This window comes from Tinamus guttatus, unplaced genomic scaffold, assembly GCF_059628265.1.
Source record: "Tinamus guttatus ecotype Peru unplaced genomic scaffold, ASM5962826v1 Tinamus_guttatus_pri_ptg000492l, whole genome shotgun sequence".
NCBI classification, from domain to species: domain Eukaryota; kingdom Metazoa; phylum Chordata; class Aves; order Tinamiformes; family Tinamidae; genus Tinamus; species Tinamus guttatus.
The window spans coordinates 1,037,333-1,325,690 of record NW_028289026.1 but is presented as its reverse complement, the minus strand read 5'-3'; the positions used below and the strand labels follow the sequence as shown (position 1 = coordinate 1,325,690).

General features: G+C 44.9%; 2 protein-coding genes across 2 annotated transcripts in view; both read left to right on the top strand.

The window, feature by feature from the left end:
• The window catches only part of SAMD12 (sterile alpha motif domain containing 12), a 156,027-nt gene extending 59,970 nt beyond the window's left edge, over nt 1-96,057 (top strand). The window contains exons 4-5 of the mRNA XM_088533299.1: nt 13,458-13,598; nt 94,241-96,057. Coding sequence (XP_088389425.1) covers nt 13,458-13,598; nt 94,241-94,263 — 164 coding nt within the window. The 3' untranslated portion in view covers nt 94,264-96,057. The remainder of the gene's footprint in view (nt 1-13,457; nt 13,599-94,240) is intronic.
• A 27,710-nt stretch (nt 96,058-123,767) lies between these two features.
• On the top strand, nt 123,768-280,084 carry EXT1 (exostosin glycosyltransferase 1). Its single transcript, XM_088533295.1, has 11 exons — nt 123,768-124,805; nt 254,221-254,314; nt 256,558-256,665; nt 260,693-260,812; nt 266,154-266,286; nt 267,362-267,480; nt 268,215-268,310; nt 270,801-270,890; nt 275,530-275,690; nt 276,658-276,829; nt 279,849-280,084. The coding sequence occupies exons 1-11, from the start codon at nt 123,868-123,870 to the stop codon at nt 280,032-280,034; spliced, it is 2,217 nt and encodes a 738-aa protein (XP_088389421.1). The 5' UTR covers nt 123,768-123,867; the 3' UTR covers nt 280,035-280,084.
• Nucleotides 280,085-288,358: the final 8,274 nt, after the last annotated feature.

Here is a 288,358-nt window from a genome sequence, read left to right as displayed (position 1 = left end):
TTTAAATGGTAGAAACTGCTTCTCCTGTTGGTTAAGTAGAAGCTGAGATAGGAGGATGCATCAAATGCTTAAATGTGAACTATTAAAGCAAAATTAAAGCTAAGTAAATCTTCCATAATCACAAAAACTGACCCAGAAATCTATTTTCCCTTTGGTCTTTCTTCACTTGCACTATTAAGAGAATAACAGTGAATTATCTGTCTGTCTATCTGTTTATCTACCAAACATATAAATGATAATATTTAATAGGTTAGAGCAGGGAATGAATAGCTGTGGGAATCCTTTCCAACTGCTCTGATTCGTACCAGTGAGCAAACTAGCATTTACAAGGAGAAAGTAATTTTCTATGTTCTCTGAATCTCTGATTTCCAAGAAACCAGCGTATGATCTTAGTTTTCAGGAAGAAACAAGGAATCTGGTGAGTCCTCCTGTTTTTAGGATTGGATTCCCCCCTATGCAGCAGATGTCCTATGTTAGTACACCTGGTTGGGCTTTGCCAACAAACGTGATGACTCTCTAGGATTTCTGTGTTGATAACCGTGACATTTTCATTAATGTCTTCTGGTGTTTAGGCTGATGGGCTCATGTCCACACTCATGTCCAGACTTGTACCCTTCAAAACATCGCTGCCGTTTCAGACCATCTATAGGGAATGGCCCCAGGCAGTGTTTGCTGCTGAACTGGAAATTTCCAGGAAAGTGTTGATTGGTCCAGGCCAGAACCCTTATAATAAGTAGATAAAATTGTTTTCTGGTATCTGGGCAACCTGGACGTTGGTTAATTTTCTGGTTTCTGGTTAATTTTCTAGGGACATAGGCGAAGAATTCACATTCTTGGAATGAGCCATGACTCTTTTCATAGCATGCAACATTAGAGTGAAGTTGAAAGGTCTGAATAAAATTTCAGAGTCAAAAAACATGTTTTACATGCTTAATATCTCTCATCCTTCTGCCTCTTTGACCTTACAAGACATAGCATTTCCTTTATAGAAATCTGATTGGATACACCTACTGAAGGATACAGTATGGGGTTTCCACTGCTATTTGAACAATTTTGATTAAGATTCTAATCAGATTGGGCTTTTTATTAACTTGTCTAAAAAGCTTACACAACAGTCAAATATATTTAATATAACAATTATGTAAGACGTGCTAATTGTGAACTTGCTACTTACTGAGGTACGGACTGCCAGGGTTTTACTGCTGCTCTGCATCTTCCTAGAATAGAATCAAGGAATCATTGAGGTTGGGAGGAAGAAGCATCTAGCCCAACCTCCCTCCTCGAGAAGGGTTGACTGGAGCAGGTTACCCAGGACCTTGTCCAGTCGACTTCTAAATATCTCCAAGGATATAAACTCACAGCCTCTCTAGGTGACCCATTCCAGTGTTCCAGGGTACACCTCACAGTAAAAGTGTTTGTTCTTAAGTGAAATCTCCTGTGTTACATTTTGTGGTTATTGTCTGTCATCCTGTCACTGGGCATCACTGGGAAGAGTGGCTCCATCCTTCGTACTCTTCTCATCAGCTGTTTAAATGCACCGATAAGGTCCCCCTGAGCTTCCTCATCTCCAGGGTGAACAGTCCCAGCTCTCAGCCTCTCCTCGGATGAGAGATGCTCTAGTCTGTTTGCCTTCTTTACTGCAAGGGCATATTTCTAGGATGTGTTCAGTTTTTGTCCACCAGGACCACCAGGTCATGGAAAGTGTTTCCTATAACACCGCAAATGGGCCTTAAATGATCTCCCAGCTTCTGATTTAAATAGCACCTAGCTGGTCTGGGCAAATACAAGGTCTTGGGAGAACCTGTGACTCTGTACACTGCAAGGGAGTCTCAGCCTGCTCACCTTCAAAGGGCATCAGAAATTGCTTGGGAACAGGCTAGGATGCATGGTAGGGATGAACTTCTCGTGCATCACACCGGAGGAGCAGCATCTCCTGTTTCAGTCTGCAGACAGCGGGGATCCTCCTTCCTATCCAGCTGATCTGACTTCTGCGGAATGACAGGATTTCATACTTCAGTACTCATGTGGCCAATCCATAGTGTAGAGCATATTCCTTAACCAGGGGAGCTTGGCAGTCTGCAAAAACTGCAGAAAACAAGTGGTTCCAATAGGAAGAAAACAGTGAAAAATAATGAGGAAAAACAGGCATAAAATGTATACTGAGAGGGACTCAGAGGAGAGCATTAAAGAGGAAATGTATGTGAATTGAGCAAAGAGTATTTACAGATGTGGGTATTTGGTTTAGTATTTTAATTGTACACTGGAAGATGAACTAGATAATCCTGTAGCATTTGTTGATGCTATTGGGGCTTGTATTGCTGCTGTTCAGATTTATTCTGTGAACCTACTAGCATATTGCAAGGCATGTGCTGCATCTAAGGAATTACTGTTAACCATAAGTTCTTTTAGTTTGCCAAAACAAGAAATTGGTTTTCATGCATAAGCAAAAAGGCTTTTAAAATTGAATCTAAAATGTAGGTTTACATTTAGTTCTCTTGTAATGAAGACTGAGTGTGATCTAATGAGCAGCAATGGAGGTAAATAAACAATTTAGTACTTGCCTAAGAACTACTCGGTGGTAGGACTCAGAAAATGTTCCCTAGATCCTTATGGCTTAGGAATTTGGCCAGGCTGAAATGTGGTTCTTGTCTTTTGCTCTGTGCATACACCAGTGGCAAAATGGTTTTGTATGTTTGTGCCTGAGCTCTGGTACGAGCAGGGGGTTTTCCACTGAAACTCTTGGAATGGTCACTGTTTGCACCAGGAATGTGTCTGGCCCTGGACTTGAGCATTGTCCACTGATGTCTAATGCATAGTCTGTGAGTAAAAACACTGTGCTTAAACAGTGTGACATCAGCTTTTTTGGCCCACCTAGGTAGCCAGTCTTTGATATCAGGGTTGTAGGAAATTTCTATGATGATAGTTTTCAGTTTTACTCCTGTGTATAAATTACTATCTACAAACCATTCATATGGACTATAACAGATTCACTAGCCACAATTGTTGTTTTTTTTTCCTCTCATCTGATTTTAGTAGCTGATTAATATTCATTGAATTCAATGCCTCCTTTGAAAAAGAGATAGAAGTAGATCATGTCGTGTGTTCCAGCGTGCCTTCTGCGTACACGCTCTGTTAAAGAAGGCCCCAAAAAGGTCTACAAGGCAGCGATTTCATGTTTGCTCTTATGAAGCAACATAGACTCTCACTGAAAGAGAAGAATTTGTTTTATAATAGAAAGAAAGCCCACTTAAATTATCAGAAAGACAACAGTTGATAGAGTAGAAAATATTTTGTCAGGTTTGGGAGTTCATTGGTACTGGTTTTCTTTAGATTCATTTCTTTGTCATCCTCCCTTACTTTTTCCTGCACTGTTTTCAGGCCTTTTTGGAATATTTGGTTTCTGCAGAAGTAAACAAGTTCCCATGCTGCTGGCTCCCTTTCTTTGATCCCAGTAACGTACGCTTGCCTCGGTTGTTTCTTCCAGAAATTTCATTTGCAGGCTGAAAGGAATTGAGAGTCACACATTTCACTGCTAATTTGCTCTGATCATGAATTATTCTCATTATCGAACTCTTGTGCCTGTTTCCTCGTTTTAATTAGTTTGTGGTTACCTTGCAGCACTTGATTCTTGTTTTGCCCCTTCCTGCTAGATCAAAGCATGTTCGGGATGGGGGAATTATTCTACTATTTTCAGTATTGTTGGGACTCCTCTCATAAGAAGCTCAAAGTCTTTCTAAAGTCACTGGGAGCCATGCACTGACTTTAAGCTCAGCTGTAGCTCAAATTAGCCAGCTCAGCTTATGCTAAACATCCCTAAACCGCAAGATTTTAGAAGCTGAGGGAGTATTTTGGGAAACTGTTGCTATTATTTCTTGCTTTGCTCCCAGGCTCCTTGCTAAGCATCTGCTACTGAGTAGGCAGAGAGTGAGCTGGAGGCACCCAGTGTGGCCACTCCTGTGCCTGAGAACAGATCCAATTATGGAGTTCAGTGTCTAACAGGGTTTAGGTGGGATGCTGTAGACTACAAACTGAAATCCTAAATTACAATCCAAAACAGTCCCTCAAGAGATTGCAGAAAAAGCCTGGAGGGGCTGAACACTGTATTTCCTTTTTTATTTTAGCTGTAAAATTCCCGGTAGTGGCCGGAATTGCTTCTTTAGGTGTGTCCAAAATTGTCTCAGTCTCAGCAGAAGAGCAGCTCTGTCCTATTTAAATCCAACTGTGATTCAGAAACCTGTGCCAGAGAGCACTGGAAAACTCCTCCTGCCTTAGGCTGGGTAGCTCGGCACAAGGATGCTCTGCCCTGAGCCCTGCAGTCCTGCTTGCTCTTTCTGTTCTTGGAAATACCTGGTGTATAGGGCACCCAATTTTCAGAAACCGAGGCAGGCTGTAGTGCTTAAACTATGAGCATACTGCTTTTAATTTTACATTTTTATTAAAATTAATTATTAACATCATGAGTATTAACAGAAAAGCCTTCTCAGTTTCATTCTTCATTATAGAACAATATAAAACCAGTGCAGGCATGGAAGAAAGCAGCACCGAAAACTGTTTGGAGGTAACAGCATGGAGGAGAAGGGATCTGGGGATGCAGATGTGTACGTTATGCTCTAACGCCTTTGCGTCATTGCCTGGATTACTTAATAGCAAATCAGAGCAGGCCACAATATTCAGTGACAGTTTCTGTCCCTTGGTTCTGGGCAGCCAGGTTGAGTCTTCATCTGAGGAGTCTGCCGGCCTTGTACGGTTCAGGGAGCTTCGGGAGTACCTCTGTATGTGGTGGCTATGCAGGTCCTCAATTCAATGGCAGCTTTCTTGAATTCACATCTACATTTCATGGGGCTTGACCCCTTTCCTGGATACACACTCCAGTTCTATTTCTAGAACCACAGAAATTTCTAGAACCTCAGAAATGTCCAAAGTTAAGAATTTCTACTGTGGTTTCCAGAACTTCCCACTTCCATTTGGATTGGGCATCTCAAGAGTTATTTTTTTGTGTGTGCTTTGCTTGTACGGCTGTGTTTGTCTTTTACTTGTGGTATCAAATTATCCTTTTCTGCTGTTTGAAAATGATTTTTCTGAGCTAGTAGTTACGGGAAAGGTTCCTGTTTGAATTTTCTGTAAAGAGTTCAGTCAGTACTAACACTTCCCAAATTGGCTTGCCCTTTCCTAATCTATTCTGTGTAAAAGCTGCTCATTATAATATATGAATGTGTGTTTACTCCTGAATAAATTAACAGGAGTTTTACCAGCAGGCATGATCTAATGTGTGTTTTTTTTTTGTAATTAATAAGAAATGGGATATCTAATGCATAATGGGTTGCATACTGAGCAACATCAGATGAACAGGGAATCGAAGACCTGTGTGTCCTGCTGACGACAGACAAAATCAAAGGTGTTGATAGCTTCACTCTTTCCATCACAAACAAAAAAACCTTGAAGGTTGTTTGTTTAAACAGGGGCACCATAAATCTACCACGCTGATACTAGCAAACAGTAGTCCTGGATTTTTTTTTTTCCTAACACAACATGCCATAAAATGGTAGCCCATTATTATGCATCTTTATATTTTTCTATGTAGCTGTAGATAATATATAATTTTGTGTGGCCAGGAAGTAGGATGGCAAATGTACATACAGCAAGCAGAGTGGATTTATAGGCTGCCTACTAAAGGTTTGCATTTATCCTTAATTTACAGGACTTTGTGGGTCCTGTCAGGTCCTTCCTGACAGCACTAAAATGGTCATCTTGTATTTTACATCACATTTGAAAAGTGGTGTAATATGATTTGCGCCTGAATTTTTATTTCAGGGGGGATTTCAAGTTATTACTTATTTCCTCCTATTAAAATCATCAGGTCCTGAATGCATTCAACTGAAAAACAGGACTATCTATCAGTCTTTTACCCAAGACTTGTAAGGAATCAATAGAGTTCCCATCAGTAGAGTAAATTACTGACTGAACCACTTCCAGTAATCATGATGCACAATTTCTCATTAACCTCTTCCCTTCTTTGTACAGAACCATATTGTCTCAGAATAAAATTAATTCAGAATACATCTGTAACTTTTTAGACTCCAGGGTAATTATTTCAAAGGGTGATAACTCATGTTGCTATATAGGAGGGTGTGTGGTGCTCCCAGCTGGGTAGTGCAAGATTAAATACCTGGGTGAAAATGTGTGGCTGAGTCCGAGAGGAGGCTTTGCTGGCTGCTTTTTTTCATGGTAAAAGTTGGGAGTCGGGAGATTCCCCGCTGCGGAGCAGTTTTGTGTTTAGTGTGACTTTGCCAGATACCTAGCCAGTTCTGAGGCGTCTGGCTGGAAGAAGTTGTCTAGAGGGAAGGAGCAGAGGCACACTACTGATTTTAAGAAGTTCTTATACTTTAAAAATGTACTCTCTAAAATTAATATTTAGGGCCCACACTCTGATAGCTCACTGTCTTTCAGGTTTTTCCTTGAATTCACCATTATCACAGGGTTGCTGATTTCTTTCAACAGCATAAATCCAACTACTAGGTGAGTGAGCTGCAGGGAAGCAGCAGGAAATTGCTACCTTGGAACAGGCTTGGGAGGACCCAGGTGAAACTAAGAGTGCAACCAAACAGATCTCCTGTGGTGCTTCACTTTCAGGGACCGCTGAGGAGCAGAAGATATTTTAGCTCACAAGATTGGGTCCAGAATTTAAAAGAACAGCCTGTTGTATAGAGGGAACTGGGAAAGGCCACACTAAAGTGAGAGGAGGTTACTCCAAACTAAGTAATTTGAGTTAAGTAGCTTCACACATTTATTACCAGTCTCTTAATAGAGTTGTTTAGAAACAGACAATTTCAGAAGCAAAGTTTTATCTTTGTTGTTGCTAATTTTGAATTTGGAAAAGCAAGTAAGTTAATGACTGTATTGAAATCTTTTTCCTTCATATTGTGTTCATGCTTCCAGTTAAGAAGGATGGAGGAAGATGAGAAAGGTGTTAAAAAAGAACTGAGACTTGAGAGGGATTTTATGGAAATCAGCTGGTTTTATTGTGGACTTACCGTCAGCAGTAACAATAGTCATCACTTCCTCTTGTCAGAAGTACAAACAGACATGAGGTGGAGACGAAGGATGTAAGTAATAGTCAGAAAGTGCCACTGTTGACGTAGCCGCTTTGTTTGAGTTTAGCCAGACATTAATGGATTAACATGACAATATATTTTCTTGAAGAAAAAATTGGCCTTGTACAGATTCAGCAAATCATGAATGATAAAAAGCAATTGAGTCAAGTTAGTCTAGTTGGATGATGTTAACAAATAAAGGCGAGTCCAAAGCTGTTTTGGTGTGTGCATGAATCTCAAGTGCTTTCTTCTCTTCTGCAGTGCTTTGCAGTGCAGGAACTTTGGTGCCATAGGCCTTTCCCATTCCTATGACTTTCCAGAAGGAAATTCCTGCAGCTCCGTGGAGGCTTGCTGCAGTTGCTAACAGGATGAGCACGCTCAAGAATGTTGGCAGTGATGTTAGAGAGTTTCCTGAACTGAAGATCTCTGATATTCATCCAGGTTAAACAGGCTTCTTTGCTCCTTCTATTCCCTATAATTAGAAACTATTGTTCCCTCCATGTTATTTTTGAACCTGTTTCTTATTTAGTGTTTCGTGGTGTCTGTGTAAAAAGTCCTCGGTTGAGAGCTGCTCTTTGTACCAAACTATCAGGCAGCTACGGATCACGCTGTGGGAACTAATGGTCCTTTGCTGGCAGTCGCTGTTGTAGCAGGTAGATCAGGAAAGTGTTTGCTGCTGTGGTGAGTCCGATGAGAAATGAATCCAGTTTTGCTTTTGAAAAACAGGAGTCTTCCCTGATTCCTGAGGTAATAGGTAGCTAAAGCAGAGCAAAGAGGGTGGCAATGCAAGCAGCAGTTTGCCCACTGTCTGCACTGGTCTTGGATAAGGCTAGAACAGTTATTGAGACAAGCTACATCCAACTACTTTTGCAAGAAAAAAATACAGATTTGCCAAGGCCGATGTGTTTGGTTGGCCAGTGATGAGCCTGGCATGCAAAGGAGAGACTTGCTCTTAAATTCAAATGTAGGAAAAACCCAAGACTGCAGAAGATCTCTGGGTTACCTACAAGGTCATATCAAGTTTCTCCTGAAAACTGACTTGATTTCTGTTTTTTATTACTTTTTAGAAGATGTTTCTAAATGCAACTTCTTCAATTGTACTTTGATCTATTTGTTCTCACTTGAAGAACTTTGTTCTTCAGTTTAAAAGCTCTTCTCCTTCCCTTTTGCTCTTCTCCCTTGATTGCCATTGCGAGGTCATTTTCATTCTGCAGTTGACTTAATTTATTTTTTCTAAACTTCTCTCATAAAATAAGTCCACTATTCTTCGCTATGAAGTCATAGCCTCTCTCTGTGCCTGTTTGTACTTGAATTCATGTAAAGCACCTGAACAATGATACCAACATGTATCTGTCATGGAAATTTTTTCCTTGATAAGTCCAAGGAAGCTTGTTTTTGCACTGAGAAGCAAACATTGACCTGTGTGGGCAAGAGGAAAGCTGTGATCAGGCTATTTCAAGTAGAAAAAATGAGTGAACTAAAATTATGAGTAAGTCTGCAGAACTAAAGAGACAAAGATGAACAAATATGTTTGAAATAATTGTTCTACCTTAAAACTGGAGAAGGATGTTATTATCACTTATGTAAGAATGTGTCATAAAAAAAAGGAAAATTAAAATGGTGCTTGTAGCATATAATTTTTTTTTTCAGGTTTTCAGCCTGAATAATTTAAGATCCTAGTGAATCTCATGTTCCTGCTTTCTAGGTTTGTCGGCTGAGTCCATCCAGAAATATAATTAAGAGGTATATGATTGAGCTGTACAGAATCATGCAAGCAGCCGATAAGCTGATTGTGGAATTGTTCACCAAATATTGAAATGCAAGAGCTAGAAAGTGCTCCATGCAACTGGGAAGAGATCAGTATAGAAACGGGCAGCGAGCTTTCAGAACGAGAGATTGCAGAGGCAGACAGTATCAGCAGAATCCAAATGACTAATTCATGGACCTCAGGACAAGAAGGAGCTGCTAAAAAGGGTGTACTGTCGAATATCCCTGGAGCAGATGTAGATGTAGTGTCATGTTTGCAGATGCTGAGGTGGTACCATGTGGATGCCTCTGAACGTAGCCCTGCCAGGAGCTCTGCCTAATACCGCCCCGCTGTCCCTCTGAGCACCTGCCTGGAGGGGCTGTTGGTCGGGCCCAGCAGGACATTTTTCATGTCCATGTGTTCTAAGGTCTCTTCTTTCTTCTTCGGATAGATTCTGTGTCTCAAGGTAAATACCCTGATATTAACATCTTGATATTAACGTTGTACTCAAGAGACAAAATCACTTTTCCTGGCCATATTACACAAATACATTGCTTTTTCCCACTGGTGATTTGTCCTCTTCATCCACTCTAAATTAATCATACTCTCTTTCCTTCAGAGTTTTGTGTAAGACTAACCTGTTTTGTATAAGACTGTCTAATCTCTTTTCCTTTAATTTCTTCGGTTCTTCCACACTTTTAATAAATCCTTTTCTATTCATCTATTCATCTCCATTGCAAGAATTCTTTCCAACATGCTGTCCCTCTCTGGATGTCTATGTCCTGTGAGTCAGTGTGGCTTCACAGGCCTGCAGAAAAGATGAGCAGTAGCTACAGCAGTGGGGGGAGGTATAAGGATTTTGAGTAGCTACAACAGACCCTGCCACATTCCTTGCTCTAGGGCCGATGCCAACCTCGTTGGAGAAATGCTCATACTCATATTAATGTTCTATGGCATGTGCTGTTTCTCCATCCATTCAGATTTTCTTCTAATCCCCATTTGATCAAATGAGATCTGCAACAGCTAAGTGGTATTAGAAGAAATTAGGCCATCAATTGGTTATTAGGCTGGAATGTATTTTGTATTCTATCATCTCTGCCCTCGGGGCGTCTCAGCACATTCCATGGCTGATCTTCTCTGAGTATGAGAGGGCTGGGTTTTAGGTGCTGACTGAAATCTCTTTGAAAAAAATAGTTTTCTGCCTCACAGTAAACTAGAAATAGTAGCTAGATGTTTGTGGATACCCTGCTATTTATTATCCACTATGTACTGCTATCTACTTGTTCTGCTATCCCACTATCTACCAGCTGCTATTTTTATGGGTCTTTTGGTCAAGGTGCTTTTGAAAAAAATATCTCCTAGCCCTTTTTTTTTTTTATGTAAATGGCTGCCGTTTCTGTGTATAGAAGCCTTTAAAGAAAGAAGTAGCACCAGTTCTTTAACGTTGGTGAGTTTTACTGAGAGATAAATAAATTTCCTTTATTTGCATCAGAATGCCCTCTGGAAACCTTATGTTTGTTATGTGTACTACACTGGATGATGCATTCTCTCCAGCATGCTCTGAAAATTAAAAATCTATTCCCAATTTTTACTATATAGCTTTGTTTGTTTGTTTGTTCATTTTATCCCCAATGCTTGGGGTTATGTAATGACTGTCTTTTTCATAGGCTTCCTAATTTCCTTCATTAATCTCTTTTTCAAAGAAAATAGATTTTAATCTGTGTATTTTTGTTACGTGCTTAATCATGCAACCATGTTTTTGAGCAGGCTGAGTTATAGAGTCAGAATTACGGAAAAGCTGAGTTTGGAGCGCAGTGCTGGAGATTGTCTAGGTGACTCCACAACCTCTCTGGGCAACCTGTTCCCCTGTTCAATAAACCTCTAATATTATATATTATATATAATCAATTATTTATGTACATGAACAATTATATATAGTCAATTAAATAACCCAGAGCCTTTAACCTTTAAATGTTAACCCTTTTGAGTATGTGCAGTAAGGAAAGCAAGTCAGTGAGGCATCTGAAATCACTAGCTGGTTGTGGAAACCTTGACCATTATAACTAGCTCTCTTGGATGACTGTGATGGTTGCAGTATCTACATGTTTTCAAAGGTGGAAGCCTGACTTAATTAGTACCATAACTGTAAATTAGCCCAGTTCTGACTCGGATGTTCTTCTTTTTTGGTGATTGAAGGGAAAGAGAGTATGGAAAGAATTGAGCTTTCTTATTTCAGGTCACTCTAGTGCATTCTTGAAATGCCACCTTTTGCTGCTGGATGTTTGCCTTTTTGCCTCCTCACTGCCTTAACATGTTATATTGGATTTAGTGCAATAAAGAGTTAACTTAAATCAGTTGTTTGTAAAAGCTACTGCAAATAGTGTGAGTCACAGACAGACTTTTTTTTTCCAATGGCATTGTGCTTTGAGCCAACGCTGCGGAAGAACTGGCACGCCAGGAGTTGGGAAGAGACATGTCTGTGTTGTGCACACCCAACTTCCAAAGGAAGGCATTGGGGTATCAAATTTAACTGAATATGAAATAAAAAAGTGCCCAGAAGAAATAAAGGGTAGTGGACTCTATCCTTGGCCTAGAGGAGGTGGAGGGAGCTGGATGAGATGCATGGCCTCTCTGTCCCGTCATATCACAGTTGCTGAGTGCCTGCCCTAACATGACATGGCAGCTGGCACTCTTTAAACTGATGAATTGTTTATTTTTTGCTTGCTTTTGGTTGCTAGATTGACGTTACAGACCATATTCTTAGGCTGCTGTACATCCTTTGTAAATTGCTTTGAGATGTTTTAGCATGATAAGGCGATGTAAAAATTGAAGTCATTATTACTATCTCCACCACCAGGGGAATAGGACAGCTGGTATCGATCTGTTAGAGACTAATTTCCATATTTTGGTATTACATTAAGCCATAGAATTCCTCTTGTTTACGACTTCAAAGTAAGTTTTCTCAATCAAAAGGTCATCCTCCATAGCATGAAGGAGTGCTTGAGAATCATGGAAGGGCAGAAAATGTACAAATACTGCCATTTTTTTTTATCTGACTAATAAATCTTGCTTTTTTAGTAGTGATATCCCAGTGTCTTGTGTTTGCACCATACAGAATTCCACAAAGCACTTTAAAGAATTGAGCTGCTTATGAGTGAAATCTAATAGTGAAGGGGATACAATTGACTGCTGGCTTTGGGGCAAATATCTCTTTAAATCATTGGCATTTCATTTATCTTAAATTCTTTAATTAAAATAATGATAAAAATTCTGTGTCCGTATAGCTGTATTGCAAGGAAAGGAATTGAATACAGGTCTTATCATGCCGTGTGGAATAATACCTTATGATGAGCTAACTTGCACCATTCATCCAAAATCCACAGCAATGGGTAGCACAGAAGCTGCTGTGTTGCAGAGGGAGTAACTGCTCCTCACTGTCCTATTCTGGTGTCAGAATACAGCTTGAGAAATCAAAGAAGAGATTGTTAATAATTAAACAAACTGGAGTCAAAACTAGAGGTGCTAAAAAATTGAGTGTATTTGAAAGAAAAAGAACCGAGCACAGTGCCGTTTTCCCAGGCAGCATCCATGTAACTTTGGTGTTCTTTGCCAGTATTGGCCAGGGCGCCTTTGGATAAGCAAATGGTTGTACTGCAAGGTTGAGTGGAGAGCCCCAGGACATGCCTCCCTCTACTGGCTTAAACACCTCTGAAAGCCAAAGAAAAGAGTTTTGTTTTCCTTCCTGACATACAGCTCCCCTTCGTGTTTTAGTTCTCTCCTGGTCCAAGTACTTCCTTTGTCTTGGCTCAGGCAGTGTATTGCCTTCCTCCTCCTTGTTCCAAGCATGGAGGTGCCCAAGCGATGGAGTCAGAGATCCACCAGCAGCATCAAGGCACTTCGGATTGATTTTTTAACATGTCTCTACAATATCTGTGGGACCAAAGCTCAATATTCTCCTAACAGAAAAGATAAATTATGAACTGGGAGTGATTGCCTGGAAAGATTTTAGGCTCTTTAAGAACAAGTTGGGCAAACATCTTTCTTCAGGAATGGTCTAGATAAAACTCATTCTGTCTAGGGCCAGAGTAGGTAAATACGGCCTTCATTTCTGTGCTTCTGTGATGGATTAATATTTTGAAGAATTTGGAAGGCTTTTTCACAGAGTCCTCCTGGGAAGTGTTATCCTCAAAATACCTTAAACTGATTGAATTGGTCACATTCACCTTCACATTCTGGAGTAGTTTAAATGATGAAAATAGGTGTGAAGAGCAATTTCAGGCACCTGGACCAGCAGCAGACTTATGGGGGAATTCCGTCTGTGGGAGAGCAGTTGCCACTCAAGAAGGGCATATCCCGCATTTATCTACCAGCCAGTGGCACAAGATGTGCCTAAATGGCTTATAGACCTTCAAATCAAAATGTATCTGCAACAGAAAAAGTAGAACATGTATCTTTGAAGGTGAGAAGGTGTCTAGCTGATGGCATGATATCCTCTCAGACTGAAGTATTTCAAAACGTGTTTTTTTTTTTTTTTGTTATGTCAAATCAGCCTGTCAGAGTGAGAATATTGCATTAATAGAAATCATTGGGTGATTTTCCTTTTGACTTTTTGCATCCAGGCCGTGCTTTGCTGAGGCTCACTGACAAAAAGCTTGAACGAATGGGCATTGCCCAGGAAAACCTGAGACAGCACATTCTGCAGCAAGTCCTTCAGCTGAAGGTGAGGGAAGAAGTCCGAAACCTCCAGTTGCTTACACAAGGTATGAAAAGTAAATTTGATGTGGGCAGCTATTGAGATCAGGTAGGAGATGTTTGTCTGAGGACATAAAAGGTGACTTGGCATTCTCCCACAAGAAATGATGCATGTCTCACAGATTCCACATCCAAACTGAAAACAAAAGGTAAAATAGTGCATAAATAGAGATGTTCAGTTGCCTGTTTTGCACGACAAGATGGTTCCATCTTCAGCTTGATGGTAGTCTTGCTTAAATGCCGCCTTGCTGAGATGAAAATAACTATATGCAGAGGGCACTAACAGAGAATATGCTGTCTTTGTCGACATTATACATTTTGCATTAATTGTTTACTTTCAGTGTTAAATAAAAGAGTAACTTCTACAACCTATTTTATGGTAAGAGATGTCACTGGAAAAATCAGACTCTGCCTTTTTTGCAGATGGCTGATTCCTTTTCGTGTTGGAGTAATTTTATTGCTTGAATAAGTTGTTTCTAATTTATGCTGGTAACAAAGAGTAAAATTGGGCTCAATATGGAGATCCCTAGAAGGCAGGGAAGAAGGAATAGCAGCAAAGTTTGTGTATGTTTTCAAATAAGGTTAAGACATTTTATAATTACTTGAGTTATTAATTATCCATTAAAGCTTTTTAACTGCTGTGGTAGCATAGAACAAAAGCAGTCATTGTGATGGCACTGTAAAGGAACTTTTAGACATCCTCCAATATATATCTGCAGTAATTTTGCCATGTTCAGCCTTGTTTGGTAGTCCAACAAGATCACATAAACCACACACTTCAGTGCTGTTTGATTCAGTGCCCACTATGTGTCACAGCATATGAAAAAAAACAGGGTTCTTCAGTACACGCAGTATATTTTTAACAAAATGTCCTTCACACATGACATTATGTTCTTGATTAAGTGTTGCTTACTGTATTTGGGGAGAAACTCTCTGATTAGTTGAGTAAACTACATTTTATCTGAAAGAGCCTCTTTCTCAACTGAATTGTTCCTTCAGGCTTGGTTTCATGTGGATTCTGTTGAGGACAGGGTGTAGCTTTACGGCTCTTTCATATCGCCATGATATGAGAATGCGACCTCACCTCATCTTCTGTCACATCCCAAAGCATGTGTTGCAGCTCCCTTTCACTAGATGTATAGAGCTCTGCCTTTTCTCTCCATCCATTATCCCTTTTGTCCCATATTAGCTTGTTCCTGTCCTCCCCTGCATACAGAATGTTGTTTGAGAGTCAGACTAGTAAGGTTTGGTCCACAACCAGCACTGGTTCAGGCCTCCTTACAGAAGTTGGATATGGCACAATGAATATCCACAAGCTTTAAGTTTAGGCTACTTGTTCTCTGTAGTCCAGTTAGGTTTCTCCGTATATTCTGTTTGGTGTTGAGGACTAAATGTTTCCAGGCTTCTTCTTTACTGTTCTTCTTTGGCTCGTCTCTGGGTTGGATGCATCAGCTGGTGATGTGAGTCATGAACAGTCAGGCAATTTCCAGGAATTCAGTACAGCTGTTGAGATTTATTCCTCATCCATGCAACTGAGGACACAGGTTTGGGTTATAAGAGCATGAATAAACACATGCTGAATTATGAAGGTCAGATTAGTGATGGATAGATATCTTCTGCCTTGTACAGATGTGCCTTTAATGAATCACCGAATGGTTGAGGTTGGAAGGGACCGCTAGAGATCATCTAGTTGAACCCCCCTGCTCCAGCAGGGACACCTAGAGCACAGGGCACAGGGTGGCATCCAGGCAGGTTTGGGAGATCTCCAGAGAAGGAGACTCCACAACCTCTCTGGGCAGCCTGTTCCAGGGCTCTGTCACCCTCACAGGAAAGAAGTTCTTCCTCACATGGAGGTGGAACTTCCTGTGTTTTAATTTGTACCCATTACCCCTCATCCAGTCACTGAGCCCACCACAGAGAAGAGTTTGGCCCCATCCTCTTTACATTCTGTCCTCAGGGATTTGTACATATTGATCAGATCTCCTCTCAGTCTTCTCTAGGCTAAACAGGCCCAGCTCGCTTAGTCTTTCCTCATACTATAGATGCTCCAGTCCCTTAATCATCTTTGTTGCTCTACACTGGACCCTCTCTAGAAGCTCCACGTCTCTTGTACTGCAGAGCCCAGAACTGTACCCAATATTCCAGGTGCGGCCTCACCAGAGCTGAGTAGAGGGGCAGGATCCCCTCCCTCCACCTGCTGCCAACATCCTCCTGCTGCAGCCAGGATCCCATTGGCCTTCTTGGCCACGAGGACACATTGCTGCCTCATGGTTAACCTGTTGTCAACCAGGACTCCCAAATCCCTCTCTGCAGAGCTGCTTTCCAGACCAATGAAGTCTCTCTCTGAAATGTTGAGAGGGTAGTGTTACTTATTCTGATCAGGTACAGTTGTGCCATCATTTGATTTCTGAAAGTGGGTACAAGTTACCTAAAGCTGGTGGACTGCAGCACTTGCTCACTTCCTCCATAAGAGCCCAGCACTCAGAGGTGAAGGTGCTGAGCTGCACAACAGTCCCCATAATGTTCTCCTGTGCAGCAGGCCTATCTACATCGTATGATCCCCAAAGCAGGGAAAGGATTGGTAGGGTGGCAGCACTGTTCCTGGCCCTTATTGCCTCATTTATACCACGCCAGAGTGTGTATCAGTTAAAAGTACAAGTACGAAGGTTAGGATGTAATTTATCACCTGCAGTGCAGTCCAGAAAGCTTTGTGAATGTCTCTGAGAGAGGTTCTGTCTCCTTGGCCAGTTTCTTCACGCAGTGTCCACACTTACTACGACTTATGCATTCCTAATCAAGGCTGTAATTAGAATAACTTCCTTTTAGTGCTTTTCTATTTAAGACAACACTTTTTCTCTATGCAGTAATGCATTTGCATGCCAGCAATTTCTGTGTTTTGGAAATTACATTTGCAATATACAGCTCACAGTGCAGCCATGGTCTTTTATGTATTTTTTTCCAATTTTGGAGGACATTTTGGAGGACAACATATAGATCAGTGCCCAGCTCAGGAGATCTTTAAGTCAAAAAGACAGTTAACAAACCCTTTCTGAATTCATTTAGCGCACGTGCTCGCTTGCAGGCAGTGAGGTCCTAACTCAGAGCACACTGATGTCACTGGAAAGGCTTCAACTGACTTCAGTTCATAACCTGATTGAGCCTAGAGTGAACACTGAAGATTTTAAAAAGGTATTACATAATACTTATCAGATATTTTAGGCGTTTTTGTGGTCTATTGTTCAGAGAGAAAGTTAACCTCATTAAAAAAAAATCTCTCTATGCAAACCAGAGAAATAACATTCTCTTTTACTCCTATTTTAGAAAATTACTTTAAACTATTTCATTTTACTTCTTCATTCAGGATACAACAAGCTGTCTGTTCTGGAGATCTTAAAGCTGGAATAGTATGTGCTTGTGTAACTGACGACCCATCTTGAATTTTAGGAAGTCTTTTCTTAGGACTAAGAACTGCTGGATTGGGGCCTGCTTGAGGCTGTTACCAGGATAAATGCTGTTCCAACCTCTACCCGGGTAGAAGGGCACAGACCCAGCTACTGATCTGTGCTTCTTTCCAGGAGACTTAGTGAAGCTGAGGAACTAATTGGACAAAATATTTTCCAGAATCTCACAGGGAGAGCTTCACACTTTTGGAAACATTGTTATTGTACAGTTTCCATTCCTGGGCTGGAAGATCATCACAAAAAAAAAAATAAAAAAGCTTTACATAACTACACAGGGAGGAAGTTATTTTGGGATTTTCAATATGCGCCTTGCTTTTGGCTAGCATAGGAGGAGAGTGTCTGTCCTCAAAGTGGCAGAGCGTGATTCTGAGTCCAGAGACAGGAACCTGCTAATAGGGCTGAGGTTATGACGCACATTTGGATTTGGGATCATAGCTGCATTTAAGATGACACCGGCCATCCTAATCTTCTCTGCAAGCTTCAAACGAGGCAAAGTGCTACTTGTGTATACAGCCAGCTCACAGATAGTGGCATTTTATTCAGGAAGATTTCTTCTGCTTGCAAACTGTGTTAGAATAAGGCTTTAAGCTATTAAAAAGCCTCACAGCTGTTGATACCAATTGACATGCTTCATTCAGTAAGTTTTCTGTTCATCCTGCACTGGTGCTTGGCTACTGGAAGCCATATCTACACAGTTATAACACAAACATTTTCCTTCAGTTTCTTAAATAGTCCTATTCAAAAGCTACTGTAGTAGTGTAGCATTGTATTCCTCCGGGGAATTAACAGGAGAACATTCAAGATTCATCTCATCTTTTGAGGAAGGAGGAACTAGTGATGGATGGCTCACTAGGTTCTTCACTTTGTAAAATAAACTTGTAACTAGAAACTCTGCCTTCAGGGTGGATCTGGTCAGAAAAAAATGGGCCATCAAAAAAACCCTTCTCAAACACGTTAGAAGGAATTTTGCATTATTAGCAGCATCTTTACAGTAGCATGATCAAGCAAAGAAAATTTCAGCTGTTTGGTGCTGGACAGGCACAGCTGACAGGCTGTCAGAAACATTACCCTAGTTCCTGTTCACCTTGTCTGTTTCTTCCATGTAAATAGTGAGGATGGAAAAAAGTTGAACATTGCCCTCCTAGCCTCCATCATCATGCTTGAGGAGCTTCGCCGTATCTTTCCATAACAAAAGCCTCCGAGTACTGGACTCTCTCCACCTTCTGAATTCCCACATGTGAAGAAGATCTTCCCTGTTGGGCGGCCTCAAGTGCACAGCAGTGACTGGGAATTACTCACCTGCCTAAACAGGCACTCGAGTCATCAGAAAACTGGAGAACATGAGACCCTGCAAAACAGAGAACTGGAAGGTCATTTCAATTTCAGGAGACTCCAGCTGTTCTCTGTCAACTGTGTGGTCCTTCTAGATACATCTGTATCTCAACTATCCTTGCCTGCTGTTTCTCATGTCTCCTGAGACGGGTCGCCTGAGATCAGGGCATTTCTTTGTCATCCCTGCAAAGAAGTAGTAACTAAAGTTTGCGATAGAAGAGTAGCCTGTTACACTTCCAAGATGTTGTATTTTCTTTCCTGGCAGCATTCCGGGCCCAAAGTTTTGGCATCTGAAGAATCTTGGATTCCTTGTGCCAGAAATACTCTTTTTCTCATCCTGAAAACAAAGCGAATGTTGCCTTGGAGAGAGCTCAGTGTAGGCAGTGTGTTTGCACAGAGAGGTGATGAAGGAGGTAACACAGCATCCGGGTTTCAGCCCTGTGGTGGCAATGTTCGAAATATTGTCCGTTCCTCTACTCCTCTACCAGGAACCCATTTTTTGCTCTCATTCTTGTGACCTAACTTCTCTCTTTTCCATCACCCTGAAGCTTCTAGCTAGTCAGGAATGGCTCATCTCTTTACAGCATGAATTATTATGCAAACATTTCTTGCATGTACTGCGTGCCTGACATCCATCCAAAGCCCAGAAAGAAGTACTCGATATTTCAGAAAAGCTCAGATGAACCCAAATCCCACCTGATTTCCTTTGCCCCATGCTCCTTTTATGCTCGAAAATGTCTGAGACCTCATGAATTGAACACAAACCTCAGCATGGGTACACTGCCAGGAGTTGTCCAAAAATACTATTTTATCGCTTGTCATAGCATCAAAACTGCGTTCCAGGATTCAGGATGCAAAATGCTTGAATATAAATAACAAAACTTTAGCCTTCTCCATATTGTTTTGTTTTCACTGTCTGTCTCTCTTAGGTCCTTTCCTTGTGTGTCCTGTTTTCCTTTACCACTGTAAAGGAAGCCTTAGCACTTGTCCTGTGTTAACACTTCTTTTCCAGGACTGTGAAACCACTTTGCTACTATCCAATAGAGTACAAAAGAGCAGGTGTCCTTGCTTTTTCCACTCTCAGCTGAGGACCTACACGGCACTTACAGAGGACCTAGTCTAGGGAGTCAGAAGCCATGGTTGCTCCTGAGAGGTTTTCCAGACTTTGGGCAGCATTAAGACTTATGAAAATCTATTTTTTTTTGTTCAGGTTACAAGTAGGCAGTGAGGCTTTCCCTATGGTTTTTGTTTTGTTCTGGCTGAAGCAGAACATCATATGAGAAGTGTGTATCTATGTGCAGATAAAATACATAAAATGCATGCATCAGCAAAGATAAATATCAAGTTCCATCTATACCATCAATTATTTGAATTTCATATGTCTGACATATTTCATATTTCTAACCCTTAGAATATACTTTGTAATGCAACCAATTTTTTAGTCCCTGAAAGACCATTGAATTGCTGTTCCGCTGGTTACCTTTTAGTTGTTGCTGTGATGCTAATACATATTCATATCAGTAATTTAATGGTTCAGCTGACAGAAAAAGTACCAATACACTGGACAATACATTTTAATACATTTTGAGTATGTTTACCACAGCACTGTCCTTCAATGTAGGTATATTAGTTGGGAGTATGAATAAGGAAACATATATGCAATTATGAAATTTGCATTGATGAACTTATAAAGCCAGATTTCAATTGTATTATGTTAGTGCTTATTATGTTATGTGCTTTTTATATGTTCTCATACAACTCATTTGAATGTAGTTTTGCCAATTTTGTGTGATTGCAAGGACATGATGGCAGTTGCCTTTTAAAAGATATTTTATTAATTTTGATTTTTTTTTTAATTCTCGCTTTTCAAGATTCGCAGGACTTGGTCACCTGGAAAATTTGATCCTTCTAAGCTAATGCATAACCAAAACTGTATTGTATGTTTAATTTATAAATATATATGAATGTCTTTTCCCCACTTATATGAATTTTAAAGAAAAGAAACAAATTTGCTCTAAGTTTAAGAAAAAGAAAATTAAACATTGCTGTTTGTGCTGAGGCCAAGCATTACAGACTTTCAATCAAACAGAAAAGTTTTGAATAGTCAGAGACTGTGATTTAATAACAGCTGTTTGTGATCAGTGCCAGTAGAAATCACTTGTTTTTACCCAGCTAAAAGAACAAGTTGGTAAAAGCAACTCCATTAATAGGTACAGGATTTCACAGCAAATTAATCAAGTAAATAAGTCAAGTCTATCTATTGTAAGATGTTGCCATTTACAATGTAACATACATGTCATTTCTAATAAGATTTTTTTTCAGAAATGAGGCAAAGAATATAATTTGGGTTTATAGTTGTTTTATAAAATACATGAGGAAACCAGAATCCTTAATTTCTTCCTGTCCTTATGGAAGTACATGGAAATTTTCACTGCTGGGCCTCTTGTGTAAAAACTGACTGTCTTGATCAGCTAAAACCTTTACGGTCAAACTAGGCTGGTAGAGTTGGAGATAAGAGATGTGCATTTGGGTCGTAGCAGTACCTGCCTCTCCTGGGGAATTCTGCCTCTGACAGGGCAGCAGCAGATGCTGCCTAGGGAGAGCACAGAGTCCTGGTCCCTGCGCTCTTCTCTCCCTGTGCTCCCCAGGGTGCAGAATTGTTGGAATCAGTTTTTTTACCAGCTATAGCATAGTCACTGGCAGCCTTCCCGGGGCCAGAAGTACCAGTGCTTGACTCGGGGTGCCTGCAGCCAGGCAAGTATCATCTGCCTTGGGCAGACTTCAGCAATCCTGCTCTCTGATGTGCTCAGTAGAGCCACACATTCTCTGCCTTTCTGATATACCATAACACTTCACAGACACATCCAATAAATTTTGCTTGTTTCTCTCTGTTGATTCCTATAGGAACTGGGGCTGCCTGTTAGATGGATTTGTCTGCATGGCAGATGTCTAAACTTAGGTGAGATCAATTCCCACTCAGTAAGCCTAGATGTGAACGCCCACACTGAAAAATGCTGGTCTGAGGGCTGGATGAATTGCCCTGTTTACTTGCATCAGCTTTGGTAACACCATCTTTCTGATTTTATGAAACTGGTGTTACTGACGCCTGCATGAATATGTTCTGTTAGCAAAGTGTTTCATCATATTGGCAGTTCTAACAAACACAAAAGTCACTTAAAACCTTTCTGAAAACATGTAATAAGTTTTGCTGCTTTGAATCCCTGGAGGTGAACGTTGCCAGCTAGTTCAAAAGCATTTTTCTTCCTGTTGTTACTAGCATTTATTGTCTGTGCAATAAAGATTTATAATTACTGGAAAGATGCAGGGGGGAGGAGGGAAACCCTCTCCATTTTATGCCTTTGTAGAATTGCTGCCCTAAGTTGTATAAAAGAATCTGTTTTATTTAAAAGTTTTTGCCTTTTTCATTCACATTCTTTAAAAGTCTTTCTGTAATGTACTTTTAAAAATTAATGTGGTTTTATTCGAGTAGAAGTTTCCTCTTAATGGCTTTTATGCTTCATATGATAGAGTACCTTCATCTGCTCAGTTATACATAGGCACTCAGTAGTGTTATGAATTGCTTCTTTATTGCTAGCCAGTATATAGATCTAGGACATCTTCCACAAAGGAAAGGGGAATTTTTTTAATATCTTTATTTGACAAGACCGTAACGCAGGAGTATTAGCTCAGTGTTTTATGGCATGTTCAAGTATGATAATTAATTTTACTGTGCTGGTTCCCTCTTAAGATCAATATTATAGAATTTTTCCAGTCACTATTTGAATGTTTTTTAATTGAAATTGATTCCCTATAAAATAATGTGTTGGAGTGTATTATCAATGATCTTGTGGTCCCTGAGGTTAAGAGGTTGTGAATTTTACCAAAATGCTGAGCAGTTTTTAAAAAATGCCTGATTTACTTCTACGCAGCCTAAGGAAGGGCCTACTCAGAGAGTATCCCCCCTGCCCCTTTTTTTTAAGTGCTAATTCCGGAGGATGACAACATAAAAACAGCAGCTGTTATTTGCCACATTTATGTGAAAAATGGCCAAGGAATTGTTCTTTTGGGGATGAATGTATTTTGTTGTTGTCTGCAGTTCAGTTACAGCTTTGTTGTTTGCTCCTAACTTCTAAATATGCACTGATGTGTATAGCGTTACCTCCAGAGTTTGGTAAGTTTTGGTAAGTAGTAGAAATTAACCTCCAGTTGCCTGAGTTCTCTGTTCAAAGTAAGGATATGCAGGATGAAAATCTGTAGTGAGTAGCTCCTAATGGGCCTCAGTCCTTTTCCAAAGCTATCACTTTTAAGGATGTTGAGACAGTTTCTGTTCTTCTCCGTGTCAGTGGAAAGGGCTGAGTTGTAGGTTGTTTCTACATGGCAGTAATATACAGATTTGGAGCTTCATTCACATTGTAGAGCTTATTTTCAGTTAGGTTTCTCCACACAGTTGGCAAAATACCTGGTTTACATACACTGGCTTGTAGGAGTGACTTGGAGCTGAAGGCAGTGATTGGGAAAGGGCCGGTTTGGACCTCGGTACATTGCTGTTACATGGGGACAGTCTGAAATGAAATGTCAGGACTCCGACCTGGCAAGTTCGGTCGACACCCTGGCAGGGCCGGAGCTCATCCTCTGGAAACGCAGGTATACCCATGCTAGAGACCTCTGTATGTGAGCCCAAAAGCATGTCAAGGCTCCCCCTCAAGCCTGGGAGCAGACTGAAGGCACGTCTGTTGACACAGTCTTGGAGCTTTCAGTCTTCTACCACTAGGAATAGGATTCACATCTTCTCAGTCATTTCATCTTGCACACCCAGCTGGTATCAGCTGACGTTTGGCAGCGTGAGATGGATTTGAAGCAACTCCAGCACCTTGGCCTTGAGAAAAAAATATTTTGCCATATTCTTTTATTCTTCCCTGAGACCATTTCTGAAGCTTCATATCAATAACATCTAGCTGTCGGCGGACTCTGAAGTTCTCTTCCTCTTAGTTGTGATTAGGGAGTAGATCTCCCAGGGGCTGAGTTCTGACCAGAAAGACCTGGAGAAGAAAGATCTTGCGCAACAAAGAAAGGGTGTTCTTACCAACTAGTTATGCCTTTTTTCAGAGAACAGTAAATGAGAAACTCCTGCTGTTAAAACTTACTTTCCCCAGTTCTTCAAGCTTTGCAGTTTTTCTTTCCTTTTCTCTTCTGCATATAGCAGAGAAGGAGATGGAGAGAGAATGGTAACCACATTTCCTTCTTTCTTTGAAGCACTGTCAGCCTTCTCAATAAATAAAGAGGAAAGCCTTCTTTCTTCCTCTATTTCTTTTTGTTGTTTAGTCTTTTGAAAAATTCTGAGTAACTGAGGTTTGTTTTTAAAGTTGGGCTAAGAGATTAATAGTTCCTGCTCTTATTTTTCTTTGTCGATTTTCCTTTAGCCTGTGTAGTTAAAGGACTGATTAGGCTGCAGTTGTCCAGTAAGGAATTTATTTAGCTTGTTCCAGAGAGTGCAGCAGTGTGCAACACTCCTCAGCTCTTCCGTGTGAGTTTTTATCATCGGGCGCCTGGATGGTCCAGCCTTATTTAAAGACTTGGATGCTGGAGAAGTGATCAGCGTCATCTAAGACAATGGAGCAGCCTTTAAAAGTGCCAAGCAATTATGGACATACATAGACCTTTCCAAATGCCCTAAGGCCATTGCTCCCACAGTATCACATCTACTTCAAGTATTGGACCAAACTTTAAAGGATTTTTGAAGCAAAGAAGGCATATTTTGGACTAAAGGGACAGCAAAAGAAAGAGAGTGATAGTCCTACCTGTAAAATTATAGTGACAAATCAGTTGTCACCTGTGCCCTTTCTGAATGCATCTTTCTCTAGATTCAGGAGTACTTCAATAGCAGTGCAGCTGCCACCCACTCTGTTACAGCTGTTGATTGTGGCACTAGTCACTTATATCATAGAATCATAGAATCATAGAATGCTAAAGGTTGGAAGGGACCTCTAGAGATCATCTAGTCCAACCTCCCTGCACACGCAGGGTCACCTAGAGCACGTGGCACAGGACTGCGTCCAAGCGGGTTTTGAAGATCTCCAGAGAAGGAGACTCCACAACCTCTCTGGGCAGCCTGTTCCAGGGCTCTGTCACCCTCACTGTTAAAAAATTTTTCCTTAAGTTCCTGTGGAACTTTTGGTGCTTCAGTTTGTGGCCATTACCTCTAGTTCTGTCGGTGGCCACCAGTGAAAAGAGGCCAGCACCATCCTCCTCACTGCCTCCCTTGAGGTACTTATAGACACTGATCAGATCCCCTCTCAGCCTTCACTTCTCCAGGCTGAACAGGCCCAGCTCCCTCAGCCTCTCCTCATAGGGCAGATGTTCCAGGCCCCTGATCACCCTTGTAGCCCTGTACTGGACTCTCTCCAGCAGCTCCACATCCCTCTTGTAGCTGGGGGGACAGAACTGGACACAATACTCCAGATGTGGCCTCACCAGGGCTGAGTAGAGGGGCAGGATCACCTCCCTCGACCTGCTGGAGACGCTCTTCTTAATGCACCCCAGGATCCCATTGGCCTTCTTGGCCACGAGGGCACACTGCTGCTTCATGGTCAACTTGTCGTCCACCATGACACCCAGGTCTTTCTCTGCAGAGCTGCTCTCCAGAAGGTCAGTCCCCAGCCTGTTCTGGTGTCTGGGGTTATTCCTCCCCAGGTGCAGAACCTTGCACTTGGCCTTGTTGAATTGCATGAGGTTTTTCACCACCCAGTTGTCCAGTCTGTCCAGGTCCCTCTGGATGGCAGCACAGCCCTCTGGGGTATCGGCTACTCCTCCCAGTTTGGGATCATCAGCAAACTTGCTGAGGGAGCACTCTGTGCCTTCATCCAGGTCATTGATGAATAAATTGAACAGGACTGGACCAAGGACTGACCCCTGGGGAACCCCACCAGCTACAGGCCTCCAACTAGACTGCACCACTGATCACCACTCTGTCATTGCCTTTTTTAGATTTCTGCTTAAACCTGGGATGTAGTTTCTCGAGGGTTATAGAAAAATAGCCAACCCTTACAGCCCATCAAGGTAACAAATGTCTTTTTGCTGGGATATATCTCCTTAAAATGAAACATCAGTTAGTCTTTCTCTAGAAATATTTCTTTCTGGCATATATTTTTTCAGCTATGATAGTGAAAACAGTGTTGTATTTTCCTGTAGTCTTAATAAGCCCTTTTCAGAGTGAATTATTATTGTTCACGGATATTTGTTTGCTAGAATTGTTAGTTGAAAAATTCTCTTTCTCCTTTCTTAAATATCAGCTGCTGTGTAAAGCAGTAGGATCTGTGACTTGCTTTGTCAGCAACATTTTTTTCCCTTTCTTATACTCTAACTGCTTTAGTTGAAATCCCTTTGGCTCCCTCCAGCAATCAGAGCTGTCACTGTGGGGAACTTCACCATAGTTCTACATGATTTAGTTGATCACATGATGCTTCTGGTATTAGAGTATGTATGTTTTAATGGTTTCTTCTGATCCTGATGCTCAGATCCCAGGTTATTTAGGTGAACAACCTAAATAACAGATGCTCTGAACAGAAGAGAGGAGTCCTTCTGTCAAGACTGCCCCTAAGGTCAGCTTAACATCCCCTAAAGCTAGTATTTTTAATTTCTGCTGCTTATAATATACCTGGATATAGTATTTGGGAAAGTCTTCAGCTGAGTCAAACCTTGATCATGGATCCTTCTTCAAGGACACTTAGCAATTCCAGTAGCATGAACAGATAGCAAGAGAAGTTATTCAGAAAAATGTAAATTTATATCTACCATAACGTTTATTTTATACCAATAATCTCTTTTTGAAGATTTGCCTTTAAGGGCAAATCAAGGAGTAATGCTCCACTGATTTCAGCAAAATATGCAGCTATTTAAAATGAGAACACAGTTTGCCCCATTTGTTTCCTTAACAACATGACTAAATCCTATTCAAATCAGTACCAATTCAAAAGGGTATAAATGACTTCGGTGTCCTTTTTGGATCAAATACATAAAACTTTTTAGTAACTTAATTAGAATCACAAATGCAGAAATCTGTGTTCTTTAACCCAACAACAGTCTTGCTACCATTGCAATCACTTGCCAATGTTACTGTATCAAAAAAAACAGTTTTGGTATTTTGATTTCCTTAGAACTCTGTTCTTAAATCTATAAGGCCTAATTACTTGGTCTCAAATCATCTTTTGATGATGCCTCTATTATTTGAATTCATAAAATCATAATCACTGGTGAAAATGTAACCCACAAAATCTGCTTTTTATCTTATTTTTATTTGTTCTTGCTTTTTACTAAAATGGCATAATCAAAGATAAAAATCAAGTATAATGTCTTCTAGCTTGAGTGGTTTGAAGTGTCTTTATCTCTTCTTACACCTAAACACCTAAAAGTTACGTATCTATTTGAACTCATTGCTCACATTTCTCAATAATCAATGAAGAATGGCAGTTACCCCCAGAGATAACTTGTTCCTCTCTAAAACAGAAGCCTATGCAACACACAGCTCTCTGGAGGTTCCTGCCTCTCTCTGTCAGCTAGAGGTCTAGCCATCTAATGTGGGATAGCTAAAATTGAGTAGAAAAAAACTAAGCAGTAGATTTTCCCATTTTTTCCTTCTCAGCAATTTTCCTATTCTGCTACTTTTTATGAAGAATTTTTCTCCTGTGCTAACTACTGCTCACTGGTAATAGAACTAAAACAGCAACCAAAAAGACAAAATTTAATGAGCTACAAGTTCTAGTTAAGGGACTCTAAGATTGGATTTTTACTTTTAATTTAGATGCTCTGTTAGTCTGAATCAGAGAAAGATTCATTTTAGTTACTCTTCTGGAATAGGGTTATAACTTACCTGTGTTAATCCTCATTCTCTGAGTTCATTTTTTCATCTGGGTAGGGTTAATCCTGATATCACACCACTATGATTATTTTATCACTGTGGCTTTTCTTTTGCCTCTGCAGAATTGGTTCCAGTCTTACACAGGGAGCAGACTGAGGGGCCCAGCTGAAGAGCTCACTGGAAACAGAACTTTTTAGTTTGTAATTCCAAAAAATTAATGAAGAGTTTTCCCCCTTTCATATAATTAGTACAGGTCATGAAGGTACCTTGAAAATTGGTACTGCCTAGTTTCAATTCAACAGCCAAGCTGGTAAAACCAATCTAAAAATGACTTGAAAAAAATAGGGCAAAAAGTGAATGAAAAACTAACATTATGCCCATTTCTTTTATTTGGGTCTTCTGTGTCTCCCTTAAAGCTTTCTGGTGTCCTCATGCAGCTTGCTCATTTTATTGAATGTTAAAGCCTTTTACCATCTGCCAAAAGATTTTATTTTGGGGTTTCCTCTTATGTGGGAGGGTGGTTTCCTCCTTCCCTTCGTGCTAGTTTCATTGCTATCTTTAGGACTCAGAGCCTACTGGAGACCTTCCTGTCTCCCTTTCATTACATATTCTCATCCTTCCTTGCTGCAAGTTCCTGCCCCCTGGGGTAAAGAATAAAATGAGAACTGAAGCTGCCTTTTAAAGCGGCCTGGCTGATGCAGAAGGCTTTTGTTTTAAAGAGGGCAGAGCAGTTCCTGGAGTGCAGGTCTAACTAAACACACTCACAAGAAACAGTCCATGGTGTGGGTGTTTTTAGGAATGGTTTTTACACGAAGGTATATGTAACTGCCCAGTTCTTTGTCTGCAAAAATCAATGATGCTCCTGAAAAAGGGGACTGTAACCTGGGGAAGCATTTAGCCTAAAAGCAGTCTACTGCTCTCCATTTGTTAGTGCACATTAATCCTCAGCACATTAATCCAAGCTCTTCTACCACTGGTATGACATTTTTAGCCATAGCCCTTTAGTTTCTTCCTTTTATAGGAAGTTTCAGATGTTTGTTTTTTCCTTTAAACATATTGATTTCCTATCTTTACCTTTCTTGTGCTGTGGAGAAAATGAAATGAAATTTGAGGTGGTGCCGAGGGGTAGAATTGCGTCTATTTTTTCCTCCCGACTAAGAACAGCAGGAAGGAGGCCCCCGGGGGAGTTCCAGCATCGCGAGCTCTCGAGGATGCAGCTGCAGTGGGATGTGAGACCCAAGTGCCAAGGTACAAACGCCGAGGAGACGGCAGGTGCCGGCCCTGTTTAACCGTGTGCCCTGGAGCCCCTGCCCTGGTTTCCCCTCGGAGTAGATGCTGTGGGGGCAGGAAGGGCCTGGCCTTCCCCATCCCGCCGCTGCCTGCTGGGAGCACGGGCTGTCTCTGCCTGCGACTGCAGCCCTGTGGCTGTCTGTCCTGCTTTGCTGGACACCTGAGCCTGCGACCAGGGGCGGTCTGGGCGTCGAAGGCGCAGGCACGGAATTGCTCCGGGAGTCAGATCTCCTGCTGAGGCCTCTGCCACGATCCATATCAACCTCGTTATGCCTCTGCTAAGTGCACTCCTGACTCTTCTTTTGGATTTTTTGTAATCGCTGGCATTAAACCAACCAGTGTGTTAGGTAGTAATAGGAATTTAATGTTATTTTATTTGTGATTAGCTCATCTCTGGACTCTGGGATTTTCTGCTGCCCAGCCTTCCATCATGACCTAGCTCTCTTTGAACTTCTACACTTCTTTGGTTTATTTACCCTGCCTCTGTAGTTGAGATTTTTTTTGTTGATTCCCATGAAAAATCCTCAGTGCCTGAAAATAAATGAGCCTTCCTTTCTGTGCATCTAGTTTTTATGACCATATGAATCTATTGAAAGGTTGAAAGGGAGGTTGGGAGGATAGGGGGGTCCCAGTGTATTACCTAAATGTCTGATCTACAGATGAAAAGGGGTACTGGGATTTCTGTTGAGGAAAGTTTCAATAAAACTGCCCGTTTTCTAGCACTGGATATTTTAATAGCATTCAATGCCAAACTCTTGGTTGAAGATTCTCTAGAGAGATCAGCAGTGCTCATTTCTAACAGCAGAATGGTGCAACATAGCATGCAGGCTGAGGTGCTATCTCCTAAAATATGAGACCTGTGCGAAAAAAATTCAAGCAGAAGGAGGCACGTGGCTCCTCACTTAGCAGGATTTATTTTTTAAACTCTCTTAAGATGTTCAGAAGGGCTAGCAGTTCTCCTAGAACTGATAAGGCAAGGAAAAAATCTGTTCCCAAAGAACATGTATCCTGGCATTGCACTTCCAGGGAAACAGAGCTTTCCATTCTCCCTCTGTCACACGTGCACAAACTCTAATTGGACAAAATTGTAAGCACTAAATTAAGGACCTGATTAAAAATAAAAAAGCCATTGCAGAAAGCATCAATAGTAAGTGCTTATTAACTCACACATAATGGCACGCTGGTAGTGCTGGTAGGAGAGCTTCAACGTGGCTGATTTGCAGCAAACAAGGACAGCTTTCCAGAAGGGTTTTTCTGGGGTTCACTAATCAAACTCCCAGCTTTAACTATTTTTTTTTATTTTCCTTCACAATTTTGGTCAGTGTTTTTAAGAAATAGATAATATGCCTGACTTTCCTGAGCTATAGTGGGTGATGTGTTTAATCCACTCCACGTGGTGCTTGATTAAAATGAGACAGTGAAGATCTGATCCAGCTTTGTCCCATCTACTGCACTGCAAGACTCCTGCCATGTGCCGCTCACTTCATGTCTTTTTCTGTAGGGTTTCAGTTTCACAGATGGGTAGGGGCTTCACTGGGACCTCTGTCAGTTCTGTGGCCCACTGTGCTGGGCGTTATATTTGTTGCATGATAATCTGAAGGCCAAAAACTGATTTATGTGTATTCACTTGTCCCTCCGAGTTCCACATACCCACGGAGCTGTAATCTGCAAACTAGCTACACCCGCTGCTGCATGGCAAAAGCCAAGGTTTCTAGAAAAGGCATTTCTCTAGCTCTGTGGTCCCATCTCATAATGTTTCTGCCCTGCTCTTTCATGCAACCTTCTAGTGATTCCTGCGTGTCAGAGGACGGGATGTTTGGCCATCTTGCTTCATGGGAGTCAGCACAGTTGTGAGTTAGAGCAAGCCGTTCTCCTAATAGCTGTTACTGTCTGGATTCAGGACTGGTAATTCAATGCTAGCATTAAATATTTGGGGAAAACTGCAACAAGGTTCAAGACTTGTCAAACTTTAGACAGATGTGGCTGCTTCCAGCCAAGCAGAATCTTCTTGGACCTTTGCTTTTCAGGAGATCTGGATTATACAGATAACGACCAATAAATGGTACCAAGGGGCCTTTGCTTACTTGTTTCCTGGATTTAGTTGAAACTCAGTGCTGCTCACTTTGGAAAGCAGCAGAACCTTGTGCTTGTTATCTGCGTCTCCTATGTTCACCCAGGCTAGGGAATTTCCTCCCCTTTTCCTCCTGCCTGTCAAAGGTGAGAAATTAATGGATGTTACTTGAATTTGAGATCTATAGCCAGCCTAACATCAGTGGGTTATATATATCCTGCAAGAAACCTATACCCCGAGTTCTGCCTTCATGTGAGAAAGTAGCATGTTCCCTGAATGACTGCCAACTCCTGCAACGTGTATTTACCTGTTTTGCTTTTCTTAAAACGTGGCTGGGAGGTGGTTCCTGTCATGAACACCTCAGCCCTGTCAGCTGTATGTTTTCTTGTTCTGCTCCAGTTGGTGTGATCTGTATTTGGAGCCTCTGTATGTGCAGTGGGCAGCTCTTTGGTTGCTGGTTATGCTACTTGAATGTTGGCTACATCTGCCTTTTGGGGAATTAGACAAATAAGCTCATACGGTAGCAGTTACTGTGTTCCAGTTTGCCTTCTGTTGCTTAGACCAGGGACTGGTGGTGTCAGGGGGATGAATCCCCTCATGGGGGATTCACCGTGGGGGTTTTCAGGAGGTAGCTGGAAAGTCGTATGGAGGACAGGGGCAGTGGGGAGGGATGAGGTAGCTCTAAGAAGGTGCAGGACATAATGGTGTGGCCCAGGTTTGAGGTGCAGACCAGGGAGCCCATGGCTACTGAGCCACTGCCAGAGCCAGGATAGTGGACCAGGTCAGCCCTATGGTCTGGGCTTCAGTCTTTCTCTCTGTGCTTTTGGTTTCCTGCCTTTTCTGAAGCCTTTCCCATATAATTTCATATAATCCCTGCCACCAGGGCTCAAACTGGTGGGAGGGGGAGGAGGCCACAGTGTGCCCAGTTGGACCACAGGAAACAAGGCTGGAAACCTACAGGGTTGCACAGGGATAGCTGAATTGCTGTCAGCAGCAGACTCCCACATCTCCAAAATGGTCTCAAGAGTACAGAATGCCACAGGGAGCAATTTCTTTTCTTTCCTATGTCCTAAAGAGCAGATGGATCTCAGATGTTTATTGCCTTAAGCTGTATTGTTTTATCAGCATATCAGATCTGGATGCTTGACAGATTTGCCAAACTGAAAATAAAATTCATCCGTGCCCAGTTATATGGGTTTTAGCATCTCTGGCTCTTTTTTTAGAACTATTGTCTTTATTGCCCAGCATATCCAGCATATAAATGAGGAGGTGTTTTCATATAAAATTAAGAAAAGGCATAGGCAAACTGTTACAGTTGAAAACCAGTCTGGTGAGCTTTAAAAGCAGTATTTGGCATCCTCAGCTTTTTGGTTCAGAGCTCTGTATGAGTGGGAAAAATGTCAAACTCAATACAAAGAATCCAGGTTGAACCATACTGTCAGCAGTGAAGCAAGATTTCGTATATGTCACAGCTTGAATAGCTTGAATTTTAAAAAATTGTGTTACAATTGCAAAAGCATGAAATGAAGGCTTTTGGAAGAGAGTAACATGTTTGTTTAAAAGTCATTGCATCATAGACCTGAATTGTGAAAGCTGATTTTATTCACATCTGTCCCATGCCTATTGCTTTTCCCCAGCACACACTTGAATTCTGTACAGGGAGGTAACAGTGAGTGCTTCTCTGTGTGATTTTTGTTTGTTTGTTTGTTTGTTTTTGTTTTTTTTGTTTCTTGTTTTTTGTTTTTTACAGCAAGGCCTGTGTTGGATTTTTTTACCCTTCCTCTTAAAAAATATCAAAGAAAACTGATTTAAAATACTGCAATATTTCCAACAGTTTCAAACCCCGCAGTGCAAAGGAGGTATATTTGGTATGATTTTTAAACTGAAACTGTTTTTTAAGGAAGAGTACATTAAATTTATTTGAACTTCAAAGAGCAAACGAAGGTTAGCTCTTACAGGTTCTCATAATTATTTAAATTCTTTTTTTTTTAATATGTATCAGTGAGTATTTGCTGCTGAAATGCAAAGGAAGTCAGACAACTGAATTGGTGAAAGGCAGTGGTTAAACACAGGTTGTTGAAATGCTAAACTCTTTTTCTGACTTCCACAGGTGCAGAGATAATATCGTTTTCACGCTTATTTAGCTATTTCAATTCAGTGACTAGTTCATTCAAAGGTAAAAAAAAACACTTGGGAGAAGAAAAAATTGAAAGCCTCTTTTCTCTTCTAATCTATGAACAAAATCTGGACAGTAAAGGATATGATCTACCAGAAAAGTAGTAACTAAAACTAAGACTTTCAGTTTATCCAGTGCATTATACTTCCTTGTATAACGATGTTTTTTTTGTTTTTTTGGTTTTTTTTGTCTTGTTTATGTTGCATATTTGGAAAATATTGTTCTTCAACAGTATTCAAGTGAATTTTATACACTAAGATCTATTTTACAAGCAGAGCTTAACATGAATACCAAATCAAAAAAAAATGTAGTGTAGTCTGTCATTACTCATGCCTTGGTATGATAAGAATGTAAGGAATGAGAATCAAGAGAGTTGTGTGTAAAAGTTCTAATCATATAAATAAATGTGTAGGTTGTGTTAACTGCAAAAGAAATGCCATGTTTATTGACACATGCTCTATTTCATTTTAGATCAACATGCTGACAAGTTGAGTATTACATCTGGGGTCTACTGCCCACAATCAGCTTAGGATAAGTAGTTTCAGCATTTTAAAAATGTTAACAGAAGTACTGCTAGGAAGGGACAAGTGGGTAAAGGGCACTGTAACTGCCAAGAACTGCTAGCAGAAAGCAGTTGTATGGAGGAGGCAGAGGATGCAGTTGATCTCTTCTGGCATAGAGGTCCCGGCCCATGAAGGTAGGAAGGGCTAGCAAGAATTTGCCTAGGGCAAAGCCACCCAGTTGCTCTGGTGACATGGCTGGCTGTGTGGACAAGAGGGGAGCAGTGGATGTTTTATGCTTTGACATAGTCTCCCACAGTATCTTTATAGCCAGGTTTCCAAGATATGGACTGAACAAGCAGACAGTAACTTGGGTGGAGAATCACCTGGACTGTTAGGCTCAAAGGGTTGTGATCAAAGGTATAAAATCCAGTTGATGTCTGTCACTAGTGGCTCCCCTAAGGGATCAGTTTTGGGGCCAACACTGTCTGATGCCTTTATTAGTGACCAGGATGATGAGACAGAATGCAATCTCAGCAAGTTTCTGGAATGATACCAAATCAGGATGGAGCACTTGATGTGCTGGAGTGCAGTGCTCTCATTCAAAAGAACCTGGGCAGCTTGGAGAGGCTGAGAGGAACCTCATGAAGTTCAACAGATGCAAATACAGTGTCCTGCATCTGGGAGGGAATAACTCCTTGCAGCAGGACCAGCTGGGGCTTGACTGACTAGGAATCAGCTTCACCGAGAAAGGCCTGAGGGTTTTGGTGAACAACTGTTTGAACACAACCCAGCAGGGTGTCCTTGCCTCAGAGAAGGACAAAGGCATACTGGGCTGTACAAGCAAGAGCGTAGCGAGCAAGGCAAGCCAACCAATTCTTGCCTTCTGTTTGGCACTAGTGAGAACATATCTGAGCACTGCGGCTAGTTTTGGGCTTCCCAGTAGAAGAGATATTGACAGCCAAGCGAGTTGACAGACGGGCATCCAGGATGATGAGAGGAGAGGAACACACAGCAGGAAGAGAGCCTGGGGGCCGAGTTTGTTCAGCCTGGAGAAGAGAAAGCTCAAGGGAATCTTGCAACTGTCTGCCACTGCTTAACAAGAGGATACAGAGAAGACAGAACCAGATTATTTTCAGACACACACAGGGACAGAACACGAGGCATTTGGCACCAGTTAAAATAAAGACAATTCTAACTAGATATAAGGAAAAATAAGTATACCCTGAGTGTGATAAAACAGAGAAACAGAGGCCCAGAAAGGCTGTGGATCTCCATCCCTGGAGATATTGCAATCTCAAATGGACATGGTCCTGAGCAACCTGCTTTAACGCTGACTGTGCTTGGAGCAGGAGGTCGATCTGGAGACCTCTGGAGGTCCCTTCCATCCTGCGTGGTTCTGTGGTTTGACAGAGCTACTTGTGTGACTTACTTGACAGAACTTCCCTGTATGTTCATTGCAGGAGGAATGGAAAACATTATAGGTGTTTTATGTGATTTGCTTAGGCATCTACTGTGGAATAAGTTGTACCTTACTCCGGCATGTCCTGGTACTCACTCCTTAGCAACAAGCTGAGTATATGCCTACCCTTTGTCAAATGAATCTTGTCTAGATGGTCTCATAAGAATTCAAATCCCAAGAAAGCTACCTCTGTTTCTGAGGGCAAAGGAAATTACTGTAGAAATTTACTTTAAACTTGATTCTGACTCAGAAGGAAGTGGTTGAGAATTTGAAAGGAAAAGGCAACGTGAATGAAAATGACCACAAAACAAAAGAGTTTCAGATCTGAAGAAAAGGAATGAGTAAAAGCAGCTGAATAATGTTGAAAGACTTTAAAAGAGCTGTTTTCTTTGAACTTTGGATTTGGTAGGAAAGGTGTAGGTATGCAGAGAAAAGAAAGTTCAAGGGAACTGATGGGTTTTTGAAAGACAAAATATTACAGGCATGGCAACAGACTCAGCTGATAGAAGAGAAAGATATAAATATTTTATGGCTTCTTTAGGACCTCTTTGGTGACTTGAAAGTCAGGAATGCTACAAGTAATGGAAGGAGAAGGTATTTCTAGGGGAAAAATCTAAAAAATGGCACTACGTAATATGATGATTAGTATAGCAATATAATAAGTTGTCACTACAAAGAGTGTTAAAAACTGGATTTTTGAAGAATTTATTAATAAAAGAAAGATGAAATAAAATAAAGTTCTGTAACTTGGTGGACAGGGAGGGGAAAGCACAAAGACAGAGCTGAATTCTTTGGCCTTTCTTGGCTTCAGTTTTCACAAAGAGCTTAATTGTGACCAGGTGCTTGACTAGGTTCATTTTAGTAGAGGGAGAAAAATGCAAGCTGGAATAGGGAAAAGCGTAGGTTAAATATATGAAGGTAAGTTTGATGCAGTGAAACCATTAGGATGTAGTGAAATTAGCCCAAGAGTACCTAGAAATCAGGTGAGACAATACCTGAACTGTTAGCTTTTATTTTAGAGCTTTCGAAGGATGAGGAGGGAAAACTTTTAAAATAAGCAAAATGATGAAGCCTCTCAGCCTAACTAATGCTGCAAAAATTATTAATCAATTTGTAAACTCCTTGAGGATAAAAAGGTAATAGAAAAACAGCCAATATGGATTTGTTCAGAAAAAAAAAATGCATCAGGGCTTTCTAATTTCCTCTTTGAATGGGGATAACAGATTTAGTAGGCAATGAAAAGGTAGCAGGTAGATATATCTACTTTAGTAAGGCTTTTGGCCGTGTTGCAGGAGGCCAGATAGCCATCTCACAAGCAAACATATCATCTAGATGAAATCACTGTGAGATAGGTGAAGAGCTGTTTGAAGCACCACATCGAAAGAATAGCTATTGTTTGCTTGTCGAATAGGGAGGGAACATGAAGTGCAGTTCTGCCAGATTCTGCCCTAGGTTGGTGCTATTCATTATTTTCATTAATGTCGTGGGTGATGGACTGGAGAGCACACCGTGCAAGTGACTGAAGGCTCTGAAGGGTTTTAAGTACTTTGGAGAGCGGGTTTAGAGCCCAAAGTGATCTTGATAAAATGGATGAATGTTTGAAATGAGGAAGATGGGAATTCAGGAAATATATGTAAGAAGGGCTGCAGTGAGGAAGGAGAACAAATGCCTGAATACAGATGAGGGATATCTGAGTAAGCAGCAGTAGTGAGAGAGCATGTGGTGCTGAGGTATCACAAGCTCAATGTGAGTCAACAGCCTGATGCTGCTGGGGGAGAGAAGGCCTGGAAGATCAGGCTCCATGCAAGATTTTAGCCATAACTAGTTATTAACTCTTTCCTTTGACTCTCTGGACTCTGCTAGGGCAGTATCAGGCTTGGGCTCACACTATGAAACAAAATGGACAAACGGAGAAAGGCAGGAAGAAAGGCATGGGAGTGAGCAGAGATTTGGAAAGGAGCAGTAGGAGGGTTGAAAGAGCTGATTTCAGGGCACAAGGACAAGCAAGGCAAGAGACACAATCTTTGTAATACGAAATAGTAGCTATATGTATCCATGCCCTCTCTCCCCACACAAAGGAAGGTAATTAACCAGTTATTTCCCAAGTGATCATCAAGTGCCAGCTAAATAGTTTGCACTGAAGGAGATATAGTTTGGATATTAGAAATGTAGCACGACCATGTCCCAGAGTGGAGTATTTCGGAGAGTCAGGGTAAAGGGCAGTAGTAGGTTTCAGCAATAGGTAGCAAGGACCTTTCAGAATACTTGTCCCTGCCTCTGAGCAGAGGGATAGGCTAGATCTTTCTAACGTCCACTTCAGCTTTATGTTTCTGTCTATCAAAGGAAAACAAAAAATTAGAAGAGCAAAACAAGAATAAAATTGACTTAATCCTAGGGTTCCTATTTGAGAAATGGAATTATGTTTACATCTGGCATCTAAATATCCTTGGTCTAAATTAATCCCTCCTGTTGCAATAGTAGTGTCTTTAAGTTATGGTGGTCTTTCACAAAGCAAAATCAGTATTTTCTCCTTGGTGGGGTAATCTCTTTGAGGATGAGTTACACAACTAATGATGAAGAAACTAAGATCTTCATAAAACTGATTTTCAGGAAATTGGTGGAAACTGTGCTGTAAAAACTAGACATCTCTTGAGACAATTATGTACACATTTTCTAAATATGCAATACATAAAAAAATATGAAATATCTTTCCTCTGAAAATGAGCTACTGTCTAAACACATACATTTCCTCCATTCAATCCCCTTGTGCATCTTATTTTATACAATGCTGTACTGGTGACATTAATTCAACAAGGAGACCAGATTGGGAGACTGCTAGTTATTTTTCATGTTTGATTTTCTTCTTTATGAATTTAATATAAAGATGGCTATGTTAAACTAATTATACCCTAGCTTTTTATTTTCTGCTGCTGAGTGAAATCATGTAGAAGGATTTTCCCCCCTTTTCCCTGAAGAATGGAACATTTGACCACAATTATCATTTTTTACATTAGATAAAGCACCTTCCTGTCTATTACCAAAAGTGATTTATTAGTACATGGGGCACACTGCTTCAGAAACAGGGTCTGACTAGCCAATGAGACATGAGTAATCACACAGTGCAGCGCTTGCAGAATCAAATTATGTTTGACATTTAATACAAACCCAAACACCTAACTGAAAAATATGACTTAAAAAAAAACTCCTTGATAAAAAAAGATAAAAAGAAAACGGAATCCATATGATTGTTGTGATAAATTTTCTTCTTCTTGGAAAATTGTGCTGAGCAGAATAACCAAGGCAAGGGAAACAGCTGCCTTCCCCCGCTCCCACCTTTGCATTCTGCTGTCCCCAGCTGTGCTGTCTCCTCTGTCTGTCTCCCCACCAGCTGTGCCACCCACCTGAAGAAACACAGAGGGACGACTGGCCCAGAGTGACACCTTCATCCTTTGGCTTGGTTCTGACCAAAGGACTTCTCATGTGTAAAAAGGATCTCACACACACTCCAAACTTGGGCTTATGTCGGTATAGGGGGCTCCTGGCTCACCTTTTGGCACAGGAGTCTTAGTCTCCTCTGAGCTTCTTTTGGACCAACACTCAGCACCTTCCATCTGAGAAGAAAAGATTCCCAACAGCCTCTGTTTAAGAGGTTTCTGACTGGTGCGGCATATTAACAGTGGGACAGAAAGAGTTAATTCATTTTCCATCCATAATTTTTTCTTTGTAGAACCGATTTGACACAGTCTAGCAGGGTGCTGTTATTGAAAAATTGAAGCACCAGGTGTGATTAAATAAGATCACACGTTTCATTCCCTCTTTAATTTCACATCACCCTTCAGCAGCTGTATCCCTCTGCTTTCCTACAGCTGGAGAATGCATTGCATTTATAGCAGGCAGCGTGCCACATTGGTAGCAAGCACCACTGGGCTGTGCTGAATCAAATCTGTTTGTGCACACAAATTATTTATTGTTTGATGGACCAAGCTTATTAATCTGTTTATTTCTCAAGAGCGTAAGATACAGAATGTGCTTGGGTGATGGAGATAAACCAGGCTCAGCTCCTCAATATGTTTGGAGGTTCATGCATGCAGCAGAACAGGTTTCATTCCACTGCAAAGAGAGTGAAAATTGAAAGGTAAAGAGTGGTGAACTTGGGATCCTTTTGCTGTTCTTACCAGTTCTGCAGGGTCTGACATAGTTTCCTGCAGTGCTGAGGCTCTTGAGATTTCAAGAGGAGATACTGCCATCGTACATAGAGTGTCTCCTTGACCCTTTGCCACTGGGTCAGAAAGGCTGTACTGGGGCTACAACTGTTATTTGTAGATAGAACATGATGCTAGAAAAATGAAAATGATCCCAGATAGGTTTTAGCTGTCTACTGCTGGAGAACAGCATTCCTATTACAAATGAACTGCATTCTTGGAAGATGGCTGGCAGTTATTTCAGGCAATGTTTCCATCTCCTAGTTCTGCCTGGCCTCACTCCTCTGGGGCCAAAACAACTCAAGAACAATGAGATTTCTTATTTCTTCTTTGAAGAAGAATGTGTTTGCCACACACTGGCACTGTTGTCTGTATAAAGTTTGTGCCCAAGTGACCCTGGCAGGACATGAGGTGTCCTGAGAAGCTCTTTGGAAGTGAACGCAAACAACAGTCTGTGTTCTGCTGTGCACGAGCATACGATGTTGCAGATAATCAACCTGTGGGCTCAGCACCAAGGCATCCAGATCCTGGGAACAAGGTTTGGGGGTGTTGGGAGGGTGCCTGCTGCTGCTTTTTGGCTCATGTTTGCCCTCCTGCCTCCAACACGGATGCTACACTCCTTTGTTTTGCAGCTGGAGTCAGTGGTGATGTTCATGCCATGACCATGCATGATGGTCAGCCAGGATGTTCATGCTGCAGTCTGGAAATGTTTGTCAGCAGTTTTGAGCACCACCTAGCAATAGGTATATGAGCAGTATTGCCTCTTTTTTTGTCTTCCAGCAATTCTACCCCTGTGCCAACATACAATTTTGCTCACCAAGGACTTGTCCGACATGAGGATCAAAATTAATTGAAAGAACTAAGCATATAAAATAGCTCCTGACTGCCTCTCATACCCAGTGAACACTTACGGCTTGGTTTAGCATAATTTCCACATAAAAGAAAAAAAGATGCCAGGCCCCAGGTCCAGGTCACAGGAGAGGTTTGCAAGTCCTGGTGACACGTCTGGCCCTGTTTCTGAGTTTAAATAATGCCTAAGAACACCTGACCCTTGTTAAATATGATCTCAGACGCATCACTAGGACTAGCTCATACGATGTGTCCCATTTTAAACTGAACTCTGTAGTTAAAACTGGCTGTATGTAGTGCAAGGCTGTCCGAAAAACTGAGCTGACATTTATACATACTTAGTTCGTGCAGGAAAAGATACTCTTTGATCTGCAAGATGAAAAAAAAAAAGCAAAACAAAACAAAACTCCACAAAACCCCAAAGAAAAGGCGTTTTCTTTTCTGTGCCCAGTCTTCTTGGAGATGAAGGAAACTGTTCTGACCTTTCTTTCCCTGTGTGATACAAACTGAGCGTGACTGTTTCATCATAACTGAAGCCAATATCAAATCACTGGTTTGCACTAACCTTGCCAGTTTCTATGTAATTATTGCCATATGCAATGGGGCGTCTTTTCTGCAAATGCTTCTGTAGTGGCTCTGGGTCGCCTAGGATTTACTGCTGCTAATACAAACAGCATTATTTCGTAAGGGCTTATTCACCTACCTACATAGGAAATGTTACAAGAAGTAAAGTTATGTTTAAATAATTATTTATTAGGCATTTTCTTGTTTTCACTGTTATTTCTTTTTAGGTTGCAACAAAGGACTTCTTAGGAAATACTTTTTCTCTGGGTTCTGATTTCTTTCTAATAGCCTCAACCAAAAATATTGAAAAATCCAGGGTTGAGTCCTATCAAAAATGGCAAAATTTAAGAACATACAAGTGTTTTTGCCATTGCTGCTGGTTTCCAAGCAAGGTCCTTTAATGCTGCTCTTTTCCTCTCAACATGCAAAGCAGCCTTTGCTCACACCTGCCATGTGATGGGATCCTTCTCCCTGAGGAGATCACAACATCTGTTTGGCTTCCAAAACGGAGAGACATTCTCAAGAAATTCTCTTCCTTTCCTGCTTGCCAGCAACTAGAGAGATACGAAAGCGTTTGGTCTTTCTGTAGAGAGGAAAGAACAGTAGAGCCCTAGACAGGAAAAAACAACTCTGGAAAAATAAATTGAACTTAATTTGAGCTATAAAAAAAGGTCTTAATAAGTATCCAGCCTGCCAAGTTGGAAAGAAAAACGTACATTTTTAAATAAAGTACCTTTATGAAAGGATGTGCTTGGGGTTACAGTGCAGGACATTTAAGCTCTTCCTGCTCCTGCTGGGTGATCCCAGACCAGAAACTTAACCCTCACCCCTTGGTGGTCTGTGTGTGAAACACGGGTGTCTCTGCTGTGGTACTGGGAGACTTGGTATTTCATACTGCCCTACACACACGGAGGTAGAAGTTCTTGAATAGAAGCTGCCGTGGCGTTGTGATAATGGCAGCTTGCTGTTCATTTCATTAACAAGATTTCATATCCTTTAAAATATTAAAAGCTTTGTGAAACCATTTGGTCCATAACTGCATCTCTGGGGGATCTGTTTGTTGTCAGCACAGTGTAACCTGCAGCTTTAGTAAGACTAGGACTTCAGAACGAATTAAAAAGCAAAGTCAAAATGAAGTGTTTCCTAGAGAAGGACCTGCCGTCTGCCTGCTCGTGTCATCACTGCAGCACACTGCACAATGCTGAAAAGCAGCAGGTTTTGTCTCATGCAATCTCCTTGCAAATATATGGCAAAGCAGACACAAAGGCTCAGGGCTGAGCTGCCTCTGATCTGGATGAGGGAAGATTTCGCATCCTTGAGGTTGCTTTTACTGTGTAATAGGAAGCTCACAGGCTTTGTGATATGATCAGTGGGAGAACAGGATTCCCCTATTGCTGCCTGGAAAATCTACATTGCAGCTTTAACCTACAAAAATAACAAGTGTTATTTACCTGCCAACACTCCCACTGGGGCTATGGTTAGAGCGGGTGTCTTGGAGATCTCTAGTCTCATCATTCAGAAATGCTTAAATCCACACCCATAGAATCATAGAATCCTTAAGGTTGGAAGGGACCTCCAGGGATCATCTAGTCCAACCCCTGCACAGCCAAAGAATATTGTTAAAGGTGACCTACAACTCTTCAAACTCCTTTTTTACATTTATAATTGAATACGTCAGTCACGCTGACAGCATTACCATTATATGCTCAGCAAATCTGAATTTTATGAGACAAATGAAAAATCTAGAATGTGCTGGAACTTCCTTCCACAGTGTAAATCAGAGTAAATCAAAGTTATTCTCTCCTGTCCTCTATCCTGGTATCAAAATTAACATGGTAAAATAAAGTGAGTTTTGGATTTTGGTGACATCATGGTTGAATTTTGTTAGAGTTTATTATTGGAAAAAATCACATTACTTGGTGGTTAGTGTGAGCCAGTTAAATTTAAGTTTCTAGTGTCATCAAAGCAGAAGATAGATAGTCTTAATGGTATTTCAGACCTCTTAATTCACCAAGCAACTTCTTTGCATTTGTTTGTGCAGATCAGCTTAAATAATCTTCCATATTTAAGTATTCAACTAACATTTTCACAGCACAATATTAGTCTCATAACGTATTTATCCTAATCGGACGAATGTGGGACACATGGTGTGATTTAAAACAGAATACTTCTGTTGCTGCCCCCGTTGGCTGTAACACGTTAGTTGTGTGTTAGAGTAGCCTGAACCTGGGGACTACCAGGGATGATTTTGTCCTTTCCCCCAGGCCCAATAACCTGCACACGTTTCCCAAAGCTACTATTTGCTTCCACTGTTATCTCTGTGAGTTACTGGAGAAAACCACCACATTTCCAGCCTCAGCAAGGACAGTGGAAAACTTGTGGATAAGCAGCAAAGAACTGTGAAACAGAAATGCTTTAAAAAAAGTAACAACCAAAAAAAACCTGACTACTGGAAACAGAAAATTCAGAGCCTAACATTGGTTGAGTTGCAGCACAAGTAATGAAGTGTGAAATGTGCTGTTCCCAACCAGTACGCCATGCTGCTTTAATTTACAGAATATATAATTATATAACATTAACATTCTGGTACATCAGTCTTTGAGAAAAAATGAAATGAAAATAGACAAATGCATGAATCTATTTATAAGACAGTTATTGTAGTGGGAATGGATAAGAATACAGACTTTAACCATTTTCACTGTTGCCAGATTGCGGCCTTAAGAGCCCTTGATTTTGTGCCCTGGCGAATACTCACTGTTGTAAACCAATTTAGATGAGGAAACCTTTACCAAATGCTTCTAAAAGCCCTTCCAGCGTCCTCGCAACCCCCTCTGATCCACACGAGCAAAAGCCCAGGTCTGCTCGGAGATCTGCTTTCGAACTCCAGGGAGGAACGGCATGGGCGGCTGGTGTCCCCACGAGGTGCCTCTGGCAGGGCCCCGCCGAGCCGGTAACCAAACGCCAGCGCTGCCGCAGCGGGGATGAAAAGCACCACATCACAGCCCCACAGCATCTGTGCTACCCGCAGCGTGCGCGGAACAGGAGATGCCCTTTTACTTCCTTTGCAAAGGGATGACAAATGTTTGTTATTAATGGCTCCCGCTATATGATTACGGAGGAAGAGGAGAGATCCTTTCCTTATCTCCGCAGGCAAATTTATCCTCTGAGACTCTGTTGGGTCCTAAATTGACTTACTGTATGTGTGGTGCATTCCAACTATCTGGTGTTTAAACTAATTTTAAGAAAATCCACAGAGGGACTGGATTGCTCAGGAGACTCTTAGTGGTCTATGCCATCATTTGCTTCCATGCAGCTGAGACCAGAAGTAAGCAGATGATTAAAATCAGATTGGTTTGGGGTGACTAGGAAATGAATATGATTTTCCAACCAGGCCATTAATAGACAAGTCTCCCTGCTGCAGAGCTGCCGCAGGGGCATCTTGCTGCCTTCAGAAGGGCCAAGGAGCTCGTTTTCCAAGCCCAAGCATTGCTTCATTCTTGGAAACGTTGCTTTCTCATCCATGCAGTACTCTTTTTTTTCAGAAAAGTTGCATTAAAAAGGAGATATTAACTTTAATCTCTCTACCACTTGATAATAATTTATACAGAGTCCATAGACAACCTGTGGGATAGACTGTGCATATGCAGAGTTCTAGCTGGATCAGAAATGACCTTTCCAAGTTCTTGTCTCAAGAGAATTAGACTTGCTTAGTCTCCAGGAGACTAACAGGACAGTGCTGCAAAACAAATGGATTTTGGTAGCTTCATGAAGGGACAAAACCCACTGAAATGTCGTGACATCCTCTGTCATGGAGAGGGAGGCTTTAGGCATGGATATTCTAGTAAAAACAAGATTGTCATCTGGAGAGTGGTTAGAAACAGAAAAGGAAATAACTGAAACACACTGTGTGTTGGAGGGAACAGGAAGGTATTATTTTGACATAGAAGCAGAGCTGACAGTAGGGTATAACTGTCAACATATCACTTTGTTGTATTTAAAACACAGCTCTTGATTCTACCTAAGGAATGAAGCAGGGTCCTTATCAAGGAATTGCTAAATTCTAAATTTCTACATCACCCATCATCGAATGCATCAAATCAATGCAGCATTGCATCTCTTGCATCATCAGGCACTGTGGTATAAGCAGCAGGAAATTGTGGAGCATACACAGCAGGAGCTTGGGGAAGTGGGTGACATTTTTGACAGGAACAATGAGAAATTTATGTTATTGAGATTATGGTAAGGAAGATAATCAGACCTGTATGCTCTTTTTAGGTATAATGTTTGAAGAGGTGGGTCTGTTTTGAAAAATAAATAAATAAATAAAAAACTATCAGATTTTTTTTTAATGAGCAAGGGTGGTAGTAATAGGTGCCAATTATGACAATTTTCAGGCAGGAGTGACTGGTGGCATGGAGTGGTGATGTTTGTGAACAGAATTATTGTCATCTTTGACCACAAAGTTGCCTGGGAAAAAAGAAAAAGCCTAGGCTGAATATTAATGAAAAACAGATTTAAGGGGTTTCTGTTTTTCATTAATATTCAGCCAAGACTTTACATGCCTGGATGCCAACCTGTGCCACGTGCTCTACATGTCCCGGCTTGAGCAGAGGGGTTGGAACAGATGATCTCTAGAGGTCCCATCCAACCTCAACCACTCTGTGATTCTGTGGTTCTGTTTCACAGATCATGTATTCCATCTCTGCGCTGAAACAAGAGCAGTGCATAAAATTTATAATTCTAAAAAAAGGATGGGATTATTTTTAATTGGCATGTCAGTGGTTTGGTAGCATATCACAGATGACCTGTTCAAATACTATATATAATATACAGAGCAACCATATGGCTGCGGAAGGACATGATGGTGGCATCGTAACTTACTCAAACTCATTTGTCTTTACCCCTACATGGTACCGTGGTGGTGATGAAGAAATAAGTTTATTCTTGCAGATTTGTAAGGCTGTAGATAAGCAGGAACAGAAGCCTAAATTATGATCCCAAGTGTTTGATGTGCGTCTGAGAAGAGGAGTTGATGTTGGGAGCATCTTCGTGCAGCGAGTAGGAGGCTGTGCAGGAGCTCCCCAGTCGGCATCCACGGCCGGCAGACAGTGCTGGGGCTCGCGGAAACTCCCACAGTGCAGGAGGCTGGCGGCTGCCTCGGGTTCACACAACAATCACACCAACCTTTGCTGCTCTGTGTGCCGGAGGAATTCAACATATCCCTGAGCTGCGTCAAGTCTTTTGGTGTTCTGTTTAAAAAATATTGACCAAATGGGCCTCCTTATCACTTGAGTCATTAATATATAATATATAAAAGGCCCCGGGTGGAAGAAAAAAAAGAGAAAAGAAAAAAAAAAAAAAGACTTCTAAACCAAACCTATTTTCTGCTCCTATGCTCCTTCTGCTGGTTATGCAGAAGCAGTAAACAAACCCTATTCCCAGAGCTGTGCTGACAGCAGTGCTGATGGCGGAGCACAAATTAGGAGGTAAACAGAAAGCGGTGTTAATTTCAAGCTCCATTAGAAGCACAGGCGGGGAAAAAATCAATGTCTCCCAAACAGAAAAGGTCAGAATTGGTAGGGGAAGAAAGTTGGGTTTTTGTTTGGTAGAAGACTTTATTATTATTTCTTTTAAGCTGGGCATAAGCAACAGGAAACTATCGGTCAGTTTAATCTTAATGGCTAATATATTGAAAATAAGCAATTTCCAAAGGTTCTTTTTTAATGAAAAATATACTCCGTTTTGGCTGAGGCTGAAATTGTTGTATTTAAAGGCTAGCTTCTATTTTAAGTTTTGCCTGTAGGATCTGTGGTTATTCAGTTACATTTATAATCTTGGCATGACACATTTGAAGAATCATTCTTTTGAAAAGTGTAATCGTCAGATTTCAGTGTTTTCACTTGGCATAGTCTATTCTTGGATCAGAATTCTTGCACCCTGCTAGTTTAAATTTTAGACTTTGTTGTGCATTCCAGATTAAGGCTGGAAATGCATGTGTGTCATTTTGTTATCAAGTCGTCTAGCAGAGGATGACAGGAAGAACAAATGCTGTTCTATATGTTTTCATTTTATGGTGGCGTGTCACCTTCAACTCCACTAACATTAAATGTTTATCACCTCATGCAATCTTTGCTTTGCATACTAAACTGAATTTCACATGGCCATGTTAAATTATGTATGATGGTGATGAGGCACGGTGTTAAGAAACAGCTCTTGAAATGTGAATGTAAAGTTATAGGCCCATAAGCAACACTGGACTAAGTACGACCTCTGGGAGAGCAAAGTTATTCACTTTCTAAATGCTTGAGGAATCAATGGTCTTACCAACAACAGATGTTCTGAAAATCCTTACTTTTACACTTGTTCATTACGACTGCTCTAAGCATTCAATGTAACCTCTTTTCCACAAGGGCAGTGTTAGGAACAAGGCTGTGAACAACAGTTCTCTGTTCTCCAGCACCAGCTAGTCATATTGTTTTGTCAATATTCGTCAGTCTTCATCTCTGAGTGTTAGGGAGTGTTCCCCTGCACAGATAAGGAAACCAAGACCCGAGTAGGTCAACCCCCATGTTTTACATACAAAAGTATATTTGCGTGATATTTAGATTGATTTGAAACCATCTTCCACAAAACTTCGGGCAGTAGCAGCATTGAGATCTTTGTGGTAGAGAGCACAGACAGGAGACTCAGAGTATTCGCCTCCTCTCCCTGTCGCCAAACATCTGCATTTCCTCACTGGCACTTCATCACATCCCTAAGACACAGCTTGCACATCTAATTGTCTCTCCCTTTGGTGGGTATACTTTTTAAATTGGCCATTTGTGTCCCAGAACTCCCATGCCTGTCCAGTGACTCACAAATGTGCATTTTGCACACCTCGTGGGAGGATGGAGCGACTTGTCCCTGTACCTTCAGTGTCTTGTCTTAAACACGTTCTGCATCAGATTCAGTGCTCCCTTCCTGCTTCATTAACTACTTAAAACCACAGTTACTGTTAGGAAAAACATTACTTTTAAAGGAGCCTAAAAGGATGTGTTCTCCTCTACTGATTTCTGTGTCCTGTTGCTTTTTCTAAAAAACAAGTTAGAAAATGCCTTTTTCCTCCCTGACATCACTGTCCTGCCATCATCTGTCTGTTTTCCCTTTCTTAACACAGACATCAACAGAAGAGGCTAATTGGAGCCAACAGTGTTGGAATTAAGGCATAAAGTCATGTCTAGAAATCAGTTCACCCATTTATAGTTGCTTTGGCAGGATATTGCTAGTCAAAGCTTGTTGGTTAGTAAAACAAGTAGCTACGATGTGAGCATCTGTAGACAGCTGATAGATGTGCTGGTGGCTGGTTTTAGAGAGTAGCCGTGATCATGATCTTTCGTTCCGTGCTCAAGTTTTGTCTCTCTCTGTTAAGGATGGTCCCTGCTGAAAACATGACATTTGTATTTTTTTTCAGAAAATGATACTTTGTCTTGAGTAGACACTTCTGTGCTCTCTCAAAATTTCATTTATAAATACTTCCCCTTCAAAAGTGTGAGGCTGAAACTTGCTTCTTGTAATCCTATGGGAAGTTAACTTTGGTGAGTCTTTGACTTTGGTTAGTTGTTTTCTGTGTTTACCTGGTAATAAATTATGAGTGTCATGCTGGAAAAGTCTTTTCATAAAATGTAAGTTCTAATGACTTCGGTGAAGCTGGAGGGCATACAGAATGCTCACCATTTACTACGGCAGTGAATTCTTTCACAAGGCTTCCCTCTTTTGCAGCACAATTAATTTTACGTTTCATTTACTGACACTGGCATGCACTTCACTTTATAATATTAGTTAAAACTGGTTGATGATGTCAGTCTTATTTTTAGCAAACTGAAAACAGGAGAATAATGGTCGTGTGCTGTTGTACAATTTAGAGTTTGTGGTAGACCTGGAGAATTTGAGATGGAGCGATGAGGAAGCGCCTTTCCTGGTTCACTCGGTGTAGAGGGAATAGCTCTTCTCCTTAACATTTCATTGTAATCTTTCTGATGATACCTTAAAATGTCAGCTTGTGCCTCATAGCTTAAGTTAAGCTTTTCCCAAAATAACTGCTGAGGTACTTCAGAAGTTTAAAAATTAAATCTCAGCGATATAAACCAACAATGTATTCAAATCTGAAAGGCTGTTGAAATTTGGTATATGATTTATTTTGTGTTAGTTTCTTTTTTAGTTCTAATTTATCTCTAATATGTTGCAGACTTTATAGATTGCACAGAACACTTAGAGCTAGTCATTCTGAAAACTTTAAGTTGGGAAGCTGTATTTTAGTGAGCCCTTACTAGCTTTCCAGGGTGAAAAAGAATTAAATATTTTGTTTGTATTTTTTTGCTTGCTTTATGTAATGCTCCACAGGGAAAGATAGTGCTTTGATTCTAAAATGTTAGGTTTTCTTATGAAGGAAGATATCTCTAGCTTTTCTAGAAAGAAATGAACATGTTAGAATGAGGCGTCAGTTAAAATCTGACTTGGGGATCTTACTGACTTCCACAAGTCTACCTAAAGCTTGTGATGCCTTGGAGATAGGGACATTCATAAATGCTTCCTATCAGGAGCGATGGCTCATCACAAGCTGCGGGAGGAACAGCACTGAGCCATCTGCATGTGAATGGAACCGTGCTCGACTTGCCTTCCGGAAAAATCATCTATTTAGATCATAAGGCTGGCTCCGTTTTTAGGGTTTGTGGAACGTTTTCTCGCTGGCGCTTGTTTAATAACTCTCACATGTCTCCTTTCCTGATACCTCTGTCGGCTGCCTCAGGAGCTGAAGCACCACGTGGAAGCACTGGAGCTCGCAGCAGGTCAGGGCATGCAGCGTGCAGACCTCCAAGAGTGGGAAGCTCTGTGTGTCAGCCCGTGCACTGACCTGCCTTGGTTTTCTGCTGGTGGAAGAGTAGCTTGCGTAGCAAAAAGCAGTTTCGAACCCAATCTATAAAACATATTTTTTCTGCTGTGCTTAAATCTAAAAGTTGCCTTTTTTATTGTGATTCCTATCTGAGATAGTTCAGGCTAATGAAGCAATAGGATTGTCTTTACATCTAAAGTACTTCATTCCTACTGAAGAATATCATACAGTAGGATGCAAATCTAGCTCTGAGCAGACATCTCTGCTAAGCTACTTTTAAAAATAAATTAGGTTAGGAAAGAACTGGCAGATATATCCTGAACATGTTGTGAGGATCACTGATGATGAAGTTTGTTTTGTTAAATTACACTTTCTCTAAGCATGTGCAAAACCAACAACACTGGAAACCATGAAGCTGTGTCTTTTTTCCCAGCTGAAGCCCTGATGAGATTACATGCTGCGTTCTCCCCTCTTCTCCCTTCAGAAGGTGCACAGCACCATGGAACTTCAGGAACCATTAAGTGTGATACTTAATATAATCAACTTTTCAAGAAATAGGTACGACGTGCCATTATAGCCATTACCCAGCAATTAGGGCTTGCAGCACTGAGTCACCTGCCATATTTATTAATGAGGTCATTAACAAAGATATGATACAGTTTTTTGCTGCTGTAACACAGGCAGCATAAGCGAAGACTTCAATAATTATCGAGCTTATATTATTGTGTCTATTAACGTGCCTCTGTGATGCCTGTATGCACAACCAAAGGGAGCTCCAGCAGTCTTGGTGAACTGCCCAAGACTCAGGCCTGATATTTTTCTACGTATGAAGCCTAAATCGCTTCTTTTTTGTTGCAACCCTTCTTAGTTTCTATCCCTCACCAGCATCTTTTATGGAAGAGCGAGGTCATTCCCTATTGCTGCGGCTCCATCACCCATTTCTAAGTGTTCTCAAAGTTCTAAATGTAGGACATTTCATTTTCATTTCTAAATGTTGTTCAGTGAGAAGAGTTCCTTGAGAGCTACTGCAGTCACCTCATGTTGTCCTTCAGATCCCACCTCATGACTTTATTTTGATGAATGAAAATTTGTCAGTATTATTTGAGCTACTGAAGTGGGCTGACTTCTTGCTATCCCATTGACCAGTCTTGTCTCATTGTTTCCTTGTGTCATAGAATCATAGAATCATTATGGCTGGAAAAGACCTTTAAGATCATCGAGTCCAACAGTAAACACAGTGCCTGTTAAACCATGTCTCTTAAGCGCCTCTGCATGTGCTCTGCCCACCCTGTCTTCAGCTGTGCGCTGCCTTCTGCAGAGATGTAGGACCAAGAGCCCTGCGCCCACAGCTGCTGTTTGTGAGGCAGCTCTTTTAGGCCTGGGTAGCTCTATCAGGTGCCACGCTCGAAAGCGCAGACTTGCCTTACTTTCCTTTGGCTTTATGCTGGGGCAGCACTTGGCTTGTGAAGGGGAATGTTTTCATTACTGATAGCCAAACATGCGTTCACATGAACTAGACAAGCAGTGTATTAGTGTACATTGCAAAGCTGCCCTGTAATGCCAGGGGAAGTAGAACTCACCTCATCTTCAGCAGTGCTCTTCCTGTGCCCGCCTCATGTGCCTTGCAGGGCTTGAGGACACCTCCAATGCATTAGAAAGCTGTAGGCCCCCTCCATCCTTTGCCAGTGTTAATGTAAGAATCTTAATTTTTCGATTAACATTGCTGCAGAGAGAGCTGATCTGCCAATAAAACTGCCAGTTTGGCATTTTCCTGTTTTGATAGATGTATTGTTTTACAGATCATTTCCTTTTTATTTTCTTCTTGATCATGTGCAGATTGGACCTAAGAAATGCCTATCTGCCACATGAATTCTTTTTTCTTATTAGCTTCATAGAAAAAATGGCAGTGGAATACAAAACTTTGAAAATGTTTTCCAACTCTTTTAGTTATTGTTTTGTATTGCTGTTACACCTACTAGCCCCCTGGTGAAAAGAGTTGTATATACATAGTAAAAAGCAGTGCCTGTCCTCAGAAGCTCAGGTACTAAACAAGACAAATGTTAGGTGGGAAGGATGGTCTCAGGATTGCTCCTTGGAGGATGAGGCACAGCAGCAGTAACTTACATGCTTGGGGCTGCCTGGGAAACCTGTCCTGGAGCCGGGAGCTGAGCTCCTGCGTCTGGAGCTGCTGCCGAAAGTTCCTCCTCTTCAGTATTTTTCAAAATCTGTCCTATAAAACAATTATCTAAGAATCTGTGTGGGCAAAACTCCCAAAATGCTGAATATTGTGGCTCCCTTGGAAATCGATGCTCTCAGGGTCCCACATCTGTGCCGCTTTCAGAGATGTGCCGCTAATGAGATCTACCAGCGTTTTTCTTCCAACCTATGAGCTGAGGACAGGAGGAAGATGTGATTTATTAGATAGGAGCAGGATGGAGAGCATCATAAATCTCCTCGAGGCTGCAACAATTAAAGCTGTGCTGTAGTTTGCCACATGGAAACCGCACCAGTCTGACCAGATAGGACCGTCTGCTTCTGCTAAATGCGACTGCTGAAATGACCATTCGGACTTTATTAATAAGTGTATAAATCTGAACTCTAAGGAGAAGAAAAGATGAACTGGTGCTAGTATATCTGTGACATATACTTAATAATAAAACTTAAACTCTTATACAGCCTGATACAAATTACTTGCTCTACTGCGCCAGTTCCTCCACAGATCCACATTTCATCTTTGCGATACGCTCTGTGGCTGCTCAGCTAATAAGTGCTGAGAAGGGAGAGTAATGGATAGATAGATGCATCTGGTATTTATAGAGGACTGTTTTAACGGTGCTAAAAAACTGATGTGCTCAGCGTTCCTTGCAGCTGCAGTTGTGTTTTTGTCAGTAATCCTATCAGGAGGGTTGCTAGTTTCCAGAGTAATTAGAAGCCTGAAGCAAATAAACACCAAATGAATTTCTTCTTTTGAAGTTATCTTTTTTTCGCTTTTTTAAATAGCCTTTCTCTGGTATAATTATGTATCAGTCATTATAACATTAAAAATCATTTTAAGTGAATGAATGCGATTTTTGTTGTTGTTGTTGCTTGCTAATTATTACGAACTAATTGCAATTTAGGATAGTCTTCCAAAAATCTCATTTCATTACTGCACGGCCGCTGACTTAGACTGCTTCCAGCCTTGATCCCATGGAGAGCGAGCAGCTCCAAGATCCGTTCATCTAAGCTGCTCCGGTGGCTTGTGACAAATACGGATGAGGTACAAGGTGCTCAAAGCAATTTAATAAACTGACCTTCTAGCATTTAGGCCATAGGTTAAATATGAATTCACGATGCAGCGTGCGCTTGCCACAGGGCAGGTGGTGGCAGAGATACTGTATGATAATATAGAGAGGTAATAGCCTTCCTATCTGGCGTTTTGTGGCTGTGTCTAGGAGGATACTTTGAGCCCGGGCAGCTCGTTTCCCGAAAGGTGTTGGCAGGAGTTCAGAGGACAGTAACGACGCGCACGGTAGTCTGCAGCAGGCTGGACTCTAAACTGCGATATCTGCACCATTTATCTTGGTTATTAGTTTTGCAGCATTTGTGGCTTTAGTCGGATGGTTTGGATTTGTGCTCAGGTATGCTGCATTACAGGGCACAGGCACTGGGTCATCTTTATATAAACACCGTATTATGGCTTGCATTTTTTGCCTCTTGCAGTAAACTGTTTTCAAGATAAAAAGAACAAAATAAGGATCAGTTACAGCTACATAAACAAATATGTATTAATTTACATTTACTAGTAATGAGGTATGAGAATGAAAAACCTTCCCCACCTCTCAGATCCCAGCTTGAGATTTTAAGATTGGCTGTTAGAAGAAAAATGTCTTTGTACTCCCAATTGAGCACATTCAGTCCAGAGTAGCTAGCACATAATAAACATGGAAACATCTAGTGACACTTTCTTTAATGGAATCATTCTTCAGAGTAGAAACACAGTTTTTATAACTCAGATTCTTAAAATGCCTTTTATATTGTAGTTTCTTAAACAGTCTAAGCTTTTCTTGGCCTATACTGGCAACTCCCTCCTGCCAGGATATGTTCCTGACCAAGGTGTTGCAGCCCTATGGCTACATCACATAAAACCTCTGAGAGATGTCGTGGAGATGGTAAGGCTCCATATGGTCCAAGTATTTGTAAAATGTAATTCAAAGTGGAGTTGAGTGGTACTTTTATAGTACTGCCTCTGCTGAGGTCTTCTCTCTTCTTGTAACCCGTCCCCCGCAAATATTTCTAGATGACGGAGATTTATATCAATAGAGCAAATTGCACTGGTAAATCTAAACTCCACTTTCCAATCAGTCATTTCGGAGCAGGGCTACATATATACAAATACAGGGAGGAAAGATAAGTCACAGCAGCTAATGCTTTAAGTCAACGCAACGGAGGTAAAGCACATAAAATCCCTTTAGGAGAATTACAACGTAGTGAGTCATGATTACTGTGCTTGAATGAAAGCATCCGCTCGGAGGCTTAAGGCAGGCAACCTCAGACACATCAACTTCAGTCTCTAGCGTGATTTGCCCTTAATTTGCCTGCATGTTCCCATGTTTTAAATTTGAGCTCGTATATGCTGAATTGCGGTTTATAAACCTTGGGTCATCTTCTTCTGAACCCGGTGTTTTGTCCTGACTTTTTTGCTTTCTGGCCTCAAAAGGCATCTTCTGAGGGAAAAATGTGTTTTAGTGCTTGTGATACATCTTAGAGGCTGTTTAGGTAATAGTTTTTTGACAAGGAGGTGTTTATGTTTTTTGCCAAGTCTTTTGTTCCAATTGTGATAAATCTGTGCTGTACAGCCGTGCAAATAAAAATGCCATAGTTTCTTTAGAAATGAGCTCAGGAGTTTACCATCAGAATGCCTCATGCTGTCAAAGAAACCCTTAACGTCTACTATTGCACGCACTTTTGCTGATCCTGGAATTCTTAAACAGCGAAAGCAAAATGTGCTTCAGAGATACGCATAAGCTCACTCCCCAGTCCCCAGAAGAAAAGGGAAAGCATTTAGAGGGGGAAAATCCATTTCTAGGAGGAAAATGGAATTACTGTGGAAGATCCTAAAATTTCGCAGTGGTCTGACAGGAGGAAATCGCCCAAAAAGACCTAGTCACAAACAGCACACGTGTGTCTGGTGGAGGCTGCTGACTGGTAGCCAGCTAGATGTGGAAGGCAGAAGTGAAGCAGAGGCACAGAGTCCAGCTACCCAAAACCCACACACCACATATGTGCTCTCTCTTATCCAAGAGAAAATGGACATAACAGCCCACTTACTTACTTACTTAGAGTCATGGCAGGCACGAAAATAGTTTCCCAGTCTAGAAAAAAAGCTAACAATGTAAAAAGAAAAAAAAGGCATTCTTACTATTTTTCCCTCAAAAATGCATTTAAATTAGAACATTTCAGATGCAATTGGTTGGCTGGGCAAGAGAAATAATAAAAAAAGCCAAATTCTGATGCTGTGCTCCTTACAATTACTCTTAATGCTAAATATACACATTAACGAGAAAGTTGCCATTTCTGATTTTTGCACAGTGCCGGAAAGAGCAGTGTCATATCCAGGCCCAGGTAGATCTTTGATAAATAAAGCAAAGTTATTTATAGTGTTATGCAGTGCTGCATTCTGCCAGTGTGTTAAAGGGGTGATCTCAGTGATCATGTAGATTTGGAGAAAGAACACCAAGCTGTTCTGGATTGATTTTTGGGAGAGGGAGAAAGAAGGGGAGGGGTAGCAATGTCTATCTCAAAGCCAAAAGGCAGTGAAATGCTGCCCTCTTTTAATTAAAGGCTCCCACAAAGTAATTTCCCCCTTTAGCTTGTGATAATATGTTTTTGGCAGGAAGAGTAATGCAAACAATACACTGTTCCTTATAAACTAAATCAGGGAGGGCAGGGGAATTGTATCCTGTGGCAATTTGTCGGAGAATTTGTCATTTGTTCCTGAACGGCGCTTTGAGCTGGACGATGGGAGCGGGGCACTTTGTTTGTGTGCTTGGCACGGCAGTAGCGATGGGGTTTGAACCTTTTAGAGGGGTCTCGGGATATTCTCCCATGGGAAATTGTGGAAAATATCTGCCATTCTTAATGGAAACTCATTACTCCAAAAGGAAACTAATGGGCTCTTTGGAAGCACCTTTTCTCAGTCCTAAGTCCTCTCTGTGGCAACATGGAATAGGGTAAATGGGGTGCAGGTGGTGAAACCTCATGGAAAGTCTCCACAGCTTAATACAGAGTTTTTACATAGAGCAACATAAAGCTCCCTCAAGACTTTTGGACATCGATCATTGTTGATACGTTTGTCCCGCATTATCTGCCCACTTGTGCGTCTGCTGGACTTGGCAAGCCTGGACTGAACCAATAGGCATCATTTCTGTTTTCCAGTCAAGCAAATCTTTTCCTTATCAGTTGACCTTTTGAGCTCATATGGCCAGCAGGCAAGTCCCTGTTTTCCACTGGGTAGATACCATTTCAGTGGTGTTAGGGAATTTTGCCCTTCTCCTACAAACGCACATACATACAAACACACACATACAAGAAGTGAACACAGCTGTATTAACACAGAATCTGTAATGTGGATTTAGCTTTTGTCACTTTTCTTAAAAAAATAGATAAGATGGGAGAAAGTATAGAGCTGTGGTAGCTTAACTGATATATAGTGTATGTTGATGAAGGATGTTCTGCCTAACAGGGCACACAAAGGGTTTTCCGCAGCATCCTGTTGACTAGATAAGTTGCTCAGCTGAATGACCCTGAAGCAGGTCTGCAATTAGTGGAAGAGCAGTAGCCAGGAGAAGTCGTGCTGCATATGACACAGTACTGGGCTCCCCAGCCAGGACAGACACGTGCACAGTGCTAGGAAGCAGCTGATGGCAAAGCCTTCCTGAAGGAACAAGCTGTAACACAGCAGAACTGAATCAGTGCGGTCCTCCCTCCTTCCTGCTCCGTGATTCTTCAGTTCTTCCTCATGCATCTGCTACCCAGATTGAAATTTCATTAATGTTTCACATTAATGTCTAAAACAGGGCTCCTGCGGAAGAGACTTGCAACATGATGGTTTTAGGTAAAGACCAAGGATATTAGGAAACTGCCAGAGGGTAGGAATACAATAGTTGTTGTTGCTGGAAAGTCTGTGAGAACTAGGTGGAGGTTGAAATCTGAAAACATGAAGAAAGTCTAAGGGCTATGCTGGTACCAGATTTTTTTTCATACTGAGGTTCTGTGTGAAAGACTATCATGGAACAATTTCCAGCTGAATCCTTCCCTTTGATCTACTGATCAATTTTATTCCCTTTACTTGAATGATCTGTTTTAAAAAGAAGAAAAGCCTAGTCCAGCTAATCCAGTCTTTCCAAAGCAGGTGACTCATGTCTGCTCTGAGGGCCCTCAGATCAGCTCGGGGAAGAAGCCTGTGCTCAAAAGCAGGGGGTAGGAAGCTGTTTCTGCCTGCAACTGCAATAAACCATCTAAACATTTCTGAGCCTCAGTTCTAACAAGTGATTTTGCATTTGTCCCACAGTAACACCATCTGGGGCTTTCTTTAAGAGTCTTGATAGATTTTTTACTGCAGAATTAGCTCGAGTAATTCTTCTCTAACTAGCATAGCTCAAATGAAAGACTCCACAGTGCAAATTAAACCTCAGCCTGTTGTGTCCAGCCTGTAACTTCTGGGGTCACATTTAAGCATTCGTTGTGCCACTGTACATGCTGGTAAATCCCAGATGGAAGAGGTACAGCCCTGAGTGGCCGTTTGTGCATGTCACAAGGTGACAGTAGGGATCACGTTACATTTCTAAGGATCTAAGGATTGTTGCAGTTCTCATGCTGGTTCAGACTCCCATTCTGTGGTGCTAAATTTCTCTGTATGGGGCCTCAATGATAAGCAGTATTTCCATCCCACAGGCAGTAAGCAACAAGAGATTTAAACATACAGAGGTTCATTGAATGGAAAATGGAAACAAAATAAAATATCAGCTTCCAATGAATGAATAAGCAAGGTAAGGTCTCTGCTGGCAACAAAAGCCAGACCTCCACCCTGCCCCTGGGCTGGCAGAGGTCGCCCTTTCTTCTCCCAGGGGATACAGACCGGCCTGCTGCTTGGGGAGGGTGACAGCTCCGAGCTGCGAGCAGCCCCCGGCAGCGAGTGCCTCCGTGTTCGGCAGCGTCGGCACACACTGCAGAACCTCTTCATAAAAATGCTGCTGTTTCCACTGCTGCTCTGAGCCTGGTGGTCCCCTTGTGGACCTTTAGTACCAGTCCAGAGCAGTTCAGGTTTTTGCTGGATCGAGACATGTTTACCGAACCCTCGTTCCTCTCGTGGGAACAGAGAAAGGTATAGTCTATCACATCTGAATATTTATTATAGCCCTTTCCCCTTCCTACTACTGCAGCTGGAGTCATCTGACCATTTGAAGCAGCTAGGTGCTTCTAAGCCGTCATTATCACGTTCATCAGCTTGCATCTCCCACACATTCCCTGCTTTTAACGATGTGTGGTTTGTGTCTAATTTCACAAAAAAAAAAAAAAAAAAAAAAGTTTTTGTTCTGTCTCCTATTTGCAATTTGAATATCACTGAGTCTGCTCCTATTCACAAGTCTGTTAGCGACTCTTTGCCCACCTACCAGAAATTCCAGAGGACCATGGTATAGGATATCTCCTTCATTGTGCAGGTCTCTGAAACTCATCTTTCAAACCCCAAAAGTCCTTTTCATAGATCTTTTCTTCCTTTTTTTTTTCTTTTTTTTTCTTTTTTTTTTAAATGAGCTTCATTACACCTAATTTGTTCAGCTCTTTGTGAGCTGCCATATGGCATCAATGGAAACCCAGTGAAAATGTATTTATTATCTCACAAAACATGTATAAAGATGTCAAACACACATAATTAAAAGAGTTCTCTATGAGATATATTCTTACCAATTAGCCACCTGGAGCTTCCAGACCAAGTCTTATCAGATGGCTGGCAGAGGATATCTTGAAGATATGTGTCATGAGGCAGGATGAGATGTAAAGCAAGTGTATCAGTAGTGCTATTTCAAGAATCCCAAGCTACTTCTGACTTCTCAAAGTTCTTGAGTGACGTGTTTCACCCTTATCTCTCAGGAAAATCGCTCCTGCCACAACAGGGAATATCGGGCACAATGAAGTGTTTCTTTCCTCTCTGGGGAGCTTATGGCCATTGAATAGTACAGCCTGGATCCTTCCCACCTAACTTGCATTAGCAACACACCTGAAGCTAGGAGACAAAAAACCCTTGTCTTTCTAGCCAACAATTCAGAAGGGCATCCAGAGGGCAGTTCAGATTTCGAGCAGTATTCTTTCTATTTAGAATATGAAGTAATTAGGTTTCAAGCTTATGAAGGCAAATGCTTTCAATTAGATGGGATGGAGCCAGGCTATAAGGTCTAGCTCTGCAGGATGACGGAATTTGCTTGGACAAGAATTTGGCTTTCAGAGGGTGAGGAGTTACAGATAGATAGAGCTTTACTTAGAAGAGTTCCTTACTCTGTAGATCTCACTTTATAAAAATGTTTGATACAGCTTCTTGCTTTCTCAGGACCAAAGTCAACTGGTTCTCTGGTTAAACATTCCTCCTAAAAAGGAGGCACATCTTTCATTCTCCTTTCATTAAATGAGTAAACACATAGGGTTTTTTTTTTGTTGTTGCTTTTCCATTTGCCAGGAATGTAATGCAAAGTTAGCTGTGAAGCCAGGCTTGTGGCTTCCATGAAACAGGAGGCATATCCATAAAAGCAATGAGATCCCCTTCACAACTTACCATGTAGTGCAGTTATGGGGAGCTTTAGTCTCAAGTTTTAAGATGTCTGCATGCCAATTTAAGGCAATTTGAGTAGAGGTTGCTGTACATGTCTCTTCCCCAACTTGTTGCAAGTTCCTACCTCCTCTCTTGGGACTCAAATAAGTGTGGTGAACTGATTTACTGATTGGGGCTACTCAGAAACTAATCATTTCAGTGACTAAGGACTACCAAAGCACTCAGATTTTTGTGCACTGAGACATGCCTTGTTCATACACCTTGCATCATGACAATACGTTCTTGCTTTCCCAAACACACGTTTGTGCATGTTCAGTTATGGAATTTAAACTGTAGCGTATTAGGAAGATCTGATTTTCTGATCCCTGATTCTACCTTTGCCAGAGTAGGACCACATGCAAAATGCTTTTTGAAAGGTAGGACCTTCTGTATCTGGGTTTCCAGGAAGAGGTGCAAAAATTCCAATGCTTTTTCTGCATGTTTTCAGATCTAACTACTGCACATGTAGCATCTTGGTACTAGAACAGTATATGCTGGCTTTGTCTGCATGTGGGTTGAATATTGCTGGTTTAGAAAGTAATAGGTAAAAGATCTTTCCTTACATCCTTAGCAATTGCTTATGAGTGATAGGAGCACAATTTAGAGAGGGGCACTGCTTTCCTGTTCCCACCTCCCCACCAATCTGTAGCAGTGCCTCTAGTAATAACCGTTCATCATTAGTGAATGCCTTTCCTCTTGCAAGGCTATTTAGCACAGTCTTCAATTAAGCAAGAAAGTCAGGGAAAATAGTGGGTGGTTGCTTAGTAACCGGTTGCCTTGAGATCTGGAAAATACAGCGGAGTTAAGGGTTAATTTTTGCAGGTGAAAGTAGAATTGTCCGGGGAGGTGAGTGGTGGAGTTTTTAAGCTAGAAGGATCTAGGTCATGTTCAGAGAAGAAGCAGAGTTCCCGCAGGAAACAAACAATCCCGAAAGGAATGGTGTTTGTTTAGTCAAAATCCAGGCTGATGGAGAGTTAGAGAACACAAACAGGATCACTGTTTGATAGTGCTTTTTGACTCTGTCATTTACATAATTTGTCATATTATTGCTTTTTTTTTTAAAACAAGACGTCTACTTCAGAGTTCAAAGCTTGTCTTAAATAATTGTCTGTAAATGGCTGCATATCTTTAAAACAACAGCAGTTACTTTTGCGCATACTTTCCATGGGACAGTCTGACTTTTCCAAGGAACTTACAGGTGTCAAAAGAGCTGTATTAAGTTCTCATAGGTTTATTTTGAAAGAGTTTGGGTATTAATAGAGCTCTTGGGGTTTTCAAATATCTGAAAACCAAGCAGCAATTATGCTTCTTCAAAACTTCGTATTCCACCTCACCAACTGTGTATTATTTTTTCTTAGATAAATCTTTTGAAATGGAATTTATAGAGAAGAGGGACAGATTATATGTTTGTCTGTGCTTTTTGTGAAAATATAATTGACATAGGCTCTTTGGCTTCCTTGACCCAAAGTCCTAAATGTAGGGCAACGTAGGCTAGATGCAGGGAGTTGAGTGGCCTTTCTAGGAGAGCAATGTTCCTTTTCCCCATGCAGGGAACTTCTGTGAATAACCCGAGGCAAGACAAATCACACACTCAGGTGCCTTGGTGAGCTCCAGATTGGCCCCTGTAGTGTCATCATGAAGAACCAGGAAACTAATTTGCAGATAAGTGAAAGTAATCAGGAAAGTGTCACATGAAATCGCTTCCTTGATATTAACAGGCATATGTACCCTGTCGACAGTATGTCCTATTTATTTTCTGTCTGTATGCTAGACTCGCCTTCTCTCACTGATGAAAAGCTTTTCTAGAGAGTAAAAGTTGTTTCAGGAGTTGTTGTTATTTCTGTGGGCTGATCTGTATGCCGGCAGCTCGTCAGAAACCTTCCTGGTGGGACAGCCTCTCACTGCACAAGGTGCTGTCTGAGCACAGTGCGATGGCAACCTGCCCCCACATGACTACGTGCTAAGTGTGTCAAAAAGCAGTAGGTCAATGAAGCAAATAAATACAACAGCATAAGCAGACAGTAGTTGTCTTATAACCAACAATCCCAACAAATTTGTTATGTTTTTTAGACATCAGAGTGAAAGAGCATGTTTAAAAAGCAGAGTTTTTCAGAACAGTGAGGTGTGGCCTTGCAGATGTTTTGAAAAACATCTTGGGGGAAAAATGGGACGTGCTGCTGTCACTAGCAAAGCTGGGATCAATAGATCAGTGACAAATAGGAAATGATAAGCAAAGATAGGCTATGCATGGAGGGACCTTGGTAGTCTTCAGACATTTTGAAATTTACTGCTTTAAATATGAATCCGTTATCATCAAAGCAAGGAAATGAGGAAAATAGTCTTCAGAGCAGAATGCATAGGAAGTGGGTCCAGGAGAAGCAGTGAAGTGTTTCAGACCAGAATGGAGAAACTCTGACTCTGGAGCTTTTCACAAGCTTGGACAATTCTTACTTGGTTTTGGAAACGGAAAATGCTATATTATAAGAGTAACAGGAAATGCTGCCAAGAGTTAAACTTATTTTCGTATGTGCAAGATCGTCCGAGACCTTGCTGGAGCACTGCTTGTACTGTCACATTTTTAAATGATGATTGGGTTATTGTACATCAAATGTTATACACATTGGGTCAGGTGTGAGTATCCTAAAAACATCTTCAAGCTACTGGCTTTGTATTAGGTGCATCCTGGCAGAAGGGGGTTGTGAATATGTGGGATTTTTCCCTGTGAAATCCTTTCAGATGCGACTTAAAAAAATTAAACCTCTCCTGTTCCCAGGCACAGGACGTGCTGCTTTTGCTGTGCAATATCACACATATGCAGGGACAGCCACTGTGCACAGAACTGTTTTCCAAGCATAGTTTGCATTGCAATGCAGTGATCCCAAAGTGCATCTCTGTGTATCGATTTTCTACAGTCGAGGCTTTTAAGTAATCGGCTTGTTCCTGAGCAAGGAAGCAACTTTGTTGGTAATCGTATGATCTCAAAGCATGAGGTGTGCTTACTGCTGTTTATGTAGGACCTACAGGCAATGAGTTTTTTTAATTAACTTACTTAGACCAAGAATGAGGTTTAATTAAACATCATATTAAACAGACTTAAACAAAAAGTCATTTAATAAACCAGTATGCACATTCCAAGGTAATTAAAATTTGAGGTCTCTCTGCTTCACACTATCTCCTTAATTGATGCTAAATGTGAACAGATCAAATAAGTACACTTTTTATTGTGTTTCAGGTTTTTTGTGTTTGCAAACTAAGATTGGTAATGATTCCTTTGAATTATTTCTCTACCTGATCCGCTGGATTCATCATCAGAGTGGGTGTCTTTGGGGCTGGTAGTTACTGGTTGGTTTGGATGCACCAAAGAAGATTTTCATAATGCAGAGGTGACAGGGCACTCATTAAAGAAAACGAGCTAAAGTATTAATTGAGGACAATAAAGAAGTGAGTCCTCACCAGAAATGCTGATTGCATGTTTTCTTAGTTAGGCTGAAAAAGGAGAAGTTTGTGGAACCAATAACGAATGAAAATGGCCTTGAAAATTTTCTAGAATTGGAATGGGACCAAACCCCGTACTGCGGGACTCCCTCCAGACCAAGAAGACAGCTGACTAACTTATTTTTCAAGACTCAGGTCAGGCAAGCAGTGAATATGCCTCATTTTCTATCCAGGGCTGACAGATCTTTGCTCCCATGATAAATAATCACAATGCATACATTAGGAACCTTAAAGAAATGCTCATAATTAGGCTAGTGTGGCCCCAAAGGTTGGCAAAACTGCAGCTGCGGTTTGTGCTGGTGTAGATGAAATGGGTGCTGAGGAGAGCCCCACTGCAGCCAAGAGCCTGCAGAGGCAGAGGGGAAGATGAAGGTGATGCGGGGAGCCGTCCCGCTCTGCCGCTGCGAAACCCCGGCCCTAACAAAGCCAACGTAGTTACGTGCTGGTAGCATCTGTTGTTACTGCCTCGTACTCTGCAGCGTTGATGTGACCCAGCTGCGGATCAGCGTTTATGAAGGAGCTGAGGATTCTGTGCTCGGTGTCTTTCTGATACATCCTGCTGAGAACTGTGCTGGTTTCCAGGGAAGGCCTCCGGAGAGCAATCTCCGTGCTCACAAAGCTGCCAGCTTTCCCTGTCATCGTCCTCTGCATCGTCCTGCCTCTTCGGCTCCCCCTTACCTTGAGAATTCTTCCATCCCCAGCCACCTCAAGAAATCATCTTGGTTTTTTGACTTTCAAAGTGGCAGTTTTGTGTCACAGAATATTATGAAATAACCAAGGTCAGTTGAACAGATGGGATTTAGGATGACCTGCAGAAATCTGGAGACAGAACAGAATATAAGTATAGATCAGAATTACATTTAAACTTGTTTTCATTAAAAAAAAAGAAAAAAGAAAACTGAAAACAGTGGGCTTTCTTACTTACACTCCAGATTACAAAGGAAGATAAATCAGTTCTTATTGTATTGAATCCTTAAAAAAGATCTGCCTTTATCAGCATTTCTATAAATTAGGCTGACTTTGAAATTGTGGTTTGTGGATGGTTTCAGAGGTGAGCATTATTTGCATAATAAAATCACAAAGGGAGTGAGTATGCAAAATTTAATTTATTTAAAATTCACCCATCCAACATGCTGGGCACAGGTGCAGCAGATTAATAATAAAAATAGTCACCTGCAGCATACAAATTAATGGCAATGGCCAGAATGAAGAGCTTCCATGTCCACACTCGGAGAGAGCATTGAAGAGCAGCTCTGCGGCATGACCTGCGGGTCCTGAGGTGAAGCTGACCAGAGGAGGTGAGGGCAGCCCTTCCTCGGGACCAGCCTGGGGCTCCGGGCTTACAGTGCTCCGATTATAGTGCTCCGGTTTGAGCTGTGCAGGACTCATCGAACTGCTCTTGGGCAAATCACCTGAATCCACAGATCTGAGTGGCAGCAGGACATCTGCTGAGTGAAGGACACTTTAAGTGTCTTGAAGGACCCACTCTTGTGTTGCAGAGATGCATAGCTTTATCATAAAGCATGGCTCTGCAATCCATTGACACAAAATGGCGCAAAGGTATTAGGTAATTTCAGGATCTCATTAAAAATAAGTCCTTTTTCTAGTAAAAGTGCCAGTGGCTGTAATATTTTGTGTTAATGCTACAACATTTCTGACAAAAAACTTGATGAAGAGATTGCGCTTTATCAGTATTATTTAGTGCTGAGTTACCCCTGCAAAGTGCAGACTGAGGCAGCCTGATTTCTCCCTTCATGCATGGCATTTCTGCAGGATGGCTTCTGAGGCTCTGTGCCAGTGGGGAATATTTGGCACAGGGAACGGGAAAGACGTTTTGAGTTTGGGTCTTATCAAGAGTAAGTTTGGGCTCTTCCATCTGTAGACACTAACAGTGTGACCTACATCTTGCCTGATATAAATTCCTGTTTCCAGATGAGATGAGATGAGCTGCACACCAGAAGTGTCTATTGCTCTTCATTGCCTAAGAAAGGAGGGTAGCGATCTAGCTCGCGTCTGTTCCTCTGTAGACATCTGTCGTTGGCTAGATGAATCCTATCCTAAGGGGACTGAATTACGGCCTGAAAACATTTAGTAAATAACTGTGCTCATGTTAAATCTGTAAGGGGATGTCCTAGGAGGCTTCATAACAGAGATTAAAGCATCTGAATATCAAAGTGCATGTGAAGAACAAAGACTGCTGTTGGATTTTAAATGGTTTTATGGTTTGAATATAGGATCTGCAAGTATGTCTGGGTTTATTTTGGCTGTTTTCTTAATCAAGTCCACCCCAAAAAAATATGCCTAAAAACTTTGCAACAGCTCTGAATGGACGGGGATTGTCTGTTGGTAACTATTTTGCCAGCTTTGCTGCTGTGTGATGCACTGATCTGAACCCCCTCTACCCACGTTGTCCATACCGTGGAAGTCAGCACTGCTTCCCAGCTCCTAGTTCTTGCTACGTCTCAGCCCCATGCTGCTGCAGGACCCCCACGGTACCTCTCCTTGGTCGACCCCATTGCCCAGGTTTCTATTCAGAGGAAGCCCGTGTGGAGGGACTGAGATGGAGTGCTGCAGGATGCCCCCGCCAGTCTCCCAGCTGGGCGGGCAATTGGAGGGGCATAACTGTGGGACAGGTGCATTTTATAGCATGTTTCTGCCCAGGATCATAAACAGCACGATAGCGATATAGCTCACTCAGGCAAAGATCAACACACAAGCTGTTATGAGGATAGTGCTTGATTTAGCGCCAGAAATCCATCGTTCAAAGGTTTATAAAACAGCACAGTAAAAAATTTGATTAACATACAGGCCTATCAGGTATTTTCTTCCTGCTTTTGTTTCTTAACTTTCCCTTTTTTGCCCTTCTTCGGAGCTGGTCTATATTCTGCCCGCCTCTAAGCCCAGTCCTTCTCGCAAGGTCCTCCTCAGCCGCGCTCCGTCCTTTCTCTCCCTCAGCGGGCTTAGCTGCGGTACAGATGGTTGCAGCACAGCAGTATCTGAGCAACCTACCAGATCAAGGGCTCCCAGCTCCCGCAGTTGACATGTCTGTAGTAAGTGACAGCTGAACAGAGCGTGAAGGGAATTTGGTGAACGAGTGGCTGAGGGACAGAAGAGTGGTGAACTCACTGTGGGGTTGTTACCCGTAGTGAGCTAGTCAGACACAGCAGTCAGTGAACCTGCATCTGTCATATGTCTGGCCACTATCTAACAGCCGCTGTCAACAGATGTCATGCTAAGGTTAAAGAGAGACCTGAAGTTGGGTAAAGAAGGAGCTCTCCCCATTCTGACCATGAGTTTCTTAATGGGAGACAGGGAAGCTTGTAAGACAGGGGGCTTGTAAGCTGAACGGTCTCTTCTAGGCCAGTTTCCCAGGGAAGGAGGCCAACTCCCTACACCCCCTGCCAGAAATAGTGCCTGGGATGAAGCACTAGGCTGTAGGACAAGGGAAGCATCTGTCATCAGAAGATGAAAGACCCAAGCAAATCTTCTATTACGATGAAGAGGCCAAGACAGACAAGATTTCAGAGAGCTGTAGCGGTGGAATGTCCAGGGGTGGAGCTGTAAGAGGTGATGGCCCCCTGGAAACACTTTGAGTGCAGAAGAGAAGTGCTGGGCTGCAGTACCTGAAAAGGATCAGATGTCAGGTGATATGGAAAACGTGTGATATGATCAGAGATTGGTGGAGAAATTTCAAAGTGTGAACAGCATGTGGATTAATAGGTCAGCAAGATCTATATTTGAGACAAAATTGTGCCCCAGAACTGCTGTGCAGCTAGCTGAGTAGAACATACAGTGGGAAGGAGGTGAGGAGAATGTGGGAGACCTGATGAGGAAATGAGGACCGTAGTGACTAGGCTTGTAGCTCTTTCAGATGAGTGGCCTTGTGTCTGGTAGCTCCTTGCTACCAAAAGCAAGGATCTTTGCATGTAGATCTTACATAAAGAGATGGGGTTAGTAATAGGGTTTCTGCAACTCTGTCCCCTTACAAAAAGTGCAGAGGAAAAACAGAAAGGTGATTTCTAGGAGAGCAGAGAGGTACCTTCTCCTGTAAGGGGAAATAAGCCTCGAGGAGATCATTCAACTGACTTCTTTCCTTTTGTTATATTCCCTCTATAACCAGGAATAAATCTTGAGAGATGATGCCAGAGTAGGAACAACAAAAAGATGACCTTAATTTGCCATAAATTTTCTCCTGCTGGCCCACTTTCCTCTTCTCCACTTCTGGGGCATAATGAAGGTCATCTCTGAGAGCGCTACCTCTAGCAGGTTGTCAGAAGATGAAGCACAGCTCTTATCCACTACTGAGTATTGTAAAATCTGGCTAATACCTTCTGTGGAGAAAAATTGTTTGGGTTATATTTCTGCTTCAGTGGAGATGAAAATATGTAGCATGTGATGCTGTCCAGATGTGGGAAATGCCTTTTTATTTATTCTTGATCTGGAGAAAGTATGAATGAAAGTAAATATTGTTTTCCTCAGAAGAGATTTTTGGCACAAGCTTAATATGGGCTTCTCAAGAAGGTATGGGAGGAGAATATAAAATGAAACATGGATGTTTATAATTGAAGAACATTCTCCCCAGAGGATCATATCACTTTTTTTTTTAATGAAAATTTAGTCAACTAGATATTTAGTTAGCCCAAGGAAATGTTTTCAGTTATCAATTAAAGAGAGTATGTGTGTTCTGTTGCTTGAAGATGCCATATCTTAAAATGAATCAGGATGCTAGATAATTATCACTTCACTCTTTATTAAATTGCTGCTTTTCCTCCAGCAGTGGCTGTAGCAGCCAACTGTACAGCCACATTCATTAACTTGTAGAGTAAAAGTTTTATTCTAACCACAAAAACTAGGACTAAGGTTATTTTTTTTTTTAGAATTAACTTTTTAGCTGGTACTTGAATACTAGAAACACTAGGTGTTTAAATTTGTTTAAATACTGTTTCCTATAAGGACACATTTCTAAATATGAGTTAAGTTTGGGATGGGCTTAACATAAAATTTGCTCTCAGTGCTGTTTTAAACATCTATATTTTTGAGAGTTTACAGTAAAAAATACAAAATGGCTTGCTGGCTAATTAAAGCAAATGAATTAGCAATGAAGAATATTTTCCAAAAAGCATTTTTACATGAAATATATGCTCTTTCCTGAACACTGACAGGGCAGGGCTCCTAAAGTTATGTCACATATTGGACATTCAGTCAGGATTTAGACCAATACACAGTTCTCCTACTGTAGATGAAAGGCATTTCATGCACTGGTTAAGGTATGATTTCATCGTCTTTTTTCAGTTGAAGACTTCTTCAAAACTTGATGGTCCGAGAATGCCGTAGGATGAGGCTGCAGAACTAGAAGGACACACACTCCAACACACGCACCATCAGCTGTAATATTTGCCACCATCTATGTGTGATAGTGGCTATGGAAATGTTGTAAGCACACCTTTTTCTGGGCCTAGGTCTGGACTGTCATCCTGGTCACTACATCCCACAATCACATGCTGATTCTTGGCTATCTCAGCCCCCCCAGAAGTGGTTCTAAGCCAAATTTAAGAAAGAACCTTATAGGAACCGTAAGTTTAGTTTCTGAAGCTTTTCTGAGAACATTGCTAAATAGTTTCAAGTTTGTAAAATGAAGTTTTGATGCTAAATTGCATGCCTCCAGGCCATGCATGATAAAGTTGAAGGTTAATACGGAAAGAATAAAGACTCTCCAACCATAAGCGCACAGTAAGGCACTTTTAGTTGAGTTAGCATTAAATATATTTCTCCTTTATTGCTAAAGTGTGATACCGTTTTACTTGAAAAAATAGCAGCTGAAGGGAAAATTATAAGAATACAAATCTGAAATTCACTGGCATTGCTGAAAGGAACAATCACAGAACGGAGCAGCTGTGATTGGAAGGCACTTCTAGAGATTGTCTAGACCAACCTCATGCTCAATCAGGGTCAGCTACAGCAGGATGCCCAAGACCATGCCCACTTCAGTTTTGAATATTTCTAAGGATGGAGACTACACAAACTCTTTAGGCAACCTGCTCCAGTGTGTGATCACCCCAACAGTAAAAATGTCTCTTATATTTAAACGGAATTTCCTGTGAGATTTGTCATATTTGTGCCCATTGACTTTTGTGTTGTCACTGGACACTACTAAGAAGAGTCTGGCTTCTTTGTTCCCCCTCCACTTCTGTGTGCTATTTATAGACATTGATAAGATCCTCCTGAGCCTCCTCCTCTCCAGTCTGAGCACTGCCATCTCTCCCAGTACTCTTCTTTTATGAGATGTGCTCCAGTCCCTAAATCATTTGTGCGGCCCTTTGTTGGACTCCTTCCAACGTGTCCATGTCTCTGTTTAACTGGGTAGCCCAGCAGTGGTTTCCTGTCTCACCAGGTCTGAGTAGAGGACAAGGATCCCCTCCCCAGACCTGCTGGCAACAGCCCAGGAAGTCAGGGGCCTTCTTTACTGCGCGGACATGTTGCTGTCAGTTTGGTGCCACCGGCCCCACCAGGGCCTTCTCTGAGACAGCTCTCCAGCTGGTCAGCCCCGGCCTGTGCCGGTGCCTGGGGCTGTTCCTCCCTACGGGCAGGACTTTGCACTTCCCTGTGCTGAACTTCAAGAGAACAAAGACATTGAAGCAGGAGGCAACGGAAGCTGGTTGAGTTTGAAGGAACATTAAGTAAAAGTAAAGGATCCCCTTATAAAGCGTCAGCTACAGAAGTTTCCTGGGGGAAATCCTGGGGTTTTATCTGGCCATTCTGCGGATGGCAGACTGGGAACTAGTTTGTTGAACTGTTAAGGTTTGACTTGCAAGATGAGATTTGGGCTCCTGATAAGTAACTTAAATTTGAAAGTGCTGTAAGTCTGCAGATGCTGTTCCATGAGGTGGGATTTTGGCAAGACACAGACTTTGTGTTGGGCCGTTGTAGAGGCTAAAACAATGTGGCTAGGGTCCTAACTCCGGGGTCCCTTTTCTGAAAGCTGTAAGCTGAACTTTTCTTCCAAAGAATATGACGGAACATGCTAATGCATATGCATGCCCGGGTAGACCCAACTGTAGCGCAGCTTTTTCAAAAACTGAGATCTCAACAATCCAACTTTCCTGGCATTCACAGGCAGTGCTTTAAGGCAGTTAGACATGTTCAGTCCAGGCTCAGGCGTTGTGCCTGCAATAAAAAACCTCTCCTTGTTCTCAAACTTAGTTGCGAAAGAGTGTTCGACAAGTGCAGGCAAGTTTTTCATTGTGTGTTTTCAGCTTAACTGGGGTTTGAAATGGAGAAACCTAATTGCAGTCTAGAAGAGAGGATTAAAAAAAAAGAGAAAAAGAGTCTTAGGAGTTATGAATAAGCATCTACTCACATTTTAAAATCATAATTCTTAAAGATAGTAAGATACATAGATAGTATATGCTATTAAAAATTTCTATATTGATGTTGACCAACTTTTTTTTTTTCCTGAGAACATCGGTTTTCAAAGAAAACTGTTCAATGAACCTGAAAGGGGTCCCTTTTGCAGACTATCCAAATGCCTTGTTGGATTTGTGAGCAGAAAGTGTAATGCAGGAATGCCTATTACTGAAGACACTCTCTTGCTCAAACGGCTCAAAATTGCTACCAGTCCCAGAACACCTTCATCTTAGTTCAAAGTTACCCTGGAATGATGTAGGAACACGATGCATCAAAGCACTTGGTTTTACAGCATGTTCCAAGTGATCTCAGTTAAAAACAAATTTCTTTGTTATGTCACATTTCTCTGTTTACAGAAACAGCAAAATTACCCACCAAGTCAGATAGGCAGTGCTGATATACCAGGTGGGTATTCTACTCTGTTGCCTTTAAGCAAAATTCATGATAAATCTTGGTATATAAAGGAAATATATATATATATATATACACACACACATGCTGTTGGCTCTCTTAGGACCACTCTTCCTGTATATTGTTTTAAAGTGTAACACAGAGCGCAAAGACTGGAGTTTTCTTGGCATGATAATGTATATTCAGGAAAAAACAAATGTTGGCTGGAGTTGGAACTTGTTTAGCTGTTTGGAGCTCGTAGGGAAATATGCTGGGGAACATCCAGGGGGTAACTGTCTCTCCCTGACGCTTGACTGATGCTGTGAAAGCCACATCCACACGCAGGAGAGCCGACTTCAGCGTGCGGCGCTTCCCGTGCTGCTCCCAAGAGCCTGACAGCAGCCGGGGTTGCTGCTCACCCCGAACACCAGCTGGTGAACCCAGAAAACTCTCTGGCAAACCCAAAACCTCCCTGGGAGCACCTGGTGCGAGCGGGTTGTGCAAACCCGGCTCTAATCTCACCTGGGATGACTGCAAAACGCTGCCAGCGGCCGTTCTGTCAAATGGTAGCGAGGAAAGGGAAAATATCTGGGAGAACTTTGATGTTATAAAAAGTATATTCTCATGCAAATGTGCAAGCTCATATTTGGATCAAGCTGTTCTTCCCCAGAGAGGTTTAGATTCAATGTGTTACACAATCCTGGGGCAAAAGCAACAGTGCTAAAGGTTTGAGGTTGCGTGCTATTAACAGAGCTTGTGTTTAGTTTTATTTCTGTTCTCGGAAAAGCAGAGGTTTTCTGAGATTTATCTTAAGTGGAGATCAGTATGATTCACCCATCTCCGGACCTTTCAGGGCAGACCTGGCACGGGCTGCAGAGGCTCGGGTATGTCTGAGCGCGGGTCTCAGTGCACCGGACACTTCACGGGCTGTCACAGGCCCCAGAAGTGCAGTTTACAGACCAGGTGACTAAGTGCATTTTTTTTTGTGACTAAAATAGTGAAAAAGTTGATACATTGCAAGGAACAGAGGGCCTTTGTGTCATCATAAAATAGCTTTTAGCAAAGATTTTTAATAATCAGACTTCCAATGTTTTCTGCAGTTTCATCGTTCTCTTTTCATTATTGAATTTGCCTACCAGCACAAGCACTGGGAGATACCTATTGCGATCCTTGTGTTCGTTTTCTGACAGGGGAAGCTCATCTTTGGGCAGTAGTGTTGTTTTTATTTTTCCCCTCTCAGATTCACCGCTAGCAATTTAATGCATGTTTAGCTTTGAAGTAGCATATGACTCATTTTCTAGATGAGAGCTTGAAAGGAGAATCTTTATATGCCTCGCTTACCGTTTTGCTTGCATTTTAATATTTCAAGATTTGCTTTTTATATTAAATATTGATTTTTTTTGGTATTAAAAAGGCTATGGGAGCAACATGATTTTCCAGAATTGTTGAGCTTTGCATCAGTATTAGCCATAGAAGTCTCTGTTAATAAAAATGACTGCTGATCTTTGAGAAGCATTGAAATGTTTAGTGAATTTGGATTTGCAAAATTGTGGGAATAGTTTTTTTTCTATTCTCATATTACCAATTTTTTGGATAATTTGGCAATTAATGAGAAGAAATTTAGAAATTTCAAGAAAACCAATAGCCTGGAAAACACTGGAAAAAAAAAAGATGATGGAGGGCAAATAGTATTATAGGGAAGTTTGGGTGTCCCTGCTGAAACAGGGGGGTTGGACTAGATGATCTCTAGAGGCCTCTTCCAACCTCGGCCACTCTGTCATTCGGTGGAACACCCACTATTGCTTTAAAACTTCTCTGAATCTGTCATTTTCTTGTAATTTTAGTGGCAGAAAAATTAAGCTAAATGCTTGTGAAAATAATACCACCCTCCACATATTTTAAGTTCTCTCATCAGAACAGCAGTTTAAATGTTAATCTTACTAACTTAATCATAAAATGTTGCAATACAGGATCAAATACAATCAAGAACCAGGAATTGAAACCTGAGATTTCAGATGCATTATTTTCTTTATGAGAAATCTTTGTCCTGGATTTTTTTTCTGCATATATTGGCTTGAAGCAGATTAATTTATACATTTCTGTTATCTGTATATAAATGTTTATACTGAAGTTTTTAACAGAAATAGCTATATTCTTTCTTTTCTCTCATTAAAAAAAAAATCAGGTTTTATTACAGCACATATCTTGCATAAAGTCTGTCTACCCAAGGTAGCACATCAGGTGTCAAAACTGTAAAACTGTGGCCAGTTATATGGTTTATCATGACTGTGACAATATTTGGTATTTCTCTATGAGCCATGGCTTCTGAAGTCATGTGAAATTATGAGTTTTCAGCTTTCGTTAAGCAATAAAAAATAACTTTCTGGCTCATCATGGTTTGGAGAAAACAGCTTGAAAATGTGACTCTAACAACAGAAAAATCAGAAAGCAAATCAATCTCTTGTATTGATTTTTCACCTAGTCTTATGATTTTGTGGAAGAGAGTCTGGCTCTCATCTTCTGCTGAGACTGGAAATACTGTCAATATTCTGTGATCTCTGGCAGTTTATTTATTGTCAAGGTCTCAAATTTTTTTACAAAAATAAAACTGTTGATAGGTATAATGAGAGTTGAAATAGGGAAAAGGGAGAGAGTGCATATAAAGGTAATTGTGTTTCTGCTAGAAAACATCTATTTCTAAATATGGTCTGAAATTTCCTTTGGCGGGATTATAAATGTGTGTGTGTGTGTGCATTTATATGCATGTGTACATATAAGTACCCATATGTATATGTGTATGCATCTTTGTACAAACATGCAAGTGGTCTTGCAGATGAAGAGACCAGTGATGCGCACAACCTTGCATGAGCGGTGAGCATTGCATTCAGGACAACCCCTTTGATACAGCTCAGGGTGCCGGGGGGCACATAGGGCTCCTGTCCTTTGGATATTCAGTGCTCTGGTTCACATGATACATCCAAACTTGTCTCCTCCAGCCAGGAAAGAAAAGTGCAGGGCAAAGTTTTTCTGTAATTATAGATGTAATAAACCACTTTTATATTTCTTCAGGAGCAGTTAAGTGAGAACACCCATAAGCTTAAATCCAGCAATCTACTATTTTAAGATTGCCCCGAGCAAGTTAATTTTAGGTTTAGTGCTTTGCAATTTAACTAGCGAACTGCACCATTTTAAGATTCATTTTTGCAGACCTTAAGATGATTTTCTTCAAGTTTATTATTATTTATAGTTGATGTGTGTTTAATAATTTGCAACATGCATAAAACTACTATTACAATCCTGGTTTAGCAACTAGTAGTTGACAGCATTTTTTTTGTCTCCTGGGGTATTTCAGAGACTCTGCACTGTGATCTTCCTCTCATCTTGGTAAGAGCCACACAGAAGTTAAAGAGTAATCCCCTCTCCATGCACGTCCTCACCAGAAATGGCAGAAGGCAGTTTTATTGTTCAAAGCAGTGATTTTGAAAATGGCTTTTAAGGCCTCTGCAACACAGGCTGAAACCCGCCTGCTCCGTGTTTCTGGAGCTGTCCTGCTGCCCTGACGATGAGCGGGAGCAGGGCAGTGGGGAGGAACTGGGAGCCCCATGGGCAGCCTGGAGATGGGGCATCTTACAGCATCCCTGAGCTTCCACCAGCTCTCCCTCCACCGCATGGAAAAACGACCCTTTTGAGTCCTGCAGCTCAAATCGGTGGCCTGAGCCCATCTGGTGGGTTTTGAATGCAGCGTAGTAGGAAGTGCTCACAATCCACCTTGCTAATCAGGATGGCCTCTGGCCAAGTGCACAGTGGGAACACCTGGATGTTCAAGTCTGGAGGAAAACATCTGTCCTCAACCTATGGAAACCACTGCAGTAAGCTGATGTTATGGCCCAAACGCTCCCACGAATAGCTCTGCTCTCAGTGCTGATCCCATGTTGGAGACAGCCAGCTCCTACAGGAGAGTCAGATGTGGCAGCCCACCATTCTCCTCTGAAAATTCAGCAGATGTTCACCCCTTCCAAAATACCTGTAAAATCAGATGCTGAGCACATGAAGAGACTGGGGGAGGAGGCAGAGGAAGGACTAGCCATTTGCCTTTCTTGTTTTAAATGAAATAGACACGTCAGCCATGTCTGAGCAGCACATTAACGAGGTTGTTCTCAGTTTGACACGGAAATCTGGCTGCTTTGTAGCACTGACGTTTTTGCAGCCATCCTCCAGGTGTGGGGACCCCATGGCATTGAATTTAGGTCTTTTTTGTCGCTTGCTAACCTGTTTATCTGAACGTATCTCTCCGACCAAAAAGATTGTGCTGGGCTGGCTCTGACCCTTGTGGTACACAGTACAGACTTGCTTTATCTGCCTGCAGGCTGCCTTGCAGACACATGGCATCCCAGAGGAAACTCGCTGGTTAAGTCTCATTAGATCCAGCGAGACAGAAAAAAACGGGAAGAAAAAGTGAGCAGGATGAAGGCTGAATGTCTTTGCCTGTGTCTTACCATAATAAGTAAAGTTTATGCCATTAAAAAAAAAAAAAAGTGCAGGGAGAACGCCTAAGGAAACACGTTTAAGCAGCTCAAGATGAGTCAGCATACAGGAAACCAGTTCACATGACCGGCGAGTACAGTTGCAAGATTATCAGTAAATCTTTCTTCCCAGTTTTCCTCTCCCCCCTCTTCCCCTAAATTGCAGTTTAATGACTCTGCCTTAAAAAAAAAAAAAATGGTGAATTAAGTATGAAGGCCACCACTTTTCGTGGAGCTTTGAATTTCCAGCTGTCCTGCAGAGGACGTCTCTCTTCCCCAGGAGCCACTGAGGCGCGGGGGCCCTCACCCTGCAGGCTGAGGGAAATTTTAAATCCCCAGGCATGTATTAAAGCTCACTTGCTAATCATTAGCAAAGAATAATGTTGATAAGTATTTTCAAGGGCATTTTTTTAGTAGTACACAGAAAGGATTTTCATCGCTTTCAGTCCAGAGTATTTAAGTGAAAATGTGAGACTGTAGGGTCTGTATTCAAACCATCTGCTGAGGCATTTAATACCAAGGACAACTGCACTGGTAATTTAGGATCCATCATTTATTTAGGGACCTTAAAGTAATTAAGGGTAATTAATAATCATCCTTAATTAAGGAATAAATTAGGTGAGATAAATCCAATTGTAAGGTCAGACTCTGGTCGACCCTATTTCAATATGTAAGGGAGGAAAGGGGTCTGAAGGTGCCTTCCAGGTCCCTTCCTGGCTGCACACGCAGCCTACACGAGTTGCAGAGAAAGGCTCGGTGTTCATCGGAGACCCAATGCTCCCATGCTCGTTCCAGCCACTGCTCAGAGGTGCTGAAAAGCCAGGTGGAGAATCCAACAGATAAGTCACAGAATCACAGAATGGTTGAGATTGGAGGGGACCTCTAGAGACCATCTAGTCCAACCCCCTTGCTCCAGCAGGGACACCCAGAGCACGGGGCACAGGGTGGCATCCAGGCAGGTTTGGAAGATCTCCAGAGAAGGAGACTCCACAACCTCTCTGGGCAGCCTCTTCCTTCCTGGGCAGACTCTGTCACCCTCACAGGAAAGAAGTTTTCCCTCACATGGAGCTGGAACTTCCTGTGTTTCAACTTGCGCCTGTTACCCCTTGTCCTGTCACAGGCCACCATGGAGAAGAGCCTGGCCCCATCCTCCCTATAATCACCCCTCAGGTACTTGAACAGGTTAATCAAATCTCCTCTCAGTCTTCTTTCTTCCAGACTAAACAGGCCCAGCTCGCTTAGTCTGTCCTCAAATGCTCCAGTCCCTTAATCACCTTCGTGGCTCTCTGCTGGACCCTCTCTAGAAGCTCAATGTCCTTCTTGTACTGTGGAGCCCAGAACTGCACCCAATACTCCAGGTGCGGCCTCACCAGAGCTGAGGAGAGGGGCAGGATCCCCTCCTCGATCACCCTCCGCCTGGAGTCTCGAGCTTGGGCTCGTCCCCTGAGCAGCCGTTCAGGTGTGAGCTGCGTCGCGGAGGGAGGGCTCCCACTGCGGCTTCCTTCGCAGCAGCTGGTGTGAAGATGGCAGGGAAATGCTGGGCTCCCAGACCGCCAGTCTGGCAGCTTTCACCAGAGCTGATCTTTCCCTGGGGAGGTGGAGATCTGTTTTTTTTTTTTTCCTTTTTCCTTCTTCAGCACTGCAGTATACTCGATGGAAGTGCTGGAGCCGCATGCACCAGCAGGCCTGCACGCTAATCCGTGCGGGATGCCCAGCCGGCTGCCTTCCCGGTACATGGTGTTCAGCAGCGTGGGCTGGCAGGCTGCTTGAGCCAACACCCGGAGAATTTCAATATTCTTGACATAATTCGATTCCGGGAATGACTAACGCCAAATCTGCTTCAACTTGGCTCCTTCCTCCTTTGCACTTTGGGCTACATTCACCTGGATTTGGGGCCCCTGCTCTGAGTTGGTAAAGGCAAGTGCAGCTCAATTAAAAAAAATACCTTTTTGAAAATCATGTTTTGCATCAGTGAGGCACGAAATTATGATTTCTACTCACCTCCTAACAAAGGGTAATAGAGATGTTATGTTACTCTAATCTCACTGATGACTATTTTTACAAAACAGACTATACTACATTTACTAGTACATGATGAAGGAGCATAAATAATTTAAACAACAGTTGTCAAAATAAATGAGCAAAGTGCATTTTGTGATAAATTACCGTGCTTTTTTAATGCATTTCTCAGTTACAAAACTCAGTAGTTTGCAATGGATCTCCCAAACACTGAAGTGAATTAGCAAACCTCTACTCTATTAGCCATAATTTTAATCTTAACTAGAAAGGAATTATTTAGTACTATTTTGGCAAAGGTTCCTCCATAATATTCTTTTACAGCCACAGTCTTACAGTATAAGTTATGCATGCGTCCTGCATAACTTATTAGAGCTGAAAGCTGATTATGAGCAGTAAAGAATTTGAGCTAGCATAGAGATATAATTGTTTCAAATAGAGTTTAGCAACAATTCTTATTGTTGGCAGCTTCAGTCTTTGGTATGCAAGTGTTGACGATATTAATACTCACTTAAATGAATATAAACAGAAGGAAGTTACTTTATTTAAAGACCCGGTATCAACATTAATGTATATCCAGAGCATACCTGTGCTTAATTTGTCTGCTAGCTTGTGTTTAGTGTAGAAATTACATGCTGAAACTCTATTTCCATGTTTGTTTGTTTTTTCTTTTTTCATACATCTAGGGTTGTTGTCATTTAGTTACTTAAGATTGTGCCTTTCTCCTGAAAATAAAGGTAGCTGCCAAGGTCCAGCATCTCCACAAATCAGAACTGTCATTTTTCCCTACCCTTTTTGTGGGTATCTATGTTTTGTTGTTGTTGTTATTTTGAGTTGAGATTAAATTGGAAGAAAAATGTGACTGAAAGCCCACAAAAATTGGTAGCAGGCTGCAGATACAGTGATGATAAGAGAAGCATTTTTTTAAGCATTGATTTGTATGGACTAATTGTGGAGATTATGGTATGTTCTTAAATAAATCAGCCCTGGTTAAGTGTCATTGGCTTGGAATCAAAGAACAATCTTCCTCTAAGCATTACCCAAAATGGGGAAAGACAAAACAGGAACAGTTAAATGACAACTTTCCGGGCTAAGTCTGGTGTGCATCATCACACACAAATGATGAACTGAGCAGGGCAGGGGAAAATATATTTAGTTGGAGCTGTTGTCAGTGTGGGTGTAGGCAGAAATAAATGCCAACACATAGAGACAAGACAAATTGGATACTCATGGAAGTAAGTAATAAGTAAATGGACAACTTCATATAAAAGGGGCGTTTTCCTGATTCATCCTTGCTGGTCAGGCATGTCTGTTTCTATACTAGTGTCCATGTTCATCCCATAGGCCCACATGGCATCTTCAGAAGGGCTGAGATTTTTTTTGTCCTGATCCTTGTCTCGTCAATGTCAAAAAGGTCTTTGGTTTTGGAAATAAACCTCAAAATCAAGCCATCCATTTGAAGGCACAAGTGGGATCCTCCTCCTGTCTAAATATCCTACTTACTTTGATATTGAGCTTTTTACTGGAGCAAGAGATTGATAGGTTATATAATTTGATTTCACCTTCGCTACTTAACGCCTCAGAGTTTGCAGAACTTCAAAGATGGGACATGGGGAGAGAGTGTTTCCCATGTCCCATCCCCATATCCCCAGTATCCCCAAATGGTGATACTGGCAACCAGCTAATGGCTAGCCCTGGTTCAGCAGGGTTTCACATGTAACGATGAGGCTTTCATGTCCCCAAGAAGTGGAGAAATTGTTAATTCCTCATTCATTGTGCATGTATATACTAGTATGTAATTCAGTGTATACGAGTTTTGTCCCTTTTTTTGCACTGAACAACTACTGTGCGGTTGGGAGGCAATGCCAGAGAGTCCCCAAAGTGACAGTCATCGGGAAATGCTGTGTTCGGGATCACAGTTGCTTCTAAGTGCTGAGAGCTCCATTAGCTCCATTAAGAGTAGACCATGATGACTTGGGAAGTCCAAGAAACTAAAAAGGCACAGAGAATTAACGAGGAAAACTCATCAACAGAGGACAACTCATGTTGTCTGGTCCTTAAAATCTCAAATAAATGTTTTAACAGCAGTAGAATTAGCAGTGGTTTGCCAGAGCTTAGTATTAGGTAAAATGCCTTGACTGTACACAGCCAAGTCAGTAATTTTGCTACTGTGTGGAGAAGTCATCACCAGCCAAAAGGGAGTCAGGATCTTCAACAGAAATGATCCAGGGAGACTGTTCTTCACCTTTCTAGTGGTTGCCATGGTGCATGATCTTCATTTTCCAAACTAATTCTCTCTCACAATCAAATCCTGTAAAACATTTTTAGAAAGTCATTGCTCATAAGTATGTAAAAATGGCAACACCTTACCCAAAAATCTATCCTGTTTGTATTCAGATTCATGACTGCAGCCTTGATTGACTAAAATAGTTGCTGTTTTTCTCCCTTGGCTCTGTAGAACCAGCACAGCTGACATTTCGTCTACTCACTGGTTAATGAAGGTCTGGATTCATCCCATCTACATTCAGGTGCCTGTTGAGACACTGTGCTCCTGCTCTAGTCAGCTGAAGCAGCACTAATGCCCCAAGAATTATAAGGTTTGGGTTTGGAAACAGGAGACTGGTCACTGTCTCTCTTCTCTGACTGCATAGAGATGATACAGATGTAATTTAAGTAACAGCAGAAAGTATCTAAAAATGGTTGGAAGAATCTGGGCCACTGTTGTATGATAGAGGTATCTAATTTTGTGAGGTGGGAGAACTGATATTTTCAAACAATTAGACAATTTCACATTCAGTGGTACTTGCAGCCTACTCTGAGATAGATGACTCAACGTGGTTTCAAGGCAGACCCACATCCTCACCACAGATTTTAGAGAACATTTGGGAAATCCCAATGATGTCCTGACTGTCAGAAGTGGAGAAGGTTGTGCCATAGCCTTGGCTTTAATGGGGAAGTCTGCCAAGCCTTCCAGAAACCACATGGAAGCTGCTGTGGAGGTTTCAGTAACGGTGGCTCAAAAGAGGCAGAGAAAATGTGGTGTGAAAACTCTTTTTCATGCTAAGTCTGGTGAACTGGAGATTTGTAAAGACATTAGCCACTCCATCATGAGCTCATGTCTTCAGACAGTTGTCCTGCAGGCAGTCCTGCCCCCTGGGAATGGGGGTCATTTTCTGTAAAGGTTATTGCAAATGATGCCTCGGCATGGTGGCATGGATGAGGTGTCACTGGAAGTCTTGCTGGGTCTGTAGAATGCAGATATTGAGTCATAATCACTTGTGGTTATTATATATGTAGTCACAGTAGATATTGTGGTGTGTGTATATATATATGTATAAAGTGTGTATGTTTTGATTTTTTTATGATATTTTAGCAAAAATTACACTTACAAACACCACATATTGTTAGACCAGAGATGATGAGTCTCTAGTAATGGACACGACCAATTCCTTTTTTTATGGACAACCAAATATGCAATTCTGCAGCTGGTTTGTAAACTACTCAAACACCCACTTTTATGAGCAGCACTCTAAAAAGGCAACATAATCACCCTTTATCAAAAATCATTTTAGAATATAATGGTCATATATATGTTTTCAGTTCCTTGTCTTCTATTTCCGCTCAAAACCAATGTATTTAAGTTGACAATTTTGTTGTGAGCTCAATTTTAATCAGCACTATAACCACAGTGCGTGTTTTTTTCCAAATAGTTTCATTACAAATGGCATATGTCCCATTTGTCTAATCCCTATTTCTGTGATTACAAAATAGCCATGTTTGTTATATAAAAGCAACTAAATTATATATTTGCATACAATACTGCTGTGCCTCTGTGGAGGCCATGTTGAGGTGTTCAAAGCTTGCAGTTTCTTTCATTTAGATGATTTGTTATTCCACCAGCACTACTGCTGAGTTGTTCCACTCTTTGGTTTGAAAATATTTTGTTCATTATTCTACTCTAATTACTGAAAATGCAGTAAATAATGTTTAGTAAAATAAATAATAAAGATAATAAAAGAATGTACTGCTAAGATACATTAGGAGTTCTTCATGCCATTTAAACCTGTGGGATTTTTGTAACTTGGATTTCAAAGTCTTTGGGTAGACACCAGCCTTTAGTTAAATGCGTGAATAGCGCAGTGGGGTCCTGATTCCTGGCTGGGCAGTGACAAAGTAAGACTGCTAAAAATAGTTTGCAGGTTTGGGAATTCATAATTTCAACAAAAGCTCTGGCAGTTGCCAGTGGGTTTGCAGTCCCTATTATTTAAAAACAAAATCAGTTGTGCCTGTTACCTGCAGTGTAGTCAGGCCATTTGCAAGCTACTGGCTTCATTCTTTGTTATCTTTCTAAATGAAGTTAAACATCCCTGTTCCGTGGAAGCCTGTAGTTGGAATTCGGGCAGACACCCAACATGGATCCAGGCTCAGAGTACGTCAATCGCGGAGACGGCTTCTGAGACTCCTGCCACTGCCCACAGCCCTTCTCCTCTGCTCCCCAAGGCCGCTCGAGCTGTAGCGAGATCTGTGAAATGAGGGTTTAGCACAAGTATTGCTCTTTGGGTTTGTTTTTCACTTCAGATTATTTCACAGCTCTGTTGGGTTGGCCCTGCTGAAGGATACTGGTACCTGCTGGAAGAAGGAAAGAAAAATCGTAGGACCAGAGCCATCCCCACTGTAGGATGATTCAGGACATAGAATTGTGCTCCCAGTATCATATAAATGTGCTGAAAGCAGATCCATGCTTTTCACTGCCCAGGTAGAAGGGGAGTCTCGTTTCATTGCGTGAAGGCACAGAGACAAAGCCAGCTTGGTCTGTGAACAGAAAACCTTCTGTTAGGCACCCAGAAAGGACAGCAAATGTGCATACTCCCAAAGCAGATGTCAGGGAAATAATCTCAAAATGCTGTGTGGAGTTTGCACAGATAAGGGTATTCCAAATCCTGGCATTGCATAAGTAATGTACCTTTACACAGGAAGCTAAAACGGGAAGGACTAGTGTGCAAAATATGCTTCTAGTAGACAAGTGCAAAACTTTGGGATCCCTTCTTTTATATAGCAGATTCAGAAGCTTTGCCTTTGAACCAGAGATGCCACAGCTTGTCTACTTTTTCAGCTCTTGAGAATTTGAATCAAAAACAGTTGATTTAGAGCATTTGTCTCTCTACAGAGAGACAATATTATCTGCAAGATGACGACCAGGGATGGATGAGTTTCCTTAGCTTCTGACTGAGCACCGAATGCTTGAGGTAAGAAGGGGCCTCTGGAGATGGCCTAGTCCGGCCCTCGTGTTCGACCTAGAGCATGTTGCACAGGAGAGATACAGACCTGCTGGAGTGACTTTAACAGAAGTCTGCTAAGATGATAAGGGCCTGGACACCCCCTCATAACACAGACTGGCTGAGAGAGCTTCAACTGTTCAGCCTGGAGGAGAGAAGACTAAGAGGGGATGTTATCAGTATCTGAAAGGAGGGTTTAAAGAGGATGGGACCAGATTCTTCTCAGTGGTGCCCAGCCATAGGACAAGAAGCAACAGTCACAAACTGAAAGAAAACCAGGAAGTTTCATCTGAACTGGAGGAAAAACTTGCTTGCTGTGAGGGTGACAGAGCACTGCAAGAGGTTGCCCAGAGAGGCTGTAGAGATTCCATCCTTGGAGATATTCAGAAGCCATCCGGACACAATCCTGTGCAATGGGCTCTAGGTCACACTGCTCACAAGGGGATGGGGGATGGACTAAAAGATCTCCGGAGGTCCCTTCCAACCTCAGCCACTCTGTGATTCTGCGTGTCTGCAGTGACCTTTCAAAGATGGTCGGGAGTGGCCTTGCAGTGACATCCACCAGCTCCTTCAGGTGGCGTGGCCCCATTAGGGCCCATGGACTTGTGGATCAAGTTAACTTACATGATCTTTAGTTCAATCCTCCTCCAGCAAGGGAAATTCTTCCCTTCTCCCTGGTATCCAGAGTCTGGGATTTCTGAGAGCTGGTCTTCCAGCAAATACTGAAACAAGGACGGCAGTGACAATCAGGGATGGACAGATTTTTCTTAGCTTCTGACTAGTGGTCGGAGTGAATTTATGGCAGCCAGTTTAGAACTGCAGACAGGAGCAGCCACATGCGTGTGATAGCTATGAACCATATGCACACACAGTGAAGAGAAACCTTGCAGCTTTAGCAGAAGTAGTAACATCCTACAGGTCTCACCTAAGTTTAGAATTAATTCATAGTCTGTAATGTAGGCCAAGGGGTCAAAGACAAATGCTCTCTTTGGAGAACTGCACTCCAGCCAGGAAAATTTACCAGCATGTTCTGTTAGGCCAAGGATACAGTAATTGCGTGGAAGCTTCTCAGCCAAGAAAACTGGGAAAAACTGAGAGGCCTGAGCTGTAGCAGCATGTTGTAGTTACTGCCTAATGAGGTGAGATCATTTTCCGTTGTAATCTCAGAAACAAAAGTAGAAGCTGAATGGGCGTGTCATTAAGAAGTTGATATTTAGCATGTTTTAGCTCTTCGGAGATCTCCAGTCCTCACACCCTTTGGGGCTGAACTCCAGAGTCCTGAAATTTGGGGCTCACAGAAGCCCCTTTCCATGGAGGGATGAGCAAAGTCACAGTTCCTTAAAGTCTTACTATAAAGAAGCACTGTTTTACTGATGAGATTGCAGTTTAGTTTTGCAGCCTCAGCAATATTGGTTTTTTTTTCTTCCATTTAGGCATTTTATCAGCAAAATGTTTAAATGCTCTCAGGGAACATAGGTTTATCTTGCTAAAATATCAAGTTCACTAGGTAGATGGTGTCCAACATGGTGCTGAGCCTAAGTAGGGATGAACATTGAATGCAAAATCCTTCAAGTGTCGATTGGAGGTGGCAGTGAACTGGGTAAAAATGCGAACTGCTGAATGACTCTGCTTATTCTGGGTCAGTGTGTACTAGTGACTGGGCTCGTGGAACCAACCTGACCAAGTTCCTGTGAGGTAATCTGAAGCGTGAGAGCGTGGATGCTGAATGTGTGTTGCGTGCTCGCGCTCCGTGACATGGATTTAAACATAAAGCCCTGTCCATCCTGGCTGAGACCTTCTGTGCTGCCTGAGTGGCCTGGCGTCACTGAGCACCAGGCCCGTTGTTACTTCCAGTGTCTCATGGGACATTTGCCTGGACGCCACCCTGTGCCACATGCTGTAGTGTCCCTGCTGGTGTAGGGGGTTGGACTGGATGTTCTCTAGAGGTCCCTTCCAACCTCAGCCATCCTGTGATTCTGTGACCGTGTGCTGAGCTGCCCTGCGTTCACACAGGGGAAGGGCACGCACATGGGCAGTCACTGGAGAGCATCTGCTCTGCTGTGAATCCAGGCGCTGGTTACCTTGCAGTAATGTGTTCGTGGAGGCATACCCTCACTTACCATAGACAGACAAACCCATGATGCAAACGGGAGATTTCAGACATACGGACATGCCAGAAGTTTCAAATCTCTTGTGGGCGAAGCTTTAGAATGTCTCAAGGGGTTACCAGAACTTGTTACAGCCCTGGATCTGCTTTTGAGTGATATGTCAGCACTTGCTTGGGATAAATATTAAAAGACTCGTAGGAATCATCAGAGAAAATTTTCACACGTAAACTTAGAAATCAAAGTCTTGCTGATTTTTAATGAGACTTTGGTGTGCAAATCACTTGGGTTTCTTTTCTTTCTTTCTTTTCTTTTTTTTTTAAATCTTGTCCATGTTTTTTCTAGCCAAAATCTGTTTCATGCTTGAGTGGCAGAATTCTTTCCTTCCTTCCTTCCTTCCTTCCTTGAAGCAAAAATTTAATTGGGATTTGTATTTTTCTGGCACTGGAAGAAAAATACCACATCCCATTAGATACTTCTCCCTGATTTTTTGAAACAACTGAAGTCTGTATGCGCATGAATTGCGATAAACTATTTGGCCTGAGATAAGATGGTAAAATTTCTCCTACAGTTGTGTATTCCTACCAACCTAATTGTCTACCATAGGTAAAATATGAAAAGTGTTTAGTAATAAACAAAGCATTATTTTTGCTTACACTTATTTTACTTGCCCAGAGGAATTCCTTAACTATGATGATGCTTTTTTTCATATATTACAAATAGAAATAAAAAATTAATCATTGCCTGATTGAAACAGTGTGGCAGTGTGGACATGAGAGATTATTCAGCTGCAGAATGATATCAAGAGTGATGAGCAAATCATTTCTCTAACAAACTCTAGTACTTTGAGGATTGCTTGAAGGAAACATCTCGTTTTATAGCTGTGTCCATGAATATCTAAGCAATTACTCAGTATGTAACTTCAGTATCAAATTCCAGTATTGAAGACCAGAAAGGAGTTTAGGGATCTTATCCTTCACTGGAATCAATATCATTTTTGCTATTAGTAAAAATGTAAGCATTAAACATGCTAATCTTGAGCACTGTGGTACCTATATTTTACATGCTAATTGGAATTTGTAACAATCAAATTAAGCATTAATTTGCAATTCCTGTTGCCTCTTGCTTGCCATTTAATTGCTGGATACCTCCTCTGAGCTAGTTGTCTTGTTAATCAATGCTGAGAGGAACTTGCATAGTTCATAATTTATGCACTGTGAAAGGTACTGTAGGATAAATACAGTGGATCACTCTTTCCAGGACCTGTATTTCTCCACTGATTGTAGAAGAAGCCTAAATAACTGCTTTACCCTGATGGCCTGTCTAGAAGAGAAGTGAGTTTGTTTGTGCAAACATCTGGTGAGCTTCAGAGTCAGGGTCAAGTGATCTGGCACTCTGTGGAGGGAGTTACTGCCCAGGGCCGAACAAATCCAGCGGGGCATTTTCATGTCCTGCTCCTGTGATATACATTAAGTCTGTATTGCAGTTTGCATTTACATGTAGAAATGTCCACGCAGCTTGAAACAGACTACACCAATTTAATTGAATCATTTCAGAAATCCATGGAGGACTTTCTTGCATTTCTAGCCTTAAAGACAAGCTCTCAGGTGAGAAGGAGATAAGGTCTGAGTACCTTCTACTGATGCTGTTCAGCTTTGGGAGGAATACTGGTCTATTTACTTAGCCTGACAACAAAGGGCAGTCTGGGGGTCTGTGGTGTGGCAGACAAGGCTTTCACCTTCACCACTGAGTTTGAGTCCCTGCTTTTTTGCATACTTCACTGTGTTGTATCCTTCAGCTCATATGGTGTGTTCTGCGGGTGAAGAATCCAAATGTTGAATGAAAATCATTTTCCTGAAATAAGATTTAGAAAAAAAAAAACCTCTTGAAGTCTTTTATGCCAACAGGGCATTGGTCTACATGCACTTCCCTTGGGAGCAAAGCTGGCTTTGCAGGGAGCCTCTTGTCACTGAGGGAGACATGGTGGGGACACCCCAGCAGGACCTGCAGTCTGCCCCACAGCGTCCCCCTGCCGCTCCTTGCAGGCATGGCTTACATCACTCCAGCTTTTGGGGAGGGGGACTTCAAGCAAATCTACTTGCTTGGTTGCTAGCAACCAAATTAGCAATCAGCGCCTCTGCAGAATACGGAAAGACATTGTGGTCTGCTCCCGTTTTAGTGCTTCTGTGTCCCATGCTTTTGGGAATTTGCCTCCGTATGCGTGAAGCATGACACAGACACAGCAGCATGCAAGCACTTTGGAGAGCCTCCAGACTCCATAACAGGAAAGGGGCAGTGCAGTGTAGACCAGAATTTGCAACTGATCTGAGGGTTCCTGTGCTGAATTGAGTATTACCCCCGAAAAGCCTGAGCAACTGAGCATCTCCTGCCTCCTGGACACTGGCTAGATACTCTTTTCTTTCACACCTGGCTAGTTTTCATGAACAACCTCTATGCTTGACTCTGTGGTCAGTACCACCCACAGGTTTTCAGGCCTTCGACTTCATGCCTGGCTTGGGAGCTTCTTTGGCACACGCCGCCCATCCGTCCTTGTCGAGCCCTTCAGCACAGCTCGTGTTACCCATGTCTGCTTTATTGAGGAAAAGTTGTGAGGGGTCCAACTACTGTGCTGGGGTCGTTCTGACGAGCAGAATCGCAGTAAATGGTTGGTAGTAGTGGCGATCTGCACGTAAATGCATCACATCTTGCTAAGTAAGTGCTCTAAAAAAATCAGACCTCGAAAAAAAAATCCCTAGTCAATGATTTTTTTTAAAATCTCTTCTTGCCTTACTGTGAACTCTAACATAAGGTGAGGTTTTCTCACTGAGGAATTTTGAAACTGAGGCATTTTAATTGTGAGGTGCTTGGACAGTGACACTCCCAAATTGCCTGTGAGGACAGGGGTAAGTCCTTCACCAGAGAGACTGTTGAGCATTATCCAGTAAAAGCGGTGGGATATGCTGAGCCACAAGGATAAAGCGAAATACTGAATGGCTGCTCTTCCTCTGGGATCAGCCTGTTTGGTGCTCAGAGCAATGCAAGAGACCTAGGGAAAACACAGGATGTGGTAATACAGGTAAAGGGTATGCTATAAGTCATTCCTCTGAGGAGCTAAAGTTGCATGTTCGGCTAACTTCGGAAGGGGAGGGCTGATTTTATAGGCTTTACGATCCATGTTGTTTCATCCTAAATGTGTACGTGTATGTGCACGTATGCAGTCTTGTAGGTACGTGGTTTTAGCAGGTATAATTTTTCTTTTTGCTTGGATAATCACTTCACAGCATGGAAACTTAGTTAACGCTTAGATTTGAGGAACCTCAGAGTGAATATCTCCCTAACGTAGTCAGTTTGTTCCGCCTGTTCCTTCTGCAGTGGGGGAACTGCAGCTGCAGAGTGTTTCCAAAGCCTTTTGCGCTAATACTCTGATTTCCCGGTGAAATCTCTGATTGTGCTTCTGAACATAATGCATGTTTTACAGCAGATTCCTAGGTGAGTAATCCAGTGATGTACTGGCCACGTTTGGTTCCCAAATGCTGTGTCGTGGTTTAGTACCTCGAAGGCGTGGGGCAGAGCTGCAGGTCAGGGGCGACACAGGAGCCAGGTGATGGGCCCAGCAGAGAAGGGCATGCACAGACACTGCTGCCCCCCAGGACTGCGTGCCCAAGCACTGTATTTGCATGCCAAACATACCACTATCTTTTTTATTTATTTATTTTTCAAGTTTTCTCAGTTTGCGCAGTTCCCGTTGCTTTATATTTGAGCACGGTCACTCAAGACTGAAATAGCAGATACGCAAAGGCTCAAGGAGTTGCGCTCAAATGGCTATTTGGAGCCCCAGAGTGTGGCAGACTGTTCCTCTGTGGCAGACTTCTCACTTCCTGCAGGGCACCCCACAAGGACTGGGGAGATCAAGACCTGATTACAGGTCGGCAGGGAGAGATGTCCCTGATAAGGAGTAAAGCCAGCGGTCTCACACACGTTTTCAGTTTCAGGCAGCACCAGCTGAGGCTTGCAGGGTTTTTAGCATACAATCCTTTAAATCTTTCTGTTTTCTATAATCTGAAGAAGATCCTGTGTATACAGCCAGCCTGTGGTTGATAGTGATGAAGTTTGCAGTGTATCAGAATTCTTTGAAAGAAACTGGAAACGCTAAGGAAGTGGTTGCATGCAGTTTCAAAATATTTTAACTGCTTGTTAGTTCAAGGAAATCATCACTGCGTTCTGGTGAACACAAATGTGCATTTCGGTTTTTTCTTTGTATGTTTGCAGCAGCAGATAGGTGGTGGGCCATATGAAACATCTTGAGAAAGAACAAATGAGCCACTTTGAAAGACAAAAGAGCCTCCCCCACTTTGCCTGGTTTTGGAACCAAACTTTTAAACTCAGGAAATTTTCAGGTTTTGATTAGGCTCAGGAAGGAAAAGACCATAAATTTATTGGGACAGATTTTTTTTTTCGAGGTTTCCAGATTAGCAGTGCAAAATCAAGCTCTCAATCTTTCTAAAAGCCAGAAGCTTTAGGGTGTTTGTCAGAGCAGAGATGGAGCATAAGCTCAAGCCCTTTGGAGACCTGTCCATCATGAATTCTAATTTTTGAGGGAAGAGACAAGGAAGCAAAATCACTGCATAAATCATCTGTACAAGGAATCAATATGTGTCCGCATTTTGTTTAATCTAGTAAAGCTGCTGAGAGATTTGCTTTAGGAGGGAAGCTGGAATAGTGTGTGACTCATGAAGAGACTCTTGGCTATTCTGACTATTGGAGGACATTGAATAGCTCAATGAAACACATTTTGGACAACTACATTTTCAACCCATTCTGCGTGAACCAACTGTGTTGCACAGAGCAGCTGTGATAACCTCTGACTAATTGGCTTTTCAGAAGGTTACCTGCTGAGAGCATCTGCCATGACATCCATTCTCCCAGAAATGTTTCATCTCAAAATTGCCTGATGCAGGCGGCAAAGCCCAGCATCACAAGCAAGAAGTGAGTTTTCACTTCAGCCACAAGACAGGGGAAAAGATTTGCCTGACCTTGCTGGATGTTCATCATCTGTCTTGAACTTTGGCTGTGATTTTCAAGCCAGGGTGTCTCCAGCTGAGCTCTAGGTCTGTCACTAGGGTCTTCATAGAAAATAAGCTACAGGAAGGAAAAAATCGTTGGCATAGAATGATAGTAGGTATTTCAAAACTATCTTCTGAAGGCCGCTGCAAGGCGAGACTTGCTGTTGAACCAGACAGCGAGTGTGCGAGTGAGCCAGGACACTGCATACTCGAGCACTTGCCGTGGCTTAATAGGGTTTTGCGGGCGCGCGGCAGCGTCACGCGCGGCGGTGCCGGGGCAGGCCGTGCAGGGCAGCCGGCCAGCGGCCGCCTCCCGGCCCTCGTGCGGCCTGCGGCGCTCCAAGGAGCACATAAATAATGCCTAGAAAGTCACTTTTGTGCAAAAATGTACACAGGAATATTTATTCGGTGGCATATTTATGGTGACGGTATCAACTGTTATTAAAACTGTATCTAGGTGGATTAAGGGTACTCGCTTATGGGAGCAAATGATCCAAAAAAAGGGTTTTAGAAAAGTAACCCTGAGCTTTCATTTATCTAAATAACAACTCGTGTGTCAGTTGCTGTTTGTTTTAAAGACTCTGTTCCTGGTGTCCCGTGATAATACATCTACATCGCTGTTCATTTGGGAAGAAAAAGGCTGTGTGTTTTGTGATTGGGAGTGAAAAATGAAAAATTTGCCCTAGCCATAGCCTAAAAAAAGTTGAGATGAAGGGAAAGCAACATTTATTTTTTAATTACATGGCTTTTCAGTCCCTGTAATTATTTTGCAGGCCTCTCATTAGTGAATACTGAACACTTGAGATGGCAATTGCCGTGCCTGAAGCTCTAGGTACTGTGTTGGTGGATGCACCTTTATTGCCAGCCTGCTCCAAAGCCCAAATCTTGGCTTCCTGCTTGGCAAGCAGATTCAAAAATCAGAAGCAAGCAGAGACTTCCTTCCTTTTCCCTCCTCCATATTTTTCTGCAGTGTTGGTGTCACATTTGACAACCACCACTAAATAACCTTCACGAATGTATCAGCTACCAGGGCTTAGTAATAAGGGGAAAATCAGGCAAGCCAGAGCAGGACGTGACCGCTTTGGAATTAAAACCAAATTGCCCGCCTTATCAAAAATCGCCCGTGTCTGTCTGCTCTCCCACTGCATGGTGCATTCGGGCCATTGATTAATGTGTCCCTGCTTGACATGCTTTAATAGAGGCTGCGAGGCCGGGGCGCTCGTGCGGAGCCCGGGATTCGGCTGGTACGCGCGGCCGCAGCGAGGGACACGGGGGTCCTGCGCGCGGCCGCGGCTGCCGCGGCGTCTCCCAGGCCGCAGCTGTGCAAACATTTGCAGGCAACCTCTGATCTCTGGCGTGTTGACTCTGCGTAGTGGCCCCTCAGGACGTGCAGCGGTAGCTGCGTATCCCTAGGGGAGAGGAGGTGCAGAGATTCCTCCCATGGCACCCACAGCAAGCACAAAATCACGGGGGTTTCGTGATGGGGAGCACCACGCGCAGGCACAGCAGGGCAAGTCATCACAGCGGGGGACTGTGGACACCCTCTTTCCACCTTTGGTCACCACCACAGCTGCCCAGAACAGATATTTTGTTTTTAGATTCACCTCCGCAGCCTCACAGAGACGCACCGTGTCTCACCACCACACCATAATTCAGCAGGCAATAAATAAGAGGGTGGATCTACAAATCATGCTTTCATGATGGTAGGAAATCCTTCGGAGCTAGCAATATGCCTCCTTAGCCAGCAACAAGATGCAACAGATAGATTGGTAAGCTGCAGAATATTGGAATATCTCAAGTGCCGTGAAAGGCAGAAAGGGAGACACCTGAGGACTTGCTGGAAAAATGCTTGTAGATGGAGCTGAATGCAGGTTTTCTCCAAAGTCAGTGGAGTTTGGAGTTTGGAGTGGTGGTTAGTTCTAGCAAAGGTAAGAAAATCACGCTTATTTTTTTTATCAGGAACCCTGATAAAATACAACAAATAGATAATATAGCTCAGTTGAGCTGAGTTAACATGTATTTCAAGTGAATGAAAGCTATGTCCCTTTCTCATTTAGAAGAAAAAATCTCACGGTGCAGGTGCTCAAACCCAGAATATGTCTTTTCCTTTGAAATGATAGGTGTCTTGCTGCAGCAGTGCCTGGAGAGGTGAGGTTAGATCTGCGTGCGTGCTGTTGGTAAGCAGACATCCCCTGCGAAAGGAGTCCTCCTTCCAAATAGCTTGCAGGCTAAGGCAGCGTGTTCAAAGGCAGCTGCCCATTTGTGATACTCTTTAAAAAGGCTGCATTTTCAGAAAAATGTTGGATACGGATTGTTAGAAAACTGGGATCCTGAGAGGAGTCTCCACTGGGCACCAGAACTATAGGCAACCAGGAGGAGTAAAGGCCTGAAGGGACAAGGTGGTGAGAGCAGAAGTGTGTTAAATCACAAGTAAATCCTCAGTTTGCAGGCTCTACGTTCAGAGCTGAACACGATTACTGTTTGCTCCTTGGTGGCTGTCAGCAGCTGCCTCCAGCCTGGCTCCGTTAGGTGCCCACGTGGTTGTGCTGACCCTGTGGCTGGTGGTCCAGGCTCGGGGTTGAACCTGTCTCTGTCTCTCCCAAGTTTCTCCCTCCGTAAAGGCCGTCTGAGTCGCTTCACACCCAGGCACTAGCGCAGGGCCTAGGTGAGGGGGTGGCTGGGGCCTTGCAGCACGAGGGCCACCCTGAGACCTAATACCATTAGGCAATTTACCCATTTAATTTTAGCCTTGCAGCTCTGTAATACCTATGGTATTTGGCATTGCTTGGAAGAGCTTTTCAGATCACCCTTTCCTTACAGCAGATGGGCTATTTAATCTCAAAAAAAAAAAGCCCTGCTGCTCCTTTCTGAGCCAGGCCCATCTCTGTTGTTGCTGCATGGAAATGAGACGGCCTCCAATTCACCTTGAATTCTGAGACTGGGTTCCAGTTTGCCTCTCCCCCAAGCTAAAACCTCCTGCCATCCCTTTGATTTCCCCTTACCTCATTACCTGCTTAGTATCACCACTGATTTCTGTCTGGGAGTATGTCTACCCATGCTCAGTTAGCTGTTCAGACCAGGCACAAGGCCCTGGTGCACAAACGTCCTGTCAATTCCATCAAGAAATCAAATATTTCCTGGGTCCCAAATGTGCATCTTTCTCAGGGCACTTGTGACACATGTATTATGTAGTCGACGGTTGCAGGTAGCAATGGGACCATCACACTAGAGACCTTCAGGGTGAAGGAATGCACTTGTAAAACCAGAGAGCTGCAAAGTGAGAAGCTGCACGTGTTCCCCCAGCGACGGGAAGAGCACGGGAGACATTCACTGTTCCATGGGTTTCACGGGTCGTATTTAGACTGAGGAGTGAAGTGCCCAAGACAAGTGTTGTTTTTTCCTTTTAATCTCCCTCAGCGGTTTTCCAGAACCTGCTGCTTTAACCTCCCGCCATCTCCCCGCTGGCCAGACCTTCACTGCGTAGCTGCGAGCGGCTGGGACGGGGCGAGGTGAACGTGGGCAGGACACCGGGATGCTGGTGCCCCCTCGAGAGGAGGCCACCGGGCTTGGTGGTCAGAGGGGAGAGGGTGCAAAGCACAAACCCAAGGGGCTCTGCCCCAGCTCTGCCCGGCGGGGACGGGGTCCCTCACTTGCCCTGGCGCAGCAGTGCCCTGGTAAAGCTGATGGTCATGAGGGCACTGTGAGAAGAGAAACACAGTGTGTCCAAACACAGCTGTATGAAATAGCATAGTGAACTTGTCTCTGCATGGCTCCCTGTCTCTGAGCTCTCGTGCAAGCCAGTGAAGGTTGCTTTGTATGTATTTTACTGGGTGAATACTGAGTAAATGATTGGGTACGTTGCCGTGTGAGTATTCCTGCACAGGCACTCATCACCTATTGAAAAAGACAGAACGAATCCCCATCAGGAATCATATAATCATATGGCAGTTGAGGTGGGAAGGAGCCTCTGGAGAGCGCTCAGCTCAACCCTGCTCAAAGCAGGGCCAAGGCAGGTGGCTCAGGCCTTGCCCACTGGTGCTGTGGGTGTCTCCATAAGGCAGAGCGAGCCACCTCCACACCTAGCTTGTTCCAACATTTGACCACCCTCCCTAGGATGATTTTTTTCCTTGTATCTAACTGGAATATCCCATATTGCAATTCGTGTCTGATACCTCTCGTCCTCTATCTGTGCACCTCCCAGAAGAGTTCCGGTAGAGGGAAGGATAACTGTTTGAAACCTCTATATATTCCTTCTTTACGATGTGAGCACCTTACAGCTATGCAAGAGCTTTCAGACAAAGAACAGTAGCACCAATGCCACAAAAAAATGAGGGTATTTTACTGCTTTTGACAGGGAAAAGGAAACCCGTTAGGTGCATTATGGGATCTAAAGCAGGGAAGGAAGTGGGTGAGCTGTGCTCCTGTCTCCTGCTCTGCACTGGCCAAATCATGTTGCCTTGGCCAGCAGAGATGGCATCAGTCCCTGCTTGGGGATCTGAACAAGTCTTTCCAGGATTCGACTACCATGACTTGAGCAGCACATGCAATCCCAACCAAATAGAAGAGCCTGCCTTCTGGGGCTCAGGCTACAGGAAGAGTAAACACTGGTTTGAGGACAGGCAATAAATTCAAGCAGGATTCATTAAATTCTACAAATCATTGCCAGTCTGCACTTTGTATTTATCTAAGAAATTGATTAAGTGCTGAGTTTTTTGGTTGATGACTAAAGCTGATTAAAGTACCCAGCTCACAAGATATATTTCAAGGAGTAGTTCGTCCTTACAGTAGAAGCACATTTACTCAGCACAAACTTGGCTTTTGTTTTAGTTGAAATGTATTTTTAATTCTGTTGCTCTATTTTATGCTTACTGTATGGTTTTGGTTTTGTGTTTTGTTTCTTACAGCCCCAACAGAGAGCTCCCCGTAAGCATTTCCAGCCTCTAAAGCTGCTGTCCTGCCACTTGATATGAAAGTGAACTCTTCTTCCTGAGAAAAACCATAATAAATGGCACTGCCAGAAGATGACCATGGAGGACTGAAGACAATCTTGAAGTAAAGTCATCCTGCTCAAGATGATGCATCCTGGGAAGACCTGGTTTGCGGGGATTAAAAATGTGGCGCATTATATCCAGTGCTAGGTTGTTTGATATGGTCATTGACAGACCTTTAGCTGGAAAATTTCTTCCAGTTTTCATCACTGTGCATAACTTTTGAGTTCCCTTTAGGGGACAGTCTGTGCCCTTCACTAGAAGTCCTGTTTTAGCATGGCAACTACTGGATTCTTTTGTTATGTATGCAGATGGCATGATGTTTTAGGAAAAAAAATTGCAGCAATTCTCCAATCTCAGTGAATATGTTCACAATATTACACCCCTGATAGGAATGTAAACATGTCTTGTATATGTTCATTTTGCAGTCTAATGGTATTCTGTTGAACAATATCAGCACTTCATACGTGCTTTCTGCACAGGAAGACTAGCACAGTCATATATATATATAAATGTCTTTTTTTATTTAATACAGAGGATATGTTTCAGTATTTTTGCTGAGGCTGTATCCAAACTCAAGTCCACTGCTTACATATCTTCACTAATTCACAGTAAATTGTATAGATAGATTTGCACGTGGCAAATGTTTGACTTTATTGAGACTTGCAGAACAGCTGTCAAAGAGGTAGCTAAGAACAGGATAAGTTGAACGAGCTGTAGGAAACTGTCTGTTCACCCTCTAATCCACCAAAAATCAAAGGTTGTCATTTCCAGGATGCCAAATGCAGTTTTCTTGCTCATTGAGGGAGAAGAAAGGGAGAGAGCCTTTCTCAGAGAAGTGTTTAACCCTGGGTTTGGTCTACAAGAAAAACAGAGTCAACTGGAAGAATTAAACTTTTTTTTTTTTTAATGCTGGTTACCATTTATGTTTTGGGCAGGATTGGGAAATCACAGTCCAAACCAGAACTCTGTGAACTAGGTAAGGTTTAAGACTGTATACTTCTGAGGAGCAAGGCTCTCTCTCTAGAGAGGGCAGACTTCATTAACTTTTTTCCACTTTCTATCCAACAGTATTTTGGTAGGAACCTGGAATAAGCAAATGGTTTTAATAAGCCTTTCAATACACTGTAGCAGGCTCAAGACTGTTGCGTTCAACCTGACCGTTGTTTTTTGTTGAGTCTCTGGCTGGCCTCATCCCTGGCTATATCACAGCTGGCTGTGGTACCGTTTCATCCATGGGGACTTAGTGGATTTTGTGTCTGTCCCTCACATCAGGACCTTCTTGACACACTCTTTCTAATGAACTGATGTCATCAGCATGCTGAGTGGACGTAACTGTTTGTTCCTGTTGTCTTTAAAATCAAAGGTAGCTTTGGGGGTATTTAAATGCCATCATTCTCTCCAACAGAATGAATAGGTGCTATGGAGCTGCTGTTAGTGTGACTGTTGGTGAGACACCGTGCTGGTGTGAAGATGCAGTGATGGAGAGAAGGTGCAACTATTGTCAAGTCAAAGGAGTATCTTAGAGCAGGTTCCTGCTTAAAAGATATTGTGCAGTTCTTTGCTAGGGAATGCAAGGTTAACCAATGAAGATCCCTGTACATTCAACATATATAAATACATGCTTAGGGACTACCTTTTTCAGATGGATATGGGCTTACATTACAGCTCTCGGCCCATCTCAGATTCAGCATGTTGGGTATTTCTTTGCTATTCAATCCAGAAACAAATTATTTTTATTGATGGCCAAGATTTTCAGAAGTGGCTAGTGAGTTCCGATAGTTTGGGTTTTCAAATGGAGCACCGTGACATTTTCAGGCAGTATGCATGTATATTGCCTTTCTGAAAATCCTGGTTCCTAATTTTAAATTAACTGGTGTAAAAGAGCTCCTTAAAACAAGACTCTTTGCCAGCTGCAACATACGTATTTTTAGAGCTTTTGTTAGCATTGCAAGTTGGAATCTGATACTTATTAAATGAACTGGCCACGAGTATTGCCAAATTCCATTCCAAGCTTCAGCAAATTTTGCAGTTCTTTCTGTTGCAGATTTAAGAAATGTATTCTGGCAACTGACATCAATTTCATATTGGTGGAATAATTTAACAGAAAGTTTGATAGCAGTTGTTTTAGAAAGAAGGAGAATGCTATAATTTCTGCAAGAGGGATTCTCTTATTTTACCACCTAAAGAAAAATTCTGGAAAAGTCTGAATTGTAAAAGAAGAGCTTATTGGACGGTGTCATTCTAAAGGGGTATAAGAGAAACTGCTGGGTTTGGGGAAGAGCCACTAGAAGCATTTTGTGTATCAATGTTAGTTTTGAACATCTTCCAGTCTATGGGCATGAATTTAGATGTGTGAACTTCTCCTGTTAAAAACAGTTTGTTTTAAAAGCTTCCCAGGATTTTAGATATGGTAACATAGAAAAGCAGTGTTATAGGCCCTGAGAAATGTGAAAATGAAGCCCCGATCCTTGTTTAGCCAAACACGGTGAGCAATCTGCTGTAGGTTCCTGTCAGACCCAGCGCGCGGCTGCCGGCGCGTGCGGATATCCCGACGCGTGAGCGGGAATCGCTCCGCTGGGCCCAGCCGCGTTACCCGCGGGGTACCCGTCTGCAGGAGCCATAATGAACCTAACTGTACTTTTTTGGCTTGTATTTATTCATCATGTTTGGGTTTTTTTAATCGCTGTTATGCTCCCAAAGTAGGCCATGCTTCCTCAGGGATATTTATGAAATTGTTCTACATCTATTGAACTGGATCCCAGCATATTCTTCTGAAAACTTTGTAATATAAATAAACATGTGGGAGAGATTTTTGTTATTATGAATGGGGGCAGGTACTGTGTTCTCGGAAAGGCTATTGAGTGCAGACAATCAAGTCTACTGCATTTTTTATGCTGAACACCTTATTAATAGCAGACACATCCGCTTTTGCCTGGGTCACAAGAACAGTCCTATGGAAAGAACGCTTTATCTCTGGTCAATAAATCATTTATGTCGAGAGTGCCAAAGACCAAGTCAACATGAAAGGGAACGAATAAGTTATTCCGGCAAAGGAAGTGAATTTAAATATGCTCAGAGCCATTAGTTCTGTGCAAAAGAGGAGGAGGCTAATGCTATTTTAATAAAACAGCAATTACCAGCCCTGTGGAGGGAGATACGTTCCCTTCCACATTGATCACCAGTTGTCATCTCTGAAATGCAGGTAGAGTGAAGGAGCCTTCGTCCCGAGAGCGGCCCTTTCTCCCGGGGTTTCTGTACGGAGAACGGCCGCGTTGGCAACCACGGATAGGCACAACTGTGCCAAGTGCTCCAAATGTGCCGAGCCTGGCACCAGGGAGAGGAAGGCATCGCCAGCACCAGAAAACAGATTGCAGCTGAAACATCCTTTGCGCTGCTTTATTCCTCTTTTCTTTCCCGATCTGTGGGTGTTTCTTTGCCTGGAGGCCCCTGGTTTTCCCCGTTGGAGACGCTGAGGGCCTCCCGGAGGGCTGTTTGCGGAGCCCCGCGGGCGCTCGGCCCGCGTCCGTCCGTCTGTCTGCGCGCGCTGCTGCAGCGCCGGCCTCCCCGCTGCCCCTGTGGGTGAACGCTCTTGCTTGGCAGCCAGACTGAACGCAGCTGCGGGGCCGGTCAGGAAATCCACACCATTAGAAATGACAAAATTCGGGTTTTGTTTAGTTGGTAATTTTTGGAAGCCTCCAGGCCAGACCCCCAGCAGATGTAAATTAGCACCGATCCATCACAGTCCCTGGAGGGCTGGGGGTTGATGCCAGCCATGGAGCCAGTCCTGGGGTGATTTTTTTGTTGTAACTTCAGCTAACCTCCTCAGCCCCACACAAAACCACAGGATCCCAATTATTCAAAACTGTCTTGGGCAGGCAAAGCAAAATCCTGCATTTTTCACCTCAGTCCTCTCTTAACAAGTAACATCTTTGCAGGCAGATTTCTCCTTGAAAGCCCTTGCTACAAGACTGTGGCATGATTGACCCTGGTATACATAGGCTGTGGTCAATGAGATTTTAATTTAAAAAGAAGAGGACCTCTGGTATAATTAAAATTGATGGGAGAAAAGTACCACCAACATTACCTGCAACTTCCTAAAGTAAAGTTCAGGAAAGATAACTGGAGTGCAAAAAGTCTTCCACTAACATAATGGTTAGGTGATTAGGCAGCAATTGAAGAAAATAAACATCGATGAAGGAAGCCAAATAAATGTATAGAAATTCAGTGGCCAGTAAGTTATGGTTAGTAATTTTTTTTTAATATATCCTAATAAACACAGTCGTAACAGAGCTAAGTCTGATGTTAGACAGGCCCAACACAGTAATTACTCATAGTGCATGAAACAGAGGAATAATCACCAAATATTCCTGTTTCGTTTTTGAAAGCAGTAGCATGAGGGAATCGGATTGCACATTAAAATGTAATTCCTCCTACTGCATCAGTAATTATTGGTAATGTGAAACAGCAACTATCCAAACATTTTTATTTTTAATATGAAAGCCAGATAACTGACTCCAGGAGTGTAGGAAAGCTTGCCTAGGATTGCTCAGAACTGGGAGACATGAAAGAAGATTCAAATGACAAAAAAATGCCAATAACTGAAATGAATGAGTGACCCGACCCAGAAAACTATGGGCTCATTAGTCATATCAGTCATAGGCGAAATCATGGAAAGGTTGATACGGCACAATCGTTAAAGCAATTAAAAATTGATAGGATCCTCCAAATGATTTTTATAGAGATGTGTTGTATCAAAAGACTTGCTATCATTTTTTGGATATCAAAGGCTTTGTTGATAAAAGAAACTCTGATGACATCCTATACTTAGTCTTCTATTGATCATTTGGTCCTGATAAAGCAGAAAATAGCTCTATGCAAAATCAATAGAGCCCATACTAAGTAGCTTAAAGCCGATTACGAGAGATATCACAAAAAATAGCAGTAATTACAAAACTATCATCAATGAGGATATTTCTAATGAGCTCCTCACAAGGTATGTTCTGTTTTCAATATTCCTCCCAAGGAAACGCAAACTTACTGTTGGCAGCATCCAGAGGTGCCCAAAATCGGTGCGTGGTAAATAGCGACGTGCAGCAGGTCAGTAGTACAGGCTGAGGTGGAGTTTTGAGAACTCTGAAATCCGAGGGAGAAGAGCGCAAGTGCCACTTGGAAGGCTGGGGAGGATGTGAGCACATGGTGACTGCGCAACTCTGCGGTTCTCCTAAATAATCCATGCGTCATCAGCCCTGATGATGCTCTTCCCAGCTGGGAAAATGGGATCTTCCAGGCAGCCCTTGGGAAGATACTGAGCACGCAGCCACAGTGGCACTGCTGCAGGACGAGTGCCATAGCTGCCCGTGATGCGAAGGGATCCTGGGAAACTGGGGAGACCATTGCTTCAAGGGCAGGAGAAGCGTTAGTATTCTGGTGAAGCTCAGACTAATGAAGCTCAAGCTGCTAATTAACAGAGTTTGAAGAGGTGACTTGAGCTGCGCCTGCACTCGCAGCCTGCCGGGGAGGAGGTGTCTGCAGGCAGGTCGCCCTTATTTAGAAGAAAAGGGGATGATGAGCTGCACTGGTGGGAAACTGATTTCAGACTAGAAATTAAATGCAATTAAGTTCAACAGAGAGGATGATTACCCATGGAGACAACTTAGTTACCCTGCCTGTTCTCGGTCACATAAAGTTTTAAAATGTAGGCAGAATGTTTTTCTAAGAAGTCGATAACCTCTACCTCAAGCAGAAGTTTGGGCTTGTTGCAGAATTGAGAGAGGTTCTTAGGTGTCTGTTGTGCAAGAGATTAGACTGGATGATCAGAAGCAAAGTTCTGGAATTAAAATCTCTTAAAGTTTCCAATATGACAGAAAGGAAGGGCAACCTATATCCATTTTTTTTGTCCCTCAAATCATCTTAATTCAAATGGAGCACTTATATTAACAGAACTGTACCAGCAAGCGTGTCATACAAACATGGGTAGATCTGCTCACAGTTGCAAGGCTTTTATGTATGTGCTTAAAGGGGGCAAAAGTGGGTAAAGAAGGATGAGGAAACCCCTCAGACACACAGAGTAACACAGCCTGGGACAAAGCCTTGCACTCAGATGATTAGGTCAAGCGAGAGTGGAGGCTGAGCAAAGAGGAAGAGCGTTTGGCTTGCCTCTTAATTAAGGAGGAAGCATTTTGCAGGCAAGAAATGGGATTTCCCTATGATCAACAACTGAGAGAGAAGCTGCGGTGCTGCCTGGGAATTAAATTCTCTTGCTTTGCCGCTGACCAGGACGCAGGAGCCCCTGGTCTCCCAGACAGTCGTGACCAGCTCCTGCTCGCGGGACCAGCCGGGAAGGAAGGGGCTCCTTGGCACTGCCCGGAGCGACGCGCGCTGCTCCCCAGCCGCCGTGTCCGCCCCCTTGGGCCCGTTTTGAACCATACGTCTCTGAAAGGACCTTTCCCCAGGCGGCGGTCGGTAGGTGCAAGGCAAGAACCCGCCTTGCTCACCCGCCTTAACTCTGCTCGTAACTCTGCTGGCTTCTGAATGCAGAAAGCAAAATAGGATGTTGGTTCTAGGGAGCAAACAGGGCACTCGGGCAAGAGAAACTACAAAAGCAATACTGCAAATTGGTTTTGAATCAATATCCAAAAAGCTGAAACAAGAAGGGAGTTAACTATAAACCTCACTAAAAAGATAAAGATTTTCTTGGATTCTTGCTCTAATCCAGTGTGAAATCCCAAGAAAACGAGTCTGTCTGAGATTTGTTGTTTAAAGAACATCGGTACATACTGGATGCCTGCCAAATAAATTCTAGGTCCACACGAGCGTATGTTCCTGGTCACGTACAGGTGGCCTCCCTCCTCCACGTCACCGCGTGGCCGGAGGAGCAGCCGATCCTGCAGCTCGCGGTGTCCCGCCTGCCTCTTCCCTGGAAGCAGCATTCCTGGCATTATTGCAACGCAGCGAGGCTTAGTCTGAGAATGAGATGAAAAGCTCCTTTCTGATTTTAATTCCAAATATATCTAAATACTTTTTTTCAGAAGAAAAAATATCCTCTGTAGCCATTGTTACATCTCTAATCATATTACTTCTATTAAGCACTTGCTTTAAGTCACCAAATTAAATACTGATGCACAGTTTGGGCTTTTTTAAAACGGGGAGATCAATATTGCTGCAACACTGCATGTGAGCAATAAAAAGTTGTGCAGAGGAAAAATCAATCGTCTGCCCCATGGGCTGCTATGGGGATTTGTTTGTGTGTTTTGTTTTTGGTGAGCAGGGTTTTACATCCAGACAGATGTTCTCCCTACTGAGCCAGGTTCTGGTCTCAAGACTAGTCCAAATGTTCGGAGTCCTCTTGCTGTCTCATACTCATTTCTCAGATGCAGGGGGCCTTTCTCTGTTTTTATCCTGAGAAAGGTTGAGGAGAGATTACGTGGCTTCCAGTGCAGCAGGGAAACCACAGAAGTGTTCCATATCATCCTTTTCCCAGTGAGTTCAGCTCCACGGACCAAGATGAGCCAGAGCTCTGGGCCTTGCTGAGCTGCGGTGCAGGCTCAGCCCTGAGTCCTGCTCTACGCAGAGCGCTGCTCTCTGGCTGTAGCATCAGTCTTAAGCCAGAGAAGGGCCTCCAGACCAGCGATCCTTCAACTTTGGGAGCTTGATTGAGCCCAACCTTGGGAAGAGCAGCTAATTTACAGCTGGAATTAAAGCCACATCCGAGTTCTCTGCACAGACTGCCCCAGACATGTGCAGAGTTAGGCTATGGGCTGCTCGTGTACACAAGTCACAGGAACAGAAAGGTAGACAGGAGTAAAAGGTCCTTGGAAAACTGGCTTGCCTGATTGAATGAAACTGCTGCAGAAATAAGGGAGAGCAGTTCCCCAGCCTGGGCAGGCAGAAGGCCACGCCACACGAGCAGAAAGGCCTCCTGTGCGTTAGAGCTGGGCACTAGCATTGCCTCCTTCGGTCCAGGTCTTGTTTGCGTTCACATCCAAGTCTGTGTTCTCCTTTTAATGTTAACTTGGTTGAAAACAAGGGAAAATGCCAGCACTCAGATTTTTAAAAAGTGACTCATGGTTGTTCCTAGCATATCTGTGACAGAACTCTTTCAGCACAGAGCCAAATGAGGTGGCATAACACAAACGTGTGCCTTTTTGTTTGATGTACACTGTATTTCCCCAGGCATCCAAGGTGTTCATCTGCACAACAGTTCTTTTTTTTCCCCAAATAGAGAAATTATCATGCAATCTAATTTTCTGTGTACTAAGAGGCCATCACTGTTAATTCCACCCTAAAGTTTTTATAGTTACTCTTTAATTCCTTCTGTTTTCAAAAATCAACAAAGAAAAAAATAAAACCAGGGTGGGAGGGAGGAACTCTTTTAACAACGAAATAAAAATCAATATCAAGTTTTTGGTATCTTTGGGCATGATCTCTGGAAGCTTTGGATATCTGCTTTATCATTTTGTATATTTGACAATTTTGTACTCCGCATTGTTTGACTTCATTTGTGCATGGCGACGTATTAAAACATGGAATTTTTATTATACAGAAAAGAGAGCGTTTTGGTTCCTTCCGGAAGGGCCGCGCGCTGCCCGGCTGGGAACGCGGGCGCCATCCGGCCGGCCCTGCGCGCCCGGGCCCTGCGCGCCCCGTCCCCCCGGCCGGGACAGGGAGCAGAGCTCAGTGCCCCGCGCGCCCTCCCGTGCTCCCCGTCGGCCCCATGGAGGGTTTTTCCCAATCTCTGCCCCGGGCTGCCCCTTCCCTCCCTGGCCGCGGTACCTGGGGTCGGTGGTTTGCTCCGCGTCGCCACACGTAGCTCCAGGGGTGTCCGGGGGCGTCGGGGCCCTGCTCTGCCCTGGCCTGGGGTTGAAGGGCTTGTGGTTGGACTCGATGATCTTGAAGGTCTTTTCCAACTACAGTGATTCTAGGATCCTATGAAACGTTTGGGTGTGAATCCACAGCGGCTCCACTGACTTTGCTGGAATTGCTCAGGGTTTAGCAGAGTGCGACTGCAAGCAGACTCAGCAGAACACAATGAAATATTCCTTTTTTTCCATTGCCTTTATTTCACAAGAGCTAAGGAATGCCCTTGTGGGCATTCAAGCATCTTCTAAGGGGACCAAACCACAAACCCAGCAGGTGCTGTTTATGGCGCATGTCATTTCAGCCCCCTTTCCCCCGGCTCAGCACTTATGCCATGAGAGTAATTTAGAAGTCAGTGGATAAAATAGTTTTCAGAAACACTAATGCTGAAGTTCTAGCACGATATTTCCTTCTTCTGTATATATATATATTATTATTTTCACCCATAATTCTGAATGTTCTTGCATTTATAAAGTAGCAACCGATGACATATTTTGGCCAAACACAAAATATGAGGCTTAAAACAAAATAATGGAATGAAATTATATAGCGTGCAGTATAACTGACAGAAAGCCAAAGTAAATGGTCATCTAAAAATCATAAATCATGTTTTTTTATTGTAACATTTCCTGATTGGGCTGCAATTTGCTAAATTCTGCTTACACCTTTAAAAAAGCTTTCCACTCCATAAACTTTGTTAGTAGGAAGAAAATGTTAGCAGGAAAAGGTCTGTTGTGGCTTGAATCTGTGCATGTTTACATCTCGGGCCGATGGAAATTGCAGCCGTAAAAGTAAAGATAGCAGTTTCCCTGTCATTTGTTCTTTTCACCATAGCAGCAGAACACTATATTATTACTGCTATGAATGACGTGTACTTAGATTATTTCCATTATAAATATGTCGCCTAAATCAGATCTGCTTTATAATGAAACAGCAGCTACAATGATAATGAAATACTCCTCCCTGGAGACAGAGAAAGTAGCCACTAATGCTTTGGAACAAGGAATTTCCATGTTAGCTCGTACAGGATTTGGGTTATAAATCTCACCAATGGGATTGCAATGGGATTGCAGCTTCTTAGCTGGGAGTTTATCATTCATTAGCGGTCATTCAATTTTGTTAGTTGCTTGTTTTTCTTTCAGTGACCAGCTGGCCCTTGATGCAACTCCCATGATCTTACATTGCAGCCAGGAGTTCCCCGTGCTTGCTGGTTCTTGCCTTGCCCCTGCAGCTGCCAGCTGGTCCAGGCCAGGCTCGTGCAGCTTGGGCCCTTGGGCACCAGCTCCATGTCCTGAACGAAGACCCTATCAGCTGGGCACATCTGTGCTGAATTCGAGTCCTTTTTCAGTGAATTTGGCACCATGAGGGAATGCAACTCCACCATCCATAGACTGTGCAGCAGATGGGTCCTGCGCGTCATCTCTTCATGTCCCACCTCCTTATCTATAAATTGGGAACCGTATTTACCTATCAAGGTTAAACCTTGAAGCTGAATGGAGAAATGATAAGTCTTCCAAGAAGCTGCTGCTGCCAAGACTGTGCTGCAAGTGGGATTAATCTGAGCACACCAGGTGCCTTTGTACAGAAGAAATACACTTGGTTTGGCAAACAAGGAGTTACCATCCACATCTCATACCTATCTGACATCATTGAGTCTTGTGTTCATCGCTCGGAGCCTGAGCACGTCATGACATTCCCGAAGCTGTGGTAGGGGTGAGGTTTTGTACAGTCTAGACTCAGTTAGTCTGAGGTTTATACATTTATACACCCCTTTGCCATCAGGAATCATTCAGGGGCAGCTGACCCAGGGCTAGGGCAGGAGGATGGACCGAAATCTCTTCCAGGCCAATTTTTCTGCAGGTAAGAAGGGAAAGCAAAGAGCTTCCTTTGTTAATTGTCATCATCTAACACTCCAAAGGGAACTGATTCAGCTCTTCTTTTTTTACTTCCTAGAGGTAAAAACCTACCACTATGTAGCTCTGAGTAATTCCAGACATGCTCTGGCGCATTTGAGTCAATACATCAGGCTGTCAGCTGAGAAACTGGGACGCAGCCACTGCTGCTGGTGGGTCCAGGCAGAGCCCGGCTGGCAGCTGGGAGCAGTCCCAGCAGGAGCCGGCACGCTGCTTCCAGCAGGACCCTGCAGAGCCTCTCCACGTGTTCCATGGATCCCTCACCCCGGATCACCCCGGCGTGAGGCACGTCAGGAGGCCTGTTCCTACACTGTGAAGGCAAAAACCACGCAGTTAGCAAGAGCACAGAGGGTCTGCAGAGCTGGAGCTAACGCACGTGGAGAGGGTCGAGGTTCGGAGCATCGCCGCTTTCCAGGCTTCCAGCTGCTCTTTCCTGGACATGGGGGATTAGAGGAGGTACGGGAGAGGGATGCGTGCAGGGGGGTGAAAGAATAAAACAAACCTCTTCTGCCCTCATATACTGCAAAGAATCAATTTTTTATAGTCAGCTGGACAAAGCCTTGAAAGCTTTAGGCATCTTTTGCAGAGGGCAGGTTTAGCGGGGAGCATGGTCACCTTCAGCCTCCACAGCTTCCACAGAGAGCTGTAGCCTGGCTGGAAAAAAAACGCTCTTCCTTTCCTTGGGAATTTGAATGCAGAGAAATGAAACACTCGAGGGCACGTAATAAGTCTCGGCTTGAGCGCTCTGCTCTGGCCCTTCCCAGCGCGGCTGGGGCGAGCGCAGCCTCTGAGCTGCTGAATGGGAAGGAGCCGCTGGCTACGTGGGAGGCAAATTGCTGTGTGGAAAATATTGGGACCCATTGTGCTAAGCCTGTTAGCTCATTTTAGCAGTTTTATTTAACTGCAAAATTTGTCCCGTATGAGAAGAGCAGCTGTAAGGGCTCGCACAGCGGCAACGCTCCCACGCGCCCGAGGCCGCACGAGCCCCTGCCTGTCGCTGTTGTGGCCGGGCACGGCGGCACTTAGGGCAAAAACGGCTTCTTCTGCCCCTGGTTGTGTCTGAGCTCCGAGCATGACGGATATGCTGATTCTAGGCGGTTTTGCACATGCCCCTCACGATTTGGCATCTCTTGGGAAGCAAAATTTTGTCAGAAAATTGAGCAATTGCGAACGCTTATAGGCTCCAAGTGCATAATCCCACCTGGTGATAACGACTGCTCCATTTTATCTCATGAAGGTAACGCTCCTCTCTCCCCTTCCTGGGCTGTACAGCAATGGGTAGGGGGAATTAGGTTTCCCTCCTTCTTCTTCTCCTTTTTCATTATTAGTTCTGCAAACGACTGCATCTTGACCTCAAAATACCGATCCCTTTGACAGTGTCCTGCTAATCCCCTGAGGGTCAATGGAGCAAACGGGAAAAATGAGCATCTGGAGTATTACCCAAATGCTTTGAACCAAAGTACATCCTTAGTCTTCAGCTTGGGCCACCAGTAACCCACCACTTCCTATTAAACTTGAATTAAAGCTCCTATAAAACAACATGGTGTCAAGCACTAGCAGCAGGACATTTGTACTGGACTTGCAGACTGTACGGTGCCACGGATCACTGTTCTGAACTGCCCTGGGTATAGGATACAGTCTCTGTATTCTCTAAATGTCATCAGGAGACACTGGTGTCCAACTACAAACATAATTGCTCTATCATCTCCGAAAATGCAACTTTTAAGCCAGTTTTAACCTACTCTTTTTGCTTTAGAGTGCATGCGCAGCAATCGGGCTCTAGTTTTTTGTTTTGTTTTCTTTTTCTTTTATAGAGGTAAGGAAGCAGCACACCATAGGCAGAAGCTGAGGGTGCTGTCGTGCTCACTTGCTCTCTGCCAAGGGCAGAGCTGCCTGAGCTCGACCTGTCACTCACTGACGTGGCTTCATAGGAAGACTGGGCTTCTCAAAGGCACTTGGTGAAATGGAAAATGTGGCCATCCATATCCACGAAAATAGGTATTTGGAAAGCATCTGAGCGATTCTGGGTCTTACGTGCTGCCATTTGTTTTGTTTTGAATGGTAGTGCTGCAAAAAATCAATATGGCACATTTTAAATGGATTACAAGCCAGTTAAATGACGGGTCTCAAGGCAGAATTGCAAATGAGGAGTCATCCCATGGGAGTTTTTATAAAGGGAATATTCAGGAAGCTCTTCTTGGCTATTTATTTTTGAGGTCATGATGGATTGACCAATTGAATATAAGTTCCCTATGTGAGGCTGTTCCTCAAGGGGCTAATGTGACCCATGGATGCATAAATGGGAATATCGAGTGATAGGAAAGACTTATTAGCTCTATGTTTGACATTAATGAGACAAAAATAGTCCAGTTCAGTTGTCAACGCTTAAAAATCACATTGGAAAACTGAGAAAGATTGGGAGAAGAGCTATAAGACTGATAGAAAACGTGTCTTTCAGTGACCTAAAGGAGCACAATCCATTTATATTATCAAAGATATTATGAGATTATTTGATCAAGATCTAAAGCATTTATACATGGAGGAGGAATTCAATATCAGAGGCATAGAAGTCAGGAAGACTGAAGCCAGAGAAAAGAAATCGTCAGAAGCGAGGCACATTTTTTCCTTAATAGCTTAGCAATTAACCACTGGAGAAGCTGACATGGGACATGGTAGATTCTCCATTACCCCAAAAGATCATTAAATTAAGTTTGAATGTCTTTCTACATGATGCAGTTTAAGTTCTAGCTATTGGTGTGGGAATTACTGGGCGAAGCTCCATGGTTTGCATTATGCAGCAGGGCAGAGGAAATCATCGTGGTGTTGCCTTCTGGCCATGAAATCTGTGAAACTATCAAAGCGATGAAGTTTGCATCTTACAGCCCATCATCATCTAGTCTGTTTATGCAACATATGCTATGAAAACACTCTTTTAGGGATATTTAGAGGATTTAAATATTTTATTAGAGCTTTTTGGATAGCTTTTGCCTGTAAAAGCAGGTAGGTGAAATGAACCTAAAAAAATTCACATGAAATAGATTTCCTATACACCTAAATTCCCATATTAAAGACCAATATCTCAGCACACTCAGGGCTTTCAATGTGATGCTCTAAGGACTCAGCTCTTATGGTTAACAAGCTCCTATTACAGTTTAAATCTCCTGTTTCACAGATTTATAGATGCTAAACTCAGAAGGAACAACAGCGATTATCAATATCTGACCTTGTGCATAACAGAGTCCATAGAGTATCCTTCAATTACTTTCAGGCTGTGCTGAAGCCTTGCAGCCTCTTCCTGCATAATATAAGGTACAGACTTTCCATCCATGCATGCATGAGCTTCACATTGCCTCACACAACAGCCTTTCTTCTGCCCCTAATAAACAAAATTTCTCCTGCACACATCTGTTCAAATTTCTGCTGCAAAGATCATTTCCCTTTTCCTTGTAACCCTCTCTTTGCCTGCCATACTGGTCCTTTCCCACCTGGAAACATCAGTCAACCTACTGCTTCAGTCTCAAAGTCCCTCGCAGCTTGGGCCCTATTTCTGCCTTTTTGTCCTCGTTCAATACCAATTCGTTCCTATCTTTTTGGGGCCATCATATATTATTTTCCGACCCTTGACCCATTGGTTTTTTTCTAACAAGCCCTCCATGCCTTCAGGAGTGTTGCCTTCACATCTGGGAGCTGCTCCCTATGAGGAGCTGCAAGGCCCCTTTATCCCTGTCTCTGTCAGACACCTCCTTCCACCTCTCTTCTTGCCATAGCGCCTGTGGACACCTTGGCCATGGTGCTGCGTGGACAGCTTTGTCCTTCCACGGATCAGCAGCTCCCTGCTCCTTGGCTCCCCGTCTGCCTCTCCCTGGATATCTCTCCTTGGGAATCCGGTCAGGCTCTTGCTCTGGGCTCACACAGCCCCTAGCCTGATGTAGCACCAGCTATGGGGAGGTCTCCTCAAATTGGCCAGTACTGCTACATGAGCAGATAGCAGAAAATCATCAAGATGTGGGAGGACAGAAAGAGTGAGAGGAGAAGAAATTCTCCCAGAGGTCATGTCCCAGCACATGAAAGATAAGGTGATTGGGAAGAGCCAAGTGGATTTACCAAAGGTAAATTGTTTCTGACCAACCTGATTGCCTCCTGTGATGAAATGGTAAGGGGAGAGTGGGCAGGCAATAGATATTCAGACTGTCTGAGAGCTAATAGGAAAGTGAAGAGAAAGGATGTGTGAAAATAATCTACCGCCTTCACTGCTTCTGTTCTATGAAAAACTGATAATAGCCTCTTTAAAGAAACCTGAGCATTCAGGACTTTTCACCCAATACCGGTATACACAAGCGCATAACGGGTATCTATCTGAAGCTACAATGGTGACCTTGCTTTTTGTCGTGAGCAGAATTCAGTTCTTCTGCAGACAAACTGCACAGAACTGCCAAAAGCCGACACATTTCTGCTCAGCATTGCCCACCGACAAGCAGGCACCACGGCCAAACCACAAGGAAGTGTTAATGAGAACACAGAGCATGTAATGGACAAGACCAAACCAGCTCAGCGAGATCAGACGAAACTCATGCTCTCATCAGGTAATCACAGCTATCTCCCCCTGCTTTCAGTCACCAGTTCATTACTTGCACACATCCTTTCTCACACAAATATTATATAAATTTTAGAGATAGAGGAAAGCAGATCTGCCCTTTCAAACTAGCCTGTCAAAGTTCATTTGCCAAAGCAGAGCATGGAACAGTGTGGGGACAGGGACTTGTACAGGAAAACAAGGTGGCATTAAAGGATATTGCAGCATGAGTCCGTTTCTCTTAGTCAGCACTGTAAAATACTTTTTTTAGCAGCGAGATGTAAAATTAAGTGTCTCATCTGTTGTAACCAGTACTGCTACGGTGTCATTTTTGCAGGAAGTTGTGGTCAGCTTCAATCTTCCTAACTGGCAGCGACCGCAGATGAGCTGCTGCCGCCGAGGTCGCGGTAGCATCGTTTGAGTTTGTCAGCTGGCAGCTTCGTGCCCTGCAACTGTGGTGAGCTAAAGCCGAGCGGAGGAAGGGGACATGGGAGAGAGGGGAGGCGGTAACTCACAGAGAGATTTTTTTTAATTATTTAATTAACTAATTATTTACGTCTCACCATACAAATCAGAACTAAATATATCCATCCTAGCCAATGCATATGATTCACAGTTTGTCCAATAGATCTTCTGGAAGTGAAAAGTTATAGAAATAAAAGTCATGAATCATCAGTTGTTCTTTTATGCTCATGGACAGCATTTTTTATTACATGCAAATTCAATTTATAACCATCACAAACAGAAAAAAAGCAAAACAGCTAAGCCCAAATTTGCATGGATATAAAAGTGTCATGGCTTTGAGAACAAGGCATTCTGAGCGTAAGGATGGACTCTGCCCAGATGTTTTAGAGGGCTTCACCTGACCAAGAGCCGACCTCTGCAGTGTTTGTTTGTGGGCACCACTAGGGCATTATCCACACGGTTCTGAAAGAGCAGCTAACGTATTTCAGATGAGCTGCACCCCAGGAGCTGCTGTGACCGTCAGAGGAAGCCTAACAGACAGCCCAGAGAAAGGCTGTAGCTTACAGTTAGGTGAGATTAACCCACTTCCTAATAATATTTGAAGTCAAATAGCAGAGATTCGTACACGTGTCCCTGATGGAGAGTTTGTGATGAGATCCTTGGCTTGATCCACGAGCATTTGCAGTGATGCTGAGCCCCTGCAGTGCTGGCTGACAAAAGGCACAGATACCTCTGCCCTCCCCAAGCTTTTAAAAGTTAAATTGCAGAATCTTAGGCTTAATAGACAAAAACAAAAGACTCTTTTTTAACATGGGCTATGTCTTCTCTCCGTTTCACAAGACACAAGTATGCCACTATGTAAAGTTCACTGCAGGGATGAACTAGCTCAGTGCCAGGAGCATCAAGTACTTTTATCGGGACTTTTTGCCGTAGCTTGCTGGGAGGACACTGGCTTGCAGAGGTAGCAAGCACATTTCTTGACATTTCCTTAACACATCAAGAAATATCAAGGGTTGATAATAGAGGTTTCTGAATGGAAAAAAGAGCCCCATCCAAAAATATAGAAATGTCACAGGTACTATGCCCCAGCTGAAGCAGCTCCACTCCATGGTTTCTCTCCTGCTTAAAGATGCATCTGAGACAACTACACTGTGTGTTTTTGTTTCTCTGGAGAGTATCTATAGAGACAACCACAAAGAGGCTATATAGAAGCTACAAAGTCAGCTGCTTCACTGGCTTGGCTGTTTAGAAATTTAATAAACAAATACAAACACAACTAGGTATCAGACAACTTTTGGTTTCTTTTTTGTATGAGGCAGCCAAGTGAATGGAGAGCGATATTCAAGCACTGCAAGTAACTAGACCAGAGACAAAAATACACCAGTTGCTAGGAGATGGCATTTAATCTAGGATTTTAGGCAATAAATAAAAATGAAGTTATGAGAAGAAATATTATTCAGGGCAGAAACTGACGCTAAGCAAGTGATTGTTTATGACAGGAGAAGAACTTGTGCTTGTCACAGCGGAGCAGGGATGCTGCCCAACACTACGTTTCAAAGACAGAGGTGACCACGAAGGTTATCATCTTGACCGCAGGAACAAACCCTGTGCCTCTGAAAGACACTGTGGGCAAAATCCTTTCCTAGTTAAGCTGGTTGGAGATGAGCCACTAAAGTAAACATTTCCACCTGCAAATATTATCTTTGTCTACAATGGAAGCCTGACCAGAACCCAAAATGTTGTGGAATTCAGTTTGCTCCCTCTGGTCATGAAAACTACCACAAAACACAGTGACTTCCCTGTGAAGCTAATTCTTGAATTCACCAGAATCTCCTCGTTTCTATCCCCACTGACACTCCTAATTTTCAATGGGATTAAAATAGATAAATGGTGTTTTTCAAGACTGGAATGCCTTGTGAAACCGAACTGGTTTCAGTGAAAATGCCCCCAGGGAGCGGATTTGGCTAATGCAACACTGGATAGCCCGGCCGTTGGTGGAGTTCATCTTAGTGGGATTTTATTCCTGCTGAAATCAAGGGCACCAATTCCACACACTTCTGAAAGGCCCGTTTCCCTCACACACACACATGAAAAGATTCACGTGCAACCCAGCCAAGCTTAGAGCAATCAGCTACCCTTGAAACATTCTCTTTTATTTTGTTTCTAACATAAAAGTGACTACCTGCAGACCTTAGAAGAGCTTTTTTTTTTTTTCAATACTACCCCTGAGCAATTACCATCCCAGAGGCTCCCTGGCTGGTAAACACTTCCAAAACATTTGGTTAGAATGATTACAGTAATTATTAGAACTGGGCAGTTCGGGTCCCATGTCCATCACGGACATTCAAACCTTTCATAACTTGGTATTCTGGGAACCCCGAACATTATCACTACTGCGTGTTTAGGCAGACGGACTGGTAGTTTTCTCCGGGCAGCAGCCAGAGATCAGAGAACATGTTGGAGGAGACCCCGCCGAGCACAGAGCCGAGCCGCTTTGATAGCCGGGGAGCGAGTGGTTCTGTGCTCCTCTCTCAGAAGACCCGTAGCATCAGGTGGAGCATCGTCTCTGCAGGCCAGCTTATCTTTTGAAGGACAACTGCTCATTTCTATGGCTTCTGTGGATCTAAGAGTGCTGGCAGGAAAGTGGGCTCTCTTATTCTAAGCCTGCTAATGGCTTCTTCTCTTCATGCAATCTGGACAGTACAGATGGTACCACCACATCTGGCTCTGCACACTCCTCAGAGTCCTAAACAGGGAAAAGATGAAGGACAGGCTGCCTAAGAAGAGGCTGGCTGCTGTGTGATCCCTATCAACAGGCTTGCCAGGTGTGGGAAGTATCCAGGAATCAACCTGGGATGGGTGGTTGGATTTTTGCCAACCATTGCAGGTACCGACTGCATCTCTGCTGTCTCGATGTCAGCAGTGAGTCCTGAACGTCCACAGCTGAATGTGGAAAGCAGTCACTGAGAGCCCACCCCTTGGGAACCTGCTCTTCCAGCCCACCTGGCAGACCCCACAAGTGCTGTGAGGGGCTTTCTGATTACATGAGCAAGCTTCAGAGGGGACCTCGGGCTTTTCAATCTGGAGTGACACACCGTGAGTGGAGAGGTGCATGTGGGAGCTCCCACAGGAGCTCTGGGCAGCTTTGCTCCTTGTGCAGGCATCTCCAGTGGAGCCTGCAGGGACAGGTCAGTGTGGGCCACCTAACACCCAGGCAATGCCACCTGAGGCTGGGCCTGGGCTCCCTTCAGCCTTATGCCTGACGTGAATGAAACTTAGACAGAAACAGAAATGTAAGAGATGTGGGTGGGCATTGCATGGGGTTTTTTAGGTTTATTTTAAAAAGATTACATTCCTGAGCCTCCAAGGGACAGTGGAAGATTTCTGCAAATATATTAAGATGACCATAAGCCAGAAGAGAAGAAAACAATGGGTTGCTAGTTTTCGGGTCTTAATCTTTTAGGTCCTACGTTCTGATCTGGGGGCAGCCTATGAAACTTTAAGTAAGCAATGCAATTCCTAAGGGGTCTGCAAAGAAACCCTCCAGGGCCAGAGGCTGGATCAGGCCCCACACTAGTGAGAGCAGCAGCCACCATGGCTCCTCTGATGGGGCTCACTGCTGAGCAGCAGCTTTCAAACATTAACAGTGATGTTTATCCACCCAAAGGAAAGCTCATTGCCCGCATGCATGGACTGTGTGTGAGTCAGGCCTACTTATCTGATGATACGATTGATGTGAAAGGCCTGCTAGGGCTTGGTGGTTTATGCAAGCTTAATAAAGCTGGAATAAGTGCTGCTTTTTCAGTATTATTTGAAGAAGGAAGTAAAACCACAGAGTAGTTGCAGGGGGTCCTATACCAGCACTGTAAGATTCTTAAGAACTGTAAAAGGGGAAAAGAGTCTGTTAACCTTTCCCCTTAACTTTCTTATTTCCTTTTTTCTTTCTTTCAAGATTAAGGAATCTGTAGATAAGTCTTGTTGTAACCTTAACTGCGACTAAATATGTACATCAGAAGGAAAATGAGGAAAGGGGAAACTGCCAATCTGTTTTTCATACAAGGAAATGGAGGCAGGGCAGCCAGGACAAAATGCTTCAGAGACCCACTAATGACGGTGGCTCCATGTAGGCCCTGAACACCTGAGTTTTTTGGAGGCATTTAGCATCCGCCTTCCTTACTAATACAAATTTGCACGAGCTTGCAAGTCAGATGGAGAAGGGAGTCAGGCCCTGGGGGCCAAAGTCATGGCCAACAAATAAAAGTTGCTGCTAAAGGTTCCCTTTCTGCTCACAAAACCCGGAAAAATCCAGACATCCCATCCCAGCCTGGCGAATCCCACTTCCCCAGCTGAACTTAAGGATTCTTCTTCTTTCCTCTGGAGTGGAGAAGGGATGTTACTCAGGAGCAGTAGCTGCTTCAGGTTTATAGTCACCACCTTCCCATGGAATGGGGAATGGGGAATGGGGAATGGCACTGGCACCCACCTGCTCAGGGCAGTGGAGAAGCTGGAGTACTTTGAGCTTTATGATTGCGTTTTGCCTTTTGATGCCCTGGATGTTTACTCCTTTATCACATATTAATTCTTGGCATTCTCTAGGCTTCCTTCTGTCTTAATCTGATTTAAAACAGACATTTGCATTTGAAAAGTAGCTAGCACGTATAGTAAATCCCTTCCCTCGGTTTCCTATTAATGTTGCTAGCTTTGATGTATTATATTAATGCTGTTTGCCAGGGGTGATATCAGCACAGCACCTATGGAGAGGGACCTCCTCGGCGAACCCCCTGCTTGCCCCCCAGGCAGCGTCCGCCTCGCGTGGCGCCAGGCCGGGGCGCTGACCGGGCCGCCCTTCCGCCAGCTCCTCCACGGCGCTCGCCACGCACGGAGGGCCACGTGCCCGGCCGTGACGGCTGGGGGAGCTGGGAAGGGTGGGGGACGGGTTCGGGATGAGGCATCGGTGGAACTAAACACGCTCAGATGCATCGAACAGGCAGTGAAGAGCTGTGTGGAGAACGAAGCTGGCGACTGCTGGTGAGTCTGTGGTCAAAACAGGGCCATGCTGGTGGCAGGATTTGCCTAATGGTCTTCATGCAGGTGCAAGCAAAGAGGCCACAGCATGTGTGAACCTTCATTGCAAGAACCTCAAAATCCTCTAACCTTTCTGATGCAAAATCTCTGTCAGTCTGCGGGAACAGAGCAACCAATCCTCTGGTAAGCCAGTACCAATACTTCCTTCTCTTCTCTCTTCTTCTCTTTTTTTCTTTCTTTTCTATTTTTTTTCTTTTTTCCTTTCTTTCAGAGTGCACTCTATTTCTTGCATAATTCAGTTCTTTCATGAGGTGGCCCTCAGTCTGACTGATCTGTTTAAATGGTGACAAGGGCTTGGGGGACTACTGATGTAACCCTGTTATGCCGAGTAACTGAAATGCTTGGTGGTGGGCACAGGACTGGGTGACTGGTGCAGCCAGATTTACTGTTCTGATGGTAACTGAATTAAACTTAAGTCAGCCTCATCCCATTTCAAATTGTTTTTCTCTTTTCCTCTGCTTTTCCTCTTTTTATCCACTGAGATGCCACAATTTAACTGCAAGGAAGCATCTCTCCTTCCCCTTGCTCTGGAATATATTCCAGGCTAGCTGAAACTCTCCAAACAGGGGGTTTTGCTAACCTGGGTCATATTGTCAGAAGCGGGTGAGGGAGGGAGCAATATTTCTGTGCAGCAGAGCTGGGGAGGTGGTAGATTTTGGCAAGAAGTAGCACTGAGCACCAGGGTTCGGAAACCAGGCCCTCCCAGAGCAGGCTGTCTGATCACAGCATTAGTTGGTTAGAAAAAACTCAGGGTGAACGTGTGTCTTCTTAAATGCCTGCATTGAGTTTGCACCAGCTTGAGTTTTTAAAAGCATTTAAGTCAAACTATTACAACTTCTGCCTGTGGACAAGATTTAAAGCAGTTTCCAGAGCTCATTTACAAAAGGGACTGGAAAAGTTATTTCAAGTTAACAGCCTACATTACAAGTAGTAGTTATTTGAACAGGTGGGGACTGGGGGAAGCAGGGACATCAGCCAAATTGTGACTCATAAACTAATCAAATTGCCACCCATGTTTGCACCAAGAGGAAAAAAAGTGGTGCAGGAAAATCATGCCCATCACCAGCTACAGACTCGGCAGCAACCCAAACTTGTGATGGGGTTTATGGGGATGACTGGCGACGCTGCCAGGCACAGGCTCTCTCTGGAAGCCACCAGAAGGGTGACTGTACCACAGGGTGCTCAGATGTCTGCCAGCTCCGTGACTTGTTCGTGTCCTTTGCTCCCCACCGTGTTTTCCTGCTAGTGATACTTCCCTGTACGAGCAGGGAGAGCCTTGTGCTCCCTACACTTGCTCTTAAAGTCTTTTCGGCTACAGTGGTTGGATCCCACTGTGGCTAGCGGGCAAAGCAGCAAAGCTCCTGAGTACTGGAGGGTATCCCAGGCATGGAGCCCAGGACACCTGCACCTCCTCTGCGGTGCCACACTCGAGCTCTCGGCTAGGGCCCTCTTGCTTGTGCAGAAGGAAGTGTTTGGGTGTCTGGAAAAATACAGTTCTGAGCTTGATGCTTCTGAAACACAGGTGAAGGCTGCAAAGAGCCATCCTATCACCCCGATATGCTGGGGGACAGGGCTCCATGTGGGCTGTGCATCACTAGAGGTTTTGCTTCTTCATGAAGCACAGCTATTGAGGTTCTCCTGGGGTAAAACTGGAGACAACCTGATTAAAAATAAAAAATAAAAATTACATTGTTGAGGCTGTTGATTCCAGTGGAATCCCTCGTGTTCTACACCAGCATCAGCAAGCAGAAAATCACATGCAGAAGGCTGAGGATGCTGGCAGCTGCTTGCCTGTTTGTATGTGCAGTGGAGAAAAGTGCTTGTTTGGTGCTGATTGCAGACTATGGAATAAGAGCAATTTCTCATCCCACCTCCACAGAAGCTATTTAAATAGTTCTACACCCACTTTGAAAGATGCTTAGTTCAAAAAGAGAGTAAATCTGGAAGTTATTACTCCTCGAAGGAAGAAGAGCCAATAAATAGGTTTTGCTAGAACTGCCTGGGTTCTTGAGAATAACACCTGCGTAAGAGCTATAGTTCCATCAGCCTAACTTTTCCACAGAACAGTTTTTATTACAGAAGCTGCAAAGAAAATGCACGTGGCTGGAATGAGCCCTGCAGGCCGCTTCTGGGAGACTTTAGAGCTGACTCTTTGTCCCAGTGACAAAGTGTCTACAGCCAAAGCCTGGCTGTAGAAATGTAGATGTCTTGCAGAGTGCACAACCCTATCGCTGTGTTCCTCTGTGCAGGAGGGCACAGAATGGGCAACAAAAAGCAAGGACCATGAAAGCCAAAGTATCTAGCTGAGCACTGGTTTAAAAAGCCATTACAAAACACTGGGGACAGGGTTGTGTCTCATGCAGTCAGTGCCTCCCTTTCCCCTCCTTTAGGATCCCTTGCCATATATTTCTCTCAGAGTAAGCTGTGTTTGTTAGTCGGCTCTTTCTCAAAACTGCTGTTGGAGACTTTAACCCACAGAATATATCCTGAATGAGTTCTCAGGATGAGGAAAATGCATATTTAATTTATCTCTCTCTCTGTGGGACTTCGCACCTCAGGAAAGGACACTAGCAGTCAAGGGATGTACCTGCCGTGTGGTTGCCCCTGAGGCTGCCGGTGTCCCAGGGAATGCTCTGTCCTGGATAACTCCCTGCCGCGGAGGTGCTGTGCTAACCAGCACAGGCAAGGAACAGGCTGCTGACCAAGTCTCCCAGCTCTCTTGTTTTCCAGGGAAATGTCAAACCCGCCTGGTGGTGGGAGGCCATGCGGGTGTTTGCAGGTGAGCCCTCACCTAACAAGTTGCTCTGGGAGGTGGGACTGGGCCAGGGTCTCTGCAAACCAGACCCGGGTGTGAGACGAGTTCTTTGCTCCGTGAGCAACTCTGGTCATGTGCAGAGCGGGTCCCTTGGGAAGCCAGGGAGGTTACCAATCCCACTGAATTAGATGCCCATGGATTTTATGTGCTTTCCAAATAGGCTCCACCCAATCAGAGAGTTTGAGCACATGAATTTATGCACTAAAAAAAGCTGGATGGTGCCTAAGTCCTCCAGGGTTCCTGTCACTGTCAGGACTTGGCCAGGTGCTTATATTTGTACCCTCTCAGCACAGTCATCCTGCTCCATAACAAAACATGTCAAGGCCCTGACCCTACAGTGAGTTTCAGGCAAAGCCTTCCTTGTTTCTGGCTTTGCCCCAGCAGAGCTCTACTGTGAGATTAAGATCTTAATATTTATAAGCCTCTAGTTTTACTGTCTGTTTAATATCACAGTAAATCAGATGCCTAAACTGCTATCCCTCTATTTCATCTGAAACTCTCACCTTCTTAGTAAAGGCAGTTCTGTTTTTGCAAAAATTAAATGAATTATAAAACCAAAGTCAATTTCTTACATTTAAATAGCCTCTGTAGCAACCAATTAGTTCTGAGGACATGAGAAACAGCTGTTGCAGTGCAGAAGCTCAGTTACAGCTCAGCTATTTAAAGGGGTAAAACAGTTGATATTTTTTATTCCTATGTGATATTACCAAGATGTGATAACTAACCATGATATCAGTATTAATTTGTGGAGCAAAGACCTTCTAATTTGCCCCAAGCTAAAGAATAATCTTTATGGACATTTCTCTTTTCATAAATTCATATTTTAAGGTAAGCTTTATATTTTCCTCTCCCCACTCCCTCCTTTTTTTTTTGATAAAACTGTAACAACAAAAAGCAAAAGCTTTTTAAGTCAGTCTTAAATCTTTTCAGACTGGGGAGTGGACTTCAAAAAAAAAAAAAAAGGGCAAAAAATGCCAGCTACAGTTTGATTCCGCACTTAGGACAAAAGGAAACCCCTGGCTCTGCCTCTTGGGGCGTCCTCGGGTGCCACTGGAAGGCAGGTAAACACCCCAAAGGGGTCAGTTCTCTGCTACACCTCTTGAGTGAGGACTCCTGCTCAAAGCCCCAGTCTGCCTACAATCACCTAAATCAAAGTGGGATCTGGGGTACTTGGGATCCATGGAAACTGAGCTGCTTTCAATGTTCAGGCAAGCCTGTGACTTCAGGCCACTAGCTTTGAAAGTTATTCCTTAATTCTTTTAAAACTTTGCTGCACTTAACCATGGAGAAGTGTATCTGTGGCACACAGAGAGGCAGTTGTAGCTAATTAAGCAACAGGGGACTAGAGCATCTATTGTATGAGGAAAGAGTAAGCGAACTGGGCCTGATCAGCCTGGAGAAGAGAAGATTGAGAGGGGATTTGAGGTTGACAGAGCCCTGGAACAGGCTGCCCAGAGAGGTTGTGGAGTCTCCTTCTCTGGAGATCTTCGAAGCCCACTTGGACGCAGTCCTGTGCCATGTGCTCTAGGTGACCCTGCGTGTGCAGGGGGGTTGGACTAGATCTCTAGAGGTCCCTTCCAACCTTAAGCATTCTATGATCTGATCAACATATACAAATACTTGAGGGGAAAATGTAAAGATGAGCCAAACTCTTCTCGGTGGTGGTGGCCAGTGAAAGGACAGAGGGTAACAGGTACAAATTGAAACACAGGAAGTTTCACCTCCATGTGAGGAAGAACTTCTTTCCTGTGAGGGCGACAGAGCCCTGGAACAGGCTGCCCAGAGAGGTTGTGGAGTCTCCTTCTCTGGAGATCTTCAAACCCGCCTGGATGCCACCCTGTGCCACGTGCTCTAGGTGTCCCTGCTGGAGCAGGGGGGTTGGACTAGATGACCTCCAGAGGTGCATTTCCAAGTATTTTAGTCACTGCATTTTGATGCTGCTTTTCTTCCTAGGATCATGACATGCCTGACAATGGCACTGAATCAACTCTGGTACTGTTAGATTTAGCTGGAAATCTGAGGTCCACAGATAATCTAATAGACTGATTACCCCAGGTCAGAGGTTGACTGCCCTAGAGACGGGGCTCAGCACTTCTTAAAGCAGGGAAAAGAATGTATTGTCAATGGATCAGCCTGAGGAGAACTGGCTACTTGAGCAAAATTAAAAATCCCATAGAGAGTTAGATTTCCTAAGAGATTTACGTACTATTTACCTCTGAAGGGGAGTCAGGCACCTAAGAATAGCATCTCTAAAAACGTGGAGTAAGGAGCAGCTTGTGCTGGATGCCTTAAAGCCCTGGAGAGAGAGGTTTCCATTGAATCCTTTTCTACTCTGAGACTTGGGAGACTTTTTATACTGAAGTTTCCTGTCTAGCCTAGGCACTCCCTCGAAACTGTGGCAAGTGTAAGCTGGAGTTCTCCGGTTTTGTAGCCTGGGTGCTTACCCAAGAGCACTCGTCCAGTGGCTTTAGAAAAAAAGTGAGGCATTCACTGAAGTGAACTGAAATGCTGAGATTTTCCTTACCAGAAACTGTTTAAATGATGAGGTTGCTTGAATCATGTTGAAATCTTCTATTCAACACAATGACCTGAGGCAAACAAGCAAACAAATCAGCAGAGCGGTGCCATTCTGTCCACCCCAGGAGGGTACTGCCCTGGGTGAGCTCAGGTGCCATACTTGGCCAAATGCTCTAACCACAGAGAAGAGGGATTAAAAAAATGACATGGATTCAATTCAACTACATCTAGAGGTTTAGGATTGAACTCTGTAGGCAAAGTAGATAGAGGAACACTTGAGTTAGTCAAAAGCATCAAAACTCAACAGCATCAAAACTAAGGCACATCCAAGTGTGCAAAGCACTAAGGAACATAAAGTTGGAAGGTGCTGTGGACTTCATATTTTTCTAGTTGGGTGGCAGCTAAGCAAAGAACTAAATTTTGGGGGCACCTGCAGTTGAAGTGGGTCACCAAGAGAAAGATCCAAGAAGAGGAGGACACACCAATCCACCTGCTAAACAATCTGGCCTCAAGTGACTTGCCCCACATTGGACAGGTGCTAAGTGGCAAAGCCAGAAATAGAAATTCGATTCTCTGCCCTGGACTTTTATTTGAGCGCTTGGACAGATTCCCAGACAACTGCCTGGCCTATGAAGATACAAAGTATTTGAAGGAATGCAGAGGGCCATGGACCAGGGTCAAAAGGCACCTGCAGAACCGCAGGCCCTGAGCAGGCAACTGTGGCCAGGGCCAACCTGGGTGTTCTCCCTTTCATGTATCTGCCTGGTAGATACCTGCAATACCGAGATCCCTTTTACCACAGATTGCTTCTTTTCCCCAGGCAGAATTGCTATTATGCTGGTTGTGCTCCACCATACACCTGCCTGATAGTAGATGCAGGCAGATTTATTACCTCTGAGAAAGGTAGGCTCCCGTTTCTGGAGCTCTCTCCCTCCAGCTACAGCCTGGGCTGCAGATAACTCCCAGGTGGCAGCTGAGCGCAGGCTACAAGATGCTTGTTGGCTCCAGTGTTGCCCACGGGGTCAGAGCAATATGATGAAACAGGCTGGAGAGAGGCTAAGTTAATTCTGTTACATAGGAAAATTACAAACAGTAGGTGATAGTTTATAAAGGCATTCTTCAAAAAGAGAAGTGATCACCAAAGCTTTACAGCCCCTTCGCCCTAGCTGTAAAGCAAGAATCCTATGGATAAAGCATGGAAGCAATGATTCGTACAGGATTATTTCCCCCAGTTTTAAAGTTACATCGTAACTGCCTTTGTCTGGCAGTTTTTTTTTTTTTTTTTTAAGTGTATTTATTGCTGCTGTGAAGCTGGTAGTTTCTTCAGCACCTCGAGCATGGCGTGGCCCTCCTTGAAGCCCAGCTGCTTTCTACAGTCCTCTGGGGTGGTAAGGAGAGTTTTTGTGCCACGGGCACCCGATCCTCAACCCTACCCGCAGCAGCTACTGTCCTTGGCACAGGCCGAACTCACAGGCTTCCTTCTCTGTTCCAAACTAGTCCCGAGAGGCTTAATTTGCAGGCAGTAACGGGATTTTGTCTTTCTGCTCCTGACAGCAGGTGCCTCTGTGAGCGGCCCTGTTTCACCTTTCAAGAAGCCGACTTCTTTTCCTTGAATGGCATCCCACTTGCAGTAGGTGTGCTGCGACAAATGTTTCTGGGAAGGATTACAGGGTTAATTAACACATTAATATTTAATCTCGCTTCCCTGCTACCAGGTCTTCAGCCAGAATTTCTGCCCCCGGACTCAAATCTATGCTGGCCATAAATATCACTTTCCTTGGGGAACCTTCTGCGTGTTATTATACAGGCAGGCTCTTTTCTCCTGCCTCAAGCTCTGGCCTCCCCCCTTCAACAGTCCTCCCTGCAATCAAATTATTGCGGCAGGGAACAGGCTTCTCTCAAATCCTGCTGCAAGATCAAACCTCATTTACTGCCATCCTTCCACGGCAGGCTCTCACCTGTTCTGCACAGGGCACACATTGCCTTAATGCATCTTTTCTTTACATTTCCCATCTCCACACGAGTGGAAGGGCTGGAAGACACAACAGGGTCACTGGTGGGATGGGCACAGAAGAGCCTGGGGACGGTCCAGGGCACCCTTGGCTCAGTAAAGGCAGGGTTGGACACACCAGGCGGCTGCTTTAACACACTTGTCCTCTGTTCCCACGTGGCAGGGGGATAAGGGTGGGACTGCAGCCGGGGGAAGGTCTCTCCGTCTCGGCTTTAGCGGTCACTCGATGAACCCCGAAAGCAGCAGCGAACGCCAGCACCGGGACCCCGACGCGGCGGCGGGGGCCGCTCGGTGCCTCTGGAAGGGGAAAGCTCCGGGCAGGCAGGGCCGCCCCGGGATAACCCACACGGGCTCCAGACCCCCTGCACCGCCCGGCCCCGCCGCGCCGGGCGCTCCGGGCCACCGGCCTCGGCAGGGGGCGCCAGCGGCGCCGGAGCCAGAGCCGCGGCGGCAGCGGGGAGCCCAGCGCGTCCGCACCGGCCCAGGCCGCTTCCCTCCGCTCGGTCCCGCTCGGTCCCGCTCGGTCCCGCTCGGTCCCGCTCGGTCCCGCTCGGTCCCGCTCGGTCCCGCTCGGTCCCGCTCGGTCCCGCCCCTCACGAGCCGCCCGCCCGCCCGTTATGAATGGGCGCCGCGGCGGCGCCGCCCCCCGGACGTGACGCGCGGCCAATGGGAGCGCGGCGCTGCGTGGCCGGGTGAGGTCAGCGCGGCGGCGGTGCCGGGCGGGGGGCGGCGGGCGCGGGGGTCGCAGCCCGCGGGCGGGCGCGGGGCCGGGCCGGGCAGGGCGGGCGGCGGCGGCGGGTCGCCAGGAGGAGCAGCAGTAGCAGCAGTAGCAGCAGCAGCAGTAGCAAGAGGAGGAGGAGGAGGAGGAGGAGAGGAAGGAGGGACGAGCGGCGGCGGGAGGAGGGTCCTGGCGGGCGCCGCGCCGGCGCGGGGGCGCTGAGCGATGCGGGGCTTCGTGCGGCTGCGGCGCGGGCTGTGAGCGCCCGCGGGGCAGCGCGGAGCGGCAGCGGCGGCGGCAGCAGCCGGAGCGGCGCGGCAGCCGCGCGCGCCCCGCGCGGGGGGCCCCGCGTGCATGCGGGGCCGCCGCCCGCCGCCGCCGCCGCCCGGGGACGCGGGGCCGCCGCGGCGGGAGTCAGCGGCGTCGCCCACATGCGCGGCGGCCGCCGCGGCAGCAGCAGCAGCAGCAGCAGCGCGCGCGGAGCGGCCGCCGGCGGGAAGATGGCGGAGCGGCGCTGAGCGCGGCCGCCCGGCGAGCTGGGGCCCTGCCCGCCTTCCTCGGCAGCCGCGCGGCGCCCCGCAGGACACATGCAGGCCAAGAAGCGCTACTTGACGCTGCTCTCCGCCGCCGCCTGCCTCGCGCTGCTCTCCTACCTCGGCGGCTCGCGCTGGGGCGGCCGCCCGCCCGCCGCCCGCCATGGCCCCGAGCGGCCCTGGCCGCGCTTCCCCGACGCGCTGCGGCCCTTCGCGCCCGCGGAGCTGCCGGGCGCCGAGGGCGGCGGCGGCGGCGGCGCGGGGCGCGTCTCGCCCCGGCAGCGGCGCGACGCGAGCGCCGGGCTCTACCGCGGCCGCCGCTGCCGCATGGAGTCCTGCTTCGACTTCGCGCCGTGCCGCCGGCACGGCTTCAAGGTGTACGTGTACCCGCAGCAGAAGGGCGACAAGATCGCCGAGAGCTACCAGAATGTGCTGGCCGCCATCGAGGGCTCGCGCTTCTACACCTCGGACCCTGGGCAGGCGTGTGTCTTCGTGCTCGGCCTCGACACGCTCGACCGCGACCAGCTCTCGCCGCAGTACGTGCACAACCTCCGCGCAAAGGTGCAGGGCCTCCACCTGTGGAACAACGGGCGGAATCACCTGATTTTTAACCTGTACTCTGGTACCTGGCCCGACTACACTGAGGACGTGGGCTTCGACATCGGCCAGGCTATGCTGGCCAAAGCCAGCATCAGTACTGAAAACTTCAGGCCCAACTTTGATGTTTCTATTCCGCTCTTTTCTAAGGATCATCCTAGGACAGGAGGGGAGAAGGGATTTTTGAGGTTCAACACCATCCCTCCTCTCAGGAAGTATATGTTGGTATTCAAGGGGAAAAGGTACCTGACAGGGATAGGGTCAGACACCAGGAATGCCTTATATCACGTCCATAACGGGGAGGATGTTGTCCTCTTGACCACCTGCAAGCATGGCAAGGACTGGCAAAAGCACAAGGATTCGCGCTGCGATAGAGACAACACCGAATACGAAAAGTAAGTGAGCGCCGCCCTGCGCCGTGCCCGGGGGGCACCCTGGTCTGCCCGGGTGTCCAGGGGGACCTCAGCCTTCCTGCATGCCTGGGGGGACCCCGGCCTTCCTGGCGCGGGGCGCTCTCTGCTGCTGTCAGGCACTTGGGTGTTGAAAGGCTGGTTTGTAGGTGCTTCCAGGCCAAAGCAAAGTCAAGATTTTGGGGGCTGTTTTTGGGCTGTTTGGCTGTTTCCTTTCTGTCCAGCTGCTGGCATGTTGCTGTGCTGGGAGGTGGGAAACAGCGACGCGGAGTCCCGGGGCTGCCCAGGGACCTGTGGAGCATCCGCGCTCGGAGCCCTCGGCTGCGCCCGCTCAGCCGACAGCAGCAGCGCAGCCGGAGGCTGCTCCGGCACTGCCGCTTGCCTGGGGAAATCCCCCTTCCTCCCAAACCAGAGTTGGGGGGAAGTTGCACGGGAGCCCTCCTGTGCCGTGCCTTGGTTCCTGAGGGAGACGACTCCGCTTTCCCTGGAAGCGCTACTGGTGCGTGGACTCTGTCCGTGCGTCCCAGTGCCGCGACTCATGCACGGTCCTGCCCCGCTTGCTTCCAACTCCGTGCAGCCTCCGCGGAGAGTGCGGCACAGGCAGCATCTCTTTTTTCTGTCTCTGAACTTAAAATTTTTATTTATGGGAGATTACTCCAGCGGTGTGAGCACACTGCGACTTTAGCTAGCGCCTGGTTTTGTTGTTTTTCCTGCATCCTTTTTTTCTTTTTTTTTTTTTTCCTTCTAATATTGGCACTATCGATAAGTTTAGCCAAATTTTCGGCCGCCGCAGCGTTACCCTTGTTATCCCCCTGTGCACTTTTCAGGTTTGTATATGAAGCTGCTGGGAAAGCGACTCCATGGGAATCGCCTCAAGAACGGCCGTGCCGGGGAGGCTCTTTGGAGCAAATTAGTTCATTTAAATAGTGCTGCAGAGGAAATGTATGTGGAGTTTCTTGTACAAAAGCGTTTCCCATGTTTCCTGAGTAGTGAAAAAAAAAAAACAAAAAAAACCCAGCGACGTTGGTGCTGATCCCAATTCCCAGGGATTTTGCTGGGATTGCTTTCCAGCAAAATCTGTGGTGGAGGTTTGAGGGAGTTGGGTGGCACCGAGACGCAAGGCAGGCTGTGTGAGTGTTCTTGGGTGAACTTTATTCACCTTCTGCTTTAAAGAGAGCTTAGACAGGGAAAGACAGTAGTGCAAACAGTTGATAGGATTTTAATACCTCTTGCAGGCAAAAAATGATGACTGAATGGCAAAATGATGCATACACGGGGGAAAAGTACAATATTGATCCAAAGTGTGTAGCTAAAATGCTGCTCTGCGTGATCCGGGAGTCTCTTTCACCTAGAATCTGCTAAACGCAATGTTTAAGGGGTCCTGTTTTGTAGGAGAAAATGATTTTGGCCTTTCAGGTTATATTTTTATCTGGCATAGATTTCAGTAACTTGAGCTAGTTTAAAGACGTGGAAAGTGCAGATCGTTTGATATGTTCTCCAGATTGTGTGCTGTAAGGTTATTATAAAAGCAAACATACCAGCCAGTTGTTTGACATGAGTAAGGCCCTGTTTTTTTTTTTTTTTTTTTTCCAAGCTATGTCATTTGGCCTAATAAAAGATAAACTTCTCAGTATAAACTCTGCCCCTCCTAAAGAAAAGAAGAAAAAGGGCTGTTTTCTAGTTAGGAGTGTACATAACTGTATATCAGAGGATATGGGAACATAAACAGTATGTAGTGTTACTCATATTAAAAATACGCTTGCTGCTGAAAGCCGGCCATATCAGGGGTGGTGTTTGATGACTTTAATATTCCATCATAGCGTTGCTGTTTAAGACAGGAAGCGAGGAAGCAAGGCGATTGCAAGAAAATGAGATTACAAGCAGAAATGAGGCGGGCTGTGAGGCTGCGTTTGTGCTCCGGCGCGTGCGACGAGCGCGCTCGCTGCGGTGAATGTCTGCGAGCGGGGAAGAGGTTCTTCAGCCTCGGCTCCTGCACGAAACGCCGCTCCTGCCCAGCCTCCTGCTGCTGCTGCCCCGTGGTCCTCATGCTCGGGTGCTGCTTTGCAGCCAAGATGCCATCTAGTGATGCTCGGAATCCGGGCTGCTCCCATTGCCGTTTCTGGCATGCTGTTCCGTGGAGAACAGCTGGCCAGGTCAGCTCCCGAGGGGACGTAGTGCCCCTCTCTGCTGGTCGGAATTGCTACGTGGGGTTGTACAGGTGAGGGTCCTCGCTGGATCAGCCCGTGGTGTGGGTGATGAGGGACGAGGCTGGAGGAAGGCAGGTCCCTCGGGAAAGCTGGGCCTGTGCTGACTTGAAAATCACTTAGTGGGGCTTGGAAACTGCCAGCAGAGCTGCCTTGGCCAGGGTTTTTCAGCTTGGAGTTAAGCATGTGTCCACGTGGCTTTAATCAGAAGGGAGGAAAGTGCCTTCTCCGCGATAGGAATATTTGCACAGGCGCGTGGAGTTGGAGAGTTTTCCTGCTGCTCTGTCTGCTGTGCCTCTTGCTTGACACTTGCATTTCATTGCATCGTGTGAAAGACAGGAGCGACGATGCCCTGTCCACAAGAGTATTGATCCTTGCCAGGGTGAAATATGAGCGATTCGCTACAGGCCTTGCCAAGGTGGATAAAGTAGGTGATAAGATTTAAAATACATAGTCCCACCTCAAGAGAGCAGCGCCGTGTCCTGTTACATCCAGGTCGGAGCATGTTGCAGGTCCTGTGTGGTGGAGTTCTGCCTACGGTGAAACAACAAGCTGCTCTCCTGCAGAATGTGCTGCTTCCTCTCTAGGGAGCTGAAGAAAAATAGGAACGATGTGAAAACGCGCAGGGCGCCTGGGGACAGACAGGGGAAGGAGGCAGCGTGTGCAGCTCGGCATCCCTGGCTTGTATGGGAAGATCCATCCGTGCGTTGCAGCTAATTAATTTGCATCCCAGCTACGCGTCTCGGCAGATGAGGCTGATGCAGAGTAAAATGAATTGCATTATCGTGATTAGACTCGTAGCAAACAGGTTATAAAGGAAGAAAACAAAGAAAGCTTCTCGTTTCTTCACTGAGCCCTTGTCTCTGTCCAAGTTGGTCTTCATAATCTCCCACAAGGGCAGATGGATTTTCCAAATTCCTGGGCAGTAGAATTTATTTTCTAGCTTTCCATTTCACAAGGGGTTAAGTAACAAACAGCGCTGCTGAAGTTTGAAGACAACCTCTTAAATATTTAATGACAGTCTAAATATATACATATGTACAATGTGCTTTAAACAAAGGCAGAATTCACGTTCAGGCTTAACTGGTTTCAAATAATTACCTTTTGGAGGGTAATATAAATGACTGTGGATAATGAAAGAAATTGAGGAATGCAGTGTTGTAATATAATAAGATGCGTGAAAGATATTTGCACCAAAACCGACATCTTTCTAGGAAAGGGTCTGTGTTGTCTGCATCTCCCATCTGTGAGCAACCCTGGACTTGGAAAATGGAGGGAGTAGCGGTGGTTGCAGCCATAAACGCAAGGCCTTGTCCAAAGCCAAGTCGAGTTAATTGGAGGCTTTTTGTAGATATCTCTGTAGAATAACTGAAATTAGTGATGGAAGATGAATACATGGGGAAAAACAAATGTTGAGTGAGGCTGAAAGAGGGTGGGAAGAAGAGGGGCAATCCTCCTTTTTTTTTTTTTTTTTTTTTTTTTTTTCTTCTTATAAACCTGCTATTCTTTTTAAGTGCATATGTTTGATGGAGGACACAGCTACTGTAGCTTGGTGTCCTTCATGGTATCAAAGTGTTTTTCAGCTGGTTGGTGTATGATCAAGACCAAATGGAGAAATGCAGGCAAAATGCAGAGGTCTGTGACACAGTGAGAGAATGTGGACGGCTTTTAGTTTAGGATGAACCTGCCTGCAGGGCTATATAACAGTCTGCTTGGGTGTTATCAGTTTAAAATGTGTTCAGTGGGGTTGTGTGTGTAGTTGAATGGTGAACATGTGTGTCTGGGCACACACTTGGAGATATTTCCATTAATTTCCTGGTATTTCATGGATTTACCTGGGATGTACTCTACTGGTAAGACTCGTGTCAGTCACAGCACAGTCTCCTCCCTATAAAAAATGCTCCCGAGCAAAGGTTACAGTGATCTACAATAAGAATAGGAAGAAAAGCGACTTCTAGTTTCATTTCTTCCTCAACAGGAACAAAGTACAATTAAAAAAGCCTCAGTACAAGTAGACACTAGGACCGACTCCAGCACCCAGAGGAGAGGCCCAAAGTAAGGCTTGGGCTTGCCTGCTCGCCGCGTGTGGCAGCCTGAGCGCTGGCTCTGCCTGCGCATGCATGTTCGCAGCAAAGGCAGAATTCTTGTGTTTTCAGTGTGCTGCGTTTCAGCATGTTGTGCTAAAATGCAACTGCTGCCCCTCATCACCCACAGACCTACTGTCAGGATTTCTGAAAAGTTTTTACACTGCAGCCCTTATTTAGAAGGAAGGGGCCTGAGGAAACACCCAGGTGGATGGTGGCCGTTGGTGGAGACGGATCCATTCCAGAATCAGTGGGATCGCCTGTGGACTCTGTATCCGTGGGGCTCTCCTGTAGTTTGGATGAAGCTCAAGAACTACCGAGTGAGCCTGGGCATTTTCCCAGAGCATCTTGGCTCTCACAAAGCCTATCCCCACCAGACTTTTTTGTTTTAACATCAATTTTCAAACAATTGGAAATGTGCCCGCTTTACCATGCATTTATTCGGAAATGCAGGAAGCAGGTAAATAACAAAGCTCCCCTGCTTCGACACGCATCGCAGAGATCCGGAGTTGGTTCTGACACGTTCCTGCACACTGTGCATCTCGCAAAGTGTCCTCGTGTGCCCGACAGTGCAGATTTAATGGAAGTGGCCTCGTGGAGGGCACGGGGGCTCAGGGCCTCCCCCTGCCCTGTGATGACCAAAATGCTGGTTTGGAGGTGCTTGGTGCCCCCACAGGCTGGATCCCCAGGGGGCAGAAGTGCCAGGAGCAGCGCGTCCTTGCCCAGGTCTCAGCAGCGAAGCCCTCGTCCTCGACGTTGGCGCTGGATCCCTGCTGCTGGTTGCAGAAGGGCTCTTCGCCTTCACCCCTTTCTTCCTCGCCCTCTTTCATCTTGCTGCCCTCAGTATTTCCCCTTCTTACCCCACCTCAGTGTTACCTCTGATCCTCGCTTCTTTCCTTGCCGGCCCCTTCTCCACAGCCCTCCTTGAGGCTCGGCAGAACAAGCAGTGACAGTTCCCGCCTCGGTTCCTGTGAGGTGCTGCCCGCACGCCCTCGCCCGCCACACGTGGCGGCGTCCGGCTCCCCACGCAGGGAGCTCCCCGAGCGGCGCCGCTGCCGGGCAGCGTCCTCGCGAGCAAGGCCCTGCTCCTTCCTCCCTCCCTCCCCGCGCGGGAGCTCGGGGATCGGGATCGGCAGAGCTCCCGGAGCGGCACCGTGTGTGGCCGGTCGCGTTGGGTCATGCCCAGGCAGGGAGCGCTCCCTGCCCGCTGGCCCTCTGCCCGGCGCCCTCCAGCCTCAACCTCAGGAATTGCGTTTCCGTGTGGGGAGAGCGGTTGGGATAATTGCTCGCTCCAGGCTGCTCTCCACGGAGCTTCCCGTAACAGCCTCGGTGGTGACGGAGCATCACACCAGAGCTGGCTGCTCCTCCGCTGCCGCGCGGGCACGACTGCTCTGCCAGCCGGAGCGACACAGCTCCTGCTTTCCGTGCCTGGAATGCTGCTCTGGGATCATTGACTGACACACCGTTACCACTGAAAACATGTTCGGCAATAGAGCAACGCTCCAGCGAAAGTAAATGATTTGGGCCATCATTTTCATTGTAAGCAGAAACTGGTAGTTTGAGGTGTGTGTTGAGCCCGAGCCAGGACTGAAGCAAGGCCAGTGTTTGCGGTAACCTCTTCAGGTGAGGTGGAACCCGACTTGGCGCAGCATGAGGTCTGCTCCTGCTGCACGTTTGCAGGGAGAGGAGAGTCCGGAAAAATTCCAGATGTCTGCAACAGAGGGAAATAAATGAAACTGGTAGGCACAAAATACTGATGTACTCAACAGATGTGAGTTCAGAATGGGCTGTAATCTGATGATTTCTGGAGTATTATCCATGATTGTCTTCCCTTTCTCTGCAAGGTCTCTGAGAAAATCCACAGAGTTTTGCAGTCTTTGCAAAATGGCCTATTTCGCTAAGAAGAAAAAAAAAAAAGTAATCAGTAGGTACATAGCTAAATATTTTGCTTAGAAATAAAGTTAAATAAAGCACTGTGCATTGCTGGAGGCACTGATTTCTTCTCTCAAGGCCTTGGCTATATCTAGGTGATGATGCAAGAAATATACTCCTGTCCCATGTCATATGGAGACCATTAGCTCAGCATGCAGGAATGTACAAGTAACTTTAGGTTATATTTAAGTATCCGCAGATTTCCACGTTACTGAGTATTTTTGGACATTTTGAAGTACAGTCTTCTCATAGTTTACACTGAAATGCAGCTTTTATTTGTTCCTTGTCTCTTCCTGCTCGTCCAGCTATGCTGAGCTTTTATTTATGATTATTTTTTGCTGCTTCTTTTTAATCCGAGTTTCCTGAGGAAACAGGACATACGTTGTCACCGCCTGCCAGTCCTGCCCTTAATTTAGGAGGGAAGGGAGGATATAATTCATGTCTGCAGCTCTGCTGGCCGCCTGGCCGCTCAGCCAGTGTCTTGGGCTGCTGCACATGTTGCTGCTGGCCCTGGCAGGGAAGGCGGTGCAGATTGGGACCAGAGGACACTGGCAATCCCTATTTCTTCTGCAATTTACTGTTTTTTTACGGGTGACACCCATGCACTGGAAGAAATGAGAGAGCGTGTTCATGGTTTTACAGGGTGCTCTGGGTGGCATTTTTCGTCCTCAGGCTTTGTGTGACCCAGGAGGTGCCTTCCAAGTAGACAGAGGAGGGATCAACACTGCACAGAGCCACAAAAAAAGATAGTTTTTTAAGGGATGAACTGAGAATGGGAACAAAAGAGATGAGATTTGTTTCACACAAGAAGAGGGAAGTCATGCTTAAAAAATAAAGGCTCTAACTCAGCAATATTTTGTGCCCAACTGCCTTTCTGGAAGAGAACCCAGCGCAAGTGTTTTCAGTTAGATGACTTTACAAATATGATGTGAATTTTAAAAATATTGTAGTTTTGTTGAACAAGAAAACAGAATTTTAAGCCAGTAGAAGGGCTGAGGTTTCCACAAGAATAAGAAAAAGATGTTGTTTTCTTCAAATATGTTGCATTTTTCCTATTCATATCTTCCACTGTGTCTTGCTTTGATTTAATGTCAATGTTTTAGTTTGTGCAATGCTGCCCCTTTGGGAAAGGCGCAGATAGGGAGCTAAGCAGGCAGATACCTGAAAGGTGGCACAGAGGGTGATATTTCTGCTGGGTAAATAGGGCTCCCATTCCATTTTTCAAAAGAAGAGCCTTTCCAGTGCTCCTGAGGCCCTTTGCTGGGTATGGTGCTGGTAGGGCTGCCCTGGAGCTCCCAGCTTCTCCTGCCGCGGGGCCAGCGGGTCCCGGCGCTGCGGTGGGACCAGGCTGCCCGCTGAGCTCTCCTCTGCTGAACGTGTCATCACATTTCCCTGGGCCTCAGCTTCAAAATGGTGAACGATGCTTTGCTTTCCGTAAGCACTTTGGGGGGTTACTTTAGTGCTTTAGGGTATTGTTGGGTAAGTGCTTCATAAAACCAAAATATTATTTGTTAATGTTTATTTTGCCCCCTTCTTGGGAAGCAGCGCTGAGTGTAGGTCTCACTTTGACTGTCACCTCTTATTGCAAAGCCATTGGAGCAGCATAAGGTGGCTGTTTTCACGGGCAGGGGACACAAAAGCTTTTGTCAGAATTTGTCAGCTGACATAGATCAGGGTACTTGGCCGTTTTTTAGTATCTGTGCCTTTTAATTCTCTCTGCTTCACTTAGACTTTACCAATGTCCCCTCTTTTCCAGATTTTGTAGCACTGCCATTGCTGATAAGTATTCCAAGAGCTCTGGCAGTACAATTAGTAAATACAGCAATGCTGTCCTTACTTAAGTGGACTTTTTCCCCCCCATTGGCTTCCAATCCAGAAATACACGAAAGCGAAATAATTCTTGGGTTCCTCAGTGAATTTCCTGTTTGTTCACTCTTTTTTCTCTAATGTACTCTTTGTGTTTGTGAATCAAACAGAATTAGGGCTAATTTAGTTGATTGACTGCAAAACAAAAGTATTCAATGCTAAGAATGGGAAATGAGAAGGCCTTTCTGAAATGCTACTTCTTTGCATAATTGTAATAGATTATAATTACACAGTTTTTTTATTTTTGCAGTGGCGATGCTGTAAACACGGTCACGTGAAATGTCTCGTTGCTCACTTTTGTCAGTCGGAGTCTTGCAGGGGCCCCGTGGACACTGCACAACCACTCTAATAACATTTTCCAGTCCAGCAGTGGGGCGTGTTACCGAAAATGCCGGCTCGGGTTCCTCTTTAAACTCCTCCCACAAAACTACCACGGGTCGATGTGGCCATCTCAGAGCATGGACACAGGTCGATGAGATCGATCATGCCTCTGCTCTGAAGACGAACTGGGAGCGCGACGCTGAAGGACTAAGCTCAGCAATATTGGCACTGATTCCTGATGGAAAGTGTATCCTGTAGCATTTGAAAATATACGTGGAAGGGCCTGTCCTGTTGATGATAAGGTGTCTGAGGCTGTGAAAAGAGCATGGTGTCACTTGTTTCCCTGCAAACACAAGGTGCTTTGTGGTCCCCACAGTTGGTCGTCAGATCATGAGCTGCTTAATGGTGGTGCAGGTGATGGGGAGATCCTTGCGAGGACGAGTGTGGCCTCAGTGAAGGCTGGGAGGAAGAGGAGGAGGAGGAGGATGTGTGAGGCAGGGTATGGAATGGGGCCAAGCGAGCAGAGGGAGCTTTGGGGTGAGGAGCAGCAGTGATCGAAGGTAGGGCAGGAGTGAGGTAGTGGTTGAGGCCAGGAGGTTGAGAGAGGGCTTCAGCCTTGCTGCAGTGGAAGACTCCCAGCCACGTGGAGGGTTTGGTGCTTGCTCTGTTGGGTGCAACTGTGGGTGGGTTTGGTCTGTTCTTCCCTGTTCTTTCTGGACTCTTCTGGTCTGCTCTTGGTCTGCTGGGTTAAGCCAGCAGAGCTCAAAGGTGCCGGTTCGTGACTGTGGGGGAGAGGGCAGAGCACAGAGACCCCCCAGAGCTGTGCTCGGCGACCAAGTGACCCTGCCTGTTTGTGGTGCGGTGGGTTTGGGTGTTTCATGCATGCAGCCACACACTGAGTTTAGCTATAGACCTGGATTTTCTTCTTTTCTCTAAAAGATCTTGAGTTTTTCTGATGATGTTTATTTATTTATTTATTGTGCTACAAATAATTGCAGTCATTTTATCACCCTCCTGGATTAACTGGTGCAATCAGGTAGTTCAGTGTGTAGCTGCTGGAAAGCCCATGAGGATTTTACTTGTTCTTCTTCTCAAGAAAAAAATCAGAGGCTGTTTCTAAAAATCACACCCTTTCTTTGAAGTGAAGGACAAATCTTGCTTTACAGTGTTTGAATTTACATCTGTGAAGGCTATGTGGGTATCTCTTCTTATAGATTTAATCACCTGCTTCAGGAAGATAAACATGTAAATATTTTATCTTCCTGATTTGCCACTGACAATTGTGCTGGATGCTTGCCTTTTTTTAATTAAATATAATTTATCTAATTCTAGTGGGAAATACAATTACAGGATTTATTTTGTGTGCTGTGCTTTCAGAATTACTTTATAAAGAAGAGTAACATTTTCTCCCTTGAGGGCTGCTTAAAAATGAACAAAATCGAAAAACCAAACTACTTCAGTAAAAATAATAAATCTCAGACAGGAAGCATAATGAATGCAGATGATCTGTTGGAGCTGCAATAAAGCTGAAAATTATTAATCTGTAATTTGGTGCTGCAGGAGAGCGCATGCGCTATGAATTTGAGGCAATGTCTGTAGATAATTAAGTACCAAAATATTTTAGCATAAGCACCACAAAGCACTGGTCAGAAAGTAAAGTTGTGCAAACGGCAGCCTGAGGATCCAGCACCCCAAAGGATGTGGGAACTCAGTTTATGCACATGAAGAAGGTGATTTGCAATATCAGGCTCTGGAAATGCAGGTGAAACTTCCTCAGCTGTCTTCATCAGAGGGATCTGAGCATTTCGGTAAGGCATGGCTGTAGTCTTGGGCAGAGATTTTTCTTGCTGTAAAACCTTCCTACAAAAAGGGAGGTGTGACTCCTTAAAATAATTTAAAACAAGTAACATCCCTGCCCTCTCTCCCATGTTTTTTCTTCCCCCAAACTGGAATGTAAGGCTCCCACTTGAATTGTGATGGGATAATATATCAAGTGAGTGCCCACATCGGGCAGGACGCTGGCCACTTCGCGGTGAGGTAGCTGTGAGTCCCTGCGGTCCCAGCAGTTGGCAAGGCCGTTCGCGGCTGGGGGGCTTCCCTTGGAGCCGCCTATTCGGGCAGCAGGATCCCTGCCGGGCAGGGGAGTGAAACTCCGGCAGCAGCAAGGTGGGTGATGTAGGTATGAATTTTAAGGGGATGTTTTTTGAAGATGGGGAGCTGTTTCAGGCTGTCGCACATTTTTTCTTAATTATTTCTGTGTGTGACATCCTTCCCCAGTGTCCCATTCTTTGCCCCTTCGTCCCCCCTCAAATCTCTGGCCCAATTTATTTCTTTAAAAGCAGCTCTCTAGCTCTTAATTCAAGGTTGTGTTTTGTTTCCTGGTGCTACCTGGCACGTGCTCACTTAGCTTTGGCATATGGATCAGTTTGAATGAAACTTTAAAATTTGTTTTGCTTTAGTTTTGTGTTGGGCCCGGGCACGTGTCTCAAATGGCTTCTGTGCCTATTCAGGAACAGGAACCGTTGCTGCTAAACTCAGCAGCCCTAGATTTCTAGATGGCTGTTTTATGAGAGCCGGTCTGAGGAGGTGTTGGAGATGTGTGTTCCTTAGGAGAATCACGGCACCCTTCTCATACCCACACCAGACATCCCTTATTTACGGTACTTTCATCCCCGCCTTGCACCATGTCAGACTTCTCCAGATCCCTGTGCCAAGTTGCCTCCTTCAGCCCCAAATCTTTTCCTCCTCTCTTTCTTCTTCTTCCTTTCTTGTCTTGCTGTCTCTGTGGCAAGATTAAAAAGACTGAACAAAGCAGTGCTGGGGAAAGCGCAAATGATCCCAGTGCTCGGGCTGTTAGAGCTGGGGAAGGGGCAGGTGACATGTTGAAGCTCATGGGTGCGGGCTCTCCCGTGCACCTGTATTTTATTGCACAGACCTCCCGCCATAAATATACTCTGAATTCCTGTAGCTGTTTATTAATTTGCACACAAATGGGATTGCTTCTCTGTGCCCTTCCCAAAATTTAATGGTAGAGAATGGTAATAAAATCTTCCCTTTGTTTCCTGCAAAATTACTCCTGTTGATAGGTTGTGAAATGATAGAAATAATTAATGGAATGCCCCAGTTGTCGGTGCATGGGAGGTGCTCATTCCTCTCAGCTGAGAAAATTACAGCTGTGACCTGTCTGTGAGTGCTGGACTGGCCCTGCTGCCAAAAAATACAGTTTTGGGGTCACGCAGAGCAGGGTCTCCCCGAGGAACGTGGGCAGGGAGATGCGGGAGGCGCGTTAGGAGCCCTGGCGCAGAGACCGGCCGCGCTTGGCGCCTGCAGCTGCGTGCACAGGAACACCAGGGCTTCACTCGAGACAAATTCCAAACCTCTTCTGATTGCTGTTTCTGGTGGCTTTTAATCATCCTTCCTGAATCCTTCCCTCAAAAGGTTTCTATTGTTCTTTCATTTTTTAATGAAAAATCTTCCTGACAGAGATCGCAGTAGAGTGATTAGCAGTGAGATCTGACGTGCTGTGCTCGTCTAGAGCTGGAGATGTTGGGGATTAGAGATACTAGTGAGCTCCCGGATTGCCCTGTTGGTCTGGGTACTGATTATACCCCTGATTCTTATTTAACTTCATTCTCAGAGTAACTATGTTTCGCAATAATCAATGCAGTGATTACTATAATTGTGTTTTGTGGTATTGTGGTCTTATAATTAACTGACTGGACTAACAAAGTGTGGAATCTAATGAACATTTGTAAACAACCTTCGTTAGGAAGTAGCTTAGACTGAAAATAGGCCCTGGTGAAGGAGAATAGGGGGGAGCTGACCTTGATTCAAAAAGTTAAAATATACAGAAACCTGCAGGTGAACAGCTAAATGCTGAGGCCGTACCCCTGTTTTTACCTTGCATTTACTAATGCACTGTATCTTTAAAATCTCTCTCTCCTCATTTTTAATTTTTCCAGAAGAAAAAAGACACTACACAGGAATGAGGTCCTGCGCACACAATTTCAGTCTCTTCTGCAGTATGTTCACGTTAGAGCAATACCAGGCATGATGTTGAAAATCGGATTTACAATGTAGAGCTAATGTCAGCCTTAAGTAAGAAGTGCCTATTGTTGCTCCGCGACTGGATCTTAATGCAATTAAAATGAAAAAGGAAACCACCATTGAAAATGGGAAATAAATTTCTGAGCCGTGCCTTGGTGGGGCTGGATCGCTGACATCTGGCTGTTGCTGAAGAGCTGGATATGTTCTATTTTCCTTGAGGAACTGTGTCCGGTTTTTGCCTTGGTGTCCGTGTGTGCTTTGCGTGCCTCCCTGCAGTGGTGTTCTCCGTCTTTCAGACGTATGTGCTCCTTGTTTCAAGCTTGAGGTTTGCTCCTGCTGTCAGGTTTCTTAGAAGAACATCCTCGTGAGTTTAGCAAGTCAACGTGTGGAGAATAAGGCCCATTTTGAAATATCGGTGTAGCCACTTTGCTGTGTTCCAAGGTAGCCAAAAATCGCTTTATCCAAGCTCGCTTTCTCTCTCCCTCTTCGTTCATTTGTGTAGGTATCCTCATCTTTAAAATGTCCAACTCTTTCTTTATTTTTTGAATCTTTTTCACTTTTATTTCTGCTTGGGTCTACATGTGCTGCTTTAAGAGCTTGCATTAATTTTCTACTTTTTTTAGAAAGCTTTAAGTTAGCTGCAGTCTTTGGCATTAATTTTTTCAGAAAAAACGAATTCTCTAAATGACCTTGCTCAAGGAGTGTTAGCTCTAGGCTGAAATATTTGGGTTGTGAATGTTTTTAGCCATGTGAGTTATGAAGGAAAAGAGTTTTTTTCCAGCAGCAAGACTTCATACATTTGCTTCCTACCTGCTGGTTTCAAACAGTATTAATTTTAATGCATTTATTGTGTTTAATTAAAAGCAGTGCTGCTCACAAAAGCGCTTGCAGAGATTCACCCCCCGCCCCCCATGAAACAAACAGGCATCTGGAATTTGTTTTGTATAACAAAATCCTCATAAAATGAAGAGTAATAAAATATAATTATCTGTAAAGGCTTGTTTTATAAGCCTAAGAAAGGGCTTGTTTCTGCCTTGTTCTGTTCCATTTGCAAGATAAAGGATCCCTTTGTACTTCCTTAGCCCTCTCCAAGTGAGTAGAGAATTGATTATTACTGTGTTTGAAACCACTCCTGTAGGGGAGTAGGTAAATGGGAGTGCATAAACATGGAGGCACTGCTCTGTCTTTAGGGCAAGATGCGTTTTGTCTTCCTTGAGAAGATTGTACTTCCAAATTTTAGCTTTATTTCAAAGACTTGAGTAAAGCAAGAGAAGGAAAATCTACAGGCGAGGAACCAAGGCCAACGCATTGAGCTGTGCTCCTTGAAGCCACCTGTGAGCCCGTCGTGCAGGCCGGCTGCTTCGCAGAGCACTGGCCAGCCCCGCACATCCAGCGTGTTGCTCATCAGCCTCATGGGGCTGACAGACCAGAACTGCTGCTTTATCTGCTGCTTTTTGGAGCATTTCTAGATTGATGCAAATCCAGCCAGATCACTGGAACTCCTGTTTGTTCAGCGGTTTTAAGCGGAGAATTATACTCGTTTCACTCGGGTTTTGCTGTTTGAGATGGCTGAGCAGAACAGGCCGTGTTGGTGCTTCGCTCCGGCTCACGGCGGCCTCGCAGAAACGCTTCCAGGAGCCGAGCGCGAGCCGCGCCGTGGGATGCGCTCCCTGCCTCTGCATCGCGGCCGTGCCTGGGGACTCGCTCCCTCGGGAGCATCCCGGGGCTGCTCCCGGCTCCGGGCGCCTCTCGGAGATGGAACCCTGTGAGGATCGTGGCCCCCAGCAGCTCTTTGCCTGCTGCTGCAGGAGCAGAGGAAGCCAGGCTGGGTAATAGTCATGCAGGGTCCTGTTTCACCAGCGGCGGTTTCATGTGCTTTTGTGGTGTTGCAGAGACTGTATGTGATACCGAGCCATTCCTCGGCATTTTCTTTTTCTGGGAAAGAAGTGGAAAAAGATCATTGAAAGCAATGAGATGTTTAAGTGAGGGATGCTAATGTGCTCTGTGTATTCAAAAGGTAAGGGATGAAAAGAAGCCTTTTAGAAAATTTGCGTGGTAAGCCTGTTATTTGTTTGTTTTTTCTAGAATTAGAATACTAGTTTATCATAAAGGTGAAAAGCTGTGAGGCTGCAAGCCACCTTTGCCTACAGCATGCCTTGCGGTACACGGGTTTAGGCCCTGTTCTTGTTTGCACAATTAATTACAGTGACAGAAAAGGAAATAAATCTCCTCTGAGCTTTTATGTGGCTCGTAGGCCTCGTGAAAGCAGATATGACTTAGGTACTGCTTTGGGTCTGCAAGGCGAGCCTTCGAATTTGAAGCATGATTAGCGGCTGCTCTTGCTCTCCGTTGCATCTCGGACACAGCGGGGTTAGGAGCACGTACCAGACTGCCCAGTGCCACCCTCGCCGAGAGCACGCGCTGCCCTTGCCGCGCGCCGCGTTGCCTCCTGCCCGGAGGCTCCCCTTGGTGCGGCCGCCGACGGAACGGGGGCTTCCTCTGGCAGAGAACTGCTGCTCTGCTCGCAGAAGCATTTGGCTGCAGCGCGTTTTCCTCGGCCTGCCCCTGCCAGCTGCCTGGAGATGCTCATGCCGTAGGCAAATTGCTGTAGTTGTTTCTGCTGTTCAGCTCTCGTTCCGCTGCTGGGGCTCTTGGGCCAGCTGCAGAGGCGGTGTTGGGCTGTGTCCTGCTGCCTGCTGTGGGCTGGTTCATTTCCATGGCCAGAAGCCTTTGATCCCTTCAAGGAGGAGCCTGTCTTCCTCAAGAGGTGAGGAGGACAAGCACCACGTTGGGTGCTGATGTGTGAGTGTGTTGTTCTGCAGTGCAGTCCCACGTCACACGTGAGCTGGAGGTGCTGTGTATTTCGGAGCCAGTTCTATTTACAAGTCAAATGGTCTGAGATGTGCGGCCCCCCACCGCCCCATACCAGTTGTGTGCCGCCTAGTTTACATGAAAGGTCTGGAATTCATCTCCATTTATCATTTATTTTCTGAGCTCTTTTTTTTTTTTCCTCTTGTTGAGTTGGGAAATACCTACCTGGAATGGCTACACGATGTCCTGAGACCAGGGTTCCTTTGCATTCCCAATGGCAGAATTATTTTTAAAAGTTGGGCCTGCATCTGCCTCAGCATCAGCTCTTCATGTCACCAAAATAAGTGGGGTTGCATAAAGCGGGGAGGAGGGAACCCAAGCCGGTAGCTTCAGTCACTGCCACCAATATGACACGATTCTTTATTTATTTGTTCTCGTTGCCATTGTCTATAAAGCGGCAGCAATGAGTGCATTTTCTTTTAAGCGTGACACAAAGTGAAATCCTGTTATTTGCACACATTCTGTGGCAGTCGTCTTCAAAGTATCCAGGCAACCTTTATGTAAATGACACTTTCAGCTCAAACTCTTTTATCATTTTGGATAGGGCTCCGTGGAGAGAAGTAGGTTTGAAAAAGGGCTGGCTTGAACCCCTGGTTGGCAGCTTGAGTCACCTTTGAGGCTCTGCGGATTCTGCTGGGGAGCCCTGCTGGGTAGAGCCGCCTTGGTGGGACTCCCAGGAAGGGGATTTCATTGCATCTATGATGAGCTGTCAAGCAGTGAACGTGCCTGCGTAGCCGTTGATTCGGGCAAGCCCACGAGTGCTCCAAGAAGTCCTGGTGGACGCAGTGGCAGCGCTGGCGGGTGGGCCTGTTCAGAAGGAGTTTAAGCCGAGCTGTGCGGCCCCTTCCCCGTGGCGGGCGCAGGGCGCAGCGCACGCGCTCGGCGCGGGCTGCGGGGCTGGCCGGCGCGGACGGGTGTTACCAGCACCTCACTGCTGCAGTGCAGAGAAACCTCACGCTTCCTCGCAGAGCCCCGCTCAGCCGCCTCGTGCTGTGGTTGGTGGTGGTGGCAGCTCCGTTACCTTGTCACGAGTCCTCACGTGCGGAGTGAAGCTCCTGTCCCTGGCCCATGCTGCAGGGTGCAGGCCGGTGCAGGGTGCAGGGACAGTTCTACCCGTTGTGCTTCAGCTCTGACTCGAGTCTGATGCCCCCTCTCCAGACTTTGTGCCTGCTTAAAGAGCTGAGCCGGCTTCCTGGGGAGCTGCCTTCACATGAACCCCAGCAGCTGCACAAGGAGGGTGGGAGCACAGGGGTGGGCAGTCACAGAGGATAAGAGACATCACGTGTGTCCCTGAGGAGACCAGTTTAGGCTGCTGCAGGCCTGGGATCCCGGTCTGTTCTTCATCTTGGCTAAGGAGAACCCGAGCCTCCATCCAAAGAAGGAAAGTTTTAGGAAAAATCCTTAGTGTGGACGATAGGTGCAGCCAGGATGAGCCGCTCACCTACCTGCTGACCAAAATCTAACCTGTGGTCGTTTGGCTTTTCTCATAACTCTGCTCTAAATCTTTGGGCTGTATCCCAAAGATGGGAATGAGAAGCTCTTTTTTTCCTCTTATTACTGTCCTATTCACTTAGTGTCACCGCTCAGTGTGTGGCCAGATGTTTCCTGCTGCCTTCCAGCGTTCTACCTTGGTTGTGTGAGTGACACGGACCGCGACGGAGATCACTGTGTGGGGGGAAAACTTAACAACACCCAAACTGAACAATTTTGTTTGGTTGGTTTGGTGGGTTGATTGGTTTTCAACCTGCATCAGTGGAGTTTTAATCTCATTCACAGCCTCTTCACGCGGCGCAGCGGCGTGTGAAACACCCTGCAGCCGCCGCTGCCGCGAGCGCTGGGCACCCACAGCCCGAGTCAGCCCCCGGGCTGCCCGGACACCTGGGCAGAGCAGGAATCAGAACTCAAGTTTCTCCAGTGCTTTGCTAGTTCTCCAATTGCTGGGTCCCCTTCCCCATGTTCGTGTGCCAATTCCAGCCTTTATGAAAAGCTGAGAGTGAATTTTAACAGTCTCAAGATAGTGATTTTAACTACCTTCTTGTGAAATACTGAGATGGAAAAACAAGGGATGTCCCAGACAAATATTTGAAGTGGTGTGAGGAAGAAACCACAGATCTGTTTGAAGGCTTTGGGCTATGAGCAGCTTCCTGTCGTAAGGCAAGACAGCTACGTTTGTAGCCAGAGTTTCTTTTGTGCTGTGCAGAACAATGTGATTCCTTGTGAGCCTGGTGGGGGGAGCTGGCAGGAATTGCGCGCGCTGAAGAGAAATTCGTCCTGCAGTTGGATTCAGTGCCTGGTGGTCCTGGTAATGTCCTCGCGAGCAGAGACCCTAGCACTGAGCTCCTTGGTGGAAGCTCTGTATTTGTCAGTTTCTGCTATTTTTGTAGCATGCCACGTTACACTGCTGTTAAAAAATCCATGTTGGTTCCAAAGTATTATTGTTGCCTCATTCCGGGATCAATTGTACCAGACCTTTCTCATTGACTCTGACCTCACTGCATTTAAATAGCTGAAAGTTTCCAGTATTTCTTCTCTACAGAAACACAGAAACAGTTGGGTTGAGTTTCAGTTTCTTGTCTCCTCTGTGGTGGGACTTGCTGTCCTCTGCTTTGGGAGGGTTGTGCGTTTCCCACCGAAGCCCTCAGGAACAGCTGCCCTTACGGATTCCCTTTAGCATCAGGACTAGAGTCAACCATGGTGGCTTGATCAGAGCAACAGCGGGCTGGCTTCTCCGCTGGCTGCTTTTACCCTGCGCAGATTTATTGATTTCGGTGAAGCTGGCAGGGGAAATTAGCAGAATAAGTAAGTCTTCACAGTTTAAAGAAATAGGCTCTATGCTTTTAAAAATACAGCCTTTTAAAACTTCCTTTTAAAATAATGCACGTCTAGTGAAGATGATGAAAATGGTTTTTGCTCTCCTTTAGTGTCAGAGTAGGAAAAAAATTTTTTGTGACATACAATGTAGTAAACAGATTTGAGTGTTTTTATTTTCTCTGTTTTTTGCTGCACATTAGTTTTTTTTTTCTGCAAAATGGAAACACTGATTTTTTTAAGTGCTTTGTGATCCTCAGATAAAAAAGGTATCATAGAAAACTACTTCGGTTACTAAATGTGGGGTTCGTGTTACCTTTTGGTCATATTTTATGTGTATACGACGCTCCTTTCCCAAGGAGTTTTCCAGCTTATACACGAGTGCGCAGCATCCCTGGGACACGTTGCCAAGGAAGCGCGAGCAGGGAGGGAAGGGGGGGAATTTCACTGAAGGAGGCCGTGTGGCTCTCTCGTTTGGGAGGAAGAACGGTATCGGGGGGTATTTCCGATTTTTTTTCTGAGAACAGATTTCTTTTTTGCCTTTTTAAGGTCGTGTCTTAAAAAGGACTCCTATTTATGTTTTTTATGATGAAAGTCTCGATCAGCTTTTCTAGGTTTTACTCTTTTGTAAAGGAAGGTTTCAAGTTGGGAAGCCGGTTAGGGGTAAAACACCATTGATCAGGAAGGAAGGGAGTGCTTAATACATCTTGGTATCGGTAGGCTGGCTGCACAGTAGTTTAACTTCATTTCCCTCCTGCGAAACACTAAAAAAGCCAGCTTGGACACATCAGCTCGTGATTAATGATAGATTTGCCTTACTAGTGCTAGTAAGTATCTAAGTGCAGTAATATTTCTTTATTTGAAGTCCTGTCTGTGGGTCGGCCGTGAAAGCTGAGCTGGTTATTGACTAGTCTAATCTTGACTCTGTGCTTAATTACAGTGCAGTAGGAGTCAAGTGGGTTCTATTTCGGACAGGAGCTGTGGAGAATGAAGTGACAGGGTGTAAGCTGAAGCCTGCTGGTTCATTTGGGACAGCGTAGCGGATTGTTATTACATTATGGTGGGAGAAGCTGCCAAGCAAATACTACTGTACAATTAAATGGGGCTGTTAACAGCATGACTGAGTCAATTCATTAATGACAATGGTGTATTCTTGTCTCTGTTTTCCCTTACAACTCCTTGGTGAGGATATGCTGGGGGAAAAGGACGGGTGGGAAGCGACAAGGAGGAAAGGAGAATCTGAGGACCTTGCGCGGATGCAGCTTTCTTCAAGGTTTTGTTCCCCGAGTCATCTGCAGTGCGGTCATTTCCCAGAAAAACTTGATGGAGACCTGTCAATATTTGATTATAGCCGATGTGCTGCTTTGGAAATGTCTTCATGTAAACACTCTTTCTGTGTATCGGCTTGTTTGGTGCGTTGGAAAGCAGTGGAGGAAGGGAGGAAAGGACAAAGTTACTGCTGTTGCACGGAGGCTTTCGTGTGAAGGGACCTGTCAAGACAGCAGGTCGCCAATACCCTAAGTTACTGTTTCCTCAGCAGCAAATAGCAGCAAACTGAGAACGAGCAGGACAGCAGCACAAGTGCTGTCTTTGGAACCAGAAAGCAAAGCCACCATGAGGAGCTGGAACCTGCCGGCGGAGTAATATTTCCTAAAGTATATATAAAGCTGTCGGATGACCCATTTCTCTTTATGGTTATCAGCTTCTTTATTAGGAATTAAAGCCTGGTGCTGGACCTTGCAGTGTTTGGAGCTATCAGAATATAATAAAGAAGACTCTGAAATAACCTTTTGTTAGAAAATAGTAGCAGGAGTGATTTAGAGGGGAAAAAAGTCACTTTAAAATGTAGCAGCGAGCAAAATGTAGAAGCCTTGAGCAGGTCGGGGTGCCCTTTTGGCACTGCCCCTGTGGAAGTTGCCCTCCGTGGGGACGTGCAGGAAGCTCTCCGGATCCCGGGCAGGACGGGAGGCCTGAGCAGGGAAGCCGGGAGGGAATCAGGAATCTGCAAAGCTGCATGAGCGCTTTGCAGTGGAGCAGCTTTTTCTTCCCTTCCAACTGGGTTTCTCCCGTGCGATAGTCCCAGAAGGGTGACGCTGTTTCGTTCAGGGCAGTGAGGGGTGAGAAGGTTCCTCTGAGTTTCTGCTTTGCAGTAAAAGCCATTGAACTCCTCTAGGCAAGCAGATGGATGCAGCAAACACACCTGAAGGAGAGGTGTTTACTACTGCTTAAAAGGTACCCCTTTCCGAGTGGAGGGCGTTTATGTCTGGCAGCTTGATTCAGGAATAAAATAAACCCCACCTGAGAGCTCCCAGTGCTAGACTGAGCACCACAGGCACAGGATTTGCTAGGTCTTAATTTTTTTGAGCACTTGCGTATTTTGAATTTTTTTTTCCTTATGCAAAAATCTGATATTGAACGATATCTATATTAAGTTATATGATATCTGTATTACTGCACAACCCGTGCAATATTTAGGTCCCTAGCTGCTTTCCAAAATGCGAGCTGTAGCGGGGAAGGCAGCAGGAGCCCCAGCCCCGTGGTGGGAAGCGGGAGAGGAGGCAGCTCCAGACAATGTTGGAGCTTCCTGGGGGGACGCAGGGGCCTTTTGTCACCCAGCTGAATGAGCCTGAAATGCGGCGCTAAACATTGGTGTGTTAAACAATTAATGGTGGTTAAAACTTCACAATAAATGATAACTTCAAGGGAAAGGTTTAAAAGATGAGGCATTTCCTGCTTTGACTCTTTATATAAGAGATCAAATTAGGCAAGCGGTCTGACCTTTGAACTTCCTGAGACTTAAACATCAAAAGGGTTTTATCTTTTATGGTACTAAAAAGCAGTGCATGGAAGTGGCTCGCAACACTTTTTTTTTTTTTTTTTTTTTTTTGTTAAATGCCACAGTTTGGGGATGCTGGGAGAGGTTGAGGTAGCTCCTTGCAGGCGTTTGTGGAAAAGTGCGAGTAGCGTGTTCTTAAAAGATTTTTTTTTCTCTTTTATGGAACCACTTTGTGCACGTGTGTGTATAAGTAACAGCTAATTGAATAAATGGAGACGTATGTTTGGATGTTAAGCCTGAGAAACACTGAGTTTTTTTTCCTCTTAATCACAATATCCATCAGCATTTTTCTTCATTTTTTTTAAAATGACACCAAACCTGATCCAACATCCAATGTTTGTTTTCACTCTTAAATTAGGTTCTGAAAATGTTGACCTCTGGCATTTCACAGCAGCTTGTAGGTTATGCATGGAAATGTTCCGTGTTGTTGCAGTATGAACTGCTCTGAGGTAACGAGGCTTGTGAGGGCTTCCCTGGTGCTCCCCAAGCTCCCTTCCCTGTGCTATTTTACATTTCATTATTGGATTAAAGATGCCTTTTGTTTGTGCATACAGAAAACCTGGAGTTGCTCTTAGGCAGATTAAAATAACGGGTCACTTGAAAGCATTTTGCTAATGTTTATTGCTGCTCACCAGAGGATAGTTTCGGTAAGAATTTATCATATTTATTCAAGAAAGGGCTAATGCAGTTCTGTTTCTTTAAACAAAGACTTGGGGAAAACTGCTAAATACTTGCTCTTAAATTCAGTGGAGGGATGAGGTTCTCCATTTCACTCCATGTGGTTGCACCTGCTTATGTCACCAATTAATTTGTTTCTTAATATTTTGTTTTCTGAACTTTGCTGTCTTTCCTCTGGGCGCTGCCAGACATGCTGACCTCGGAAGACAGTCTATTGAGGATAATGGCATCTCTGCTGTTTTCTGGCTTTGTGTGAATTTGATTTGTTGTTGCGGCGAAGTCTGGATAAATAAAAGCAATATTACAGGAAAGTGGGATCTAATAGACAGAACTTGAATCTGAAGATGTCTTGAATATGAATGTGCTCTCTGTGTGCCTTTGAATAGTTCACCCAGCCTGTCCTGGTTCCTTTGCTTAAGAGCAGGCCCGGTGCTCTACGTGTCGAAGGTGCTGCTGCTGTTCAGTGTCTCTGCAGTGTTTTGTGCAAACTACTATAGGGTTTAGTGGTCTGAGGTATCCTAAGGGCAAAGAAGGCAGACAACAAATGGGCAAATGGGACCGCGTGTGGAACGGAGGAGGGATATGGGGTGTAATGTTATAAAAGGAGACTAAAGCTAAGTGATCTTTTGATACCCCATATTCTGCTTTCGTTGGGTATTATATTTCAGAAAACCACATAGATGCTCTTAAAAAGAAAAACTTTCACCCAAACTGCTGTTTCTCTTGCCAAAGTTAAGCATGCAAAGATAGGTCCTCTGCATGAATGGGAATAATCTGGGGAATAGAACATATTATGCCAGGTGGCTTCTGGATTTGTCTGTCTATGTATGTGGTGCAATCCATATGTCTCTGTGTGCGTTCAAAGCTAGTGCATCGATGGTGCCTTTAATTTACACATATGTGTGTATATGTATTTTTTTTACCTGAGTGAATTCTGCCTTTTAATGGCATTCAGCGTACTGCTGCTTTTCCTGTTTTGTTGGTCACCATCCCACTTGGCATTTAATCTTGTTTAAATACACTAGTTTAAACCACCGAAGACTCCCTGGAATAAACTAGGCCCAAAAAGCAAGCAAAAACACTGATGGGGAAGGCTTTCTCTTGAAGAGCACTGGCGTGGCAAACAGAAAGCTCAAGTGTGTGACACACTTGGTAGGCTTTGCGGACTGTAATCAATCATGACTATTTCATAAATTCATCTTGCAAACCTAGTCTTACCGGTGAGAATAGCAGAGGAAAGCAGTGGTATTTCTGTCTTTTTTTTGTACTCGGGAGACTTTTGCCAGCGCTCTGCCAAACAAGGAGCTTAGGGCTCCCGTCGGAGCGCGGCGGTTTGGAGAGTCCCACCGTAGCGCTGGCTGTTCTGCAGAGTCTGGTGCTTGAGCCCGCAGGGTTAATAACGGCTCGGAAGGAAACCCTGGTGGCCTTTTCTATGTAGAATAAGGTCGAGGAATGCCATGCATGTTAACTTAAAAAGGCTCGGTAAGAGTGGTTGGCTTTCTAGGAAACCTTTGCATGTGCTCATGGTTTCTTCTCTGTAAGAAATGTTACTTGCTATTTCCTAGGTGTGAATGGCAACTTTTATCCCATTCTTTTTTCTTTTTTTTTTAATTAAAAGTAAAACTAAGCATAGACATTTTGAGATTTCTTTTATATGAGAGCAGTTACAAAGCTGGGCAAGCCATGAGAAATGAATAAACCAAAACAGATTAGTTGAACCAAATAATAAAAATGACACATTCCTGTCCTTTCAAATCCTGATGCAAATGTATGAGTATGACTAACATGTTGATTTTCTAATGTGGTCTGCTCTTGCATTGCAAATTATTTTGTGGGGAGCGTGCTCTCTAAAATGTAGAGTGAAATAAGGTAATTGGGTGCCTACATTTCTTCTTCGCTCTCCCGGTAGGGAACCAGGAGTGCATTGCCGAGGGAGCAGGAATTGCATCCTGACTTCCCGTCCTGGCCGGCAGGCAGGCAGAGAGATCTGGGCAGTTTTTTGAACCTCCAAGTCGTCTTCCATACATCTAAAACAGCTGGGCGTGCTCATTCATGATGATCTTTGGGCCACGAGCAGCCTGGTGACTCGGTGCAGGTGACTCTTACCTGTTACCCTCCAAGCCGTCCGTCCCCGTGGTTGGTCTTCCTCACGTCGAGGTTATAGTTTTTTAATTGCTTTTGTGTCTTGGTGGGTGGCGGTGCACCACGATTTATCGTCCTTGTTATTTGCATGACATGAATGCTGGAAGCGTCGCATCAGAGCGGGACGGCTGTAGTAAGGACGAGGCGGCCCAACAATGCGGGAGCTCTCGCAGCCACCTCCTCTTGGAGAGGCAGGAGTCAAAGGGCAGTGTCAAAGTGGGACCGGGGAGTTTCAGATCAGTGATTTGGGGAAAGTTATTTGTTGTGAGACGGAGCACTGGGTCTGGGCACTTAGGCAAAATGGCATTTTACTGCTCTGGCTTTGGATTTGAAAATATTTTGCTGTCTCTTGCGAACGCACGGAGGTTTTGAGGTCTGGGCTTCGCTCTGTTACGGAAGCGGGATGGCCGGCGGTGGCCCGAGCCGCGTTCCTCCGAGCATGGTTTCTTTGCTAGCAAAACGCAAGCCTCTCTGTGGGCGGGAGGTGCTGGAGATGAGCGCGTGGGTTTTGGCCGGGTCCTCAGCCTGTGGCCCTGAACGGGCTCCTGGTCTTGGGGCCTGGGAGCTCCCCAGACGCCGAGGGCCGGCGGCGGCCGCGCGGCCTGTGGATTTGCTGCCTGTGAGGCTGAGCGGCCACTGCCCTGACAGGAGCGGCGCTCACCAGTGTCCAGGGCCCTTTTCTGAGGCCGTGGGCCGTTTTGGCTTCCGTGCAGTGAACGGGCAGCTTGCTCGGTGCTGGGTTGCAAGGGGACACGCTGGCGCTGTTGGACTCCCCTGTGGTTGGCTCGTGACGTGTGGCGAGCCCAGAGCTCCCCTGCTCTGCACATGCTGACCAGGGTTTTTGGGGCTCTGTGAGCACTTTCCGTTACCTGTGCCCAAGCCATTGCTGTGAATATTTAGTGTCGAGAGCGGTACTTTTTACTATTATTACTAATTTTTCCCTTTTGTCCTGTCAAGGCGGCAGCAGGCCGCCTTTTGGCCCTCCCTCTTTTTCAGCTCTCATCGTGAGAGAGTTCATCCTTAAAGCCTTTGTAGCCATTTTCTTTTCTTCCTTTCTTTTTTCCTTTTTTCCTTCCCCTTTTATCTCCAGTTTGGCAAGAGCCTACGCGCCTCCTCCCCCATGCTGCCTTCGTGGGCGCCATCCGCCCCAACGAGGGGGTCGCTTCCAAGGGGGTTTGTGGTTGGACTTCTCCGGAGCACAAAAGCGCCCTGGCCCAGGGGGAGGAATCCCACCTTCCTGGGCCCCGGCCCCTTTCCATTGGCACCCAGGGAGCAGGGAGCGACTGTGAGGGCGCGTGGGGAGGCACCAGCGTGCGGAAACCCCCGTGCTCCTTCTCCTCCTCTCCAGAAAAGTGATTTTTTAAACGAGTTGTAGCCCAGTCCTCTTCCACTTCATTGTTAATTTATTTGGCTAATATTTTTACCTTGTCACCTGTCATGTCTGTGGTGTCTCCCATGCCCTACTGCTTTTACACTTGGGAGCACATGCAGGCTCTGCTCCACCTTCTGCTCTCAAGGAACTTTGATTTGTTTTATTTTTTCTCTGTGAAGCATGAATTTGATTGCACTATAATTTAATGATGCCAAGCACCCCCCCAAAAAAATCACATCAGGATTTATTAGGGTGTATTTTTGTGAGGAAGTTAAAGGTGCAGGTATACTCCAGGTACCTGACTGCTTTATATATATGCCTATCTATCTATCTATACGTAACATATATTCATATAACAAAGGGCAATGGTGGTAGTGCTCCTTCACTGGAATAAAGGTTTTCCTAGATAGGATGCGATGTCTACTGAGGTATGTTTGAATGTTTCCTAATCACTTGTGCGTAACAGCCTTGCGGTTCACGTGGAGCAGGGATTTATGCTCCACGCCGGCCAGATGGGACATGGAACTGCAGGAAGATTATGGGATTTATCCGTATTGCCCAGCATATCTGTGTCAGAGCGGGGATCTGCGTGTGGGGCTCTGAAGTGCCCTTTGGGCTTCAGTGTTTCACAGGCCACTTTTCTCTGACAATATTTGTGATGGGAAACAGATTTGCATCCTGCAGGATGAGCTGTGGGTTGGGAATTTCTGCTGGTGGTAGGAAGTGGTGCCAAAAATTTGTTGACTGGTTTTGAGTTGAAGTCTTCCAAGCAAGGAGCTGGGAAGGTCTCTTGGAGTTGCCTCATTTCAGAAGGGAAGGGCAACAGCAATATATACGCCTTGGAGAAGATGTTCTTTTGATGACATCCCGACCTGAAGTCCAGAACATGCAGCAGTCCAGTTAAAGCCAAGTTTTATTGTTTCTGAAACTTTGAAGAGTGAAGAGTCCCAATCGTTGATGGTTTCTACTGGCGTTTGTTTTTCTCCAGAGGGCTCATTTTCGTCTTTTCCATTGCTCTAAACACCAGCCGTGGCATTTTTCCTGTTGTTAAGTTACCGCTAGCTTTCAGGAAGAGCATACCCACCGACTTTAAAAGAGTGAGTTTTAGGTGCAACCTCTAAAAATAATAAAGTGAGAACTTATCTCTGCCCTATCTATGCTGGGCACACCTCTCGGCTTTATCTCACTGCGTTTGAAATTGTTTCTCTTGATTTGTCAACCCAGATACACCCCGTGCAAATCAAACAGCCGCGTTGTTTAGCATCTGTGTTGCCTCATGACACAGAGGTCACACTGGAAATGCATTAAAACCGCAAATCACCAAGAGCAAAGGGCAAAACTGCTCTCAGTGTGTTGGTCCTTGCTGTGGATTTCCCTCAGCACAAACCCCTGAGTTAATTTTGTGGGAACTGCGGGTATTTGTTATCGTTTCCCCCACGTGTTCGTGCTGTTACTGGTTAATGTGTAGAGCGACAAATAAGTTTGAAAATCCTAACTGGCCTTTTTTCACCGACTGGAGTTCCCGCCAACCGCTGCCTTGTTTTGCTCCCTGTGTGTCTGAGCACCATAGAGCCCGTGCTTGGGTTTTTGAGGTCTGAGAGAAACCCAAGCGTTTGTGCTGGAGCCGACGGGTGTGTAATTATTCCAACCATGAGCCGCCCGTCCCCCCTCCAGCGAGGACCATCATGTGCTGCTACTCACACCGCTTGTTTGTGAAAGCAGTGATTAGAGGCAGCTTTCCACGGGCTCTTTTTCTTTTTTCTTTTATTTTATTATTATTATTAGTAGTACTCTAGCTCTAACTCAGCCTCCAGAGGCCCAGGCAGCCTCACCGCGTGTCCCAGATTTGTTTGCGTGTCAGCTCACAGCGGCAGGGTGGGATGATTCAAGCAGATTTTTCTGATAGTAGGAGAAAGGCTTGGGGGCAAGAGAGGCTTTTCACGCCAACATATTTACTTTGACTAGAGCGTCTAGAATGCTTTATTCTCCAAATGCTACTGCAAACTGGCTGCCGTCGTCTCTGGCGTTTTCGAAGCGCGGCTCAATTTAATCTGCAATAAGTTTGAAAACTCCTATTTTACAGATTGGTTTCTGGAGCCCATGATTTTAGTCATGACTTTAAGGATGTCATGGCTGTGTGAGGTACATCTGCCCCACGCCTGTCACAGGCTGCTTTTCTGGGATGTGAAAAATGACATTTTCAGGTCCGGGTTCAGGAGCCGACCAGTGGTTTAGTTGTGCATACTGGAGGTTGAGCCTTGGGAGACGAAGGCTCTTCCTATTGAAGTCTCCCTAGTCAGATTCCTGCTCTCCTGAGCCCTCCTGGCAGTGGTCACGGTGCTGGTTTTTCGCAGAGAAGGGCAAACAGAAGACCCTGCTCGAGGGAGGATCTCGTGTGTGGATTTTGATGCGGGTCTCTAGCAGCATCCCACACTCACTGAGGACTCTCCAGAACAACTGGGGTGAAGAACAGCCTCATGATTAAAGCTCAGGAGCACTAATCCTGCAAAACACGTCGGGCTCCATGTTTGGGAGCCGAGGGGGGTCTGGGTTCATGACCCTGTGCGGAGTTGCTCGGTCTCCCCTGCGGTGCCACCGGCCTTTTGTTCCTCTCCACCAGTACTGGCGTGGGGGGCTGGACCCACCTGCCCCAGCTCCCCTCTCTGGGATTCAGCCCGAACTAGCTCACTGGGCCGGCTGAAAAATAATCCTTTTGCTTGAGGTTATGCTCCAGACAAAGCACTTATTCAGTCCCAGCAGTTATTCACGCTACGGCCTCACTAATATCAACACAACAGAGCATCTTGCAGGTACAAACTACGCAGAAATTGGGAGCAATATAAACTTATTTAAGCCACATTGTAGGTGAGTATCTAACCATGGCTTTAGGTTTTTTGTCCAAGAATGAAGCAGAAAAGTCTTCCGTGGGCATAACGTTGTTAAAGCGTACGAAGCATAGGTGGAAAGCAAATGGAGGTGAAATCGCAGCGCTGCCTGCTGTGTGTGCCCAGCAGAGCGCCGCTGTGTCCTTGCAGGTCCCCAGCGAGCTGCCCGGTCGGACGGACAGACGCCGGTTTGCGCAGTTCCCCGGGGATTGCGAAGGGAGCCCCCGTGAGCCGTGTCTGTCCCCCGCGCTGCGTTGGGTGCAGCCCTTGGGTGCCCTTTTGCTGCTGCTGTTCTGCGGTCATGCCCCCGGTGAAGCACCACAGCCCTTCAGCAGGACTCGGGTAACAAAATACACTGACACGATCTGCTGCTTTCAACTCCATTGACACCATGTGCATTGGAAACAGTGGGATTCCCCCCGTTCCCCTTCTTATCCCTGGAAGAAAACCCTCTCTGATTGTTTAAACTTGGTTTTCCCTAGCTGAGAGTTTCCTGGCAATTGGGACACTTCCATCATTGCTCTAGCCCTTTATCCAAGCTAATATTAAGAGACATCATAACATCACAGTGTCAGAGCAAACAAAGCGCTATGTAATTTTATCCCATATTAATGCAGAGTGTCGCAGATGGTGCTATCATTAGACAGCAATCTATAAAAATGGCCCATGAGACAAAGCACTGGCACAATTATTTATTCTTCAATTATTTATTCAGCCCTTTAGGATGTGCAGTGCTGACAGACAGCACAGAATGTACTGCCTACCAATTTGCCGATCTTGACTGAGTCCTCCATCATTTTATGGAATAAAACATGAATGGGGGGAGGGGGTTACTTGTGGTCTTTGATTTGATTTTTGCTTGTTTTGCTTTTGCTAAGTGCTTCTAAGGCTACCTTTGTAAAACAACCCCCTTCACCCTCCTTTTCATCTTTTCACTGCAGTTAATTGTGAGAAGGACTTAGAGATATTGGCCAGAGGGTTTTTAATCCCCTGCGCTTTCGGACCCTGGGGGTTGGTGTCCCAGCAGGGTGGACATCAGCTCCGCGGCGTCGTGGGGCAGGATAATTGCCTGGGTTTCTGTGTCTCCCGGTGCCCTAGTTGGCCCTTCAGAGAGCTCTGCTCTCCTCACCCATCGATTTTGTGACGGGTTCGGCGCTGCCCTGACAGGAAGCAGATTTTGACCTGCTGCATTTTGGTCAGATTACAGTGAGAAGATGGAGCCCCTTTTAGTTAAGACTGTACCCGCCTGCGACACTGCCTGCTCCTGACAGCCATGACGGCTCCTGAGGCATTTGAGACAGGAATGTTCCTCCTGCCAAGTTTTCACTGCCACATCACCGTCCAGCTGGTGTCACAGCCCTCAAAAGGAGCACAGCTGCCTCTGACGGTGCCTTCATCTGCCCTGCGATAAGAAAAATATTAGAGAGGCGGCCCCGTGACCCACAGCTGGGCTCTGATCTGGTTTGAAGGTAGCCTCAGTGCTAATGGCTGAGGCCTCAAGTGACTCTCAGACCACAGAAGCGTCTGTGCCCCAAATGTCCCACGTTCATCTGGAAAAATCCATGAAGTAGCTGCAGTGTGTTGTGTTAGCAGTAACTTTAATTCTGTTGGGTTTTAGCATCCTAGTAAGATGTAGATTTATGTGTCACCAGATTCTCCTTTCTCTCCCCGTAGATGTTGCTCAGGCTCATACCTTTGGCAGCCCTGTTGTCCAGAGTCCTGTTCCTTGAGCTCACCTGCACCTGAAGCCTCTGGCCCAAAGGTTTCCTCCTCTTCTGGTTTGTTTTTTCAAGTAAGCGCCTCGAAAAGCCTTCCTTGCCCTCCCCATGGCAGCTCCCTTCATTCCCGTGATTAGACACACGCGGTGGAGCTTTCACTCAGGAATACAATTGCGGTTATTTATAGATTATATGAGCTACTTGTCTTCAGGATCCCAGCTCTGCCCTCTTATTTGCTGTTGAGTCATACTGCCAAGTGTGCTGTGCTACACTGGTAAACTGGGGGCCAGTGAGAGTAACCTCCCATTTTGCTAAATTTTCTGATAAATCTGGAACAAGTGGCTTGTAGCTGACAAGATAAAGTCTTTAATTAGCTTGGCCTGTAATTTCTGAAGTGCTTACGAGCGCCGAGTTAGCTGGTTCTGTGCCGAATGCGATAGCATCTCTTGCTAGTTCACTTTGTAATTGACGTAATTTCTTGAACTTACAAACAGCGCTGGTGCCCGCAAGAAGCGGGCAGAGAGAATGCGTGGGTTCCTTTTAAATACCCGAGGCTTCAGCTGTCCCCGTGTCCCTTTGGGGTGTAACATGCCCCGATACTCCGTTGTTAACCCCCAGGCTCCGGGATTCTCGCTGTTTGACCCGGCTCGGGAAGGCCCCTTGCGGCAGACCCGGGCTGTCCGGCGCCGCGTGGCTCCCCGTGCTGTCCGTGTTGGAAGGACGGCCGGGCTTTGGTGCGCCGCTTCGCGCCGTGCTCGCGGCCGTGGGGGCTGTCGGGCGCCTGCGCACACCCGGTGAGCGCCGGTGCGGGGCTGAGGGCCACGAGCGACCCGGGAAACCTGCCGCGCTTCAGGTCAGCAGGGACCTTCCAGCCCCGCCAGTCCCTGAAAAATATATTTAGTCTTTGGATCAATAGCTGGAGATAACGAGGCCTTGGGAGCCGGCGGTGCAGTGGCTGGTAATCCTCGTGCGGTTGCCGATAGCAGAATATACATTTGCGTGCTGAAAAATGTTTCTTCAGACATTATTTGGTTGTGCTCCTAGTAAATGTAAACTACAGCCAGCGGCTGTTGTGTTCATGGTAACTGGGTAACCTAATTATCTCAGTACCTTAGATTTTTATTCTTTGTGTTCTGCTGTTTTGTCCTTGCACTTTGCACGTTTCTAAGCGGGAGCGTGTGCTATAATAAATACCTGCTACACGTAGGTGCTGGAAATGCCACGTCAGCTCTTGGCACACAGAGCCATGGCACCGAGGGCGGTCCCGTGTGAGAAACGCTGTTGGGATCTTGACACTATCAAACAAGGTCAGAGATACCCAGCAGTATTTTTAGTGATTGCAAGATTTGGTGTTGAGACCCCGATTCTCTGCTGGAATCCACAAGGTCTGATCCCACGTGTCCCACTGACTCCATCTCCTTTAGCAAGAAAGGTTCAAGAGAAGGAGGGGGAAATCTCTCTCTGGAAGGGGAGTAACCCTGTCTAAGCCAGCAAAGCAGGGGCAGAAGGAAGGGTTTCTCTTCTGTCCATAACCAAGCCTTTCTCCATCTCATCAGTTTGTTGGCCTTAAAGAGCACAGTATTGGTAATCCTTGCTCTGTGTGTGCTGTGAGGTAGCCCCGGGAGCACGTGGAGCTCGAGTGTGACGTTCAGAGCGTTTGCAGTCAGTCTGGGCTCAGGCGTCCTGCTCATCCCATGGACCCTTTGCTGAACATCTGGGCAGTCCTGGCAGGGCACGTGGCATGATGCCAGTTTTATGTATCCTGCCGGTCGTACCACAGGGAGAGGCTTCCTGGGAGCAGTGCTATGAATCGGAATTATCTAAATGGTGGCCTTGAGAACCCCTCCTGTCAACTAAACTAGAACTAGACACATTAAATCAAATGCAGACGTGTCTTTTGCATAATGTGGGATGTCTAGATTTGTATGGTAGTTACTGGACAGAAATGAGCACTCCAGAGTGCCCACTCTCATCCTGCTACGGCACTAAAAAATAGGTCAGGAGACTCAACCCTAAAACTTGCCCGTGAGCTCTGCGGGGAAGAGACTAGGTGAGTAGCTCAGATCATGGCCATTCGATGAGGTCGTGAATTGTACCTGGATTTGATGGGATTGAGTAGAAGCTTGTGCTTAAAATTCAGTCTAGACAAAAATGATACTGGCATGGACTAGCAAATATTTCTATTTCCAGTACCTGTAGAAAAGCCAGAGATTGTGTTTGTGAGAAAGTGACAATTTGGGAAGCTCCTACTTGACGGGGGCCATGTGTTCCTCAGGTGCAAAGTTCAGAGAGGGCTGACCAAGTTGGCCCAGCTGACAAGATGCTGCTGCTCTTGGTGCTCTGCAGCGTTTGGTTCTGGAAAACTGCAGCTGTTTGGCCCAAGGAGCTCATAAACCATCAGTATCCTCAGGAGTGAGCGAGGAATAAAATGGAGCATCTTTCTCCCACTTCTTTTTCTGAAACTGGTACACACTTCTCTCACCTTTCAGACGGAAATGAGTAAACAGAAATTAAGTCTTAAATGATTAAAGCTGTAATGAGTTAAACAGTCATCGTTTTTTTTTTCCTCCAGCTTCTGAATCCTGGAGATACTTTAGATATGTCATATCGCTGCTGTGTAAATATGCAGATCATGTTCTTAATAAGACCAGAATATAATACTTTTGAAAAGAAAGAACATTTATACCAGGTCCTTCTCTTTACTGTGCTCTACTCTGCTTATAAATGAAAGCTGGATTTGGCCCACTCTCTCATATTCTTTTAAAGAAGCCATTTACTTTACCCTTCTCATATTTCAAATACTACAAATAGATTTCGCCGCTAAAATAAGGGGGAAGTTTTTGTCGGCGAACAGTTGGCATCAAAAGATTTTTGTTTTAAGAAAAAAAGTAAATAAATTGGGCGAAATTCTTTAAAGACTTTGTAGTAGTTGTGGTTTTAACTGTGGGCTTCTTCATTTTGTTCTTCTCCAGGAGGTGGTGGACGTAGTGATAGCTCCACACCATGAATCCACTGCGGACTGCACAGAGCTGCTGTGGCCTAACCTAAAGATATAAGGGAAGAAATATCCAAGGAGAGCAAAATCAAATGAAATTTTAAAGAAGGCATGGGAGGAGGCAGAACTGAGGAAACGTTTTCCCCCATTTCCTTTGAAAGGCAACAGGGGAGCTCTGGTGCTCTGTCTCTGCGGGGTTCCTGGGGACTTAATGAAAAGGATGAATACGGTTCCCAGTGCAGCTCTTCTACATTAGGCTGAAGATTTTTTATCTCTCTGACAGATCGGGACAAAATTGTAGCTTCTTGTGACTATGTGGCAGCTTGGAAAAAAGTACTGTTTTATGGGGATAATATTACAGGGCTTCAAGTGTGAACCGGGGTGCCGTTCGGTAGCGGAGCTTCGCCATGCAGATAAAAGTCTTCGTTCTGGAAAGCCATGCAGAGAAGCAGCTTAGAATAAGGGTTTTAATCAGCGGGGAAGCTGAATTTCCTTTGTGCAGTGCAAGACCTGGACATCCCTTGAATCCCAAATATCTGTCACAGCAGTTCCTAGGGGGATGGAATTAGCACTTATGTTTTGTTCCCTGGGATTATTGCAAGGAAAAGTACTCCTGATTCACTAAAATAAGAATTTTATTGCATTCTGGGTTTCATATATTTAAAAAAGATGTAAGAGAAACTGCCCAATGACATGACAGAATAGGAACCATACCACAAAACGTACTCGTCACAGATGCTGCAGTCTGAACAAAGCGTTGACATTGGCCGTGACTAATTTCTCATCCGTCTGTGACCACATTGTGTTCCTGTCATAACCCCTCATGAACAAACAGGACAGTGAGGAATATTAGGTATTGGCTAACGTGCCTTAGTGTATAAGCATGGCTGGGATCTAATACCCCCCAACCTGTTGGCTCTGCATGTGCCTCAGTGAACTCGAGGCTGTAGGGAGAGAACTGCCGCTTCATGGTTAGCTGGGTTGCTGCTTTCTCCTTGTTTCCTTCTCTGTTTTTGAAGTTCATTACTGGTTTCGTGCTGTCCTTTCTTGCTATGTTCAATAATGAAGGATTGTGGGGTGCATGCTTGTGAAATGCATCTTTTTCTTAAATATTATTTCAGAAATTATCTCTTTATTGATTTTCACTTGAATGTTTTTTGACCTTCTGGTAGAATTGCAGCAGGGGCCAAAAGCAATTTTGATAAGAAAAATTATAGCTGAGAATCCTCACACTTCTTTAGACAGATGATAAAGTCAGTGTCCTTCAAACCCAGACAGAGCTCGTGTTGTACCAGCAAAGTCTCTTGGTGGTTAAGTGGGCTGTTTTCATCCAAACCACATACATAGTCTACTGTGTGTGTCGGTGTCGAGGCAAGGCCAAAGCGTCTTGGTGCTCATGCATTTACATTTGGTCGTTCAGGGAGAGTGTCTTGGGCAGCAATGCTGGGCCTCTACTTCAGAAAATAAATGATGTAGGACTTCGAACTAGTGGACAGAGCAGTTATTTTGGGTATTTTCTCCAAAAAGCTCTGTTGTGTTCCAGTGCAGTTTATTTTCTAACACAGGTGAGGAAGGCATACACAAATACAACCATCATACAAACATATCTCTACTGCTCGAGGCTTAGGACTCTTGACTAATGTCCAAGAGACAGTGTACTGTTCATTTTGCTTCTGACTTTTGGGAAACTTTTCCTCAGCTCTAAGAATGAGAGCAAAAATATAGCACGGAAAATCTGAAAAATCCCCAGAGGTGCAGCCAGGTCAGCAGCCACCTGGTCTAACCGCGGGGCCAAGATCTTGTGCTCCGACATCAGCTCTCTGTGCAGGGGAGTGCTGTGGAGAGCCATAAATCAAGATTATTTAGTCACATTGTGTTGTGAAGATACATTTAACTTTCCGTTGGCTTTTATTGGGAAAAGCCGTATAGAACTGCATAAACATTTTTTTTAAAAAAAAAGTCCTTAATTTTAGGAGCAATTGTTGTCCAAAAAAAAGGAAATGATGAAAAATACATTTTTGTTTCCAAGGGAAACACTAATAAGAAAAAGTTAGGTCATTGTGGAAAAAAAAAATATAGAAAAACTTTTTTAGCAGGAGCATGGAAACAGAGCTTATCTTTGGGGCAGCTTTGTTTGACAGATAAGGCCCTAGATTGGAGCTGAGTTCAAATCCGAGTTCGCCAGGAGAATTTTGTCAATTTAGACCTAGCAATTGGTGCCCTTTTAATGTCTTTTTGTAAAGTGAAGATAATATATTTCCTGTTTTCTCAAGCGTTCACGTTAAAGATGAGCTGCTTGTATGCCCCCCCCGCATTATGGCACTTAATATTAATCTTAATAGCTACCTACTATGAAGATGCTACTATTAAGATCTGAGAGGTGAAGTTGTGTGGAGGTGTAACAGGTTGCTCTGCTCAGTTTATATCCTGATTGAGTTAACACTTTGTATTTCACCTTTCCCTAAGGAGACTGGCGCTACCTCTCAATGGCTGTACTGTCAGAAACACTATATATAAGTATATGTATAATATATATATTATACATTATATATGCTGTGAAGTGCTCCAGCTCTTCCCAAGCTCCAAGCTCCACCAACCACAAAGAAACCTAGAGACCACATGGACTGATTCAGAACTTTTCAGCCTCGGAGCAGATGCTGCTTAATTGAGCCTCATAGCAGCCTTTTGAAAAGACCAAGCAGCTCCCAGCCTTTCAGGTAGGTGAATTAAGCACTGGGAGGTTAAATCACTGCTTCAGGACTGATTGTAGAAAACCAGATTTCTTATATCTTGGAGTCCTAAAGTAAAAATTGAGAAGCCACAACAAGGCACCACCTCCCAGGAACACCCACGGACACCCACACGCTCATCTACTTTTTCTGTGTCTTTCAGGCCTTATTTTAAATCTCTTGAAGGAGCAAAAGAAATACTGACAACCCATTTAAAAAGCAACTGCTAAGAAAAATGAACTTTATTTCCCAGGTTACTTTTCCGGTGGTCCTTTGGTCCACCAATATTTGTGGTCTTAAAAGTACCTGCAACAGGGTTATCCCTGAGCCTGTAGTCCTGCACTCACTTCATGCACATCCTCTTAACCCAGCTGGAAGCCTCTGAAGGCTGCCCAGGCCACTCCTGGAGTTTCAACTGCAGTAAATCAAAGTCCAGCAGAGACTTTGAGAGTCTTCTCTTCAGGCAACTGTTCCACATCAAATGGCAATTCTCGATTGATGACAGTTATTTTTTGCTGGTAGTAATTTTTTTTCAGTGTAATTATTGGTTTATTAGTTTTTAAGCAAGAGAATGGTAGAATTCACCCCCTTCTGCAGAGGCAAATACTGCCAATTTGTGTGTGAGTAATAACCAAAGCAGAAAATGGATGTAGTTCCATTAGGCTTCCTGCTAATTCCTCAGTTAGCCAGCAGAATCCAAGGCAAAACCTGACCATCGTCTGTGTGTTCACGTTGATCACAGTATTTGGTATTATGAGTGTATGGCAGAAAAATGGTTCACATAGACCTGTGCCAATGGTAAAGTTGCAGGCAACTTTAAAATGCAGCTATTCCCTCCATAAAAAAATGTACAACAGAAATGTACATGGCGGGTCAGCCATGTGCAGAAATAAAGCCAGAACAGAGAGTATATTTTCAGTAGCAATTTAGTGCATGATTGATCTCACTGATAGTGTTAGTGTAGTGTTCATAGCTGAGTAAGCCCACCAGCAAGAACTTACTTGGAGGGTGTGTATGGAAAAAATGAAAGGAAAATAAATGAAGTTTTAAGTAAAATTTCCATTTGTATTAGGAAATCACCGTGTTAGAGTTTAGCATGGTTAGCATTTTGTGAGGGCTAGCTCCTATTTCCGAAATTGCTCCCTTTTTGTGGTTGTTTCGCTGTTTCCTCTGACTCCCTTCTGTGGCTGCTTGCCTGGATAGGTTTATCATACTGTTTTTAACATTAACGCTTGAGAGGTAAAAATCAACTATTTTGGCGGCAGTAAACCAGAAGTCTGCCCCTGTGTGTTTGTTTTCTAAATTCCCTGTAACGCTTCCTCCCTTTTTTGCAAGCAAAAGCTCTTGTTGCTGCTGATGTGAAGGGAAGCTTCAAGCTGAAGCCTCTTACGCTGCCGAAACTTGGATGGGAAAGCGGTGGAGAGAGATCCCGCCTCGCTGCCTGACCTTCTGTGGCAGTAAGTGCCCTCACACACAGCTCCTGAGCAAGGGCAGCAGCCACAGGGATGCGCTGCAAAAAGGCCTCACTCGGGGTGGTTGGCCTTGAGTGAGGCACTCGCTTTGTCAGCCCTTCCATAAGTGCTCCCTTTGTAACGAGGGTGTTCGGAGTAAGAGGCAGCCTTGAGCACGGTAGAGTCGGCTCATCGGTGCGCATCGTCCTGCTTCGTCCTCTGCTCCGCGCGCGGCTTTTTGCTGTCAGAAACAAAGCGATCCCCATCCCCTGCAAGGAGGAGGTTTGGAAATGATTTAGTAGTAGAGCTGAGTCCTGTATTAAGGCAGCAATGATCTGTTGTGGATAAAAGTGATCGTCACCCTCCTCTTCTTGTGCTGCTCCGCGACGGTCTGAGCTGCTCAGCTGCAGGTCCTGAGGCTCAGGTTGAGACATTGGGCTGTTTAGCTGGACTGAAGTTCCTTTTGGCACCTGTGCTCAGAAGCTTTATCACAGTTTTCGTAGGTTGCTTTCTGCAAAATTGAAGTTCTCTTTGGACTTGTCAGTGATCATTATCTCCCAGATAGTGTTTATATTGCTCAATTTTGGCTGTGATCTGTTTTATATGAGGGTGGTTTGTTTTGAATTCCCCAGTAGATTGATGACACGTCTTCTGCATTTGCATAGGGGCCTTATATATTTCAGTTCCAGTTGGGAGGGAGTGGGTATCTGGTTTTTGAGTGTGTATTGAAATATTAGTGTGGGTAATAAATTGTTACAGGCTGTTCATATGGTGTCTTAGATTTGCATACCCCAGTCTGATAAATAAAATGAGTTATGTTTTGAATAATTTTAGCCTCTTTATTTTACTATATTTTTTTCTTTTCTAGAAAGGCAGACTTGCTGTTTCATGTTGGATTTTGTGTGAATGGTGTGTGCAGCTACTGTAGTTCTATAATAACTCACAATAGAGCCACGTTGAAAGCCATGGTTTGCACCATGGACCTTAGCTTGTACTCAGTTCTTTATGTCTTATTCCCTCCTCCTTTTTACTCATTTGTGACCGACATGTCATTTTTCCTGTATGAAGGAGGAGGTGAGATATTTCCTTTGGAAAGTGTCTTCCTGTGCGTAAAAATGTACTTCCGAGTGGTCCTCTTCCCTGCTGCTGTGCCTCCATCTGCAGGTGCCATCCCTTGGTTTGCTTATGCAGGCTCCATCTCCAGATGCTACATATAGGGCAGTGTCAAGCAATGCAGAGTATTGCAGCATGTATTCCTTTATGTCTGTCCTGGAGTAGAAAATAGCCCAAAACCTGCTGCATCTGGAGAACAGGATTTTGGTTCTTCTGTGCCACTGGTGTGCCGTGGTAGCGGTGTGTCCCGGTGAGCGTTGCTTCCAATGGGGATTTCTTCCCCATGTGACTCTCTCGTGTGTGTAACATCACACGCATCTCCCTCTAGCAATAAATCTGTATCAACAGCTTTGTCTTTTAACAGATTGGTGAGAGTGTGTGTGGTGGTGGGAACTGTGGAGGCCCAGCCTAGTTTCATCTATATCCAGTAGCCCTGTTCAGTGGAGATTTTCTTAGAGACCAAATCTAGAAGTTGAAGAAAATCTTAGAAAGTAGAGATGCCTGAAATGTCTGCTGTGAAAGGCACATATTCTGTGAAGATGGTAGAAGAGATGACCAGACCCCAAGCCTTTACCCTCTGAAATGTGCTGCTTCTGGGAGGTTGTGGAAGACCAAAGGAGATCATGAAAAACAAATCATTCTGCTAATGCAAGGTTCAGCTTAGTCCCTGAAAGTTATTAGGTCTTGGAAACTTTCTGTAATCATGTCAAACTCTTTCCTAACTCATCTGGGCCTGTTTTCCTTTCTTGGCTTGGTTAGCATGTGTAACCTCTTTTACTTGGCGTGAATCGAAAAGTGGCTGGGGATAAGAAAAAAAAAAAAAAGGAGCCTTCTCCAGGGAAGGGGTCGGAGACCTTTTCCAAAGATAATTTTTCCTGCAAAGACCTGGGAGACAGAATTTTGTCCCACGTTGGAAAAAAATGCAGAGCCTCGAGCAGTTGGTGAGACAAGTACTGAAGGAGAATGAAACAGTCCCGCTGAAGCAGACGCAGGTGCTGGGAGATGAGCTGAACTTTGCCCAGAGAAGTCATCCCAGTGAGTCATGTGTGTGTGTCTGCCTCCGAGCAGCCCGAGCTGAAGAACTTTTAAAATGCTATTATCTAATTAAGATAACAAGGCATTTGAGAAAGGATCTTTCCCATCTCGATGATTTTAATGAATCAGCTAAACTGTATGAATCCGTTAGCTGTGCTCTGCCTCCGTTAAAGGATACAGCTGGTGTAAGAGGTGGAGGAGTTGGCCTGGAGTCATCTGCAAACTGCAGAACTTGAGCTCTGGGTGTGCAGCAGCTCCAGGTGTTGGTGTCTCCTTATAGGTGCTGCCCAAATGCTCCATGTGGTCCTGGGGAACAGGGCCCTCGGGGAGACGGAGGGCTGTTTATGGGCAGATAAATCTTGGTCTTCTTTTGCTCTGCTAATGGGGACACGCGAAATTAGAGAGACTTAGGAGGAATTAGGAGGAAGGTGCAAGCATCTACCTGCCAGTGAGAGCATGCAGACCAGGTCAGTTCTCCAAGAAGTGAACATCAGAACTGGGCTTTGTGCCACCAAAAAAGCATTAAAACACTCAGAAAGGGAGGGCTTCTGCGTCCAGATATGGAGTCAAAGCATGATCTTGTTAAAACATCTAAAAAATAATAAATGGTCCTAGGCACCAGCAGAAAGGCAAACGCAAGGGAAGCTGCTCTGTCCTGTGGTTTGCGGTCTGCTAATTAGGTCAGTGGGTTTATTTGAACTACATAGAGGTTTATTAAAAAGCATCATTGTAAAAGAAGCTTGGGAGTCAAACGTTGCTCTTTTCTGATTGCCACTGTGTTTTTACAGAGTAACGTGGTGCGTGTTAGTTACCTTCTTAGACACCTGTGTTTTTTTTTTTTTTTTTGATAAATACCAAATGACAGGAGCAGAAGGCTGGAAACTAAAATATTCACAAGTTCGCAACCGCTCATGGTTGGGATGGGAATCACTGTGTCAGAGTGAAACTGGATATTTAATTTATAAGAGATGATTCCAATTAAGAAGAGAATATTCCAAATAAAATACTTATTGTTTTGCTTTTCCTTTTACTTTGGACTGTGTGGAGCCTCTTACATAGAAGTTCCCAGGACTAGTTCAGCACAAACATATAGATATATTTTCATTTTTCTAATTACTTACTACCAGTGTTTGACAGCCTGCGCAGTTAAGAATTTATCCGTGTTATTCTGATATCCTATTTTTATTTCAAAGGTCAAAACAGGCAATGAGTTCGTAAGATAAGATGGAGAAAAAAAAAAGAAAAAATGTATTAATCACATCCCTTTTTCAGCTGGGGCCAAGGGGACCATAGTCAGGCTGTGTTCCCTCATTCCTGTTTGTACCTCTACATCTAAAAGAAAAATTGCCCATTTATTTAATTCCTCAGCATTGCACAGGGTTCTTTCCTCCCACTGCAGGGCTTAGTATTTAGGAGGTTCTTGTTATCTGGTCCTTAACTATGTTGTCCACTTCCCATAATCTCTGCTGAGGACTCGTGTTGTCCAGTTGGGATGCACTGTGGAAAACCGTAAGTAGCTGCTCCCCGCAGGGCTCTGCCTCCGGTCACTGCTGTCGCTGCAGAGGTTCTTGTGAATGTGCTGTACTTCATATTTTACCTTTTGGATTCCTCTGTTATTCCTAAAAACACATGAAGAATTTTTCTCACACTAATTAAGAACATATTACATGATGTTTTTTTAAGCCAAGCCAATCGATGCAAGCTTTTTTTCAACTGAGTTTTTCAAAAGGGTTTTCGGCTGGAAGAAAATGGGTGAAAACAGGAGCTTTTCTTTTATTTCCTCTCATAGCTTTGACTACAGATTCTTTTAATATTTGTTCAGATTGAGGAAAACTAGACTTAGTCGTGTTTGTTATAAAAGCTTAACCTATGAGAATTACTAGCAATTGTTCATACAGTGAAGACGGTAACCCATGGGATAATCTACTTGGAGAAGCTGGAGAGGAATTTGTCTCCTCCTGTGTATTACTGAAAGCAAGGACAGTAATGAGGGTTGTTTTGGGCTCGAGTAGATTAGGTACCTCTTCAACTTGTTTCCTTAGTCGCCATCATTAATTTCACATTAATTCCTTTTCTTCTTTTATTAGATTTAAGATGGATTTTAATGGAATACCATAGCAATGTATTAAAAAAAAAAAGCTATAATGTTGGCAGTAGGTTGCAGCTAGGCTAATTGAAATGCACAATGGCTTGTTGCTGGATAGTTATTCTGGTTTTCTTGTTCTAGCAGTGCCAAAAGCTGAAGGTGAGGGAAGTATAAAGCTCTCCTTACCCCTTAGAGCTTGACTAATTTGAATTTATACTCAAAACATCACCTTATGTCCTGGCTTCAAATGAGTCCTTGGAGCACAGGGTTTTCTAGGTTCTTCATTGGAGGCTCTTCTGGCTTTCTGAGGACTCAGTCCCCGCATAAATGACCAAGACCAAATCCCTCCTCCGGGGCTGTGAGTGGGAAGGAGTCCTGGCTGCTTGTGCAACACAAGGGAATTCCCTGCACGCCTTCCGTTCCTCTCCAGATGATTCTGTTTTCCTAGCAAAGCCCAGATACTTGTTATTAAAAGCTGTTAATTGGATTGCATATGCTTGCAAGCAGTGGCAGGCAGTGACAGAGACGGAGCAGGGGACAATTCCCTGCTCGAGCCTGGCTCATTACGGAGGGCCCTGGTGCATCTCCCCAGTTAAGGTTGCAGCCGATTTCCCATTGTATTGTGTTACGTCAGGTTATTTGTTTTGTTGTATGAGAAAACTTGGATTCAGGAATGTCTTTTGTCAGCTAACTTTGTTTTCAACAAAGCTGTTTTTGAGCGTTTTTCACTACTAATTGAGGTCTATCACTGGCTATATGATTTAATGGCCTTAATAGGAATCTATGAGCACAAACAAAACACTATAAGTCACAGCATGCAGGGAGCAAAGTAATTCTCTTTCTGTGGAGAGCAAAATTATTGAGCTGCATAATACTGCATACCCGATAGGTCATTGAGAGAGCTGGGTTTCAGATTTATCCACTTCTGTGCAATAATGTCACATGAACAGAGTAAAGCAGAAATATGAATGACTTCTTTGTTTCCTTTATGTGGCCATAATGAGGGCTCCTGTTGTCAGGACTTACAGCAGCTTGCTGTGCTCCTGCATCCTCTCATACAGGTACAGACAGTAATTTAGTTTAGCACATTTTTTGGCAAATATTATTTTAGAATAATTGTGTGTATATATATATATATGTATATGCATTTTTTTAAACTGTCCACCTGCTTGTGATTCTGGCAACCTAGTAACTTGTACATGATATTGTATGGATATGTCTTGGTTTTATTGGGGCAGTCTGATTTTATTTTGTCGTCAAGTAGATGGCAACTGTGCAGAGATTTTTACAGGAAGATGGTGAGAGCTGCTATGGAGTTATTAACCTTTCTGGTATGCGGCAGGTAGAATATAATTTAATAATCTGTTTTTACACATGCTATATTTTATAAAGACTATAAAATCTACTCTTCTCTCTCTCTGCTAATAAGGCAAGATGTAGATCTAAGCAAGAAACCCAACCAGTGCAGACGGGTGCCGTTGGTGCCTGCAGCTGAATAGGTGCTATTTCCCATCTTTTCTCTTTTGACCTTGTTAGCTAGAAAATCTCGCACGTCATCTCAGGCTAATTGTGCAGCTGGAGTGTGTGCATTGTCTCTGGCTGAGGGAGATCTTTTGATCTACATAGAGATTTAATTATCAATACATCTCTTGACAACGTTTCATGAGTGGTAGAGAACAGAACAAGTGCGTCATTTTTTTCAGCTATCATTGACATCTTCAAAAGCCCAAGGGATGTTGACAATGCAGAATATGTAAAACTTCATAGTGTGATGCTGAGTGCTACTATCAGGCTTTTAATAAGGAAGAAATATTATTGGCAGAAAGGAGTGAGCTGGGGATGGCAGGTTATTTCATGGTGGAATAATGTGCCATGAGTCACAAAGTGAGTGTTTTATTCTGCTCTTGCCTCCTCCTGCTGCTGCATCTGCAGCACCGTCTGCTGTTGCTCGTGTGCTATCCCCTTCCCAAGGGGAAACCCTTCCTCACGCTGAAGTCTGTTGCCAGTGCTGGTCAGACACTAACCTGCCTTGGTCCATGTTCTGTGTTGGGGGATTTGTGGAAAAACCAGGCAGCGTTTCCAAAGGAAATAGTGAAGAGAACACCCTGTGGGGAATGGACCCAACTGAAGGCATAAAGAGCTGGGCAGCACAACCTCTGTCTGGGATCAGCTCGTATACAATCCTTGAAATAAAATTCATTAAACATTCTGCTCCCCCCCATCTTTTTTTTTTTCCAGTGATACAGTAGATCATGTAGAATTAACATTTGTAATCTTGTGCTAATTCCTGAATAGACCAGTCGCTGCCTAAAATGTATCTGCATGTGTGTGTTTATTCTTCGCTCCTGACATGCCCGTGGCCATCTCGAGCTGGGGGCAGCTCGCTCTGACTTGCTCCCGCTACCCTGGTGCAGACATGAAAGTCCTCTGTCACTCTTGGAAGTATTTGGGTTTCAAACCACAAAAGCATAACCCATTTTTTCCCCTGAAATGCTTTGATATGGTAATGATCAAAATATGGTGTGATTCCAAATGAGGTACACAAACTTGCTGGTTCTTGGCATGAAATATTCTTCTCTGGAAATACCTTCTGTGCCAAATGATGGATATGTTCATGTGATTTATCTAAGTGATTGTCAGGAGGTTTTGTAGCTCATCCAATTTAAGCAGTGAAGTGCTCTTTCCTCGCCACTTACGACATGCTTGATGGATTTTCGTGATTAGCTAATGTGCTTTGTAATTGTCAAAACTTTGCCACGGTATTCCTTAGAAACTCCTTAGAAATTCCTTAGAAAATACTGACAGAGGGGGATAAGCAGGGAGATAAGTCACTTCAGCCTTCCTGTTCTTTCCAGGCCTTCATTTTTTCCCCAGTTCTTTTATACACTCAGTGCATCCACCAAGTCAGGCAGCCTGTCACAGCTCTGTTTGCTTTGCTTAACCCTCACTCAGGTATGTGCGCTGCTTGTGTATTTTTTTTTTTTTTTTAGGAAACAATTTACTGTTATTCACTCAGATAGGGGTAATACCTATGAATATTCCAGTGGTGTTCAGTGGATCTAGCCTGGTTGGAAAACATTGTACTGCTGAGTGTGCCACCTGTTTTCTGTCTCGTGCTTTATAACTCGGATTCTCTGGGTGAATGTATATAAGGGGTTGTTTCTTTCCTTCTTTCTCCACATACATATAATGTTTTCAAAGTTTGTTGGCCTCCATTTGGCGTTAGTGTGTATCTGATTACTTTGCTATCTAGGTCATTAGCAGAGATGCTCGAGAGACCTACCAAGGATGTCCTTCCTGTCGCTGTAACGACAGATCTGCTTTTGGTGCCCTGATGATCTTTAAATCTGCCACTCGGTGCCTCCCAGCCCGCCCGGCTCGTGGCTTGAGCGGCCTGTAATGGCCGCCCTCCCGCCGCGCGCCACGGCGCCCACCAACTGCCCCGTCATTGGGGGCGGCGATGGCGGCGCCCTCCGCAGCTCCCGGCCTCGCCGTCACTCGTCTGTCCGCCTCGGCCGGCACTCATTGCAGTGGGTGAAAAGGGCCGGGGAAGCGGCCCCGTGTGCCGGCGGGCGGGAGGCAGGGCCCGTGTGTGACCAGCGTGGCTCGGCTCAGCCGCCGGGCGGCCGGAAAGTGAAGCTGGGATCGACCTTGAGCTGGGACAGTCCTCGCAGGAGGGCACTGGGGAGGCTGCAAGGAGGCTGTAAATAAAGGCTTAAAGTTGTGGAAGGCTTAAAATGGCGGCAGCGATGGTGTCCACATCCATCTGCCTGGACTCTGACCACACAGTGTGTTCCCGGGCTTTCATTCAGAGATCCTCCCGGCAGGTGCATGGAGACCCCTGGTTGATGCAGTGCTTGTGTCAGAGGCGGGAATTTATCAACGGCATCCTGTTGAGGTTCTGGAGGTGTACTTCATCAGTCAGTTCCCCTCCTACCTTCCATTTTAAACCCTACCGTGAACCCGAATCCTCCCTTTAATTTGCCTGAAGGCAACGCGAGCCCGCTCGTCCCGTGTCTCGTTACTGACTCCTTGCAGCAGGAGCGTTTCCTCCTCCAGAGGCAGCCGCCCCGGGTGCCCTGGGGAGGCTGCTGGGCCGTGCAGGCAGCAGCGCCAGGCAGGGTCGCTGGGGGAGGAGGACGAAACAGGGAATGCTGCCGTCAAAACGTGCTTGACCCAGGCCCTTGCCGGAGACAGCGAGAAGTTACCGCTGTAAGCAAGCTCACTGCTTCTTGCTGCTAAAATAGTTTTGTGAGTATTAGTTTTTTCCCTCCTTTCCTGAGTAAGGTTTTGAATTGAAACCTTTGTCCTTGAAAAGTCCTTGCAACATAAAACATCTCGGAGATGAGAAAACAGCGAAAGTGCCTCCTGAATTGCTTACATAAATAACTGCAAAACTCATTTTCTTGTCTCTTCAAGATATTGCAGGTCACTATATCAGATGCAGTGCGGTGTTTTGGGCTTTCCTCTATGTCATGCAAGAGCCTGAACGTGATTTTGCCAGTCCCTTTGCAGGCAAGTTCAAGTGGGGAGACCTGTAAAAATGTTTTGAGAAGAAGGCAGAATATTTCCTCCACTGGGCTGTTCACTGCTTCCCTTCTCTACAGGGTTTAGCTTGCTTGCTTGCACCTTCTCAGTGAAAAATTCCAGCGTTTTCACTGAAGAAGTCGGTGCCTTTGAAAGCTAGGCCTGCCAGATCCCACAAATCCCACGATGAGGTTGCTAGCTCTGCGCAGGAGGGTCCCAGACATTTTTTTGAGCTTTGAATATTAACATTCCGAATGAAAATTCTTAAGATTTACTAATTCCTAGATGACTGCTGATCAAAGTCTTTGATTCTTTTTTTTTTAAATGTAAGCAGGGATAAATTTATGCCAGAGCTGGCACTTTCTGAAAATCTTACCCAGTTGTAGGTATAACACTATAGGAGAAATGATGTAAAAGGGAAGAGGAATGGGGGTTATCCTAAAGAGTGCAAAGCAAATAGCAGTGAACGTGCCCTGGGAGAACTGAACCTCACTTTCCATGCACCTTCCTGCAGCTGCCAATCTAAAAGTGGTCATTTAGGCAAAGGAAGGGAGCAGAAGAGCCTCTTGCGGGTGAGTTCAGCATCAAAATTAGATTGAAAGAAACACCTAAAGTAAAGAGAAATTAAATGAGCGTTTTCCCCTTTGGCACGGCCGAGGCAGGTGATATCTATGGCCGCACTGAAAGCAGCTCCGGCGCGGCCGCTCTCCCCGTGCTGCTTGGCGCGTCCCCGCGGTGCCCGGGCTGCGCGTCAGGGAGGGCGCGCTCCTGCCGGCACCCACAAATCTCCAAGCAGTGATTTCCAGCAGGCTTCATCATCTCCCGTTTCCTTTGTGAAGAGCTCGCTGCCTGGAGAGTAAGTGCAGCCCTTTCTTTGCCGGGTCACTTGCAGGGCACCTAGGCAGGATGAATTTCCCTAGTTCTGCTACACGGGTGACCTAAATCTTTTTACGTGCCCGGCTCTTCCTCCACAGCAGTGTCACATGTGGGAGCCTGCCTGGCTCGAGCCTGAGTTTTGCTCTCGAGCAGACATTGCTGAATTGGCCTGTGCAGTGATTTTTAGTGTTTTTCCTCCTGTTCCTATTCTGTGATCTGCACAGCAGCTCTTCCTGAGCTGACATCAGCAATTCTGTTTTTATTTATCGTCTTCTCTTCAGAAAAGCACTGTGGAGGAAGTTAATTTATTGCTCTTACTCTACTTGGTCTTCCCTGTTCCCTTTGCATTCCTTATTCATTCTGGTCTTCTATTACAGGAGTTGCAATATATATTAAAATATCCAAGTGCTTTAGGCTGGCAAGCATTGCATTATGGACATTGAGTGTGTGGAAAGTTGGCAGTTTCCCTAGATGTTTGTAACAGTGGAACTGGCTCTGGAATGCATTTTTTGCCCTTCATGGTCACCACAGCAGATGATAAAACTATGTAAATTTTTGCAGAAATAAGAACATTGTGAAGGGTAGGACTGTTGTGTAATTTTTGTCTCAGCTGCATCATACAAGGTGAGATTAAAGCTGAGTGAGATGCATAGCCAGTACAAGAAAAACAATCACAGTAAAAGTCAGTAACCCGCTTTAAGCGGGAAGCATTTGCTGCTGGAAAATGTGGATAAGCAAAACCTGTTAGTGCTTACAAAAGAAATGAATCAGATATTTTGTAATATGGAAGAAATAAATTTGATTTTGTAATGCTTACAAAATCAGCTTCCTAAGTGGCATTAATAGAGATTTCATAGGAGGACCGCAGAGCTTTCCCCCAAAGCAAGCAGGTCAGGCCAGGGCTCCCCAGTTAGGGGGTGTGAGGAAGGAGCAGGGCAGCGCTGTGCTCTGCCAGGCAAGAGCTTTGGTGAGAGCTGAGCTTAGGGGGTGAAATACCTTCTTTTGAGAATACCAGTGAAGAGTATTAGCAGTTTATTAACAATGATGGAGCCTTCCCTCCCCTTCTGCTGTTTTCCGAGTTGCTTAGCTATGTGTGTGTGCAGAGGATGGAGGTAAGGTGACCCCCACTTGTAAACCCATCTTGCCCAACCAGATGAAGTGTCACCTACATCAGGCTGGGGGCCCTTCCATGCTCAGGGATCCTCCATGGAAAGCGTGGAGGTGCCTGTAGGGCTTGTTGGGATGGCCCAGCCTGGGAAGTTAAGGGGAATCAACAGTGAGGGCAGTCAAAGCACATGCATTAAAATGTGAATAGTTTCACCCAGGTGTGAAATGGCCTTAGGAAGTACCTGCAGGGAAGCAGCAAGGGGAGCTGCGTTTTGCAGTCAGCAGGCCTGTCACTTAGTACTTTGTAGAAATCTCCCCTTAGATCCTGTTTTACATAGAGGCAGTTGAAATCTTGACAGCAAATCCTTAACATCAGTGAACCTAATAAATACCTGTTTACATCACCAAGCCGCACTAGAGAAACATCTGAATAATGCAAAAGTGGTCTTAGCTCTCTCTGCTAATGGTTATTTAGTGGTTCCACTCGTAGCCACTTTTCCGAGCACTAAAGCAGTGGCTTTGAGGCTGGGAACCTGCACGATGGCCGGGGTCCGTGAGCAGGGACAGTGAGCCCGAGGTCAGCATCGGGGGCCCCATCCTGCTGCAAGCTAACGACCATCTGCTACAAGAAAGGCTCCAGAGGTGGTATCCAGAGTGACAGTTTACATTCAGGAAGTTCTCACCAATTAAGGGCTCTCTTTTTAATGAAAGTTTGCTTTTGCATGGTGAATGATTTATGGCTGGGCTTTAAATGCATTGCTTTGACTATGCCTACACACTTTGAACACTCTAAATAAAATCAGAAAGCTTTGAAACAAACTCATAAATATTGTCTGAGCATTCAGAATATATTGCCTTCTGGAGGATGTGTAATGCAGTTTATCACCAGGCCGTTACAGGAAGATATTTGAACTATGTAGACGCTGTTGCTCAAACCCCAGTAATATAGTTACTCCATTAGTTACTGAATCCTGAAATAACCTCAAGCCCCTGAGATGTGAAGCAGTTAATGCCAGGGGGCATATGTTATATTTTAAACAAAGCAAGTTATTTTAAACAAGGATTAGTTTCTTGTCTTCAGTTTAAAGCTGTACTGTTCAATAGATGAAAAAAGAAAAGTTTTGTGTTTTCTGTCTGCTCAGATATTATTTTGTACTGGAACCATAACATTTCCTAATGAAACAATTCCTACCATTTCCTATACATGGAAATATTTCCTGTGTATTTGTACAGTGAGGTGCGTAGCCCCTAACTAGGGAGCCCATGTAGCTACTTCAGGTCGTAGCATGGCTGTTGCAGTGCTCTCAGTGAGAGCAAGATCCTGCAAAAGATCCTAGATCTAGTTCCCCATCTCTTTTGGATAGTTAAGCATTTTGGGGCTCAAGTCCTTGTGCTCTGGACATTTGGGCCATGTGAACGCAGAGGAGCCACAGCCATCAGGGGCCTTTTCCTGCCCTAGGGGTGGTTTTGTGACTGATACGTGAGTTTGGATCCTGTTTAACTATGTCTGTACATGCCTTAGAACTGGACCCTGCAGGCTCTGCCTTTTCTGCTTGAACTATGCAGGGACATGAAGTTAACCCTCAAAACCAATGGGAATTAGAACTGGGTAATTTCCTTGGTTCTTCTTTGAGTTAATCCCTCTATTTCCAGTCCAGTCCTTAAATTGCTTAAGCCAGGAAACTGAAGTGAGGGTATAAATGTGCTGGAAGACTTAAAAGCTTAGGGTCAAACTATTTTGGGGTAATATATTTAACATATGCTCTTTATACTGAATGGGTCTCTCTACAGTGTCTGTCCTCCTCCCCAAATTAATTAACAGTGGGGAAGAAGGAGCAGCAGCAAGGGAATGCTTGTTCCACAGAAGTGTTATCGTCTGAAATACTGTACTCTGAAGTTTTCCTTTACTTTGAGCACTCCCTAAGTGACTTTGTATCAAGCATTGATCCTATTTTGTTGAAACATCTGCATGGGCTGTTGCTTTTGATTTGCTAAATAGCGCATGTGAAGTCCTGTCAAGCACTCCCATTCAGGAGAGCTGTGCCAGCCATTCATAATTTTACTTGATATTAAGTTATACAAGTTGGCTTTGGGAAGGAAGGGGAAAAAAAAAAAGCTTGTAGGATTATGTTCTCTGTGATTCTTTTGAGTCTGTTCCAGAACTTCAGTTTAAAGGTATTTCTAGTTCTACCTGAAATTTTAGCTGTGTAACATTCACGTGGCAACGCCTTTTGGTGGGTTCTTGTGCTATCAAGTATCCTGGAATTGAAGAGTTAATAGTGCTGCTCTGTTTCCCTCTAAAGGGATGTCTCTTTGGGTTTTCGGATATGTTTTTCTTAATTAATTCTGAGAAGATGTTGAGAACTCCCCAGTCATCTAGAAGATGGTTTCAGTACCTGAAGTTTTTCTGTGACCAATCTTTTTTTTTTTGACTTTTGAAGAGAAACAATGTAATAAACAGGAGTATAAAGCAGCTCCCAGAAAACCCTGAAAGACAGCTGTTTTCTTGTCATCTTGCAGTTTTCCAGTGGCTTTCTTGGAGATTAAGAGCAAAATGCAGATGCCGCCAGTGTCAGCTATTAGAACATGTACGTGCAAGATACTGTTGGAAGAGGCAAACCAAATCAAGACTGGGAACGGTTGCTTAGCCAATTAATTCTGCTTTGATTCTTTGCTGTCTCTATGTAGACTGAGACAACACTGAATTAAGATCTTGGAGATAAATATTTCTTTGGTGAGTTTCGAGAAATTAATTTAAACTTAGAACTGAAACTTCCTTCTTAGACAAATTTCTCTTTATTTTTTTTCCGTGCTATTTTCTGTTCTGCCTTTTGAACAGCGTAAGTTTTGTTTCTTAGGGGGCTGCAGATGCGCGGCGCTGCTCTGGTGTCCAGCCGGGCCTGGCCTTCGTTAGCAACTGCTTCGTCCTCGTGGTGATGATTTCCTTCCTGCCAGCCCAAACCCTTGGCGGGCACAACTGCCGCGTTCCCTGTGCAGCGGGAAACCTTCTCCATGCCAAAGTGCTTGTGGGTGGAGGTTATCTTTCATCCTAACCTTCCCCGGAGCTGTGGAGCTGTTGTTAAATCCTTGCATTTCCTTAAGGTGTAGAGGCCTAAACCACTAAACGCAGCCACATCCTCTCACAAGTAACAGCTCTTTCCTAAAGAGATTCTTGCCTGGAAATTTAAAGTCTTTTTTTTCTTCTTTTTTTCTTGTTTTTCTCTCTTCAGCGAGGGGGAGTCCGTCCCCTCACAGCCGTTCTGGGTCCCCGGCGCCTCACGGGCCGGGCCGCAGCAGCAGGCCGCGCCGAGGCCGCTAAGCCGCTTACCCCTGCAGCCCTTCAAAGCGTGTTCCCTGGCTAGAGTAACGTTACTTCTCGTTGCCTGTCTTAATTCATTTTGGATTAATCTGTCTTACAGCCGGGAGGAAAATGAATCGAGTCAGTAACTCGGAGGGTTATGTAAAAGGGGCCCCATGCTTTCCCCCAAAGGAGGGCCTGGAAATTCGTATTTCTGAGGCTCTGGGTCTCTGCGATCTCCCCGTCTGCTTTTCTACAATGTCCCGGGTGTATTTGCTTTCTATCCGTGTGGGCTCTTGTTGGACCAGCACCTAACTGGATCGGATAAGGAAAGGACGAAACAGAAACATATAATTGTATCAAGAACCAGCAGACAAGAGGTGACTAAATATTTTGGCACAGTGCCTTCCTGAGGAAACTAGATTAAGTTTTTCTGTTGCATTACGTGGGAGGCAAACGGAGATCTGGATTCTCCCCTGCTCCAAAACTCTTGAGTCTAACATATGTTGCTCCCTGATTGCTTAGAGCGACTTAAAATGGGCAAAAGGCAAGGCAGGATGGTGAAGGGATCCGGTGCCAGGCCGTGGCGTTGGGAGCCTGGAATCCTTTGCTAAATCCATTCGCTTGTCCAACTGTCTGTAGCTGGGGACAGCTCGTTCGTTTTTCTTACTTATTTTCCAAAAGGACCAGTGGGAGAAGTCTGGGCTGCCCGCCCTAAACAAAATAAATGGTGATTTCATCGTGTTCTGGCCTTATCTCTGTTGTTCTTTATTCGCCACAAGGGTTTTAATCGGGCCGGAGAAACTGCTGGTTCTGCTCATCCTCTGCATCCAGCTGGAGCTTTGCAGACCTGCCTTGGTGCTGCTTTCAATGTGTGTGATCAGCTGTTCCACATCAAAGTTCATCAAAGTTCCCCCTAAACTTCTGCTTTTGTGCATTAAGGAAGAATTCCCCATTTATTCCCTTGTTTTTTCTCCCCTCAGTGGTCACTGTAAGATGCTAGGAGCAGTAAGTGCAGATTTTCACTACCCAGAGCTGTGCTGTGGGGCAAGTGGCAAAACCTTGAACACTGGGTTGTGTGGAACATAACTCGGACCTCTTTTTTAATCTTCTTTTTTTTTGATTCCTTCTTTTTTTAACACAAATTTCTAGTATTCTTTTGGGGAAGCGTATATGTTTGAGGTCCATATATTTGCTAGGCGTCTTTGTTATCCCTTAGGATAAGCAGAAAGAAGGGCCCCACTTCAGTTACCAACGTGCTAAGCAGTGTCATCGCCAAAGAGTAAAGGGCCACTTGGTGGTTCATCTATTACCAGTGACGCTTCATGAGAAAAATTCCTTTACTTCAAAGGCCAAGTGTTTGACTTCACTTACAATAACATTTTTCTGTGGTAACTGGAGACACGGGCGCTATTTCTGCCCTAGGAGCTGACTAATTTTGGTGAATGATGCTTGTCACTGGTTTGCTCCCCTGCCTGGTCGTGTCGCTCGCTGCTGCTGACTTTGGTTTCCACAGTGAGATGAAGCTTGTGGCTCTCTCGGGCTCCTGTATCTGTTCGGATGGAGCCCTCGGCTGCCCTTTTTAAGGCTGGTGGACCAAACGGGTGGGAGTATCAGCTCTGGGCAACTTCATAAGGAATGGGGACCGAAGGGGGAGAGGGGAGGAGCCGTCACGTTTTAATGCCATCCTGGAATGGAAGAGCTCAGTGAGCGGGAAGGAGAAACCTGCTCCTTTGGGAGCAAAATAAAAAGCACTGAATAATATATGATGCCTGTAAAAGAGCAATGGCTTCATTACACCATGTGTGGTTGTGAACACACAGAACATATATAATGATAATATATTTGTAATGATACATCACCCAGAAAGCAGCATTTCAGTGCACTTCTCTCTGCTGAGGTGGGAATCACAGTGAGACCACAGAAATCCGGGGAAGGGCATGATCCTGTGGGAGGAAAATACCGTCCTCTTGCATTTTCACAGGAGAGTGAGACCTGCATTTGAAAATACTTGGTTCATCAGCTTTCTTGTCTTCATTTTGCCATTGAGAAAGTGGATGAAATGGATAGGCTGGCTGTGAAACAACAGGAATACAAAACCCAAGCTCCACCAACATTCTGATCCGTTAAAGAGATCATGCAGGTGCATACACAAGAGTGCCAAAAGACCAATTTTTAGGAAGTTTAAGATTTTTAAACTTGGACAGACCTGTGTACAGATTTGATACTGCCTAAGGACAGAGAATTGGCTTTAATGAAGCGCTGGTGCTGTTTCCTGTAGCACTTGGTGGCTTCCTTAGAAGCCATTAGTGTGAATGCATGACCTCTCCAGAATCCGGGAAGGGATGCACATGGGATGGCGGAAAGTGGGAGTACAGGAACAAGATTTGAACTTCCCACAGCTACATTTTGTGTGTGTTTCTCAAGAATTAGGTAATGAAACCAGCACTGGCACTAATGGGAATTTGTGTGGCTTCATCTTCATAAACAGCTTTAACCTGCACCCTGCAATAGTGGATGTGTTAACGTATAGGCAAACTGGCCTTAAGCTAGCACATTTGAAAGAGGCAAGATGGGGTTTTGGAGGTCATTATTACCATGCATTAAAGTAAAATTTATGTTGCACAACTAAAAACTCTCAAACAGATGGAGCTGGAATTGCTCCCAGCATCTGGTCAAAATGCCAGAGTTTTCTTGAGAAGGGGGAGAAATGGTGCAAAAATGCAAACTAATACTCCATTCCTTTAAGTAAGCCCTAACCATGTGTCTTTTGTTTGAGTAAGGAAACTACAGTAGAGAAAAATCTTTCCTACCTGGCACGTCCGATTTTGTCTTTGCTGGGGAATTTGGCATTCCCAACCCAGTGTGCGGGCCGCTCGCGCGCTGTGGGTTTCAGGCATCCCACGTCTCTGCCTGCCCAAGGAGCAGCTGCCGCATACGGAGATGGGAGGTTTGAGGTCTTCACTGAAGAGCGGAAGGGCAGTAAGTGTTTTGTAGACCCGTGCTAACCTAGGCAGTCAGATGTTTGTGCTGTGGGTTGGTACCTACAGAATCAGCCAATGTACCTTTCCATACAATCTCTCTCTTCTGTATCCACTCGCTTTTGATGTTCAGGTATAGATTCCACGTGGCAAAGCCTTGGTGTGAAAATAAAAACAGCAGTGAAAATAAAAACAGCAGTGAAAATAAAAACTCTGTTCCTAGCCTGTTTTAACTCAGAGGTAAGATTACAATAGCCTCTGCTGGAGGTGATTTAAATTGTTACTCTTCTGTATTATATTTTATCTCTGTTATATGTCCAGGCTTACATACAGCAGCATCGCAAAATGGGGCCACAAACATTATCTACTTAGTGAAGAATTTTCTTACTCTGTAAACCATGCCATAAATTCTAACCTGACCGTTTGAAAAGGAAGAGGCCTGTTCCCCATAATTAGCACTGTGCTTGAAGCCTGGGCTGCTTTCATATTGTTTGAAGAATTTAACAGAAATGGATTTCATCTGTGAGGTTTTCTTTGTAAGTAAAGGGTAAACCAAAAGGAATTTCCTGGGATTGTTGCGTGTGTGAGATCTGACGAGCGTTTGGGGTGGTGGTGTGTTTAAAATACTGTGGAAAGTGAACCTTAGGCACAAGAATTGAGGTCATTAGGATTTCTTTGTGCTGAGAAATGATTACATATGTACCAAAGAAATGAGTTTATCTGGATATCTGCCACTGCCTCCTACTTTTCTCTTCATAGAAAGCATTTTTTTTTCCAAACATAGCAGAATGTGAACTCATAGCTTAAAAGAGCTAGTGGTTTGGATTCTTTTAAAATCACCATGCAGACAGGGAAAATAATGTTTAAAATACGCTTAGTTTTTGACCAAGATCCTGTTACGTAATTCAGGGGCTCCGATGTACAGAAAATTTGAATCAGAGTTTAAAACAAGAGAAACACAAGCTCATCAGCTGCTGAGGCTGTGCTGCCATTTGGTGAGGAAAGATACTGTATCGATGAGACTGAAGGCTGGGGGAGAGCTTGAAACTGTAGGATTAACAGAGATTTAATCTTAGTTTGTGAAAACTAGTGTGATGTAAGAGCTGGTGCAGTGCCAGAAATAACAGCTCTGTCTGTCGAAGTGGCCTCTTGTTCTTCCCACTCGTACGATTTTAATGACACAGAGGAACTCGGTACCAGTAGCCTTGGGCTCTTGTTAATTCCGATCTTTCGTTTCTTATAAAATGTACTTCCATGGGTCATATTTAGTGGAATCCCCCCTTTCTCCCTCCAAATAACTAAGTGGCATCTGCTTTCCATGGAAACCTCTGCTTTGCTACCTGCGGAGCTGTCATTTTCCAAGGGCTCCTCACAGAGCCAGAGGGTGCGCGTAGGTGAGTGCTTGGATTGCTTGCCATGCTGCATCTTTGCCCGGGAAGATGAAGGGAAATAGAGTCCGGAGTTGTCCAGCTTGGCAGCAGAGATGTGGGAAGAGCCATCTGCACCGCAGATGCTTTTTCTCTGGCCTCGAATAATTTATCTCATGTTGCGTAAGAGCCAGCGGGGTTTTTTCCTCCAAGGAGCAAGGCGGCCTTCTGGGCCCATCGTTTCCCTCGGGTGTGCGGGGTGCTCATGCCCCATCGCTCCTTTAATACGGCTTGTTTCAGGCCATGTGTCTATAGGAGGCAATGTGTCACCTAAACCTTGGTCTGGCCTGGCAAGCCTCAGGCTTAAGGCAGAGAGCGCTGGCACGGAGGCTTCATGGCCCCCATGGTTTTCTTCTTATCAGTGCTACTTTCCAAGTGCAGATTTCCTCCTTCCAGTAGGAGGAAATAAAAAGACCAAATTCTCCTTTGGACAGATTACAGCGAAACATCTGTCTGAAAAGCAAACGGTGTTTGTGAACATGGTGTTTATGAAACAGTCGCTCCTAAAACAAACAGCTCCGATAGTTTTGCTCCATAGGTATGTTGTGTTTTGGAAGAAGAGGTAAATCCAGATGGAAGGGGTAAATCCAGATGGAGAGGAATTCAGGTTGAAGATAGCCCATTTCTTCAGATGAAGGTTTTTTCTTATTACTTTTGCCTAGTTGGAAGTAGTTTTGAGGATTCAAGTTCCATTCAGGCTATTTTTTTCTAACCAGGTATTTCTTTTCCCAGGAAATGAGATTTATCTTGCAGCATGTAAGTATTTCACAAGGCTTTTAATATGGATTTTAGTGAGGAATCCCCATCCCCGAGATGGGAATATGGGCCTCCCTCTTTTTTTTTTTTTTTTTCTTTCTTTCTTTTTAAGGGAACGGGGATAAATCTTGCTTAAAAACTGTTCACACCATGGACCAGATTCTCCCTTCCAGCTTGCTCCTGTTGGAGGCAGAGATCTGCATGCTGAGCACTAGAAGCAGAAGGCAGATTGAGGGTTATTTTTTGGATTCTTCTACATTTGCTGAAGAACTGACACTATTCCTGCCACGATACAAAGCCTGTTCCAGCTCTGGAGCTCTGTGACAGCCCTGAGTTGTCACATGAAAATCTGAGTATATACCTAAGGAGACTTGACTTCTGCTTTCTAGGGTTTTGCATTCATAGGTTTTAGGTATTTTTAGCTGGTTTTGAGATGTAAAGAAAACTTATTTGTGCTATAGATCAGAAAAAAGATACACATCCAGTCATTTTAAAAACACGAAGGGGATCACATTAAAGTAATATTTCCACACTGGGGGAACTAAAATCCATCAAAGCCTTCATGGAGTTTGCAAGCGTTTGCAATGCTTCTAGCTGCTCCTGACTTCAGTGGGACCCAAAGGCTCTGCGAGTTTTTGAAGTGGCCCCTGTTTGTGCTTCCCTGTGGCATGGGTTGTAGTTTTCCTGTGTATTTACCTACCCGGCCGTGTGGGGAACAGCCCCGTTCTGCTGCAGGGCTCCCGTGGAGGCACCGGGAGATGGTTGGGGCACCGGGGACCCATCTCGGCGCTTTCCCTTGGGCCCTCCTTGCTGTAAACCTGGGGGTTTCAACCCCCCTTGTGCTTGGTGGGTTGGAGCTGGGGCCTTTGCGCAGCAAGGCAACGGAGTAGAAATACCCCCGTGGGCAGGCTGTGTTTGCAGGAATCCAACCCCTCCTCTCCCACTCAGAGCAAACAGCTCCCTCCCACAAGCAAACTGCAAATCCAAGAGCTCATCCCAGCCCAGTTTCAGAGTCAGGCCAAAGTACAGGCTGCGAAAACCGGCGATAGCCCGGAGAAGCAGGGACATGAGCAAAACCCTGGAGTTGAGTAGGAAATCCTGCTTGCTTCAAGGGAAATAACATCGGCTTTCAGGGGACATCATTGTCAACTGGAGACCCAGTTTCTCGTCTCTGATCTGACGGCGAATGCATGTGCCCTTGTTGGTGCAACTGCGCTTCTCTGCCTCGAGTTCTCCTCTGCAATAACATAGTTCTTAAATACGAGCCAAAATGCTTTTGTATTGGACACGAATGTCAGCGCTGGGGAAAGTACACGTGATTAAGAGTTAAACAAATGTGTAGGAAAATGAATAGAAGAGAAATAATACTCAGCTTTAAGTTAGATATAAACAAAGTCCAGGCAGCCAAATTGGTGTCAAAGCCTGAATACCTCTAAATTGGTATAATCAGTGAAGTATCCTGAAACAGTTATTTTCAGGTCTCCTCTTTCCCTTTGATCAGGAAGACTCATAGACACAGTCGGATCTTGGAGGCGAGTCTGAAGGCGAGTGGGGCTGGGCCCTGCTGCGTTCCCCGAGGAGCCGCCTCTCCCGCCTTTCCCTGGCGAAAGGGGAGCGGGAAGAAGGGGCTGGTGCCAGCGGGAAGGACTCGGACATGCAAGTGTGCAGAGCAGTTTTCCATCCTGGAAAACTTAAGTCAAAGCGGAGCGTGTGTGTGAGGGAGCAGCGGGAAGGGGGACTCGCTTCGGGGCCTTCGGAGCACAGGCCGAGACGGAAACGGCGTGTTCACAAAATGTCATCCCCGTGTAAAACAAATATCAGGGATTTGATCTAATGGGGGTCAGCAGGCTTAAATATGGTTTAGATGAGAACAAATTGTCAAACGTAATTATTTGTATTGCACAACTTTCCAAAAAAAAAAAAAAAAAAGCCCAGACCTCAGTGAACTTCAGAGAAGTCAAAATAGCTTCTTGCGAATTGGAGTGAGTGGCTCCTTTTCTGTCATTTGGGAAAAGAAGGGATCTTCCTTGCAGTGCTGGCACAGGCTTGCACTTCATGTAGGTGCTCTTACTTATTTTTTCCTTTATGTATCTTCAGTCATGTAGCATATTTCTAGACAGCCTCCTTCTCTCCGAGCTCTGCACAAAAACATCTAATTGAAAATGAATGTGGAAACATCTGATGTTCCGTGGTGCTCACATTTTGGATGCAGCCCGTCTGCTGAGCTCTGTGTTACGCCAGTGGAAAAATGCTGGCTGCGTTTCATCACATCTGACTGTTGACTGAGTTAGATGCATTTTAGCCATTGCCAGATGTACAAGATACTGTAAAATGAGCATTTCCTGTAGCAAATTAAGACTTGTTGGCTCGGCAACGGTATTGGCGAAAACTCCTTGTTTGCACTGGGGATTTGGCCAGATTGTGCTGGTCAATACAAACAATAAACGGAGTTAGCAGAGGAGATCGGATGCAGCTTGAAGGCTTCTTGCTCTTCTAATTAGTTAAGTTTGGGAATTACAGGATTCTGTTGTCACCCCCGTCCCCGCTACCCACTGCTAATAATGCCAAGCGCCTTAGGGCATTCCTTGAGCAGACGGAGCCGGGATCGGGAGAGGTGCGTGCGGGATGCGGGGACGCAGCCAGCCCGTGTCCCGGCTGCTCCGAGCTGGGGCCTGGCGGAGCCACCAGCGCACGGGTTCTGCTGGCCACCGGGCCGGCCCCTCAGCTGAAGGCTGCTCCTGCTGCTGCTGAAACCCCACGGTGGTGCCAGGCGGGAGAGCAGCTGCCTCCAGCCCTCTCCTCCCACCCCAGCGGCACCTACCTGGCTCTGTTTTAGGTCCTGTCTGTCTGTCTTCTTGGCGGGCACTGATTGCCAGGAGTGGGAACTGTATGGATGTCTCAGCTGGGGGAATATTGTCCTACAGCTGCTGCCTTTGCTCATTAGGAAAGCCATTTGACCTGGGGTCTCCCAGGGAATTAGGGTTCGTTCCTCCACTCTTGCTCTTATCGAAGAGATAAGCAGCAGATAAGAGACTGCAGTGGATGCAAGAATTAAACTGGGAAAACTGCCATGTTAAAATGGGGTTGCCGATGGGAGCGGTAAGCAGGGATCGCAGGGAGAGGAGGGGAGCTGTTTTAAGGCAGTTCTGTCTCTCGTCATGGAGCTGGTTGGGAATTTATCCTTTAAAAACTTACCAACAGGGGTGCACATCTGCATTGGAGGAGCCTCGATAATTGAGATGAGTGACAGGGCAGTAAATGCCTAACGTGTAATGAGGTACTGGGGGGGAATGTTATCCCTCTCTGGAAAAATCTACTCCCTGAGCAAGACAGCTATGAAGGCTGCAATGCAGGGATTTTTTTTTTTTAGTTGGTGAAACACTGAAGACATTTAAAATGCTGCCAGAAGTGCTGGTTAAAAGCCCATCCCATTGGACACATCAGGTTGTCCTCAGTGGAGTGTGACAGAGAGTAAGAAACTGCTGTACTCCAGAATTTACCTGAGGGCAGAAGAAGGTCACGGCAAGACTGGATTAGAGGAAATCTAAAAGATAAATGCCTGAGTTAACATCCATGAACCTGCTATAGTCAGTGTGGAAACAGTGGCATTGGAGGGGATGATCGAACCCACGTGCACCCATTTTGACCCATGGGCTCACAAGATCCGGGCACTGGAGACCAATCTGGGGTGGAAGATTTTGCTGCTAAGGCAACAAGCAGAAGCCGGGGTCCAGCAGGCGCCTGTCCTTGATGCCGTGACCAGAGAGACCCGGACCTTTGCTCATGTAGCAGGAGGGTTGAGGGCGATTGCGCTGGACAACTCGGTGGCACAAAATGCCCTGGTGCCAATTTGGAACCCGTCTCAGGCTGCCGTTGCAAGCGGGGCTCCCCCGACGAGGTGAGTAACGCCTGGGAGCTGCAAGCAGCAGTGCTGCTAGTGCGGCAGGAGCAGGGACGGGGTGCGGACCGCGCCGCCTCGCTGAGGGGAAACGGAGGGCACGGGAGGAAAACAATTTCTGCTCTTCTTGTTGTTTGGCTAATGTTGTTTGCAGAAAAAAAATAGCTATAGCTCTAAAATAAATGTAATCCGAGATTGGTTTTGTACCCGTGAAATGGAGAGGGACTGGTTTTATGTTTCTTTTTTTTTATGATTTCTTCTTTCTGTCAGTGCAGCAGTTGCTGAAAGATCCAGGCACTGTAGATGTGCCATGTTGAGCCTCAGAGTCTGACAGGAGAGGTGCTGAATCCCCTTTCTGCTCCGTGACAGCAGCAATGCGGTGCCGTCACACAGTGGCAGAACGCGGGGGAAGGTGGAAGTCGGAGACGGAGAGGCTACGGCTGCTTCCCCGGGTGTCATCCAGCCCTGTCCTGGCTCACGGCCGCTGAGCTCTCCCGCCTGGCGCCCTGGAAGGGCAGGGGTCTGCTGGCGCTGATCACCGAACCACAGAATCACAGGATGGCTGAGATTGGAAGGGACCTCTAGAGATCATCTAGTCCAACCCCCTGCTCCCACATGGACCACCTTGTCCTAAGACTGAAGGTCCTCAGAGTTGGTGCGTGTGAACGTCAACAGCAACTGCAGGGAGCTGGGAGCCTGGCAAGGCCGGGGAGAAACCGCTGCACTAGGAGCACGTGCGGAGCACCAGCTGGGCCGGGTTTGCCAGGCCGGCCTGCCTGGGCCTCTGAGGCGTGGAGTAAACAGGGCGAAGGGAAGGTTTGGGGCCAGGTTTAGTGTTGCCTTATCTGTCTTCTTTGAAAATCTAGTCTAAAGAAGGTAGCCTCTTTAACATATATATGTATTTTTTACAGTTATCTACCATAGCCAGATCTCTTGGCTATTCAAAGCAAGGATTAATAATTACAATAGTAAAATGAGCCTGTTATTTATTAAAAATATATATGTATTAAGTTGTATTGTGTAAGGTCGGTGGAGGGAGGATATCTCCCCATCACATTTGGAGACCTGTATTAACAGTATATAATCGGCACTCAGAATTCATCCAGCTGGGGGCTAGGACAATATCTCACGCAAAAGCCCCAAATCCTTCAGGCCTGGATCCTTTTTACCCCGTAAATAAACCCGCGCAAATCGATTTGCTCTCGTGAGCAGCCTGGACGGGATGTGGATTTGCCTGTGGCTGCCGCGGAGTGGAGCAGGTCGCAGGCGTCTCGTCGGGAGGCGCGGGGAGGCCGCGCAGCGGGACGCAGAGCGCGGCCCAGCTCCCGCGGGAAGTGACGTGAGAACCAGCCAGCCCCGGAGCAGCTTGCCAGCCAGAAACGGCGCAGGGTGAAACCTCGCGTGGAACTGAGGTCCGTCCTTTTCTACTTTGGCCTGTCATGATCCCAGTATTAGTGCTATCTTGTTTATTCTCAGTTATGCAATTTATTTTTTTCAGATTAAAGCCCATGGCACTTGCTAAATTGGTAAAGCAAACTTCCTCTTTAATTTATTATTTCCAATACGTCGTTATTTAATATTTGATCCCCCAGTAGGTTTCCAATAGCTTCCTTCTAGTGTTTGAATCCCCCAAGTGGTAGTGGATTATTCTTCATTTGTCTTTTTTGTCCTTTTGAGGTGGGGACGGCTGTGTTTTATGGCTTGTGAAAACACTCTGGCTTTCTGAGTTATGTTCTTGTGTCTGCTGGGCAGAAGCGAGATGACGTTGGCTCCACGCACGTTATACCAATGGGTTATTTTTAAAATGCCAGAGGATGGCAGGTCAGCATCATCCCCCCAGATAAGTCTGGGTGGGTTTTTGTGCCCAAGGTGAAACGCGTTTCTGAGAAGCGCAATCTGAGAAGACACTTTGCACCTTGTGGCCGTGGCCCACGTGTGAATGCGTTTTTCATTTTAAAACTGGCTTCAAGATGGTGTGTGTTGAATCTCCAGTGTATTTGGTTATATTCCCTAAATATCAGCATTTGGATTTCCTTTGTCAGTTGAGCTGTTTCTTGTGGTTCCTTGCGCATCCCCGGGCTTCAGGCTGCCTTGGGGCTCGCACGCACACGGAGGGGTGTCCCAGGCGCTGCTGGCAGAGGCTGGAGGTGGCAGCGTGGGCCGTATTGGAGGCAAAGATTTTTGCTTTAATAATCCACTTCCTGTTGTCTGAGATGCCAACATCTTTTCTGGGAAGGCCAGTATATTCCCCCAAAGAAGCGCTGTGTCTCTGCTCCTCCCTCTGAAGGTGCTGCGTGCTTGTCCAGGCAAGCAGGACGAAAGCCAAGATGGAAAAATACGAGGGAGGTCATTAGAACAGCGATGAATTTACTTGGGTAAAACCACAGGAAAATGTGGCCTTTGCAAAGGTTAGTTTTGCTGGCAAATGGCACAGGAGGCAGATGGATAATGATAGCATTTATGATGCTTTCCATTTTGACGGTGTAGTGATAGTTTCAATATCTAACCCCAGACATAAAACACCTTGAAAACACCTTGGACTTTCTCTTTCCTCAAATGAAATTAGTAGCAAAATAACATCGAAGTTAGCAGGAGTTAAATTTAGGCAATTTTTTTGTTTTATTTTGTGAGATGCTGACTTTAAAGTTGGTCTTTTAAGCAAGCAAGCAGAAATTGGAAAGGTAATATGAAGAGATTTATTTACGCAATATGTGCTGTGAGCTGATAGCTGAATTGGTCTGAACTCTGAAAATAAAATCAGAGATGTTTGATGTATTGATATCAAATAAATAAAAACATATCCGTGGCTTGACAAATTGGGTAAGGGTGTTTGCAAGAAGGCGGCCGGTTGAGCTGGATGTGCCCCTGCGGGGTGACGCGCGGGACGGACGGATGCCTGAGCTCCCAGGTGGAACCACCTCCCCGTAACTTGGGATGCGGAGAGGAAAACCGAGCGGATTGGGCTCCACAGCGGGCGCTTCGGGGAAGGTTTGTGACGGAGGCACAAAATGAGGCAGCGCTCGCTCCCCCGCTCGCACCTGGGGATTGGCGGTGGCTTTTTCAGTTTTAGCAATAATGAGCACTTAATATTCGCAGCTAAACCTGCTGAAAACGGAAAGGAAATTACAGGCAGGTTCTGAATCTGCGTGGAGAAATGAGCAAAACAGAAATTTTTCATGCCTCATACTGGATAACATAAATATTTTATTTAGCTTTAAGGAATAACCTTTGAAGTGAAAAGTGACAGCTAGCTGCAAAATGGCCTGGAGCATGCAACTGAAAGACTTCTATTTCCAGTAGTTTGTTTAGGGATTATTTTATATTTATATATATATATATGTATATATATATATATTTAGATTGAGTCACTTCATATTTTCTATATACAAATGCTCCCAGTTGTCTTTGTCAGCTCCAAGATATTTATGTATCTGTATCAATACAGTGTTTTAAATAGCACCTGCCCTGACTGCGGTGAGTTGTTTTTCCCAGCTGGGAAGGATCCAAGCAGCAGGATGGGCCTTCCCCCTAGACCCTGGCCGTGCGGGAAGGCTTTCCAGGAGCCCCAGCACGAAGCCATGGAGCAGAGGGGACATAAGCGATGTCTGCAGCTGTGGTAGGAGCTTCTCTTGCAGACAGCAGCACCCCACGCTGTTACTGCAGTTTTTAATCCATCCTCATTGCTATCAATCAACCCTCCGTTTGCTGCCCTTGCTGGTGACAGGCGGGCAGAGCTCCTGCAGCCCCCGCTCCATGGCTCGGGGGACACAGGTTCTCGGATGCAAGTGCTGGCATCTTGACCAGCTCCAGGTTAATTTTTAGATTTTTTATGGCAGAGTTCAAAGCTGCTGCTGCATTGAATTTGGTGAAAGCAGTTGTACACTTCATGTACACTAAGTTTTAACTTAGGCTGGCATTGCGAGGGCTGAGCAAAGGAGTGAGGGGTTTTGCTTATTCACGTTCTAAGCGCCCTGCTAAACGTGTCGCGTGCCCCCCAGAGCCGGCCCTGGGCATGAGGATAACGCAGGGAGCAGAGGTGTGTGCAGCCCCTGCCCTGGCTCCTGCAGCAGAAGCAGGACCCATAACCAACGCTCGGCTCCCATCCTGCGATCCCGTGGGAAAGGAAAAGCCGGGCAGCCCTAGCGCTGTGTGAAGAGCAGCTCTGATGAAGGAGCTTAAGGCATAAATTCACTGTGTTGAGTGAATTTTCTTTTAATTAAAAAGAGGAAGGTGCAGAGACGGCCTTGCCGATGGATTTCAATGGCGCTGGTGAGTCCTGCCGAGGTCTGCGGGTAGGTGCTGCTTCTGTCACCACTGCTGCTCCTGCCTCTCCCGAGATGCAAGAAGGCAGAACTGGTAACGCTCTGCTCTGTGGGACAGCTTGAAATACGAAATTTGAGAGGAGATTTGTTGGGCATGTAGAAAAAAAGGAAAGAAAGTCTTGTAAAAATAGTAAAATAAGGAACAGTTTGGAATGCGTATGGGAGTCCTGCCTAGGGTCAGAAGAGTAGCAGGAGTTTCAGCTCAGAAGAGGCTTCCACAGGTGTCATGTAGAAGCTAGAGGTTGCTCTGACGCAGTGGAAGATCAGCAGTGCCACTCTGGCCCTGACTTTTATCTCATTAAAATCAACAAAAAAAAATCTAGGTAAAGCGAATAAAGCTGTTTCCATGCCATGGGAGTAACTCCCAGATCACTCTTTCTTCCCAGCAGCTGGATAGGGAGTCATTTTTGTAAGACCTTTTCTCTAATAAATAGCAAAGCAATCTCATAAAGAAAGTGCTTTTAGACTCGGTAACCATGTTGAATTAAATGTTATGCACACTGTAATTACTTTTGCCTCTCAGTTGTATTTGTGTGAGTTTCCTTGATTAATTTTTCAAGTTGGCCTGTATCAAGTGGGTAAGAAGTTTAAGGCCACCCCCTGCCCACACCTCCCGTGACAGACCCCCCTCGTTAGCGGGAGGACAGGGAGCCCCACAGAATCGCTGCTCTTTCATTAGCTCCACAACTTTAACAACTTACCTCCAATCCAGGTCTCGTAAGTCTCCCAGTATGATGCAGAGCAAGGGCAGTTCGTGCAACCTTTCCGATTTACTGCTGAGCTCCTCCACTTATCTTGGCGTGTGTCAGCTCACTGTGGTACCCAAAGCTGGTGCTTTCTCGTGCTCCAAGCTCAGTTTGCCCTCTGAGTAACTGCATTCCGGTCTCCGTCCTGGAGCCTGCTGCTCAGCCGGGCAATTGGAGAGGCTGCTCCTGCACCTCCTCATCCCGCGTGTTCCGCCTCTTGAACCAGTGCGTGTTGATATGTTAGCCTGACCTTCTCTGAATTAATAAAATACTTAAAGCTGTTTGAGAGAGGAAGCTGGAGTCATTTGCACAGTGGGGGTCGGTGCTTTACAGCTGTGCTACTCTTTGCTTGCTGTCTGCAAACTTCACATTAAATAGTCTCTGTTCCCGATTCATCCCTCAAACATCTGTGTTAACTCATGGGGCTCTGGGAGTCCTGGTGCAAGTGTGAAATGGGAATGAACTGAAACAAGCTCTCTTAAGCAGGGACCATCCTCTGTGTAAATCGGCGTGGATTAGCGCGATCCAAATAAACACTCGTTTGGATGCCTCCGTCCTGCAGGCTGCCCGCTTCTGCTGCAAAGCTCTTGGGAGATGAAAAGAGGCTGGTTAGGATCTGCTCAGAAAGAAGAAATGGGAGCAGGACTGTGGAAAATGTTTTCAAGGTTGGGAGTCTGTTTCGTATTACAGTGGCTTGCCTAATTTGATACAAAATTTCTTAAATATTGGTGTCCGTGTACAACTGACTAGCATTAGCAACTGTTAAGCCATGGGTTGCACTGCACTTTTATTTCCAACTTGTATAGCTTTTGCTCTTTAATCCTTTTTTTACAGAAAAAAATATTTTTAAATAGTTTGGAAAAAAGCATACAAATCCAAATACAAGCAATTAAGCAGAAAGAAGAAAACTGGAAAAATTGGTGGCACTTTATAGGAAGCTCTAATGTATACAAGCTTATTTCCCTAGGAGGCTTTTTTTCCCTTACCCTCCTGTGGCCTGACTGTTGTTCATATGGCTGTAGAGCATGGAGTGTAGCAAACCCTGCGCTGCAGAGCTCAGAGCGCTCTGCCTGGTGCAGGGCAGTGTGGACAGCCCGGGGAGCCTCTGGGCTTTGCTTCCTTCTTGCATTTCAAAGTAGTTGGTGCACAGATAAATTTCCACTTTATTCTTAATTTAAATAAATAAATAAATAAATAAAAATAAACCAGAACCGCCCCCAACTAATAAGTGGGGAAGATGCAAGATCACCTTTCAGGCTCCCGTTCTCCCTCTGCTTTTAGAGCAGGGAAATGCTCTGAACAGAAGAACTCGCCGCCTGGGTTGCACTGAAGTTTCAGCCCTCTCTTAGCAGGTGAGGGTGACTCCTTCCAGTGCTGCACGCAGCCTGCTTGGGCTGGTGGGAGCAGTTGCTTCTTTTTCTCCCTGGGGCTAGCGGCTCACCAGAAAACAGCAAGCTCTCATCTGAGCGAGATCCCGAGTCTGACCGTTCCAGGGGAGCAGCCTTGCCCGTACTGAGAATTCAGGATTGCAAAGAATGAACGTCCACAAGGAAACCTGCGTCGTGGACGTGCGTAATGCACTTAGTATTATGCCCCAGGATACAAAAAAAATAAGAGCTGGGAAAACCCTTATTTCTTGTGAGGTCTGTTGCTGACTTGCAGCAAAAGAGGCAATGTGCTTTTTCTTCTATCTCAGCCTATTCTTCTATAAAACGGGAGTTTTCATAAATGTTGCATGACTGCTGTGAGGGCAAAAAAATTATTGTCTGAACAGCTACCAAACTTCCTTGGTTCTTGGTTCAGGCATGCCTAGGAAAGTGAGCAAAAATGTCAACAATAACAACAGTGTCAAATACGGTGCTATGCTGAGCAAGAGAGCATGGGCTGCAACCCAGTAGATATCTAGAAGGACTGGAGAGTCAAAAGAGTAGTTACAGGTCTAAAATTAAGCGAAGGTCCTTGAACGCTTTTAAGTAGGCTGAATCTCTTCTATTCTTTAAATCAGCTTCTGACTTCTCTCCATGGGTCAAAAAAAATAGCCCTGTTCTGCTTTGAAGGGAAAGGAAAAGACTGGGGGGGAAAAATCTGCTTGCCCCAGAGATCTGATAAATTTAAGGTACTTTGAAATACTTGCGATTTTTTTTTCTAGTTAAAAGGTCCTCTAAAGCCGTGAGCAGGTAGGCAGATTGGTATGTGTTGCAGGTCATAGCAAGTAGCACTTGGCAGTCCACGCAGGCATTTTTCAAAGTGCCCAAAGTGCCTAAATGCTCCGTAGTGAACAGCAGAGAATAGCCTGGGATTACTGCAAGCAAACTGACACCTTTGGCACCGTGTCCGTAGGCACCGAGAAGCAGGGGGAGGCACGAGAAGCAGGGGGAGGCACGGAAGCCATGTGCTCTCAGAAACCTCTGTGTTTTCTTTAGGTGCTGCCTGGGTAGCCCTTGATGACCTTTTTGAGGCCAGCCCCAGCCCATACCCCTTGTGTTCCTGTGTGTCGGCAAGGGCAGCTGGTGGAGCAGGGAGAGCGGCAGCATTTTCTCGAGGAGAGTCTGATTCATCACTTGTCTGCATGCCTGGACAGGGAGAGGGTCATATTTCTGCTAGACACCGAAGTCGGGGGGGCTGTTTCTCACTTGATTTATCAACTAGTGGAGATGAATTAGAAGCCTCAGGGGAGGGAAAACTTCACAGAAACCGAAATATTTTTACATTGCAGATGATTGTGGCCTCCAGACTTTTTCTTGTATGGCATTTATGCAAGCACACATTCCAAAACAAAATTAAACAAACAGTCCCTTGAAGACTCCTAATTAGCCACTTTGCTCGATACTCAATTAGAATAACCATGTAGGTAAAATATGACTGCAGTGCAGAGATTTTCATTTGAAGTTGCAGTCCGTAAATAATGTTTAGGAACAAGTAAGAGAGTTCATCAGTGAGCGTCTTTGGCTTGGAGCAAATTCGGTGCTGCACACAGTAGGTCGGAGGGGAGGATGAGCTGCTATAAACCTGATGAAGTCTTGTAATTTAAAGCAGAGGCCTAGAGTTCAGGCGGTTTGGGAAGATCATTCCCCTGCCAGAAACCTTGATGTGACCTCAGGCGAGTCACTTCACCTTGCTGTGCCTTATCTGAGTAAATAGCTCCGTTTCCGTTCTGTATAATGAAGATAATGCCTCATATGTCTTCTGAAACTTTAATGTGAATAAAGCACGCCAAGATCATCAGAAGGGAAGTCCTTCAAAAGAGTAAATTGTAAGTTATACACCACTCAATAGTGGCAGTTTTCTTTCCGCTTTTCTCAGGCCACTTGCACACACACAGCCTATTTAGACTTATCTAGTGGAGAAGGAGCAGGTAATACAGGGACAGACCTGAACAAAACTTTTGGATTCTGGGCTCTGAACATTTGAGGAATAGAGAGCAGTTGGATTCTCTCTCCAAATGCAGTTCTGAATGTAGCTGTTAGCTGTATAGTGAGTAAAACTTAGTTTGGCCCCTTACACTGGAATTCAAATTTGACTTGACATTTTGTGGCTAGAATCTGTTTCTATCAAGCCACGATAAAGATCATTATAGGGAACTTAGCAGAATTTCGCTAGCTAAAAATTACCCTCTCTATATATGTCTGTTTTGGTTTCACTTCCACAAAGGAGCACAACTCTCACAACTAGTAAATTATATAGTTTCTATTGATATGATTTATACTGTGCTGGTAACCAGTGGTTTTAGCTGGCTGTTTTGTGTTTTTCATAGTCCTTTGTATAGAGAAAATTACCTAGAAGCGCTAACATTGTAGGTTTTTCTTCTCCCTACTCCACAACTCCAGTCCCTTTTATGATTACAGTGAAGTGCCTGTTTTGTACTTACTCACACTTAGCTGCATCACAGGATGGTTGAGGTTGGAAGGGACCTCTGGAGATCATCCTGTCCAACCCCTGCTGAAGCAGGGACACCTGCAGCACGTGGCCAGACAGCCACTGAGCATCTCCAAGGATGGAGGCTCCACAGCCTCACTGGGCAACCTGCTGCAGTGCTCTGTTCCTTCGCAGTCAAGAAGCTTCAGACTTAACCAGAGGCTACGCTCATGAAATTAAAGTAACTACCATTTAAAAAGAAGTCATTTGGCTAAAGTACAATAGTGGTATGATGATTATTAAAAAAAAAGAAGTTTTAAAAAGACTTATTTAAAAGCCTTGGGAACATTTTCAATTTAGCTCAGGTACTCACTTCAGTTACTTAGGGGCAGTATCTTCTAGCTGTATTCCTAGAAATTTGTAATTCAGAGGACCCTTTGAAGGCTAAGATCATCTTGAAAATAACTTGCAGTGCAGCTCTTGACTTTGATCATTTATTTCGCCATGTGAACTGACCTACAGAAATCAAAGGCTGCAGATGAAGCTGCGGGATTGGAGCCACAAAGAGGAGAAGTGCAGGTTTGCACGGGAAGAGTTCCAGAGTGGGGCAGGCTCTATGAATGCTTTGACATTTTTGCATTGTTCATGGTGCAAGAACATTTAGTTGCTCCTAAAAATCTTTTTTGCTTAAATTTAAAAGCAATCTAAGGATTTTTGAGTAACAAATTTCAGATGTTTTAGAAGAATCTATTTTTCCAAGTTTGTACACTTGGCATTTGCAAAACCGAGGCGTTTGATAATGTCCTGGATTTGGAGGAAAAAAACAAGCATAAAAGAAAACCAAAGTGAGTAAGAATGTGAAAACTAGGCCTTTATCCTTTTCTTAACATACACAGGAAAGGAGAGGTCATAATCAGTAACAGTCCGAAGAAAAAATGTGTGATTATTTTGTACTTCACCGATTCTATTTGTAAAATTCAAATCAGGTGTTCTTCAAAGGGGTCATTAAAAACAACCTAGCAGTTACGAATCAATTTATTATAATTTTTAATTTAAAATTGCACTTGCATAATTTTCCAAATTAGTTGAAGCCTTTGTAAAACTCACTTCAATCATTTTTTTTTTCAAAAGAAGTCAGCTGATATATCTTCAGTTATCTTTCTGATTAAATCTTTCCATGCTGATGAGAATTATCATTTCCTTCCCAACCTTCCCTTGTCTTTTGAAAAGACCAATAGGTAATTTTACCAACTTAGATAAAGAATTACATTATAGCCGAGAAGCCAATTTTCTGTCAAGACGTTATTGCATTATTATTAGAAAACTAGATACAGCAGGTATATTTTTTAATTTTATTTCCTGTATAATTACCATGCCCTTTGTTTTGATTAGATCCTAATGATAGCAGGAACTTTTTAAACAAATACTCAGCCCGCCCGAATGAAAAACATTTTGCTTCTTCAGTTGCACTTGTGCGGCAATGGTAATCAACAGAGCTTGGGATATTCAAACTATATCTGATTAAATTGCAGTACACCGAAGAGGACTTTATAAATAATCTTTCCAAGAAGAGAGCTATGAGGGGGAAAAAAAAAAGGGAAATGTGTTAAGCAGCACCTTGCAAAAGGCATCTGCTACCAGGGCAGCCCCAGAGATGGATTCTCTTCCCCGTTAGCCCTCCCTCACCTGCGTGCCCCCGATAAATGGGGTTATTCATTGCTGGCATTGCAGGAACGGCCCGCAGCGTGGCTGCCTCCTCGTGAAGCAGACACCAAAGGATACTTGTCTGGGCTGGATTCACGGTGTTGTCCGCTCCATGATGGCAGTGCCTTGTATGCTCCTGCTTTGTTGCAAATGAAACAGTGCTTATCAGAAACAGAGAGCAGGGGTGTGATATTAGCTCGTTTACCTCACAGGGATGCAACTTGTCATGGTAGTAGTATCTTAAAAAGCAGTCCTTATGCAAAGCCTATCCTGTGCAAGTGATCGCTCCCTGAGGTCACCTTGCCTGGTTTGTCTTAGTCCTATAGTCTGGTACAGGCCTGTTTGAAAGCAGTGGGTGTAAAGGGTATGTGAAGGAAGCCAGTAAAGGGTATCTGCTTGGACAACCGTGGTGGGTTGTCCCTTGATGACTGTCACCAGCTAGTTTGACTCCAGCTAGTCCCCAAGATTAAAGAACCTTAAATCCTGGCCCCCGCTGGGTAGTTCTGCCAATCTCTTACCTCAGTGGTGTAATATTTACAAGCCAGAAAGAGTAATTTGTTTTGGTTTAAGCTTAAACATGTTTTAACTTCCCCAGCACTCTTTCCAAAGGGCTGAGACTCGGGCCCCCATGAAGCAGGGATGTGGTTTTCAGGAAGCACTGCCAACCTCACAACAACTACAAAAAAGTCCGTGGATTATTTTCTGTCTGATCTGTTTTTCTCTGTTCCTTTTACAGGAATTCATTGTAACTAAATGAATTTAGAGAAAGGAGATCTCTGTTTTTTCAGGCAATTTAGTTCATGTTTGTCAGGCAGCTTCACCTTTCCCCTGCCGTGTCAGCTTCCCCCGTCATTTGCCTAGGCCATTCCTATAGCAACGGGAAGCGGGTTCTTAAAAATATGAAAATGTGATGTTAAAAACAGCAAAATTTGAAAGGGTAACTGAAGGGCAGGTAGGACTTGTCAGATGTAGGGTTGGCAGCGTCCCTGTGTTTGTATTTATTGCACACGCTCTCCTCTGCGTTGCCGTCCGCCCTGGCTCCTACCTGGGCGCGTCAGGCAGGCGCTGGCCTTGAACCTGTGGCCTTTGGGAAGTCTCATTTTGTGGGCGTGCTTGGGCCTGTCAGCAAGTCTTGAGCGTTCATCAGCACCAGACAGGATGCGGCCCTGTGCCACGTGCTCTGGGTGTCCCTGCTGGAGCAGGGTGTTGGGCTAGCGATCTCCAGAGGGCCCCTCCAACCTCAGCCATCCTGTGATCTGCTCTTTTGAAGAGGAGTTTTCAGTTCCTGGTTTAGACAAGGGAGCGACCCATTTTCATCTGCAGTCACCCATATCTAACTGTCTAAACGAAATCACTCCAACTCCGCTTGTAACAAAACTGCCCCAAAGCGGCCCCAAACCGCTCCTCAGATCCTCCCTCCCACTCCCAGCGATGTCTCCGTGGTCGCCGGTTTCACGGGAGCTGGAGCATGTGGTCGAGGAGCACCTCCAAACCAGGCTGCCCGTGCGTCCTGCAGAGCTGAAACTCAACCACGTGCAAAACCTTTGGGGCCTGAGATCTTGGGAGGCCTATGCCCTGGTGATTTGGCTTTGCTAGGCTTTTCTCCCTGCCTCTTTGGTGCAGCAGAGTGAAAAGCTAGTGTTTTGGGTTTTTCTCCCCTTTGAAAACTGAAAGACATGTCATAAGGAAAAGTTCTCACCGTAGTCAGTGTCAGCTGGGCCAGATGGTCTCTTTATAGCCATGGAAAAAAAGAGAGAGGTAGCTGATCTGATTTAGAAGCTGGTGTAGAGGTTACCAATTTGTTTTTCAAGGTAATAATGTAGATTAGTACTCCCAAACATTCCTCATTCATGAAAAACAGAGTGACAAGGGGACATACAGAAAATGTTGAGAAGTCCTGTGGAAGCAGCCTCAGTTTTCCTTTTTTCTTTTTGTATCATCTCAGTTCTGATGTCTGTGTTAACGTTTGCCATCTAACATACAAATCTTGGAGCTCTCTGTGCATTTTCTGTGGGAAAATACTTGGGATCTCAGACATTGACAATTTTTTTAATTATAGCCCGTGGCAATCACAGCTTTATAGAAGGAATTTTCATGGGGAATTTTGGCTAGAACTGGCATTTCTGTCCATCAGTGTAATTCATTTACATTTTTTAAAATATTTTGATTATGACTGAATAACTGCTAATCATGTGCAGGTGTTAGATTTTGAGTATGATCTTCATTACTTCTGGCAGGGAAGGAAAAACCCATCTTAATGAATAAATATTTTTTTCTTCAACCTAAGTACTGAGATCCCATCTTTGTGGGAAAGAGTTTCTTTTTCTCAATTCACAGCTCAGATCTATGACTTGCCCTTTTGAGACACACATACTAAATACACTTTTAATTTTGCAAGATGCCCAGGTGTTCATTTTCTTCTTTTTCTTTCAGTTCTGGATCTTTAAGTGATTCTGGACTCACTCCATCCACCTGGTCGAGTGCTTTTTGCTGTTCTTGATTTTTTTTCCCTCCTTCTCTTCCCCCCTCTCTCTCGTGTTTCATTTCCTAAGCTTTTCTGCCAGAACACTCTTTATTTCAGTCACCTCTGGGAATGGAGTGGACATAATGAATTGGATAGTTTATATGAGCTCCACGGGAGGATGAGGTGTGGTAAGAAGTGGAATTAGCCACCGTTGGACCAGTCCTCCTGGACGGTGCCATAGGCACCGGGCAGCTGGTTTCCAACACGATGCAGCCAGGAGGTGGAAATATGTGAGTTTTTGTGATTGCTCATGGTCCATAAAGCAAGCGTGAGCCCATAATGCTGCTCGCATGCAGTTCAGTGACAGATAACTTTCAGGAACAGACATATGTCTGCAGCAGAGATCCGCACAGGTCCATCCTTGCTAATCAAGATTGCTGATTAAATATTTATTTGTCAATGTTGGCTGTTTAGCTAAATATAGGAATGCACTTGTGCAATGCAAAGATGAGCATGAAGGATCTTGGCGCCGAGTAACGTGAGCAAAGGGCAAATGCGATGAGTGTCCCCGGTCCGAGACAGGCTGCAGTCTCCCGCAGGATCTGCAGGGCAGCTGGCTGGCTGTGATTCATTTTGGTGTGTTTGTTTTGTCCTGCCTTGTTGATGCCTGTATTCCTGCTGCATCGTTAGTCATGGACTAACACAGGCTTTACTCTGCTCCGCTGTGGAGCAGGGCTCCATTTTCCTCAGACTTGTGCAGCAGTTCCACATGTTTGCGAGAAATGAGCCTGCTCCTGGCACTGTGACAAGAAATTGTCTTTCCCTGATATTCATTATTCTAAGCCGTTGATGAAAACTTGCATGAAGTTAGTATTACAGCAGCTTTAGGAAGCCTTGTTCCTGTGTTTTGCTACTACTGCTGAATTATTTTTCATACCCAACTAAGATGCAGTTTATTGCAAATCGGAATTTTTTTGTCCACCTACCTTTGGACATAGCGATCTTCAATTTTAATGTTTCTGTTTAAATTCAATTTATATATTTAATCTATTTTTCTTCGTCGTGCTCTCTTATTTTGGACTTTGTACATCTAGTATCCTTTAGTCATTGGTTAGATTACTTAAGCCTCTTACTGCTTTTATCACTCTGTTCAGGCGCTGTTTTAAATTTGTCCACTGCTGTATCTATCTTAAAAGGCATTATCGGAGCCTGGCCACAGTAATGGAGATGGAAGTCTTGCAAGCGCTGAATAAAACAGAGCGGTTATCTCACATTTCTTACGTGTGCCACTGCTTTTCACAGAAATCAAGATTCTGGGGTTTTTGTAACTGCATGACTTTGTTGACTCATGTTAATGCTCACCCTGACCCCCAGATTCTCGTTCCTTGTTTTGCATTTGTGCGTCAGTGTTTGCCTCCAAAGCGCATTATTTAGTTTGCTAATTAGCTCTTGAGAGCGTACGAAGTTTGTTGGATTCGAGAGCGCTCGTATTTTCCCGTGTGAAGTTTTTTTCTTCATCCTTGCCCTTTCTTTGGTTGCTATGTGAAAGACAACACACAGAAAACAAAAGAAACTGCCTGATAGTCCAAAGAAATGGAAAAGCAGAGTATATACGAAATAAACAGGGTGAGCAGAGAAAAAACATTCTTTTTCAACTGTGGTAATCTTGACTGAATTGCTGAGAATAGGAAAGGAAACAGATATCAGATAGACAGTTTTTAACTTAAATTCAGAGAGCACCCTTAAAAACAAAAGCAAAAAGAAAACCTTAGAAAGATGGAAGGAGCTATTGGATAGGTTGCTTTGAATTTTTAGGGACAACATAATGATTTAGCCAGCTAAAAATGGTCTTAGTTTTTGGAAATATGATGGAGAGCAGAATGGCTGAATTTTTCTGTTAAAATATGTTTGCATGTGAATTTCAGTTTGACTTGGATATATTAAAACATTATTTTATTGGGTAAATAGATTGATGCATTCAGTGTTAATCATATCTTCAAATTCATTTTAGTGAGGAATCATAAAACAGGAGTCCTCAAAGATTCACATTTCTTCATAATTTTTTTATTTTTTTAATTCAGCCAGGAAATGGGGTGTTTAAATAACTTGATGATGTAATTTTATCAGGAAGAGAAAAATTGGGGCGGGATGGTCTGATTCCTGTCCAAATGTATTGAAATTCCAACCCAAATGGACGGTGAGCACTCAGCATGAACCATCCGATAGCACCATCTCAGTGCTGCTGGCCAACACAGAGCTCTTCAAATGTCTCATAATCCAAATAATAAATTATTTTTACGGGGAAGATTTTAGGAAAAGCTATTAACTTTCATGCCAAGGTAAGCTTTTCACTTTGATCCCAGAGTTGTAATGGGAGCATTTGTGCAATTCATATGTGGCTAAGTGCTGTTCTTACATTGCTGAACTCTCTGAAAATAAAATCTTTTTATGGGGATGAGCTTCGGCTGCCACGCTGCATTTTGGGAGCGTTTATCTTGCTCACGTCCCACCAGAGCACGTAGTGTTTTGCAGCTCAAGTCTTTCGCCTACCACAGGGACAAAAATCAGCTTGAGCTTTGGCATTTATTTATTTTTTTCTTTTGTTTAATTTACTTATTTTTAATTCTGTGTTCTTTAGCTGCCTCAGTCAATCGGGTGAGCCTGGTGCGAAAGGGCCTAGAAAACATGAAAGGGCCGACAGCAGCTGCCAGCTCATGATGCTGGAGTGCGTCCTGGGTTTGGTTTGGGGTAAAATGAGAAGATTGTGAGCGTTTCCCCCGAGTTCTCTGTATTCAGCCAGTGTTTCCCCTTTCACAGAGGTGACAGGGAGCTTTCGTTCTGACCCCGAGCTCCCGTTTCCCTTTACCCTTTTGTTGCCCTTCGTCCTTTCTCTTTGCACAGAGGGAAGAATTTATGGACGCGCATGGGCTGCGGCGGCGAGCATCAGGACGCGAGGTCACCCGAAGTTTGGAGGGCTGCTAATTAGCTCTTTTCTTCATGAATTAGTCAAAGCTAATTAGCAGCTGCCCTTGCGGAGATTCCGCTGCAAACACGAGGAGAGGGTAGTTAAGCACCAAAAGCACCATGACAGTGGCAGCCGCCAGCAGCTCCCCCCTCCTTGGCCTTTAGGATTTATCCCATGGTGGGTAGGATTTACCTGCTCCAGATGGGGCAGTTGTGATGCTCTCAAGGCAAATAGTGTGTGTGCCTCGGGCAGTGTGTGAGCTGTGCTCGTCCCACCGCCGGCCCCTGCGCTTCTCTGGACAGATGTGGGAATGGGGAGAAAAGGAGCGGATTCTGGATGCTCCTGCTCTGCAGAACGAGGCTCTGTCACTGTTCATCAGCGTGAAAGGAAATGAGGATTTATAGCACTGCCTGGGACCTCTAGAAGTTATTTCACAAGAATTTAAAACTCCCTTGCCAGGAATAATTTTCCAGTTTTAATTTAAAATTATTGCGTCGCTAGTGCGAAGTGCCTACCTGCTGCAAAGTGCAGCGCTTTGGGAAGGGGCTGCAAAGATGAAGATAACGTAGAAAATACTTGGTAACTGCTGACAGAGGAAGAGGAGGGGAAGAGGGAGCAGTGTTGAGCTTGTTCACAACTCAGAGGTCTTTCCGCGTGCCACGTGTCCTCTGTGTTCAGTGTCCTGTGTTTAGTCTGGCCAATTCACATCGTTATCTCCTGAGAATTGGGACTAACATTCTCCAAATCTCCGCAAGTCCTCTTGGTTTCCAGCTGAGAGCAGGATCAGACCTGTATCCAACTTCTGTTTTATACATGGACATAACGGTCCTTACCTACCGTCCGGGATTAATTATTGATCACAAAAGGCCTTTTTCTTAACACAAAAAGCATTATGTTACTGCTATTTCTTTATATACCGCTCTGCCCTTCCTTACTCTTGGTTTCTGGACTGTCGCTGCCGCAGAGGCTGTCACATTAAGAAGATGGCTGTCTCCAGCTGTCAGCTCAGAGAGACCATTTTAATTAAATTTTTCAGTTTCAAATTCAAGTCACAGTTTTAGGCATGCTGAGATTTGCTTCTCAACACAAGAACTTCAAAAGTGCTTCTGCTGAATACAGCAGGGAGCACTTTCACGTCGGTGGAATTCCCTCATTTTTTTGTCTCCACTAGAGCTTAATTAGCCGTGTAAGAAATTGATATTATAATTTGGATGTACATCATATTAAAATTAGCTTTGAGTATTGCATATCCAGTATCCCTGAAACTTTGGAATGTGCTCCTTGATGTCTGGCATTTAGGGCGTTCGAATAGCACCTACCTGTAAAAGGTCTTTCTGTTGAGAACAGCCAATTCCTAATGAGCAAAAAGTTCGGGAACATTAACCTAAGTACCAGATTATCAGGAATATTAGGCTTTAAAGTTCCTCTAGTGCTCCCACTGAATATGTATGACGGTCTCTTAGAAACTTTCATAGGGTTATTTAATTAATCGAATGGTGCAGTTTCGTCTTAGACGTCTACTAAGTGGGAGGAGGATTGAGTTGGATTTCAAACATTTCATGTGTCATGTTTTAAATTCCTCATGTGTGGAAGCCAATAATTCCAGTTGGGGAAAGTACCGACTTTAAAAGAGAAGGCTGGGGGGCTAATCAGGATTATTTAAGTGTTGCCCATGGCTTTGTGCTAGTGGTGCTGCTTACGGCAGTGTCCCCTGTGTGTTCTTGCTGCTGCCATGTGGCTCCATTTCCCTCACGGCAGACTGTGTATTATCAATGTCAAATTCAGATATGGTTTGGCCTGGTGCATTCCCTTAAAGGTGGCTTCTTTCCAGTTGCTTTTTAGCATGTCCCTGTCCCACATTCAGCTGGGGGTAGGAAGCCAGATGCTAGTCTCTGAGACCAGTGTGAATCGGGAGTGTTGGTCCCTTTGAAGTCAGTGGTGCTTCCTCAACATTTGATGTCAGTGCAGCAGGGATTGGGATCCGGCCCACAGTGAGGGGAGCTTTTCTAGCTCCTTTTTGTGGTTTTTGTTCCTGGAGTGCTGCTGCTTCCAGAGCACGCTTGGCTTCACTGACACCTCAGTCAACCCACCCCTTTTTTTCTGTACAGAAATTTCCATTATGGGCAGAGGCTAATGTGATTTCTCAAGTTAAATATTTCTGAATTGCTTTGAGTTTTTCTATTTATGTGGAATTCCCGTGAAATAATTTAAAAAACCCTAGCTATCCTGAACAAAACCCTAGCTATCCCCGCCAAAAGTGTTAACACCACTGGGTTGTGATGTGCTGCTGAGCTTCCCTCGCCCTCCCCCTCACCCGCCAGTTCCTAGACCTTAAAAAAACCCTCGAGAGCTCTTGATGCCAGTGGAGAGGGTGAGTCGGGGAGGGCTTTGCAGTAAGAGCGTGTTGTTACATGTGTGCTCTCCCTCTCCTGGCCCGACGAGGCCTGCTCGCCGCGCGGCCTGCGGCGCTCGGGGGGCGCGAGGAAGACGTCGCACTGAGGAGGCCCCGTGAGGAGGCCTCCGTGCCAGGCCGGGCCAGGCCGCTCTCTGGCTCTGCATCTAGACAAGCTGCTGCTCATAGCTGGTTAAATGGGATAAGGTCACTCCTCTATCTAATCCCAACAGCTTTATCTTCCTGAGATCAGTTTTCAATTATAACGAAACACGTTGCAATGGAAGCATGGCTAAGCGTGTTACGGGGCTCAGATGGTTTAGGCCCTCGGTGGGAATCCTCTCGGTGACAACCGCGGGCTGCTTGTGTCCCACTGGCTCCTTGGGACGTTTCATGGCCTGAGCAAAAGGAGGTGGTTAATCCGTTGGACTGCCTGGCTCCAGACAGGAACAGAAGCGTTTTCAGCCTGCTCTGTGTTTTTTCTTCCCGAGGAGCGCAAGACGAGGCTGCATTCTTCAGTATGAAACTATTCCCAGTGTCGGGATGGAGCACGAATGAATTCCTTCCTCTCCTTACAGTTTACAGCAAGCACCATGACTTAGCTGGAGGAGTCTAGGAGTGGCTTTACTAGGCTTGTGGTTGCATGCCAGTTCAGTGCCTCTTCGCCTGCAGAAACAGGCAGCTTGCACTATTTTGCCAGTTCTTATTTTTGTAATACAGCTTTTGGTGTATGCTGCAGCAAGGTTGTCCTTTCTTTTTTCTTTTCTTTTATCTTTTGAAATGCTTGTACATCGGACTTCACTAGAGAAATCTTAAAACCATTTCCCATGCAGCTTTCCTGAGTGGCAGGCGCTCCTGGGCTGCAAAGCCATACGTGGTGGAAGAAGGAAATCTCAGGCCAAAGCCAAGGACCCAAAGACAAATGGCAACATTTACAATCTCGCTATGGAAGTATGTCATGTCCTTAAACATTTGGTTAGCTGAGAGTTTTAGAGGAAATTGTCTGGCTTCAAAATAGATTAGAGATAATCTGTTCAGAATGTCATTGCGAAAATAGCTATAGAAGCCAAAGTTTTCTGCTAGAAACTACTGACTGATATTGCTTGAGCTAAAGAATGACCTTACTGAGGTCCATAGTAGCGGTTCCGATTGCACTCGCTGGAAGACAATGATACATGTAGATATTAACAATATTCTCATTGTTTTGAGCATATCTTGCAATATTGGCATTCAACAGTTCTGCTGTTGTAACAAATTGAAAAAAAAAAAACAGGAAAGCTGGAGGAATGCAGAGCAATGAGTAGATTTTCTAAAGCACAAGTTTAGATTCCAAATTTTACTGGTTTCTTCCTCTCTCCGGCACTGCCCTCTTACCGTAGGTTCTGGGTGTGTAAGTGTCCTTTGTGCTTTTGAAAATCCCTCTCTCAGTCTTTTCTAGTGAAGAGCTCTGTATTTAAAGGGCCTTGCTTTTTTAAAAAAAATATAATAACAATAATAACAAAGAAAGTATCTGCATTAGCCTTGCTCATCTTGAGGGTTCTAATGGAGAGACTATGTTCAACACAATTTAACCAAATTAAAATATGAGCTTTGCTTAAGAATGAGGAACTGAGGGCTCAACTCTCTTCTTGCTGGGGGTGATGTAAATCATGAGTAAGTTTATTGAAGGTGATTAAATTATAGTGGCATAGGGAAGCAGGATATAATGAGCTGTGAGTCAGACCCAGAAAGTCCCATGCAGAGATGCCAAATGGCAGCAAGGGATCATCAGAAAATCCCACAGAGCAACTTGAAAGTTAATTATTAGGGACATTTTCTCTTCTGGAGCAAAGTCTGTTGTTTATTGAACAGGTTATGAACCTGCACAATTTCTGCTATGCTTATTGGGTCAGGATGACACCACGCTGTAGGAAAAAAAGGTATTTTCTTTTTCCTATTTGTTAGTCTTATTTGCTATCCTGTTTTATGCCTTGTGTTTCCTGAGTCCCTTCCCATCTGACTACTCTCACTCTGTATCTTTTCAAATATGGAAGAAAACGGAAAAACAGTTTTCACTGGGGATAGAGAAGGCAACGAGAATGTTGCCTGAGTGCTCTCAGTTTGCAGGTAGATTAATAGTTTAGACCATAAGCATCTTCACTGAGCATCGTCAGACTGTAAAACCTGCCTGTGCTGCTATGTATGGAAAAAGAGCCATCCTTACAGCAGGTTTACCAAGAAGAGAACGATGAAATCTTACCTGACTCCAGCAATAACTTTGGCCAGAGAAGGATTTCCCCTTATGTGAGGGAAGGTGGAATGGATATTATGATTGAACTTCATTTGTGCTGTTCCTAATCCTGAGCTAATCTATGAGCAAAATTATACCCCAGGGAGACTTTTTTTTTTTCTTTATAAACTCACACCTCCCAGTACAATGTGGAATAAAAAATAATTGTGGAAAAAAAAGATTAAAGGAAAGCATTAAGAGTTACGCAGCATGGTAGAGGCTGTAGGTCTTCTCCACAATGCATGTTAAAAACACTAGAAAAGTTGGAAGGACATAGAAAAGATCATTAGAGGAAAGACCACTGTGAACATATGCAAGTTCTGCTCCAAGAAGGAAACAGTAAAATTTGGTGGGGAATCAGTGAAGACTGTTGTATGCAAGAGCGTATATCAGAGCTTCCTGCAGAAGGCCAAACGTTCAGAGGTCAGTGGGTGCTGAAAGTGTCCCTGTCACCAGAATAAATGTGTGTCAGACTGAGGCTGGAAGCTCTGGTTGCAAAAGCATTGCCATGGAAATGTTTGGGAACTGGGGAAACAAAAAGTTTCCACAGGGTAGCAATGAATCAGTCCAAGACGTCTCGCCAGCTGGTGTCTGGGAAGCGGGGGCTTTTGGATGAGGATGTAAAACCCCGCAGGGAAGGGAGGGCCCTGGATCTTGCTGGGGCTGGAGAATAGGGAATAGGGTGGGCGATACCTCGTGGAGCAGCCCCAAAGCAGAAGGATCCGTGCTAGTTCGGAGCAGCCGAAATAGGTGATGTGGGAGAGAAGCGCTGCCCCTGTGGCCCCACATATACATCCCCTGCGGCTGCCTGTAGGAGCCAGGGGTGCTGAGAACCAGACGGGGAACCAGACCTCGTCTTGCTGATGTGACAGAAGGTTTCCTGTCTTTAAAGAAAAAATGGACTGGAGGGAGCAGGAATGCCTTTTCTGTTCAAAAATGATTATTAATGCCTAGATAAAATTGAAAAGGCTCTATGAAATCCTTCTTTCTTCGGAAAAAATCTGAACAAAATTACCAAGAAAAACAATCAGAGGGCCTGCAGTGATTAAGCTGAGTCCCATTAGGTGTAATGCCCTTGGAGCTGATTGTGGAAGATGGATGCATTTTTGCCGAGGGGGTAAGGAGGTTGCCATTGGAGTTAAATTTAGTGTTTTCCAAGCAAAAAAAAGTCACACAATTCCCATGAACTCGTAAACGAGCCACTCATAGTTTTGGCATTGCATCTTTAGGAGCAGTCGGATACATCCCTGGCTGTGCATACTGTAGTCATTACAGAGCGACTTGAGAAATGCAAGTGGGATCATGACGCGGCCCTCCTGCCTGCTGAGTAACGGGGCCGTATCCTGCGCGCGGGCCCAGCCCGCTCCCGCGGGGGTCATGCGCCCGCTTAGTGTAATTATTAATATCACTCCGCTTGCTGACCTGTTGGATCTGAGCAGATGCTGCAAAGCACCAAAAAGGTGTTTTTTCTTTCCTTTTTTCTTTTCTAACAATAACTTTTGCTGCCGGCAAGCTTGGCAGCGAGGCGCTTTGACAGGACTCCGTGGCGTGCCGGGACGCTGGCCACGGGCCAGGCTCCGGGCTTGGCGCCCTGGGACGGACACGCAGCACTGCAAACCCAGGAGGGCAGCACGGGGAGACGGGGCAGCCGGACTCCATCCATCAGGGCGATCCAGGGAGATTCCCGGGGAATTGACTCCCTGCCAGCCCTGCATCAATGCGTCTGGGCTGAAGCTGACGTTTTAATGGTTTGATTAGTTTAGGGAGAATACTTTTATTGTGCGCCTTCGATCACGTTAAGAACCGTGTGTAGCTGTTACGTTATGATGAGCTTATATTACCTTCTCGTACGCAGTGCAGCCCGTGCTTCCCAGGCAGGATCCTACCAGTAAGCTGGTGCAATCCTCTTAAGAAAGGAATTGTTAAATTAATAAAGCTGTTAATCACATGGGAAAAAAAAAAAAAAAGGATACTAGGGAAGAGAAGATCTTATGCAGTCATGCCAAGTTGTAACTGGAGCATTTTGAACTGGGATGGTCCTGCAGGTCAGGTGAAATAAGTGGTTGTATTAGAGGGGTGCCTCTCCTGCGGTGGTTTTTGCACATCCTCATTTGCTCGGATATTCTCCATGGCATGGCTTGAGCCTCGCACTTACATTGCGCTGTGCTTCTTAAGTGTTAATCCCAGCAGAACCCCTCATACTTGATAAAACCCTATTGTTATTATCCTCCACATACAGGCAGTAATTATAGGCAGAGAAGGGAAGGGAACCACCAAAGACCTTCTGTAGAAGCAGTGTCAAAGCAAAGAGCCAGTGAGCGACTGACCGCCTCGGCTCACGCCACTCCATTTTGAGTGTATTTTCGGGACAATATAAAATGTATTTAGGTATATTTATATACCATGGAATTTATGGAAGGAGCTTAAGTACTTAAGCCCTGTTGAAGTCAATGGGGCTGAGGTGGCTTCTCAGCCATTCAAGTGCTTTGGAAATTTTACTTTACATCCATTATTCCTTAAGCTTGTGTGGAAGAAATGGTGCTGGAGCGGAGTGCGGGAAATAATTTGCATGTGAAATCATTGAAAATTGACTTTTTCAGTACGATTTCAGTACGATTTCAGTACGATTAGGTATATAGAGCCATTATGCATGGAGATAATGATTTGTTTTTGATTGCTCTTTATTTGCAAGTGTGGCTGTGGCGCGTTTGCAGCTGCAGCAAACACGCAGGCACATGTGGCTGAGTGTTCCTGTGCATGGAGCAAGCAGAGTCCTCATCAGGCAGTTCAGTGTCAGAGTGGTTTTAATCTTCGCTGCCTTTTTTCGGGGAGGAAGTGATTGCTATGCCTCAGCCTTTCAGCACAGGATGCCCTGCCTGAAGTGCGTATTTTGTTTTAAATGAGCGGGTTCGTTTCAGGAAGCAGCCGTGATGCTCCTCACGGCTCGTGAAGGTTCTTGTGTATCAGATGTCCGGCATATGCCAGTAAATCCGTGGGAAGTAATTAAAATAAAAGGAGTACCCAGGAAGAAAAGCACACAGGGAGCACTGGCAGAGCGGCATGAGCGGGCCGCAAGGCAGAGCTGCGATGGGCCGGGATCGCCCGACTCCCAGTGGGATTGACGCGTTGGGCGCCGCGGTGGGATTGCCAGCGCTCGGGTCCGCTAATCCGCGCTGATGCGGCTCTGCTCCCGCGAAGGGCTGGCACCGGCGCCGGGCACTAATAGCAGAAGATTTTTGGCATGGCGGGCAGGGTATTTGGCCTCGCCTGCCCCGAATCCCTCATCTTGGCCTCGTGTCAGAGAGAGGCGCTCGGAGCGGATCAGGCTAGTGAGAAAATCTCCCTTTCAGGCGGTGGATTGTGCTGGGGGATGAGAGGCCGGAGGGCCGGGAGCTCCCAGGCTGACTCTAGCGCCGTGGTGCTGCCTGCCCACGTGCGTCTGCAACGCGCCAGGACGAGGGAGGCCGCAAGAAGCTCTTCTGGCAGCCCTGGGCCCTGAGCATGTCCCAGAGCTGTCGCCAGCTTGACCGTGTCCTCCCCCAAACTTCACGTCACGTCATTCCGCCTCATTCTGGACTCATTTTCGAGCCTGAAGAGCCAAGCCAGAAGTGACCCAAACCCACCTGCCACCCAGCCGGGCGGCCCATGTTACCTCTGGGCACTGCAGGGAACCAGAACACCCCCAGGGCCCTTGGGGCCGCGCCGGGAGAGAGGCCTTTGCCTGCGTGTGGTGAAATGGGCAGGAACAGGAGATGGCAGCCCCGGAGCCCAGGCAGCGGCGGTATCTTTGATCTCATGTTGTCCTGGAATCGTAATCTCCCGCACGTTGTTATATCTCATTGGCACATATTTTCCTGTGTATGTGCAGATAGGGGCTTTATTCAAATATTAATCAGCCTGACTGATGGCGGAGATTTGTGCTTCTGGCAGGTTGACGCCCTTACTATGCAAGCCATGTTATTTATAGGGTATTACGGGGAGCCCTATTTGGAGCACCTTGTTGCAGTGAGATTTAGTGGGAAAATTCTTTTTTTTTTTAAATGTTCACTTTCCAACTTTTATTGTTTACTTGAAAAAAAGGAGTTGGTACGTGATACTTTGGTGCATTAATAGCCTTGTATGCTGACATCCCAAATTTTGTTAGATGCTAGTAGAGGTTTTAAAATCCAATTTGTATCAGATTGCCGAGAGCGGTTAAGATTGCCTTGGGGATAAGTGATGTTGTTGTCCTGCCTTCCCGCTCCCTCTCCTTCGCACAGCGTTAGCTCCGGCGCCAAATTTATGAGCAGCCGAAGAAGGGCCTGATGGATCACCCTGCCGGCCGGCGGCGCGAGACGCCGCGCGGTCACTGCCCTCCACATCCAACCCGGGCACTGCGCCCTGAAATAACTCGCCACCCACAAGGGGCAAAGACGTTTTTAAAGTGGCCTTAGAGGCTTTTTGTTTCTTTCCTTCCGACCCCCGCTCCCCTGGAGTCAGCTTCTCCCGCCGGTCGTGTTAAGGGTTCGTTCGACTCCTCCAGATGTATCTGTGCTGCACTCCCTGGACCCCTCTGCTCTCCGTCACAGGAAAAAAAGAAGCTTAATAGCATTAAAAGCTAAAATACAATATCCACTGAGCTATGAGAATTGACTGCATAAGCCTCCTATGTAAACAAAAAGCAGCAATTTGTACAGCGCTGCGGTTAAATGCTGCAGATTAATTTTTTCCAAATGTCAAATGTCTGTATTTAAATTTAATATACAGGTTAAGCGTTCCCCCCACCCTCTCCCTTAGCCTTTCAGTTGTAGTAGGAATCACTCCCATGGAGTCAGATAGAATTACTCCTTTGGAAAAAAAAAAAAAAAAAAGTCCCTAATTTCTGAGAAACATTCTAGGAATGGAACCCCCTGCCCAGGGTTTTCGCGATCGCACGCGGCGCCGCCAGGCCCTGTCAGCCGGTGCTCGCTCCGGTCTCCGCAGAGGCTGCTGCTCCGTGGGCAGGAGGGCGCTCGGGTCGGACGGGGGCCAGGCGGACGTTTCGATTGCGCGGAGCTGCCAGCACGCGCCGTGTTCGTCCTTCCCCTCTCGTTATTTCAGGTCTTTCTCTTCAGTAGGGGCTGTGTTATTTCGGGAGCAATGTGTGGACAAAGGAAAATCTCCACCCCAAGTCTCTGCAGTTTTGCCTTGTAGCTGTGCGTAAATATGTTTTACAAGCACAATAAGTACATTTTGTGGCCTAGATCCTGCTGCTCACCTATAGACACTGGGGCATATTTCTTTGCGATGCTGGTACCAAATGCCAAGTGCTGTGGCTTTGCCGATAATGCGGATCTCCAGCCATGTCACTCGTTCAGCTGGAGACTTCAGTGACAGGAGACGCGGCCGCAATGGGCAGCTTTAGAAATGCTCTCAGATGGACAGACCCTTCCCCAGCTTGGAGCCCGGTCATAAAAGCTGGGAGAGCCCTGGTTTTCTGCAGCATTCCTGCTTTCACTCCAAATATATGTACACAGCTTCCCCGCCTTTGGGTGCTTATTTCGCTTAAGTATCGTGTTTCCAAAATGAAGCTAGCCTTTCCCATAGGGAAAATAAAGTCTCCTTCGTTTTGCAGGCAAATGAGCTTGGAGAGGAGGATGCGCAGGGCGGTAGCTCTATGGGTGACATTAGAGGAAAAATAGGAACAGTGCTACCTGGACATTTTTAGATTTTATTCTATTTCTGTGTTTTACTCTGCTTCATTAATTAAATCAGCTAAGTGAGAGTGAGAAATAAAACATCATGCAATATCATGCTTAATTATTAATATCCACAGTGTTTCTGACGTAATTTTTTTAATAGTATTGAGCAGGATTTGGTTTTTGTTATTTGCCATAATATATTTGTTGCCTTTGTGCTTGTCTGAGTATTAGAATAATTCTTTTGAATCAGCTTGATGGGCACTTGCAAATATTTACCGGTGTAACTGTCTGCAAGATCAGGTAAGGGGAGGAAATTAATGCTGAAATTTGTGGCCACGTAGTTAAGGGGAAAGAGGGCAACAACATAGGAATAACCCTTTTAGGAAGGCCATGAATGCAAATTGCTGGTGTTACAGAACCCGGATAAAAGGAATGTGTAACAGAGAAATAAGACACTGAGATTAACCCCAGTTGTAACTATTTCACCGTGTCCTCTGGCACTGTACATCAGCTTAGCTTCCTTTCTTGGTTTATGTGATGCCCTCTGAAACCCAAGATGTGTTTTACCACCTTATAATTCTCCTGCCAGTCATATATTCCGTGTATCCGTTTGTGTGCTGTGACCGCAGGCCCTGGCGAGGGCTGCCCAGCCACGGGCACGTGCCCTGTGTGAGCAGGTTGTAGCCTTGGGAAGGTCCCCTGTGCTTTTCTGGACAGCGCCCGTGTTGTAACTCCTGAGAGCCCGGCTCTCCTCGGAGCCTTGCGTACTTTATCCTCCCGAATGAACAAGCAGGATAAAGGGTAACATCTCACCAGCTCTCATTAATTATTTACCTTTGTATTTCTCTTTGTCTCCTCTGGAGCAAACAGAAGCACGCTATGCACCCTGCTACCGTGGCCTGGCGGAGGAGCCGTGTTTGGGAATGGTGCCCTTCGTGTCGCCAGGGCATCCTCTCCTCCTCATCGAGTGCCAGGGAATCTCGGGAGCGCAGGGCTCTCCTCGGGGCTGTAATGCACGTGGAGCCCATGCACAGGTACAGAGAGCTCTGCAGACAGCGTAACCCAGCGGTGATCTCCCCGGGGAAGTGCTCTAGGTGTCGGCAGCTTTTGTTCCTCGTGTTAATGGAAGAGGGCCTAGGGAGATGCTGCTGTTGGCTGCTGTCTGAGGCAGATGCTAATTCGGGTCAGCTAATGGTTGCAGTTTGGCTCCTGAGACTCGGTGGGTGCTCACCTCGAGCCATGAACGCGTGACTGAGCCTGACAGCTTGGTGTGACATCAGCTCCGAAGGCAGCAGGGTCACGAGCAGCGGCATGCAATTTTTAGCAGGTCGTGAGAGGTGGTTATTGTGCCGGTGCTGAGTTATAACGTCTTCATGCGCGATACGCTTGTGGCAGTGGGGATTCAATTTAGGAGTGACTGATTTATGGGCTCGCACCCGTGATGTATGCAGCAATCTATGCACAGACTGCTCAAAATGGATGCACGGGGAGTACTTCTGCATGTATAAATGTGCCGTATATTGTAAATATGTAATGTTTATATAGACCCGTTTATATCTTCCAGTAGTATGTGGAAGCAGTAGGGAACGGAGAGCCACCTCCCCATGCTCAAACATGGAGCGTATTACTGGAGGGGGCAGTATCCCCAGATTCAGAAGGGGCTTCCTAAGTGCATCCATTATGCATAAATCTCACATGTGCATGTAACGATACATATGTAAATGCGTACTGAGAGCCTGCGTTTTGTATTATGTCTGGGTATGTAAATGCCTACTCATGCACTTAGAAGTAGAGTGTTAACTGTAGGTTGCGACTGTAACGAAACCATATGGCTTAAAAAAGAGCTGGAGCTCTGTGAAATGGTGAGAAACGCAGCGCAGCGCACGGAGCTGCTGCCCCGGGGTTGTGGCACATCATTAACAAGGAGACCTTGGTGGGCCAGTGGTTTTCAATCACTGTGGGGCTTAGGGAAACGTCCGAAGAAACATCCTCAAATAACTGATAATATCGGTTAAACAATAGTACTGAAAAACATTCGTTTCTTTTGAGGTATATGCATATAAATAATCAGTTGATATATAAATATATATATGCACACATTATGGTAATATATATGAGTAAACTTGTACAGAAATTTCCCTTCTACAGAACCTTGAATTTGGGGAAAGATTTAGTTAAACTTGCATGAAAATGTGTTTTATTTAGTTTTGCTTGTTAGTAAGATGCCAGTTTCTAGGATGGAATGGGTTGCCTGCTCACCGGCGTGTAGAGAGGTGTCATTCAACTTAGAAGACCAAATAGTCTGTAAAATAATATCCAGCTTATCTGATGGCTTGAGCACTGGAGAAGCATTGTGCCCAGGGTTGTGCTGGATGTGAATGGATAATTTGATTTTATATGAAAAAATAATTACTGACTTCCAAATTATCTAGGAATCTGAGTACACAGAATGATAATACATAAGGAAAACTCAATAATATATATGCAAAAATAATAAAGAGATTGAAACATGTAAGGTAGAGATAAGTTTGCGCAGCAAAATCCAGATGTGGATTTCATATGAGAGACTTTTTTAATGAAAAATTTTGGGAAATATTTTCCCTTCTTCCTTCCAGCTGGCTCGTGCTTGGGCCCCTCTCTAATATAAGCCACATAAGAGAAATGCCAGTCATAATCTAATATTGCACTTGGGGAATATGCAGCATTACAAAACAGTGGGGAAATGAGAAAAAGGGGCTGTAAGAGATACAGACTCCAGATCTGGCCTGTTTTTTTTTTTTTTTTTTTTTTTTTTTTACTCCATGGATTTGGCCATTCTAGAAAAGAGATTGTGTATTTTTTTCAGTAGTATTTTCACCGTTTTTCATTTGCAGTATTGTTTAGCCTCATTCAGAGGACTGTTTTTTTCCTTTCTTCATATTTTCATTGAGAGTCTACTCCACCATCATCACTGGTAACCTAAAAATAAATTGCCTTCCTAAACCGAGTACGTTAAACCTACCACTGTCCCTAGCATCCATTGCCATTAATGGCCTTTTTGTTCATGCCTCCAGAGGCTGGTCCTAAAATCCTTGTGCCTAGACATGACTCACAGGATAGATGTTCAAGCCTGAATGACAAATTGCTTTATCACAATCATACGAACAAGAAATGAGGTGCGACAATCTTTGAAGCTAGACGGGCTCCTCAAGAGCCTGCGTGCCCTCGTGCAGCGTGTGCCAAGCCGCTATATCTGAGTGGTGGCTGCCTGGCTGGGGCAGTGCTAATGCTTCGTGTCCAGGAGGGAAATGGGCTATCGGGTTCCCTGGGCACCTGACCTCCTTCACTACAATTCCTGAATAACTTGCACATCCTGACCCAGTTCTATTTACAGCTGTTCCAGCTGGTCCCAAGGAAAGACTTCTGGGAACAGGGGAGGGAAGAGACCAAAGCATGGGCTGACTTGCAAGAGCTGGCAAAGGTGGGAGGGAGGAAGGAGGAGGAAGGTTGTCTTCTTTCCAGTGCTTCAGGTGACAGGTTTTGTAGAAGTGGAGGAAGGAGTTTGAACCAAGAATATTTTACTTGCAGAGTCTTAACAGCCACTCAGGTTAACTCTGTGCTGCTGTCCCGGGGATACAGAGAGGAAGAAGAGAACTCTACATGTTATCTTACATGTTATCCCGCTTAGCTGAGGGTTCTGAGTGGAAATCAGCCTTCCCCAGCTCAGTGCTGCTTTTGGGGGGCTGTCTCTGGTCTCCCAACACCTGCAGCTTCCTGCCTTTCCCTAAGCACTCGCTGCCTGCACAGCCACGTGGTCCACATCAGCTGTCATCTAACAGCGCATGGGCTGAGCGATCACAGACTCATCCTCTGCTGCCTTGGTGTCACAATCCAGGGACAATCTTTCCTGTAGTTTTGAACAGCAAAGATCTCTGGTTTGAGGACTGTTTCCATTTCCTGAATGTACAACGTGGCCTCACTTGAGCTTCACAGAATCACAGAATGGTTGAGGTTAGAAGGCACCTCTAGAGATCATCTAGTCCAAACCCCCCTGCTCCAGCAGGGACACCCAGAGCACGTGGCACAGGGTGGCATCCAGGTGGGTTTGGGAGATCTCCAGAGAAGGAGACTCCACAACCTCTCTGGGCAGCCTGTTCCAGGGCTCTGTCACCCTCACAGGGAAGGAGTTCTTCCTCAAGCTCAGCTGCCTTACGTTTTTCTTGAGGTGCGTCACCCAACGCTCTTTCAGCTGAGGCCGTAGCAGTTGTTGACAACAGAGGAAGGGTTATTAATGTGCCTTGCAGGCTGTGCTGCTGTTCATGCATTCCAGTCGGATGTTTGCTCTTTTGCTCCTTTTTTTTTTTTTCCAGTGGAAGGATAAATTCTGGCTTGTGCTCAGTTTATGATCCTCTCTAATCACCAGGTCCTTTTCTGAAAAACTATAACCCGGCTAGTTGCTCTCCATCCTGCAAGACGGGTGATTTCCCAGCCCCGCAGCTAGTCAGAAGGGCAGAGCCAGGCGGTCCGGCCGGCCGTTGTAAAACACATGCCCTGCTCTGCTTGGCTCTTACCAGCCCCACTTCCTTAGCAGAGACCTTTAGTTTGTAGCTGTCTACAGCTTTGAAGGTCTTTAGCTCTTGGAAGGCTAATCATCAATCTGCTTTGCATATGAAATATCTTGTACCAAATTACCTTGGAAAATGGTATCCTCTTTTTTACATGCTGTAAAGGTGTGGTGGTAACAATTATTCTGTGTTCATAAAATTGCTGGCCAGGGCTGTAACCGCGTGGTTACATCTCCTCTTTATTCTACTTGTTTAGGCTTGCAGCGATAATTATTTTTTCTCTGAAGCGTATGATATAACCCATGAGGCCAACGCGAGGTTGCCGTAAGCCATGCAGCACAGCAATCAGTGGCAAATGTTGATTACCTTTGTGCTTAGATGATTTGAGAGGATGTTGCGTGAAGGTGTAAATAGATAATTTTCTTTTAGCTTCTGTTAGCAATGCAACCAAAGGGATTCCCACTCATTTAGCATCATTCCAGCTTGCTTTGCAGCAGCCTTGCCAGCCAAGAAATACCCTGGTGAGTCTCTGGTTGGAAACAACGAAGAGCAGCTTTCTAAGTACCATAGAAAAGCAGCCCTCCCAAAGAAAATTATTCCTTTTTCCTGTCCACGTTCTTGGCTAACAGCCGCCTTTAGAATTTTATGCTACCTAGTTATAATTCTGAGAAATAAAAGCCTTAATTTGCCAGATTTCTTTTACATTCATTCACAGAAAAACAAAACTAATAGTTCTCTTTGAACTGATTTTTTTCTTTTCATTTCCCCATTTCTCTCTCCTTTTCTTGGTCTCAGTGCGAGACTCCTGGGTCAGGCAGCCAAGCAGGAGAGTGGAGGAGCTGGTGCTAGACTTGGCTGTTGTAAGAGCAGCGCAATGGTCTCGCAAGGAGGTGAGGAGAGGTGAGGAGGGGTGTCCTCTCCAAGGGCAGTTGTGGTCATTCCTCAGACTAGCATCTTTGGTGGGACAGCCTTGCTGATGGTCACGAAGCATTTTCATTTCTGACATGGGTTTAAGGGATGTTTTAAAGGCAAATAAAGCAGCAGAGTCCTCTGCATTAAACATGGATAAGGGCTGGAAAACCACGAGGCTGTGCCGGCGGGCATGGCGGCGCCGCGGGATTTGCCTCCTTCAGCACTTTGGGAAGCTGCTTCTGCTCCTATTAGCCTCGTGTCCGCGGGGGACGTAGCTGTGGGGGCTGCGGCGCACGGAGCCGCCGCGTCAGCCCGGTCCGAGGGAGCAGCATCTCCCAGCGCCGAGCGGGACGGACGGGCGGAGAGCCCAGCACGGAGGCCAGCCCGGCTGGGTCAGTTTGAGGCTGTTTTTTCCCCTGCAGGTGCCCAGTTCAGGATTGCTAGGCCAAGTTTTGTGCAGTGTTGAAGTCCATCGGGAAAGCAATCAGCGCTTCCACTAATTGCTCTTCCTTCATTCCAGGACTTCTCTATCAGATAATTTTAATTAAACAAATTAAAAGTTTACGTTCCAGCTTAGCATAAATGCATACTTTAAATGCACTGAATCCTCTGCTTTTGGCTGAGCTTATAACCTTCATTGAGGGCCAGTGCGCTGCCACGCTGGAAATTTTGGGTTCAGGTAGCATGACTTGCTTTGAAAGTATCTTTTTACTGCCTGTTAAATGAAAAAATAGCTGGAAGACTAAGGTTGCATTCTTAAAAACTCTCATTTGAGTTGGAAGAGAGTCTGGAAAGGAAAGCAGAAGCACTTTCACAGGAATGAAAGGAATGGTGTCTCCTGGAAGGCCCTTCCCCAGCCACGCAGAGCAGTCTGCAGCGCTGGTGCTGTAATGAACGTACTGCATGTGCTGAAGTGTCCCCTTTGCAGCCTGTGTGTTAAACACCGTCCACCTCTGAGTGACTTCAGCAGGGCTTGAGGAGGTTCATTGGAGGCCACCCTAACAGTTTGAAAGAATGACGGCAGCCAAGGTAGGCATGTACTCACTAGCTTTGAATAGTGAGCTGAAATCCAGATTGCACCTGGCTCTCTGGATCCCGTGGGATCCAGTGCAGACACACGGATCCAGCAGCGGTGCACGGGTTCCAGCACATACCAGGGCACCTGACCTCCTCCAGTGCAATTCCTGAATTCCTGGTGCTATTTCTCTGGGGCGCTGGGGAGGGCCCTTTGGTGCTGTTGGTGATAGTGGGGTCACTGCTGATTTGAAGTAGGGATAAAAAAGCACTTTTTAAAAGAACACCCAGGGCTGAATTCCTGATGCTAATCCGTAGCTCATTTATTAAGAAGCGATGCGCTTAGCTGCGTTTTGATTTTCACGGGCAGACCCAGCTCTGAACGAGGGCGGCCCCCTCGTTTTAGCTCCTCGCCTGCCCGTGCCCGCGGCTGCGGGAGGGCGGGCGGCCGTCCCCGAGGGCGGCCGTCCCCGAGGCACCGGGGAAGGAGCGCGGCCGCGCGCGCGGGGCGCTGAGACCCCGTCAGCATTGCTGTGACCTGCAAATGCACTCCGCGTTTGCAAACACCTCCAGCAGGCGAGAGGAGGAAACATTTGCAGCGGTGGAATTATCGGTCCCATTACCACTCCGGTGTCAAGGAAATGAAGCTTTTCCATTACGGGATCACAGTAAATCACTTGGGGGGATGACAGCCTCGTTAGCATGGGCAAAGTTACTGCAATTTATGTATAAATAACTTCTTTGTGTCAAGATAATTCAGCAGCATTGAAATGCCTTCTTTCAGGAGATGCAGATACCTGTGATTTATACATTCCAGTCGCATCTGTATTTGCAGCATTTCCCAAATTACATTTTGGTTTTTGTGTGTTTGTGTTTGCAAGGGCAGATGCTGCAGTTGAGTTGTGTGGTGACACGGTCTCCACGACCTCCTGGAAAACACAGGGAGGATTCGAGCCTCCTCGCTGAGCCGGTTTTCGGCTCAGGAGCCATCGTTCCCACTTTGCTGGGACTGTGTCTGATCACAGAATCACAGAATGGTTAAGGTTGGAAGGGATCTCTAGAGATCATCCAGTCCAACCCCCTGCTCCAGCAGGGACCCCTAGAGCACGTGGCACAGGGTGGCATCCAGACGGGTTTGGAGATCAGTTGAAACAGGCTGAACGCGCCACGTGCCGAAACCTCCTGTATGAGCGTGCGCTGAGCAAGCGTCGCGCTTGCGGCACGGCGCCGCGGGCACGTCCGGAACGACCCCGGGCAACCGGGCGGCTCCTGAGGAATGAAGACACAGGGCAGAAAATTCACTTTGGGTCGATAAATAAACGCACACACAGCCCCTTTCCCTCCAAGCAGGGGCCACATGGTGAAAGGCCACGGGGAGAAGGGCGCACGGACCACGGCGGCCCCTCCATCCCGTCTGTGCCTGAGCCGCGCTCGGCTGAGCTGTGCTTAGTGCTCTGCAAATTATCTGATGTCTCCCGTGATTACAGGCTGTGTCATCAGTTTCCATAGACTCTCAGTAACTTCCTTTGGGAAGGATTTTTGCTTGTGTTGAGGCTTGGCCCTTGGAAACGGGTGACCATTTCACTGCTTCCCTTTGGTCATATTGTCTGCCGGCGGAGGAGTCTTACGGTTGTCAGGTTGAATTTTATGTCTACATGAACTTGTTTAGATTTGCCTGCCTCCTGGTGGCTAATGCCAAATATCTATAGGCTTTTTTTTTTTTTTTTTTTTTTTTGCTTTGTGAGAGGTTTCTGTGTGTGTATGTGTGAGGATTTAAATGTGCTTGCCTTCCTGGAGCTTCAAACCCTGCCATCCTTCTTTGTCAGACTATATTTTTCTTAAGCCTTTGCTGTTTTTCAGCACATCAATACACTGTTAATGCATTAGCAGCGTCTGCATTTTTGTGTTGGCAATGTAGTACTATAAAACCTTTCACCTCTTTAGCCTCTTGATTCACCTATGCAGCTGCCTGGTAGCTGGTGTCAAATTCGAGCTGCTGCCATGGTCTCCTCTCGCCTGGCAACACGAATCTCCTCTGCTTGGGTGGGTGCCCGTGTAGGACCCACCAGCTCTGGTATGTCTGGAATAGGATATCTCAGCTCTGGCATCTCCGTGGAAAAGGGTTCCCTTTTTCCACATGGCCCATGGACTCCACGCCGCAGCCAAGGGAGAAAAACCAGAGTGCAAGGCGAGCTGTGCATCCCCTCTGCGTGCTGTAACCCGTCATTTTTCGCTCCTTTTGCCTTATTACAGTAAACTTCTCACTCGCTGGCTGTGCTTTCCAAGTACTTTGCAAGGAAATAGGAGTCTCAGCCTCTTTATATGATAGACCACGTATGTGGAGATCTCAGCAGGTGCTGGCTGTGAGTTTATTATGGACGTCTCTGTACAGGTTAGATCCTGCATTTTAAGGTTTTCTTACTAACGTGCTGATTTTATCTTGGCACTACGAACCGAGCCCCTTGGAACTGCAGACTGAAAAAGGCAGAACATGAGTCTCTAAATTATATGGTGTCATTTGTGCTTTTACTTTTGTTTCAGAAATTTCCATTCTGCAGAAATCCAAGCAGGCAAATGGCTTTGGAGTCACTGAGCTTTCAGTTACAGCTCGGTTAGTAGAAGCTGTGCAGTCCTCTGGAAACTCTCAGCATTTTGCAAACTTAAATTAACTTCCTCCATGCCAAGATGCGGGCATGGTTACTCCGGCTGTTTGAAAGATGGGAAAAAGAGAGGGCAGGGAGTCAGATTCGCTACATGACACTGGGAATATAGAGAAAGGAGAGTGGAAAGGAGACTCTGTGCCCACTCACTGACAAGGAGAGGAACAAATAGCTGAGGGAGCAGCCTTGGGAGCAACAAGAGAAGATGAAGCTCATGGTGAGCTGAGGTTGGGCCTGCCTGGAGCTGAAGCCCCTGCCCAGGCTCGTTAGGAAAAATGAGGTCATAGAACAATTTTGGAGACTTCACCCTCGGCTCGTTAGGCCTTGAAGCTCTAATGGAGCTGAGCTCCAGGGTGGGCATGTGAGTAGCTGTGGTGGCTGCTGCAGGCAGTGCTGTGTTCTCACCTTCCTCCCACTGCGTCTGAAAAACCAACTCGTTGGCGTTCCAGTTTTGGGATCCGCCTCAAATTCTGAACTTTATCAAAATAATGATTCAACTGCTGTCCTCATGCCTGAAAACAGTTGTTTGCTGAGGACTTTAATGTCTGAGCCTTTAAAAAAAAATGGAATAACTTAGATGTTTTGTCAGGTTTTTCTAGTGTGAGCCGCAGAGGAACCGAGCAGGGGATTTGACTTAAGATGAGGACAAAAACACGTGTGCACTGAGGGAGCTGTTGGGTTTGGGGTTTTTCAAGTGCTGCCTGGCTTTCCTGGGCCCCATAACAAATAGCTCCTGAAAGCGGCGCGCAGGGATAAACAACAGATGGGGCTGCAGCGAGGAAGGGCTGGGGTTTTATTTTTTTTATTTTCATCTTTTTGGTGGGTTTTTGGCGCCTTTGGCCCGTGCGAGGCTGCTGCGCGGAACACGCTCCTGCTGGGGGCTCCACGTGCTGTTAAACCGTGATCTGACCCACGGTGAATTAGTGAAACGCTGAAGCGCTGCAAGTTTTAAATAACAGGAAATTCGGAGCAGATCCAGGAGCAGAGCCCACAGCCCTCGCTGTTCGAGCCACCTTCCCGAGGGACTGATCAGGGCACAAAGTCCCTGGCAATTTTTAATGACCGTGGGTCTGGGAGAAGCCGTGGTTGAAGTGACCTTCTAGCAGGAAGGCAGCGTGAATATTTTGATTAATGACTTTTTTTTTTTTTTCCTGGAAACCATTTTTTATGATTTAGAGTGGGCTAAAAGGACAGAGATGCACATGCCGGGATGCTTTTGTGGCCCTTGCCATCCCTTCTTTGGTGCTAGATTTAATCAAATTGCAAAACACATTGGGTTTGTCCCCGACGTTTGTGAGAGAATGAGTCCTCTGTAGGCTGTGACGCCGCCATAGCCAACCAAGGGTGCTCAGAGGGAATTAGACGAAGGGCCTGACGCAGCTCCAGAAACGTAGGGGAAATGGGGTTGAGATCGGTAAATTCGCTGCCACCCGCTCTGCGGCTGCTGCAGCAGGACGCTCCTCAGCGCTCTGCTTCCAGCACGCTCTTACAAACGTGCCCTCGGAAACAGGGATTTGTGTATAAATAGGAATCCAGGCATACAAAACACTTCATTTACTCATGCAAATGCCTGCACAAAATTGCAAATACGGATATGTCTGGCTCTTGCCCCTGTGTTGGGATACAGTGTGGCATATAAAAGGCCTAATAGGAGTATTTAGCAATTTTTCTGAAACTAGTTGGGCAGATATAGACTCGGAATCCGAAATTCAGTTTTGGAGCTGCATCCCAAAAACCATCCTTGAAAAGGTCAGTTGTAGAATCAAATACTCCATATCTAGCAAAAGTGAGCAGGATATTAGCAATATTGTGCACAGTAATTGCAATATAAGCAATATTGTGCTGAGCAGGGAGTCAGTTTACGATTGGTGATTCATTTTATGGTTAAATGGTGGTTAATTTGGCACTGATACGATGTGTTGCGATGTTATGGTGTCACTCAAAACTCCACTTTTCTCTCCTGTGTTTCGCACCTTCAAAGAGCGTCTGCAGCCCCCTCGCTCCCTTGAGGGGGCTTCGGTCCCCGGTGTGGTGTGCATGGTGCAGGGGTTCAGCTGCTCCTCATGGCAGCTGAAGAGCAGAAACATCAGAAATTGCGAACAAGAATACGCAGCTGATACGGAAATGAAATACTGGTAATTTGGGTGGAACTATGTGGATATCACTGGTCAGTTCTGGATAACTCGCAGCAGTGCTGGTGCCGCGCTGCCCTTCTCTAATCCGTTTTGAAGAGGTAAAATGCTGCCCTGACAGCGCTGTCATTCACATGGCGCTGCTTTTGACAAGAACAAGAAGGTTTATCTCGGGGTAAGGCCAGACACTGTCTGAGCTGTCTTCCCAGGAGATCAGAAATGAAAAATGAGAATCCATTCAGGAAATGCTGGTGCCGGAGCGCGAGGGTGCACATGGGGAGGGCCACACACACGGACAGCTTGTCCTGCGTAACACAGCCTTAATTGTCTGGAACGTATAAGAAGTAATAAATGCGTAGTTTATGAACAGTTATTTTCCAGAACTGTTTGCTCTTGCTCAGTCACGGTCGGAAATGCTAAGCTTGACTTTCTAGGGTTTTTGGATGACCTAGAGCGGTTTTTTCCCATGCCGGGACTTCTTCTATGATATAATAGAGAAAAAAAGTTTGGTAGCTCCTGATGCTGTCGGTTTCAAGGCATTTCCATCCCACAAGGTTCATTTTCACAGCCCAGGCTATTTTTAATCTCCACATTGAGAGCCTGTGCTCTGTCATATTAGACGTACCAGGTTTATATTTAAATGTATGAATCTGTAATGCCCACTCTCATTCTCTTTTTCTCCCTCTGCACTCTTCCATGAGGAATTTCCCTGTCTGCCTTCCCTTGCCCCTCTCTCCCCTCTTAAAAAACAGCCTGGCTGGAATAGGAGGGTTTTGTTTTGAGGGTCTCAGGTTTGGGGGGCCTGGTAAGATGAGCAAACCCAGCCACTCTGCTCTTCGGCTGTGGTCACGATGAGTTTGCAGGGAGGAGTTTCAGCATAAATGGTTCAAAAAAAGCCTAGTTTTTGCTCCTCCTGGGGAGCACGGTGGCGAGCTGCCCTGGAAGGAGCGGCGGCTGCAGCCGTGCCCGCGCGCGCTGCGGGACGGGCGCTCGGTGTCCGCACAGGCTTGGGCCCCGCGCGCCCGTCCTGCCCGCCCTGCGCTGCCCCGCGTAGGGCACTTCACCTGCCAGCTGCATCTTCTCCAGCTGTAGATCAGCCGTGACTTCCACAACAGGGAAGGAAATGTCGATCTGAATTTATGACGGAGGTTTTGGCTCTGACTGCTGTTCTCAGCTCCGTGCAGCGCTGTAGGCTGCAGAGCAGTGAAGTTACCTGGGCTGCTCTGGCTGCTCCTGTTCCATGGGTATAAAAGCAGAATTCTTTCTTGGATGACCAGCTGTAGCCTGTGAGTAGTACAGACGTGGGAAGCTTAATTCTGTGTTTTTATGCAGTGGCAAGATAATACTAATATAATGGAGTCGGGAGCCTGGGAGGTTTGTGCATGTAACTAGTTTTGGAGTGATTAATGGATCCATGGCTGTCAGTATTTGGCACCGAACACTGTCCTGGCATGTTCTTGGATTGCTTCCCCAGTGCAAGTCCGGAGGATTCTGCTCTTTTATTCCATATGCGCTCGCCAGATGAACAACTTCTACAAAAGCACCACTTCTGCCCTTCCTGCATTGCTGTTTGTGTTGCCCTGATAATGGTTTTCTGTGATGAAGGGCAGAGTAACCCTGGGCTGGTCAGCCTTGATTTCTGTGGCGTGCTGTAAGGAGCAGGAAGGGGAGAGGAGAGGCCTGATTTATTGTGCTGAGATGTCAGACCAGAGGCCAGGGTGAGTCTATGGCTGGAGATGAGGGGACATTTCAGGCAGGCAGAAAAGAAAAGGATGCGGGTTTGGAAACAGGGAAGTTTAACAGGAACCATCACCTCCTATTGCTAGTCAGGAGGAGGCTTCTGGTGCTCCTGAGTTTTTTTTTCCCCTGCCTGTAGGGGAAAGTAAGAGACCCTTTATGGGAGTACTCATCAAAATCAATCAAGTTTGGCCAAGAAACATGTTTTCAGAGTGATCTTTTGCAGAGCCAAAGGGAGCTATCTGGTGAAAGTGCCGTGCTGTGTTCTTGCCTGATGTATAGCCACGTGCATATGCACAGGAACAGATAGACAGCCTTGGTCTTTCGGTTTGTTACTGTTGTCTTTGGCACTAAGGTTGCTTGTTTCTTGAAGTGACACTGGAGAACAGCTTCAGTGCTTTCAGAAAGGTAGAGGGAAAAATAGCTCAGTGGACTCAGATGCCGGTCATCTGGTGCACCAGGTTTTTGCAGTTTTGAAAATGATTTTTAGCAGTTTAAAATGAAGCTGCTCTTTGCTCCTCTGCAAATGTGGTACAGCTCTTCTCCGCAAGTTGTCTTTTTCAAGACCAAATGAGTAATTGCCTGAGGGTGTCAGGGGAACCCAATCAAGAATTAATCAAAATGAGAATGCCTTCAATAATGCCTCTTAGCCTCGGGTTTTCAATAGCACTTTATTATTGATCCCTCTTGGAGGTAGATACAGCCCCAGAACAGGTAGAAGTAACAGAGCAAACTCATGGTCTTTCTTTTGGCTTTGACTGTGGTTGCTCCTCTTGCATAAGGTGGAATCTCGGGTCTCCAGATGTCAATGGCGAAGCACCCTGTAATTGCAGATAGGCCATTTCCAGTGTTTCGTCATTGCTGTTATGAGGCACGTTGGAGTCTTGGAGGCCTCTGCTGGGAATTGTCAGCAAGGGTAGCAATAGCTGAGGTTATAATTTTTGTGGTGCAGAAATATTAGGTCTCTGGAAACCGGACTAAACATACCAGACTCATTCCTCACAGGACACCGGAAAAGCTTCAGTGCAGACTGTAACTCAGACAAATTGTTGACATTTCAGAACACAGGCCAGGAAGGATTAATTTGTCCAATAACTCCCTTTATGTGGTCAGGAATTTTGAGTTGTAACAATCCATTTGGCAAATGGCTCCACTAGCATTGTCCAAAAAACAGAACTGACTTGGTACACTCAAGAGCTTATTCTGGTGTTGGTGAGTGCTGCTATATGTGCACATTCCCGCTTTCTAACTGTGAACATAACCCTTCATCCCAGATGTGTGTCCCAAAGGGGAGCTGGAAGGAGAGCTGTTCATACACTGAAATTGCTTAGGTCTGTGGGTTTATGAGCCTTCATAGTGTTTGGTCCTAGTTCAAAATGCAGATTCTTGTAATAGCATAGGCTGCTTTTGAGGCTTTCTCTAATTGTGTTGGTTTATGTCTTTCTTTTGTATTAGGGGAAAATTGTAATGAGTTCATAACTTGGGATCCCTCGTTCCTGAAATCTCAAAGATTTCTTGGATGTGCCTGTCCACTATATCATGTGCACACATATCCTATAGGAGAGTGCAGGCTCACACATATGAAAAGTATTTTTAATGGAGCTGAAGCATAAATACGTGCACTAAAGGTGCTTTATGCGTGCTGGTGTGCGCATGAAGGTCCCGATTGAGATGTGTAGCCTGCGGCTCAGGGCCTTTGTGTGTGAACGTCTCTATCATTTAGGTTAACTTCCAGATTAATTTGGGGATTTTTAATTTAATCTCAAAGCCATTAACACAACTCTTCATAAACAATAAATCAGCCCCCATGTGGGTTTTACGTCCCTGTCAGCTGCAGCAGTGATAAAGCCCCTTTCGAAAATTGCATTTTCCAGTGTTTCTAAATGTGAATGCAGCTGGTACAGTTGTCTTCATAAAAAGCATTTTTTGACAATCTCAGAAAGTGTAAATTTAATCTTTATAAGTGCTTTCTCTGAAAGCAACCTTTTCTCTATAGTGCACAGTACATCAGCATAAATGCACTCATCTATATACAAGCGAGTGACCTTTCATTCAAAAGATGTTTTAGGATCATTTTGAAGAAGCTATTATGCATTATAAAATTTTCGTGTAGATTAGGAAAAACAGTAATAGAGTTTTAGGATGTCTCCTTTTTTCTCTCTCCTTCTGCAATGGAACAAATTGGACTTTCCTTAGAAGTCATTTCTCTCTTCCAAGCTGATTGGGGTCATTATCCTTTGGTCCAAAAGAGCTGGTCATTCATTTTTCCCGTGCTTTGGGATATATTGAGAGTTCAGCAGGTAATTCCGGAGTTTTCTATTATAAATAAACAGTACAGGTGAAATTGAAAAAATAGATTTTTTTTTTTTACTTTTAGCAGCTTCTTTTCAATTTACAAATGAAATTTTAAAATTTTCAGCAGTATTTTCAAGAAACTTAACACCTACATTATTACCTGCATTATCACCCCAGCCTACATTATCTGAAGAATCACAATGAAAGATACAGGGAAAATGGTTAAAAGCAATATTTGCAGAGATCTTGTTGTATATGGATAGCTTAAATGTACATGGACTACCTAGCTTGTAAACCTGTGACAGTGTTGGGGTGCTGTAGGTTGAAAGAAATCACAAATGAAAGTCTCCTTTAGATGTGCAGCATAATGCTGGTTTCCATAATTGTGGTTTCCATAAATATAATTGGAAAGAAGGATTTCTCAGAACCTCCCCGCTGCGTTAACTAGAGAGCAATGTATCAATCGCAGCCCCTGGGTTTCCCTCTCTGCCTGGAAGGTTCTTCCAGCCTTGGGCAAGTGCTGTGGTTGCTAGAGGAGGGTACATGATGCCAGACCCTAGGACATCTCAGCAGACAGAAGACATCAGCATTTGGACATCCAAATCCCTCACCTGGGGCCAGGACCAGGCTTCCAAGAAAAAGGCCATCCCTACTTTAGCCATCTGTTTATTTATTTATTTATGAGACATTTGAGGAGAGTGCAGGAACTGACAGCTTTTAAATCTCTCTCGAGTTAGGTCAGAGTCCCAGTCATTAATCCAAGATCTGTGAAGTACCAGATCACCCAGCAGGACCCATTTGTTCCAGATCTGGCATCATCGGCTGATTACGTTTGTGCTAGATGAGCCAGAGCTCAGGATGTGCAGGATAACGTTGGCATTCTGGTTTTATGGCAGCTTCGGGCAGGAGAAAATGTAGTACCTGGTTTGGCATAAGGCTGATGTTACAAAGCTACATGTTCTGAGGAAATTTGGACTGTGAGTCTGTGCTGGATGAGCACTTTGTGTTGTATGGACATGATGTGAGAGAGATGGTATGAGGACACCTTCAGCTGGATTTTATCACAAAATAGGACTTTGCATCTTGCCTTCTATCATGAGACCATGATTTTTGTACAGGTGCCATCTGGAAGGGCTTCCTCTCCGATGGCTTCTGCTCACCTCTAGCACTGTTCTTGTACAGTTGTAGGGCTTCTACATTTCATACTGTAAGTATGAAATATTTTAAAAATGAAGTGTTTTTACTCAAAATGTTTTACATTCCTGTTGAGTATTGCTTGGGAAATATTTTGCTTCTCTGTTTTCAGGTTTTCTTGGTTGTTTAGCTTGTCCAGGCAGGGTTGGTGCCTCATGTGGGAGGCACCGTTGTTCTCCTGACTCTCAAGTAAGCTCAATTTCAAAGTCTGTGGAAGCCACGTTTGCTTTTTAATCTGGTGATTGCATGGGAGCATTAAGAACTTGGCAGCAGAGAGGATTCGTCTTCCTTAGCTCAACACTGTGGTGCCTTGAACAAACCAGCTGGCCGCTGCTCTTCAAGTTTATAGCATGTTTAGGGGACCTCAGCTTTTACTGCTGCCTTGAGTTTTGAGATGATTTGTGCGTGTGGGTGCGTGTAGGAGTCTCCGGGTAGAGCAAGTGCGGGCAGAGAGATGTGCTGCAGTGAATATGGTGCTTGCCTGTGATTGGGTTGAATTGCAGGTTTCTACAGACAGCAGGGACGAGAGGGTGAGCTACGGCAAATGAGGCTGTGATTAGCATTTCCAGCATGAAACCCTTCGGTCAGCAGGAAAGAGGAAAAGCAAAGCAGCTTGACACATGAGAACAAGAGCATTTCTTATTGCCTAGGCTATTCCCAAGCCTTTGAAATGCCCCTCTTTGTTGACGAAGCATGCAAATGTTCTCATTATTTTCTGTAATTTGCATTATTAAAGAAAAGTTATTACCCAGGCTCAAACTTTCTTAGAGCACAGAGGAAAGATACTGTTTTACTTGCTGACACTGCATGCATAAATGGACCTAATGGCACACTGTTCAGGAGCATTTTATTTTTAAGAACCTTTAATTACTTTAACATGCCCTGCTGTAAATAGACCGAATCCTGGATAAACAGCATCCATTACAGCCCTGTTGTTAGATAGGGTTAAAGGGGCTGGCTCAAATTAAGAGTTAATCCTTTTTCTTAAACCAAGGTAGCTAAGTCCTTTAAAAAAAAATATCCCCTTCTGTAGTTACAGATCCCAGTTGGAGCCCCGGGTGATCCCTGGGTAATCCTGCCTGGATTCTGGAATCTAGACCCCATTTCTGCTTTGCTTTGGGGGCGCCTTGTTGAGCGGGAGGGCAATGGGACTGCGGTGTCCGCGTGTTGGGTTGGCACCGCGTGGTCTCAGCCTCTCTCTTTGCGCCCGGCTCGGGCCGGCCCGTTTAGACCCAGGTTTGATGGAGTCACTTGAGCCGGGCGCTCGTGTTCATCCCTGCGCTCCCTGCGGAGGAAGCGGGGCAGCCGGCTGCTCCCGGGAGCCGGGGGAGCCGGGGGGGCACAGGGAACTGGCGCCCGTGGTTGCTGAAAGCGATGGGCAGGAGGAAGCAGGGGGTTAAAGTGGCTCGAGAGGGATTCCTCACACCGGCATTGCCTCGTATTTGAAAAGCAAATTGCTGCCAAACCCCTGGAGAGTTTCCTTCTGTGCTCCTCTCTCCTGGGCTAAGGATGGACCCTTTTCTACCCTGGAGGTCACTCAGCTCATTCGTTCCTCACCACCGGCTTTCCACACACTCCAGGGAGCTCGTGGGCAGCCAGAAGGACTCGGCTGCTGGGAGGGTTGGCTCCAGGGGCCGTATGACCGCAGATCCCCTCGGTTTGTCCTGCCCCGTGGTCTGCTTGAAGGATTTGCCGTCTGGCTGAGACGTTTCCTGTGCTCTGGCTCTCAGGCGCGAGCGCACACACATGGTCTGAGCTTTTTGCTTGCAAAATGCCTTGTTCGCTCCAAGCACCCCTAGTAGTACTCGTCTGCAAATGACATTCCTCTAAGGATTAAATTGGACAGTTTGTCCCTGTTGTCAGCTTACCGTAGCCCATCTCACCAGGCCCGTTCCTGCCCAGGGACGCTCTGCTTGCTGATGCTGGTAGAAGTTTGCTCGCAGGATGCCCTCAGCCTGGGCTTCGCTCGAGCTGCTGTGCCTGAAGGGACAGAAAGGAGGGTGCTGTTAACAGTTAAGCACAGGTAACATTCCTCATCCTGCAGAATGGCCTGGGGCGGCACTGCGTTTCACACCGAGTAATCCAGGAGTCCAGATGAGCATTTAAATACGGTGAATCAAGGGGATGACTGTGATCACGCCACTCTGTCTTCCTGACTTGCAGTATTTTCTCCTCAAGGGCATTTAAAACAATGGAGTGGAGCCTTCGGATTTGTAAGCTGCCACCTTATTATCCTATTAGTCAATTATGGCTGCTGAGGAGCAGGAGTAAGTGACAGTGTGGCAGATTACGGCAATTTATTTGCAGTTCTCATAGTCCTGTACCACGTATCATCAGGCTATTTAAATTTAATGATAGGGTTTTTGCGTGTGTTTTAGTGCAGTTGAAGTTGTAATCAAAATGTTTAGGAAAACCCCTACTGACCTGCATAAATACTCCCATCTTCAGCATTGCTTTAATGCCCTGTTGTAATCTTTATTAGCAGAGATGACTCACTAATTAGAGGAAGCAACCTGCTTTGGAAATAATAGATTTTTTTAACCACTTTATGAACCTTTGAGGAATAAAAGTTGCTCATTACTCTGTCCTGGCTCTGCTTCTGAGCTGTTCTCTCACCACCCACCCAAATTAAGTTAAAGCCGAGGAGCAGGTAAATGCTACCTTGTTTTCCTGAAGCCTGGCACGACGTTTTCCAAGTGGAGGAAGCTGCCAGCCCTTTGGGGCAGTCGTGCTGAGCGTGGGGAGGTGCCGTGGGGAGGCCCAGCAGCGTGGCCTCCGCGTGGTCTGGCACACGTCGTCCTTGTGTGTCAAGCAAAGACAATGTGGTGACCCCTGCGTGGTCTAAAAGCAGGCTGGGAGCAGCTTCTCTCCTGCTCTTGCTGATGCTTGTGGTCCTCGACAAACCAAGGCTGTTCTGTTCCAGTGCTCTGGTTTCATCACTGCTGCTGCTGGTGTCAGGCTCTCCTGCTGCTATCAGTGGCCCCTTAGAGACGACTTGGCAAGCTGTGGATCCTCAGCAGCACCCACAGCCTTTCATCAGAGTTTTCACAGGACCTTATGATCCTTCCTGCAGTGACCTGCTCCCTCCGCCTCAGCCCGTGGTGAGAGCGAGCGCCCTCCCTGCTGGTCAGCGCAGCCCTTCCTCCGCACGTCCCCGAGCTCAGCAGCTCTCCTGGCTAGTGTACTTCAGCACTTGGCTTTTGAAAAATTTAAGAGACTTCCCTCAAACATTTGGAGTCTAACTGGAATATTCAATAGCTTCATTTTGCACAAAAATAAATGTGTTAATTCGCAAACCCGTGAGCATATTCCGTATGCGCAAACGTGGGATAAGGAAGATGAATGGAGTTGCAGCTGCCTGTTGCTGGGTGCTTTGATGTAAAACAGCAGCCTAAATGAAATAGGAACACGGAGGATGAAATTTAGAGCTCAAATGTTTTGTGGCAAAAAGAGCTCTAAGAATAGCAGCTAAGCAATAAATCTGTACACCCTGTTGCTTACACAAAGTAGAGCGATTGAGTGAATGAAAGACAACCTGCTCTGAAAAAAGAAAAAATTAAAATAAAAAGGTGATGAGGTGGTATTTATGTATTTCTACTGCAGTAACTGCTGCAGCGCAGACACAGTGGAAGATGGTGGGCTTTCTAGAGGGAAAGATGTTCTCTGAGCAAAGAGGTGTCATCAGAGCGGGATTGAGGCTTTCCTAACTAGTGAGTAATGGGATGTGAAGCCGCCACGCACTTCCAGCAGTCTACAGTGGTGTTAATGATTCAGGGAAAGGTTTACAGGCAAAGAGGGTTACTTTCTGCACAGGCAGGGACAATTAAATGGATTTTCTTTGAGCAGTTAACCAAGAGTCATCATACCATTTATTATATCCTTATTGGGAATATATCACATAAATATATAATTGATGAAAGTATTATCTTGCTTAATTGTGAAATCGAAAAAGCCACTTTTGCTTTATTTACAGATTACTGGCAGCAGCATCTTCTGTTTGGTTCATGATGCTTCGCACACAAGCCTGGTATATTCAGTGTATGATTCTCCTGAATGGACTCTGGCTCCTTAGTTCCAGTAATAACAACTTCTAGGAGCACATGCAATTTAAGCTTGTATCAGTATTTTACAAATTCTTGCTAAAACTAACACTAACACATAGCGTTGCTAACAGCTGAAAGATTAGAAAACTGAAATTTCCTTTCTTTTACATTAAGCTTAGATGAATCCCCTACATTTTGTATTGGACCTCTTTATACCAGTGAGTTTCAGGTTGAATGTTGGAAAATATGATTATAAAATCAGAAAAGATATGGGAAGACTCCAAGACAAAGATAATATCCCAACTGCAGAAAGCAGGAAATACATTTTAAAAAGAATAAAAGAATTAGCCTCATTTTGATTTTGACATTCTGCGTATCTCTTAAACTACTACTAAAATTTCATTTTTTAATTAAAAACCTTTTAAAGCAAAAATCGAGTCTTTTTCCGTCACTTAAAATTTTAAACCCAAATACTGTGACATTTTTCATCATGTGTCAAAAAGTATTAAATCAAATGTTTTACTAAGAAAATTGGTGGCATCCACTGAGGAGAAAATAATCAATCAATGAAGTTTTGGGGAAGAGTTAGCTTTTAGCTAGGATGTTCTCCTCAGTTTAAAGTAGTTTAACTGTGGAAACTGTTTTTAGAGAATGCACGAGAGAACCTGTGAAAGGATTTAAGTGGGCACATCCTGACCGGTCCTGTCAGCAGTACCTTGGTCAGGACGCTCGTGTGTGGAGCACCTTTCACAGTCAGGATAAATGTGTTGACTTTAAGCTCAAGACATGTCTTGTTCGCGGCACTTCTGAAAATAAGGGCCTGTCTCCACAGGATAAGGACCTTATCCTCCAGCTAAAGTTGCACTTGGGCTCCAGGGCCACGATGGAGAGCCCAATTCCTGTGGCATTTCCTTCTGAGCGACTTTGGGAAGAGCAAAAATGAGGTAAATGGGGCTGGTGAGTGTCTGCTGCCTGCACCATAAAGCAGAATTCCCTTCCCAGACGGTGGATGTTCAGCTTCATTAGCAACCCTGGGCCAAGGTTGTGCCCGGGCAAGGGCAGGGGTGTTTCTCAGGAGCAGGCCAAGGCCACCAGGGTAGGCCCCGTTCGGTGTCTCCGCGGGGCCTGTGCTCGCGCTGGCCAGTTTGGGGCGCTCGTTTGGTGTCTAAGAGGTGTTGCCAGGAGGAAAAAAACGAGTTGAAAAGCAGTTGGTTTTGTTCGTTCTGTGTGAAAACAGATTTTAAAGAAACTTCAGAGCAGAAGCTCACTGTCTGAAACATATGGACATTTTTCAAGCGGAGTAATTTATTAACCTCTATTCAAGTAAGCAGAAGTCTACTGAGATGCTGTTTTCGAGCTTGAAGGAAAACGAGAGAAACATATTTCAGAAGGAAAATGACCTCTTTGCAGCCTGTGCTTTCTGTTGCACATTTTTGCTTTTCTGAGCCCTTTGGCTCGGATACAGGGATTGCAGAAGTGACCAAAATGGAAGCGTTTCAGGCAGAGACCGAAAATCTGCCCTCCTGAAGCGCAGGGGATGTCCCCGTTTGAAACGGAGCACAGCCAATCACCCGAATCCATTCCCGGATTCGCTGGGAATGAGCCGATCACCCGGATCCGCTCATTGCTGCGGTTTGGCATGGCCCTACGGAGGGACTTAGTTTCCCCTGCGGTGCTTTGGATGAGCACTTGGCTTCATCTCTTTTACAACACAGAGTTGCACAGTGGGCTCGGGCAAAACGGGCGCAGGGCTGCTCTGCTCACCAGGAAATGCAGCAGAGACCTTGGTTAACGCGTGTTCCTTTGATAAGGCCGGCTCGCGAATGCCGATACAGCAGTGGTGGACGGGCTCAAACGTGGACGGTGCTCGAGGGCCTTCCCCTTGCAGCCGCAACCACCGGTGCAGCGCGGGGAGCTGAGCGGGGCCACAGAGCCGCTGCGGGCGGCGGGTTTGTGCTATGGAGTGAGCCGGATTTTCCAGCTGCTGGCCTGTTTGGGTATCTCCCAGGGCCCAAATAAAGAAAAAGGTTCCCTGTTCCTCGCAGTGAACTGTTTGAGTGTGAGGTAAATTGCTTCTTTGGTCCGTTTCTCAGAACTGCGTTCGCTCTCACCCTGCTTCTCTAATCTACTTGTGTAATAAAATAGCCAGATTCGGGGTTCAGGCGAATGCTGACAGGAGCGACGGGAGGGCAGGCGGCAAGGGCTCGAGGGCTGTGCCGTGAGTGTGCACGGTGGCAGCTTAGCCTTGTTTAGTCCTTGCTGGGAATCTGAAAGCATCTAATCCCTTTTTAGTGCTTTCCGTAGTGCCTGTCATGGCAGCATCTGAGAGCTCGAGCCTGAAAAACACTCAAAGCCAAATATGCCGCAGCATTTAGGCACTGCTCTCCTATTTATTTTATCAGGAATTAAGCAAATGTATAGCTTTTGACCTTACTCGCGCTCTCTCTAATCTTTAATATAGCTGGGAACACTTGCTTTGTAAGTATTCCAAGAAGTTCTCAGGATTAGGCCTTTAAATCCTATTGTGATAAGTAAATAAGTGAATATTAGACAATATTCTTGCTTTTCTTGGCTTGGAAGACACAGAGACCCCGTAAGTCCCTCATTTGACTGGATTTGCAAGGCATTTAAGAAGCTTCATTTCTAAATAGTTATCCCTAGAAATTGTCATCACTGAACTTGAGCATCCGCTGCAAAGTGAGGCAGTCTGCTTAAATCCTTACAGCTATTGCTCAGCGTGTTGCTAAGGAACAGAGGGGGCTAAAATGGCCTTTTGAATGGCAGATTTTTTTCTCTCCAGTATTCTAATTCTTTTTAATTGGTGCAGAGTGAAAAGTCAATAAATTGTTGTTAAACCAGCCTTTTCTGGGCATATATTTTTTTCTCTGACAGCATGAAATGTCACATGTGTCTCCAAAGAATTTTCTAGTTGCAAACCAAAGTGCAGGCATCTGGGCACTGAAGAGCAGTTCTTAAAGAAGGGGGATTTTCTCTCCTGTGGAACAGGAAACCCTGTTGGAAAAGTAATTCATGTTTTGGGAGATTCAAATTTAAATCCTCAGCTGGTTTTGGCTGATAAAAGAGTCACAGAAGTAGAAATTAACACCAACTTGTCCCCCACCTCCTGCATGCCCTCTCCAGCTCTCGGTTCTGACACCTTGAAAACTTAGCATTTCAGAGCATGAATCCCACATGACTGAACCAACCATTGCAGCTCACTGAAAAACTGTGAAAAGGCTGATGAGTAAAAACATTTTCTGTTTGCTGGCCAACCACACACACATATTTTTCTTACAGGCTTCTCACTCACTGTCCATTAACTACTTGGCATTTTCCAGGCATCCAGCCCGGTGAAGCCAGATGCGCAGGGCAAAGCAGGGAGCCTGTGTCTGCTCAAATCACCCTCCTCGAGGCATGTAACTCATGAGGTTTTGGTGGGAGGAAGTTGAGGCTGAGAGTTTCGCTCAGCCTGAAAGAGGAAGCGTGTCACAGCTGATTCAGAAGTTGCCTCTCGTATAGATAATTTCCTTCCAGAAGTGCGAGTGATGGCAGCGCAAAGCGGATTCTCAGGGGAAGTTACAAAATCTCGAAGAGTTTTGGGCTTCACGCTGAGAACAGGACCCAGGGTGCTCGGCTGCTCTCGTGGCACCTGGCCCTGCAGTGTGTACAAAAGCAATTAAAAGACAAAAACATCAAGTGTCTGTTAACGAGGCACTGATGGAGAAAATAAGGGAGATCCTTCCGAGTCCTGGAAAAGCTGTGGGATAGGCTGATTTTCCTCTCAGAGACACTTTTTGTAATTGATTATGCCCGAATATATGAACTTACTTGCAGCTAAGCTAAGGGGTAAGCGCAGGATGGCTCACGAGGGGCTCCCTCCATGGCTGCAGGGAACGTCGTGAGCGTCTCCCTTGCTGAGGGCAGGTGGGTTTCAACCCTGCGCTTCTGTTTCCGCAGACCTACCGTGTTCCTCGCTGCCTCTCTTCTGTCATCGTTCCTCTCGTGCTAAGTGTCATGACTGTAAAAACTACCCACCAAGAAATTTGAACATGGAGAGTTTTTCTGATTTCTTTTAAATAAAGTATCTAAAAATAGACCTTGTGGGAATAGTCTTCCATTTCAAGAACAAAATTCTGAAAAAAAAATGTTTTAATGCAAATTTGGGACCTAATTATTTTTTCTCACTCGTAGCTGTAGTTTTGCGTAGTGTGAACAGCAAGTCCGTAAAACTTAGACTTCATCCACTCAGAGCCTGGTATTTTTCTTCCCCAAGTTTTCCCTGCGAGAGCAGGAATCAGACTAACCAAGGTAGTGAATACCATGTTAGAAATCCTAGAGTTGATGTCAGTAATTCTGTGCTTTTCAATTACGTGACCAGGAAAAAGTCATCCATTTTTGCTCGGTTACCCCAGGTTAGTACAAAGAGTTAAAATATCTATCAATTGGGACAGACGTAAAGGGTCCTTAAAAAAACGCAAGGGAGCTGATGTAGTTAAAATATAGTGGTCATCAGATCAGCATTGGAGAGTATCCAGTAAGTGAACATGAAGTTTTAGAGTTGACTAACATTCACTGGAACTTAATGATTGTGTTGTCAAAGCCTCTTATGCACTTGTTAGAAGTGGCTGTGACCAACCTGAAGTGGCTTTGACCAACTCTGACACGTGGACATGGCGCAGTGAGCGTCTCCTTCAGGACTGTTTGCTTAGGCCACTGTGCGTGTCTGTCTACTTCCACAGTGAAAGGTGTAAAACATCTGCTGTAGTGGGCAGGGATGTAGAGCTCAACCAGGAACGGGCCCAAGATACTGGTCAGTTTGTGTGTTGGTGCATCTGTATACAGTTATTCATGTATATTCATTCGTCTCTTTGGGTGTGCGGGCTGTTGCAACCACATTTGTACTGAGCCTGGGTTGGCGACAGTGCCGCAGTCCTGTGCCTGTCACAACAGGGGTAGTTTGTCCAGTGCCACCTTGAACGTTCTTGCACTCCTAGCACGGCCATGCCCTTATCAAGGCAAGAGGGGGGCTGCTTGCGCCTTCCCCCATGCCTGGCCTGCAAATGCTTTATCACTGCTATTCGTTTTTGATCTACTGATACGTGTAAGTACATTAAACATTGTGTGGGCACAAGAAGAAACTGTGCAGGCTTCCCGGTGACTGTCTAAGCAGCCAGGAGGACATCACGGCAAGGGCTCTCCCAGAGAAACAGCCCCCCGACCAGTCTGTTGAGAGAAACTAGAGAGACTTCAGTGTCAAGGGACTTCAGTGCAAACCCTTTTCTTTCCTCCCAGATAGGGAATCCCACATGGTGTGTGCCTTCCCTTCCTCTAGACAAGAGGTGCTTTTCTGTTGCTCCATGGAAAGTGCCCAAGAGCTGCGGCACTTGCAGACGGGTCCTCAGCACCAGAGGTGCCTGCAGAGTTGGTAACGCCCTCCTGCTTTTCGTATGAGTGAGTAAAGACCTGTGTTTTTTTCAGCATGCACGCTGTATGTCTGAGCTCAGTAAATAAACCTTGGGCAACCCCAGACAATTCAATTAGAGGCTGTCACTTGGCTTTAAATCATGGACGCATGATTGCAGGCAATGCCCTTTGGTGCTGTGACAATTTCAGACTTTTCCCCACCTTATTTTCCTTCCCAGCAGCTAAAAGGAAAATATCGAGCGAGTCTTAACTAAGCTAAAGCTTGTCAGGAAGATCTGAGAGAATATAATGCTGTTTCAGAGGAGAGCCCAAAACAGTATGCATGTGAAATGCCTTGTGAGTCACAGACCTTCTTGAGCAAAGTGTCATTTCTCTTACATGAAAAATGGAGAAGAAATTGTAGTTTCCTTCTGGGATCCTCGCTATCAGGTCAGTAATTTACTGTGGCTGACATTAAAGAAGGTGATGCTGAGTATATTTTTAATAGTTTAAGTGTCACTAAAAGAGGAACCAGTTTTGAACAGAGGCCTTTTTTATGTTTCAGATTTTTTGCAGAGTGTCATCTTCATTTATAGCTGCTGGTGGATGCGTCAGGAGTTTATTAGTACCTTACCGGGAGAACTGCTGTCCAGTTGATACTTTTACAGTGTTACATTATAGGCAAGTATGTAGATATGTACATTTACTCATGAAATTGCAAGAGCTTCATTTTCAGCCCTAAGCGGCTTTAGGTGGCTCTGGCAGTGTGCAGTGCAGCCAGCAAACAAGGGCACTGCTTAAATCTTTGCTTTGGATATGAGTAAAAATAAATAAATGTAAAAGCTTTCTGGAGTGAATGATCAGCCATGTCCACTCCGGAGCCACGTGGTTCTCCTGGCATCCTGAGCCCTGAGAACCAGCTCCAACAGTGTTGGATGTGGCTCTGACCCTGTAACTGAGCATTTGCTGTCCGCAGATTTCATATACAGCTGAAAAGAAGAAAAGATTTAGAAATGAGTTAAAATCAGTTTCAGGTCCTGTAACTGCTCGTCGTTCCACTGCCGACTTTTTTCAGTTCCTTTTTTTCCTTTGTTTCCACATTCCTTCCTGCTGTGTGAAAGACTCCTAGAAATATGGGAGAGATTCCCTGTAAGCTCCCTGACAGAGGGAGACCTAGGAAAATAAGATACAGTAATATCAACTACTGGGCACTAGGAGTGGGGTTGTTTCCATCCCACATTGTATTTTGGGCAGTCTGATCCAGCCTTGTGCTGTGGTTGGTGCTAGTGTTTGAGGAGCGTGTAAAAATCTGTACGAGATGACCATGAAATAACTTTCCCAAGGGCCAGGCTGAGGGATACCATGAAAACGCGTCACTTCAGCATCCCTGGATCATGTTATGCTCAGTCTGTGATGCTCTCTTTGCTCGTTCACGCAAGTTCCTGGCCTTAATTGCGCTCAGTGGCAATTAGTCCCACAACTTAATTACAAACAGCGTGTTTTTTCAAAAAAAGCCTCTTTTACACTTTAAATGCATCTCTTTGTATTGACTGCTCCTGTAAATGGGAGTATGAACCTTCCTTCTTTACACTGCTCGTCTCCTCCTCGCCCGCCCCGCTGCTCTGGTGCCTTCCCTGCCCGTGCGCCAGGAGGTCTCTGCGGAGCCGCCGTCTGCGCTCGCTTCCCCCATCGGCACCGCTGCTCTCGAATGCGGCGCTGGGTTTGGGTAGGGCCGTTCTCTCTGCGCGGTTGTGCACTAACGTGCACGGCCCGGCTGAGCTCCAGCGCCTGGAGACGTGCTGGTCGTGGAGCACTCCGAGCAAAACACTCTCTATGCAACGTGGGGCAGCGTGGGAGAGTGCTCCAGCCTCTCCATGTGTTTGCCTTCAGTGTTGCCACTAAAATGAAGCAGTGGAAGTGTCTGAAGTGTCCCTGCTATCCCCAGGGTCCCACAGCCACTGTCCCCAGGGTCCCGCACTGGATGTCCCCAGGGCCAGTGCTGTGAATGAGGAATTCCTGCCATGCCAGCACCTGTTCCCATGAGCACAGCGGGATTTACGGAGCATATTGTTAACATGTGGTCCTGGTGCCATCAAAACAAGCCTGGATGTGTCCTGACAGCCCAGGGTTTTCAGCGTTGGGCTCTGATTTGAGAGGTCGGCCCCCGTTTGTAGCTCAGCTATCGGTATCTGCTGTGAAATGGAGGAGAAGTCCCTCATCTCTCCGCCTTTCAGAGGTTTATTTAGCACATGTTTTAGGACAGAAACAGTCCCTTCCCTAGGTGTGCATATGCCTGAAGGGTAGCTGCTTGGTCTTAATTGACCGCCGCGCTACCGGCGTATAGTAAACTAGAATGAAAATACTAGATTACTTGTCAGTTAGAGAAAATAACTGGTATTAATCTCTTCAAGAGATAGTTCTCAGCCTGATGTATTCAGACAAAGCATTTTTTACCGTATAAAAAACCACTTGGGTAGTTACTAGCTACAGAAGGAAGAGGTTCGGGGTTTTTTTTTTGTTTTTGTTTTTGCTAAAGATGGAGCATATCTCTTGTGTTTTTGTAAAGGTCGAGTGTAGCTGTGGCTGATGCCATGGGATAAACACTGCGGTCTCTCCGGTAGCTGGCAGAATCGGAGCCAGCTGTTGTGTTTTGTACCCGTGCAGCTATCGAGTCGGGGGGAAAATAATAACATTTCAGTGCAGCAATTAAGACCAACACATCAGCTCTTTTTTTCCTTTGGACTCATTTTGCACAAGTGCTGTCAATTATAACTTGAGATTTCCCCATCAACACGGGTACCTGCTGTGGGAGGCATGGGGAGAGCTGGGCTTGCAAACTGAAATGCTTCCCCCTCCCTGCAGAACCAACTGTGCCATCGCTGGGACCGGGGGAAGAGTTTTGATGGTGCCAATTGTGGTTTATTTGCAGATTTAAATTTCTCCGCAAGTTGAGTAGACGTGGAGACCTCTTGGAATATTCATATTTCTGCACTAGGTGTAGTAGTTCGGTATTGCGAATGTATTAACCACAGGTTTACCCCAAACATGCAAAAACAAATTAGAAATAGGGAAATACAAACACATTTTCTCATTAGGGAATATAAGTATGTGCTGACTGTAGTACAAATAAAAATTTTATTCCATTTGTGTAACCTTTGGTATTTTAATGAAGTCCTGTTCCTGTGTACAGCGTATGGTTCGCTGTCAGATAATTTAACACTAAGAAAATCTGCCTTGAATAAATTAGAATATATTTGCAAATTAATTGGTTAATTAGATTTTAGACATCTCTTGAGGACAGGAGAGGAACAGATGTGTGCAAAAGCCACACAGATAGTTTGGGGATGAGTGTTTCTTGTAGGGTTTTATCACTCAGTTTTGTGAGAAACAGACTTCTGCAGGTGCCAAAGACTAAAAAACCCTGTTTTCAAGGCAGAGGAGCCTCAGACTCTTAATTTCTATGGTGCTGCTGATTTTTTTTTCTAGGACACAGAGAGCTGTTTGAACCCACTGACCAAAGGACTCAACAGGCAAGGTAGCTCTTGAGTCTCTCCTTTCTTCACAGCTCGAAGTGTCGGTGAAGCCGTATGGAAATACTGCAAGCCAAACACTTGCAGATCAGCAGAGAGCTGCCAGCTGGCTTGCTGAAGCCTTGCAACCGAGAAGTATATCTCAGATGGATCCCAGGATTTAGAAGAATGGTCGTCGAAGAAGGAAAACTGACGGGGCAGGTTTTTCTCTCGGCTACATCGGTGTCAATCCAGAGCAACTCCACTGAGATTCACACCAGAGTAACTGAGAGCAGAATCTGGCCATCATCATCCGCCTGATCTCAAAAACAGGGCTCGGCTGGGAGCATAACTCTCTTGCCTTCCTCTGACAAGCCTTTCACCCCTCAGTTTCAGAAAGGCTGAGTTATTTTTGCTTGGTTCAGGGACATGGAGCAGTCATGGAGAAGCAACCCGCTATTGACTACTGAAAGCAATTAGAGATTCTGCTGCCAAAACTAGGACTTGTGTGTTCATTATTAACCTAGAGCCCTTCAAAAAACAACCTCTGATTAAATGCTGTTTGGAAATGGAGGGAATTTGAAAAGTGAATTGCTCCAAAAGCTGTGTCAGGAAGGATTTTCAGCTTAAAAGCAGTGCAACAGCTCGTTGCAATCCTGGCTGATCTTAAGAGCAGCAGAGGTGGGTAGGTGACATTACTTGCATCTATTTTTCACCCCCACTAAAATAATCTGTCAGGCTAAGCCAAAATTAGAAGCCTGATTGATCAGGCCCTCCCGGCCGGCTGCTGATGATCGCGCTGCTTTGCTTGTGCAGCGTTATCTCCGGGAGTCCATTTTGGGTATGTTTAGAGCAGCTTGGCAATATCCCGTCATTAAAAACAATATTTGCCGTGCGCGGCAGGACAAACAGGAGCCCATTTGCGTCATCGATCATTTCGCAAACAGTCCTCGGGCTAAGCTCAAAACTCGCCCCGTGCTGGTTGTTCAGGGTCGGGACGCGGACGTCAGAGGCAGGAGCGTTTTTCCCGCTCGCGTAACCCCTCCTCGGCACCAACAGCCGCCACTGCTGGGAAGGGCCTTCAATAACGTTCTCTGCGCGACCTTCGCGCTGTTCTATAAACAGTGCAGATGGAGCAAGCGGCAACCTTGCTGCTCTCCATGTGTGAAAACTAGAGCCTGACTCTTCCAACCTGGATGAATTTGTGTGCTGGGAGGCAAGAGCTGGAGATGTCACGTGTCCTTGGAGCCAGGGGCATCGAGGTGCTTTTGGGGACGGAAGATGCCCACCTGGGAGCAGGGTGACGCGGAGGTGCTGAGCGCTTGGAGCCCCGATCCCTACGCTAGCCGCTGGAATAGGAAGGGCAGATCCGGCGTGGCAGATCTCTGCGTGCAGGCGGGTGTCCCTGGTGGCCGTGTCCCCAGGGGATGTCTCTCGGCCTCTCAACCCCAGTGACCGAATATCCTGGCTTTCCCTTTTCAGCCAGTGCTGCGGCCGCGCGCGCTCCTGTTCCCACGCAGCATCTGGCCCTTTCCGCTCCCAGCCGGTTCCGTCCCAAGCCCGACGCTCTTTTCCTTTTCTGAACCGCGGGGATTATGGAGTTCTCCACTGCCTGCAGATTAAATTGGATGCGGCAGGTAGCAGCTTTCAGACGGATCTGGTCTGCGTTAAGCGGGAAGCGGCACCTGGGGCGCTGGGGACCGCAGCGTCCTCCTGCCCAGCCGTTCACCGTGCTCCTTGCACCTTCATCGGGCAGATGAGCTACATTCTTGCAGACACATCAACTCCAGGCCAAGGGGCTGCCCGTTTTCAGCTGTGGTAAATGCAGGCAGCTCCGGAGGATGTACATGGACATTTCCCTGTCTTCTTCGTGCAAGCACACAGGCTCAAGAAGCCGTTTTATGACTAGTTGTGCACTGGCGTCTTTGGGCACAACAAACCCCCTGGTTTGCCAGGAGTTTGGGGAGAGACCCCGGAATGCCAGGCCGTGGTGAAGCTCCCAGAGGAAGGGTTAACACCAGCGCTGTCCGCGCTAGCTTTCCTGCGGGCTTTGGTCAGCTCCCTCATTGGAGACCTGTTTGCCAAGAGCTTGACAATTGTGGCAGCCCTGGGACAGGCAGTGATGCCACAGGTGGCTCTAAAGGCTTCATTTTTCCCCACTTCCCAGCAAAGCTGGGCCTGAAGGCTCTCTCCTGAGCTGGGGGAATGTGCTGACGCAGCGAGCCCGGCATCCTCGAGCCCGGCATCCTCCTGCCCGACCTGCGCGGATCAGGTCGCTGCCGCGACGCGCCCAGCACACGCCGCGAAGGGAGAGGAGCGGGAGGCGCCGGGCCGGGGCCCTGCGCTAGGCCGCGCCACGGCCACGCTCGCTGCCGCTCCGTGTGAGACACCTGGGCAGCCACAGGCGCCGCCGGGGCCGAGGTGTGCGTGAGACGCGAAGGGGGTGTATTTCCAGCAGGGCTGTATTGACTCCCCACGGCGAGCAAACCCCGACTGAGGGGGGCGTAAAGCAACATAACTGTGTCTGTGCCGTGCGGCTGAAGGGCTCGGAGCTCCCTCCCCACCGCAAGGGAGAGCAGGTGACATTAAAGCGGGCAAGGATCTTCTTTTGAATTTCTTTCTCTTTTCCCGCAAGTCTCCCAAACCAGAATTTTATGAGATGAGAAAATGGTTTTAGCAGAACTGCTCACTGCAAAAGATAATAAATGCCAATGTTCCCCAGTAAATTATAAAGGGCTCAGTACATTTTAGTGGAAAAACTGGCTGGACTACTAGACAGACATCATAAACTTTTGAAAGAGGTAGGGGAAAGAAAGCAAAGTAGTCTGCATAGGAAAACCTCATCGTCCTAATGACTTTCCAAGTCCCTCGGTTTCCAATTTTATCTCTTCTTGCCCAGTGCCTGCAGATGAACTCAGGAGGATTTCATAAATCTATTTAAAAGTAACCATTTTAAAATTGTCACTCTAGCACAATCATAAACAAATGAGTTTATTTTTTTCCCCCATTTTCCCCCTCTTTCCCTGTGAGTTTATGGATGCCGCTGTTAGTTTTACCCTAATGATAATCATGGAGTGCACCTTTCCATCTGATATTTTGACCCTGATGATCATCCCTGTGAAAGAGTCCCATAAAGAGTTTTATAGGGATGAAACCAGTTGATATCTAGAGAAATGTAATGAGGTTTTGTATATAAAAACAGCTGTTTTATAAGCTGTCCCATTAATGAAATAATTCATTCTTGATTTCATTCAGGTCTGTGAGTTTAAAGTAACAAAAATCGTAAAGGTTCTTTGTTATTGAATTTAGCTGTTCTTGTTTAGTCTTACGGAGGGGCTGTTATTACTGTTACTGTAGTAGATCTATCAGAGTAGCACAGGGAGGTGCTTATCAGAAGACACTGTCCCTGGGCGTTTCAGTAATAATCTAATATGATGAAGTTTGCCTGTTAAAATATGGGAGGAAGTGGTTTTGTGCTCTTGGCAGTCAGAAAACAGACGGGTACGAGCAGCTTTTATAGAAAATGGCAGGCCAGATGGGCCGTCAGATTACTGTGTCTGATCTCCTACATATTGCAGCCCATTCTGTGTCAGCCGTTTACCCTGTAGTGAGTCCGGTAAATTGGGTTGAATTATAGCAGTTCCTCCAGAAAAGCATTCGCCTTTGATTTGAAGAGATCCCTTAATGGAGAAGCCACCATCTCGTCGCAGTTGGTTTCAATGGTTAAAATGCCCTCAATGCTGAGAACTTTGCGCAGATTTCTGTTGATATTTGTTTGGCTTTAACTTCCATCTTTTGATTCTCATTTCGCCCTTCCTTGGTAGATTAAAGATCTCTCAGTTCCCTTTCTTTTACTCCCCATGGAGATACTTATGTGCTGTAATCAAGTCTCTGCTTACTCTTTTCTCTGATAAGCGAAACAGGCTGAGGTCTTTAAGCCTCTCCCAGTAGGGCATTTACTCCAGTTCCTTAAATAACTTTTCTGTCTCTTTTCTTTGTGTTCGGTTATTCGATGTCCTTCTGAAATTGTAGTGTGTTAGCACTAAATGTATCCCAGTGTCTCTGTCACTGAGTGTGGATAGAGAGGCAAAATTTCTTCTCTGTTTGTACTCCATGATCAGTATGTCTCGGGATTCATTCACTCTTTTGTAACAGCCTTGAGTTCCTTGTCCACCGCAGAACTGCTGCTTAAAATCCTCAGAACTGCTGCTTGCTAAGGGAAAAGTCCCGTCTCAGATGCCAAGCATTACAGTGGAATTTGGTTTCTGGAGTTTTATAGTCTCTTAAACTGTCCGTAAAAGGCGGCTGCACTGCATGAGGACGTTCCAGAAACCTGCTCCAAGGCTGCTCCTTTTTAGCCTCCGATGCCGGCAGAAAGTGCTGACACATCCAAGTGGGATTCGAGGTGCTGCTGAAGGAAGGTGCCTGTTCTGAGATCTGCTTAACCTCCTTGTTTCTTCTTGCTTAACCTCTTTGTCTCTTACTGAGGTTGTGGCTACCAGACCTGCAAGTCTAAGATTTCCCTGGTGAAGTAACAGGTGAGGTTCTTCATGTGTCAGGAGGGGCTCAGGCAGGAGGAGGATGTGCAAGTCTCACAGCTTTCCAGATGAAATTACTTTTTGGACAGTGCAGAGCACGTGTGTCTGGGTACATGGATGCAGACGTGCACCTGAGTTTTACATACGGGTCTTGCACATTCAGACTGGAACCTAACATGCCCCTCTGTCACCATGAGGAGTGTGGGTAAGACTCTCTGCAGCTCTATTAACTTGAATATAGTTGTCCCGATTGGATGTAATGTTAAGTGAAAACCACTGGAGTTGCATAAACAACCCTATAAAAGGTGTTATGAGTAACGATAAGCAACCTAATAAAAGCCAGATGCAAATTTTAAACTTACTTTAAATCGCATGGGGCTCGCATTGTTTTTTACTGTGTGTCAGGAGAGAAAAGGGAGCCCTGTACTAAAGAAGACTCAATGACATAGAGATGCCACGGACCTGCTCTCTTGCTCTAACTGCCTTTTTGCTGAGAAGAGCAAATAACAGAAAACTTAACTTTTGCTTTACTGTAGTCAGCAGAAGTAAGTCAGTGCAGGAAAGGAACAGATCTACTGAGTGGCAGGGTGCATTTTACCTGGGCACTCTTTGGAGCACAGTCATAGTTTTGAAATTGCACCTGGCACGGTCTGATTTTCCTTTGTGCTACCAACCCAAGAACAGAAGTGGAAGGTATTAGTAAAAAACAAACATTGCTCCACTTAGGTATTTCCTCTTGCTATCTCCTGCTTTTATACATATATACATCTACATATATATAACAGTCACTGTTGACTACAATGAGAAATAAATTCCCTGAGTTTCCTGCCCTTCCAGTTAGCACTTCTTCACTCACTACTGCAGCAGTAAGTCCTCATTAAGTTCAGAAGTGCCTGCTGTCACAGTCTCTAATTTAATATCTTAATCTGAATTGCTGACCAGATTTGCAAATCTTGTCTTTTGAAACCTTATGATGGCCTCTACCCCTTGGCAGCTGGCTTCAAAACCACAGTCCCTATTTGCAATGATTTTTGCTCCCCCCTGCAAATATCCACATCACTCCCGCAGTTCCCAGTATAGGATTTCTAGCATTTCCTAACCGGAGCTGAGCTGGGATGTGATGGCTCTTTGCTTAGGACTGAAAGCAGAATAAGGAGAGTGTGGATGAAGTGAATAAATAGGAAAAGAGCTGCATGAGCTTGGCCTGCCTCTTCAAACACCACCGCTCTTCCCTAAACGCTCTGGGGTGGAATCCAAAGGCTGGCAGTCACCAGGTGTATAAATAAATGCATTGATTTGGGGCTCTGACTGAAGTCAATAGCAGCTACAGAAAGAAAACTGCCAGCTGAGATTTTTTCAAGCGCGGGAGGAGGTGGTTTCAGTGCAAAGAGGATTCGGGCGCTGCTGAGGGTTGCTGAAATTCCCTTCGAGCGGTCAGGGAAGCTCCCCCTTGCAACAGCCAGGCTGGGGTTTCACCCTCGAATTCAGAGCTGAGCTGTTGAAACAGGGAGAGTTTGTGGCTTTATTCCCCATCCCCAATTTGTGTCCTGGCCTACTTTTGAGGTTGCTTAACCTTGTTTTTAAAACAGAGATAGAAATGCTCAAGATCCTGGTATAATGGGTATATGAGAACTAAAACAACTAAAATACTGAGGTATCTGGATCTGTTGTGTTCTTACAGCTGACTCCTTCTGGGTTCGGATAAATCGCCTGGCCCTTTCATTCAGAGCTGTTCCATGGATTTGCTGAATGTTTTTTTTCTCCAAGAGTGATCACATTTTGGGTCAGCAAGGCTAGACAGTGCATGGCTTTGCCAGCAGTCCTTGCATAAAAGCCCTCTTTTTTTGTTGTTTGAAACAAATCTAGTCATTCATAGAAATGAACTCTGGCATAATTGGGCCCAGTATTGCACATTATCTTTGCTTTCCATTTTTAGATGTTGCATCTAGAGAACTGTAACTTTTAAAGAGGCCGACAAGTCGCTTAGGAGCTTGATAGCCGTAATGGGAAAAACTGATAAGCTTCATAAGGACTATTTTAAACCATTCGGTAAAGAGCTCACCAGACACTCAAAGCATGAATAGAAATGCCCCCTTGTAATTCACCCCTTGTAATTCAACCTCCAGTGTTTTGTGGTTTCTCTAGTATCCTGCAAAAATCCAAATCTTATAGGCAGCTTAGGAGAGCTTAGGACCAGTGCTCCCTATGGCAGAGTGCAGTAAACTCTGGTGGACCATGACTTAGATGGCCACAAAATGCTGATTTTAACCCTCTTCTAATGTACAGGGCTTTTCATGTTATCTGGCATTTCTCCTTCTACTTCAGTTTAAACATTCAGTAACCCCAGATATTGCAGCATGAAACTCTAGAAAACTGATCCTCTTTAGCATTTTTTTACCTTCAGTTTTCAATAAAGAGCTATTTAAAATAATTAAGAAAGATTTGGAAGGTTTTTTTTTTGACAGGCAGCAGGGAGTCATTGGATTCAGAGCTTGCAGGTGTTGACAGGTGAGAGATCTCACAATAAGTCTTTTATTTCTCTGTACTCTGAGGCTTTCAGGTATGTCCTGTAATCTCAAAATTAGAGTAGGTGGCAGATGAGCTGAAATTTGTTTCTTTGTTCCGAGAATGCGGTATGGATTTTTTCTTTGTTTGGGTCTTTAATCCAAACCGATGCTTTAATAACTAAAATTCCAGTTGTAGGGTTCTTTTTCTTTCTAAATAAGAGAAGAAATCAATAAGAACCCCGACTTGGCAGAGGAAAGTCCAAGGACATTCACAGCTGAACGGTTGGACTGTTTGGTGTTAGATTAGTTGGGGGGCTAAAATATACCCCATTTTGAGAATCGTCTGTTAAAATGCCAGAGCGCACTGCAGAGGGCTAGGTACCACTTTTAACTTAATTCTGTATTTTTTTATGCAAAGTACCGGCTCTCGGCTCAGGAGCTGGAGCCGAGCCCGGGGCTGGGAGCTGTGCAGCCCTTCTGCAGTTTTGCCGCGCCGCGGGGCTCCGAGGCACCTTCCCCATCAGCGAGGTGGAAACGCCGCTTTGTTCGCGCACCGACAGGCCTTATGTTAAAATATTCAAAAGACTTTTGTGATCTCCAGGAAAAGGCAAGGCAGAGGCACCGTAACGATGCAAAGCATGAGGCATAACTTATTGTTAAAGGAGTTCTGCTGGAGAGAAGCTGCCTACCTGGCCATGCCTTGAACTCCCAGGTAATCTTAACATGTTGGTCTTATCTTTAAGTTGGTTGGTTCAAGCCGCTTGCGAGGTGATTAGTGCCAGGCACGCACGCTGCTGGCAAAGAGGATTCAGAGGAGGTCACTTCAAAGCGGGGTAGCAAGGGGGTTAGTTCTGTTTAGCACCTTGCGCTCGTGTTCTGCGTGTGTGCGGTCTTGTGCATGCATCGTGCAGGCGAGTGTGAGCGTCCGCGAGGCTTCCCCACCAGGAGCATGCACAGGCCATGGTGCTGCACCGGCGTCCGTGGAGGGGCTCAGCAGCTCTCCTGCTTCCTCACGGACTTCCCCTCGGGTCGATTTGCAGGGCCTGCTGCCCGCGTATTTAGACAAAATGTCATGTGCTGAAAAAGCCTTAAAACATATTTTGTCTGTTAGCACATACCTTGACTTAATGGCTTATGTACCCAAACATTTCTCTGTGTGATTTGTGAGTGGACAGAGTACCACCATGATGCCACTGAGGACTTTGGAGGTGATTTAGGTTTCCATGGCTGGCAAAAGCCTTTCACCAGTATGGTTTATATTTTTATCAGCCTATTAAAGTGAAAGGTGTATCTTCTTTTTCTTTTTCATTTCTTTCCTGACTACCGTTCTGAGCTGAAAGAAGAACTCTTTACACAGAAAGGAGAAGATGTTTGCACCTTGACATTAGTTGCCGAATGTTTCCACCGTTTCATTTCCAGTCCTAGAGGAGTTTTGCAGCATTTCCATGAGTTAGCACCGTTCTGAGTCTTAGCTCGTCCTCCTAACCGTACTCGTCCGGTAGCTCTGTACCAAGAACCCTGTTTCTTCTTGAACACCCTGCTGTACTTGCACCTCGGCAGCTTCTGGACGTGGAGCAGGGGCTTTGCCGGTAATGAACTGGGCTGAACGAGGTGCTCCATCGGCTGCCTTTCAGCACTTGGCAAGAAAATCCTTTTTATGTTAGTTTCAAGGTCGTCAGATATCATTATAGCCAAGTATTAAAAATTTCAAAGAAAGGAGGCAGTGTGTTTGATTTATAGAATAATTATCTAGCTTAGCTCTAGCTTGGCTTTGGCAGTGGTTTTGCAAGCACTCGAAAATTAAATCCATTTTTTATGGCACTACAAGGTATTATCTCACAGCAAATGATAATTAAACACCTGTGAAATCAATTAGCCCTTTAAGCACGGGAAAAAAAAAAAAAAACAAAAAAAAAAGTTTTCCAATTATGTTTTTGCACCTCCAAACTTTCTGATTCCTTCCATGGGGCAGTGGAGTCCGGCGAGCGGGAGTCCGCGGAGCTCTCCGCCCGAGGCACCGCCGAGCACTCAGGTTTTCCACAGGGGCCATTGCTCACTTGGTGCTTTCAGCGCCAACTTTTACTTGACAGTGAATTTAAAAGCCAAGATACCTTAATGGAAACCAAGCAGTGAGACACTCCATGTGACCAAACGAGTTTCTTCTCAGCCTCTCCAGCCAATAGTTCAGAGCCGTCTGCATTAGGAATTTATACATGGAAAGCTGGCTGATTGGTTATTAGCTGAAACTTAACATACTGGAAAACTAGGAAACACTCTGCCTTTTAGCCTTGCTAATATAGTGTGTGTTTAATGTCTCAGCTGTAGCACTTGAACTGATGGAGGCACTTTGGGAAGATGCAGTGCGAGGTCATGGGCTTGCACATTCAGAGGGGCAGCCCTGGACATATTTGGTCTCATACCACAGCAATTTTTGGCTTGGGAACCAAAAAACAGCTCTCGTCCCATCTGACATCCACGGCGGTATGTGCTGATGCTCCCTGCCAAAGATGAGCTCCAGCGTCTTCCAAAAGATGGATTATGTGTGGCGCTCCTAAAATACACCCTGCTGGGCTAAGCCCTTCTTATGTGTTCTGCTCCTGTGTTTCCATCTGAATTTTGGTGGAGATGAAGCTGGCTGCTTCTCAGTGTGCAGTTCATGGAGTGTGACGGGAGGCAGGTCAGGGCACTGCCCTGGCTGTTCCCAGGGTCTGCCTCGCTACCTGAGCAGCAACCAGGCATCCCTGTCTCCAGGCCTCCATCTGGGAACTGGAGATGGTGGTGGGTGCTCGAGAGTTACCTGAGCAGATATGTACATTGCTTTATGATTTCTACAGGACAGGTGGCATATACCTGGATGAAGTACCATTGTGAATAGCTAGACATGTGTGCTGGTCTAAAACAGCGTGGCCTCTGTCTGAGACCTCTTTTCAATCAGTAAGGTGAGGATGGTGATGGGGGGAAAAAAAAATTTATACAAAAAAATCAGTAGTGAAAATGTTTCCCAGGGTAGTTGATAATCTCTTAAGTGTAGTGACATGGGGAAGTGCTTAAGCTGCAAGCAGGAATGTTTGGCATGGCTGATTAGCCACTGCAGAGCCTCCGCAGCCGGCCCGGGCTCCCGAGGATAACAGAGGACCAGGAATTCCAAGCAGCTGCCTAATCCCAGGGCTGATTGACAAGGTCGGCACATCAAAAAAAGAAAAAAAGCAAGAAAAAAAAAGAAAAGAAGGGGACAGACAGAAGCAATGTGCTGGATCAAGGAGTTAAAATTGTAAGAGCATTTTGCTGAGCAGCATTTCTTCTCTGGTAATTGCCCACACAGCATTTTAGTGTTTACACCTGCATGATAGATGGGGATGTACAATGTTTTCTCAGCTATGGGTGGTAGCAGGGAGGGGATATTTCAATTAAAGTGTGAATAAATTAGAATTGATTACAAAGGGAGCTATTTGTTTATGCTACCTGAAAAGGTATTAGCTGCAAACATGGTGCATTTAATCATTATGGAAGGAGGCCTGAAAGTTAATAAAACCTCCCCGCTCCGTGCGGAGGGACGGGAGCTTTGAGTTCCCTCTGTGCTCTTGTTTCCAGCAGCCTCTGTGGCTCCTAGTGTGTGGGAGAAACCGCAGCGGTGTAAGCAGGTCTTCCCACGATGCTGAGTGCTGCTGAAACAGGTACATCTGCCCATTTCTAGGGCTGGAAAAGAAGAAGGAAGAGGTAGAAGAACCTCTGTTAAGCGCTTGACTATTTTCCTCTGTTGCGTTAGGCACCTTGGCCGGCTGGGAGAGGGGTTATAACACTCCACTGCCTCCCAGAGGTCTCCTCCGGACTAGGCAGGGATCAAACCCGAGCTCCGTGCAGTACCTGGGTTTGCAAAGGGATTTTGCCATAGGACACTTCGGTGGCTGGTGTCCCGTCCGAATGGTGCGTGGCAACACGAAGAAAGCATGAAGGGTCTCTGCAAAAGACTACTGTAAATACTATTCTGTTCATATAAAACATTTCCACCATAAAAGCTGCCTTACATTTCAAAGACTCCCTTACAACAGACAGAGATATTTCCATCTTCGTGTCCATCTCCAGGGGTTGTGTGAAATGCATTTCCAAACTCGTATTTAAGCGTGTGGGGCTAGATTCTATCTTTGGGTTAAATCAGTGTTACCCACATGGCTTTCCCTACTACCCAGGAACTAGCAGAAGTAAAATTAGCACATTGTGCTTAAGGATTTCAAAGGAAAAAAGATGAGTAATCGCAGAGTGTTACCTGCAGGGGATTAAATTCAAAATGACTCCTTCAGCACCGCTCTCGGAGCTTGTGCTGAGCCACCTTAAAACAATTAAGTTGATGCTGCAGTGAGGTTTGCTCGTGGAAAGCATCCCGGGTGCGACTCATTAAGCGTGGCTTGGAGCTCGTCATGGATGTGGCTCTGCGCGGGTTCTGCGCCTCTTGCAGCTGGGGGGTCCTCCTGCCCTGAGCGGGAATGTTGTGCCCTGCCTCAAGGCTACGATGCGGCTCACTGTGTGCGTGTGATGTAGATAAATTGCTTGATGACCATGGACCCTGCTATTCCTGAGCTAAGCAATAAATCACAGGTTAAGCTTTAAAAAGCACAAACAGGAGCAAGGTACCAACTGGTTTTAAGCTGGGAAATGGTCAACAAAATCCTCTTTTCATCCCTCCCCTCCTTTGAAAAACTACCCTAATGCCAGCAAATCAGATATGAAGGGAAAGGTGCTCAGTGTAAGAAGCCGGTGGCATATGTGGGCCTGGCTTCTGCCGGCCTCATGCTCTGCCTCTTTGTGTGCCGGTCGCGCCGCGGACGCTCTGTGGTAGTGTGGCCTTCCAGGCTGTTAACAGGATTTTACATTTTCAGCAAGCTAATGACGGGAGCCTTCTGGGTGGTGCATACGAGCCCTACGGGGTATTCTATTCCTGGTATTTATTAAAATTTGCTGTCATAGTATGCAAGGAAAGCGGTGAGGCTTGGACCTCTCTGTGTGTGAAGAAAGGAAGGCTTTAAAACTGCAGCCTCCTTTTCCCCTGTGCTCCCGCTTCCGAACGCTCTCCGTCCGCTGGCTGTGTCACCGCTGGCTGCTGAGCCGCCGCTGCGCTGCCAGTCAATACTGCACGCTGAGAAAAAGAAACTGCTGCTGCACGTATGGAATATATATATTTTATTTAACCAGAGTCGAGAGCTGATTTTTAAAGGAGCCTACTTTGAAGTCTGTTTTGTAGTTTTAATTAATGCAACGAGGGTTTTTATTTTACTCTCAGTGGAGATAATCTTAATCCATTCACAGTGACCTTTTCTTGTGCAAATCAGCTATACACGCTTGTTTAAGCAAATGGGCCTTTGCAAGATGTCTTTGCCTAAAGACGGCGCTTATAATTGAAAATTGGCTTACTCCCATCTGTCTGGCCTCTGTGAGATTATAAATGTGGTTCTGGACTTTGTCACATACAAAATGTAATCATGTACATGTATATACATGTATGCACATACACGAGAAATTCCCTGTGCCTGCCAGCTATGATTGAATTAGATTATTAGTGCTAGAAAATTTCCGTGCCACAAGTTACTGTCAAAATAGCGTCTGTCTCCAGAGTCCAGGCAAGTTCAGCAAAGAGGGATATTTAACGTCGATGCTTTTGTCCGGAACAGCGCTGGCCCAGGAGGTCGGTGCCATTTCCAGGGCCATGCGTTTGCCAGAAGTACAATAGCTGCTAATAAGCTAATAACTGGCTGGAAACTGTTAGCGTTTGATACGTGTTTTTGGTAAATGGTTCTGAAGTGATTGATGGCATCAGCAAAACCCCAGGGGTGTCTAGCGCAGAGGTTTCATTCAGAAGAGCAGGGGTCGTTGCCACTGCCTGGTTAATTGCCAAAATTGGCCTGGCAAAGCAGTTTATCCCTCTTGCTCTCGCCGCACATCCCAAGCACCAAGCGCGGTGCCGTAAGCGGCCGCCCCCTTCGGTAATGCCTGGTGGATAAGCAGGGCTTTGTATGGCAAGGTCTGAGTATGTGTTTGCTTTTTACAAACCTCTCGGCAGGAATGAGCACAGCTGTGCATGACTTTGCCTAAATCTGAATAGCAGTCGGCTTCAAAGAATTGCCATGACAGCACTTAGGATATAGAAAGATTTAATGTAAGTTTATTGTCGCGCACTCGTGCTCACCTACTTACACAGAGAAGAGAGATTATCGTTCAGGCAAAATCACTATTTTCCTTCTGTTTTTGTGGCTGCTTTCTGCAACTTTTTTTTCCCATATTGTTTGCTCCTTGGGATGAACAAAAAGGAGTGTGAGAAATGGCAGACACACATGTGTGTGTACACACACACGCACACAGCTAGTTAACCTGATGGCGAGTGGCCTTCCTCAGAGATGATGTTATCCAGATGTGTCTCAGCAGCTGTTTGCGTTTTCATGCGCGGTTACCCCAGGACTCCCCGCTAATTGAATTTTCCCTCTTCTCCCCTGTCCTTGTTAGGTATGATTACCGTGAAATGCTGCACAATGCCACTTTCTGTCTGGTTCCCCGTGGCCGCAGGCTGGGCTCGTTCAGGTTTCTGGAAGCCTTGCAGGTAAGAGGCGGGTTTGCGGCTCCGCTGGCTGGCGCGGGGGCCGGGGAGGAGGGAAACCTGCTTCATTTCCCTAGCCGACCGTAATCCACTTTGCAAAAGCCTCTATTCAGACGTGTGGAGCAATTGGCAGCTTCTTCCCAGGAGGGGCTGAGCTCCTCGGAGCGCTGAGTTGTGTTACCTCCAGGAAAAGGGTTTCCCCAGTTGCAGTGGGGCTTTGAGGTTGGGCTGGTTTAGAGCAGTGTTTTGTAAAGCTGTGAGGCTTCCCATGGGAGGCACTGACCTCCCTGAGTAAACCCTGGGGCACCAAAAATAGCTTTTTGTTTTCACATAGCCAAACTGGACCTGCCTATGTCCTGTCTGTCTTGTGATGCTGCATGCTGACCATGCAGAGAGTGGCCTGGTGCCCCTAAAGCCCCACCTTGGAGGCATGGCATGAAGCAGAAGGTTGATGTAGGGTGGTCTTGCATGGCTTATGGTGTTCTGGACTGTGTCCAGGACAGCACACAAGATCTGCTTCCCAATATAAAACTATTATTTCAGTTGATGGCCCTCCCTTTTTTGCTTTTGGCCAGCACCAGAGGTTTAGAGCGAAGCAGCTCCTGAGTCCCTGTGGCAGTGAAGCTTGGCAGCGTGGAGGTCAGGTTTCTGCTACCAGCCCGCCACTGACTGCCACCAGCAGAGCAGTTCCCTAGAACATCTCAAATCCCACTAGGTGCTTGTGTTTGGCCACTGAGTCCCACCCCTACTATCACATCAGACATCCAAGTTCTGGACTGTCTCGCTCAGGAGATTAATGGTCTCTGTAGTGTAGTGTCTTCTCCAGCCTCTTTGGAGGAAGTAGCAGGGTGATTTGAGATCCTCTAAAAAGCACTCGCTGAGTGCTCTTCCTTGACTGGGCCCAAGGTCAGCACAGGTCACACAGCTTCCATTAGGTAGGTGGCCTCAGGAGAGGAAAGCAGTGGTGGGTGCATCCTTCTGCAGAACTTGGAGGGCTTCCTAATGGTGATGCTAAAATGCAGGGGTGGTGGGTGTCCTTACCACACTAGCAGCAGTTTGCACCGGTTAGGATGAATTCCAAATTTCTCTCTCCCTGGGCATGCTGAGAGACATAATTCACGCTAGCAGAATGCTTTAAACATGGAACGACATTGCTAAATGTTTTCTCTTTGGCTTTTTTTCATGCAGTAATGTAATTTCTTTACAGAAGATCACAGTTCTTTACACATTAGAGGCATTGCTTATATACAGAGACCTGACTAGTCTCGGATCCTGTGCGTAATACACGTTACAAAGGCCTGTGCAGCGGCCTGAAAGTTCCTCTCTCTTGCATCCTTTGGACCCCAGTGTGGATCAGACGCAGAGCACTTACTTAGGCTTGATTTGGCCCAAAATAAATTGAACCAGAGCACAGGCTTGATACCAATCCTCCAGTAATGGAGAGGAGTCTGTCTTCAACGGGCTTTCAGTCTGGATCCTGTGTTCAGATCCAGCTGACCAGATATGGGAGCAATCATTTACAGAAATACCAAACTATTTACTGAATATTCACTACATTGCCCTCTGTGCAGAGGAACTTGCACAGCTCATAAAAGATGAGATAAAATAGATGAATTGTATGGTTGAGAAATGCATGTTAACAGTACATGCTTTTTCTTTGTTTGTTTGTTTGCTTAACAGAAAGCAATTATTTATTGTAGACACATTTCCAGTGACGACAGGCAAGTTTTGCAATTGCTTCCAATTGGAGAAGTGCTGTCAAATGGGTTAGGAACTTCTCCCTTACAGAAGAAAAAAAAATGCTCTAGAATTAAGTATGACATACATTTTCTATAGCGTTGTCTTGCAGCATATTATAAAAATTCAGGGAATTATCTCCCTGCTGAATGGTTCACAAAGCAGCAAGAAAGGCCATCATTTTTTATTATATAAATTCTCCAATGTTATATTTATAGAACTTCACCGGTTCTATCCTAGTCCATCAGCATAAGCACAGGCTTTCAGTTGCCACTGCCTGCAAAACCTGCCTTGGCAGTGAGTAAGAGTAGAAAGGAAAGCCGTAAAAATCTGGGCTGCTGTGCTGTCGACTCGAGCTCCTGGTGTTCTTTGCCATATTGTCTTTCTTTGTGATTGCTTTTCATGAGAGCTGGGTCAAAAGTGCTGCAGAAAATTACAGTAATTGCCTTGGTGTGGACCTCAGAGTGTGCAGTAGGGCTGGATCCCCTGTAACGTGGCTCTGTGTGCAGGCTGCCTGCGTCCCCGTGATGCTCAGCAACGGGTGGGAGCTGCCCTTCTCGGAGGTGATTGATTGGAACCAAGCTGCCGTCATCGGGGATGAGAGATTGTTATTACAGGTAAGGAAAAGGCTGTGGCCTTCAGCCGATCTGCTGGTTATTGCTGCTGCCCATCTAAATGGACGGGGAAGATGAATCCGAAAGGTCAGGGCTGTAAAAAAAAAACTGTCATGAAAGGACTGTCTGTGGCCCACTGGCTATGAGCTCATTTAACGTGACATCATCCACTGTTTGACCTGAAGGTCTAGGCCACATTCCTAAATGGGGGATACTTTGTTTATTTATTTATTTATTTTAAGAGCACAGAATTTCCTTTAGTGTCTGGAGCAGCACCTCTCTGAGACAAGGTGGTCTGGAAGCAGATGCTATCATAAAACACAAAACACTTGAAGCCCCTCTCTATTCTCATGCTTCAGAAGTACCTTGTTCTTGGGGGACATTGCCAGTGCTGCCTGGCTGCCTGGCAGGTCCCACAAGGATTCCTCAGGAAAGCAGGTATTTCCTCAAGAGGGAGGGTTAATACGCTACACTTTTATGAGTAGTAGTGCCAATCTCTTTAATGATATCTGAATCACATAACATTTCTTTCTGGAGCAATGCTCGTATCAATTGTTAATTTCATTGAGATCATGGAACAAAAGTGAGCTGAGAAATTGGAAATGCTGTGATTCCTGCAGCATCTATTTTTGTTGCTAAATTCTGTGGGCTTTTTATCTTTTTCCTAACAGTTTTTATAGTCTAACTACATCTTTTTAAAGTATGTGGAGAAATTGAATCAGGAAACATTATTGAAAAATTGCTTTCCCCAGAGTAGCATTTATTGGAAGGCCATCACACAGTGTTAGGCTGAGGTCCAAGAGATCTGTGTGATCCCGAATATATAAATTTCCACCTTGGTTGCACGGATGTTCTTCCTGTCCTCTCGAAGGCATGTTGATATTAGTAGGTAAAAGGCAGGATATTTCAAACTTTTTTTGTTACAAAAAGTAGATTTTGCAGACTGAGCTAAGTTAGGGTAGGAGTTGTGAACACAGTAGCTGCTGCACATGGATTGCCTCCCCCTTCCCGAGAAGAGAGTTTGGGTTTTTGTGGAGTTCAGCTCATTCCCAAAGTGACAAGCTATTGTCAGCTATGGAGAGAAGCCCTCGAGGTGCAGATGTCCTGGCTCCCCAAATATGAAGTTCCTTGAAAATCTCATTAGATGCCTATTTACTTGTCTAAAGACATAAATATTTGTGAAAAGCTGGCCTAGCAATCCTGCTGAAGGACTACCTATAGTCACTAATGAGTAACAAGCTGCAAATATAAAAGGGACATTTGATTTTTTTTGCTTCTGTGGACAGCATTTTTTTTTGTGAGCAAAATTATTTCACTCTTCAAATAATAATAATTTGCTGATCTTCATGCTTTCCTGTAACACGCCATCGTTCTCTCCCCAGCTGCTTCCATGCTGAACAGCTACTGCACCATTATTAACAGTGTTTTTAAAGAGCTGGCAGAGGGCCTGAATGTCTGCTCTGGGAAACGGTTTTGTTATGTTACAGTTTTTCATTTCCTGTTTTAGAGCAGCTCAGATGTTTTTATTTGCATATTCCCCTCATCATAGCACTAGGAAAGCTTAATCCAGCCTCTCTGCAGTTATTTGTGTTCCATGATTTTTTCCTCCCTCCCCTTCCTTATTATTGAAATGACCTTTTATTAAGACGTCATCCAGCTCTAATAATTCCAGTGTAATCCTGTCAGATTAGTATTAATACATCATTTTCCCCACCTGTCTTTGTGGACAAGCAGATTAATAACTAATAGGCAAATGCAGTTAAAACGGGAGCCCTGATTTTTCTTTCCAGCTATTGCAACAGAGCAAGGCTTTTTTTTTCACCTTGGCATATACCATGGCCTGTGCAATAAGAACTTCTTGCAGGAACCTTCATGGCCAGAACAGCCTTCGCATTCCAAAAGCATAGCTGGGAAGGAGCCCTGGTTTTCTATCCTATCCATACACATATGCATATACATGTGAGGTTGCATGTCATGCCACGAAATGTTTAATTCTGGGGGAAAATGCCATATTACCACTGCAAAGTGCTTTTGGTTTTGTGTTTGTTGTTGATAATGATCATGGGTGTATCTGATTTATGAATGTCCATGGACAGCAGATACAGATAACATTCAGCATCCCTGCACTTAGTGGACTCTGGCTCTAAAAATGATGAAACGAAAGAATACTCATCCCGAAAGATAAAATTTGATACAATTGTGTTCTAATCTGGAATAATGAGGTAATTGGTAGAAAAACATGCACTAGTGCTTGTTTTAACTTCAGCGTTTCCTGCTTGCTTTGCAGTGAATATTATAGAATCATAGAAGGCTTAAGGTTGGAAGGGAGCTCTAGAGATCATCTAGTCCAACCCCCCTGCACATGCAGGGTCATCTAGAGCACGTGGCACAGGACTGCATCCAAGCGGGTTTTGAAGATCTCCAGAGAAGGAGACTCCACAACCTCTCTGGGAAACCCGTTCCAGTGCTCTGTCACCCTCACTGTTTGATATCATCAGCAAACTTGCTGAGGGAGCACTCTGTGCCTTCCTCCAGGTCACTGATGAATCGTTTGAACAGGACTGGACTGAGGATTGACCCCCGGGATGCACCGCTAACCACAGGCCTCCAAGTAGACTCTGTGCCACTGATCACCACCCCTATATATATTTTACATCCCGACACAGAAGGGTTGCAGCAAGGGAATGATTCTCCCTTTGACCATTTTCTCTTGTTCCACCTTGCAGCAGCCCTTCCTGTGCTATGGCTCAAATTCTGTAAGGGAGTTAATGAGTGTATTAGATTAAGGTCTTAGAGAATGGGGATTATCACATCTGATGCTGCAGGGCTCCGTGAAGCTGACGTCCTGCTGGAAGCTCTGTCCGGACCGGCAGGCAAGCAATGTTGTAAAGGAAAAAATCACTGATTCCTAAGGAAATGCATTACATGCAAATGATTAAAATTTCCGTGTTTCCTCAGAGGAATTTTTCCTCTGAAACCGTTTCATTCCGGAGCCTATGGAACCAAATAGTAGTCATTGCCAGATCTCACTCTGAACACTGAAGAATAAACAAAGTGAGTTGTGCTCAGGCGAAGGGGAAGTGCCGGGTTGCAGGTAAGCTGTGCAGTGAGGAGGATTTGGCAGAAAGCAACCCAGGAAAGCAGTTTGCTTTCACAGCTAGCGCCGAGGTGTAAGATGGGCGAGAAATGAGTCACTGAGAACAAGGTGGCCTAATTTGAAGTCCCCAAAAAGGAGGTGCAAAAGCACAGCTCCTCATTCCTAGAAGAAATGAACATAAATGAGAAAAACAGCCCAGGTGCCTTTGTGGTGTTATCAGTGGGCCTGATACAGCTAGGTTTTTAATCAGCGTTGCATAGGCCTCCTTGGTTTTCATTGGTAAAACAACTGACTCTCGAATTGAAGAGCTGCTTTAACAGAGAGAGGAAGAAAGAAGCGTTTTTCTCCCTTAGGAATAGCTGGTGTGGTGGGAGGTGCTGTTCCTGCCACCCACAATAATTAATAAAATGCAGTTTGATCCGCAGGCTCCCCAGAAACGGAGCCGTGCTTCCGATGTTGCTGTGTTCACCTCGAGGCACTTAGCGTGGCCATGCTGTGGTAAATGCAATCCCCCATCCCTTTAATATGCTTGGAGAGTGGAGATTATTGTTGGTCTCTCAAGTCCTGCAGGTACCAGTTTGTTAAACTGCCGGTCCATGACAAGCTTCGTGCGTGAGGGATTTATTGAGGAGCCCCTTGCTGTGCCGTGTCACCGCTCGCGGGAGAGGAGCAAGGGAGAGGCAGCTTCTGCTGCCATAGAAACCACCAAATCCTAAAAGAAAAGAGAAGTGAAGTTTTCTTATATTCTATAGTTGGCCAGTACCAGAGATCCTGAAGGACTGTGTGTAATTCCCTTCCCATCAGGGCTTTTCCTGCTGGTTTACCTGCTGCGAGAGGGAGCGCTGGGGAGCCCAGTCCATGTGGCTTGGTATTAATTTGATGAGGTTGCAGTGTTTTCTGAAGCTAATGACTATCTTCCATCTTGTATTGCAGATTCCTTCTACAATCAGGTCTATCCATCAGGATAAAATCCTAGCACTTAGACAGCAGACACAGTTCTTGTGGGAGGCTTATTTTTCTTCAGTTGAGAAGATTGTATTGACTACACTAGAGGTGAGTAAACATTGCCTGGGCTTCCTCACTGTCCAACCCATCCTGCTCTCGACCGCGTCAGACCTTGGCTTTCATGATGAGGGATTGGTCACTGGAAAAAAAAATGTGGCATCTTGATAGCTTTTCTGCCCTAAAGAAATACTTTTGTCATTATTGGAATCTGTGTTAGAAAACGGACCTAGTGAAAAATGGGAGCTATCTGACATGTGGAAAAGTTGTCATGTGTGATCTTGCCTTCACAAGGCTTTATGGCTTATGAATCACTATTCTTGTCAGTGATAATGAACACAATTCTGTAAGAAACCTTTATAGAATTCATTTGAGGAAAAAAAATTACTTTAAATCTCCTTTTCTACCATCCCTTAACATTTTGATGCCCTTTGATGGGGCTGTTGGTCTGGCCGAAGGAAAAGAGGAACTGGTAAATCACTGAGTCTTATCTTTACACACAGGGTAAGGGAAAGTCCTGGTCATCCCTATGAAATATTAAGAAACAATCATAATTAGGCTTCTATTAAGCAGTGAGACAGATGATCTCAAATGCAGAGAGAATCTTTTCTGAACTCAGTGACAGAGGAGAGATGAAAGACTCTTTAGAAGTAGGGCCCAGGCTACAATTTCAAAAGCAGGTTTTGCTTCTAATTGTTCCGCAATTTTGCACATGAATTTTTGACACACTTTTACCACCATAAGTGCTTCACTTTGTAGGTGCAAATGTATTCGTCTTATGCTAATGCTTCTGCAATTGCATCTGTCTTTGTGCACGGTTGCAAAGCTCCGTGTTGCCTGCTGTGCTTGCTTTGCCCTGAAAGCTGCGGGTGAGAGCTGCTGCCTGTTGGCCTGCAGTGCAGGTTGCCCATGGCTGATCTACATGCAGCTGCTACCAGATATCCCTTAGGTTTCGTCTGTGCTAGTGGGGAGAAGCAGCCAAAGAGCATTTCCCAAGCCCCTGGCATCACTGTCCGTGCTCCCATGTGATGCTGTCCTCCCCTCTGAGAAGAGGATGGCCCCATCCCTGCTGCCTGTTGGTAACTGCTCTGCATCCTCAGGCTCTCTGTGAGCTCTGAAGAGGTAGTGCTAATTATCAGAGCTCCAAACCATGGCAGAATCAGACTAACTAGCTGGAAGGCCTGGGCCAGGACTTACCTTCCCCAAGTCTATTTTATTCCTGTAGAAGTGCCCTTTGAGGCAACCAGGGTGCCTCATGCTATGGGCATCCCTGCCCCGGCCCTGCTTGCACCGTTATTGTTGAGGAGCGCACAGAGAAGAGGACAGCCCATTCTTCCTCCCTGCCTCTCCTTGCCATCCTGGGGACATCCATGTGGATGTTACCTGCCATTCCCAAGCTCTGCTGTCACACCAAGCTTCCACACAAACAAACAGGCTCATTTTCACTGGGGTGAAGCAGCAAAACCACCAGCCAAGCAATGAGGAACCTGCAGTTTCCACTAGGTGAGGAAAAGTTGAAGAGAAAACAGAAAATATCCTAAATATCCTGGAAGTTTTCATTTAATGAAACCAACCAAGGAGCGCAGGCTTGTTATTGAAGTTGTGTCTGGGCTTTTCTTTGTTTGCGAGGGTGATTTTGTTTTGAGGATTTTTGTTTTTTAGTTCAGGACTCTCAACATTGCTAAGATGATTAAGAGGGGTTCTGTTCATATAAACAGATACTTATTTGACATTTCAACTCATTTGAGTCACTTTCCTTAAGAAATAAATAAAACAATTGAGAGTGGTTCTTGATGTCATAAGGCTGTTAGTAGCATATCCTCTTTAAAAGTAAAGTAAATTCCCAGCAGGACTATTTTTCTGGTGAATTTTATCCATATTCTCTTGTAACACTGTAGTATCACCATGTTCTCATGGTGCTAAATATCAGCAGAATAAGACATCAACCTGTCTTCTGACTGCAGTGCTATGACTTGTCCAGCTATAGGTGTTAGTAGGGAAAAATCCTTCACCAGCTCAGGTGGCTGCAAAGTTTTCATGTCTCTGCTCTCACTTTTATCCTGAATACCTGTTATAACACCAAGTCAGAATCTAAAGTCCTTTTTAGAGCGTTCAGGGGCCTGGGCCAAACAGTTCATTGCCTGAATTTCAAACTCAGACTCAAAGTTCAAACTCAAAGTTTTGAGTTTCAAACTCAAACCCTGTCTCGGTGCTGAGGAATGGCCTGGGACATGTAGTTTGGTTTAGGGTCTGCCACAGGCTGGTAAGTGGGAGACGAAGAGCGACGGGCTGCAGCAAGTGCCTTCCCAACACACACTGTATCCTACTCTGCACATTTTCCACTTGGATCTTTGCTAAAAACAACCCAAAGTTGCCTAAATCTCTTGCAGGATACTCAGTCTTCACCTCAGAAAGAGGAATGCAGAAGGAAAGCACGAAGGATAGGCAAGAGGTGCTTGATGCTTCACTGGAGCGTACTAAGTAGCAGCAATGATTAAGGCTGCTTCTTATGGACTTTTTAAAGGCAGACTTAACATGTGGGGACATTGTATCATTAATGAACTCCAAGAGAAAGGGAGATACAGTCAGAGCTCCTAACCCTTTCTTTCTGTCCTTTCTCTCATTAAACTTCCCTGTTGCCTCATCACTGGAGACGCAGTAGAGCTACTATCTGCCTCTGCAGCATGCGTAACATTACACACTTGGAATTTTAATTGATTAGGCCTCCATATTATCTTTTTTTTTTCCTTCCCTGCTCTCCTCCTTCCAGCTTGTCTTTTCTCCTCTGTCATTATGGACAGCTACATTCCTTATGCTGACCAGGAGCGTGCTAAATTAATCTCCTGTTCGTTAACAGTGATTTATTGCGGGGCTCAGCTCCCCAGCCTGGTGCGCAGGAGTCTTGGGGAGATGGGTCTGCCCGGGTGCAGCGGAGGCCGCCTCGATCGCGGGCATCAGGGCTGCTCCGCGCTAGAGCTGCCGTCGCCCGCGGCGCGCCGGGGCCGTCCCGCGCGGAGCCAAGGGTCTCCTCTGCAGCCACGTTGGCGGGAGAGCTCTGCCCTCTGTGGAAACCTCCTGACCATGTAAATTCACAGACTTCTCCTTATCTGATTGTGCCCCAGTTCTGAGAAAACAGGAGGAAAGAGCTGTAATATTTAGGTTGTGTGGTAAACACTCGAAAATACGGACTTTCTAGGTTCTGTGTTTATTTAGCAGCATAACTTGCAGATAGAAAAACAGCAGTCGTCCCTTTCCCTTTCCATTTCCGTTTTTTGTCTTTTTTTCCTTTCTCTTTTTTTTCTTTTTTCCTTTTTTTTCTTTTTTCTTTTTCTTCTCCCCCCTACTGCTACCATACAGGAGATGTGACAAGCGATACACTTAACTTTCCAAACAGAGCTATTCAGATATGCTCTTATCAGTGATGGAAATGAGGTCATAACTCTATTATTCTCACACACTCACACCAAAAAAAAAAAAAAAGGCAGGTTATATCAGGCTTAGAAAGGTGAGAAAATTACTGCATATTAGCTACAGTGTATGGCTGCAGATTTAATCACAGAATGCTTAGAGTTGGAAGGGACCTCTAGAGATCATCTAGTCCAACCCCTGCTCCAGCAGGGACACCTAGAGCACGTGTCACAGGGTGCATCCAGGCGGGTTTGGAAGATCTCCAGAGAAGGAGACTCCACAGCCTCTCTGGGCAGCCTGTTCCAGGGCTCTGTCACCCTCACAGGAAAGAAGTTCTTCCTCACATGGAGATGAAACTTCCTATGTTTCAACTTACATCCGTTACCCCTCGTCCTGTCACCGGCCACCACAGAGAAGAGTGTGGTCCTATCCTCCCTACGATCACCCCTCAGATGATACTAACACACAAACACTTCTCATTTACCCCAGGTTAGCAGATACACATGAACACTAGTTCTGGATTCACTAGCTCATGGTAACTTGCATTTAGTACATTTTGTCACAGCAGTCAAAAATTTCAGGAAAAAACGCTGGTTGTGGCAACATTTATTCATGTAATGTATTGACCAAATGTCCTGGAATTCAGCTGCTTGTAGCTATTCCAAGCTTGCTTAGACTCCAGCAACTGCCCTGGTCTGGGTTTTGTTATTTGGGGTATTTTTGCTGGCTTTTGGTTTACCTACTCTGAGGGCGTATTCCTTTGGTAGTTCTGCAGATTTTAAGGGCAGAATGAGCTAGGGATCACGTTTAATCTCACTTCAAAGTTAAAAAGTTTCAGCCAGATACATTTATATTAAGACGGAAAACAAGAGAACCCAGTGTGTTCATACCCAACCGTGTATCACAGGCTCATTGGTGGCAGGAAGATCCTTCCTGGCCCTGAAGGCTTCTGCCTCCTGCATGAAGGGCTGTAAGTGACAGGGGCAGTGCAATTCCCCAGAGCTTCCCGAGGAAAACTGATCAACAGGGATGCTCTGCGGTGCACTGCTGGATGCTTGAGGGAACCAAGTGCTGGGACCAGGCCTCTGGATAAATTGGTGGTGTTTCATCACCCTCACACTTAGAAATCTGCCTCTGATTGGAGGCTGAATTTGTCCGGTTTTAGCTTTCTGCCCTTGAGTTTTGTTGTGCCTTTGCAAGTTTAAAAAAAAAGCTCCCGCTGGTGTATGAACCTATACATACTGGCAACTGATCTGAACTGACTGTAATTAGTTTCATAAATACACATAAGTGTACAGCTTTTTTGTGGCTTGTGGGATTCCAGATGACAAAGTAGATGACCTGACAATCTGTTCTGGTCTTAAAAGCCTATGAATCTATGTTTGTGGCCCTCTGTGAACATAGCTACATAGATCATTGTTGCCAAAAGTTCTTTTTTTTATAATTTCATCCAACAGGAAGTGTTACAGAACTGAGACATGGAATCAGTGATGTGTCTGAATACTAATAACCCTTTACGATTAAGCAAGAATGATTAGTGCATACTAATCTGCTGAAAATCTTTGTTTTTTAATGCTCTTGTAATGCTCACCACCTTTGTATTTCCATGCTCAAATCATTATCTTATATGAGTTGTGAGTAATACAGGTGACAATGAACTAATCAGAATTACAATTGGTAAGTTATTCTAAAAGGCAAAATGTTTGACTTTAAGTACGGAATGCAATGAATTGCAAGGTCCACATGTCCACAGAGACTAATGAGGTGCTTTGAAACCTATTACACAGAGCCTGAGCTGCTGAAGTGGCGCTGAAGTGTGCAGGGTCAGTGTCATTTTAGGAGAGATTGAACAGGAATGCCTGCTGATTTGTGCATTGCTGCTTTTTACAAAATGGGTGATGATTCCAGTGAGCTGGAGTCTGTGCCACTTCGATCAGTGGCTACTACAGTCTATTTAAAAATCCTTTCCTCTTTTCTTTTCCAGATTATTCAGGACAGAATATTTAAGCACATATCACGTAACAGCTTAATATGGAACAAACATCCTGGAGGGTTATTTGTACTGCCACAGTATTCCTCATATCTGGGAGACTTTCCTTACTACTATGCTAATCTCGGTGAGTGAATCCTTGCTGTACTCTGTTGATCTCTGAGGCATGGGCCAAAGGACTTACCATTCATTTCTGGTTAAGGAATGATGAACCTTGGGTTTATTGTGTTTTTCAGTCTTCCTTGCCCACTGTAGACAGGATTTTCTCTAACTCCTCAACATGCATGTGCCTCTCACCTGCAAAGACTGTTTAAAAAATATCTGTGCTTCTTCATAGTTTTCAGTTATCAGTAACTAGTGCCCAAGTTGCAGACCTGTTTGTGCCCCAAGAGGACATAAAAGGAATAGTTTTCTTTTTCTTTTTCTTTTAATTTGTGCTTGGAAAATAAGAGGCAATTTATTCTTGACACTTATTAGTGGAATGGGCAGTTGGTGTGGATTTATTCCCCATCCTGTGTGTCTTCATATGGCTCCTGCCGGAAGGACTGAACAGGACATAGGTCCATGGCTTTTTCCTGAAGCAGAGACGTAATGATGCGTTCTGCAAGGAAATGTGCCTTGCGGTCTCAAGTGTTCCTGCTTACCAGACTGCTTCCACTTTTGGCACAGCCTTTACCATCCCACTTGTGTGGATATGTACTGCCCGCCTGCTAAAAAATCACAGTTACCATGTTAAAGAAGAAGATTTATGTGGGAATTTTGATGAAAAATGACTGTGACCCCACACAGATGAATGGAGATAAGACTGAAAGCAGTTATGAAGGGTATAAGGAAGTGGGAAGTATTATTTTAGGCAGAAAAGGAAAACATATCGAGACAAAAATATCAGAATAGAAGACAAGGATGCAAGCAGAATTACCAGCTCAGGAGGTAACTGAAGATGAATGTTGATGGGGATTCATCAAAAAAGAAGTAAAATCTGGCAGAGGGTGCAATGAGACTGAGGAAACACAACAAACTTCTGGAAACTTTGAAGATATCTCTAGAGCCTGGAAGAGAGGCAGAGCCACCGTGAGGAAAGAAGTTTGGCTAAACAAAGTAGTTTTCATTAAGTATAGATTATTTTTCTATCTCGGAGTCCTTTAATCTCTACTTATATGTGGCAATTTTTTCTTTACTGAACTAGTGTTTCTTTGCTTCAGGTTTGAAGCCTCTTCCCACATTCACTGCCGTAATCCATGCAGTAACTCCCCTGGTTTCCCAATCTCAGCCTGTGCTGAAACTCCTGGTTGCTGTAGCCAAGTCCCAGTACTGTGCACAGGTAAGCAACACTATTTATTATATGTCAGTAACCCTGGAGACAAAAGTACTACCCCAAAGCGAAGAAACTATGGACTTCAAGCCTTCCCAGTCTATTTTCCACCCCTGTTTCCTTCCCGATGTCTCTTTTCTCTGAGATGTCTACTGCTTGTGGTGTGTGTGTGTGTGTGTGTGGAAAGTAAGAGATTCTGAGTACAGTGTGAGTGCAGCAGAGACAGTAACTAAACCCCTTGGATTTGTTTCATGAGACAGGTAGAACAGCAGCTGCATTTAAGGATCGGGATTGTATGTGCTGCAGACAGGGAGTGTCTGTGCCTCAAGGGCCTGTACGTGACCTTCCTTCCTCCTCCTGTCCTTAGTCTGAGCAGTGCCAGGATTTTGGCTTCCCTCAAACAAACACCAGGGAGTTCAGTAGGAGCACCCTCTTGCAGCAGAGAGTCACAAGTGCTTTAACCTTTAGTGAGTGCCAAAGTAAATCAGTGACATCCTTGTGACCTGGGCTAGAGACTTCCTGAGTTGCTGTTCAACCTACGTTCAATTTAGAGGATGTATATTGTATACAGCCAGGATGGGTGAAATTACCGTCACAAGTGTTATTTTTATACAGATTGTATCATGCTGTTGATTTTGAAATTCCCAACTTGAATCTGACATTTCTGCCTGGAGATTGAGTCCTTAGGGTTTGCACTGCTTTGCCACGAAGGTCTCTGATCATGGTCCAATGTTCTTTTCCAGATTATTGTGTTATGGAATTGTGATAAACCCCTCCCAGCCAAACACCGCTGGCCTGCCACTTCTGTGCCTGTCATAGTCATTGAAGGAGAGAGCAAGGTAGGTGGAGAGGAGCATCATGAAAGATTACATATATTCTCCAGTGGGACCAGAATTTATTTTCCAACTTCGCTTTTTTTTATGTGGCCCTTTGTATCAGCTTGATCATGGATTTGTGTTTGATGCATGAGGTTTGTGTGCTCAGTGATCATCAGCGTGGCAGTTAATGCTGTGAGTCTGAGATTCACAGGTGGGACTCAATTTTGAAGGGTGCCCCCAAGAACAGGTAATACTGACCCATCTTGGGAGATTTCGGTCTATCTGCAAGTGCATAAAAATAGTGATGCAATTGAATTCATTCAGTCTGAGCTGTCAGATGCAAGATTTTCTTACTTTCTCTCTTTTCTCTCTCTTTCTTTCTCTCTCTCTTTCTCACTTCCTCTCTTTCTTTCTCTCTCTCTTTCTTTTCTAGCTGCTGGGCTGTACAATCCTATTTGGAATTTACAGTCCTGTCTTTGCCATTTTTCCCCAGCTGACTTAACAAAGGAAGAGCCAGGGCCCTGCTAAGTTGGCAGCTAATGACTCTTGCCTTAGTTAGCCATGTAAACAGTATTAGGAGAGCTGTGGTTGAGAAAGACTCCAGTAATTTCTGAGCTTTTGGGACATTAGGGATTTTTTTTTCTGTCTTTTTGGAAAGCTTGCAGAGGTGACATAGAGGAGAAAGTCTTTGACCAGTTTGACAGGGTATGTAGAAATTGGCCCAGGTGCTATTTAGATTACAAATGACTCTCCTGAGTACACAAAGGTGTGTTTATAGTGGACAGTTTCTTCTCTGTAATATCCCAGCATATGCCAAATGGCTTCCTGTGCAGAAAGGCTGTTTGTTTGGACAAGGCTTGCAGAGCCAGAGCAGCACAATGCAAAGGTTGTACAAAAGAGATGCTTTTCATACTCAAGATTGGCCAAAGCATACTGGCAAACAGTTATTCTGTCCAAGGGATTGCAGAGGTCTCTCTTTGCCTAATCTTCACTGTTTCCCCATGAAATCAAGATATGTTATCACACCCATTTTACAACAGGGATCTTTAATAACAAAAACAAAGCCATGGGTAATTGTATTTTACAGTCTGTAAAGAGCTAGGATGGGAGCCCCAGTCCTGAGAGTCACCTCCTCTGCTTTGCCTAAGCAAACTCAACCTTCAGCTCTTGCCAGGTCAATTTTTCTCCCATCCAGGGCCTTTCTCTCACAGGAATGAAGGGATGCTCTCCGGAAGGACACACTGAACCAAATGGGTGTGGAAGACAAAGCTTTCTCTGGGCATAGATCCCTTCTCCCTGTCTCCACAGTGGTTTCCTCTTATGTGGCCTGATTTTTTAGTGTTTTCTTGGCATAATAAAGTGAACAAATGTCTTCAAAGAATAATAGTGACACCTTCTAAGTCTCCTTCTCTGGAGATCTTCCAAACCACCCTGTGGTGGCCTGGATGCCACACTATGCCATGTGCTCTAGGTGTCTCTTCCTGCGCAGGGGTGTTGGACTAGATGATCTCTACAGGTCCCTTCCAACCTTAACCATTCTGTGATTCTACAGCTTTCTGTCAAAAGATAAACATACGTAGCCTACCTATTGTGTATACACAAGCAAAAAGTCTATTAACTACTCGGGCTATTTTCCTAGCTAGTGAGAAAGGAAAAAACAGTGTTGTGTCCTTATTTCTATTCATCAGTCCTCCAAAGGTGCAAGTTAGTCTGATAGAGAAACCATATGGATTCTCATTGCTTGTTTTTACCTCTTTGATTGCTTTCTCTTATGTATTTCTTACTGCTTTGAGAATTATCATGGCATAATTTTTAAAAGCCTGTTGTGCATGTAGATTGCATATGCATATAATGATGTCACTTAAGAATGTGACTTCAAAAATGATGCAGCAACACCGACATAATTCCTGATACAGCTCCCTCATGTTCTTCAGCTTATTCTCCTTTTCTGGTGGGAGAAGCTGCTCTGTTTGACAGCAGCTCTGTCGATAGCGCAGCCGTGCACAGAGCCAAGTTGTAGCTTTTTGCATTAGCAACATCCATCAATAGACAGAACCCTGCACACACATCCTGGGCTCATCAGCTTCCCAGCTGTGTAACCTTATGGAGGCTACAAAGTCCCTCCCTGCACTTCATTATTCTTGATCCTCATACCCCGGAGGAGGCCAGGGGACAATCTGAGCTACCTGAGAAAATCCTCCCTAAACAAACTGTGGGTACATCTGGGTATCGGTGCACACAGTTATGGTTTGTCATGTAAGGAAGGAAGCACGCTCCAAAGCGAGGGCTCTCTCAGAAATCAATCCCTCAGGTACAGGATATAAGTTGACTTCTAGGGTGTTGAATATGACCTTTCCTCACTCCTGAGCTGAGGGATCATTTCCTTCAGATAGAGACGGTCACTGCACCTCAGACGAAAGGAAATGAGAATGAGCAACAAAAGAGTATTTCCCTTGAAAACAAGCCTTTCAAGTGATTTTTCCTCTCTCTCCCTGCCTTGGATTCCCACAGGTGATGAGCAGTCGCTTCCTACCCTACGACAACATAGTTACAGACGCGGTGCTAAGCCTGGATGAGGACACCGTGCTTTCCACCACCGAGGTAAGGGGCCGCGCCGGCTCGCCCTCGCGCAGGGCGGCGCAGCGCGGGGCTCTGCTCGTGGGGAGCACGCGCTCCCGTGTGTCCTGCCACGCTCCTCAGACTCAGTGCGCCCACTTGTTTCGGAAGCACGGCCACCGCCTGCTTTCAGAGGAGCCTCTCGCCCTCTTTAATTGGCTCATCATTAGCATATGGTTCTTCTGCTCTTTATTATTTTAGTCACATAGCTGCAGGCGGGTGTAGGCAGCCAAGAGCAGTCTGCTTTAGAGCTCCCTTCTCACTTGGCTCATTGGGGTAGCTCTTTTTCCTCACACGTTACCAGTAGGGACGTGGGTGGGCAAGGCAGGGGTGTCAGCAGGGGTTGCTGCCACTCTACAAGAGAGTGCTTCCCCCTAAGGTAGGATTTCTGATTTTCCCTAAGGATACTCTCCCACTGACTCCTGTGTCATCCCCTAGACCTGGAGAGCCTTGCTAGTTTAGATATTGGGGCGTTTGTGCCAAGAGCGAGACTGCACAAAGAAAAGAAAGATACTGTAGAAAACCAATTTTTACAACTGGAATGAGTATTGATTTCTGGAACCACTTCCTGAGAACCATGGGAGAAATTGATGGCAGTTTATATAGAGCACAATATTTGGGAAATACATTATTAATGATGGTCAGGGAATAGCTTGAAAAAAACTCAGTTTTCTTTTATGCTTTCCCCTTTTTTCATGTTTATGTCCATTCCCTTTTTCCCACTCCACTACATAACACGGCTCTTTTTTCGGTGATGTGGGCCTTTCGCGGATGCTATTACTGCTTATTTGTTAGTGAAGGAATATCTAACATTAGCCATCAGTCACTGCTATAAACCCTCAGGTCTCACTGGCTGGATGGCAGAGCTCAGAGGGTGGTGATCAGTGGTGCAGAGTCTAGTTGGAGGCCTGTGGCTAGTGGGGTCCCCCAGGGGTCAGTCCTTGGTCCAGTCCTGTTCAATTTGTTCATCAATGACCTGGATGAAGGCACAGAGTGCTCCCTCAGCAAGTTTGCTGATGATACCAAACTGGGAGGAGTAGCCGATACCCCAGAGGGCTGCGCTGCCATCCAGAGGGACCTGGACAGACTGGACAACTGGGTGGTGAAAAACCTCATGCAATTCAACAAGGCCAAGTGCAAGGTCCTGCACCTGGGGAGGAATAACCCCAGACACCAGTACAGGCTGGGGACTGACCTTCTGGAGAGCAGCTCTGCAGAGAAAGACCTGGGTGTCATGGTGGATGATAAGTTGACCATGAGGCAGCAGTGTGCCCTCGTGGCCAAGAAGGCCAATGGGATCCTGGGGTGCATTAAGAAGAGCGTCTCCATCAGGTCGAGGGAGGTGATCCTGCCCCTCTACTCAGCCCTGGTGAGGCCACATCTGGAGTATTGTGTCCAGCTCTGGGCTCCACAGTACAAGAGGGATGTGGAGCTGCTGGAGAGAGTCCAGTGCAGGGCCACGAGGATGATCAGGGGCCTGGAGCATCTGCCCTATGAGGAGAGGCTGAGGGAGCTGGGCCTGTTCATCCTGGAGAAGAGAAGGCTGAAAGGGGACCTGATCAGTGTCTATAAGTACCTCAAGGGAGGGAGTGAGGAGGGTGGTGCTGGCCTCTTTTCACTGGTGGCCACCAGCAGAACTAGAGGAAATGGCCACAAACTGAAACACCAAAAGTTCCACAGGAACTTAAGGAAAATTTTTCTAACAATGAGGGTGACAGAGCACTGGAACAGGCTGCCCAGAGAGGTTGTGGAGTCTCCTTCTCTGGAGATCTTCAAAACCCACTTGGATGCAGTCCTGTGCCACGTGCTCTAGATGACCCTGCATGTGCAGGGAGGTTGGACTAGATGACCTCTAAAAGTCCCTTCCAACTTAAGCATTCTATGATTCACTGAATTTGTTGTAAATGGATGAGATTTGCTGAGCTTTGGTCAGTCTGCTCCAGGAGGAGACTTTGTAGCCCTCTTCTGTTGCACAGATGGAAGAAGCCTTTGGCATTTAACCTATTTGATTTCCAGGTTATATCTTGGTGCTTCCTGCTAGGTTAGAAAGAGTACAACCACTCCCAAATCACTTGTGTGCAAGGTCCTGCACAGCCAAAAAAAAAAAAAACAAAAAGAACCCCCAAATAAAAGGCATTTATCTTAAGTCTGGAGTTCCTAAGCAGGTTGCTCTTCAGGATGAGGAGTAAATGCCTCAGCTGATGTGAGGACCATGGTAGACCTGTCAAGGACATCACTGTGGTGGTATCTACAGCAATGTAGCTGGTTGATCCCATAAGGATTTGCAGATTTGTTTTGTTTTGCCTGATAATTAGTCATCATCCAAACTTTGGAGTCAGTCAGGCTTCTGGAATGCATGTTAAATAAATAAAGTTTCTCATTCAACTTGGCCATGTCTTATGCTAAACATTCTAAAATACAAATATTTTTTGTGAAACGATGTCCACATTTCTTTGTGGCTTTTCCCCTCATGTGGGCCACTTGCTGCTGATACTCTGTGTTTGCAGTGTGGTATTAGGTCTGCAAGCCCCGTGATGCCTGGGCCGCTAAGAGAAGCAACTGGGCTGCCTCTCCAGTTAGCACAGACCTTTAGCTTCAATACTCCTGTGCCTGGATGCCCAGGTCAGTGGAATACTATGAAGAATTGAAGCTTTTCTCTTACTTTGTTTCCCTGGCCATATGGCTTGTGTAACTAAAGAGTGTGTCTCAAACACTCAAAACTCAAAACTAGCTTGGAGTCACATGGAGAAACCCAGGAAAGGCAATTTTGAAACATGGTCAATCATGATCGTGTTCTGATCTAGAGGAACACTTATCAGACACGTCTGCCACTCAGCACAGCTCTAGAGTTAGTAAAAGGTTTCTTTTCCCAAGGGATAGATGCGCAATTCTCCCGATGCAAGGAACAGCCCAAAGAGCTCCGCCGCACGCCAGCAAGGATGTTTGTATGGAAAGTAATTAGAAATCAGCATGGGTTGGAAATGATACAGGGATTTGAGAGACTCGCTGCATTTTCCTGCTGATCAGCTGAGTGTTAAAGCTGCTGAAAATTACATAGGACGAGAACCTGGGATTTTTTTCTTGTAAAGGGAGATTTCCCTTGGGGTAGTTGTTTTAGTGCCTCCCACTGGGACAAGGATAGATATTTAAATGCGCAAGCGGGGACTCTGTATGTAGCTGCCTTAGTATTTATTTTAGTTTGAGATTGTCCAACTTCTCCAAAGAAAACAGATGTCAGATTTGATGGGAAAGGCCTTTGCAGAGAGAAAACATCTAGTGCTTTCATGTGGTATTGATTTGGATGAGATCAGAACTATAGCTAGAACTATAATGATAACTAGGTGGTACACATTGTCTATTTGGCCTTAGATTCCTTGAAACAACTTGAAAGAAAAGAACCAGTCCCTAAATTTGTGTTCCAGTACATGTGCGACTCTTCTGTTTCATAAAAACACTTGTAAATGAGAGAAGCCTGACAATAATCACACGAAATGTAGCTGTTTTCATAGCTGCTATTCTTTATTTAACCTCTCAACCCCTAACTGAGGCTGTATTCCTGGAAGGTTTTTCAAGTATTTTTGAGCAAGGCTTTAGTTCCTTTGGTACTGAGAGAGAACGTTGTATGCACTGTAGAAATGAATCCCTTGTTTGCATGGTGTTCATGGGGCATGTAGAATTGTCTTTGATTCTTTTTAAAATTTGGGCAAGTTTGAGCTGCAAAACATAAATTGAAATGAAGATACTGTTAAAAAGCTTCACATCGGTTTTAAAAAAAAAAGCAAAAACTTTCCATATGTATTTTTACCAAACTCTGTTCAAATGCAGTGCCAATAAGTCTGCTGTAAACTGCCCCTATCATTCCTTTCCTGTTGTCTCTGCAATTTGTTTGGTGGATAGCAATGTCTTGTCACCCTCTCAATCCTCAGAGATTTGAGTTATTAAATTAATTACAGTGAGATGAAAATCTTCTTGTGGTTTATACAAGCATTTTTCTTAAAGCATCAGCTCCTGAAGCTATATAAATACTACATGGGAATGCTGTCTTCCTCTTTTTTTGATATGCATTTGACCCTCTAGGCCATATAGAGAGTCTTAAAAACATGAAGTGCATGTACCTCAAAGGCTTGGAACAGAAGGAAGATATAAAAGAACTGCATGCTGATTACTTGTTTTACACCCTTATAATTTGAAGTGTTTGACTCCTCGTTTTCAGAGCTTTGTGTTGACAGTACTGAAATAGTAGGTAAGCGAGATGCATAAAGATGTGCAAAGGTTCAGTTTACCACATGGCTATTGCCACTGTGCTGCAGCTAACTATGAATACATGCATCTACACCTATTCTTTCTGTAACTTGAAAAGGTTTAATGTGTAAAGGGCAAGTTGAAAATGTTAATGTAATGCTGTGATGCTCTAGACTCCCTTTAAGAGGAACTATTAAAATGTGCATAATTATAGGGCAAAATGTCAAGCAGTCAGTTTAATTTGCTGATGAATACATGGAATTAATGTTTTGCAACAGTTTCAAGATTCTGAATTATGAATTAATGGCAAGGTAATATTTTGTTTTGTTGACATTTGTTGAAAGAATTTGACTGTTCATTTGGCCTGTGCCTTTGTCTGCAGGTGGATTTTGCCTTTACAGTTTGGCAGAGTTTTCCAGATAGGATTGTAGGGTACCCTGCTCGCAGTCACTTCTGGGACAACACTAAGGAGAGATGGGGCTATACCTCCAAATGGACTAATGACTATTCCATGGTATTGACAGGAGCTGCTATTTACCACAAGTAAGAACCCAGAGCATCTGCCGTCTTCCTTCTGTCTTAAACAAAATAGCATGGGGGAATAAAGAGCATTCTTCCGGAGAGGGGAAAAAATGGAAAGATAATAAATGGGTCTACTTTTTATGGGGTAATAATTTAAGCTCTTGGTTTAACTCTGGGGATCTGGTAATCATTATTGCGCTTGTTGGGTCTCTTTGAAGTCACTTGTATTTTGAGGCAGTCGGACTTCTCTTTTTAACATCAGGAATTACACTTCAAAGAGTTCCCGAATTCATTAAGGCGCTCGGCTGAATGGCCCGTAGCGTAGCAGAAAGGAGGTTACTTCCAGCCCGGCTCTGGGTATGTGCTGGCTGACAGCTGCAGCCTGCAAAGTCTTCTGGCTGCTCTAGAAATGCCATGCGGGGGGTACCCGGCAGAGCCGTGCTCAGACCCGGGCCTCCTGTTCGGGCCTCACCAGACTGGAGAGAGCTCTAGCCTCTAAGTGAGGGTGAACATGTTCCTCAGCACCCGATCCTCTTCCTCATAAAGGAAAAGAGGGGCTGAGGGCATGATGTACACCCAGAGGAGACTCATTTGAACAAGAAGGACAATAGTGGGCCAATTCAATAGTGTTCTATGCAGCTTGACATGTTTTTGAAATAAGTAGGAGAAAATAGATCCATCGATATTGACTGTCACAATACATCACAGCGAGTTCTGTTTCCTACTTCTCCATTATCATACACTTAAGTCAGTGTTATTTCTTTCAATCCAATTAAAAAGCTAGGCAATATCCAATAACATTATTTACTGCCTTGATGAGATAGTGATTTTTCCTCCCTTTTGCTGGAGGCTAAGACCGAAGGAGGGATCTAGTGTATCCAGACTTGCATGCAAAATTTGTGTCTCAGTTGGGACAGGAATTCTTTGGAGTTTATAGTCCCTGAAAACAAGGTGACTTGTTTTAATAACCCTGCTGTTGCTTTCCCAGATATTATCACTACCTGTACACTCATTACCTGCCTGCCAGCCTAAAGAATATGGTGGACCAACTGGCCAATTGTGAGGACATTTTAATGAATTTTTTGGTGTCAGCTGTGACAAAATTGCCTCCAATCAAAGTAACACAGAAAAAGCAGTATAAGGAGACCATGATGGGACAGGTATGTATCCACAGCATGTTTTAGCTGTTTGAGCTGTATTGTTAATGCATCTTCTTGACTTCCAGATTCAGACTTGTGGAATGAATTCAATTCTGTTATTATTTCTTACAGTTTTTAATTTAACAGAACTGTAAATAGACTTTACCTGAGCTTATTATAATGAAACAAAAACTCTAAGGAGAAATAGCAACTGTTTATACGTATGACAACTTCTCTTCATAGTCTTTTCATATTATATTCTTTATGATGGTGTGTACCTGGTAGGTATGAATTTTTTCTAGATATCAGTAAGAAAGAATAATTATTTGAATCTTTAAATATAATACAATATTTAATCAGAATATGCAAAGATAGGATTGGAAAAAAAGGATTAACAATTAAACATTATGCTCCTTCTGGTACTGAGAACCCAAGATGATACAGCAGCAGATGGACCTCTCAGTCAGGACATGATGCTTTGCAAATCCCATCCCACCCACATTTTGGTCTTAGAGCTCATATAGGATTTTCTTAGAAGAAAACAGTTCTGTTCACCAAGCAAAAGGATGTTCACAGTGGAACATGCTGCTTCATTTTTAGATAAAGAGAAGGACACCCAGTTGGAGCTGCCTACAGGCCCCTCCATTATAATTAGCTGGCTAAATTTATCCTTCAGCTGGGGGATCTGAGCAGCACTGTGTGGGCCTGTGCCTTCTCAGGTCAGCTGCTACGTGGAGCACCGGCTCCTTGGTGCACAGTAGTCTTCCAGTTAGGATCACGGTACATGGTGATCCCAGGGGCATCGCCCTGATGACTGTGGAGCTGACTGTGGTGATTGAATTTGGTTAGATTTTAGTTTACTGATCAAATATTATTGATCTAAGACCCAGTCATGCAATGATAGAAGCAGAAGTAAATTCTAAATATATATATATATTTAATTATTATTTATAAATGTAATGTACAGAGCCATAGCCCAGCTACGTAAAAGTTTATACTGTTGTTAGGCACTGACACTAGACTGTAAGAAGAGAGGTAACTTATGTTTTTTAAACACTTTTTCGCACAAGGGCATTTTATCCTATGGTCATGATCTCTCACTAGCTGCCTTGAAATACTCAGTTTAGTATGCAGAAATGGATGCACCTTTTAACAGCACAGGTGCTTGGCAGTCTTGGGGGGTTATTCCTGCCCTGTGGGAGTGAGTGACGGGATTAAGAGCACAGAAGCTGCAGGTCCTAACCAGCCTCCCACCTGTGCTGCCAAAGTATACATGATCAGCACTATAACCTATAGCATGGCTCCTTGGGGAAGAAGAGACAGAAGTTATGGGCACTTTGTTGTCTCGTCACATTTTCTTCTGTTAGCATTGCCCAATATTCTGGAACTATGACTGAGGAGTGCCCAAACCAGGCTGTAGAGTCCCTCATCTATTTGGCACTGTATTTTAATCTGATTTATAGATAATATTCGGCAATTCTGACTCATCTGGGCACCCAAGGGTCCTCATGCTAACAATGAAGTGCAGTCCGAAGCTACTTACTACTTGAAGTCTGAGCTTTGCTAGTCCACAGGGCTGTGCTTTGGCTGTTTTGCACAGTCTGCACATGCATTTTTCTTTTTTTAGAGCCGGTGACTTGAGTTAACCATGAACTATAACTCTCTTTAAGATAAGTTGTTCCTGCAGCTTTGGGAGATGCAGTGGACTGTGCTCATAATTCCTTGAAAGACAAATAAAAAATTATTGTAACCTCAGTGTGGTGACAGAGATTAATGGTCATATGGAAATTCACTGCAAATGGTCAGCATGTCCCCTGTAATCCTCTAGCAGCGAGATTTTGCTTGCTCATTAGTGGCTGTGTATAATCAGGAGGCTGGAATCAATGCACATTATAACCTACCGCTTTAGCTAAACTGAACAAGCCTTGGATAAAGATCAAGTCTGATGCCAAATTCCTTCAGCAATTCCCTGACTACCTGTTTCCTCACATTTTAATTAACACACTTTGAGTTTATAAATTTATATATATTTTTAGAGTATACTGGAAATGGAAGCAAAATTCTGCAGAAATGCATGCACAAAACAACTTAGTAGTTTCTCAGAATTCATAGTTTCTCTTAAAAGGTAGTTTTAACTTTTATTGTATTTATACATGTAGCTTAGGTAAAGAGAATAATAACTGTTTCAAAGCTCAAGGGTTTTGGTTTTTTTGAAGGTGCTGAGTTGCTCAGGGCTTTCATAGGAATTACAGTTGCTCTGAGCTTTGGAAAGTCAGGCCACAGTGTTTTGCATAAAGACAACCTGAGGTCCTTTCCTCAGCAGAGTTTAATGCAATGCCTCTGCAATTTCAGCTTATTTTCTCAGTGCTTAAGATGGTTCTGTCTCATGTGCTGCTCTCAGCCAGTCTGATTCCTGGAAGCCTCCTGCTTTTCACATGCAGGACACTTACACATACGAGTAAATTCAGGCATGAAAGAAGTGGCACTGAACTCAATTACAAGCAGTTTGAAATTACTTGTGTATAAATTTTTGCAGGTCTAGACTGCAGAAATGCATTTCGGAGCTGACAAACCGTAATAATTTTCCAGTGTTTTTCCTCTTGTGGCTGAAGGCCATAGGCAGCAGCTGCTTCTAGGATTTGTACCTCTAGTGGAAAATGGTGCCCTTGTTCTCATTCCTGTTTTTCTACTTTTTTAATGGCTTGTTCTCCTCTTTCCTAAATAGTTTGTGGGTTTAGAAAGAAAGAAAGAAGGACTGTGAGCTAGTGTGCGGAGAGCCCCTGGGGGTGCTGGTGCTCCAGGTGAGGCCGCTGGCACCTCAGGTCTCCTCCCCGCGTTGCTGCTGCCCGAGCAGAGGCCGCGGGGTGGCCGGCTCCTCCCGTGGGCACCGCTTCATTCCCGGGGTTGGAAAGGAGCTGCCCCTGGGCCTGATTTGAGTGGCGCTGTGGAGCGGGGCGAGCTCGTGCCCGCCACAGCGCCATGGGGGACGGCGCCGCCCTCGGGCTTGGCTGCCGCTCACGTCCGCCTCTCTCCCCTGCAGACCTCGAGGGCCTCGCGCTGGGCCGACCCCGACCACTTCGCGCAGCGGCAGAGCTGCATGAACACGTTTGCCAGCTGGTTTGGCTATATGCCGCTGATCCACTCTCAGATGAGGCTCGACCCTGTCCTCTTTAAAGACCAGGTCTCCATCCTGAGGAAGAAATACCGAGACATTGAACGACTCTGAGGAGCCCGGCCGAGGGCACCGAACTGTTCGCCCTGCCCAGCGCACACCCAGCGACACGAGGAGCCAGACTGTGCGAGGACAGAAGAGTCCCAAAAATGCGGCTCCCGGGGGTGCATTGCCCTGGACTGCTTCGAGCCACCTCACAGGCTTCTGTCGCTCGAGACTAGGTTGTGTACAGTTTCATTATGGAACATTAAATAATTATTTTTGAAATGATTGCTATGCAGGTTTAAACTTTTTTAATGATCAAAAAAAAACTATTAAAAACAGAGTTCTTTCTTTAATCAAAATTGTGTTGGTTGTGAATGTTTCAGAGCTGCCATTTCTTTCTCACATGCATTCGATTGCTATTTTCATTCATTTTCCCTTGCAAAGTTAAATGTTGAATCTCACAGGGAGAAAATGCAGCAGTTACTTACAGAAACAAATGGAGCACAAGCAGGACAGAAACTAAGTACTGTGCTTTTCACTTGCTGCTGACTCTTTCTTTTCTTGAATTTTCCACGAGCTAATAGCGGCCAATATAGCAAAATTTCATTGGATAGACAGAAAACTTGGAGAACTCAAAATGCATAAAACTAGAATTAAGATCCTTCTGTTTGAGGATCTTATTTTTTGAAGGGGAGAGGAACATTATTGCTAAGGAATGAACCAGTAATGTGGAGGACAGAAAGGGCTTAATGCACAGCAAGAATTCAGTGCCATTTACTCTCTCACAACTGTTTTGCACCAAATCACCCTCACCATGTCCAAGCACTGCCCTGGGCTGGAAGGGCTATAGGGGTGGAAAGGGTTGTTGGGCAAAAGAGAAGGCATGAAGACATGTTACTGCTTGAAATACAGGAATTCAGCCTGCAACAAATTGTCCTGTATGAAATCCAATCATGGTAGGCCTTTTTTTTTTTTTTTTCCCCAAGTTGCTGACGTGGAAATAGGTGCAAAAAATTCTCCATATGGTTTGGTCATCTGAATTAAACTGCATTGTCAATTAAGTATGTGGTACTGGGGACAGCAAGTTCTTCCAAATATACTTAAGGCAGGGTAATTTGAACAAAAAATCTGCCCTGAAATATCGATGTTGCTGATGCTCAAAAGTAGTCTTAGCATTTCAAATGGCAGTATTTTAAATAGAAATATTGCAGTTGTTTATTTCTCTATAGTGTTTTCTTATTTACCTTTTCTTTAAATTGAAGAATTAAAACGAAAGCAGTGATTTAACTTCGAAAGCTACCATTCCAATTTGCTAAGACAATAAGCACTTTAAAAAACTTTCAGGGTAGATTGTAATAACAGTCAAGAACTATGGTAAGAACAGTGTTACTTTGCGAAGGTTTGGTGTTAATGCCCAAAAGAAGACCAGCAAATCTCTCTATACCTCATTCCTTTGTAGCAAGTAAGAGAGGTAAATAATAGCTAGAGTAATAAGAAGGTGCTGGAACCAGGATTGCTATTTTAATTTCAGATTCAGGCACTGATTTATTAAACAGCTTTAAGCATCTCTGAAAAATGAGGTATGCCTCAAGTTTCCTTATTTGTAAAAATAATAGTTTCTGGTTGTGGAGGGAATGCTGTGAAGCCTAAGTAACTACTGTTGATGGAAGATCAGACTGCCTGAACTGAAAGAGGCCTTGAAAGTACCAAGTGCAGATTACTAATTGTTTTTATGCAAATTGACACATAAAGACTGACACAAAAAAAATGATTTGCTATTCGCACGCATTGAGATACTCGAGAGCACACAGCGAGTTAGGGCAGAAGCATCCAGTTTCTGACACGTTGTATTAAATCTGAACCAAATCCTCACAGGAATCTGCCAAATGGGGTGTGAGAGAGGCTCTAGCTCATGACTGCTGCTGAGGGGATGGGTTCTACTTGTGCTACTTCACCCCTGACTTGTGCTGCTCTCTGGCCCGTGCCAGGACCTGGCCACACGGTCTGACCTTAGGCCTTCGGCCAGTCCTAATGCCCATCAGACACTTCTGTGAGCCATTTAACTCACTGAAGTCGCAGAAAGCTGTCCAATGGATTGCTGTATTTTTTATGCCACTTCAGCAAGTTAAATCAGCATGGACAGAGATGTAAGATGCAAGGGTGTAATAGACAGGAACAGGGAAGGAAGGGGAGCAGGATGTTCTCCTGCCAGCTCTGGTAAGCTGCTAATTCCACTCCCCAAACCCCATAAAACCTGAACTTCAGTTCCTTTGCTGATAGTTCTGTAGTCACAAAGGCAAAGTCCAGGGATCTGGTGTTCTGGGTTGAACTGCTCAGCAGTTCCCATGTGCTTTTCTCCCTTTGGAAGTCAGGCAGCTCTTTCAGGGCCTAGAATATGTCTTCTCCTTAGACTTCTGGTTGTTGTCCTCCAATGCTGGGTGAGGCTGGCACAGCTCCTGCTTTCCTCCTGTCGCGGCTGGCTGGCAAGCATACCTATGTGCTCTGTCCAAAGCCCAGAGAAATAGTTGATAGATCTGTCTGCAGGAGGAGGAGCCTGGGAGAGAGGGGAACCCCGTGGTTCTTCACTCTGGACTGCACAAAGACTGCAGTTCTAAAAGGTCTTTATGTAATGTCATTTGGGGGGACACATGGGATGGATTTTTAGCAAAATGGCTCACCATTTTTGGAGTGCGGCAAGAAGGGCCAAGCTTTTAAGCTATTTGCATTCTGTTAAAGGCATTTTTGGGTGGCTGCAAGACTCTGCAAAGCTGGCTCTGATCATGGCTCAAGGTTCCTGCTTTTTATAAGTCGCTAATTAATCAAGTAACAATAAAAGGCTGAATTCCAGAATGGATTCGGGTAGGTAGGGGCATTTTTCTTTGGAGCATGTTGCCAAGGTGTAACCACCTCTCCAGGAAGGAATGTTCTTGGTGGCCAGGGGCCATAATGGCCACAACTCCGTGTCCACGGGATGGAGATGGAGGAAAAAGCTGGAGACAGACTCAGTTTAGAAACTCCGTCTACAGTGTGGGGTGCAGATGTTACAGCCAGTGCTCCCAAGGACACCAGGCATGTTTCCAAACCTGCTGGTGTATCAGTGTATCAGTGGTGCATGGGGCTGTGCAATTTCTCTAGCCAATGAAATCACCATTTGGTCACATCCTGTATGTGAGTTAATGGTTCTCTGGTCTTTTTTTTTTTTTTAATCCCCCTTAATTCAGATGGTGCTAAAGCAAGGTTCATTCCTTGCTGCTCCTTTTGTAGGGTTTATTTTATTTTTCGTTAACGGCAGGCTATGTTAGCCTTTACTTTACAGGTACTTGAACGCCTGATGACTTGACTGAGTGTTACGCATGTGGCCTTTCGTAAAGGTTACTGACCTTAATTTAATCAGGGGTGAGATGGATGGATGAATGTGAATAGATCCATGCCATTAAAACAGAATAAAAATAGGCATTAGAGTTTGGAAGAACTGATGAATTTTTAATTGAATTTATTACAAGAAAAAAAAATAAGGAAACCCTTCTCACTTATAATTGAATGAGATCTATTGCTGGAGGAGGGTTTCATACTGACATAAATGAGACACAAAAGTAGGGCCAAGCATCCAAGATATAAAGTGCCTGGCTCTCCTTGTAGGAGATTTTATTTGCCCTCTTTCTATTTTGTGAGAAACTCTTAATTATTACTGTAGCTTCTTCCAAGAGTGAATGTTTAAGCTGCGTCATAATGTCATAATGAACACAGCAGTGTGCTGGTGCATGGCTTATACCCAGCACTTTGATTTTCCTTTTCATTTGAAAACATCATGGATTTGATCGATTTCAGATTTCAGTTTCTTTTGAGAGCCACCTTGGACAAAGAAAATAATCTTTCACCAATGAGCGCCTTCTTTTAAAATAGCTCATTCACCAAAAACGTGTCATTTCAAGAACAGAAATGATCATTTGATGCTGAAACAATGAAAGACCCAACTAGAAGTGGATTCTGTAGGTGGTTTGGTTTTAGTTTTGGGGTGTCTTTTTTTTTTCTGTTTTGAAAACCTTTAGCTTTCCTAGCATAAAATGCAGTGTCCTCCTTGTGTTCTCTCTCTCCCCATACCCAACAAACCTACCCAGTGGTTGTCATAACACATAGACTGATCAACGGCGGCTTTCCCATTTCCTCAATGGAAAGTCTCTTCCAACAAGAGCTGCCTGGGCAGGTTGGGGGCTTTTCCAGGCTGGTTCCATGGTCCAAGGGCTGTCACAGGGGGTGGCCCTGGTGGGAGGCCCTGGGACCCTTGGCGGGGTCTCGCGGTGACATCCCCTGCTCAGAGGGGGGATGTGTTTGTTCTGTCCCCACACGCAGGGCAGAACAGCACCTTCCCAAACCACGCGCATCACCCTTGCTTAAACCTCAGTCCCGCTGGCCTTTATAGCACTGTTTTGATTGTCTTTACATTTACTTTTCACGTCAAAGTAAAATTAAGGGCGTTTGTTGGATGCATCGGATGCTTTTGGGTGCTCACTTCCACTTTTTCATGATTTTTTTTTAGTGGCTGTTCCACAGTAGAATAGTGATGATCCAGTGGGTCTTGCAGCCTTGTACATAATCCTGTGTATTTATTTTGAGAGAAAATATGTATAGTGTGTGGGTAATGGGATTGGAAACCTGGAATGGGAATTCTTAGGTGGGCATATGTAAAGCAAAAAGTACAACCTTATTTTGTATAAAATGTACATTTTTGAGAAAAGTTTTCTAATGCATTACCAATGTTTTCACCATGCTGCCACATCTTTTTTAAAGTGTTCCCCCCCTTTGTTTGACTATTGACAACATGGTGCAATTAAACCTAAAGCAAGTGTGTGAATGAGAGAAAAAGAGAGAATGAGAAATTAAAAAGCCATATAATTTGGTTTACTTCATTAACCTGTATAACATCCTAGGTTTACCATCTAAGATAGGTTGTTTTTATAGATAGTGTCACCAAAGACGTTTTTTTCTTCAGATTTATTTTGAAAATTTGTTAATAAAGGACATACATTTCTGTTTCAGTGTGTTTTTATTTTTAAGGGAGAAAAACAAATGTTGTTTGTGCTCTTGGAAATGTAAATTGGGGAGTATGACCATCATGTATCTCCAGTTCAAGATAATTAAATTAATGACTTCTTTATGTATCTGCTTTCTTCTCAACTTGAACTGAGAGATGTCTATATGTCTAGCCTATATGTGTGTTATTAAGTTAACATACATGATGTAGCATCCATATATACTGGTAATTACCCAGGAAACGTTGACTGGTGTTTACTGCTTTACCTGAGTGCAGAAAAAGGTCCACCTGCCTGTCACTTGTGTGTGGTGGCACAGTGTCCCTGTTTTGTGACAGAGTAATTGGTAGACAGCATCGACATTAATGGGAAGCTCTGGCTGTATGTGTGCCTATGAACACAATTGCTCCACCAACCTGGAGACCTTGGAAGAATGGTCCCTTAAGGCTGAGAATATATAAATTTATTCATCATATTTATTGTTAGGTGCTTCTCAGAAGCCTGTCCCTGTCACAAGGGTTTGCATTCATCCCACCTTATTTTTGGTGTCTGCAAGTCAGTCTGTGTCGGAGCTTGTCCTCCAAGCATGAGGGATGGAGAGGGGCATTCAATGAGCAATCCTTTGCACCTGCCCTAGGGCTGTCCCTTGCTGTGGGACACATTGCACCTTGCAGGTGCTGCTTGCTCTGCGCATGCAGTCCTGGCCACTGCTCATGGGCTCTGTGCTGCTGACACCAATGTGCGATCAGGAGACTCCCATGCTGGGAAAATGCTGGGTAAATTCACTGGGCTTTGGATTATGATCTGCAAGTTTTAGGAATTTGTCATTGTTTAGCCCTCCTCAGAGATGTCCAGAGCTAAGTGTGCCTCCTCAGGGACACAGACTGTCTGAGCATAGAGAGGTCCCAAAATTGTCACCTCGTGATCTGCCGGTGGAAGAAGACTGATCTGTGTTGGCAGCAGGCTGAAAGACGCTCCAGTGTTTCTGAGTCACTGCAGGGTCCACCAAAACACAGGATCCTGACAGCTGTTTGTGCCTGGTATTTGCTTTGGGCTTCTCCCTGCCAGAAAACACGACCATAAAATGTTACACCGAAAACAATCGCAAGCCAATGCACCTACCTCTTCAACATTTCTGGCTTGTGTCCATGTTATTTATACAAAATAAATTGGAGTGGAATTAATTCACCTGAATGCAGGTAGCTGCATCTGAAGGAGCTGCCAGAAGGCCACTGTCTACACGAGCAAATAGCATGGACTAGCTGGGACAGATCTGCAGGCTGAACAGCTGGGTGCTGGGCTTGGCCTCCTCCGCGTTCGCATCTTGGAGGGGGGAGATTTGGGGGTTACTCAGGTCTTGCTCTGGGGACTGAAAGCCCCTTTGCAGATGGCACTGAATGCGCTTCTGCCTCTTCCACGTTAGCTTCGCCCCAAAGGGGCTCTGTTTGTGTGCTCTGACACTGCTCCACAGCGTGAGCAGAATTGCGGGAAGTGGGGGAAATAGCACTTCAGAAGTGCAGGCCTGAGCTGAACTGATCCTCTGCTGCAGCTGCGCCCTCGTGCCCTGTGTAGTCAGTGGAGATCAAAACCAAAACAAGGCAGATGAGCGAGGCCCTCAGAGAGGCTGCTGCATCCCGCTGTCTACAAGAGCAGGCTATAAAAGAACCAGCGTCCCTGGAGATCTCTGCATTGTACTGAGGTGAAGGGAACCCCATCAACCTGCCCTCTGGGAATGAAAATAGACGGGACCAAAATCACTGCCAGCCTTAGCTGGGATAAATCGGTCCCGTCAGTGAACTAACTCCCTGGGACTCTGCTGACCTCACATGAGCTAATGGATCTGGCCCAGGCTGTTTAAGGCAGAATCGATTGGACTTTATGTCTGAGAGTAGAGTGTTTTGGAAAAATCTTCCTGTGCAATAACTTGAATGGAGATAGATATGGCAGATGATGCTGATCAACATCTTATTTTCCTATTTCAGTGATCAGCAAAAGTGAAAAGAAACAGCTCCCCACTTCTTTGTAAAGTTAATTGTACCCATGAGATTATAAGCGAGGAAGTGATTTCTCTTTAAGATTTCGAGGAGGGAGAGAGTGACATTACAAGAGCTGCACCATGTGCTTCCTTGCAAGCTTTTGTTTCTCTAGGTGGGGGTCAGGTCAGTGCCAGAATTCCCTTGCAGCCCATGTGGCGGAGCTCGCGGGCGCAGCGCCTGCCTTGCTGCCCTGCACCGAGAAAGTCATCGTGTTCCCCAGGCTGCAGAGTGGTGTCTCCTCCCAGCTGGAGCTCCTCCCCACGGCCTTTCTGCAAATAACCTCTGCTTCACTGGTGGTGGTGAAGGAACAGAGCTTTTTTCTTTCAAGAAAAAAAGAAGATAAAGCCCTTCTAGAGCTTTCACTGGAAGGTATCTGGAGAAATATTTACAAGTGCTGAGATAATGAGTGAAAATACCAATGCAAAATTTCTGAGTTTGCAGCAGAAATGAGAATTTGAGTCTGTGAAATATTCTTCCCCAAATTTCTCCCTTTCTCTCCACCTAGAAGCAGCTCCCACTGATGACCGCAAAACAAACACAAGGCAGATCTGCTGCTGGAGATCCGCACTGAGTTCCTGCTTCTCTATGAATCTTAAGTATTTCGTGGACTTTGGATTCCGCAGTTGGCCTTTGTTTATCTTTTTTGGTAGTCCTGTAAAAGACAGTTAACTGAAAAAGTCCTGATTTTTTTAGGAAGAACTTAGAAAACCAAAGCATTTTATGGCATCTTGACTTGGAGAAATTGAGTCATCTGCATCCACTCTGCCCTTTGACAATGTAAGTCTGAAAGGGAGTAATCAGATATTTAGAAGTGTTTAGTTTCCAGTTCTGCCAAGATTTGCTAGGCTGCTATGTGGTTACTAGGATTTTTTTTTTTTTTTGAAAATCTGTCCATCTTGACAATCTGGTCACCTAAACCCGCCCTGGATTTACATGACACAGCAGAGAAGTTGCTGGTGTTCAGATCACCATGCACTCGCTGTTGCCAACACTGTCAGAGCACTGGGAAACTGTGAAGAAAATATGAAAATGGACCAATAAGAGTTCCAGAAATGGCCTTCAAAACGCAAATTTTCAAATTTGGATTTAAAACACAGTAATGAAAGGCTGATATAGCAAAAGTAAGTGGGTTCCCTTCTTGCTCTGATTGCTGTAAATTGATCTTAGTTGTATTGAAGACAAGGGACTCTTATGGGCCTGAAATAAAGTGGAATTTGACTTTTTAAGGGTGAATCACAGAATCTTTTTATTCAGTGGTGTCTTCATCCCGCTATGATAACAAACCACATTTACAATGCAATCAGCATGTTGTGATAGGCTGCCAGGG

Coding starts and splice junctions, on each gene's coding strand:
- EXT1 (XM_088533295.1), top strand. CDS start 123,868: ATGCAGGCCAAGAAGCGCTACTTGACGCTGCTCTCCGCCGCCGCCTGC. Junction 256,666..260,692: donor ATGAGAGATTGTTATTACAG/GTAAGGAAAAGG, acceptor CTTGTATTGCAG/ATTCCTTCTACAATCAGGTC. Junction 268,311..270,800: donor TCATTGAAGGAGAGAGCAAG/GTAGGTGGAGAG, acceptor GGATTCCCACAG/GTGATGAGCAGTCGCTTCCT.